Source organism: Rhinolophus sinicus, linkage group LG03, assembly GCF_036562045.2.
Source record: "Rhinolophus sinicus isolate RSC01 linkage group LG03, ASM3656204v1, whole genome shotgun sequence".
Lineage (NCBI taxonomy): Eukaryota > Metazoa > Chordata > Mammalia > Chiroptera > Rhinolophidae > Rhinolophus > Rhinolophus sinicus.
This window is the reverse complement of record NC_133753.1, coordinates 120,903,576-121,168,795: the sequence shown is the minus strand read 5'-3', so window position 1 is coordinate 121,168,795 and position 265,220 is coordinate 120,903,576. Positions and strand designations below refer to the sequence as shown.

General features: G+C 37.5%; 2 protein-coding genes, 1 long non-coding RNA gene and 1 pseudogene across 6 annotated transcripts; 2 read left to right on the top strand and 2 right to left on the bottom strand.

The window, feature by feature from the left end:
- Window positions 1-14,018: 14,018 nt before the first annotated feature.
- Window positions 14,019-21,250, top strand: ARL14EPL (ARF like GTPase 14 effector protein like). Of its 2 annotated transcripts, XM_074326721.1 has the most exons (4): window positions 15,894-15,991; window positions 16,397-16,492; window positions 17,608-17,747; window positions 20,570-21,250. In XM_074326721.1, the coding sequence occupies exons 3-4, from the start codon at window positions 17,710-17,712 to the stop codon at window positions 20,790-20,792; spliced, it is 261 nt and encodes an 86-aa protein (XP_074182822.1). In that variant the 5' UTR covers window positions 15,894-15,991; window positions 16,397-16,492; window positions 17,608-17,709; the 3' UTR covers window positions 20,793-21,250. The 2 variants fall into 2 exon arrangements, with proteins under 2 accessions (XP_019583437.2, XP_074182822.1); XM_019727878.2 differs by lacking the exon at window positions 16,397-16,492 and having other exon boundaries at window positions 14,019-15,991.
- An 18,833-nt stretch (window positions 21,251-40,083) lies between these two features.
- COMMD10 (COMM domain containing 10) lies at window positions 40,084-191,531 on the top strand. 2 transcript variants are annotated; one of them, XM_074328583.1, is made up of 7 exons: window positions 40,084-40,237; window positions 41,695-41,785; window positions 48,773-48,883; window positions 50,323-50,478; window positions 74,364-74,474; window positions 189,327-189,386; window positions 190,096-191,531. In XM_074328583.1, the coding sequence occupies exons 1-7, from the start codon at window positions 40,197-40,199 to the stop codon at window positions 190,213-190,215; spliced, it is 690 nt and encodes a 229-aa protein (XP_074184684.1). In that variant the 5' UTR covers window positions 40,084-40,196; the 3' UTR covers window positions 190,216-191,531. The 2 variants fall into 2 exon arrangements, with proteins under 2 accessions (XP_074184684.1, XP_074184685.1); XM_074328584.1 differs by having other exon boundaries at window positions 190,092-191,531.
- Window positions 191,532-203,044: 11,513 nt separating this feature from the next.
- Window positions 203,045-218,564, bottom strand: LOC141570670 (uncharacterized). Of its 2 annotated transcripts, none has more exons than XR_012494965.1 (6): window positions 218,173-218,564; window positions 216,744-216,883; window positions 215,794-215,841; window positions 210,905-211,088; window positions 208,472-209,226; window positions 203,045-205,114 (listed from the first exon to the last, which is right to left on the bottom strand). It is a non-coding gene; the product is annotated as an uncharacterized LOC141570670 (long non-coding RNA). The 2 variants fall into 2 exon arrangements; XR_012494966.1 differs by having other exon boundaries at window positions 203,055-205,114; window positions 208,472-208,588.
- Window positions 218,565-248,735: 30,171 nt separating this feature from the next.
- On the bottom strand, window positions 248,736-254,672 carry LOC109455155 (thioredoxin-related transmembrane protein 2; annotated as a pseudogene).
- Window positions 254,673-265,220: the final 10,548 nt, after the last annotated feature.

Sequence of the window (265,220 nt, the reverse complement as noted above, 5' to 3'; positions counted from 1 at the left end):
ATCACAGGTGATCACGTGATTCATCGTGGTGGCACTAAGGGTCAGCGCTGTGTTCAAGGACAGGCCAGGATCAGAATTCCACCTTGAGAGTCTATTTCCTGGGAGTTCGCTGGGATCAGTCAGGGTCCAGCCAGGAAAACAGAAACCAGATCAGCTTTTTTTGACTAAGAACTTATTATAAGGAATTGGTATATAAGGACGTGAAAAGTCAAGAGTAACATTGAGGTAACACCAAGATAGGAACTGCAAGAAATAGCCAGCACTCCTAGGGCAGGGGCAACAAAGGGAAGGGGTGGGGTCATTTAGAACCAAGAAGCTGATGTTGGTGCCTCAGGAGCCCAGAAAAAGGGTCCGGCAGAGCTGGAACCAGACCTTGAGGAGGGGATGGGCTTGGCTGGTGCGGATGCCCAGGAACTCAGATTCCGGCCCCCTTCCAGCTGGGCCCGGAGCTCTGAGGAGGTGGCTCAAGGTGCTGGTGTCCGTGAGGGAACGTCCTAAGCAACGTCTGGGAAACTGGCGGGGATGAATTCTGGGAACTGGAATCCCACAGCCACACCACAGTTAGGAGTTAGAATGATGCTGCCAGAAACCGGAAGCCAACAGGAAGGAGCGCGCCCCTGGTCGCCCCTGCAGCCTCCCGCGTCCCTCAGCGCCCCCCGTCGGCTGAGTGGGCAAAGCGGAAATGCCGTTTGCAGAGTCCCGGCCCTAGCGTCACACAGCGGAAAATAAAAAGGGATTTGGAACCCAGAGCGTGGCTTAATAACCAACCCAGGTCAGTATGATTGTCCTGATTTTTACACAAGGCGAAACAGAGGCGTAGGGCCACAGTGCTGGCCTAGGCGGAAGCTGGAATGTAAGACCCACTCTGTTTACTGCTGAACCCCATTGACTTCGGGTTTTTCTTTTACCTGTGAACTTCGGACGTGACTAAGATACCTTTATATACTGAGAAACCTCATCTGAAAGTTTTTTAATCCACACACATCTACTGTGGACCAGAAATATCCGGTGTCAAGTAGGCAGCTATTGAAAATAAGAGGCAGTGTTTCACGTATGTAGATGTGGCCATTCCAAACAAAATTTTATGAGAATAATTTTTAAAAGAGTTAAAGTTGGACTTGTGTTGAAAAGAAACTTTAGTAAATGCGTTTAAATAGATTGTTGCATCTACTTTGCAAACAGTATTTAGACCGATTTTTTACAGGATTGCAAAATTCTTAAATAGCTTCACGTTGTTCAATCACCATTTGTATGCTTTATAATTGCATTTAAAAATTATAGGCTATACAGTAAGTACAGCCTGAGGACATTTTGTTAATATCAATAAACTTTATTGATATAAATAAACCCCAAGAATATGTTTATATTACTAATGAGAGCCAGCTTTAACTAAAATGCAGAGTTCCTACAGTTTTCATAAACCCCCATTAAAAAGGATTGAGGTGAATCCAAAGTTTAAAATATAAAAATTTAATTCAATATAAATTCTAAATGCTCTATGTCAATTTTGTGAAAAATGTTAGAATCAAATATATTGATGCTTTTTTTAATGTCCTTATTGAATTGTCCTTTAAAAGCAATTAATGATTTTTGTTTTTGCTTTTTATATAGTTTTCCATTTCAAATGGGAAACTCTCCTTCTCTGAGTATCCCTTTTCTCAGTAGTAAAGTGAAAGTATTATACTGCATTAGTGGTTTTGTCTAGGGCTCCTTGGAAGTATTTTATGAATTCCATAGATGGTAAGTATAGCAAATTCTTGATTATGTCAGCCACCAAGGGACTAGGGGTGGGAGATTTGGACAAAAAGAAGGCCCTGCATGGCTCTTGACCCCAGCCTCCACTTCAATTAGAATATCTCCTGTTTTGTTGCTTTTATATATTGGGATTTATGTAGAGAAAAATCTACAAACAATATTTGAAAACTGATGGACATTATGATCTCCAAAGCCCTTTCCTGCTGCAACATCACATTGACGTCTAGTGTATCCATTCCTTCAGATTCTTCTACACAAATCACCTTGCTCTGTAGCCTCTGTAGGGCCTTCACATCCCATCTTCAGAGGCCCCTTACTTCCCTCTGAAATGACTCACCCTGGACTGCAGAAGAGGTCAAATAAATTATATTTAATAGACATGAAAATTCTGGAGCCAGTGACCATTTTGACTGATCCTTGGTCACTAAGAAACGTGCGCTCCACGTGTCATTCTTGAAGTAGTGTTAGTTTAAAATCTGTTTTAATTCTGGATTAGGGTTTTTGCACCATCTGCTGGACATATTTATTTTGTACATACTATGAGAGAACTAGACTTTTATTCTCAAGTATCTTTTAAATTCTATACTAATAAAATATTTACTAATACTCTTTAAAAAATTGTACAGTAGATGTTTACTATAGGAAATGTGTAAATGTAGGAAATAATAAAGGATAAGACAATAATCCAGAGATACCTACCATTAAGATCTAATGTTATCGCTTTCCATGTACAGAAGAATATATTATCTTTCGGTTTTGGTTTGTACTTTTTTTTTTAAACACAGATTTGAGATCAGTGCTATGGAGATTTAGGTTGTCGCAGTAGCAAAAGGAGAGGAAACATTGTATACTCTTAGATCTGAGATTCATGTGAGGACCTGCTCTTAGTCCTTATTGTGTGTGTGAATCTTAAGCTTTGCTTTGCCTATTATGCCCTAAATTAACAGGGCAGGGTGGGAGTAGAGGTAGGGTTGAGAGAATGGGTTAGACCCTGGAAAAAGTGCCTTATATTGCTCAGATTCACGGAAATAGATCCCCAAGTTACTGTTTCCAGTGAAACGTGGCATCATTCCTTTTTGTGAGTGGATATGTATTCAGCACCAATGTGCTACTTTCTGCAACATGTACTACAGAATGAAGAAGTCTTATAGATGCTGTGTTGAAGTGAGAGATGTCCAGGGCGGGAGACAAGTGTATAAATATCTGCAGTACAAGCTTGGAAACATAGAAACGGGGGTGCTTATCCTGACTGGGCAACAGGGAGGGTTTCACAGTGGCAATTTTTGAAGCACACTGTGAGGAAAGCATAAGTGGGTCCTGGAGTTGGGAACATTCCTGGCATTTAGTTTCAGATTAATGGAGGGGATTCAATGACAACAAGGCTGGGAAGACAGACTTAGGTCATGTCATGGAAGGCCTGGATATCATCCTAAGGTTCACAAAGCACCAGAAAGGTTTTGGAGGAGGAAAGTGACGCAACGCAACAGGATTTTAGGAGGATATAACTGTGGTAGTGGTGTGTGAAGATGTGGACTGAAGGCAGAGAAACCAGGTTAGGGGCCATAGCTGACCTGGAAAATACGGGGCGGGGGGGTGGGTGAAACAGATGAAAATTCATTATTCAGTGCACCTAGGAAACAGCACAATTGGAAACCACAGTCCATGAATAATTACTGCTAACTAAAGTAAAATTTGGACCCAATTGTGAAAGAAATCTGAGAGCAAACATATGGTCCTGTGGATCTTTAACAATATGCAGAGCCTTCCAAAATTAAGTTGCATACCCTGAGCGGTGAAACCGGAAATGCTTTCCTTGGAACTGCACACCCCAGACAGGCTAACAGCGCATCCTTGGGGCCTGAGAGACATCTTGGAGTGTTAGAGAAAATGGAGCAGAATGGGGAAATGTACAGACAAGTCACTCATGCTGTTGGAGGGGTGGGGTAGCCCTGCAGGTCATGAAGACAATGACCTGCAGGGCTGAGTGCCAACTACCATCAAGAGGGTAGTTGGCACTCAGCCCTGCAGGTCATCGTCTTCATCAGTTAACTGACCAGGGACATTCCAGGCTTAATGGTAAGTCAGGGGCACATGTGAGCCTGGGCTAGAGGCTTATGCCCAGAGCAGGGGATTGGTGGGAAAATTTCCAAGTGAACATACCTCTACTTGCTCTCCCAGGTCACCCCACCCCCCCCAGTCCCTCTTCCCACTATCATTCCACAAATAGCTGTCCCAGAAACAATGGCTTCCATGTAAAGATCACAGATAATCAGAAAGGATCAGAAAAGGACCTCTGCAAAGGCACTAGGAAAAACAACAACAAATAACTGTTAAAGAATACATAGCAGAACAAATACACTATAAAGCAGAAGAAAATATGAACACACTTCTCCATGAAATAAAAAAATTTTGAAAATATTTATTCTTTGAAATGAGATCACATCAGAAATAGGACTTAAAAGAGATACGAGTTGAAAAAGAGAGAAGATGAAAAGTAAAGTGGCCTGGCAGAGACAGACAAAATGAGGTTTATATCCACAAATCCTTATATTGGGGGGGCGGGGAAGGACTGAAAACTAATGTTAATAACATTAACATATACCTAAATAGAAGGGCATGAAATAGAAAACAAAAATTCAAGAAGGAAGGAGGATGGAAGAAGGAAGGAAGAGAGGAAGGGAGGAGGGGAGGAGAGAAAAAAAAAGGAGGGAGGAAAGCTAGTTTTTCTTTGATAAGATGAGAAATCTGAGAGAGAAAACACAAATAATATTAGGAATAAAAAGGGAGACATAACTCTGGGTGCTGCAGCCATAGAAGGAAACATGATGATATTATGAACAAATTTATGTCATTAAGTTTGAAAACTTGGAAGAAATGGTTAAGGTCCTAGCAAGATGTAATTTATCAAAACTGTCTCAAGAGGAAAAAAATTCCTCTAGATTCTCATTTGGAATCTGCTTTCTTAAGAATTAAATGTGTGTATCTTTCTTCCTATCAACAAAGACATTTTCACAATATCATTTTAATGGCTCCATTGTATTCTATAATTTTGTTTGATAATTAAGTTGTTAAATTTTACTCTCTTAACCTAGCAACTCTATAATCTAGCAATTAATACAAGATGCTAAATTTTTGCAAAGAGCTTTCTCTTTTCTTAGAAATTCCCCAAAGAGGAATTGCAGGGGCAAAGATGCCTACTTTAAAGCTTTTGTTACACAATGGCTATCATTTTATTTTTAAGGCACGGTGGGAAGGCATTCCTGGAAGAGAGACTAACAGGAACAAAATTAGGTACAGCAAATACAAAATGTGGCCTGAGAATGGGAAGTAGTCCATGAAGTAGTAAGCGTACTATGACATTAGTAAATCAAATTAGTAGAGCAATATTAACATAATAATTATGCTAATAGTAATGTCAAATATTAGTAAATATATAGCAATTATAGTAAATAGTAAGTATAACAGTACTAATAGTAAAACAATTTAATCCTTTTAAAAACTGTTCACCTACACATCATATATACATATACTGATCTCTGCTCAGGTTCGAAATGGTATAAAACCATCTTAATGGTTTTTCAAAATGGAGTTGCTAGAAGTCCTGAAATTGCATAACTCTGCTTACTGTCTTCTGTCTTGCCATATTTTATCTGCCTGCCAGCCTCTCCATTTTTGTCATTGGGAATGACATTTATTAGAGTTTCTTTTTTTCTTTTTTTTTTTAAATTTATTGGGATGACAATTGTTAGTAAAACTACATAGATTTCAGGTGTATAATTCTGTATTACATCATCTGTAAATCCCTTTGTGTGTTCACCACCCGGAGTCAGTTGTCCTTCCATCACCATATATTTGATCCCTGTTACCCTCATCTCCCACTCCCCACCCCCCTTACCCTAGAGTTTCCATAAACACACAGATGCTATTGCAGTACACTTGGGGTTCAGCTTTATTGTAGCCTGAACAACCCCTCCCCTACACCCTTAGAAGGTAGACTTCTAAATATGTAGACTTCCCCTATGCAAAGCTCTTGCTCAGAGCAGCTCCATCCACCTAGAATGCCCTTCGCATTTCCTATCTCCCTGTATTTGTTTATTTTTCAAGATTAACTCAATCGGCAGCTCTTCTTGGGGGCCTTTCCTCCTCAGGGAAAGCCACCAGTTCCTCCACTCTCACTACGGGCCCTGGCAGTGTCCTGAGCACTTGTGCTGCACATCTTGTGTTTGTTTGATTACACATCTCCTACTAGATTTGCGAGCTCTTTAAAGAACTCCTATTTGCCTTTTAATCTTTCACACAGTGCCTGACTGATAAGAGGCGTTTAGTCAGTGCTTGCTGAGTGAGTGATTCAGAGTCCTGATGATAGACACACTTGAGTGCCTGCAATGATGGGACCACCGATCCTGGCTCAGGGTCCCAGTTCATTCATATCTGGACCTCCATGGTGTTTCCCACTAGGAAGTCTGCCTTGTCCAAAGTACAGCTCTTACAGTTTCACAGTGTAACCGTACCTGCTATTTTCATGTAATAATATATTTAGAAATAATATATTCAGAAATAATATTTATCACTTCATAGAGAGCTTCCTTATTCTATTTCCATAGCTGCATAGTACTCCATGTTTATGGCACATGTGAATGTACTATAGTTTATTCAACTACTTCCCTATGTATGGGCATTCCAATATTTTGCAATTATAAACAACACTACAACAAATAAGTTTATGAGTTGTGCTACCTTTAAGTATAGTGCATATTACAAATTAATGTATAGATAACTATAAACTGATAAGTTAATGCAACTCATAAAAGTAAAGATTTTTTTACTCTCCAGGAATTAATAGGTAAACTGAGGAGTGTTTTAGTATGTGAATCATTCATTTGAAAAAGAAACCAACTTTACATTCAACTTGTTCTCTAGAAAACCTGAGACTATCTGAAGAGAAAGAAACATATTTTCTTTGTAAAAGTCATGTCAAAAGTGCAATAAATTCTGGAGTAGTAAATTTAACGAGTTATTATTAACTTTGAACAATACTCTTTCATCTTTTAAGATTAAATTGTTCTTTTTTAAAAACATGATGTAAAGTTCTGAATATTTTCCAGTTAAACACCATTAGTTTGAAAAGCTATTAGGTTTTGCTTGAGAAACTTGGAAATAATACAGGATAATTATTTTATATGATTTATTTTCTTTTTTAAATTGAAGGAATAAGAAAACGGAACTTTCAGTTCTGTGGTGCCCTATTATTTCTCAGCACTTTAATTTTTTTAAAGTTTTCATTTGGGACTTTTTTTGGTTTGTCAGACCTTATCCTTTAGACGATTTTCCTCCATCAAATTTTTAGAGGATTACCACCCTTGCCTTTGGCCCTTCATATGTTTGTTCTTTCTGTAGCATCTTGTGTGATTAGATCAGTGAAGAATGCTTTCTCCTGTTGATTGTATAAGAACAAAGCTAGAAGTTGGCCAAAGGATGTCTTTTTGTAAGGTGTAATTGTGGAAAATCTGGTAGGATTTTTACCTGCTTTGAGTTTATCAGTCCTTAATTGGCAAGATGGAATGACAATCCTTAAATGGCAAGTTGGCAAATTTTTGGTAGACAAAATGTACTGTGTAATGTCAAACATATAGCAGTTGCTTAATGGATATAAAGTTCAGGTCAAATATACTTAATTCTGGTACCACCTTAAGGTTTCTCATCATTGCCAGATGGATTGCAAGCTCTTTGTTGTTGCTTTTTCCTCTCCTTGTTTTTTGCAGCAAAAGTAGTTAGGAATGAAATGGCAGTTTTTATTCTATAATTCACAGCTAAATAGGGTGGGTATTAACTTGTAGTAGAATGGTTTTAATGACTCACAGCACAATATCTGAGTCCTCGTGGCACAGGACAATGGTTAGAGGGTTGTAATTTAGAGATGAATATGTCTTAGATACAGCTTATGAACATGGTTTAGGTTTGTCTTGGGTCAACACAGTTTTTCCTTAAATGGGTTTTAGCTTAAGTGTGTGTGTGTGTGTACCTTGTGCTATTTACACTGAAGTATAAAAATAGCCAGTGGGCAATTTGGTGTTAATATTAGTTGAACATTTTAAGTCAAGATACGAGACTGAGCAGTAGAGTCAAAATTTACACTCGAATTTCCTTGCTTATTGCAGATGGAAGATGAGTGAGCAGATGAGTTATCATTTCTTGATTTCATATGACTTTAGAATGGACTTGTGGTGGAAGAGAGAGTTAATGATGATTAATTACCTCAATACCCCACCCCCAAACCCTTGTTTTTCCACCTCTCCTCCTCTCGGCCAATATTATTAAAGTGCTAAATTATAGGAGCACCTTAGAGGCCTATGACTTTTTCCCTAGAGGGTTCTATGGTTTCTCAGCAAAACAAAGGAAACAAGGCAGTACAGTTTCTCTTTTTTCCCCAGTATTTTGTCCTTCTTTTTCAACCAACTTAAAGGTATGTGTACTTTCTCTTTCCTACCTATGGCTTCAGCTCAACAAGGCAACTCGTGTGAAGAAAGAGGGAGAAATAGAACTGTGAAGGTCATAGTTAGAAAAGCACTCCTTTTTCAGTGATGCATTTAAACTTGACTCCCTCTGAGGCGGGTAGAGAGAGAAGAGGCAAATGCAAACCACCAGATATTGACTCAGAAATTATATTGCTGTATTAATCTGTTGTAGCTAAGAGTGGAAGAAAAATGGTTTTCTTTTGCTGCAATGAAAATGAAAGCTAAGAGATGAGCATAAAAGAACCTTAGGATCTGAAAAACTAACCTCCACCCTTGAAATTTGGGATGAGTGGTTTTGAAGTGTATTTATCAGGATAATTCTGAATGTATTTATCAAGATAACGTGGAAAATGGCCCAGGCTCCTGGTCTCATAAAAGAGTTTTCTTCCTTCTCTGTGTTCCATTGATGAGGCAGAGTAAACAGACAGCTTTCTGGTGTTTATAATCCTTAAAATTGCATGGAAGAATTTAAATGTGTGATTCAGGAGGTCCAGATTATAAACAAGGTGTGAAGAGAGAGGCCCTTGTGGATGCTGATCTGTAACTGACTCAGACGAGCCCTTCAGGGCGTTGGGTGTCAGAGCAAAACCAGATTGTAGAATTCCCAACGTTAGCAAAAACAACTATGCCATTTGTCAGATTCTCTGCTGGCTGCACTTTCAAGTTATTTTAAAAATGTGATATTGTTTTTACATTGTTTTATATTAAGCCACAGAAGGGGGTGTGTGTGCGCGTCTGTGTGTGTGTGTGTGTGTGTGTGTGTGTGTGTTGGAAAGTACAGCAGTAAACATGCCAGTAGGAAAATTTATATATTGTAAATCAAGTTGCTTATAAAACATTAACACTGTTTATCTAAAGACACTCTCAAAGGTTTAGATCAAAATTACTTTTAATTCTTATGGACAAATGGCAATCAAGATTTTGTTAGAGGTTGTTGAGCAGCTTTTGTAGCTTTGAAAACAGCTGAATCAGCTTGAATGGAGCAGCAAGGGAATGACACAGCAGTTGTTTCTCTTTGCCAATTGTGTTCCTGGTGGAATTTGACTCACCTATTGATGACCTCAGTGACCTGTCATTTTTAGCAAGTATAAAGAAGTGGGGCCACAGACAGAATGAGATTAAAATAGCTTGACTCTCTATTGCGATTGCTTTTGATGAAAACCCATCGAGTCAATGCGGTGTCTCCGATTTGAATGTTCTCTGGATGTCTACGTGTGTGTCTTTTACTTCTGCAGGTTTTCTGAAGGGTGTCTTACAGACAGTGTCTCTGAATAAACCTCTTTATCTGCTACTGAATAAAAGTAGAGACCAACTTTTGAGCTCGACTTTACACTGAACACTTTTCTTGCTTTGATAATTTGCTGGTGCCCTTGGGGATAAAAGTAGGGGAAAAAAATACTTATTCTACGTTATGCAAGACACAATCAGCTCACATACATTCAACTGTATGGAGCTGGGGGCATCTTAAAGATAAGTGTAAGTAACTGAAGTGTGAGTCTTTTGCCTGCATTTCCCTTGATGAGCTGTGCCTCAGCGTGTGCGGGCAGAGTGACCTACTTCCTGAGGCCTCCATAGCGTGAGCAGCTTGCGAGGGTGTGTGATTAAGGCAACCTTCATTTAACTGTGGTGGTTCCTATGTATAAGCCAACTGCTTCGTCTGATGCTCAACCTAAGAAACAGTCACTGATTTCGATGCTGGAGAAATACTTGGCTGGATCGGGCTATTCCCATGTAGCATTTTCAAGGATAATTTTGTCTATCTGTGACTTTCTTCTGTTATGCTGACTTCTGATTGCAGTCCTGAGGTCAGATGTGGCTCATGTGCCCGAATGGCAGCCTTTTCCCAGCACAGCCTGTGACGTGTGCTATGACAGAAGAGCTGGAGGAAGCAAACACGAGATTATGTAAAGTGCGTCCTCACCTACTCCTCCACGTTTGCTTTCGAAACGGCTCTGTGTGGCTGGCATTGAGTACGTCCCATCCCTCGGCAGTAGCCCGTGTAGAGATGGTGATCATCATTAAAACAAATCTTGAAGCAGTGTAACATCCTGAAAAGAGCTTAGTTTGTGTGTCGGGGGGGTGGGGGGCACACAAATCGGGGTTTCAAACCCATGTAGCCTACTAGTAACTATGAAGCCTAAATGCTCTTTGTGGGCCTCAGTTTTCTCATCTGTAAAATAGAGATAACAATATCTAGTTCAGAGTGTTGTTTTGGAACTAAATGAAGTAATATATGTAAGAATGCTTAGTGAAGTGCTTGGCACATAGTGGGTGCCTAATAATTGGCACTATTGGCATAATATTCATGAGATCTTTATCGAGCACTGACTATATACTAGTTTTAGGCTTGCTGAGGGGTAGAGAAAGGTGTAAGACTGGTTCCAGAGGTATAGACCTAATAGAAATAGGAACTTGAGTGTGAGAATTGAACTAACTAGAGAAGGAAGATGAGTGTTCCAGCCCACGTGTGCTCCAGCGCTACTCAAGATTCCTGTTCCTCGGTGGATCAAGGAGCCGGTGCCAGAATGTGCATCAGTGAACTGCCTCCTCCAGGAAGACAGTCTTCCTTTGAAGAAAAGTGTCAGCTAAACTACCCAATGTACTTAGCGAAGCAGTTGATTTCCATTCCGGCCCAAGCCTGGTACTAAACAGTTGCCCCCATTCTTGGGCCACACTTTGCGGACCCCTGCTCTTAGAGTCTGTTATGTCTGCCACTTGGGGGACCCTCTTCTCTTTGTGTTCAACCATATTTTAGATCTTTCATAGGCAATCTGACATAATGTTAGGATAGAATACAGAGTTTGTTAAATCCATGCCATACACTTTTTGTTCCATTAAATGCAATAACAACCCAGGATGTCCCACATTGCTTCCAGCTCTGTGCTTGAAGATAAGCATCTATGGCCAGAAGCTATTGTTTCTCATCACCATGATCAATGGAATTGATGGTAGTGGGTTCTTTCTGACTCTTTGCAAGGGTTCTTCATCTTATTTTTTGTGTCATGGACCCCTTTGGCCAACTGTTATAGCTATGGACCATTTCTTAGAGTGATGATTTTAATGGTATAAAATAAAATCTGTAAGGTTACAAAGGAAACCAATTATGTCTAAATACATTTATCAAAATGGTAGAAACAATTTGTGATAGTAATATATGGGTTTCATTATAAACATATAACAAAATCAAGCATCAAGTCTAAGAACTACCATCATTTTGAAGAAGTGATGAGTACAAATAAGATTTTGACATATCTGCAGCTCTTCTGGGCTATGAAAACATCATAGGCAACGAAATCACGAGACCTGCTAACACTATTGTCATTTGTTGGTTGCGTTATAATTGAAGGAAATGCCAGAATTTCAGTTAGAGGTTGGTGAAAATAAATATGTATTCTTTACCCGTCGAAGTTCAAGGCCCCCTGCATTCATTCTCTGGTTTAGAACCCCTGCCTTGGGAATACCAAGCAGGGGAATAGGGGAGTCCTGAACCTTTTTATGACTTTCCTGGGACAGATATTTTGGGCTTGTAATAAAATCCAATTATAATTTTAGTCCCTGGTGAGAGTCTATTGTAATTTCCTTTTGCTTTATTTGGAATACAAAGGAGAAAGTTTTTCCTCTAATCTATTCACGGAGACCTGCGTTTCACAAAGGACTTAAAAAGGCATCTTAGGCAGAGGAATTGCATGAAATATTAATTTCTCTGTAATGCAGTTAAATGGACGCCTTTTCAGGAAAAGTTATTGCTTGCAAAGTTGATCGTAAGGTCATATATATTCCCAAGAGGAAGAAAATTTGTTACACAGGGAAGCAAGAGGGTTTAGGGCTCCTTTTGGGGGAATATCCTTGAGGAAGCTCCAAGAGAGAAAGGGATCTTAGAGGACTAGAATGACCAGGGAGGCTTCTTGGAACAGAGAAATAGACCCGAGATCAAAGGCGAAAGCGTGGGTTAGGTAAGAGATGAGAGTGGTGTTAATGGGAGCAGGGAGGTGAGGTAGCTTTGGCTCAAATGAAGGTATGCAGGGACGTGAGCCGAGACAGGTAGGTTAGAGGCAGTTGTGATGGATCTTCACTGCTATGCCTGGCACGTGGGACGTAATTGGCAGAGGGAGTCAGTGAAGTCTTTTCATAGGAATGAGATAAAGAAATTTCTGATATAGGAATGTCAACATGACCATGTTTTGGTTGAACTGGGTGTGGGAAGAAAATATGGACAATAGCTTTAGGATCAAATGGCAAGACTGGATAGAGAGAATTATACCTGCTTTCCCTATCCTAACATCTCCCGTAATTGTCTAAGGATAGGATTCACCTGGAGAACTTATTAATTGTACAGATTACCAAGATTCTTCTCTGCAAATTATAACCCCAATAGGTCTGAGATTCAATAGAGAATTTACCATTTTATTTTATTTTTCAATTACACTTGATGTTCAATATTATTTTATATTCGTTTCAGGTATACAGCATAATGGTTAGACATTTATATAGCTTAAGAAGTGATTCCTCCCGAAAGTCCAGTACCCACATGGCATCATACACAGTCACTACAATATCATAGACTATATTCCCTATGCTGTACTTTACATCCCCGTGACTATTTTGTAACTAACAATTGTACTTCCCCCTTCACTTTTCACTTAGCCCTCCCACCCCCTTTCCCATCTGGAAACCTTCATTTTGTTCCATGCATCTGTGAGTCTGTTTCTGTTTTGTTTGTTTGTATTGTTCTTTAGATTCCACATATAAGTGAAATCATATGGTATTTGTCTTTCTCTGTTTGACTTATTTCATTTAGCATAATACCTTCTAGGTCCATCCATGTTGTCACAAATGGTAAGATTTCATTTTTTTATGGTCAAGTAATATTCCATAGTATATATAATATAGTCTACCTCTTCTTTATTCAGTTATCTATTGATGGGCACTTAGGTTGCTTCCATATTTTGGCTATTGTAAATAGTGCTGCAATGAACATAGAGGTGCATATATCTTTTCAAATTAGTGTTTTGGATTTCTTCAGATAAAAACTCAGAAGAGGAATTGTTTAGTCATAACGTAGCTCTATTTTTAATTTTCTGAGGAACCTCTATGCTGTTTCATATAGTGGCTGCACGAATTTGCAATTCCACCATCAGTACAGACAGTTCTCTTTTCTCCATATCCTCCCCAACACTTGTTGTTTGTTGATTTCTTGATGATAGCTATTCTGACGGGTGTGAGGTGACTTCTCATGGTGGTTTTAATTTGCATTTCTCTGATGATTAGTGATTTGAGTATCTTTTCATATGTCTATTGGCCATCGGTATGTCCTCTTTGGAGAAATGTCTGTTCAGGTCCTCTGCCCATTTTTTAACTGGATTTTTTGTTTTTTTGTTATTAAGTTGTATGAGTTCTTTAAAATTTTGGGTGTTAATCTCCTATCACATGTATCATTGGTGAATATCTTCTCCCAATTGATAGGTTGTCTTTTAATTTTTTGATGGTTTCCTTTACTGTGCAAAAAGTTTTTGGTTTGATGTAGTCCCATTTGTTTGTTTTTTCTTTTGTTTCCTTTGCCCAAGGAGATGGGTCAACAAAAATATCACTAAGAGCAATGTAAGCTTACTGCCTATGTTTTCTTCTAGGAATTTTATGGTTTCAGGTCTTACATTTAAGTTTTTAATCTACTTTGAGTTTATTCTTGTATATGGTATAAGAAAGTGGTCTAGTTTCTTTTCTTTTTCTCTTTCTCTCTCTTTCTCCTTCCTTCCTTCCTTCCTTCCTTCCTTCCTTCCTTCCTTCCTTCCTTCCTTCCTTCCTTCCTTTTGCATGTATCTGTCCGGTTGCCCAACACCATTTATTAACAGGAAATTTATCATTTTAAAAACAGCTCCATGTGAGTTTTATCTTCATACAAGTTGGAAAATACTCCACAGGAATGTTGGTCTGATCAGATGAGAAATTGTATTTAAGGGTGTCAAAGCAGAAATTGCACTGGACAATGTTAAATAGGCAGTGGAGAGTTTATTCAAGGCTATTGTAATAGGAGAGAGAAACCAGAACTACGTGTAAACTCAGCCTGCTTAAACAAAATGCAGGAGGAAAATACTGGAGTTCTTTAAGAAAGAGGATAGATCGCTGGGATGTGTTGAGCACATTGAATTATTCCCGAGTTTGCAAATGTTTTTCTCTTGATTTGGCCACCTGTGCTTGCTAATTGGCACCCACCAATTAGCAAGTTAGGCTTCTACCTTCCCATAGAGACTGGCAAGTGGCATTATCTTTCCGGCTGATTACATTTCAAAGGGATAGCTCCTAATCTTTCAGGAAGACCCTCCTGGGTGGCAAAACTGGGAGAGGCTGGAAGATTCACATCTCAGTGGGGCAGAGAAAGAATTTCCAAGTTTTTTGAAGTAAAACCTCTAAGAAAAGGGAGGTCAGAGGCATATGGTCAAGGAAAATCCTGTCTAAAGTTTAGTCAGGCTCTCTACTGCTGTCTTCAGGGTGGAGTCTACCTGATAGAGCATGGAAAAGGAGAATCAATATTAGGAATATTAGGAGGGAAAAATCAACCTGACTTCCTAACCTGATGTTGGGAATTGGAGAGGGGGATACAGAAGGGTGAGCAGTCAGTGTCTAGTGACCCCGAGACTTAGGCAGAATGAAGATACATGGATAGAAATGGAATTTCCAGTTGGCAGGCAGAGTGGTGGTGCCAAATGACCCAGGCCAACTTAGTAAAGCATAACTCTTAGTTTCCTTTGGTAGATACAGCATTCTGTAGTTAGCACCGGCAATTGAGAGAGAAGGAAAGCAGGAGGGCTGTGGAAGCATATTCTGGAGCATGATCCTTGCTGCCAGAACCTGGAGGGAAGCCTGGACCGTGCATTTGTGACGCATCCTGTTGTAGCTTCACCTAAGTCACACACACACACACACACACACACACACACACGCACACACAGTGTCACCCTGTGTATATACTGAAGCATTTCAAAGTAAATTACAGGCATTTCAGCCACTGAATTTTCTGGAAAACTGATGACTTCCATTTAGTACAAGTTGTATTAAAATTTTTTCAGATAACTTGAGTGAAGAGGTTAGGGCTTTTGTAGAGAGCCTGTCATCTCTGAAGAGGTAACAACGGAGACCATGGGAGTGGATAAGATTTTCACAGAGTTACTGGGACATATGATACTGGCAGGTCTTTCCTTTCTGTGAGGGAGTAAGTGTTAAGGGGGAAACTGGAGGTCTAAGAATTCAGTGCTCTTAAGCAGGAGAGGATGGCCCCAGGGTTGCGAGCTCCAGCGAGGTCTACGATGCTAAGAACTGTAAAAGGTCCAAATGATTGGCTCATGGAACACGAGCAGAGAGAGCATCAGGAAAGTGGACTGAGGGAGTCAGATGCAGGATTTAAGAGTAAATGGTGATGTACAGATGATTTCATTTACATGTGGAATCTAAAAATAAATGAACAAACAAAACAGAAGAAAAAAAAAAAAAAAGAATGAGTGGTAAAAAAGAAACCAGGAGTGCAGATGGAAGTCTGGTTTTGAAAGAAAGTAAGATGTAGGGAGAGAGCAGGGATGTATGAAATTAATGTGTTTTACTTTTTTTCCAGTTGTTTTTTTTAGTGATCAGAAATGAACGAACAATCAGAAAAAAACAATTCCACTCAAGAGGGACACACAGGTCAAAGTTCTCCTGAAAAAAATGGTCAAATTGGACAAAAGCAACTGGTATGGTATCTGGATATTATGATTCCATGGTATTTGGGGAGTTCCTAATTTTGGCATCCCTGAGAGGCACCGGAATTGGGTGGGAAGGTGGGCTCAGTCAGGACTCCTCAGGAAGGATCTGTGTCCCCACTCCACCACCACCTCTTGCCGCCATGCTGGGGTTTGCCCTCCTCTTAGCTGCTCACTGCAAAGCTGGCCTCACCTCACACATCTCCTCTGTGCCTCTCAGTCCCCGGATTTTCAGCCCAGTGTACTGTGCAATAAAATCCTGCCCTTGGAGTAGAATATTTTACAGAATATGGTCAAGCGTTTTTATTTAACAAACCCTTGCTTTTTCCCCCTATTTTGTGTTAGTCATGGTTCTAAAACTTTGTATATATTAATTTACCTAATCCTTATCACAAGATACTGTTGTGAACCCCATTTCACAAAAGGAGAAACTGAAGCTAGAGAAATAAGAACGACACACCATGAAGTGGCAGAGCCCAGATTTGAACACAGGTTGGCTTACCCTGCTGTCGCTGTTCTTAAACTCTCGCTATGCTCCCAAGAATAGTAAGAGGTGGAACTAAGTTGTACTTGTTTCACAGCTATACCTAAAGACAGAATTGTTTCATAAGGTTAACTTTGTAAAACAAACCCAAATGGAATTTTACAGATTTGTATTATTTATATTTATAATATATATTGCTTTGTACTGACTGGACTATTATTAAACTAAATAAACTATAGAAAAGCCTGAGATTCTGTTACTAATTTGTTACATTGAAATTTACCGTTTTGTTTCCAGGTGTAGCATTTCATGTATATATTAGCCTATCTGTTTCGAGGCCATTCAGATATCTATTTTCTCCTAAAATTCTTCTAGAGAGCATTCTCTTCCCTCATGACACGTGTGCTACATGTTCAAAATAAGTTATCAGGATTGATTGAAGCATCGTTATTACTTGTCTTCCTAATTAGACCCCATTTAATTTAGAATTCAAAGATCCCTAGAGACTTTTGAAAATTTCTGCTGATACTCTGCAAAGTCATTCTAGCAAGGTATTCTTCTTCATATCTGGCTTTGACTAAGAGTGGAAACTTCAGGTGGCTGCATTCTGCACGGGATCCCGGAGGGAGCCCACCTCCCAGGGCAGCCAGTAGTTCTGAAACACCTCCCCCAGCGCTGAAGGGGAGGGCTGTGTGGGCCTGGGCTGTCACTGTGGTTTGACACAATTTACCCGGGTTTCTTCAGCTAACAACTCTGGAAGGGCCTTCTCCACCATGAAATGCTAATTCTGACTTTCATCCCTATGATGTTTGAGAAACCAACTGGTGTTTTATAGGTATAAAAAGAATTCTATTCCACTTGGTTATTTTTTGCATTTTTATTATGCAGAATATTATACAATCCATTATACAATGGATTTCTTTATTCAGAAAAAATGATCTAACTTGGGGAAATTTACAACGTCTTTTGAAACTTAATCAGATTAAACTAATTCTTTCTCTAGGTAATACATCTGTACTTTCATTCCATTACAGTAAAAGTTATAGAAAATTTGTTTTGATATAATGTAAAACAGATAAAACTATCTAATTCCCACTCCTAATACATTTTATTTCTTTTATAGCAACAGATAGAACGACAGTTAAGATGCTTGGCATTTCAAAACCCTGGACCACAGGTAGCAGACTTTAATCCCGAAACAAGGCAGCAGAAAAAGCAAGCTCGGATGTCGAAGATGAATGAATATTTTTCTGTAAAATGCAAGTAAGATCATGATTTATTATATTTGATCTGTTAGATTATAAAATGTATGAAATTCTCTTTGACAAAGCAAAGTAAATAAAGGTTGCCTCTAGTTTGTGATTTTAAAAGATATTTTCTAAAATGTAGTATCATTCCATGTGTCTGGAAGTTAGCAACTTCAAGAAATAAACTAATCCAAAACTAGGACCCAATTGGAAAAAAAAAGGCCTCAGAAGCCATTGGATTAGTGTAATAGCTTTAATAGGAGAGATGATCAAAAGTAAAAAAGATGCGTCTTTCTAAGGAGAAATAATATAACCATGGGAATGGATTCAGGTATCAAATGGGCACAGAAGTATCATAAGTACAATGATTGCTGGTGCATCAGAAGTATAAACTAAGTAAATCATAAAGGAAAAGGTTGATAAATTTGACTACCTTAAAATTAAGAATGTATGCCCATTAAAAAGACATCCTAAAAATGAGAGACAATCACAAGGTAGGAAAAGTTATTTATAATTGAAAAGATTAGTTCAAAATATAGCCAGAATTCTACAAGTCAGTAAGAAAAGATAAATCCTATGAGAAAAATGAACCAAACAATGAACAAGCATTTCATAGAAAAAAAAGGCTAATAAACACTCAGGATGCTGAAGCCCGTCAGTACAGTTTGGAGAAGTGACTCACTCCCCAGGTAGGCAGAGTTTAGTCTGAGGTATCAATGCTGATGAAGGTACCAGATATGAATTGCGTGTAAAATGGAACAACCACTATTCAATAACAGCTTGGCATTTTACCTATGTACCTTATGACCCAACATCTTCACTCCTGGGTATATATCCTAGAAAAGTTGTTACACGTGTGCAATAGGACACATGTTCAAGAAGTTTCATAGCATCACTGCAATAGCAAAGAAAATAAAATAGTAATAATCCAAATGCCCACCCGTAATGGAAAAGATAAGTAACTTGTATATTCATAAAGTGGAATACATATACAAGTAAAAATATTGGAGTATAGCTATATGCACCATCAGGGATGAATCTCAAATCATGCAGTAGAATAAAAAAGCAAATTACAGAAAGAAAAATGCGATACACACACACGTGGCATAGCTAAAAGTAAAACAAGGAGATGATTTGTATACCATGTTTCCCCAAAAATAAGACCTAACTGGAAAATAGGCCCAAGCATGATTTTTCAGGGTGCTCGTAATATAAAATAAGCCCTAATGCATCTTTTGGAGCAAAAATTAATGTAAGACTCGGTTTTATTTGGGGGGAAATATGGTAGGGCTTATTTTATATTATGAGCATCCTGAAAAATCATGCTAGGGCTTATTTTCCTGTTAGGTCTTATTTTTGGGGAAACACTGTAATATGAAGGGGTGGTTCCCCTTGGTGGGCTGGGTAGAGGGATGTGATATGTGGGACATGAAGAGAACTTTGAAGGTGCAGTACTCTTATTAAGCTGGGCAGTGGGTATATGGAAGTTTATTTTATGATCTGTGCATGTATGTTTTGTACACTTTTGTATGTATGATAATTCATAATTTTGCAAAAGATAGTATCGATGGACAGGAAACTATAAAATCTGTGTCTTGATGTCTGAGTTAAGAAGGGAGTATTTGGGTTAAGGCCAAGGTAGAAGGATGGAATCTGATGGCCACCCACTCCCATCATTCTCATAATATTAATAGATTTTAAATTCAGCTGACACCTGAATTTGCTGGTGGGCTTGGGAGGGGGTGGGGAAGTTTTCATTGCACAGATGAAATGCTTCAAATGTAAATCCTCCTTGGAAGCATTCCCACTAAAGTGTGATAATTGGGCAGCAAGTACACATAATGATCTTCAACCTTCACTGCTTTATTAGGAGAGGGAAGAGGATTGGAACAGCATTACTTAACTGAGCAGGAAGAGAAGAGGTGTTACGCCTGCTTGGGGACAAAGGGTGGAAGTTCATAACTTCATCACACTAGCTTATGGATGGCCTTTTTTGACTTCAACTGGTAATAATGGATAGAAGTACTTCTGTCATTCTAAGGCTTTCCAGAAGCTTAATTTTGAAGGATTTATTTTAAAATGATTTGGTTTTAAGATGGTGGTCAATTCTTGTGAAAGCCTTTGCCTTCTGGACATGTTGTAGAGGCTGACAAAGTGTAGGACGCGAAACACGGTATAGTCTCCAGTGCTCTCCTCTAGTACAGGACTTCTTGCCTCCCCTCAGAGCTTATGGTGAGCTTATCCTACCATCTTGCTACCTGTTTCCTCCCTCCACCCTGGGTGAAAAACAGAATCAGAAAAGAACAGAAGCAATGGCACTGGAGACTGTTAGCAAAGGAGTTGTTTTATTTATTTACTTTTTTAATGATGACAGTAGTAACTAAGTTTTAATGCTTGACTCATTAAAAATAGTGAATGCCATTGTATTCACTGTAGTGCCTTTTCCTTAAGAAAGAAAAAAGAGGGTAATTTACTAGGGAAAATTCCATCAAGGATAGTTATATTTTAAAGGGAAAATTGGGGCATTTGTAGGAAGAAGCTTTAATCAGCTATTACTCATAATTTGCTTAGGTGGAATATTACATTCCCCAGATGCTGAAAAAATGAAGTGTTTACTCTTGATGACAATCTTGGCTGCATTGGAAATTGGTCGCATAGTGGCTGAATTTCCCAGGACGTCACTGCCATACAATATTCTGAAGAGCTGCTGGGTAATCTTTAGGGTGCTGTTTTCTCCAAGCAAAAGAATCATATTTATGAAGTTTGCTGCATAATAATTTATTTTCAACATTAAGGAAAATTATACTGTTGTGTTAGTGGCATTCTTTTTCTTCTCAGAGTTGTGAAGAAGTATGATAAAAGTGGCAGGCTCATCTGTAATGATGCTGATCTGTGCGATTGCCTGGAGAAGAACTGCCTGGGCTGCTTCTACCCCTGCCCCAAGTGTAACTCCAACAAGTGTGGGCCTGAGTGCCGCTGCAACCGAAGGTGGGTTTATGATGCCATTGTCACCGAATCTGGAGAGGTCATCAGCAGGCTGCCGTTTAACATTCCTGACTAGGAGCTGTTATACATAAATGATTTGTTTCTTCTTCACATTTACGTCAATCTCTTTCTCTGGGTGATTTCTATGGCTTGGGGGAAAATGTGGGAAAAATATACTTGAGTCATGTTATCCAAAGCTGCAGAACAATGTAGAATGGGCAGTCATTCTAGAACCTTCTTACTGTGTCTTCTCAAATTCCTTCACTTGTAACTGAAGAATGTGATAGTGGATGGCTCTCAGTCTCTCTCATCAGTACTCCCATCTCCACCCTCAAATGTAAAATCTCTTCCTTCTTTGCTGGTATCTCAGAAAACATAATTTTAAGATTTTCAAAATTCTGTTGCTGAGAGCTTTTTACAAGAACATATTATCATAAATGTTTAATATCTAGTTACCCTTAGAATCTTACACATCACTAGTCCGAAATCAAAATTGCTGTTTGGATTTAAAAAAAAAGACCCAAACCTTGTGACTTTGCATTGTATATTCATAGTCGCATTATTTTTATTGTTAATGTATTAATACTGTTAAAATTAAATTTGGTAATATGTGGTGATATTTTTAATAAAATTTTTTATTTTACTTGTAAAATTGAGAAATTAGGACTTGACTATTCTAAAAGCCAGTGGTTTATACTTTTTCATTTCAGGCTCAATATTTTGGAATTTTTTTTTAAAAGGAAGAAACATAAGTTATTATACAAAAGTGTTTTTGTTGTATGTTTTCTAATTGAGCATATTGCTATACAGTTGGATACATATATGATGTGTGTTTTTTTCAAATCTGATACATTGTGGGAGGTTTATAGAAAGGTGAACTCACTCTTTGTCGTGCGGGGTGGCCTGCGGGGCCTCTAGTCCCACTCCCCACATAAGAATGCAGGATATGGCGAGGCCAAAAAGGAACACTCACAGAGCCATAGGTAGGGGAGTCATACCACTATAGTCTCACTGGAGGCTGGATCCACATGACCTGCAACCTGCCGTCCGCTTCTCTGCCTGCCAACCAACCGACTGACCAACCAGTGCAGCCGCGGCAGTTGTATCAGTGGCTAATTGGCTAACTAGCCACAGCTGACGGCCATCTACTACCCGAGCCAGCACCTTTCCACGTGAGGCTGAGAGCCTGGAAACTGCTCTCTGGGACTCTGTCCCCACACTCTTCTTTGAATTTGGTTTTATAATAGAGTCACGTTTACGTGGCTCTCATACTTCAGTGCATCAGAATCACCTGGAAGACTTGAATCATAGGTGTTATCATCCAGCACCCAGAGTTTCTGATTCACTTGCCCAGGCAGGGCTCAGGAATTTGCATTTCCCAGGTGATGCCGAGCTACTGGTGTGGGGACCACCCTTTGAGAACCATTTCTTCAAGTTATATTAGAAACATAATATATAGACGGGTTTAAATAGATAATTTGGTAAATCTTTAAAACAATAACAGCATTTAATTTTAAAGTAAACTTGAAATGTTAGAAATAGAATATTCATGGCTTGTTTTTCCTCCATAATCGTTTCCAAAGCACTGACTTCTGCACAATCCACATGTGCCAGGGACGGCGCCTGATAATTCTGGACTTGTTAGTTGACAGTACATTTTGAGACGAAAGTAACAAAAATCTTAGAAGTCATGCTGTGACTACAGTACTCCTGCATGTGTAGCCGGAGAACTGAACTTGGTTTTCCACAGAATTTACTGAGTTTTCCAGAGTCAGCTCACTTTTACTGAACCAAACATTGTGCTGAGTGCTTCCAATTCATGACCTTTAAGCATCACTGCCAATGGGAGGAAGATCTGAGATCAGAGCCCCCAAATCAGATCCTTAGAAAAGCTCACCAGAAGTGTGCAGCCCTGACAGCAATCGAAAGGAGCGAGGCCTCTCTTGGTTTATACTTTGTTTTGAGAAAAATTGTTTGTAAATGGCTGATGAAATAAATTGTTTTATTATTTATTGTAGACTCATATAATTTTTGAAGTTGAAAATAATCTGACAGGTTATCAAAATAGTGAATTAGTCAACAAATATGAATTAAGAGGCAGCTCTGTGCCAGGCACCAGGTGAGGCCTTGGGGATGGGCAGTGAGCAGCTGGTTCCTCTCTTCACGTGGTTTATAGAGTAAAACCAGTCTTTAGGTTTTGGTTTTGGTTTGGAGTTGTTTCTACAGCTGAACAAATTTAGACCCAGTGAGAAAATGCCTCAGTTAATGACACACAGAAAAGCTGGCCAACCTGATGTTTTGAACTCTAAGACTGGGTCAGTGTTCTTTCCAAATTTTCCTGATTGTAAAACTTCTCCAGGTGCTTTTAATAATACACATTCCTGAGCCCCATCCCAAACTTCAGGAATCAGCACCTCCAGGGATGAGACCTGGGAACCCACACTTTTAAGCAAAAACACCCCAGGTAAGTCTCATGAGCAGGTACATTTGAGAAACACTGCCTTGACACTAGTTGTCCTATTTTCATGCTAAAAAATAATCTTAGACAAATGAACATTAAAGTACCTTTTTATCTCCTTTTGTTAGTCCGTCTTATACATTAGATGAGATACTCTGGTTTAAAATGATCTGGTTGAAAATGTGTGTTGGCAAATTATGTTGGTAAGTTTTCCAGGTAAGGCAATAAATAAAATAAAGTAAAACAAACTGCATAATTACTAAGCAGACACCTCATACTGCTTTTATGCAAATCTAGTAAGACGTTTGATGAAGTGATTTTTTTAGAAATCAGGTTATTTCACCTTGGCCTAATGCCAATTCTATGCGTTTTTAAAAAGATTCCTGCACTAAATGATTATTGCAAAAATAAATGTATGTGAATTGTCAGTAACTTATTTTTGCAAATGTCTAATTTTATCACTAAGTGAACAAAGTTCTTTAATTATTTGAACTGAATTCAGATTAACAGCTATACTATCTGATTATATTAACTAAGGAAATTGTCAGTGTATTAGGATTTTTCTCTTTCTGCTTGGATATCTTTCAAAGCTGATGGTGTGTCTCCATGAATGTGTATAGAAATTTCTATGAAAGCTATTTCATAGAAGGTCATTTGAATATGAACTGTTACATACTGAAGGATTTAGACAAGTCACTCTGTACTGATTTACATAAGGATTTACAACTGGAATGCCATATCCCATCAATTTGCAGAATAACTTTATCTGATCTAATTTATAAGAGTGAAAGAATGTCCATACAGTATCTGAGACCATCCTTTGCTCCTCCCCTTCCCCCCACAGTATCCTGGATCCATTGCAGGTATAAAACTTAGGATGCTAACTCACAGAAAAATCATTAAACTTCTCCTTTATATAGTTGCTTTTTTGGAATGTAAACCATGCCAACTTGGACGTTTTGTGGTTATGAAGGTTGTGGTTCTGTGGTGCCTTGGAGACTCAAACATTTACACGAGCAGGGCTGCAGTATTTGGCCATGCGGGCTATTTGCCATTCACGTGGGAGGGGGAGGCGAGGGAGGGTGCCTTTCATGTAGATGACCCTGCCGACCATGCCCTGTAGGGCTGTACAGCAAGGTGGCCCTGCAAGCAGGTGCCATTTGATGTGTGGATTTCTTGATATTTTTTTATAAAATAATGAAAAGAAAATCTTTACGTCTGTTTCTCTCCCTTCTCCTTTTTTTCTTTTTCCTTCATTCTCCATGGAGTTTATAATCACAGAAGACAGTTTTCGGGTTATTTAGGAAAGTGATCCATATAGCTGATCTAGCCTAAGCAGTTTTCATACTTTGTTCCTTTTTCAGAAACTGTATTTTAATTTAGATTGAATATTCTTTTTCATATTCACAGATTTCCTAAAATTCTGCTATTTCCATATGTTTTTCTTTACGCTGTGGAAGGGAAATGACTCTCTTATCGTCACTATGTTAACAAGAAATTTATTTTGTGTTTACAGTTTGTAGTTTTAGCAGATTCTCTCTATCCCCCTCACCTCCCCGCCACCTGCTTTTGTATGGTTATCAGTTTGTACTTTTTAAATTGGCTAATGCTTACATCAGATATAATAAATTCAAAGAGATCTGGTACTGACTTTGTTTTTCCTTTACTAGTGCATTCAGTAGCCCTGCATGCTTAATAGATACACCACTTGTGACCATTCATTCATTCATTCATTCATTCATCAAGCACCTCCTGTTTACCAGATACTTTTTGAGGTGCTAAGAATATAATGGATAAGGGAAAACACACACACACACACACACACACACACACACACACACACACACACCTGAGATATATCAAGATATATATATCAAGTAAAAAGATAACTCTTATTTTCTCATTCCTTGTGTCAAGTCCCTATCCAGTCGGTCTTCCTCTCTCCACCTTTCAGAATTGTTTTATTGACAAGCTTTTAGCTCTACTTACTGAGAGAAATAGAAGAAAGTATGTCTACCCCATCTTTCTGTAAGTGGAAGTCCCTTGCTGGGCTTTGGTATCCAGGTGACATGAGCCTCACAAAGGAGTTGGGGACTGCTTTGTCTTTTTCTTCTCTGTCATCTTTGTTTCAGATGACATTCTTTCTTAAATATTTGTTGGGACTTGTCAGTGAAGCCATTTGGCCCTGGCAGTTTTTTTTATTTGTTGGTTTGTTTGTTTATAGGGAAGTTTTTAATTATGCATTCATTTGTAAAAATAGTTATATTCTGTTTTCTTCTATTAGATCAATTTTGGAGTGATGTTTTTCTATAAATTATCCATTAATCTAAATTTTCAAATTTGTGAAATAAAATATAAAATACACTCTAATTATCGTTCTTAATTATAAAGTATTTCCCCCAATTTTAGTTATAAACTATTGAAAGGATAGTACAAACCAGTATCCTTTTAATAAATTCCTCTGCCTCCTTAAGGTAGTTGAAGTTGGATTCTCTTGCTTATAAACAAAACACCCTAACTAATATAGGTATCATCCAGAAAATGAAGAGACACTTAAGTGTAGTTGCAACCAATTCTCTTTCAACAAACTTCCACAAGAAATGTGTTCCTTCTCTTTCCTAAGGTATACATACCTACGATCTGATTAAAGAGGTCTGAGCTAAAGCCCTCTTGCTGCTTTTATATAAAACTGGGACCAGTATGAACCAATATGCTCCGGGCAACAGAAACTGAAAAAGTGTTGATACAACTTGCAGAATGTTTCAACTGAAACAGAATACAAATTACCTAGCTTTGGCTGAGTTACTGCAGACAAGTCCCAGAGATGAGAGAGAAAAAGAGAGAAAGCAGGAAAGGAGGAATGCTTTGAACTAGTTGGGATTCAGAATCTCATTCTAGTTTTGAGATTTTTCTGTGCAGTGATTGACAGCAGAGTAGCATTAAATTATGCGATTTCTGTGATTTTAGCATATGTTCTTGAAAGATGAGATTCATTTGCATTTTGCAGTTTTTAATAATTCACTTTCCAAAAAGCTGTGTAGAAAAAAGTTCCATGCATGGTTTTGGCTCCCTCTGCTGGCCATTCTTATGTACTTCAAGTTTTACCCAGAGAACAAAATGAAGACACCACTATTGAAATAGATTTGATTTCCCCCCCCAAAAGTTTACTTCATTTTTTAAAGTTTCTGTTTAAAATTTAAAATTTATGTCAGACTTTAAAATTTGGTAAATATATTTTTATTTTGGTACCTTTTTCTCTTCAAAATTATAACTGAAAATAAATGATACATTTAGCAAAATAAAGTTTAGAAAATACTTCAGATAAAATGCATGACTCCCACTCTCTCTTTCTCAAGTTGTCTGTGGTGAAGGTACCCAGTTATGCAGACTGATGTTTTACCAATTCCATGGCTGTGACTCCCTTGGTCCAATCAGCTTCTCAGACATTCTTAAAACTTTAGTTTTCCTTCTTAAAAATGTGAGAGGTCACCCAACATAGATAACTTTGACATCCTTATTATCTCCCCTGCCCCAAGTCCTGATACAAACATCTATCCATGCCTCTTCTCACCTCCATTCCTCTGGGTTCAGAGAAACACAATTTTTCTCTTGTCAAAGTCCTGTCAGTTGGAATGACCTCTGGATCCCTTTTCCTCTGATTGATTCTTCAGGAGCCTCACTGTTATTAATCATTGTTATTCTCCTCTTCCTTTTCCATAGCTTTGCACTATTACTCTTTGTTGGCTTTTCATGATCAACATATAGACATGCTTATGGCAGGTAGGGTTTTTCGTCTCCAAACAGCTCTGGCTAATTTAAGCCCAAAAAAGGGTCTGCCCCATGTAAGGAAAGGTAGAAGAATCTGCCCGGAAAAGAACAGCTACCCGGGGCAGCTCTGTGGAGCTGCGTAGCAACACGTTGTAATCAGCGTTCTCCAGGACCAATTGTCAGGAGTTCAGCTGAGCTGGAACAGTTTGAGGGCTGAGCTGTCAGGTGTCAGAGTAGCCCATTAAAGCAGAACCAAAAGGAAAGAGTTAAGCCTTTAATCAGTTACCGCAATGGTATAAGTAAGAGGCTAAAACCAGATAAAGAGCCAGCTCACTGTCATCCATTTTCCCCTCTGGCACTGGCATCGGTGGAGGGTCAGGTGCACAAACATGGGGGCATCTCCTTGTGTAGGGAGCCCTGAACAACAGGCTCCTGTAGTTTTATGGACCATGGGAAGGGGGAGGCGGGGCAGCTAAGGGCTAGGAGTGGGAAAGCACTGGGTACTGAGTCTGCGTGGGGGAAAGGTCTTCAAGATTTCTTCCTCTTCCCAATAAGGAGACCTCAGCAGAGGTGCCTGAAGGAGACCTCTCCTTAAAGCCCCAGTTAAGAGGCCAAGGAATGAAGCCACTGGGGCTAGGAATGCAAATATGCTCAGAGCAGGAGCCCAGGGGCCTGAATCGTTGACTGTACTGCCCCCAGACAGCAAGACACTAGCTGTGCACCAAGCAGGTATGGGGAGGGCAGCTCCCCCCCACACACACACCGTGAGGCCCGCCATGGAAGGCTTTTGTGACTGCCCATGGTCAGGCCTGAACAGTCACAAATAGGTTTTACAACCTGAGCCAGACTCATCATTATTGTTGGAGTAAATCAACTCTCACCATTTTTTTGTCCTGGTGTCAAGCCCTCGAGTTTTAAAGTCTCTAGGGAGAGTGTCAGAATGTGCTAGGGTGGGTCAGGGAACAGCCCCCCCCCCCATTAGCAGTCCTGCCAAAACAGCATAGAGGGGGAGAAGAGGGGCTGTGGCAAAACAAGGCGGAAGAGAAGCTAGGCAGGTCAACTCAACACCCATGTACGACCCATGCTCAACTCTCTCCCTTCTTAGAAAAACCAAAGCAAAACTAATTATAGAAAAGGTCTCTCTTTGACCCGGTGTCTATTGCTGACCCCTTATCTGAACAGCCAGGCTTCCAGAAGTGATCTTCACTGTGCTCATTTCTGTCACTTATTTATTCATTTCTCAATTCACTGTGATCTGGTATCACCTCCGTCCAATCCCGCCCCCTCCTCCCAGCCCCCCTCCCTCCCGACACACACACACACACACACACACACACACACACACACACAAACCAAGATTTCCCCAAGGACCTGACTGTGATGAAAACTCAAGGACCTTCATCTCTCTATTTTGGTGACCTCCTCTCGAATTTGACTCTGCTGGTAACACTCTGCGTTTTGAAACTGTCTCAACCTGTGATTCCCCTCCTTCTTCTCTGACTATTTTTCCTAGCCTCTTTTGTTGTCTTTTTGTTATTTATTCATCACGAAGTTTCTATTTTCAGCCCACTGGCACACTCCCGTCATTCACACACTCCCGTCAGCAGGACAGTGGTTAAGAGAGCTAGGTCTTGAGTTAGCACATGGGTGGGGTTCAAATCCTGGCTCTACCCACCACTCACTGAGTGACCGTGGGAAAGCTGCTCAAGTTCCCATGTGAGTTTCCTTATCTATTAAAGTGGACCTGCCCACAGGATTGTTGAGAGATTTAATGAAATAATGTTTGTACAGCATTTAAAACAATGCTGGGCACACATTAAGCATAACCTGATAAATGGTGGCTATCATTGTGTGTTCACAGCAGCCACCTTTCTCTGTGCTCACATCAATCATGGCACTATTTTACTTTTGACTTTGTGTTGTCTTTTTTTTTTCCCTGCCTCACATTCTTTTGTAAGATCCTTAGAGGGTAGCACCGTGTTGTTAAAATACCAGATCCCTAGCACAGAGCTTGGCACAGAGTGGATGCTCGATACATGTTGGGTGAAGGTGAGAGACATCATGGATTACTTGTTGAGGGGAATACGAAAGTAAAGGAGGCATGGTTATGAAAGGTCTTCTGGGTTTCCTAGAGAATAACATACATTCTTTTCATTAAGATGTTTGGTTATCATTTTTTCTTTTTTTTGGAGGGGGTGGTGAAGGGGAACAGGACTTTATTGGGGAACAGTGTGTACTTCCAGGACTTTTTTCCAAGTCAAGTTGTTGTCCTTTCAGTCTTAGTTGTGGAGGGCGCAGCTCTGCTCCAGGTCCATTTGCCATTTTCTAGTTTCAGGGGGCACAGCCCACCATCCCTTGCGAGAGTCGAACCAGCAACCTTGTGGTTGAGAGGATGCGCTCCAACCAACTGAGCCATCCTGGAGGCAGCTCAGCTCAAGGTGCCGTGTTCAATCTTAGTTGCAGGGGGCAGAACCCACCATCCCTTGCGGGACTCCAGGAATTGAACTGACAACCTTGTGGTTTAGAGCCCACTGGCCCATGTGGGAATTGAACCGGCAGCCTTAGGAGTTAGGAGCATGGAGCTCTAACCGCCTGAGCCACCGGGCCGGCCCTGGTTATCATTTGTATTTCTTCATTCCCACTTGACAAATATCCCGAACGCTTGTTCAAATACAATTCAAGATACTGTCAGACAAAAAGTTTTCCTTTCCTTTGTCTTCCCATCACCACCAGCACTACCATGATCATCACCATTATAATTGTCTTCAAGTACCTTATACAATCACTGAATAAAAATGTTCTTGAGCAGTTTGGCCAACAAGAAATCCCCGTTGTTAGGTTGGGTGCCCCAGGAAGCAGAATCAGAGCTGACATTAGCATGCAGGAAGTTAGTTAAGGAGTGCTCTTGAGTTGAACACCTTGGAAAGGGTGGAAAGGAAGCAGGATTAGGTAGAGGGAGAGGGTGGGATCTGATGCAGTCTTACCACGCACTCAGTGGATCCCACAGGAAGCTCTGAAGTTAAAATGGTTCTTCGAAGTTGTTTCAAGTTGACTTCAGGATGACCCAGTGGTGTGTTGGCCCTGGCTCCTACCAGCTGGGGAGAGGCCATTGTAGGCATCTCTTCCTTGACGAAACGTTAGTAGCTTGAAGTGGGCCATATAGGAACATTTATACTATAGACATTGGCAAGTGCTACAAATTAGAGCTTTTTAAAATTTATTTATTTATATATTTACTTAGTCAGAGCTACTTGTTAAACACAAGCAATCGTTGGAGGAGACAGGCTGCCCTGAGAGGTGGATGTGACCTGACCTTGGGCTAGGTGGTGCTCTTCAGTTGAGGCAGTTCCTGAAGAAGACTGAGTTTCGAGCTGTTAGCCAGCAACCTTCCCCACAGCTGGGGGAACATATCCCTCTTCCCTGAAGGCAGGAGATGGATGGCACAGCACTGCATCCACACCGTCCCCGTGACCCACTTGTGCTGCTCAGAGGAAGCACGGAGATGATGATATCTCTGAGTCTTGTGTGTGTCATTTTGACAGCACGACTTCCTTTCTATTTCAAAAAGTTGCAAATAGTGAACAGATTCTTTAAAAAAAACAAACAAACAAAAAAACTTTTATCTTTTTTTGAAGTTTTAGAAAACAGAAAAATTGCAAAGATGGTACAAAGAGATATACCCCAAACCCAGTGTCCCCTGTTAACACTTCAGGTTAATATGGCGTATTTTTATTACAATTGAACCAATATGGATCCATGAGTATTAGCTAAAATCCATACATTATTCAGATTTATTAATTGTTACCTAATGTCCTTATTCTGTTTGAGAGTATGGGTCACAAAGGAGAAACTACTTGACTCCAGACACGGAACTGAGAATGGACTGGCACGTTGTTGGAACATGGGGAAATGGGGTGAAGAGTCAACAAGTTCTCCACAGTTACCTGCGGCTCTAAGGAGGCAGGTTAAGATCCCTCTGTCTGACTTGTTAGAAACAGCACTTTGTCTTTAGGAATGCTATGCTGACTGATGCTGAAGGGAAGCAACTGCATATCTTGTCAATTTACAAATCTAAGCAAACACTAAAGAGCTAACCTTTTAAAACTCTGAGTCAATAAAAGATAGTCAGTTATTTTGAAGAGCTAAATAAGTGCATTCTTGTCAAATGCAGTGGTATTAAGAATTTACTTTAGAGGCGGCCCGGCGGCCCGGTGGCTCAGGCGGTTGGAGCTCCATGCTCCTAACTCCGAAGGCTGCCAGTTTGATTCCCACATGGGCCAGTGGGCTCTCAACCACAAGGTTGCTGGTTCAACTCCTTGAGTCCCGCAAGGGATGGTGGGTTCTGCAAGGGATGGTGGGTTCTGCCCCCTGCAACTAAGATTGAACACGGCACCTTGAGCTGAGCTGCCTCCCAGATGGCTCAGTTGGTTGGAGCACGGGCTCCCAACCACAAGGTTGCCTGTTTGACTCCCACAAGGGATCGTGGGCAGCGCCCCCTGCAACCAGCAACGGCAACTGTACCTGGAGCTGAGCTGCGCCCTCCACAACTAAGATTGAAAGGACAACAACTTTACTTGGAAAAAAGGCCTGGAAGTACACACTGTTCCCCAAAAAAAGTCCTGTTCCCCTTCCCCAATAAAATCTTTTAAAAAATTTTTTTCTTTAAACCTCTGTTCCTTTAACATAAAAAAACTTAAGTAAATTTTGATAATGATTAATGAATTACTATTATTTACAAATTACCATGACACTGATATAAATATTTGGGTCTCCCAAAGTATTTTTATTGACACATAATCTCTTTTACTATCTAATATAAAAAAGCCTGAACATATAACTAATTCGCTTTGTTTTCATTATATTTTGAATAGTGACTTTACTGTTTTATACAAATAATACATTCTCATTATTGGAAATTCAAGCAATACAGAGAAATATGAAGTAGATGGTAAAAAAATACAGAAAATCTTACGAACCAGAAAAAAAATTGTGAACATTAGCCAAACCAAATTCCAGTAATCTCTATATGAATATTTATGTCTAGATCTCAATCTTAACGTGATATATACAACCTATACCTAGACATATAGAAATGATTTTATTAAGACAAGGAAAAGAAATTGCTTTGTTTTAGATAGTTATTTCTTTAACAAAATATAATGTGTGCTCCTAAACTATTCCTTTTAAGTAGGGGTCACAAACCCAGGTGCCTTCAGGAGCAGCGACAATATAGTCCACGAAGCAAGCTATAGATATTAAGTTGCTAGTATTGTTTTCAAAATAAAGATCTCTCTGATTACATTGTTTATATCATCACTGAGTAGGTCAAACAAATTGGGCAAAATATTTCCACAGTCCATGAGCCGTATTCAGACTACAGTTCTCTAGATTGTTACCCTGGCAAAAATTAAAGAGTAAGGAGTTAAAGTCTATTTTTAAGTGATGTGTTTAAGATAGCATGAAAGATGAAGAAATTAGTAGTTTTAAAACTTTCTTTCACCTATTTTGTCCATTTTTTAATTAGTTTTCTTAAAACATATTAATTTTACTTTATCAAACATTAAAATGTATTTAATTTCATAAACATAATTTCCATTTTAACTTAGTTCTATATGGACTTAATGTTCACCACATGCCATAGCACTTCCAGTCCTGAGTTCTTTTTTTTTCATTTATCTCTTGGTTGGCTTGTTTTCAACAATCAGTTTTCCCAATAAAGAACTCATAAAAACTATGAATACAATCATGTTCGAGGACATCTGACTTTTGCTTAATAATTGAATCATCATTCTGTATCAGGTTCTTCCAGAAAAAACTAGGCTTTTTCATCAAACTACAGATTTAGTTTTTCCAACATTATAGAGAAATTGCCTTCTAGTAGGTATTTGTCGTGATCTTCCTTTAGAGCTGAGATGGACTCCCCACCCCAAATTTGCTGTCGTGTTAAGACTGATGATGATGAGAGAGAGAGAGGGAAGGAGGGAGGGAGGGAGGGAGGGAGGGAGGGAGGGAGGGAGGGAGGGAGGAGATATGAAAAGGTTTACTAATCACATAATCAGGCTTCCAAGCAGGTTCAAAAATGGCCTGAGAGAGCGGGGAAGGGCAACTGGCTTGAGGTTTCACTGTGGTTAGGGGAGGGGTTGGAGGAGGGTTGTCCCATGCAGTCAGGGGCTTGTGTGGTTTGAACTCTTTTGCCCCCTGCAAACGGAGGGAGCTCCTGGGCTTCCTTATCTGTTTGCACCCATGTGGGGCAGGAGGGAAGAGGGAGAGATGGGTCTTCAACGCTCTTGGGAGTCAAACATCAAAAATGGAGTCAGACTCCTTTTTACAATATTTGAATATATTTTTGTGTTGGGTTCTTTGCCTTGGGGACAGAGCTATCCTTAGGTTGGCTTTTCTTTGTTCTCAGTATATACTTTGTGTCTGTCCTTTCCTTTGCTTGTGCTATTAATAGCCCTTTCTTTCTGCCAATAATTCAATTTGCAATTGTGTCATCTGTTCTTTCAGTTCCTAATTTATGCATTAGTTAGGAAATGGTATGCTTTTAGTCCTCAGTTTCTTTTGTTTTGCAATGCCTTTTACAGCTAATTTTGTTATTTTATCAAGTTGTCTTTGAGCTCTTGTTCCACGGAATTTATTTTCTTATTAAGTTCTATCTTAAGGAGCATTCACATGGGATTTTCTTCTGCCTTTAGGTTATATTTCATTCCATATTGAATTTTTCATCTGTTTTGTTGTGTTTTGCATGCTGTATACCTCTCTTTCATTTTCTTTTGTAGGATGATTGCATAGTTGTCATGCCCTTTCTTCTCATCCTGCTGTGTTTAGCAGGGACAGCTCTGCCCAGATCTCTGTTTTCTCTGATGTAGTGCCAAAGTCTCCTGAGTTCCTTTGCCTTTTAATGTGAGATCTGTTTGTTTTTCCATCCCAGATGCCAGCTTGATAGCGCAATACTGCAGTCTATCTACTTTTAACAAAAGTTTCAGGGGAAGCTGGGGCTGAGGGTAGTATTTGTTGGTGGATTTAATTTTCACTTTCTCAACTCTGAGATTTAGTTAACGATCTCATATCAGGATTCACTCCACTGGGTGGGGGGCAGGTGCAGTCCCTGATGGGGGACAGAGACCCCAGGCTTCAGCTGAGCGCTTTTGCGTGGTGCCCAGTGCCCCTTCCCCCCATTCCTCCTGAGTCAGCCCAGGTCGTTTACTTACCTATTTCATTCTTTCATTTCCACTTAGTGTGGGGAAGGATTAGGGGGCCTGTGGGTTTCAGCCATTGTTAATTAACCAGGAGGTGAGGCAGTTGAGGGAAGGCTTATTTCACTGAGGCTTCAACGTGACTTCTTCCAGTGGCTCTTTGCCTCAGGGTGTATTTTCTTCTTATGTTCTCTTTTCAAATGTTTTGGCTCCTTATTCATCATTTGGGATATTAGATATAGTTTTGTTTTTTCTGCCTTATTGCTCAAGTTTCTCTCTCACCCAGAGACACCAAAAGAGTGACTGCTGGAGGTTTCCCCTAGTCCCGCGTCTACCCTCACAAGCTTATATTCTCTAGGGTTTTCCAAGACTTCCCCTCAGCTGACTACCTCCCTTTCTGCTCCTCTCCAAACTGGGAGATAGATAGAGAATCCTCATGGCTTGTGGACCCCTTCTCTCCCTTCTGTTGGAAAGGAAAAGCAGATGTCCTGTTCCAGCACGTTGGGGAATCACCTGTGGACTCCAGGGTACAGGTGCTAATGCAGATACCAGTTTCTTTTCCAGGCAGACTTTTCCAAATGTGTTATTAAGTTGTGCGTCTTTCCTTGTCTGCTTGTTGTTGATGGATTTTTATTTTTCTGTTGTCTATTAGTGGTGTTTACTATTTTTACTTTCTTCACTAGTCATTGGGTAAAAGGGAATCTGTAACCGTGCCTCATTCAACATGTCTATATGGGAAGCACCATCTAATTCTTTTCAAACTGTGTTCACTGGTGAAAATTACTGAAGAAACCATTCAATCTTTCACACATCCTATGTGCAAACATCAGTCCTGTTAATGGCATAGACCTCTGGGAGGTAGACTGGAGGGACCTAGGTGCAAATTAAAATGGAGGGGTGATAATTTGAGATGGCCTTCAGCGTTCAGTTTGAGAATAGATTAGAAAGGGATCTGTTCATATATCACAAAGTATATTTTTTGCTACATTTCAATAAAAGTTTACCTCTCATACCCTTCCATACCCTCCATTTGGTTAAGGGTGGCTGAACATAAATAATTTTTTTTTATGGACAAAAGTGATCTGTAACCTTAATACTATTTTTTCTTTTCTTCCTCCCCACCTCCCAAGCTTCTTGCTTCCTTTCCACATCATAACCTGGTATGCAAACATTCAGAGAATAGATAATAGTCATGCATTCTTTATTCCCCATATAGCTCACATTAAACAGGAGCATCTACATAATCAACTCATCAATTAAAAAATATGTAATTTTCAAACCTCATTCCCCCCGAGAATCTGGGGGAAAATGTGGAATGAAATGACATGTTTACCACTTAGAAGGGCGTTCTTTAGTTATAGCCCAGTTGATTCTCACACCTCTGAGGTAAGTGCTGACGACAGAGCTAAAATGGGCTAAAAACTGAGGGATGGTGTGGAGAGGGGGAGGTGTGTGTCAGCGTGGTGGTGGGAAGGGGGAAAACGGGACCAATGGCTTTTGCAAGTGAATGTGACAATGCAGCTGAATGTAGATTTTGTATTTGATGGTCGTCTGGGGATGAGGCATGGGTAGCAGGTAGTTGTAGTCCTCTGCCCGTATGTGACTCTAAACTACTGCTGATAGACGCACCTGAGAATCTCAAGGTGAGACTCGAGGACTACAAACTTTTACAATGTTAAGTACCTGGGCCAGATACATAGCTAACCCATTGCCAGAACAGTCTGGGGTACATAATAAAATGCCTGTGACCCCTCCCCCAATTTGGCAATATATATCAAGAGTTTATTAAAAAGGTCATTTCAGCTGGACCTGGTTCCTGGGGCTCAGATACTGTTCTGGTGGGTAAGTAGGTGTTACTCTTCCTCCAAAGATAAGCATTTGCATTTGTGGCTGAAATGTTGAAGGATGCATTTGGGTGGGGCTCCTTGGTGTACACAGGGTTTACTCAAGGGTTGGAAGAGACTTCTGGGAAAACTAAGGCTCAGATTTTGGTCTAGTTCATTGAGGTTGAAGATATAAATCATGCCTCATGAGGAGACTGCCTTGACACCCTTGAGAAGGAACTCAGTAAAAGGGAGGGGCTCCAAATAGGACAAAGAAGAAAGTGTTATCTCCCAGGACGCAGTGGAGGGCTGTCACCAACCTCACTCCAACCTGTGCTGTGACAGACTTTGGAAAAACCACTCGGCATATGTGAATTGAAAACCTGCATCATTAAAGAGCGGAAGCACTCAGGACCCAAGCAACTCTTGTGCTGAAATTCCACTCAAGGAATAAAACTGTCTCCAAGTTACGTACCTCCTCAGATATGCTCAGCCTCACTGCATCCCAGGCTTCAGCATGTCGCTCCACTTTCCCACTAAAGTGGCCCCTGGGAACTCTGAGCTTTTCCTATGGTCTTAAAGCCCCTGCCGCTTGCTGCCACCCTTGGCGGGGTTGGGGAGGGCAGGGAAAGGAGACATCTGGAGGTGGCTATGGGCAGGGACTAAGCCATAGACTCCTACACCTCCAGGACTCATTTCCTACTCTACCAGACTTGACTCGTGGACGCTCTGGATTCCCCAGTGGCTGCCTAAAGGCAGCAGGTAACATACCCCAGAAGTACAGGGGAGGTATAAGCCATAGGACAAATTCTGACCAACAAGAGAGAGGAGATTGGAAAGAGTCTGCAAACAAATTTCTTTCCTTCCTATCTCCTGGCCGTTCCAAGACAAACTGACTCAAACTAGCCTCGCTGGAAATAACCCACATTATTGAGAAATGAGCTAGGTTTTGAAGCTGTAACCGGTGGATAACATATGACTTTATGTTTGCTTCCCTTCTTTCCTTCCTTCTATTCCTCCTGCTTCCCTACAATTACAGCCCCCAGTGAAGCACTAGTATGTAATCAGGTTGTTTTCTAGGGAACTCAGGCTAGCAGAGAATGTAAAACAGCGTAGATTTGGTGGACATTTGCAATGAAGGCAAGGGTATGAAAGAACCTTTGGGTCATTCAGCATGTTTACGAGCCATAATAGATCAGGGGCAGCAGATCTGGGCTCTGGATCCATCAAAAAGATGGGTTGACAAGTTTGGGAATTAGGGGTACAGTGTGCTTATGGAATTATGCCTCTAGGAAGTAGATTTCCTGTTCTCTAGCAGGTGGCAACAGGAAGACAATTGCAAGGACTTTTTCATGGACCTATAGGCCTACATTCCAGAGATCACAGAACTATTTTGGGTGAGGGTCTCATTTAAGGGGTGAAATTATTTACAGCATCAAGCCTTTATAGCAACAAGTGGTTATAAGAAATGATCACCCCATCAGTGAAAATGAAAAGAATTGGAGAGGTCTCTGTGTCCACTGGAGACTCTCTTTTGCTAAAATCTTGGAAGCCTATGCTTTGTTTTATCAGGGAGGCTAGAGTGTTCCGTATATATATATATATATATATATATATATATATATATATATATATATATATATATATATATATAATGCGATATATGTGACATATATGATATCACATAATTCAATTCTCACCACAATGCAGGGGAGCAGATATTGTTCTCACCCCCATTTTGCAGATCAGGAATGGGAAACAGTGAGATTAAGTACTGTGTTCCAGGTTACATAGATTCAGGACTCAAACCAACTCGTTGCTCTTTTGCTCAAAATCCCAGCTATGGTTTTGAAGGCAACTGAGGAGGAGGTAAACTTCACTAGAGATTCAAAATGTTTTTCACTGGTTTGTGGTTCTACTTCAGGCAATGAATCAAGACAAAGGGGAATGATTCAAAAGGTGATTGAACTGGGACCCTTTTAAAGTTGTGCCAAGTAAGGTAATTTGTATCAGAACCTATAATTTATGTAGTCACATTTTTTTTTAACATATTGCATAAATTGGGGAGTACGTGAAGTGTTGTGGAACTAAACATATTTGTATGTGTTCAGCACGCTGTATAATTGACTCAATTATCCATGGGGGGATTATTCACTTTTAATTTGCAATCTGGCTTCTCCTTTTAGTTAGGATGTTTTTGGGCTGTGTTAGGAATGCCAACTAATTTAAATAATTAAGTAAAACATAATTAGGTAGGAAAATTAAATTCAACCTTTTGCCAGCTCCTGAAGATTCTACAGCTGAAATGCAACTCTAATCCATCTACTAGCTTTTCATTCGGCATTGCTATTTTACTAACACAGGATTTTATTGCTTTCCACAGTGATAGGTTGGCTGGTAAAAGACCATGCATGGTCAGGCAAATTAAGAAAGTTTTTATTGTAAGAGACAAAAGTTTATCCGGTTGAGCAAAAGATGGATACGGTCCGGGCTGCAGGTCTACAGGAGACTTGTGGCCCCAAGGGGGGATGAGAAGGGTTTTATAAGGGCTGTGCTGGCAGGGTAGCCTTGTTTGCACAGAAAATGTTGACTGCCTGCAAGCCAATGGCTGTTTTGTGGTGTTTTCTGTGATTGCACGTTTGGCTCTGTCTGCAGGTGCAGGCCCACAGACATCTTGTTGTTTTCTTGCAGACATGGCTCTGTCTGTAAGTCAAGGTCTCTGAGACCTAACATTCAGAGACCTAACATGAAGACAAAGTCTCTAACATTCAGAGACCCAACACACAGATTATTGGAACAGTTTCCTATCTGGCTTCTCTGCTTACCTCTTTCCAATCCAATTATCATTCTTAATCTTAAAACAAACAAACAAACAAACAAAACCAAAAAACACTCAGCTCTCATCCCTAACATTTCTTTGCTTGAAAACATTTAATGACTCCCCATTTTTCACCAGATTAAGTGCACATGCGGCAACCCATCATTCAAGGGTTTTCATGTGACCTGCCCTAGGGAGCTTTCCTGATCTTCCTTCCTTCCGACGACTTACAGTTCCCACCTCTGAGGCCCCTTAATGCACTACAAGTTTCTCTCTGAGGTAGACCAAGGTATTAGTGACCCCGGGTTGTCTCTTGTGAGATCCTTAGTGGCAGTCTCTGCCTGGTTCATCTCTTCCACTATATAGTACCTAGCTCAGGGCAGGTCCCCGAGAGGGTACAACACGTACTTGTCTGTCTGCACTGCTGACAAACCCCAAGGGCAGAAATTTTGGTCTTTTGTATCCCAAGTTCCTTGCACAGAGCCTGGCACATAGTAGGCGCTCAAGAATACTGATGAATACATGCGGGTACATACTGCAAGCTCCATGTGGCACCTTCCAGAGCTCCAAGGAGGCAGATACAGGAAGAGCTGATCTTACTGTGCCCAGGCTGGAGCTGCCAGCACTACCTCTCCAGCGGGGTGATGCATGGAGCCCTGGGCTCACTCTGGGGAGCGTGTTCCACTGCCCGTCCCTCTGCAATATATGTATGTATTATATATATATATATGTATAGATAGAGCCAGGAGAGCAGTTTCCAGGCTCTCGGCCTCACGTGGAAAGGTGCTGGCTCGGCTATTAGATGGCCATCAGCTGTAATTAGATGGCCATCTGCTGGGGCTGCTTAGCCATCAGCTGTTACTGGTTAGACATTAGCCACTAATATAACTGGCAAGGGAGATGGTTGGCTGGCAGAGAAGCCCAGGGCGGGTTGCGGATTGTGTGGCTCCTGCTTCCTGTGTCTCCAACCCAGCCGCCAGCGAGACTATAGTGGTATGACTGCCCTATCTATGGCTCCGTGGGTGTTCCTTTTTGGCCTCACCATATCCTGCGTTCTTGTGCGGGGAGCGGGACCAGAGACCCTGCATGACAATGTATATTTTTGTGCACACTACATACATAATACATAAAAATATACACATCCATATCCGGGTAGGTATAAGTAAATATATAATTATAAATGAATTAATATGCATACAGCCTTAACTCCGAACGGGTGAGAGAGGCAGTGCCGACCACGGTGACGCCCCCTCGCCCCTGCAGGACCCGAGGGACAGGACTGCGATATCAGGCGGGTGGGAGCCGGGAGACGCGGGAGGCGGCGGAGCGGCGTGGCCCTTCCGGCTTTCCGTCCGCGGGGCCCCATTGGCTGGGTTTGGAGCAGCTGACGGGCCGGCCGGGAGGGGGAGCTTCAAGGATGGCGGCGTCCGCAGCACTGATCCTGCGGGAGAGCCCCAGGTACCCGCCCGCTTGGGCACTTGCAGGGTGTCACTCGCGGGGTGTCGCAGAGAGGGCCGGCGCAAGGATGCCCCTGCTGTCTGTCGCGGGCCGGGTCGGGAGCGGTGGGCGCCGGGCTGCGGAAGTCGCCCTGCGGGCGCCGCAGGTGCGCACGGGACTGGGCGCCTCCACCTTCACGGTGGTTCACCTACGTGGGGTCACAGTGCGCCCGGCCGCTGAGGTCAGGACACGGTGTGTGGTCCCTGTCACTGTTCCCAGAGCGCAGTGGCACAAGTGCTCAGGCCTCCCTGGAGTAATGCTGACATCAAGTGGAGAGAGACTCCATTTCCGTTTCCCGTTCTATGTCAGACCTGGTCATATGAGCAAGGCGCTCATTGGTGCTGGAATGTCTTTAATATCTAGCACGTGTCAATATCCCTTTTCAATCAAGATAGAATAGACCTCCGGCCAGGAGTTTGGGGGCGGTAACATCACATAGAATTTGGTGACATTGCTTTTGTTTTCATTTTGTTTATTTCTCGTTAATTTCTATTTATGGCAGGGAAGGTCCGCTGTCCATGGTGGTGATTTAAAGTTCTCTTTAAAATAAACTTGTTTAAGTAAAAGTAACTCCATTTAATGAAAAATAAAAATAATTTAATGAAAAAAATAATAATAAAAATAACTCCATTTAATGAAAAAAAAATAGTGAAAAAAATAACTCCATTTAGTGAAAAATAAAAATGGTGTGTTGATGCTGGAAAAGTGCTAAAGTGCGTAGGCAAATAATTGAAGTTAGGAAATAACTCATTTGTGCCTGGATTGGGCAGGAATCGTAAAGAAGACAGTTGTCATTTTACAGTTTTTCCTTCCTGGATTCCTTGAGTTCTGACAGCCAGTTCTTTTCCTCCCACCAGTGTTCTGGGTAACATACCCATCAGTAAAACATAATGTGGTACAGTAGAATTCCTCTTATCACATAATTTAAAGTTAGTTATCACAATTGAAGCAGGATTTTAACAACTGTGTACTTAGTGACCCTAAATGGTTTTTGTATGTAATGTTTTGTTTTTAAATTCCATTATCTGCCATGAATCATTCTTTTCTTTGTATTTTTGGTGAAAAATCATTTCCCTCCTTCCACTCTTGGGTTCCATTTTGGGTTAAGTGGATACTTTCAATACCCGACTGCTAAATGAATGCCATTCCCCATAGAGTGCAAGCTTCCCCTAGTAGTTTGCCTTGACCAAAAGGAAGAGAAAATTTGCTAAATGAACCTTTTCAACAGAAATTGAAATGCCTTGCCTCTTTTGCTGGCCATCACGTTTTCTTTATTTCACTCAGCCTTCCCTTATAGTAATCAGAGTTCTTGAAATGAAAAGTTATAGACAACTGCAATTATAGGCAACTGAACTTACAGCAAGTACAGTTCTCCTTGGAAAACTCACTTAAAAACTTTGTTTTATTAATTTATTTAGCATGAAAAAAGCAGTGTCGCTGATAAATGCAATAGATATAGGAAGATTTCCACGATTGCTCACCCGAATTCTTCAAAAACTTCACCTGAAGGTTTGTACTTTTGCATTTCTATAGCTTATACTTTCTGTGATTCCCCTAAAACTCTGTGTTTTTACCTAAAATAACTTTTGGCGAAGCATAGTGTTCCCCAGTGCATCTTTGAGAACACCGGGTCTCTAGAAAATTTGATAATGTCCCATGGTCCAAAGTTTGGGAAACTGTCTTCATTAAAGTCATTTTTGGAAAATTATGAAACTGTTCAGAGTATATTAGATGGTATTGTTTAAGTAAATATTTAAGGGCGAACGTGGTGTGCAAAATTTTCCAAATGTGTTTGACCATGGAACAGTTTTTATCATGGTATATATTTTGGGACTGAGATTCTGTGGAACATGCTTTGGGAAAATTCTGATTTGATGACTTCATTCTTCCTCTTAAAAATAATTCTGTGGTATTGCTATCAACCAGCATTTAATCTTTTATTTAATCTTTCACTTCTATTTCAAGGGTGTGATTATTTTGAACATACTGATATTTAGTCATTCCCTGCTTGGTCACCAATCTAAGTTAACTTTTTTATCAGGTTATAAAAATTTAATTCCATCCAATACATGTTTACGAAGCACTGACTAACTGCCCTGCCTGGTGCCAGGCATCACAATTAAACAAGATCCTGAACTCTTTCCTCTTTTTTTCCCTCTTGACAGGAGCCAGCCCCAAAGCTCTTTCTCTCTCTGAAGTGTCTCTGAAATCCAAGTTCTCCTTACAGTCCTAGTTCATATCCTTATTCTCTCCTTTGGACAATAATTACCTTCAACCTGATATTTCAAAGCTCTATAGTCTTCTCCCTTCCTATTGCTTCTTCGTAATGCTATTGCATTTATGTTTCCAAATATTTTTTTTCCTAAAGAAAAAAATTGACAAGAATTGATCATATCAAAGTGACTTTCCATTGTCCCATGGGCAAAAAATTCAAAATCCTTAACATTATGTTATAATAACATTATAATATGGCCACAATCTATATTCTCCCCACTTTGCAAGTGCTCCGGTTTCATTGGACTGTGCTTTTTTACTAGAACATGCCATGAACTTTTTCCACTCTGTGTGTGTGTATACTTATCCTTTCCTGTACCTGCAGTGTCCTTCTTCCCTTCTTCAGTGAATAAACTAGTATTTATCTTTCAAGGACTTTATAGTCTCATTCTTAGCAGTTTGTTGTTCTCACGTCTGTGCTTCTAAAACTTGGTTTATTCTCGCCTCACTTTAGTATTGCTCATAAGTATTTGTTTCAGGATTACGAGGTCTTTCTGTGACCTTGAATACCTTGGAGTATCATGTCTTACTTCATCTTTATACTTCCCTTACCTAATACATTGATATGTATACAGTTGGCACTCAATAACTATTCTTGGAGTTAATTCTTTTCCTTGCCATAGGAAACAAAAAAATATAGGTCCTCTAAATTCCTGTCTGTATGGAATTTGTAGTGTAGATGGAAAGACCGGAGGAACAATAATAACAGCAGCTACATTCTGTGGTGTTTGCTATTTGCAGTTACAGCGCTTTCTCTCTGACTGCTGCTGTTCTAATGCCTTTATATTATTAACTCATCTAATCCTTACAGCAACTTTAGGAAGGAGGTACTACTGTCATCCTTATTTTATCCATGAAGATACTGAGATAGAGACCAGTTAAGTAATTTGCCCAAGGTTACACAGCTAGCTAGTAAGGCACTCTGGTTCCAGATTCCATCCCTTTAATCCATTACAGTAAACTTTAGAAAAAGAGTACAAAATAGTATATAAATCAGTCTAAAAATAAATGATGCAGGCAGTTTATACAGATGTTCTGCTTTGATTCCCTGAGCTGGTTGGTGGCTGCTTCCTGAATCATATAAAACAGTATGGGACAAAAAACGCTCATATACAACTTTTGTTCTTCATACTGAGGAAGGATGGAACATTTTCAGGGAAAATTTTGCTGTGTATTTTGTCTTTGAAACTCTCGGTGATCTCTGGAGTTGGAAATAAGTTAATATCTATGTTAGAGTAACTGAGTGGCTGAAGCATTCCACAGAGATGCTTGAATGCTGTGCTCTCAGAGGGAGGGCAGTGGAGATGAGAAGTTGTGGTATTTGAGAGCTGAAGGAACTGAAGACGGAAACATATATATATGTGAATATTTGCCTGCTATGAAAGAAAGTCTGGAAAGGTACAGATTTTTTTTTCCTGGACAATTTCAGCGAATATTCTTCCAGAGGGGCTCCTATTGTGATTAAAGCTTTTATCAAATAAAGTTTGCAGTGACATTTACGATCTGCTGGCTTTCTTTTATGTACTCATGGTCTGTCAAATTGGCCTGTGCCTTGATACAAGCAGAGCTGTTGCAACAGTGAAACCTGATGCAGGTAGATGGGTGAAGAGGCTTAGGGATTTGGTTGCTATTCGGAATGTTATCAGCCTGGCACTTTGATTTTACTAAGTTTAACCTGCTATGGGCAGAGGATATCTGTTTTTGTCCAGACTGTTCCTTGGCATCCCGAGTAGGGGTGAACATGGGGCAACTAAAACAGCTTAGGTATAGAATATAGGTGTGCCCAAGCATGGGTCTGCCAGTCCTTTGAATTGGCCGTCTTCCGGGCTATGCTAGCATATAGAAATACATGGCATTTTGGGGTTGCTACAATGTGTGGAGGCTGCTGCTGACCTTTAATGCCCAGGAACTTTAAAAATACCTTGCACCGTGCAGGACAGTCTTGTGCAAATAATTGTCCCATCCAGCATGCCCGTAGAGTCTGCATTGGGAAATACTGAAGCAAGTCAGATTGACTACCATAGCTGGGGACTTAGAAACAAACGCTTATGGCTTCTGAGTTTCAAAACTCATGCAATTAAAAAACATCATATACTTTGCCACGTAGGAGAGACTTTTGGGCCCTCACACTGAACCTTTTGGTGTAGCCACGCTGTATGTCTAGTTCTGAGAGATCAGTTGTCTGGGCTCTTGGCCATGACAGACTAGGAACAGTGAACTCGGGGAGGAAGGCGCCACTATAAGGAGGTGTGTAGACAGTTTCAGGATTGGCTACTGATCATGGAGTGAAATTGAAGAATTATGAGACTCAGACAGAAGAAATATTAAAGCACAGAAACCTGAGATTTTTTTTTATTTTGTTCTGTTTTTTTAACTAAAGTGAAAAATCATCAGTGTATTTTAGGAGTTCTTTAGGATACTTCCGCACAGAACTTTGATGTTTGTAATTAGGACGTGAGTCATCACAAGAAATTAGTTGAATCCAATATGATTTGTTTACAGAATTCTAGAATGGATCCCATACATTTTAGAAATATTTATTTCAAAAGCTTAAAAGTTCATTTATTTGGTATAAAGTACCACTGTATTTTCCCATTATGAAGAGAAGTTTCATTATGTTAACAGTAACATAAAGGATAATCACAGATGTAAACCCCAGCATACAGAAATACCTAAGGACTTTGTTGCTTGTTACGATGTGTGGAGGGTACTGCTGGCATGTAATGCCCTAGGACTTGTAAATGTCTTACAATGTGCATGGCAGGCCTGCACAAAGAACTGGCCCCACATACGGACAAAAAAGAAAGAGTAGCTTATCTCTGAAAATGCATTTATTTTGTATTTAATATAAGGTGGAAGGCTTCTTATAAATGGATGTAGACATACACGTTAAGTTATAATGTGTGCACAGTACTAGTACCATGTGTTCTTCCATTTGTGGTGTTTGTGTATGTGTATGACTGTATGTGAGTCAGGCTTGGACTCTGGACCACAGTCCTCTCCATCTCTAAATCCATGCTCTGAGTTTTTAAAACCTAATTGCTTTCATAATTATTTAGGCAATGTACTATTTTCTTAGAATAGAAGGCCTTTATAATTTTCTGAGGAATATGACCTGAATTCAACTACATGTGGACTTGAGATTAGTTCTCTCATCATTCATGTTAAGAAAATGATGTCTTTGAAAAACAACAACAAAAAACAGAAAGAAAAATAAAAGTTGGAAGAATTAATTTTTTAATTTGCTTTTTTGTGCCCTTAAGTTTCAAAATATTTACTGTGCTTAAATTATTTTAATAACATTTTAAATTTCACAAATAATTTATGAATAAGTTTTTGTTTTAAAAAATTTGAACTGTATGGACAGACTGAAATGCCCCCTTGGTTAACTCTTGCCCCTCCTTCCATCTTAATTCTCTCCTGTGTTAGTTTACTATTGCTGAATTACAAATTACCCAAAATTTAGCACTTTAAAACGACAGTAAACATCTCTCACAGTTTCTGTAGGTCAAGAATTTAGGAGTTGCTTGGCTGGGTGGTTCCGGCTTGGGGTTTTTCATGAAGTTGCTGTCAGCTGTTGGTTGGGGCTGCTGTTATCTGATGGTTTGACTGGGACTGAAGGATTTCCTCCCAATATGGTGAGCTGGTGGCAGCAGTTGGTTGGAGGCATCAGTTTCTTGCCACACAAATCTTTCCTCCGGACATGGACGTTGGCATCTTCTGGAAAGAGTGATCCTGGAGAGGCAGGTGCTGTCCTTCTTAAGACCTAGCGTTGGATATTGCACAGCTTCATTTTCATTATATTCTACTTGTTAGAAGTAAGTTACCAGGTTTGGCTCACATTCAAGGGAAAAGAAATTAGGCTCCATCTTTTGAAGGGAGGAGTGTTAAAGAATTTACAGAATAATCAAACCACTACATCGCCCAGAAGTAGACTTCATTATCAATTTGGTTTTTATCTTTCCACATCTTTTTCTATGGATTAGTAAATACAGATGTGCACACACGTATGCATGCACATCCATGTAGAAATGTGTTTGTCTGTTTTTATATGTGGTATCACAGTGTATATTTGCCCTGCTACTTACCTTTTCACTCACTTTTATCAGAGATCTTTCCATTGCAAATCCACGTTATTAATAGTACTACCTTATTCTTTTTAAGTGTTGTTTTTCCTTTCTGCCTATTTATATGTGTTTATGGCATATTCTCTTTTAATATAGAAAAAATTAACATCTCACTGTCCATTTTAAAATTTACGTTTCTTGGATACTCTCTAATTTTATAAACCTGGGCCTTAATTTTCTCCTATTGAGAGGATTTCTAAGAAATAATATATCTCCTTTACCTTCTTTTTAACTCCCAAATATGTGTGGGTTGCTGTTGGTAGAAAGAAGTTAAACTGCTGCTGTTTCAAAGCAAATAGAGGAAATTACATTTAATATTTATCTACCCAGGGTCATTTTTGTAGCAAGATGTGGAATATGTGTTTGAAACTCTGTTTTATAGCTATATTCTCCAAATGCTGTTCTGCTCACTCATTTTAAGCTCCTCTTTATTTTAAGGGTTCATACCTGATGTACCAGGGACTGGGGGGATATAAATATTCCCTTATTTCCCTTCACTCGAAACCACTTTATTAATATAATGCCATTGAAGAGCTTGAGAATGTCTCTTTTGTTGTTCTCTCTCTCTCTCTTAAAAATCTTACTTCCTTCCACACATTGGGGACACTGAAGTTTATTTTTCTACATGCTCAGTCTCTATTTTTATTTTGTCAAAACAGCTTATTTTGGTTTATATGAAAAGGATTCAGACTGACCAACTTGGAAATTAAATTGTACAGAACTACTGTGTTTCCCTGAAAATAAGACCTAGCTGGACAATCAGCTCTAATGTGTCTTTTGAAGCAAAAAATTAAAATAATTTCCAAGTTGGTCTTATATAGGACTGGGTCTTATATTATAGTACAATAAGACCAGGTCTTACATTAATTTTTGCTCCAAAAGATGCATTAGAGCTGATTGTCCAGTTAGATCTTATTTTTGGGGAAGCATGGTATTGAATTTAATGCAACATGTAGTTCAGTAGTTATACATAAGTCATACTGTTACATTTTTCATATTATAAAATCTGGTAGCTCATTATATAAAAAAGATGTATGATAGTCACAGAAATTCTGGGACTTTCAAATCAAAACATTGCTGTTAAGGTAAGTACTTGGCATTTTGGCCAAATTGGATTCATTCTTTTCTCAGTCAAAAAACAGATAGTAGAGACTGGGAGTTCTCGTGACTAGCCTCCAAAAAACCAAAAATATGCCAGTTTGAGTTCTAAAGCAGCTTCAATTGAACAGCTTTGTAGTTGTACATAATCCTAAGCTGTCAAGGCAGGGACTTATGGAACTTCTGAAACTTCCCCATACTGGGGAACGGCAACAGTAGAGAATGTTGTTTTTAGTATGTGTGCAAAATATATTTTTATTGAAGAACTGTTTTAGTAGTGTACATTTTTCATATTTGATAAACCAGTATCTTTAGATCGAGGAGATTATTTTAGAAATGAAAGAAAGGAGACTAGTCAGAGGTTATACTCAAATGGCTATTTTCTTTCTATTGTCATATATTGCTTATAAAAGTAATTGTGTAATGTTTAAATTTTGGAAAATATTGAAATTACAAAAAGGACAATTTCCTGCTTTACATACTTGTACACTCTTACAATCACCTATACTTTTGCAGAATTCATCAAATGTAAATGGAAATTATTTGAATAATTATTTGTTTTTATGTGTCTTTTTAACTAGAGTATAGTATACCTGAGTACACGAACTGTCTAGTAACACATAATGGACGCTCAGTAAATATTTTTGAATGAGTGAGGATGGAAGTTACTGTTAATTATTATTAACATTTTGAGGTTTAACCTTCTTTTTTTTTCCTAAATGGCCATTTGTTACAGTATTTTCTGTTATTTTTCCACCTCCTATAAATCATAGAACTTAAAATACTGTCTTTTAAAAATGAACTCTATTTGGCCAGATCCCGATACCGACCTGTACTATGATTTTGAGATACTGAAATTTATAAACAGATCAGTTTCACCATGGAATCACTTTTTCTTTCAAATTCTCATTCCATATGTGAATAAGTGGACGTTCTGTCGAGTATCTGAGTTTTGATTACCTGAATGTGCACTAATAGATTGCTTTTTGTGTTGTAGGCTGAGAACAGTTTCAGTGAAGAAGAGGAAGAAAAACTTCAAGCTGCATTTTCTCTAGAGAAACAAGATCTTCACCTAGTTCTTGAAACAATATCATTCATTTTAGAACAGGTATTTTTATTGCCCCAAACTTCCTAACCATGGTTTGTTTACAACATGTCTGTATTGCTATGATATCTATAGCATTTTATTTTTTTTAAAGTATGCCCATAGAAGCTATGAATATATTTTAATAAAAAATTTTAATGCAGTAAAAAAATATTTGACTGTATCATTTTTTCCGCCATGGCATTGCATTCTATGAAATAATCTTAATGTTGAATAGCGTGAGTAAAGTATTTAGCAATATGAATCAAGACTTTATTGACTTGAGACAGTTACGAAGTATTTTAATTCATTGTTACATGGTATAATAATTTGGAAAAATGAACACACTTTATTTAAAAATTTTAATAAATGATTTTGGGGGATTTATTTGACCAAAATGATAAATAAAACATTTAGAAAAGAAATAGTTGTCAAGGGACCTTTTGTCATATTGTTTCTTCCTACTGAGCTGCCTTCTGCATCTTTTCATCGCAATTCAGTTTATTGTAGAAGGTCCCATCTTACGTCACATCTTCTCCCACTGCAGCCTTGACCCCTTACTTGCAGTCTTCCTCTTATTTGGATTCGTTTTATCCTTGGCTCATCACAGTAGACCACATTGTTAGTCTTTATTTATTTCACAGGTGTCAGTTATGTCTTCTTCACCAGAGGCCAGGGACTTTTTGTGTGTGTGCATCTTACGTAAACGTAACATACTGCTGGGTTTAAAATAGATGCTCAATAAATTTCTGTTGGTTAATAGAATACTTGTGCAATACAATTTTAAATAGTGCTGTGTAACTTCATGATCATTCTAGTGAACAGATACTGTTAAAATGATAAGCTGCCAGGCATCTAGTACATACGGCCTCATACAGATTATAGATCATAAAGGTGACTATCCTCAGCGGGCCTTCAATAGAAGAAAAGGATAATCGAATAGGACAGAACAGCATGGAGTGTATGAGAATATTGTTCCAGAATAAGGTAAAAAATAGAACAAATATCACTGTTAAAAAATTTTATAGATTTTTGTTATATATTACCTCAGAAGTTGGTAGATGGTAGAGAGTTTGGAGAAAGTGCTTCTTGGAAAAATTTTGTTAGTCGAGAAAAGTGTTGTGCACTTCTTTGAGATAATTAAGTGATATGAGGAAATGAAATTTTAATTAGGGTACCATTTATTTGGCTAAAGCAAAGACATTTTTCTGTTAGGTGGATTTAAGATGACTTAAACTACAGGCAAAACAAACAATTTAGCCCAAATAATGTAGGCCATTTAATGCTAAATCTTTCAGCCCTTGGAATGGTATATTATTTGTAAAATAAAAAATTTCTGCTGCAATAGAAATATAAAATATTCTTTTGATTTAAATAATTTAAAAATAATTTTGTGTTTGATTATAGATCAAGCTCTCTATGAGTATTAGAGAGATATGTAATGTTTTTTTTCTCTTTACTAGGCAGTATATCACAACGTGAAGCCAGCAGCTTTGCAGCAGCAGTTAGAGAACATTCATCTCGGACAAGACAAAGCAGAAGCGTTTGTCAGTGCATGGTCTTCTATGGGCCAAGAAACGGTCGAAAAATTCAGGCAGAGGAGTCTCGCTCCCCACAAGGTACAGGATATGTTATACCAAAGTGATTTTTCAGTAACGTATGGCATAGATTATTATACCTGCAGAGTTTTTAAGTTGATAATGTTCTCTAAAGAGATAGAATCAAGGAAAACAAAGTATATATACAGTATTCCTATAAAATTATTTCCATACATATTTGCTACCACAGTGCAATTTCATATTAATTTACAGTTTAAAATATGCCTCTGTAATACTTGTGAAATAAAATTTTAAGGATAGGAATGAGACCATCTTTCCCTTCCCCCTAGGTCTTGAACAGAGTTGGTTATTTTTTTAAACTGTGTACCTATGTATAAGACTTACTGTAATTTTACTGAATCACATAATTATTTGTTTCTGTATGATTGTATTAGTGCCTAGCAGGATGCCTTGCGTGCAATAGGTAGTCAATATCTGTTGGATAACCAATAGTGACCAAAATGGACTCTTTGGGAAAAATATAAAGTAACAACAATGTCGCAAAGCTCTTTCATTGCCTATAGTCACTCTTAATGGAGGTTAATATAACCATATGGATTTTGCTCCTTTTTCTATTAATATGTTGTGTTGCATAATTGATTTTCATGTTTTCCACCAACGTTGTATTCTTGGGTTAAATCTAAGTTGGTCATGGTATATAATCCTTTTTATGTGTTGCTGGATTTGATTTGCTAATAATTTGGTAAACATTTTTCCATCTATGTTCATGAGGAATATTGCTCTGTAGTTTTCTTGTAATGCCTTTGGTGGTATCAAGGTAATACTGGCTTTGTAAAATGAGTTGGAAAGTATTTCCCGCTCCTATTCTATTGCTGGAAGAATTTGTGAAGGATGGGTATTATTTTGCATGTCACCAGCATTATATGTGAGTTCCGGTAGATCCAAATCCTTGTTTGAACTTGGTATTGTCAGTTGTTTTCATTAAAGCCATTCTATTAGGTTTGTACTGATATCTTGTGTTTTGATTTGCATTTCCCTAATATCAAATTAGGTTGATGATCTTTTCATGTGCTTATTTGCCATTCATATATCTCCTTTGGTGAAGTGTCTGTTCAAATCTTTTGCCTAACAATATTTGCACATTATGACAGATAAAAGTCCCATTATAGTAATATAAGGGACAATTACAGGTATAATTACCAGCATATATAAATGCATGTTGTTGTTGTTTTCGTTTTTGGTTGTTAATAGTGTGTGGAGGGTGTTTTCTATCTGAGTTTTGTAAATTCTTTATATAATCTAGGTATAAGTCCTTTGTCAGATATGTGATTGGCATATGTTTTCATCTAATCCACAGCTTTTCTTTTCATTTTCTTAACAGTGTCTTGTTGAGCAAAAGCATTTAATTTTGATGAAGTTTGATTTATAAGTTTTTTTGTCTTTTATCGATCCTGCTTTGGTTTTGTATCTAAGAATTTATAGCCTAATATTATGTCACAAAGATTTTCTCTTTTGTTTCTTTCTAAGTGTTTTATAGGTTTATCACTTACATTTAGGTCTAAGATCCATTTTGAGGTAATTTTGTATAAGGCATACTGTGCAGGTCAAAATTCTTTTACTCTGTATATGGATGTTCATTTGTCCCAGCATAATTTGTTGTTAACATCATTTTGTCACTGAACTGTCTTTGTCCTTTTGTCAAAATCATTTGATATACTTGTGTTGGTCTTTTTCTGGACTCTCTATTTGGTTCCATTGATCTATTTGTCTGTCTTTATGTCAGTATCACACTGCCTTAATTACCGTAGCTGTATAAGCTTTGTAGCAAGTCTTAAAATCAGGTAGTATGAGTCTGCTTTGTTCTTTCTCATCATTGTTTTTGTTATCCTGGGGGTTTTTGTTTTGCCTTTCATGTAAGTTTGAAAACCAGCTTTGCTATATCTGTAAAAAATCCTGCTGGGATTTTGATTGAGATCATGTTTAATTTATAGATCACTTTGTAGAGAAATGACTTTTTAACAGTATTGAGTATATCTTTCCATTTATTTATACTGTCTTTGATTTAAGTCAGAATTTTTCATTCTTACTGGTCTTGTGCATATTTTGTTAGATTTATACGTAAGTATTTAGTTTGTTTTGGAGTTGCTGTAAATGGTACTATTTTTAAAATGTTGGTTTCTAATTGTTTATTGCTAGTATATAAAAACACAATTGATTTTAGTATATTGATCTTGTATTCTATGACTTTGGTAAACTCATTAATTAGTTATAGCATTTTTTTGTGTGGATTTCTTGTTATTTTGTTTTTTTGTAGACAGTCATTGTCCATGAGTAGAGACAGTTTTATTTCTTCCTTTCCAGTCTTTTAATCTTTTATTTGTTTTTCTTGCTTTATTGCACAAACTAGGACTTATTATGTTGAATAGGAGTGGTAAATTCAAAGCATCCTGCCTTGTTCCTGGTTTTAGAGAGAAAGCAGTCTGTCATTAAATAGGATGTTAGCTGTAGATTTTTAGAAAATGCCCACTTATTATTTTCATCACTGTCCTCTTCTGTCTTTCTTTCTTTCTTTCTTTGTAAGTTTGCATTCTGAAAGCTCTCAAGAGTCCTTTACATCACTGCCTCATTTTTCATTTCAATTTCTTTTTCCTACATCCTGTACAGATTGTAAGTTTTCCGTTTTGTGTCCATGAAATTCTTCTTTCAACCATCTCCATTAAAAAAAAGGACAAAAGCAAAAAACAAAACAACTCCACTTGCCTTTTAATATTTGCCTGTTCTCAATTTAAAATTGTCTTCTATTTTATAGAGTCCATTTTTCTTGCATTTATACAAGTACAGTATACTTGTACAATTAAAAGTACTTCTTTTTCTTCTCCCAATAGTATGTCATTTTTCAATCATCTTCTGGATGATCGTTTCTTTCTTTAAAGTAATATTTCTCCATACTATGTTGCATTACATTAACTTTTGTTTAAAAAGTGGTTTAATCATATGTCATATAAAAATATGCAAAAAAGAAGTTAGAAGAACATGATTAATTGCACAATGGTCCCATGAGAATGCTGGAAATTATTTTTTGCCAATTCAGAGTATATGAGAGGATACCTAACACATTATTTTAATGCTATTAATGCTTAATTAAGATAATATAATAATAGCAAACATTTCATGCGTTTATTGTTGACCAACTACTCTACTAAGTGCTTTATATCTCATAAAAATCAGTAATAGTTCTGGTTTATTTTTAAAATAAAATTGAGGCTTAGAGAGATTAAATGGTTGGTCCAGGGTCATGCAGTTAAGTTAGTGGCAGAGTTGGGATTTGACAGAAGTAGTCACACTTTTAAGCCATTTTATTATACTACCACCTAGCTGTTACCTGCAAAATCTTTTGTCAAGCATTATGAAGGGTAATTTAAATAGTTGTGTGTATGTATGTTTTATATCTTTGAAAAGGAAGGAAATAAAATTTTAGAACGTATAACTTTACCTTGTTAAGCCAAGTTGTCATGGTGAAGCTGAGATGGGAATCAAATCTATCTCTTAAGCCTTGTTTTTATATCATGCTACCTCTGTTAGCTCTCATGTTATCTTCCTCTTTTACCCTGATTAACTATTTAGGATATATATGGTGACTCAAATAGGCATGTGTGAACATAGATCATGTCATTTAAATTGTAACAAAATATATGGCAGTGACTTTTTATATAATGAAGGAAAGGTATATTTGCAATGACTGACTATTGTTTTATGGAAATTAGGGGCTCACTCATGTGAACTGTCTGGGTGGTGCTTGCAGTGGAACATCTGTGGGTAATAATTCTAAATTCAGAGTCAGATTCAATTAAAATTAAATTAAAAATCAAAAGGTACTTACTTTTAATTCTATTTTTAAAAACACCTCTTTTCATCTTCTGTTATTTAGATCTAAGAAGTAAAAGGTAGATTGAAAAATTAATCTTAGTGATAGCTTATTGCAGGATACGATTAAAGGGCTTTTTACATTTTATCCCATCTCGCTTTTTAAAATACACTTTATCTTAACCTCTTAAGAGACTTGAGACTGAAATGTCACTACCACTTATTAGAATTTGTATTCATCTCTCTTTTATCAATGTTGACTATGTCAGCAGTGTCCTTCTAAAAGGGTTTTCTGTTTGATTTTTGTTATAATACTTGTGTGGTTATGACATTTATTAAATTATTAATCCCCTTTCAGACAGAACTTGAATACTATGTTAAATTTTACTCATGAAATTCTGTTTAGAGAGTTTCTTTACATATATTTCTACTAAATTAATTGTGCATACTTACATATCAAATATTATTGACATATATATTTTTTCTCTGAGAGCTTAGGAAGAGAATTTTACACTTTTTATGTAATATTTTTAAAAATAATTTTATATTTCCAAGCTAACTCTATTTCTCAGTATCAGAAATGATTATGAGAAATATAACATATATGTTATGTAAGGCAGATTTTAAGCATTCTGAGTGGGCTACTCTTTAAAGACTGCATGCACTGACTTGTTATCTTTAAATGCATTTGTATGTTAGGGAGTTTTTAAATATAAATTTGACAGTTATATCTGTTTTGAATGTTTAAAATGTGTTTAATGTGAATTTCTCCTGTTAAGAGTGTTCTTAGCTTTACTAATTACATGGCAAATATTTAAATAATATCTACTTATTTCATTATATAGTGAAATTTCATATCTTCTCATACATTCTTGAGAAACCTACATTTAAAAATGGATGGCCAATGTTACTATTATAATAATGTTCCTATAACATTCTTTAAAAAGTATCCCCTTAGATTTCTGGTCAAGATGGCAGAGTAGGTAGACACTGTGCTTGCCTCCTCTCACAACCGCATCAAAATTATAACTAAACTATAGAACAACCATCATTGAGAATTGCCTGAAGTCTAGCTGAACAGAAATCCTACAACTAAGGATATACAGAAGAAGACACCTTGAGACTGGCAGGAAGGGAGGAAACAAGGAATGAGCTGGAACCACACCCGCGTGTGGCAGATAAAAATCGGGAGGGATATCTTGGCTGTGGAGGTCCCCTCTGATGAGCTAGGGGTCCCAGTCCCACACCAAGCTCCCCAAACCAGGATTCCAGTGTCAGGAAGAGAAGTCTCCACAGCTTTTGGCTGTGAAAACCAGGGTAGATTGTGGCTGAGTGAGATGAAGGGCTGCAGGAATCCCAGATGTTCCTCTTAAAGCGCCTGCACAGACTTACTCGCTGATGGACTCACTTGCTCTGAGCTCCAGCACGGGGGCAGCAGCTCAAAATGTGCCAGAGACATACAGGGAGGAACTGAATTGTCTGGCTACAGGATGAGAACTGGAGGGGCAACTTTCTTCCAGACAGAAGTGCTGGCAGAAGGCATTATTCCTTTGTTGAGCCATCCTTCCTCTAAGCATGCAGACATAGGTGGGCACCATATCTAAGTGTCCATCAACCTGGCTGACACCATTTGTTTGTCCTGCACTGGTGATTCCCTGAGACCCTGCCCCACCAAACTTGCAGTCCCACCCAATCTACTTCCAGTGGATTTTCCATGTACATGGCCTGTCTTGACTAATGCTTCAGACCTTCCTAAAATCTCTCAAAGGTTCACAAACCCCTAAGCAGCATCTGGCCTCAATGTGCCCTGTACTTCTTGCTAAGCAGCCCCAAGCCTAGCACTAGTGACAACCAACCTCGGTTTGCAGTCCCAACATGGGTGGCGGCCGCCTGCGGATTGCTTTGTAGCTTATTCCATGTAGCCCTAGGCAGGGCACAGGCTGCAGCTGAACTTGGCCTTCAGTGGGGTCCCTTCCAGGAAGCCCCAGGGCCAGCACACCTAGTGGCCAGCTTAACACCACACCAGAGCACCACTTGGCTGCCTCTGAGGATGACACCTCCAAAGGCCAGACTCTGCAGGCCCCAGAGCCCTGGTAAAGTTAATCCTGCTCCATAGTGTCAGTCCCTGTCCAACTGTTCCTCCACCACAGTAATGGCCGGTCCTTACAACCGATCAGCCTTAGGGCCAATCCCTCCTATTGATGTGCAAACAACAACTAACACTGAACCACAACACATAACCAACACAAGGGACATACCTGGAGCACCTGACTCAGGTGACCAGGGAGACTGTACCACTGAGACCCACAGGACACCCACTACATAAGTCCAGGAGACATAACAACTCTACCTAATACACAGAAACAAATACAGGGAGGTAGCCAAAAATGGGGAGACAAACATGTCCTGAGTGAAAGGACAGAGCAAAGCTCTAGAAAAAGAACTAAACAAAATGGAGACAAGCAATCTACTAGATGCGGAGTTCGAAATACTCGTTATAAAGGTGCTCAGTGATCTCAGTGAGAACTTCAACAAAGAGATAGGAACCATAAAAATGGAGATAGAAAACATAAAAATGAGCCAGTCAGAAATGAAGGATGCAGTAACCGAAGTAAAGAATACATTAGAGGGAATCAATAGTATCTTAGATGAAGCAGAGGATTGAATGAGCGATTTAGAAGATAAAGTAGCAGAAAACACCCAATCAGAAAAACAAAAAGAAAGAATCCAAAATAATGAGGATAACTTAAGGGGCCTCTGGGACATCAAATATACCAACATTTGCATTATAAGGGTACCAGAATAAAAGAGAGAGAGAACAAGAAATTGAAAACCAATTTGAAGAAATAATGACAGAAAACTTCCCTAACCTGGTGAAGGAAATAGACATACAGGCCAGGAAGGGCAGGGAGTCCCAAACAAGATGAACCCAAAGAGGCCCACACCAAGAAACATAATTCAAATGTCAAAGGTTAAGGACAAAGAGAATCTTAAAAGCAGCAAAAAAAAAGCAGTTACCCATAAGGGAGCTCCCATAAGATTGTCAACTGATTTCTCAACAGAAACTTTACAGACCAGAATGGACTGGCAGGAAATATTCAAAATAATGAAAATCTAATACAACCAAGATTACTCTACCCAGCAAAGCTACCATTTAGAATTGAAGGGCAGATAAAGAGCTTCTCAGACAAGAAAAAGCTAGAGTTAATCACCACCAAACCAGTATTTCCAGAAATTGTAAGAAGAAGAAGAAAAAAAGATACAAATATGAATAAAAAAATGGCAATAACTCCATATCTATATGAACAATTACTTTAAATGTAAATAGATTAAATGATCCAATCAAATGACATAGGGTGGCTGAACGGATAAGAAAATAAGACTCTGACATATGCTGCCTATAAGAGACTCACTTCAGATCGAAAGACACACACACTAAAAGTAAAGGAATGGAAAAAGTTAGTTCATGAAAATGGAAACAAAACGAAAAGCTAGGGCAGCAATACTTATCCCAGACAAAGTAGACTTTAAAACAAAGGCTATAACAGGAGACAAAGAAGGACCTAGTAATCCTACTTCTGTGTATGTAGCGGAAGAAACCCAAAATTAGTACTTCAAATTGATATGTACATCCGTATGTTCATTGCAGTATTATTTACAATAGCCAAGATGTGGAGGCAACCAGGATGTCCATCAGTGGAACAGATAAAGAAGAGGTAGTACGTATATACAATGGAATACTACTCAGCCATAAAAAGAATGAAATTTTGCCATCTGTAACTATAGGGATGGACTTAGAGGGTATTATGCTAAGTGGAGTAAGTCAGACAGAGAAAGACAAATGCCATATAATTTTACTTATGTGTGAAATCTGAAGAACAAGATTAACAAAACAGAAACACATTCATAAATACAGTGAACATTTTGAAGGTTGCCAGATGGGAGGTGGTTTGGGGGGATGGGTGAAAAGGGGGAAGGGATTAAGAAGTACAAATTAGTAGTTACAAAATAGTCATAGGTATGTAAAGTATTGCATAAGGAATATAGTGAATAACATTGTAATAACTGGATGGTGTCTGATGGGTACTAGATTTATTGGGGTGATCACATTGTAAGTTATATGTCTAATCACTGTGTTGTACACCTAAAAGTAATATAACATTGTACGTCAACTGTAATTGAAAAATAAAAAAATATTATTAAACCAAACATCCCTTTTAAGTCATTGTAATAAGATATATGTGATAAGTGTAACAACTAATTGTTTGCCTCATTAATTGTTATATATCTGTATTATATAGAGTATAAGAAATTAGAAATTTGGATTTGCTATTTTAAAAACTTATGGTGTTCTTTTGCTTTATTTTTTTCTTTGATCTCCTTGTGTTTTTTTTTGGAATTGTAAGGATCGATGAATGATTTATTATAAAGAGGACAGAAAAAGTATACTTCTTGCAGTTAAATCTTGAAACACAGTATATAACTATGAATACTTGTTTGAGTGCCACTTCAAGATTTAAATGTTTCTTAATATTCTGCATCTATAGGAAAGGCATTTTATTGTAATTATTTCCATATACACTCAGATTTCTGCCTCTTTTTTTACTCCAGGAACAGGATTGCTGACTCTAGTCAAATCTGAGGCTTTCTATTTGAGTTATTAGCATATTATGAGTTATTAGCATATTATGAATTAAGTAAAAGACAGTTTTTCCATGTGCTAGAATTAACTGAATATAAATGCTTTTGAGGTTTAAACACTGCTATATTTATTTATTACTTTTTATTGAACTATAGTTTACTTGCAGTAAATGCAAAAGTTTTAAGCGTTCAGTTTGAAGAGTTTCAGAATACACACCCATTTAATTATTATCCATTACAAAACAGAAAATTTTCGTGACCTGGAAAGTGCTCAGTTTCAATTTCCTCCACCTTCATCCTCACTTTCCATCACCATAGATTGGTTTTGTCTGTTCTCGGTCTTAATATAAATGGACTCAAGTAAATGTATCTGGCTAGTACCATGTTTCACCGAAAATAAGACCTATCTGGAAAATAAGCCCAAGCATGATTTTTCAGGATGACATCCCCTGAGCATAAGCCCTAATGCGTCTTTTGGAGCAAAAATTGATATAAGACCCGGTCTTATTTTTTGGGGAAACATGTTAACTCTTAGCATGTTTTTTTGGATTCATTTATGTTGTTCCTTGTATCAGTAATTCTTTTATTGCTGAGTAGTATTCCATTGTGTGAAAATATCACAATTTACTTATCCATACTCTTGCTGATGGATATTTGGGTTGTTTCCAGTTTCTGGCTATTATAAGACTGCTATGAACATTGTGTACAAGTCTTTTTGTGGACATATGTTTTTATTTCCCTTGGGCAAATATCCAGGAACAGGATTGCTGACTCCTTAAGTCAAATCTGAGGCTTTCTATTTGAGTTTTAGCCATCCCATACTTCGTGGATTGGGAAAAGTCATGTAAATGTGAATCTCTCACCTTGCGTGGGGTCCCTTCTTTTAAGAGTCGAATTCCCTGTCTGGAGAATGTAGTCATTCTCCAGTGCCCTCAAATGACTATTTTTAAAATATTTGCCTAGAAGTTATAATTTTTATTGGCAAGGAGGATAATGTAATTAAACTACTTCCTACTATTATCAGATTAGGAACGCTGAAAGTGATTCTTTTAAATTGTTAAATCTTATTGTATTCCTCCTCTGCTTCAAATCCACCAGAGGCTTTCCATGTTGCTTACAATAGAAGTCAAAGTTCTTACAATTGCCTTTAAGGCCCTACATAATTTATAATCCCTCCGTCCACTGCCTATCTTCTTGAGCTTCACCTCTTAACATCCTCTTTGTAGCTCAGTTTGGATGCCTCTAATCTCTTTACCTCAAAAGGTCTTCTCCTGGATCTTCATATGGCTGGCTTCCTTCTCCTCTTCCACTGTTTGTCCTAATGTCACATTGATCAGTGAGTTTTGCCCTGAGTATCATGATGAAAAGTGACATCACCTCTATGGTACTTTCTTTGTTTTTCTCCATAACATTTATTATCTGGCCCACTATGTATTTATTTTTGTATTGTATATCTCTATTACTAAACTACAAGCTCCACAAGGGCAGGATTTTTTATGTGTTTTGTTCACTACTTTAAATGGCCCTTGGGTAATAGTGGGTTACTGTGTTTCCCAAAAAATAAGACCTAGCCAGACAATCAGCTCTAATGCGTCTTTTGGAGCAAAAATTAATATAAGACTGGGTATAATATGATATGATATGATATGATATGATATGATATGATATGATATGATATGATATGATAATACCAGGTCTTATGTTAATTTTTTCTCCACAAGACGCATTAGAGCTGATTGTCTTATTTTCGGGGAAACACGGTAGTTGTTGAATGAATAAATGCACAATAACCATGCTTTACAAATTGTGCTATTTGAAGTTCAGTCTGTTAGGTATTCTTGTAAAGAGAGATATTTGTATTTATTAGAGAAAAGAACAATAAAGAAAGGAGGGTATGAATTATATTTTGTATCTCCTAGTTTTTTTGTGTGTTTTCATTTTGGTTGTACTTTAAGCCTTTTGTGGTTCATCTATTTCAAGACTCTTGAGTTTGTGTGGAATACTAGATTCAATCATTTACGGTTTTCCTCTTTAAAAGTAGGAATATAGAGATAATTGCTTTAGCTTGAAACAGAAATTCTCCAGGAAAAATAGGTGACATCATTAGCTATTGATGCAGCAATCAGTTTAAAGAGCTTCAGATCTAAGAGACCCTTAATCAATCTTATTTGAAACAGAAATGTATTCTCTACTTCATAAATAATTGGCAAAAACCAGAGCCATTAACAAATTAAATAAACATTTTACTAATGCCAAAGAACTGTGCTGTTAGCAAAATTACTCTTATTATGTCATAGTATTCAAAGATGTGCACTTGCTAAATAACATTGATGTACTTTTTCAGAATGTTGCCAATTGTGAGAACATTAGTTGAATTACATTTCAGTGTCCTCAAACTTGTCCTGTACTCTTCATGTATTCTTGGTATGCAGAGGTGGCAAATAAATTGAAGGATGTTCATTGATGTTTTCCCTCAACACCTTACAACTTGGTTATGGAGACCACGATGAGGTATTTTGGCCAAGATTGTGGGTCAAGGAGTATAATTAAGTTCCATGCCACCCTAATAGTGAGACTAGATGGACTTTTGTGGCATCTAAACTTAAGGGTATAAGTTAGGAAGTATCCAAATTGTGATATTTATAATAAAGCTTTTGTACCTCTTATGATTTGTATAGTAGCAACATTAAAGAAGGGCATTGGTTCAGTCACTTTGGGATTTTTGGTGTCCTCTGGAGAATGACTAATGTGTAGCCCTGTGCAGTGTGATTTGTACAGCATGCTTTGTGGAGGGAGGCAGTTTCCTGGGTGCAGGATAACTCCAATATTGCTTCAAGAAGTTTACCTAATTGCATCTGTGTGCTATATGTAATACGTATTATGTGATACATATTACATCTATGTCATACAGACGCCATAATGTGTAATGGTCATTTCTGAGATCTTGACATTGTCATTGTGTACTTACATATGTCACAGTGTAGAGGATTCTTTCTCTACGAGGCAAGTAGTAGTGGGCTTGGTCTGTGGAGGCTTATTGCCTTCTGTTCTTGCCAATGACTATGGCAAAGCAGGTGTTCAGTAACAGGCAGCTGAAGACATTCTCCCTTTGCATCTATGCTTGCATTCTTTTGTTACAGGCTTTAGTGTACTATATCTTTTTAAAAAATAATTTTATCAAATTATAATTTACATAATCTGTATCCTTTAAAATTGTACAGTTTGATGAATTTTTATAGTTGTGTACCCATGAGATCATTACCGTAATCAAGATACAGAGTATTTTCACTACCCTGAAAAGTTTACTCCTGCCCCTTGGCAATCCCTTCCTCCCCAAACCCTGGCCCAGGCAACCACTGATGTGCTGTCTGTCAGGATAGACTGTATTTTCTCGGGTTTTGTAGAAATGGAATGATTTTTCCATCAGGCTACTTCCACTGAGCAGGATTTTGAGGTTCATCTGTTGTTGCTGCATGTTATTCTTTTTTGTTGCGGGTTAGTGTTCTGTCATATGGCTATGCCATGATTTGTTCATCCACTCACAAAATGTCGGTGAATATTTGGGCTACTTCTAGTTTTGGGCTGTTTTGAATAAATTTGTTAACATTAATTTACACATCTTTGTATGGATATGTATTTTAATTTCTCTTGGATAATAAAATACCTAGGGATGTATTGACAGGGTCATAGAGTAGGTGTATTTTTGACTTTACAAAAAACTGCCAAATGATTTTCCGTTTACCAGCAATTTCTTTGCACCCTGTCCTGCATTTGGTATTTGCCAGTCTTTTAAATTTTGGCTATTCTAATAGGTGTAAGGATATTGAACATAAGGATGGTCAACATCATTTTATGTGTTTATTGGCCATTTGTATGTATTTTTGTGAGTTATCTGTTCAAATCTGTATACAGATTTGCCCATTTCTGTATACATTTCTTTGTCTTGTTATTATTGAGTGGTAGGAACTCTATATAGTTTGGATACAAGTCTTTTATCAGGTATATATGTATTGTGAATATTTTATCAGCCTGTGACTTTTCTTTTTATTAATGGTGACTTTTGAAGAACAGAATTTTTAATTTTGATCAAGTCCAATTTATAATTTTTTAAATGGTTCATGATTTTAATGTTCTATGTAAAATCTTTACCTATCCAGTTTGTCTAGAAGGTTGATGGTTTTAGCACTTACATGTAGGTCTGTGATGCCTTTGGGGTTTTGTGTTAGGTAGGGGTTGTTGTTCATTTTGTTCATGTATAGGTATCTAGTAGTTCCAGCATCATTTACCCGGCAGGAGCCAACTGATGGGCCTTTATTTCTGTCCTTTTGCCAGTGCCACATTTTTTTTATTGCTGTACCTTTACGATAAATCTTGAAGTTAGGTACTGTAGCTTCTCCAACTTTTTTAAAAAAATTGCTTGCACTTTTTTAGGTCATTTGCATTTCCATTTGAATTTTAGAATCAACTTGTCAGTTTCTATAAAAATGTCTGGAGGGAATTTCATTAGATTGCTCTAAATCTGTAAATCACTTTTGGAAGAACTGACATCTTAACAATATTATGCCTTTAAATTAATTATTGATTTCTTCTTTATTTCATTCCAGTACAGATTGTAATTTTTCAATGACCAGGATTTGCACACATTTTGTTACAGTTATCGCTAGGTCAGACTGAATGTTTGTGTCTCTCCAGAATTCACATGTTGAAATCTAACCTCCAAGGTGATGGTAATAGGAGGTGGGGCCTTTGGGAGGTGTCTGGGTCATGAGGGCAGAGCCCTCATGCATGGGATTAGTGCCCTTCTAAAAGAGGCCCACAGAGCTCCCTCGCCCTCCCTCTTCTGCCATGTGAGGACACAAGGAGAAGTCTGCAACCTGGAAGAGTGCCCTTGCCTGGCCATGCTGGCTCCCTGATCTCGGACTTCCAGCCTCCAGGTCTGTGAGAAATAAACGTTTGTTATTATTAAGCCATGCAGTCTATGGTGTTTTGTTATAGCATCCTGAACAGACTAAGACATCTGTATTTGCATGATTTTGGTTGCTACTATAAATGGAAGTGCATTTTTGATATTTTCCAGTTGTTTGTTTCTAGTATATTGAAATGCTATTGATTTTTCATACTGATCTTGTGCACCATAACTTTCCTAAAATCATCCATTAATTTTAGTAGTTATTTTGCAGATTACTTAGGATTTTCTACATATATGATGGTACATTATATCACAATTGGTTTTATACGTTGGTCTTTGTTACTAGACTTGGATCTTTTAGGGCAGAGATTATAAGTTTATTCATTTTTATGTCCCCAGCATCTAAGATGGTATAAAAGTTAGGTCCATACTCGTCTGGTTTTTCTCCGTTCTGGCTGCTTCGTTTAGTCACATTTGCTACTTTATCCTCATTTTCACATCCTCTAAATTTTGCATTGTGCCAGAACTCAGTCCCTGGTCCTTTTCTCTTTTGTTTTGTACTTCCCTGGCAATCTCATCTGGAATTCATGGTTTCAGTACTATTTTGAATAAAAATTTTTTTCTCTAACCTAGGTCTGCCTACTTGATAATTTCACTGGATGTATAATAGGCATCTCAAAATATAACATTAAAAATAAAGTGATCTTTGGATCATTCTTCTTGAAACTGTTCTTATAGTTTTTCCATCTCAATTGTAGCTCTTTTTATTTTTCCATTTGCACAGGCCAGTCTTTATAGTATTTTGCCATTGTTATTTAAAATGAATAGAAAACTAGGATGAAAGTCTGTACTGATAAGTGTAGGTTTCATAAACTTAATGGAATTTGCATAAAGACAGGAATTATTGGTATCTTGAAAGCACCAGGCTTTTTCTCTAACTGGATGTTTGTTGCATTAAGGCTGATATCTATGTACAGTAAGTCCTTACTTAAAATCATTGATAGGTTCTTGGAAACTTACTGTAAGCAAAAAGACATATAATGAAACCAATTGTATTACAGGCTACTTGATATAAACAAGAGTTTAGTTCCTGTGGCATATTTCTGGTCACAAAAATATCACCAAACTTCTAAATAAAGACTCACAACACTTCTAATATTAAACATTGAAATAAATGTGAGCTATACATAGCATTTAAGAAAGCTTAATAAAAACAGTCAGATAATTATTTTCCAACATGCTTATTCCAGATCAGAGTCACAGGACGCCAGCGCCTATCCCAGCAGCTCAGGGCACAAAGTGGGAACCAACCCTGGAGAGAGCACCCTTCTGTCCTAGGGCACACTCACTCACTCACTCACACTCACACAGTTGTTCGTGCTGGGACAATTTAGTCACGCCAGTTAACCTAATGAGCACATCTTTGGGATGTGGGAGGAAGCTGGAGCTCTTAGAGAAAACTCATGCAGACGTGGGAAGAATGTGCAAATTCTGCACAGAGAGTGGCCCTGGTGAGAAATTGATTTTTCTTCTTCTTATCAACCTTATAATGAAATGACATTGAATGAAACAAAAGTATTTAAGGACTTGCTGTATATAATATTTAAGAAAACCACATATATGAAATGCTGGAAATTGAAGATAATGCCAAGATATTATTTGTTGTTATCCATTGTATGGTGGAACTTTATTATGTTTTGAGTTTTAGATAATCCCTTGGTTAGGACAAAAGTAGGGAACCACTTGCATCTTTTCTATTAAATTAATTGGTAATTTAATCGCCATTTATAATGTTATTCTATTTGCAAATTTGTCCTGGGTTCCAAACAACTACATTTTTTAGAATGCAACTTTGTAAAGTTGTGTATTGCCAGCTTAAAAATGAGAAATGAAATTTAGGATCTCCTGGAGGGCCTCCAAATAACAAACTGTTTAAAATTTTGCTGATTTGATTAATGAACCTGTTTGAGCTGATTATAAGTACCTTCTTCACATTCTACAGCATTTTCCAAAGGAATAAAGGTAAAAAAACTGAGGTATCATTTGTGCTCTTGTAGTTGACTGGTATATAGAATGTTTCCAATGACATGTACTCCTAAGTTGGTGGTGTTGTCCTATGGCCTTTGGCAAACTCTGTACAAAGATTGTCTGAGGAAATTAATCTCTGTACATTATAATGGAAATAATGGAAACTTCTGTATTTTAGACAAATGTAAAATTACTCTGAATCTATTATTTTAAACAAAGATTTAATTACATACACACACATATATAGATACACATGCCATTATTAAGGTATCATAGTATGATCTCAAACATTAATAAATTGATTTTCCCAGCAGGTATTGCTTTCTCAGTGATACAAGTTTATAATGAGAAATGCTTAAGAAAGCTAATCTTATTAAGCAGATTACATCAAATTGAAAAATGCCCTTTTCCCTTGTGTGAGAGATTTAGAGAAAGTTCTTATCTCATGTTTCATTTTAAATGTGTAATTTTAGGAAACAAAGAATAGAGAAAAGCGAACTAAAATTATAGGGACCTTTTAGAGGAGTAGGTTTGCTTTAAATGCCACAACCAGTTATCTAAGAATGAATTTAGCCAATTTTCCATAATTATTTTCATGTATTAGTCTGTCTCCTCTTCTTCATGCCCCTTCCCTTTTAAATGAATGAGCCTTTGGAGATGATTATAGATTTCCATGCAATTGTAGGAAATACTACAGGAAGACCCCAGGGATCCTTGTCCAGTTTCCCCCAATGGTAACATCGCACATGACTGTAGTGCAGTGTCACACCCGGGACACTGACGTTGATACAGTCAGGATACAAGGGTCACATGTTACCCTTTTATAGCTACACTCAGTGCTCTTTTATGGCCACTTCATGCGCCTCAGACAATCACTAATCTGTTCTCCATTTATAATTTTCTGGAATTTCTATGATTTCAAGAAATGTAAGTAAATGGAATCATACAGTATGTAATGTTCTGGGATTGATATTTTTTCACTCATCATAATTCTCTAAAGATTCACTCTAGTTGTTACATGTATTAGCAGTTATTAATTCCTTCTGTTGCTCAATTGTATTCCATGATATGTATATAAAAGAGATTGCTTAAACAGTCAACCTTTGACAGACATCTGAGTTGTTTCCAGTGTTTGACTAATACAAGTAAAGTTGTTATAGACATTTGTGTAGAGTTTTTTGCATGAGCATAGGATTTTACTTCTCTAGAATAAATGCTAAGGAGTGTAATTACAGGGATATGTGGTAGCTGAATGTTTAGTTTTATAAGAAACTACCAAACTGTTTTCCAGAGTGATCGGATTATTTTGCATTCCTATTAACAATGCATAAGGGATCCACTTCCTCCAAATCCTTGCCAGCCTTTGGAGTTGTCATTATTTTTTATTTTAACTGTTCTGATAGGTTAGTAGTGAGCTCTCATTATAGTTTTAATTTGCATTTCCCAGGTAACTAATGATGTTGAATTTTTTTCTTGTGCGTATTTGACATCTCTATATCCTCTTCAGTGGCATGTCTCTTCATGTCTTCTGCACATTTTCTAATTGTATTATTTGTTATTTTATGCTGAGTTTTAAGAATTCTTTGTATGTTTTAGATACTGGTCCTTTCAGATATATGGTTTGCAAATATTTCTCCCTAATCTGTAGCTTGATAGCGGATTTTGGAAAGCAAAAATTTTTTCATTTTGCTGGAAACGAATTTATCAATTTTTCTTATGGATTTTGCTTTTGGTGTCAAGCCTAAGAACTCTTTCCCTTGCCCTAAATCATTTAAGAACTCCTTGCTTAGTTGTTGTTTTTTTAAATAAAAATTTTATTCATGTCCAGGATCTCTGTTAACTTTTGTGTAAGGTTTGTCAGTTGGTTGAGGTTAAGTTTTTTGCCTGTGGTTCTTGAGGTTCTTGGATTACTGATTTGATATTTTTTTCTTTTCAAATTTAAGCATTTGGTGCTTTAAATTTTTCTCTCAACATTGATTTAGCTGTATCCCACAAATTTTAATATACTGTGTTTTCATTTTCAATTAGTTCAATGTATTTTTTTTATTTTCCTTGAGACTTCCTTTTTGACTCATGGATTATTTGAAAGTATGTTGTTTAGTTTCCAAGTGTTTGGAGAGTTCCCTGTTATCTCTTTCTTATTGATTTTTAGTTTGATACCATTATGGTCAGAGAACATACTCTGTATGATTTCAATATTTTTATTTGTTAAGGTGTGTTTTATGGCCCAGAATATGATCTGTTTGGTATTTGTTCTGTGGGTGCTTGAAAAGAATGTGTATTCTGTTGTTGAGTGAAGTGTTCTGTAAATATCAATTAGATTCTTTTGGTAACGATGATATGATATTGAATTCTTCTATATCTTTGCTGATTTTCTGTCTAGTTATTTTATCAGTTGTTGAGAAGCAGGTGTTGAAGTCTCTAACTATAGTTGTGGGTTTGTCTACTTTTTTCAGTTCCATCAGTTTTTGCTTTACATATTTTGCAGCTTTGTTGTTTGGTCATATACATTAGGACACTTAGCCCTGCTTTGTCTTATTAATCGATTGATCTTTTTATTGTTATTTAATATCCTTTATCTTTGATAATTTTGTAGCCCTCCCTGCTTTGTTTTGATTAACATTTACGATATATCTTTCTCTGTTATGTTACTTCCAAACAATCTCATTATATTCGAAGTTTTTCTTTCTGTATAGCATGTAGTTGTGTCATTTTTAAACATTCATATATAATTGACATATAATGTTATATTAATTTCAGATGTACAACATAATGATTTAATATTTGCGTATACTGCAAAATGGTCACCAAAATAAGTCTAGTTAACATCTGTCATCACACATGGTTACAAGTTTTTTTTCATATGATGAGAGCTTTTAAGATTTATTCTCTTAGGAACTTTCAAATATACAATACACTATTATTAATTAAGTCACCATGCTGTCCATTGTATCTCTAGGACTTATTTATTTTATAACTGGAAGTTTGTACGTTTGACCAACTTACTCCCGCCTCCCCCCTTGCCCCCCCCCCGCCCCGCTACTGGCAACCACCGATGTATCTAAGGTCTCTTTCTTTCTTCCTTCTTTCCTTCATTCCTTCTTTCCTTCCTTTCTTCTTTCCTTCCTTCCTTCCTTTCAAGATTCCACATGTAAGTGAGATCATGTTGAATTTGTCTTTCTCTGTCTGACTTATTTCACTTAGCATAATGCCCTCAATCCATGATGTTGCAAATGGCAAGATTTCCTTCTTTTTTTGTGTGGCTGAATAATATTCCATTATATATATCACATTTTCTTTATTCACTTATTCATTGATAGATGCTTAGTTTGCTTCCATGTCTTGGCTATTGTAAATAATGTTGCAATGAGCATGGGGTACAGATATCTTTTTAAGTTAGTGTTTTCATTTATCCTTTGTATAAATACCCAGAAATGGAATTGCTGGATCATATTGTAGTCCTATTTTTACATTTTTGAGGAACTTCCATGCTGTTCTCCACAGTGACTGCACCAATTTACATTCCCACCAACAGCACATAAGGGTTCCCTTTTCTCCACATCTGTGCCAATACTTGTTATTCTTGTCATTTTGATAATAGCCATTCTAACAGGAGGTGATATCTTAATGTGGTTTTGATTTACATTTCCCTGACGATTAGTGATATTGAACACCTTTTCATGTACTGTATTTCCCTGAAAATAAGACCTAGCCGGACAATCAGCTCTAATGCGTCTTTTGGAGCAAAAATTAATATAAGACCCGGTCTTATTTTACTTTAATATACTATAATATAATATAATGCCGGGTCTTATATTAATATAATATAGTGTAGTATAAAGTATAATATAATAATATAATATAATACCAGGTCTTATATTAATTTTTGCTCCAAAAGACACATTAGAGCTGATTGTCCGGCTAGGTCTTATTTTCTGGGAAACATGGTACTTAGTAGCCATCTGTATGTCTTCTTTGGAAAAATGTCTGTTAGATCTTTTGCCCATTTTCAAATCATATTATTTTTGTGCTATTGAGTTATATGAGTTCTTTATGTACTTTGGATATTAACCCCTTATCAGATATATGATAAACACATATATTCTCCCATTAGGTATGTTGTCTTTTTGTTTTGTTGATAGTTTCCTTTGCTGTGCAGAACCTTTTTAATTTGACGTAATCCAAGTTTTTGATTTTCAGTTTTGTTGCCTTTGCTTTTGGTGTCAAATACAAAAATTTATTGAAGAGACTGTTCTTTCTCCATCTATATTCTTGGCTCCTCTGTCATAAATTAATTGACCATATATGCATGAGTTTATTTCTGGACTCTATTTTGTTCAGTTGATCTTGGTGTATATTTTTATTCCAATACCATACTGATTTGGTACTATAGCTTTGTAGTATAGTTTGAAATTAGGAAGTATGATGCTTCCAGATTTGTTCTTCTTTCTTGAGATTGCTTTGGCTTTTTGGGATCTTTTGTGGTTCCATACAAATTTTAGGATTATTCTGTTTCTGTGAAAAATACCATTAGAATTTTGATAGGGATTGCATTGAATTTGTAGATTGCTTTGGGTAATATGGACATTTTAACGATGTTACGTCTTCTTATCTATAAGCATAGTATATCTTGCCACTTATTTGTGTCTTCTTCAATTTCTTCCATCGGTGTCTTATAGTTTTCGGTGTACAGGTTTTTTACTTTGTTGGCTAAATTTATTTCTAGGTGTTTTATTCTTTTTTGGTGTACTTGTAAATGGGATTGTTCTTATTTTCTATTTCTGGTAGTTATTAGTTTATAGAAACACAGATTTCTGTTTATGGATTTTTGTAGCTTACTACTTTACTGAATGTGTTTATTAGGTCCATGAGTTTTTTTGGTGGAGTCTCTAGGGTTTTCTGTATATAATATCATGCCACCTGCAGATAGTGACAGTTTTACTTCCTTTCTGATTTGGATGCCTTTTATTTCTCTTTCTTGCTTACTTGCTCTAGCTAGGACCTCCAATACTGTGTTGAATACAAGTGGTGAGAGTGGGCATCCTTGCGTTATTCTTGATCTTAGAGGAAAAGCTTTCAGTTTGACCCTCAGATTTAAATTTTAATACGAAATAAAACAAATTATGTTAAAATGGTTCCTAATATTTTAATGTGCAAATCTCTGATCTACACAGGACAGAATTTTATTTTAAATAGTAGCAAATATAGTTTAGCTAAGTAAAAATTCTCCATTAGACATTGTTGTTTCATATGTAATTAAAATATCGATGTCTGTCATATCTGTTTCTCAGTTATGAGTCTCAGGAGAATAATTAAATAGTATACTGTGACATTTTCACCTTGGCAATGGGACTTTGCCTTATTCATATTTATATTGTCAATGCCTGTTATAGACATGGCAATTCACGTTTTAAGCAACGTTATGAATTATAGCTGACCCTTGAACAACATGGATTTGAGCTGCATGGGTCCACTTATACTTAGATTTTTTTTCAATAAATACTGTAAATATATTTTCTCTTTCTTATACTCTTAATAACTTTTTCTTTTCTCTAGCTTACTTTACTGTAAAAATATGGTATATAATAGTATACACATAGCATACAAAATATGTGTTATTTGACTGTTCATGTTATTGGTAAAGCTTTCGGTCAACAGTAGGCTATTAAGTTTTTGGGGAGTCAAAAGTTACATGTGCGTTTTTCAACTGAACAGGGCTTGGTGCCCTCACCCTCTCAGCATTGTTCAAGGTTCAGCTGTACTTCTTTCCTCAGCTTTTCTTTGTCTTTTAGGACATTGATGTTTTTGATGTGTATATGCCACTTATTTTATATGATATTTCTCAATTTCTGTTTTTCTGTTGTTTCTTTATGATCAAATTTAGGTTATGACATTTTGGCTAGAAAGCTGTATAAGGGATGTTGTGGTCTTCACAGGATATCACACCTAGAGACACGTGATGTCCATTTGCCCCTTTTTGGTGATGTTAATTTTGATACATTGGTTAAGATGCTGTTTGTTTTCTCCACTGCATAATTATACTTTTGTAACTAAAAAGCAATTGTGGGTAGACACTTTATGACTATGTGTTCCAAATCAAACTTTCACCACTTAGATTTAATATCCATTGATGATTCTTACTTGAATCAATTTCTTGTGACTTTTGATTTTGATATAATTTCAAACTTAGAGAAAAGTTGCAATAATAACATAAGGAACCTCCACATACTCTTTACTCTGATTCACCAATTGTTTACTTTTTATATTTTTAATCTGTAAAATGGGGATAATAAGAATAGTTATCCAAGTAGTGTTGGTTTCGTCTCCCAGTTTTACTGAAAAGAATTTGTTTTTCTTATTGTTTTATGTAACTGTAAAGTATCCTCTTATAATTCTAGTTACCCTTTCTATGTTTCCTCATCATTTAAGGTTTCTGAGTACTGATCATTTCCTATGAAATTTTATGTGTGGATGTGTATATGTGCATATACCTACATATGAGCTTAACAATGTGACTTACTTTTTAAATTAACTCTTTCACGTGGTCTTGGGACAAATATTTTTTAAATCACAAAATTCAATAGAAAAGGCTCTGGAATTTAAGAAAGCCAACCCTCAAACTTTTTTTCAGTCATGACTCGTTTCAAAATTACCTTCCCTTGTGAGTGTTCTTGATTCATTTCAATTTAATTCAATAGATATAGAGTGCCTAATATACTCAAAAGACAGAAAAAATTAGATAATCCAAATGCCTTATATTTATAATGCTTTGTGGTTTCCAAAACACTTTAAATATGCATTTTCTTATTTGATATTACCAATAATTCAGAAAAGTAGATGGTTCAGATAGATTTATTTCTCTTTAATGTGAGGAAATTGAGAGCTTAAAAGATTGTGACTTAACCAGGGTCATATAGCTAGTGAATGACAGCCTCAGCATGGAACCAGAGCATAAGCTTTATGTTTAGGTCTCTTTTTAATTCTCCCATGCCACCTCTATGCAGTGAGTAAGCATGCATTAATTTATGCAAGGGCCTGACCACAATGGGGTATGCTTAATTTATTCACTTAATATTTATCTTCCTCATTTATCTTAAGTGCTTAAAGGACAGGGATAAGATCAGTTAAATGAGATCAAAACAGTTATAGGTCCACACGAATGCCTAGAAGTTGCTTTTCAATTAAGATAGTTATGTGTATCAAATTGGTTGTAATATGTTTTTTCTTGTTTCATTGGAGGATCTATTGAATGTGACTATTGAAAATATTAGAGACTGCTTACTGTAATCAGTATTAAAGATCAGCACTATTACATTGATTTTTTTTTCCTTGTGGCATTATGGATTATGTCTCTGCAACATTTTCCCCCTTCTTACCCATAACTTGTAAAAGGTTCAGTGCCAGAGAGAACGGAACTGTATCTTTATTTTCTCATCACATCCTCTCTCAAATAGATAATACTTCCATTGCTCTCTTTCCAATTTGGCTTTGAGTCACTGCTGTGATTCTAGCTGTTGAACAGGCTTTCAAGTTAGCAATTAGTATTCTGGTTAAGTAAAAATTGTTGTGAGGCTGCCATTCTTGCCATTGCAGCTTAGGTAGTTTTACTAAATCACTTATTAGGGTCATGTTGTCAGAGGCGTATGACAATTGCATTTCACAAAACTTCCCTAAATATTGATACTTGAGATTTACTGGAAATATCTAAAATTTTATACTCTTAGTTCTGAGATTGAAGAAACCAATAATCTGCCAGGTTCAATAAAACCACATTTAGGCTATGTTAGTCTGTCTTTACTATTTTTGCCTTACCTGATTAAATTTTGCTGTTGTGTTAATTAATAAATTCAAAGGAAATGTTCTAATTAGTTCCTGTCACAGCTGGGCACCATAGTAAGTTAGAGTACTTTGGAAAACATGACAATCTATTGGGTAACACCTGCTCACTAGTAGGTATCAATTCTTTGCCTGGCTCTATTCCAGTCTCACTAACTGTGTCTAAATGTGTGAACCTCTTACCACCTGGGCACTTCAATATCCCTCTAAATTTTTTTAAAAAAAAGGTCTTACCTGTGTTCTACCTATGCAAAGAGTTTGGAAAGATAATGGAAGGTCATTAAAGTGATTATCATCAACATATGCTATTTACTGGTTAAAATTTATAACTATTTAAAAATCATTGGCTTTAAAATATACATTTTTAAAATAGTAATGTACTATTTAAAAACCATTGAGTCTCTTAATGTACTTTATTGCTTAGTCTTAGAACTTTTATTTTTAGAACAGAGTAAATTTAAAGACCAGTTTTACTGTTGAATTTGACAGACACCTAATGAGCCTAAAAGAAGAATTTGCAGAGTGTGTCAGATAAAGGAACTCCGGAATCGAATTTCCACAAAGTCCAGGCTCTCCATGTTCATTCCAGCTGAGTGGAGATTTGTTTGAAGTTGACTATTTTCTTCCTTCCGATCATCTGATTCTAATTTGTACTTGTCTTTTATAGCTAGAGACGGTAGGATGGCAACTTAACCTTCAGATGGCTCACTCTGCTCAAGCAAAATTAAAATCTCCCCAGGCCGTGTTACAGCTAGGAGTGAGCAATGAAGATGCAAAGGTAAGAAATGGTAGCTCATCGAAATGATGTATTTTTTTTTACTACCTCTTGTACTTTATTCTTAGACGGGTCTTTGCTCTCAGGATTGAAAATTTAAACACAATTCAATTAAAATTAAACAATGATTAACAAGTTGACAGGTCTTTATTTTTGACAGGTTTTGAGTAGGAAGTTACGTATCACTTTGCTATTTATTTGAAGAAATAGCTTGTCTTGCAATGTGCCTTTCTTTCAAGAACATAATGTCTTCTTTTAAATTCTGCAATGGAAAAAAATGATAGTAGCCATATAAAATTATGGTTTTAATGCTTTAGATATTTGTGGGTATTCCTGAGTGTTTTGTGTTTTAAGCTGAATACGTATGGTAGAGGGAATATTGTTGTTGTCCAGCCAGTGCCTGGAATATGAAGATGACATGATTTGTGTTTGTGTGTTTGTATTATGTGCATGCATGTGTTTAAATCCCAGCTCTTGTAAAATAGAATTTTGGATTAGTTTTATACTGTGTGGTGATTTTTCCTTCAGTATTAGTTTCAGAAAACTTGAACGTATTATCAAAAGTTAAAGTATTTTATGGAATAGTTTTTCTTACTGTAGCATATAGAGAAATGCATATTTCAGAAATCAATGAGAGCTGTTTTTTATATTTTAAGGTTGTAATTGATTATCTTTTTAAGATAGAGAAGGGGGAGTAACCTTATTTCCTCTAAACAAATGAGACTTTGTCTCACTTTAAGACAAATAAAATAGAGGTGAGAATGAGGTAGGAAGATCTGAAGAAGGAGAGATGACTATGGATGGATGTGATCAGAGAATAATGGAAGAAATACTATTATTTGTAATGGACATTGAAGGATGGGAATATTGTGACTTTTCATTAGCATTCTCACTATTCATTATATCAGGCACATTTCTGCCTTCTTTATCTGGGACCAGTGCCTAGCCCAGGTTACACGTCTACAAAATTTTAGGCAATTGAGTTGGGTCTTATTATGTATAATTTGTTAATTTATTTCAGTATTTCAAAAATATTTCATTTCATACATTTTCACCAGAAAGTGTAATAATATAAACTTGGTGGTTAAGAGTCAAACTGACTGATATACATGCTCTGCAATTTAATAGAAGTGTAACCTCGAGTGAGTTACTTAATTTTTATCAGTGTCAGTTTTTTCATCTGTAAAATGGGCATACTATTATCTGTCTCACAGGGTTGTTATGAAGATTAAATATCCAGTGTATGTAAAGTGCTTAGCCTAATGCCTAGATCATGGTAAATGCTCAATAAAGGCTGGCTGCTGCCATCTCTGTCATCATCAATAAAACTTGCTTGGCCAGTGAATAAATATCTCTTTGTTTTAAACCAAAGCTGTCATTCCTGATGAAATTAACCTTTGTTTTTCCTTTCCCTTGCATTCTTCCTTCCTTTTATTTCTTGATCATATTTTTCATATTTATTCTTACTGGGAATTGGAGAGGCAAAGGACAGCCTGAAAACACCTTTTATTCTCCCATGAACTAGGGAAGGCATTCCTTTAGGTTTCAGATAACAAACTGGAACTCACTGGTACAGAATGGGACTCTGCCATGAGTGAAAGAAACCACACACGGGTCTGCATCCATACATGCATTCATTCTCTAGGTAGCTAGATACTTTCACTGCTGTATTTCTCTTGACTACCATACGTTAAGGAGCTAAGTGCAATTGATAGGTTGGAAGGCTGCTATTTTGACCATGTATTGGGTATGCTTTCAGCACCACGACTTTGGCCATGCTTGTCTTTGTCCTCCCAGCAACTTGATTATGTCTTCAAAATATGTCTATGTCTCTTATATTTTTAGGCAGTAGGAATGAATGAATACTAAAAGAGTCATGTTTTTAATTCATATTATCCAGGAAGTCTATACAGATGTGAAATCCAACTCATTTGAAATAATGATATGTGCACATTTGTATTTTTCTGTTTATTGCTGTTCTGAAATTTTGGATGAACATTGGTTACCCTTACAACTTGCAGAGCTAGAGAACCGTTTTTATTAATAAACAGATACATGGGGGAAAGAGCAGCAGCACACAAATGTAAAGGATATTTTCATTTTTATGTAGATTTAAGTGAACCTCTTTCTCTGTATTGTGTATCTCCCCTATAGCATTATGTAGATTTGGTCCGTTTCTTATATCTCCTAAGCAATAGATACCTAATGGAGTGTACAACCATTGTCAACCTGGACAGAAACACGCCATCTGCAAGTGATGTGACAAGTCCTAGCTGTAAAGGAACAGTTAACTACTACACCTTTGTTCCTCTCAGTGACACGTTGCCTGGAAATTTTGCTTTTCTTTTGTGTACGTTGTCTCTGTTTTTATGATCTAGTATTCTATTCTTTGTACTCTTATTATCTGGTTTCTTGATGTTAGTTGTTAAGTAACTCCTGTCATTAAGGACAACCCTCTACCTTCCCCCAAACATTTACTCTTTTCTGAAATGAGAAATCAGGAATTCTTGACAGGTTGGAATATTAGATGAAAAGAATTGGAGTGTGGAGGATGTTTTAAAAACCAGCTTTGTTAAAGGAAGGGAAAGTGATTATTAAAAGGAAGATGAAAAGTTAATCACTGATTAGTTTATGATGCAAAATACCACAAAGTACCAAGTTGTCATACTTACGAAATTGGTGTTTGTTTAAAACACGAAGCATTTAGGTAAATTTAGGTAAAATTATTTTAAATAGACATTTTGCAGGGCAGCTATCCTGAAAACATACATATATTGAAATAATTCTGAGATGATTAGAGGCAGTGCAAATTGTTAGAGAATATTTTGATGGTATTTACTTTTGAGTTGCTGAACTTAACTGTAATTTACTGAAGAGTATGGTTTCTAAGAATGTCTTTCTTCTCGTTCACTTCCAACATACACATGAAAAGTGTAGCCTGCAGTGAAGTTTTAATTGCTATCACGTTTGATAACATTGTTGTACTGGTCTCCGTTCTCTTAGAACATTTCTGTCTCAAGGCTTTCCTGTTTTGCTACTAATTTTATCATGAAAACTGGGTGATTGTAGTTTTTCCTACAGTATTTTGATATCCATTCTAGTTGTTTTCAGTTAATTGTCTTAGTGTTTGTCTATTGCATTTAGCAAAGTGAGATTATTTCCTGTTTCACAGATACCTTAAAAAAGGAGTTTGGTTTTTTTCAATGTGTGGGGTTTTTTTTTTTTTGGTTTATTTCATTAGGGGGCAGTAGAGCTCTTTGCTTACCTAACCTCTGGCATTCACAATGTTATTTGAAATAACATTCAAAATAATTTGTGAAAGTCAGTAGTTGTGGGAAATGCTAAGTGTTTACACTTCTAATCTGTATATAACAATAGACTTCTCTTGTTTCCATCAACAAAATTAATGCCTATTAATCAGATATGTATAGAACAAATCAATGAAATCATCATGATTTCAGTTTGTTAATTTGTATGTGATCATTTGCCAAAATGATATTTGTTAAAAGCCTTCTACACTATTGACTTTTTGGTTACATTCTGTCTCTTATATTAACTTCTTTATAAGAAAAGAGAACAAAATAATCCCTAAGATAGTTGAATGGCTTTATTCGGTTATAGTCAAACTAATTCCAGGCTAATCATAGACAGTTGACATTTATTTATTTATAGAGAATAGCAGTTTTATATGTAAAAAATGTTGGTAATTTTGAATGACATTAAGACATTAACTGACTATTTTAAAAACACTAAAATATTTAAAACTTGCCATTAATCTTGCATTGTTGCATTTTCCACAGTAAAATAATTGTTGTTCAGGACAATTATGTTTTGTTAATGAGTGATTCTCAATTTTTTTTGTATGTCTTTTAAGAAAGAATCCTGTGTTTCATTTTTTTCTTCTTTTGAAACAATTAGGATGAAATCACCTTGATAAGAGAACTTTCATTTATGTTAATGTTAAATTGGATTATACTCAGGTTGCAGAAGGTACTTTAAAGATGGGGAATTATGATTTCGAATAAAGTTAGGACTTTCAATACCAATTTTTTGAGTTAGAGATCTTTATTTTTATTTTCAAAATTTATAACAAATTCTATCCAGAGTGAGAAGAAGCAGGGGAAGCCCTTTTTTTAGTGCTTACTTTGTGCTAGATATGGTATTACTTCCGTTAAAACTCTCTTCAAGGTATAAATTATTCTTATTATCCTTATTGTATATTAGGTTGGTGCAAAAGTAATTGAGGTTTCTGCAATTATTTTTAGCTTTTTAAAACCGCAATTAGTTTTGCACCAACCTAATAGATAGATTGAGAAATGGAAACATGTGGAAGTTCAATTATTTTCCTACATTTACAACTAATAAACAGCAGTATTAGGATTGAAATCAGACAGTTTTATTTCAGAGTCCTATGCTATATTCATCGCTAGGATACTCTGTAATTGTGCTTATTTAATAATTTTGCACTTGACCCTGTAATGTTTCTATGTTTCAAAATCTTAAAAGCTCTTCTAAGATGCAATGATTGTTTTATTGTTGTTTTTCATAAAATTATAGTTATATGTATTCTAAACTTTATTTTCCTTTTTATTTGATTAAATTGAAACAATCTGAGACTTTAAATCAATGAGAGACACTAATATACACTTTTATATATAATAGTAAGTAAAGTTGTATGTTTTCAAGTTGTTATCTCAGTTCAATAGAAGCTGCATTAAAAGACAACAATACAAAAACGGGGTGAGGAAGAAAAAAAGCTGCATTTATTAACACACCTTATTGTGTGGGCTGCATGACATTGACGGTGATGTCTTACGAACAAAAAATAGGGTATATCATTAAAAAGAAAACACATTCTTAAATCTAGTTATGGCAGATTTCTCAGTGAGAGAAAAATACATATGCTGTTCAAATCATGAATTGTTGAATTAAAAATTTAAAGTCTTTTGATCTCATTAAGGGTGATGTTGTGCTGCCTGATTTTGAAGGACCTTCATATCTTTCTGAGCTACTCTCATGAGCAGGTCTGAATTTTACAAATGTTGTATTTTTATTAACCTAATCTATATAGGGAATATATTATCATATTCACATGATAATTTTAATTTATTTTCCTCTATTATAATAGTTGCACATATTTATAATTGACATTTTAGAAAATATAGGAAAAAAGTCAATTAAAAACAAATATAATTCCAGTACCCACAACAATTATATTTTGCTACATGACCTTCCAGTTTTTTCCTATGCATCTATTAACTTATAAGTGATTAAAAAAAAATAGTGATGCTCTTTTTTGACCTAGGAAAAAGAATTGAAGTTTTATTAGTAGTGTTCAATATTAGATATGGTTATGAGAAGATAATTTCATTCATGGATCAGATTTTTTTTTCCTTTTTGCAAAAATAGCATTTATTTCTTTTTCTACAAAGTACTATCTTGTGATCTGAAGAGACATTCTATAAAGCCTTGGGCTTTTTACTCACTGATTTTGATCAGAAATTTTATAAACTGAGTTTTGTCTCCAGCGCTTTTGTGTCAAGATACTTTTATTTGTATCATTTGGGATGGTTATTCAGGGTTCAGAAAATAATTAAGACAGGTTAGTGATTTTTGTTCTTGAAATGATTGATGAATATTGACTGTTTTTTTAAAAAAAAAGTGGATTTTTTTATTACCTAAGTTGTATATGTTTATTTTGGATAACTTGAAAATTGTAGCGATGTGGAAAGAAAAACTTACAGATTTATCATCAAGATGCAGCCAAGCTATTGGCTCTCTCGTTTTTAGTGTTTATTCTATGCATACTTCCCTTTAGAGTCTGATCATATGACTTCTTTGATTTTACATTCTGTATTTTTCACTTAACTCTATAACAAACCTTTTTTATAGTACTTCAAACTCATCACTAATATATTTTAAATAATTGCATCATATTTTTGGCTATGACATAATACAGTTTTTTGCCAATTCCTCTATTATCACATAGTGAGTTTGTTTCTAGTGTTTTTCTACTGTATTGTGATAAACATCTTTGTGTATACATACATAGTAGGTGCTTAATAAACATTTATTGAATGATGAATGAGTGAATGGAGCCTCCTTGGTATTTAGGGTCATTCCCCAGGAGTATCCTTACTTGGTAAAAGGGCGTAAACAAAAATAGGTCTTGCTGTAGTTTGATAAATGGCTTTCCATAGTCATTTTGGGAACATACACACAAACCCAAAGGTTACACTGAAGGATTTAAGAGCTTCTGGAGAAAGGTGTAACCCTACTACCTCAAAAATAAGTTCGTAGATAACTAGTTAAGTGGATAATTTTAGGAGACCAGAGGAAAGCCCAGGTATTTTTGTAATATAGAGCCCTCTTTTTTATAATTCCTTTATTCCATTAGTGTATATAAATTAAACACGCTTTTGTTATATGTGTTTACTTTGTTGTAGAACATGTAGAAGCAATCTGATCAAATAGTTTAGCAGTTAGAAAAAATAGAAACAGCCCTATTTGTTAGATAATTGCCAGATACTTTGAAAACAAAAGAGTGGTTCTTCAGAACCAAATTTGTTTAAATATTCCTAAGGCTTCGTGGCTCTACTTTTCTGATTTTTAATTTGTTTCATATTCTTTTTCGTCGTGATCAATTTTTCAATGATAGTATCTTTCAAGGTGTCATTTTCTAAATAAGAGTAATACAAAAAAGTCTTTTTTCAAATTAGTGATTTTTTAGTTTTGTGATGAATATGACTTTCTAAAAGATCATATGTATATTCAAATATATTGAAGTGTTCAAATCCTATGTGTATAGCTTCTTGATGTCGCAGTGAACCTCTTGAACGTGTGTGAGAGTGTGTCTGTGTATGTGTGTGTGTAAGCTCTTTTCCATATTTCAGGCTACCTAATGGAAAGTCTGCATTTATCCACGATAAGACTTCATAAGCTAACAAAAATATTGCTTTTAGACACTATTTAACTTCGATGAGTAAAAACAGACAAAATATTAGTACACAATTAGAGTGTGATAGAATTTAATATTGTGAAGAAAGTGATACAAGAGTCTTTTTCAAAATTTTATTGGGGAATATTGGGAAACAGTGTGCTTCTCCAGGGCCCATCAGCTCCAAGTCTTGTCCTTCAATCTAGTCGTGGAGGGCGCAGCTCACAAACCCATGTGGGAATCCTACCGGCAACCCTGTTGTTAAGAGCTAGCACTCTAACCAACTGAGCCATCCGACCACCACCGATACAAGAGTCTTTGAGGAGAAAATCCTCTTTAAAAGTACTCCAGAAAGTTTATGCATTTCAGAATTTACAAATCATCTTTTTGCTAAAATTCTTTTAAATTTTTTTGTGAAATTCCAAAGTAGGGAAACAATATCATCCTCTCTTATCTTTCCTAGCTTCTGAACTTTAAAACATTTTTGAAATCCAAAGGCAATTGATAATTGTAGAATTCCTCAAACATAATAGAATATGTTTAGAAGGACCTTTAAGTTTTATTTGATGTATCTTTGTGGATTAGAAATGACAATAATATAAATGAGTGGTTTAAGAATTTTGAAATAAAGGGGCTAACAATGAATTAGGCATCTGAACAAATAAAATGCTAATAAGTTCAATAATATAACTAAGCAATAGCTTTAAATAGCTCAAATGCAATTCAAGACATATTTATTAAGCATTTACTATTCATGAGGTATTAGACAAGGTATTAGTGATATATTAACAGATTTTATTTTATATCATAGAGCTTATGTTCTAGCAGGTAACACATATTAAGCTGGTAAATATAAGTTTAATGACTGTTACAAAAGAGGAAATATGCAGTATTATGGAAACTGATAGCAAGGAGTGAAGAGACTGTGAAAGACGGGAGTTTCAAGTTGAGGAAAAAACACATGAAAAAGGATAGAGACTTACTTTTTTAGTATGTCGAGTATGAGGTAGTTGAGATATCCAGGTGGAGATTGCAGTCTGGGGCTTGGGGAAAAACTATAGATTAGAAATTGAGATTTGGATATCACTGAAGTTGAGATTATAATGTTAGTCATAAAAATGGAAGAGATCAGTCACGGGGGGAGAGAGTAAGAATATTAATGAATTCCTAAATTTAAAAGGAAAGTAGAGTTGGAGGAGCTTATGACAGTGATGGGAAGGGATGAGAAGGTTCAGCCGGAGACCAAAGGAGAAGAGCATTTCCTAGAGGACGAATTATATCACATGCTGCTAAGAGGTAATAGAGAGGGGGAAATAAGATGCTAAGTTAACCCTCATAGCTATGAATTAGGTACTAATATTTCCCCTAGTTTGTAGATCAAGATGCAGAGGCTCAGTGGTTAAATATCTTTCCCTAAATTGGATTCTAGAAGGTGGTGGAGCCAAGATTTGAACCCAGGTGTATTTGAGTCAATAGCCTGAATTTATAAGTATGGACACTACATAGTGGTTAAAATATTTAATGACATCAAGGTCATCAGTGATCACTATTTAGGGCAGGAGAAGATGTTCTAAAGTGGAGACCAGTATTGAATGCTGTTGAGAGGTTAGGAAAGTGAACAGACATGTCGCTGTTGGACTTGGTAGGTGGACTTCTCTGATGACTTTGACAATTGTAATCTCAATTACAATTGAATAGAAGAAGAAACCTAACTGGAGGAAACTGAGTAAAGAATATGAGGATATGAGGAGAGAAAGTAAAAGCAACCATATAGATAACTCTTTCAAGAAGAAAAGAAATAGGATGGTGAATGTAGCGGAAATATGGGTTTAATGACTGGAGATATATTAGAGGAGGTTTGTATGCTGGCGCCACAGATCCACTGGGGGAGAAATTGGTGATGCAAGACAGAGAGGGATGGATATAAGTTATTTGAGAAAGTGAGAAATTTGAGGTCCAGAGCACCAATGGAAGGACTGGACTTTGATGGAAGTGGGAACATACTATTTGTTGTGCTACAAACGAAGGAGGACAGGGAGTTTTGATGGTGGGAAGAGAAAGTTGTGCCTGATTGCTTTTATTTTGTCAATGCAGTCATTAGAGGACTGGGTAGGTCTAGGAGGTTTGAGAATAGAGGAAATAGTATGACATAGTTATGTTGGATATTGAGAAAATGAATAAACTTAGTATTTTAGGATATTTCACTGTTACCAGTATTGATTGCCCCTTTGAGATTTATCAACGGAGAACCAGGATTGAGCCTCACATAGACACTAAGGATCACTCAGGGGTTTTTGTTTGAGTCATCGACCTCTGTGGCTTGGTCAGGTGTATAACATATCCTTTCAGATGGAGAAGTGGATGCAAGTAAAACCTGGTGTCTGGTATTTCCTGAACTTTTACCTTAAGTTGGAGACGGATGTGGTTGGTCTAAGTATATGAAGATTTGCTCCATATCCCAGGAGTTCTCAGTGTTGGCCAGTGGCTGCTTCTTGATCTGTTCCTTCCTTGGTTGATAATATACCCAGCATCTGCTAGAAAATACCCATGATACTACAGCCAGAAATCAGTTAAAATGTAAACGTTTTATACCTTATTTGAATTCATTAGCTTTGAACATCATCGATGATTTTCTGAACTGTTTTCCTGAGTCTGGTATTCTGATTTTGGGATGGTATTATAAATTTTAGATTCAGGACAAGTAAAGATGGCTAGATTAAATTTTCTCATTAGATGAGTAAATTGCATTGTTGAATATTGAATTCAGTCCTAATAATCTTGTTCAAAAGAGAGTTAACAATCACTTTTCTTTCCTGGCCTACTTTAAATGAGATTGTAAGCATGTTTGGTGTTAGGTGCCATATGAGTGCTTAAGTATATCTTTAATGGATTCTGCAAATTATGTTTCTTTCAGATTTTTTTCTTTCTTTGATATGAGAATTATTTAGAGGAAATTAAACTTATATGAAGAGGAGAAATCACTTTTACTGTATATTTTTCTTCTCAGGACAAAATATTTGTTTTTATGGTAAAGTGAATATTTTTCTAGTAAGTTTACATAAAAATCTTTATTTTGTGTGGTTTTGGATATTTTGAGCTTTTCAACTGTCTTTAATATTTATGATTCAAAATTGTGTAAGTTTTAAAAAAAATCTCATGTCCCTATATGAAGTGCTTTAAGGGTTTAATCAAATCCTCAAATTTTGTATCACCTGACTTCTTATTTGGAAACGTGGCCATCCTAGATGCCTAATGATTGTAAGTTTAGTTTGGTTATTTTCTTGTTAGTGTTTAGCATCAGATCAACATCATTAGTTCTGTGCTTTCAGTCTGTATCTGGATATATGTTTGAGGGTCTGAAGGCAGCTGTTCAGCTAGTACACAGAAAATAGTCAATTTCAGTTGCCTTATCATATGATGGAGAATGGTACCCATAGGCAGTGGGAACATACGATAACTGTGGCCATAGATGAATACAGGGGTAGAAATAGGATTGGTGAAGCAGTGTTATTCTTATCTTACCACTTATCCCACCCCTTGTCACTAGCAAAAACAAGAGACAAAAATTAATATATTCTAAGTTTTACAAACCCTGTTAGCTTCTTGTTTCAATAATGTTTTGATCCCTAAGTCTAATTAATGAAGTAACAACTTTTTAAATCTCATATTTTAAGTTTGTTTTTGTTTTTTTAAAAAAAAAGAGACCAGTTTTTCGTTTTTTAAAATTTTATTGGTGAGTATTGGGGAACAGTGTGTTTCTCCAGGGCCCATCAACTCTAAGTCATTGTCCTTAAATCTAGTTTTGGAGGGCGCAGCTCAGCTCCAAGTCCAGTTGCCTTTTTCAATATTTAGTTGCAGGCGGCGCAGCAGGAATTGAACCTAGCAACCTTGTTGTTGAGAGCTCGCACTCTAACTGAGCCATCTGGCCACCCCTCCGATTTTAAGTTTTTAAAAATTGTTTTGTTGGTATTATCTGGAGTTTATGTGAAATTTGCTCTATTCAGTAATTGCGCTATTATAACAGTGAAACACTCTATGTATTTGTTGTTATTGTTGTGGTTAACTAAAACATATAGCTGACAAATTACATATACTGGGTGAAGATGAAATGTAATAGTAAGGAATGTATACAAGGAAATTCTTGTTTATGAATTTCATTTTTAGGAATTTGGTTTTATTTGTTTTGATTATGTCTCTTTTACAAAGTTAACTTTCATACTTTCCTAGATTTATACAAATAATTTACATTGTAGAAAAATCAGAAAATGTAAGAAAATAAAATTCATCTACTGTAATCCTACCTAAAGATAACTTTATGACATATTTACTCAGTATGTAGCTTTTCAACTCTATCCATTATAAACTAGTTTTTTCCCCCCATAGAGCATTACATTGTAAAACATCTGTCATTATCAGTAAATTAACTTCTGTTCAGCAACATCATTTTAAATGGCTGCAGAGTATTCTGGTGTTTGTATGTTCCATCTTGTGTCTTTTTTTTTTTTTGGTAAGTATGGCTTATTTTTCTAGTAATCCTTTCATAATACATTTGCTTTTACAGCCATATTTAAACCATTTGGCAGATACTAACATATTGCCTAGTTAAAGTGAGGGACGTAGATCTTAGAAATGCTATCCATGTGTTAGAGAGAAGTAACTGCTAAAGTATTGAATTTTTATTGCCAGGTAAACTGTCTTTTCCAGGAATTAACATGTTTGGACATATAGTTTGGAATGTCTTTTAAAATTGTGCGTGTGTGTGTGTGTGTGTGTGTGTTTATTGTTTATTGATTTATGAGGTTCTCAGAAAGAATTTGCTCCCTCCCTTCCTCTCATCTTCCTTCTTTTTGCCTTCTTCCTTTTTTATAATGGAACAGATATTTAAGAGATGCCCCATTTTATCTCAAGGAGTTCCAACCCATCCATTTTCAAAGGGTAATTTTATCTAAACTTAAAATGCTGCCACTTCCTTGATAAGGGCAATATAATAAATGCTCTGAAGTAACCCTTTTGTAATTCTAAGCAGTAAAACAAGTAGAATTATCCAGATACAATTTTATTTATGGAATGGATAAAGGCTTATGGAATTTTCCATCAAGAAGAGATCTTAGATGGATTTGGAAATGGATTCTTAGATAGGACACCAAAAACACAAATAAGAAAAGAAAATAGGTGAATTGGACTGCATCAAAATTAATAATTTTTGTGCATCAAAGGACATTATGAAGAAAATGAAAAGATAACTTAAAGAATGGGAAAAATACTTGCAAATCATATATCTGATACAGGATTTGTATCTAGAATATGTAAAGAACTCCTACAACTCAACAGCAAAGAGACAACTCAAATAAAAATTGGGCAAAGGATTTAGATAGACGTTTCTCTAAAGAATATATACAAATGTCCAAGAAGCACATGAAAAGACACAAGGAAATGCAAATCAAAACCACATGAGATGCCACTTCATACTTATTAGGATCACTATAATTTAAAAGAAAGGAAAATAAGTGTTGATGAGGAAATGGAGAAATTAGAACCCTCATACAGTTCTAGTGGGAATGTAAAATGGTTCAGCCACTTCTGTGGGAAATAGTTTGGCAGTTCCTCAGAATTTTCAAATGCATAATTATCATCTGATTCCACAGTTCTGCTCCTGGATATACACACAGCATAGCTGAAAACAAGGACTCAATCAAGTACATGTGCATGCATGTTTATAGCAGCACTAGTCACAATAGCCAAAAGGTGAAACAACTCAAGTGTCCATCAGTCAATGAATGGATAAACAAATTGTGGCATATACCTATAACAGAATATTTTTGAGCCATGAAAAGGAATGTATATTTTTGAGCCGAAAAGGAATCCACATGGTGCAATGTGGATGAATCTCAAAAGTATTTGCTTAATAAAAGAAGCCAGGCACAGTAGGTCACATATTACGTGATTCCATTTATATGAAATGTCCAGGGTAGGCAAATCCATAGAAACAGCAAGCATAGTAGCAGTTGCTAGGGCCTGGGAATAGGAAGAATGGGAAGTGACAGCTTAAAGGTTATGAGTTTCTTTTTGGGGTGATGAAAATGTTCTGGAATTAGATAATGGCAATAGTTGTACAGCATGGTAAATGTATTGGAAGCCCCTGAATTATACACTTTAAAATGATTAAAATAGTAAATTTTAGAGATTGAGAGAGAGAATGGAGAAGACCGATCTTAGGAGTATTTCAACTCCTAAGAAAAAATTCAGGTCCCGTGAGGTTAGATGATTTGTCAGTTGACAAATCACAGCCAGAGAAACCCTAATTTAACACAATGGAGGGAACATTCGATTTAAAGTGAGAAGACTGATTTTAAATTCTCAGACTGTGGTCAAGAATCTGAATCTTGTGTGGAAAATTTCCCAATTTGAAAATGTGGCTTGTGATACCTGCCTCCTAGGATTATTGATTAGAATTACATGAGATAATGTATGTGGAATGCTTACTATAATGACTCTCACATAGTAGGCATTTAATGTTAATTGAATTTGAATTTGCAGTGCTGTAATTTAACATTGTGTCAGGAACACAAATTGCTCAGAAAGATATTTTTAGGAATATATATATTATCTTAGAAGATAGTTGAAATACTGACTTGGTGGGTTATACAATATTTTGCTCTTTAAGAAAAAAAATTGTTCTGTGTTACAATATTCTACTTTGTAAGCAAGCTATTAGAATTGAGATTGAATTGTCTTAGCCATCATTTTTAACAAATCATTGTTCCTTTTTTCTTAATTAGTAGAAATGATTCCCGGTTGAATATAGAGGCAGAATACTGCATCCTTAATTACTAGTATTGTATTGTAGGCTACTTGAAATCCCTCTGGGATTTTTTTTTTTTTTCATCTACAGTGACCTTTCATAGGGTATGTGCTCTGAAAGAACAAATCCACAGGGGCAGTGTGGCAATGTGCCAATTATAAATGTAATTTTCTATTATATTAAACCGTCTTTCCTCTCATATCACCGTTCTCAATGATAATACTTTGTATTTATATAGTAGCTTGCAGCTACAGGGCTTAACACCCTTTACAAATATTGAACCTCAAACTCCTTTGAGGCAGGCATACTATAATCATCCTTTTTTGTTAAGAGAGGAGGGGGATGGTATTATTTAATTGTTCACGCTATAATAAGAAAAGAAATAGTCTAATGAAAATATGTTGCTAGTTATAAGATGGTCTTATTCTAAAATGAGAAACCAAAAATTCTTCTGCTTCATGTAAATGATGCTCAGATTTTCATTCCCATTTTAATTTGGATATTTTTCTCTTCAACTGATTGTAATGTATATTGACTTTTGATTTTACATTACAAGAAAATATGAAAATCGTAAGCATGTGCCTATAGTAGCTTGCTTTAAATTTATCAAGCCTTTTTGCTGTAGACAGGTGAGTAGGATAATTTATAGATTACTTAGCTTTGAGAATAGATATTGTGTATTCAGGTATGCATGTTACCTAATAGCCACCTCCTCTAATAGTTTAAGTTGGCATGGTAATGACTAATAATTAGATTGCTGTCACATAATAGTGTGTTTATGCCTCTCTTTGATGATACATATGCCCTTAATGAATAAAGTACTACTTAATCCTAGATATTTTGGCTATCTGTTTCATAAGAGTAGTGATTTTTGGAGATGAGGAGATATTATATAGGTTAAGATACAGAACAAATTTAAAAATATAGTTTAAAATGGGGTGTAATTAATAGTAATCCCTAAAATAGATACACATTTCTCTTAAGGAAATTTTGTTTATGTTAAGAAGTAAACCTATAAAATGCATTGGGTCAGTTAATATGGGTCAGGGCCCATTTGGAGGCTGAGGGGACATCTAATTTCTTCGTAATATTATATAAAATTTGCAGGTGGCTGAGATCCTTCATTGTCTCTTCTGTAAGTGCTGCCACCTTCTTTATGAATTCTACTCCTCCTGGTTGGGTGGAGCTCATCAAAGCTGAGTGTTTCAATAGCTGCAGTGTACAAACAGACCACTATACCCGATTATACCACTTTCAAACCATCAAGAAGATAATGACGATAGAAGATAACATTTATTGACCACTTAATATATGCCAGGTATTACTTTATGTGCTTTTATGCTTTGTCTCATTGGACCCTTGAAATTAATAAACAATGAGTCATTTTTGTTACTGTCCCAGACAGTCTGAAAATTAGGTACAATCTAATAAAGAACCACCATGCTTTTTCCATAGTGATTACTTTGCCATCTGTCTTTAGTCAGGTCCATGGCTAGTCCAGTAAACCCTGTTCTCACGATCTTTATGGTTTTATCTTGCTCTTAAACATTTTGTTTTGATGGCTATGAAACTCTCCTGAAAGTAATTGATTTATTTCCATTTCTCAAGTGTGAGGAGTGAGAAAATGACCTTGATAGAGGATTGGACTGAGAATTGTTCCAGTTGTTTTCAGTGGGGCTAAGTGTTGAAGTACTTACAGACCTAGAGAATCAGAAAATTTCTGGCAGTCAAAATGAGTCTGGACTGGATTTTCCTGGAACCTAGTTACTCAACTGAAGTGAAAGCAGGTAGCAGGTCAGCTGAGAAACACCATCCACACACGATTGACTTCTTAAGCCCAGGAAATGTCTGGGGGAACTGGAGTCCCTAAGCTAGTCACCTCACCTCAAGCTGCTTTGTTGAATAACCACAGAGCAGGGTACAAACATGTCAGTGCCAGGTTGTGAGTTAGACTTAGGAAACAATTTCCTCAAAAATGGAAAGAAGTAGAAATTGTGAAATATTTTACCTTTTTTAAAAACCTAATTCTGTCTCCTAAGGTTTAATTGCTGGTGTGATACTGACTTTGGAGCTTGAAATTTTTATTTGGCAACATCTTGTGATCTCAAAAGTTAATAGTAGAGACTTGCGTAAAACTGTAAATATTTCATGACCAGTATGTGTCTACCAGTTGATTATAGGGTTTGACAGAGGGCATACTTGAGCTGTTTTTTGAGAGTGCTTTTTACTTTGACTGTTCTTTGTGGGGAAGTTTGGTTTACTAGTAGTTTCTGGCAATTTTTGAAATTCTGATATAAAAGTCCTTTCAAATAGTTAAGTCTTAGTTTATAATTGATTAACATCTGTCAATCGAAGGTCACCCTCACCAATTCAATGCCAATAGGAGTCCCCAATTTGGTGTGTGTAAAAGGGAAGACTTTATTCAGTGCAGACATGTCAACTGTGATACAGCTCAGCTGTAGAACAGCTTGGCTGTGAAACAGCTCAATAGTGATACAGGTCAATTATGATACAGCACGACTGTGAAACCCCTCAGGCATGTTGACCCCGGTGAGGTGACCTAGGTGAGGTTGCCTGGGGGAGGCAGCCCCACTGTTACATCTCCCATCTGGCAAGACAGCTCTGCTCTGCTCTTGTGTTATAGCTCCGATGTTACAGATCCTGCTGGAGAAACAGAGTCTTCAATGGAAACTGAAAGTAAACAGTCCAGAGACAGAAGGGAGGCTGGTTGACTTTTATAGAGAGAAGTTCCCATCCTGGTCCCTGATTGATCTCTTTCTATGCAATTGAGGACTCCAAAAGCTCACAGTTTCATTGGTCCAAATGGCACCATCCTGATTGGTTGGAATGGAGCCACTCTGATTGGTTGGTGAAGATGCAAATGAGGATATAGCTGTGTAGCTCCGATTGGATAGGGAAAGTGTCAGTCCTATTGGTTGAATTTCAATCCTAGAAGCTCGCTTATGAGGATTCACTCAAACAGCAGAAGCACAGTGGAGGAAGCCTGGCAATCCAGTCTGTGGCTTTTCAGTCATGTATGAGAAGCCTCTGCAAGTAATGGCTGCTAAACTCTGGTAATGAATTTTTAAAAATATATTTATGTATTTATTTATTTTGATTTATGTAATTTATGCAGTGATTCCCCCAATTAGTCTAGTACCCACCTGACACTACATAGTTGTTGCAATATTATTGACTATATTCTCTATGCTGTACTTTCTCTGGTTATGAATTTGAGAGCAGTTAACCATGAAGGGTCCTTTTTGGCAGGTATATTCTTCTCAGTCAATATATTCATATAGCAAGTTGACCCAAATCTATATTCAAAGGCTGACTTTACTAGTCCCACATAGTTTTCCCTATGTGGGAAAATCCTCATTTCTGCCTACCTGTCTCACTTCTTATTTATTTATTTTTGCACATTAATGTTAAAAAGAGTAATGGCCTTTTCTTTGTTTTCAGTGGAATCTCATCTTACGGAGAAATGGTTTTAAGATCTAACAGTGTAGAAGGTGATAATCTCATGTAGACAAGACTGTGCTTGAGAGGGAGAGGGAATCCCTTTGGAAGGTATCACATCATATCCCAGCTTACCATTTCTAAATAAGGCCCTTTCAGCCATATTATTTTTCTTTAGCAGTTTATTGGAACAGTTTGCTGTTTCTTTATTCAAACATTTAGAGTACAGGTATGTCTTTTCACACTAGAAACACCATCCACGCACGAGACCTCAGCACGCATTGACTGAGGAAACAGCTGATTCACATTTTCCATTTCACACTCACCTTAGAACTTCCATTCATTCAGGGAACTGGTAGACCTAATTGCCTGCATTATTTAATTATTCTATGTCAGTTTGCGAAGTGTATAGTTGAATTTGTATAAGTGATTCATAGTTAAATTCACATAAATTAAATGTCACTCCACTGTATTAACTAATTACTTATATTGTTTGTGCTTTGTTCCTCTTGTTTTATTTATTTGTGCCTTCAGAATCTTCAGATTCTCATTTTTTAGAATTTAAAAGTACTACTTAAAACAAATGTGTTCATTAAGAAAGTCTCCTGCTTATTACCAATCTCCTACTAATTTATAGGATTAGAGCCTGTTAGGAGAGAGAAAAGGTTCTTAAATATAAACTCACTGGTGTTCTGTATTCTTTAGATAAATATATTCTTTAAAAAATCTTGCAGATAAGCAAACATTTTGTGTTTCCTAGTGAAAAACAGAGAGGATAAGAGAATATAAAGGTAGGTGCTAACTTTTTTTTTAATTTACAGGGAGGAATGTGAGTACATTCACCTACTTAGTGCCAATTTAAAGCATTCTAATTCTAGTATGATTCTGTTTTCCTTCAGATATCTTGAGCCAAGTTCTGTTGCTATCAGCCAAGTTATTTTAATTGGATTTAGATTGAGATATGACTGTCTCCCATGGTTTCCACTCTTGTAGGCTCTACTTATACTGCTTTATACAGTAGGAGTTCACCTTTATTTATATTAGCAATGTTAATCACCTATTAATTTTTCTCCATTTTAGGTCAGTAAAACATAGCACATTTATTAGTATAAGAAGAATTATAAAAGTCAGTTATCCTAAAAAATTAAGGTCCTAAAATATTTTAGAACTAAATATAGTGACATTTAATTTACTATATTTTAAAAATTCTGGCTGGAGATTACTAGTCATGGTTTCTTGTCTTTCTTTTTTTTTAAATATTAATGTTATTGTAGAGGGCTTAGACTTTATTACTAAATAGCTCTGTGTCCTGGGACAAAGCATTTCTCTTCTCTGATCTTAGTACTTTCATGTACAAAATAAAAGGATTAAATTAAGTAATTTCTACCATCCAGTTAAAAAAAAATAACTCTGTATTACATTTTGACAGATAATAGAGAATAAGGGGAAGGGCTTTGAGTGTGGCATTGCTATGTAGTAAAAACAGAGGCCTTAGAATCACACTGTCGCTTAGGAAGTAGTTGAAGAATCTCAAGCAGGTTACTTATCTGACTGAGGCTCAAATTCTGATCTGGAAATTTTGACAATAATAGCTACCTCAGAAGGTTTTCCTGAGAATTAAATATGATAGGAAATGTAAAAGTGTCTATTACAGTACAGTTTTGGTTCATTGATATCTTTATTCCTTAAAAAGGTCTTCAACGGTTCGGGCAGGAGACTTGAAATGCCCAGTTCTTTATAAGGCCATCATTGAGTTTTGCTAAAAATGGAGCTAGCTGTGAGAGTAGAAGGCATAAAGAAGATCATTTCTTCTTCTTCTTTTTTTTAATAGTCTCTCTAATATCTTCATGATAAATTGGTATTTAACCGCAATTGGAATAAAATATTTAAAGCAAGTGTTATTAAAAGACCTTACTGAATTTTGTTCCTTGGTGCTAGTGACTTTCTTTCTCTTAAGCATTTGAACTTAAATCAGATGGGAATACTAAGAAAACATTCTGGCAAAAAGTTGGATCCAGTTCTGTTACTTTTTGAATGACTTTGAGCTAGTCACTCAACAACTATGAACATCTTCAGAGATCATGTCAATTTTCAGGGTACTAAAATATATGTAATATTTAGAACGTTTAATGAAAATTTGTTATGTTTATAAATATGAAATCAAAGAAGAGGGACTGTCATAACATTTTGGAGGAAATGGCTCACCTAAGCGCAAATACTAAAAGCCTATGGATTTGTCAACATTTTCTGTTTTTAGTACCTTAATGGTAGGACATCTTAATGCACTGGACTTTATTTTGAATTTGTGTCTATTCTCTTGTTTTTACAGTTGTTATCTTTTTAAATTACTGGATATTTAATTATAATTTGTTTTGCATGTAGCCTTGAACTGCGTATACTAATTATATAGTACTTTATATATCCTGATTTAAGTACATTGGTGAATTAAGCATAGTAGTGGTATTTGAACTTAGATTTCATTTTATTTTCTGTTATGATTGCAAATTTTTAACTTTTGTCGCTGGGATTGGAGTAATAATTTTGGGCTTATCATGGTGGCTGTTTGAACCAAGTAGAAAAGTTAAACTTCTATGAAATTAAAAAAAAAAATCACTATATATAAGGCTTTTACTTAGTAGCAAGCCTGTCCCTTTGCTTATAACAAATGGGAGAAACTTTGAATGCTTGATGAATGTCAAACTTTAGCAAGAGTTATGAATATACCTCCTCAATTTTAAAGTAAAAAAGAAAAGAAATTAGAACTGGACAAATCACCAGATAAGAGTTTTGATTATTATGGGAAAAGTATACAGAAAATAGAAATTAGGAAGATTATAGGCATCCTAATTTGACATTTGTAATAAAGATATGAAAAATTAAATGAAGTTTCTTCAGATTTTGAATTTTTAACCAGAAAAAAGGTATTTTTTATAAATATATCTATTTATATAAAACAGACACTGACCTAGTTCTTAAATATTTAAATTATTTCAGGCTTACTGTAGAAATTTCATCTGTAATAGTTTTAGCAGTATGAAGTATCAATAATTGTAATATAAAATCAGCATGATGTTTGGACCTTCTAAAACTGGTTCATTAAATTTGCTTAGTGCAATTTTATCCAAATGTGTAAGTGACCTTGAGAATTTTTAAAAAAATAATACCAGTCTGTTGTGTCCTGTGAAAGAAGTTTCAGTAAACTGATGCTAATTTAAAATTACTTACAATCATTACTTGGTCAAGAGAAATTGTTTAACATTATATTTCCCTCAATTGAAAATAACATAAGCAAAGAACTAGATTTTAAAAATATCATCGATGAGTTTGCTTCCATTAAAGCCAGGAAAATAAAATTTAAAAAAATTCTGTTGTTGATATAAATAAATATTTAAGCTTAAAATGTTTCAAATTTTCAATTTATGTTCTGGAAAATGTTACTCATTAAAATATACATTAAACCATGTGAATAGGGGCACACATTTTTCCTTTTGCCTCAGGTTCCTGGTACTGACAAGAAATTGACAATAGTATATACTTCCATTTTTCCCCTCCTGGCCATTTGCTATTGTTGTCATACATTTTTTCTCACATATTTTATATACTTCACACTATATTATTATTATTTTTGTTTAAACAAATAATCTTTTAAAGAGACTTAATTGAAGTTCCAAGTCAGTTGGCTGAAACTATGGCGATTATTCTGGGTGGGCCTGACCCAATCAGGTGTACTCTTTAAAAGTGAAAAGTTTTCTCTGGCTGGTAGCAGAAGAAAAAGTCAGAAAGAGTCAAAGTGTATGTACAAGGACTCCATGTAATAATGCTGTCTTGAAGATGCAGAAATTGGTGAGAAAGAATGAGGGCAATGCCTAAGAGTGAGAGTGGCCCATGGTTGACAGCAAGGAAGCAGACCATCAGCAGCGAGAACTAGAATCTGCTAACAAATGAACGGGCTTGGAAGCAAACTCTTCCCCACAGCCCCCAGAGAAGGGCCTAGCCTGATTGACACCTGATAATACCCTTGTGAGACCCAGAGCAGGAGGCCAGCCAAGCCTGTCTGAACTTCTGACCTACAGAAATATGAACTAATCATTGGATATTGTTTTAAGCCACTACATTTGTGGTAATTGCTTATGCAGCAGTTCAAAACTAATATACTTTATAAGACCTTTGGTCATTCTGAACATTTCTGTGAGGCTCTGTGTTAGATCGTTCTGAAGTCTTAACATATGTTCTTATAGCCCCTCTCTGGATTTGCTCTTTACTTGGAAGTCATTTTATGATTTGAGAATCATTTTATCATCTGGAGGTGCTTGTTACTTCACATTGTTTTATTGTTTCACCCAGCAGGACCTTGCTCCTTTAGATTTAACAATTCATTCTTAGCTCATCTCTTTCCTCTCATGTTATCTTATGCAGCGAGGAGAAGCTCAGTCGCACTTTTAGTCAATGATTTCATTAGGAACATTTTCTATTTTCAATTTTTTCTGCCAACAACAGTGTTTCCATACTTCCCTCCAAAGGAAAATAAGGCTACCCTTTCCTTCAGCTTCCAGTCACATTTCCGTATTTTCTTTTAAACCCTCACCAACCCCTTCTGGGCCTTGTAGGCTTCCACTAACATCATCCTCAATGCTCTTTAGGCTTTAACAGTCTCCACCTAGTTGCAGTGCCAATGGCAGCTAAATTCTAAGAACAGGCATCCTAAAGCAGTGGTGCAAGAGTTTATGCCCTAACTTCAGAAGTCACACAGCATAATTTCTGCTGTCCTCTATTGGGTGAAGCAATCACAAAGGCCTGCCAGGTTCAAGGGGGAGGGATAATGACCCCCACCTCTCTATGGGAGAAGTGCTAAATTCATATTGTAAGAGGGGCATGTGGGATAAAAGATACTGTGTCCATATTTGGAGAATTAAATATGCCACAAACCTCAACATGTTAGCTTCTGTTTTAAAATTGCATTTTGTCTGGTTTGTAATGCTCTTTCAAAATATAGTGCTACTAACCTGTAGCCCATTTCACAATTATAGAATCATAGGAAAATTCAAAGTTTTATTTATAATAGCCTTATAGTATATTCAGCACTAACATCAGCCAACTGGTACATTCTAAATTTAAAGTTATTAGGTGCTAAATCAAGCAGAATTTTCTTTTTTCTTGCTTAATGAGTTTACATTTTAAAATAAAAGTATTCCTTTAACTGAATCAGTCTGTAGCCCTCTTTTATGCTTTATTTTACAGATTTCAAAAACTGTAGCAGTAGAATATAAAGTGGACAAATATGAGTTATGATGTATGATTTTTTCAGTATTTGTTTTATGGCGGTGCCTTTTTTGTTTTTAAAGAGCACGTTCTAATGGAGGCTAGGTAGTATGGCATATTATTATCTTGTGCTATACATGTCTCGTATCACATACAGCAAGTTGATAGTCTGCTGGGGTTCAGTACCGGAGCCCTGGGAGGGGTCAGATGTAAGCTCTCAGCTCTGATGTTCCCTGGCAGAAAGATCAGCGATTGTGCTTTCAGCTATAGTGGGTCTTGGAGGGAATTAAATGTTTCTCATCACAGTAAAATTTCAGGCAGGACTTCTGAAGAGCAGCTAGATAAATGATGGAGGAATAATGTTTTATCAGGACGTTTTGAGTTGCTATTGAGCACACATCTTAATAAACTATTATAGAAAGTGACTGGTGCCTCTGATAAGAGACAGTGACGTTTGTCTCATAATTTCATACCCGCTAGATTTTATTACATGATTAAGCAGACACAGGGAATCCTTCTTTCCCCTTTTAGTCTTCAACGGACTGACAGACTAAATCAGTGTTGCTTTGATTACATGAAATGAACAAAATCTCAGTAGAGCACATCATTTAAAAAAAAAAAAATGGTTCTGTTCCAAAGCACTTACGAACCTGGCCATGTTCTTAGTTCTTTGGCTAACACAGTCCGACCTGTGGCCTCACTTATTCACATCTCTTCACATGCTCAATTATGTACATACAGAAAAGTCCATAAAACACAGATGTACAGTTAATCACAAGGCTGCTATCTGTGTAACTACCACCCAGATCAAGATATAAAATATTACCAGAATGCCAGAAATCTCCTTGGCCTCTTCTAAATAACGTCCCCTTGTCTCCCCTCTCATGTAATCTACTTTCTGTGACAATATTTTCTTGTTTCGGCTTACATTTTTACCCCTAATCATATATTTCTAAACACCATTTAGTTTTGACTTTTATTTTTAACCTTATTTGAAAGGAATCATATTGATTATTTCACTGTATTTCTGGCTTCCTTAAAATTCTGTTTGTGATGTTCATCCTCGTTATGTATAGCTGTAGTTTGTTCCTTTTCATCGCTATACAGCATTTGATCATATAAATAGACCACATTTTATTCATTCATTATAATATTGATAGGCACCGGGGTTGTTTCCAGTGTTTGCCAATAAGAATACATTCTTGTACATGCCTCTTGTTACACGTGGTGACCCGTTCCTGTTGGGTATCTGCCTGAAAGTGGAATTTCTGGGTGTTACAATATGTTAACAGCCACACTTAGGAGATGTGCCGGACTTACTTTGGGTGTATCAGACTGCTGTGAGACAATTCCTTTAAGACTGTAGAAGGCCTTTCATTTAACTGAGAAGGTCCAGCAGACCCCTCCATAATTCTTTTAGAGGGATTAGCAAAGAATTTTACATTTACTCCCTTGATTTGGTTTACAGTCTCAGATTACATTATTTTTGGAGAATATTTTGCCAGCCAGCAGACTGGAGATGAGAGCAGTTGTGTTTTCCACCCCAACAAGTCCTGGCCTCTCTTAATTCCTTCTAAACTTTGCCTGTAAACTGATAAATTTTTTTGTTTGCTCATCTCTTTTTGCCATATTATCTTTTTATAGACAGATAGGAACAACCAGTTGATTTTGAGCATTTGCCTGGAGATCTCGGGCAAATCCAAATGTTTATTAAGTAACTGTTTCATCTTCCAAGTTACCATAGACAACATAATTTTGCCAATTGTTGTGTTACTACATAACACAGGTTCCTATTATTTCAACTCCAGTGAACATTTTCTTACCCTTTTTCCAGCTTTTGCTACCAGTTTGTTCATCATTTTTCAAGTCTTAGGCCACTATTTGGTTCCAAAGCCAATACCACATATTTTATATTTTTAGATGATGGCAGTACCTCACTTCTGGTACCATCAGTTAGCTATTGCTCTATAACAAACCACTCCAAAACTCGGTGGTTTATTATGTGAGTGGGCGAGGTAGTTTGCATGCTGGGCTTGGCTCATCTCAGCTGGGCTTGCTCACGTGTCGGTAGTTTTCTGGGGGCAGGCAGGTTAGGATGGTTTTATTTGCTGTGATGGCTGGAATGACTGGGCTTCACATCGCTCATCATTCAGCAGGTTAGCCCAGGCTCGTTCACTTGGTTCAGAGGGAGCGGGAAACAACACAAGGCTTCTTGAGACCTCGGTACAGAACTGGCATACTATTGTTTTCATCACATTCTGTTAGCCAAAGTAAATCAAAAGGTCACGCCAGATTCAAGGAGTAAAGAAATAGATTCTAATTATTGATGGAAGATGCTGCTGAGTCACATTTCAGAAGTAATGTTCTTTAGTGAAGTCTGAAGAATTGGGGTCATTTTTACAATCTGCTAAATATACATATATATGTTTAATTTTAAAGTAGTTGTACAGTTTACACACCAACAGTGTATGAAAGTTGTGATTGTTCCACATCGTTACCAGAATTTAGTAATAAGTGTTTTTAATTTTAGCCATTTTGGTGAGTGTCCCGTGGTATTTTATTGTGGTTTTAATATTTATTTTCTTAATTGCCAATAAGATGGATTGCCTCTACCTTTTTTTTCAATTGGCCATTTGAATATCTGCTTTTTTTTTTATTAGTTTCACGTGTACAAAACACTGTAATAGTTAGTCATTTATCATTTATACTCTGCTTTTGTTAAGCAGGAGTGCAGGAGTGCCTCCAAAGACCATTGACTTCCCTGGGCTGCGCCTGGATCCTGAACTGTAAATTATTACTTTGTTGTTAGCTCTCCAATGCCTTCAAAAAATATTTTTTTAATTTTTGTTTTTGATGATTTTTTTGGTCAAGTTTTCCTAGTTTATCCTTACTGGGAGAGTTGGCATTAGTCTGCCATTTCTGGAAGTGGAATAATTCCTATTTTTGTAGTTTTGGCTTTTATGAATCTGACCTATTTGGGGGTATGGCTCTAAAGCTTTAAGGACTAATGTACATTGTGGAAAGACTTTTGTAAATGAAGTGTCATTTACGTGCAAGCAATTATTTTTTTCCAGAGGTCTGACTAATTTGTTGGCAAACACTTTTGTTGTATTTGACATGTAACAGGTGCTAGCATCTTTTGCAATCATGTCACGCAGGGAGTAGAGGGTCGAGGTCACCATGTTCATTAATTAAGTCCAGGAAATTTTATTTCTCCTGTGGCTGATCATTTACATCTGACATGAATCTGTTATCTGTGCCTTTAGTCTCTCTCCTTCTACCTTTGTTCTCTGTAGCTATTTTTCACACGATGGTCATCATTTTTAACCATAATTCAGATTATGTTATTTCTCTGTGCAGTGTACCCTTATAACTCAAAGACCTTAACACAGCCTGTAAGATCCTATGTGATACCATCCCATGCTGTCTATTTAATTTCATCTGTTACCTTTTCGCTCCACTCTCTCTTCTCTAGCCATGGAAGTCACCATGTTTTTTCCTGGAGTACTTCAAACATGGTCCTACTTCATTGCCTTTGCACTTTCTGTTTCTTCTTCTAGAATGCTTCTTCCCTCACATCCACATGGATTGCTATTTCCCCTCCATTGGGACTCTGCTTAAATACCTTATCAGAGAGAAGCCTTCCCTGACACATTGCAAATAATTGTAGCATCCCTCCTGTCTTTTTTTTTTTTTTTAAACAGGACTTTATTGGGGAACAGTGTGTACTTCCAGGACTTTTTTCCAAGTCAAGTTGTCCTTTCAATCTTAGTTGTGGAGGGTGCCGTTCAGCTTCAAGTTGTTGTCCTTTCAGTCTTAGTTGTGGAGGACGCAGCTCAGCTCCAGGTCCAGTTGCCATTTCTAGTTGCAGGGGGCACAGCCCACAATCCCTTGTGGGAGTCGAACTGGCAACCTTGTGGTTGAGAGGACCATGCTCCAACCAACTTGAGCCATCTAGGAGCTCAGCGGCAGCTCAGCTCAAGGTGCCGTGTTCAATCTTAGTTGCAGGGGGCGGAGCCCACCATCCCTTGCGGGACTCGAGGAATTGAACTGGCAACCTTATGGTTGAGAGCCCACTGGCCCATGTGGGAATCGAACCGGCAGCCTTCGGAGTTAGGAGCATGGAGCTCCAACCGCCTGAGCCACCAGGCCGGCCCCTCCTGTCATTTTTTAATTCTCCTTAACTTACCTGTTTTTCTTCATAGAAGAATCACCTTCTAACGTATTATATATTAGTATGCTTATTTGTTTAATTTTCTCCTCTTCTAGGAAGTAAACTCCACAAAAGTAGGTTTATGCCTAAAACAGTGCCTGGCACATGGTACACCTTCAGTTATTATTATATTTTTAATGAATTAATCAGTGGCTACACTAATGTTTTTATTTTACACTTACAGACTATTCTAAAATGCTGAGCTAAATAGCTAAGTTGATGAATGGTAAAACATAGAAACTTTACCAGCAGACAGTACCGAGACCTTTCTGACATAGGAGAAAAGCAGCTTTGAGTCCTGAGCACATCTGTCCATGGTGATAATGTAGATTCTCTTCATGGAGTGATTATGATGATAGGGTATTGTCTTTTTTATTTTAAAAACTAATAGACCCCAAATTAGGAATAGATTATGGAGGGAAATTTTTTCCTACATCTTAATTTTTTAAGGAATTAAATACAATACATTACTTTTAATTAAGCATTTATTGATAAGAGAACTGGCTATATAAACAAATATTTGTTGAGTAAAATATGTCTATTGTAATGGGAAATAGAAAATTTAAATTGGGCATTTTGACACATCCAACATTTTGACTGTTAATACATGGATTTGAGAATGGACACAAGTTTAATAATGTTAATATTTAAAATAGTGACTTTAAAGTTATTAGAGGATATTTTTCTAATTCTGTGTGCCTTTACCTTCCTTCCCTTATCATTCCACCAATTAAAAAAAAAAATCTCAGAATGAGGTGTGGGATATGAATTGTATTTTTATGAGTATTTATTTTTTAATCTTTGAGCAACATAGATAGGTAAGTATTTTTTGTGTTCTTTGTTAGACACATCTGTTTGAGTACCAGTTATCTAAAGGAGACCATAATCATTGCTGGATTAGGGCTAACTATGCGGCAAAGACAACAGCTGCCTGTTTACTGGATGTTTAGTGTGTGCCAATGCTTAAAATATATTGCCTAATTTACTCTTCACAATAGCTGTATGAAATAATACTTAATTTTTCCATTCTATAAATGAAGAAACTGAGCAAGATCATATAGCTAGTAAGTAACTGAGCGGAGATTTGAACACAGATCTGTTTGGCTCCAATGTAATAAAGCCTTCAGTGAATACTTCTCCTGATTTAGAGATAGAATTATTTCATCAATTGATTTTCTATGTAAAATAGAACAAAAAAGTGAAGAATGAAGATATGACATGTGGAAAACATATTGATGCTAAACAATTATTTATATCAATTTCAACTGTAGACGGTCAAGAATCAGATTTTGCATTAGGATAATAAAGTTTGAAGATGCTGATGAAATTATAGTCCTTATATTTTAGGCAAATACAATTGTATATTTCTGTTAATAACTTTGTTCTTTTATTAAAGTATGAACATTTGTTCAAAACCTATTACCTGCCAACCTCTGTGATAGGTGCTGAGTGGATAAAAGTGAGTAGTAGGTTCCTCTTCTGGAGAGACTCACGGTAGTGTGAGAGAAAAAGTCTTGGGAACAATGTAGTTAATTGGGAACTGGTACCTGACAGACTAGATACTTATAATGATACTGAGATACGGAGGCTTATTCAAAGTGCAGTGTAAGCACATGGATGTGTGGGAGCCATCTTATCTAGATCCATAGGGAAGGTTTACAAAGGAGGACACATTCGAATTAGGCCTTAAAAAGTAAGTGAAACAAAGGAATCGAGAGTCTGAGTACAGGGAAGCGTTTACACAATGACTCAATTCAGTAAGATTGAAACCTAACTAGATTGCCCAGAAAAAAGCTTAATTCACCTCCCTTGTAGGTTTTTTTTTTTTAACAGTTAGAAAGCATTTCATTTACAATATAAGTAGATTGTTCCAATAACATTGTATTATGACCTTAAAGGGAGTCAGTAACAAAATCAAGAGTATTTATTTTTTTTATCGATGAGCACTATAGATACATAACCTAAATGTACCATGTAAAGTGTAGTAGATCAATCAGGAGACTAATACTTAAAGAATTTGCCAACTATTTTGGCCTAAAAGAGTTATTTCATGAAACTTGAACTCGGAAATGAACTTGATTTCTGAGTGATCACTTAAGAGCTTTAAGTGTCCAGCGAGTATGCTCTCCATTCTTAAGACTTTTAAGGACAATTCAGGATGGAATAGTGATGGATCAGGGATTGGAGACTAAAGTACCCATTGTGGTGCCTGACATGCTATATGCTCATAAATGGTAATGAATTATAGAGGTCAGTTCAAAGTGCAATTGGACAACAAACAGCAGGTTTTTTATTTGCTTCTCTCCCTAGATCTTTGATCCCGTCTTCTGCCGAGTAAGTTAATGAAATTAGAAATACTCACTGTGAGTACTTAGATACATTTAGATATCTATGTCTCAGAATGGTTATGACTTTTGATGCTGGTCACTATTCTGAGGATGAGCTTTGAGTTTTTTTAAAAATGTAAATTTATTCTGAAAAGTTAGCTCAAATTTATTAATATTTTATACTTTTTCTGGCATTGGCAATGAGCTAATAAATTCACTATATATTGACCCTCAAATAGTAATTTAGCATCTTCATATTAGATGCTGCATCGAAACATGAGGAAGAGAAGATTCTTGCTCTTTTTAATTAAATGTGATTGATAAAGATGGAAAGACAGAAAAGCAACTGAAGATGGAAAGACAGAAAAGCAACTGAATGTGGATGAGTCTCTTTAGGTACGAGACTCTTGATTTCATCAGATATAAAGATTTTATTTGAAAAAAAAGGCCTAAAGAAGCACTGTGAAAATGCATAGTAATACTGAAAATGTTGATCTGTTGATACCGGAAGTGTCTTTAACTTATTTTTAGGCCTCTATAATTTTCTTTGTCCTCAGAATCTTGGCATGTAAAACTTTGAGAAAAGCCCCGGCTTTAGTCCAGGCGATATGCATTCTTGTCACCTTTGTAATGAGAAGGAAGAGTATGTAGGACAATGTTTTAGGTTCTGTGTTCTACTTCTCTCTTAGGGGAATCACTGTGCTTCCATCTGTAGTACTGGAGGACCTGTGCTATTATGCGGTGAAAGTATCAGTGTGGTGTTGTCAACCGTTCTTTCTTCAGAAGGCTTGTTTCTTACTGGCATGTTACTATCCTTTTGTTTTATAAAATAATGCTGATGGTAGATAGTAGGGTTTTGAAAAATATATTATTTCTCAGAAAAATAAAATGTTGCCATCTTCATGAGGTCCACCAATTTGTGTGTGTGTGTGTGTGTGTGTGTGTGTGTGTGTTTATGTGTGTTGTGTTGGTCTATGAAATCTAAAAATCTGGAAACTACTGACTTGAGTGGAAAGATCATGGGCTGTGGATTCGGCAAACCTGGTTTAAATTCTTTGTCTGCTATGGTTCTTATCTTTCTCATGTCTGAAAGGGGATGTGAATAGCTATCTCCAAGGGTTGTTGTGACTGAGATAATGTATATATAATTGTATGGTGCCAAGTGCATAATAAGAGCTGAATAAATTTAATTTCTTCTTTCTTATTACACGTGGTTGGGGGTCGAGGGAATCTCCAGTCAAGTTACCGTTTAAGTTGAATGTAAACCCAAGAGAGAAAAATTAAGAAAAGAAGGGGCTTTGGCAATCGATAGTTTGATAAACGGACATGACATAGTGCCTTGTATATATTTGGAATCATAATAAATAAGAATGTATTGATTTTAAATTACTTGAAATGTTGGGTAAGGGAGTTAATCTAATATTTGAATCATAAAACAAAGAAAAATAAGTCAAATTTAGGGAAAAATGGAAAGATTTAAAATTCTATTGTTGTAAAGTGAATCAGGTAATGAACAAAATGCTGTAGTGAGGAACCCACTGGTTATACACTAAGTCATTTTAGTAAAATATTAAAAGTATCTTTTCCCAATCTCATTATTTAAACTTATAATTTATAATCAAATATGTGTTCTTTATTCTTTTAAAGTGTTTTCACACATTATGCCATTTATGCTTCCATATATGTACTATGCATATTAATATGTTATTAATATTAATAGGTGAGAGAAAATTGAAGGCAAGATGGTTAAGTGACTAGCATTGTTAGTCATGGTTAGAAAGTGATAATCAGAAACAGATCTTAAGATAACTAGTATAGTTTTTTGTCTTTGTGCTGCTATTTATGACAGAGACGACTTTATTAGGATCCAGTGTATTTTAAGCATTTTACTGTTCTCTCTGCCGCCTATGAAACATTTTAATTTTTATCCTTATAAATTGGAAGTTTTATAAAAAGAGAGAATGATTTCCCCAAAATCACATTAATGACCTTAATAATTCTGAAGCAGAATATATCTAATCACTAAACTCCATTGTGCTAATATACAATGACAACAATTGTTGCCATGACTGTTGGGTAAAATCAGCCAAAGGAAATCTTTCTTGGTGTAGACAGTGGGGATAGATGACCCAGATACTTTTTTTCTAGGTTCATGAGTAACTAAGTTTTTAAAATTTAATGTTAGAAAAACTTCTTCAAATTGCTTTAGACACCTGGAGATTTTTATGTAAAGTAATTGAACTGGAGCAAACATGTTAATCAACTCTCATTTAGTGACACACACACACACACACACTCACGAAACACAGTGGAAAGTTTGTGAACTTAATTGTCCAACCTTTTCTATATCATATATATGATGTATTTGTACACTATCTTGTCAATTTTGTGAGATTGTTGAGAAACATAAGTCTTTTAGAAGAGCTGTGGCACATGTGGCTATCAATGTTCGATTATCACATAGAGGACACTTACAGGATCTACTTGGGAGCAGTAATTTTGGAACTATTTTAGATGCAGTACTTTTTCTTCAAAAAGATCAAATATTCAGAGTGTCTCTCTCTATAAATACCTATATATATTTTTTTCCTCCAAATATGTGTGTATATGAGTGTGTATGTGTGTGTGTGTGTGTGTGTGTGACACAAATGGAGCAACTCATGTTGGATAAACGGGTGAGGGAGCCAGGCATTGTTGGTAATTTGACCTGCTCATACTACCCGCTTAATTCCTAGAAACCTCTCTACCACCTTTGCTCCTTACCACTTCTTTAGAAGTTCAAATAAGAAGAGTCTTTTGACTTACAGGATCAACTAAAGGGAAATAATTATTTACCTTAGTGAGAAATTTGAAAAATAATATAGCAATTAATGAGACATATACAAATACTTTTAATATCAAAAGAATAAACATTTTTAGTGCCTTTTATCTAGATCTTTTAAAAGCATCTTTCTAAAATTTATTTTTAAAAAGTTGGCTTTTTTCTATTGAAAAGATCTTACAATTTAAAAAAAAAACCTCAAAAACCAACATGAGGAAAGTATCTTGCTTATTTTGTGAATAGCTTCTGGTTGGATTTATTTTTCGGCAATACATTTTCGAATTAGCAAGAGATTCCTCTTTTGTTATTGTAATATAAATCACCAAATAGTGATACTCATATGTATTATATACACAGTATATTAGTCTGCTAAGGCTGCCATAACAAACAACACAGACTAGGTAGCTTAAACAATACACATTTACTTCTCACAGTTCGGGAGGCTGGGAAATTCAAGATCAAGGTGCCTGCAAGTTCAGTTTCTGATGAGGGCTGTCTTCCCGGCTTGCCGACGACTACTTTCTCACTATGTCCTCACGTGGCCTTTCCTCAGTGCGTATGCTGAGATAAGTGAGCTCTCTGGTGTCTCTTCCTATGAGGATCCTAATTCTATCAGATCAGGGCTCCACCCTTACCTGTTTCCTCAGAGGCCCCACCCAAACACAAGTCACACTGGGCGTAGGGCCTCAACATGTGAATTTTAGGGGCACAAACATTCCGTCCATAACACTTGGCTACTGGGTATCTGTCCCTGAGAGACAGCCCGCTCTTACACTTTTTTGGTTAATTTAGGTTTGGGGGACTTGCATTGCTGTGAGTGTGCTAACTCACGAAGCACGTTATTCTTTGCTCTTTGGGAGCGACTCTGCATCCCTTGTAGAATGCTTGAACGTTGCATGGCTGAAAAGCCAGCATATTAAAATAGTTTCAGTCCTTGACTCTGGCGCATTTAGCTCTGTGGACTTGAGTCTATTTCTGTGTAAAATGGCAGTAAGAATTACTCCAGAAAGTTGTTATTGGTCTGATTCTTTAAGGAAAACTATGATGTAAGATGCAAATATTAGTTATTTTTATAAAGATGTACAGTGTTATCTTGTTATTTGCAAAACTTAACGACTTGAACCCAGATCTTCAAGGTTAGGACTCTGTTAGTGGCCAACATGCTGATTTTCCCAGAATAATTGTAACTAATATAGGCAAGTACTTTGAGGAAAGTGCCAGCAAGTTTTATTTGTACCATCTCGTGCAAATAAAGAAAAATGCTGTGCTTTGTTTTGTGAATGATATCTAAACTTAGCTGCTGGTAGTTGGTACTCAAAATAAAAGATTTTGCTTAGTGCTATGTCTAGAACTTTCAGAAGAATAACCCAAAACTGAAAAACTATTTCTCTTAGCCCAGCCACTTTATATATTACATATTGTGAAGTATGTAAAATGTTAAGGAAACATCCTATAGTGGCTTACCAGCTGGTATTTTTTATAGAAAGAAAACCTGATTTAAGTTAATATCTAAGGCTGGATGGAGGTGGGGAGGGAAGGGATAGAAAAGCTTTGGATTATTACAGGAGTGGGAGGATATTATTTACACTACCTCCCGGAAAATAAGGGGGTAGAGAGGAAGGGAGAGAGAGTGTAAGAGAGATTTTATAAAGAAATATTCTATGCTGATGCTAATTGTATTTTGTAGGAATCATGATGCTGCCTCTTTTTCCTCTAAATTTGCTACCCCGAAATATCAGACCCCTTTAGCTTTTTGGTTCTGCAGAAGCATATGAGTTCCCTCAGACTTGGAGCATTTGCTCACACTGGCTATGGTTTTATGGTATTTGTCCTGGGTAGGAAATATTGAAGTGCTTTTTCTTCAATCCTACAGAATTATAGGCTGATACATTAGAAAACAGAACTGAGTTCCCATATGAAGAAAATATTTATTTATAGTGTTCTGTGTTGTAAAGCCATGGCTCAAGGGTGTCTTCTCCTGTAGCCACAGCCTTGGCCAGGCCATGACACAGAGGTGAGGGGAACAGGGACCTGTGCCCCTGAGTCATGACTGTGCACGTGTGGAGGTTAAAATGAAAAGTACTGGTTTAACTCGCTCATTTGAAATAGTGAGGCTCTGGATCTTCAGCTCCCCATGCTTTTTAACCTTTTGAAAAATTGTTTAATGATATTTCAATGTTATTCTGTAAAAATTTGAATAATGCATTGATTGCATTAGTATGAGAGGACATCTTTAATTTATGTAATATAATAAAATCTTTGTCTTTTGCTCTTGTAAAGTTTGTAAAATTTAAACTATGTAAAATTATGGCAGTATTGTAGCCTTCATCGAGGTTTATAATAATGTGAATTAGGTATGTAACCGTCTGTTTTGTATTTATATTTTCTTTTAATATATAAGGAAAATATTTAGGTAATAAATGAGTTAAGATCAAGACAAAATCATATACTCTTAATTCATCTAACAGCTGCCTCTTGTTCCCCATTTATTTCATTTTTAAAGTAATTTACAAATGAAAAGAGCCTTGGCATTAAACTTCGGTTCTTAGAAATCAGGAAATTCTTAAGTTATACTTCCTCTAGCAGCCATATTTCAACTTTATTTCTATGAATGTAGTAATTTCAATTTTCCTGTTACATATACCTTTCAAATGCTGTAAAAGCCAAGGTAAGCAAGTTAATATTAAAGTAGGAGTTTGGAATTTCCTGACTCTTAACATTTTAACTTTTTACTTTGCTTTGTTGCACTGGATCATGCAATTTAATTTATAGAGTTAATATAGATATATTATATTCAAAGAGATGGTAGTTATTTTCAGCCATCACACTATGAATAGCTTTAAAAAAAAAAAAGACCAATTTACGTTCTAGATAATGAACTACAACTTGGTGTTTGCCTTTCACTTTTCTTTTGGTAGCTTTTAATTTCCACCTCTCTAGCTGTGATCAGAAATCATTCCAAAGGTTCTGGTTGGTTCTTTGTTTTCAGTAGAGGAGCTATAGTTTTATAGATACATTTGTACAGATACAAATAGAATTGCATGGGCTAACTAAAGAAGCCAAAGCATTGAGTGTTAATATCCTTGTTGATGCATTTTTTTATCTGTTTTCACCCCACTGGAATGAGAACAATCAGATGCTAGTAATCAGGTTTCTTCATTCATCCTTTCATTCAACAAGCATCTATTGAAAGCACACCGTGGGCCAGGTACTTCTAGGTATTGGGAATATGGTAGTAATCAAAGCAAAGTCCTGTCTTTGATATTTTATTCTAATAGGTGGAGAAAGAACATGAACAGACCAAATAAGTGTATACTCTTTCAGGTAGCGATAAATGCTTAAAGAAAAACTAAGTGGAGTATGGAGACAGAGAGTAATAATGGGGTACCATGTATGTGCTCAGAAGAAGTGAAAACAAGGAGTCTGATATCTGTACACCCATATTCATAGCAGCATTATTCACAATGGCCGAAAGGTGGAGGCAACCCAAATGTCTATTGACAGATTAATGGATAAAAATATAGTGTATACACACAATTGGATATTATTCAACCTTAAAAAGGAATGAATACTCTGGCATATTCTACAACATGGATGAACCTTGAAGACATTATGCTAAGTAAAATAAGTCAGTCACAAAAGGATAAATATTGTATGATTCCACTTATAGGAGGTACTGAGAGTAGGCAAATTCACAGAGACTGAAAGTAGAAATGGTGGTTGCCAGGGGCTGGGGGAAAAGGGGTAATTGTTTATTGGGCACAGAATTTCAGTTGGGCAGATGTAAAAGTTTTGGAAATGGATGTAGTGATGGTTGCCCAATAACTTCAATGTACTTAATGCCACAGGATTGTACACTTGAAAGTGGTTAAAATAGTGAATTTTTTGTTATGTATATTTTACAATAATAATAACACTGAAAGCAGGCTGTTCTGAGTTTGAATCTTACCTTGACCTTTAGCTTTCTAGGCTTTTTCACAGTTCTATTTTAGCTTTAACAAATAGAACCTGAAGCTTTTAACTTAACATTCACTGAGTTGGGAGCTTGCCAGTATTATTCTGAGGCCTTTAATTTCATATTTCCTCATTTCTGTGTTCTTATAAAGCTCAATTTTATTTATGGTTATTTTCCAGTAATTTTTTTTTTTTTTTTACTTTATTATGTATCTCAAATTTTTCCTCTAAAGCCTTAAATTATGTTTTCTAATTTTTAGGATCCTATCAGGTTGTACTCTTAGTAGATGATTTATTTTCATTTCCTCATTTTATTATTTGTAAAAAAAAAAAAAAAAAAAAAACTTAGTTATTACTTCTCATGTTATTCATTCTCAAGTAATAAGCTACTTATTTTTTACTACTGTTGTCACTACTTCTCTGGGTCCAATCAGGAGACACAAAACACAATGTAATTTAAACAGGGAAAGTTTAACATAAAGAATTATTAAGCTGTGATGGATAAGTAACTACAGAAGTGTACAGAATACTGTAATAGATAATCTCTGGCTGAAAGAGAGTATTCAAGGAAACAACAACTTAGAAGAGGGCCCCCTCCCCACAGGGGAGGTTCAGACCTTTTTAGAGAGGATGTGACTGCAGTCTATTGGATGGTGGAGAAGGTTGCTTGGTTGCTGGGGCCCGAATTGGTCCAGTCACTGGGCCAGCAGGAAATAACTTCTTGGGGCGTAGTCAGGCTGAGAATGGTGGACAGGCATGCGAAAGCAGTCAGAGTGCCAGTGACTGGCAGCATGCGGCCTACAGTGTAGTGTCTGTGTTGGGAGGGCCATGGCAAGGTGGTCCGGGATCCTGAATAAGAATCCTAACGGAGATGGAGCACCTGGGAGGGGTTGATGCTATCGGGTGGAGCGGAAAGAAGCTGGGACGTTTGGGATGGGATATGAGAAAGGAAAGACCTCTAGAGACGTAAGAGAGAGCTTTATTTTTCTTTCTCCTCAAATTCTCATATATTGAAAATATATACCAAGTACTGTAAATGTTATTTACATTAATATCTTCTTCCCATCCTCAATGCTTTGGCTTCAGCTTTCCTCACCTCCAGCCCATGGGACTGCATGATTCTCCTAATTTATCATCCAGCCTTCAGAATCTCCCTCCTCCAATCTAGTGTCATTTTTCTAAAATAAAGATCCAACGTGGCATTTTGCTGTTTACAATTTCTTTAGTGACCTCCCACTGCTGGTACCTCCAGACTCCTATGCCGACATACAAGGCCCGTAGGCTGGACCTCTCCCCTCCGCCAGCCACCCTAGGCACCTTCTATGTGAATTTCTCAAAGATCTTCAAACATCATTTTATTCTCCTTTGTATATTTTGTCCCCTCTACTGTCTCTTACTCACCTTGCCATTTGGAAAATATCTATTCATCCTTTAAAACTTAAATGCCATAATCTTTCCCTCTTTGCCCAAGGCTTCCTTGGTGCTGGGTAACCATTTGACTTTTGTTGTTGTTATTAACCTTCTGTTTTAGTTCGTTCTGACTGCTACAATGACATACTACAGACTGATGGCTTCTAAACAACAGAATTTTATTGCTCGCAGTTCGGGAGGGTGGACTTCTGAGATCAGAGTGCCAACGTGGTTGGGTGAGGGCCCTCTTCTGAGTCTCAGACTTCTCACTGTATCTTCACATGGCTAAAGCAGCTGGGGAGCTCCATGGAGCCTCTTTTATAGGCACTAATCCCGTTCACGAGGGTTCCATCCTCGCGACTTAGGTACCTCCAAAAGGCCCCATCTACTAATGCTATCAAATTTGAGCGTTAGGATTTCAGCATATTAATTTGGGGGTGGGGGCCCCAACATTCAGGCCATAGTACCCTTTCCATCTTTTACCCTTGATGTTTAATGTACTATACAGCACCTAGTGAGTGTTAGATGTTTGTTAGATGAATGAGTAAACTGTATCCATCTATAGTGTCTTTAATAGTTTTTTACTCAACATGATCACCTGCCATAACTTCAAAAAAAAAAGTAGAGTTCAGAAGGATACACACTGTAATTGAGAATTATTGGGGTTCTGTGAGCTTTATACTTGCAAAAGAAATGAAACCTTAATTTCTATAATTCTTTCCTTGTCCTAATGCTTAATGTATGTTGCTATGTGATCAGTAGAGCAAGTTAGAGATAAGGAAAGTGAGGTGAAAATGAGCCAACTGCTTGCATGATGGAGTTGAAATTAGAACCCCCTTCTTTTTGGATTATCTTCTTTTAATCCTTCTAGTATTAAAAATCAAGTACACAAATATTTATTTATTGAGCCCCTGCTATGTACATTGTATTAGAACTGTGATTCTAGGTTCTCTTCTACATCTAAGATTCTGTGATTACTACATAAGATTTAAGCCTTAAACAAAATTTATTTAAATATTTTTCTGAAGTAGATGGTTATGTTAAATATTTCTATTCTAAAGTTATTGTAAAATTATCATATTAAATAAAATACAATACAGCTATATAATATTACAGTGAACACTGTGCTATACTCCCTGATATAAAAAAATATCTTTTTGTAAGTCTGCATATGCTTACGTTCACTCACATGTTTGTGCGTGTTTATGGTTGCTTAAATTAGCACATAAATTTATAATTTTAAAAATTGGCATGTAAATATAATATGGGTGATTATGCCCCTTTTTGAGTTTCTGACTTTGAAAAAATCATACCATTCCAATTCCTGAGAAGCACTTAAAATTATAATGCCAGGAGATAAAGCCTGTTTGGCAAATTTTATTTTCTAGCCTAGATAATGTCTTTTGCTGTTGGTTCTGCTTTTCCTACTAGCTTTAAGGGAAATTGATTTGATAATAAGATTTTAATACAAAGTTTGATGCTATGATACATTCTCAAGAGTGGTTGATGCAAACAGCCAGTAGAAAGTATTCATAGAAACAAACATTTTCTATTCCATAGAATCAGAAAACATAATATTGTATGCTGTAATCACTCAGTTACGTTACATATATGCTATTTTATAATGCGCCTGGACCAGGACGTATGGATTTCAGATACTCTATGTTAAAGGGATACAAAGTAAGCATGTATTAAATGTAATTCATCATGCTTCTGGCCCCATGTTTTCCATGTAATTTTATGATCCCATAACCAAAATAAAATAGCTGAGGCAGAACTGATATAAAATGAATGGTATTTTCTATAGAAGTTCTATAAGAGCTGAGCTAGAGATTGCTATTCTTTCCACAGAATAATTTTCTGAAATACTGATTATAACTGAGCATTAGCAAATATATTCCTTTGGACTTCCTAAAAAGAAATTCTCAGATACAGCTTTATCTTTTGCTACTTAAATTAATTGAAGAAAACAAAAGAAAAGAAAAGGGAAATTTTAAAAAAAAACTGCTCCCATACCCCAATTTCATGATTTTGAATGTTATGAGATTATTTTAAAGTTTTATTACTTAAAAGCATATTGCTTTATTTATCTTGCTTCATATAAACAGAGGAGTTATCAGAGTTGATCAAGGCAAGTATTTATTAAGGATCTACTTATATAATATCTTGTTGAGTTTGCAAAAATGTATACTACAAATCTTTTATCCCCAGGAAGTTTATAACTTAGAAAATTAAATAAAGATAAAACCTTTAATGTATGATTAACTGGTAAAGTATTAAGGCAATAAATATTGTAGGAGTTAATGTTTTAATTTTGAAACCAAAAGAGATTTTTAGAGATAATTCAACTCAGTATCTTATTGTACAGATGAGGAATCAGAAGTCTGTTACCTCAAAAATCTGCCTGGAATCGCATTGCTAGATAATTTCAGAATCAGAGGTAGAACGCGGGTTTCTGACTTTAGCTTAGATTTTTCTGTTTGTAAGCACCTATGAGTCTGTATTGAGTGAGCTTAACTTAAGACATATGGAAGAAGTGAGATGTTGAAGAGTATGGATAGCTGGTGAGAAAAGAACTGGTATTCCATGATGGAGAGAGCTTAGAAGACCTGGGGAGAACAAAGGGAGGACCTAATGATAGCAGAAGGCACACAGTAGGAATTGTTTGTAACCTGAGGTTGGATTAAGGAGATCCTTGCAAAGCAGATAGATTTTATGTTGTAGGCACCAGAGTGCTTTTATAGATTTCTCAAACTGAGTGAGTTGATAAAAATTGTATTTTGGGAAGATGAGTCCGTGGTGGTGAGCATGAAGGATTGAAGTACGTAACACTGGGGGCAGAAAGACAGGGTAGGTTGGGTTGTCAGGTTATAGTAGGAGGAATGAAGTGGAAAATTCAAACCCACAAGACATTTCAGGGGCGGGGGGTGGGGCAGCATGAAACATTACATTATAGAATTACATTACAGTTTTATATGGAAAATGAAGGAAACAAGCATGTAGAAGAATGATATTTCCATGAGTAGAAGTAAGTAACTGGGATGAAAACTAAGATGAATTGAGTTTTTCGTGTGTGTGAAATTAAGATTGTTTGAATTGTAAAGGATTTTGGAAGTCATCTGTGCTGAATTTGGGGATAATATTCGGTCATTCAACTGAATATATCCCTTGAGGATTAGGCAATATAGCATTGGAGTGAAAGAACCAAAATATAGACTTTAGAATCTTGTTTATATGATCAGATTGAAATTGTCAGGATATACGAGCTTACTAAAGAAATAGGGGTAGGAAGAGAATAGAAGAGACAGTCTTGGATGTTACCTACAGTTGAAGGGGAGAGGAGAAGTGGAGGAACTAAAGAGACAGAAAAGAATGAATTAGAAATATAAGTGTGGCCAGAGAATAGTTAAGAGCACCATGGTCTTTGGTCCCACACAAACCTAGGTTGAAGTCCATCCTCTACCTCCAGTTGGGTTTGTTATATTGGATAAGTCATCTCATTTATTTAGTTATTTTTTTGGCTCAACTTTTTTTAATTAAAATTTTTTTTTCAGTTACAATTGACATTCAGTATTATATTAGTTTCAGGTGTATAACAGCACAGTGGTTAGACATTTATATAAATTACGAAGTGATCCCCCTGACTAGTCTAGTACTCACCTGACACCATATGTAGTTATTACAATATTATTGACTATATTCCCTAAGCTATACTTTACATCCCTGTGACTATTTTGTAACAGCCAATTTGTACTTCGTAATCTCTTCCCAGACCTTCAACTCCTGTCCTATCTGATAGCGATCAGTTTGTTCTCTATATCTATGAGTTTATGTTTTGCTAGTTCATTTATTTTGTTTTTTAGATTTCACATATAAGTTATAGAGGTTAAAAGACAAAAGTAGGAAGATCATGTATAATTACAACAGTAAATTAAGGGATGTATACAAACACACAAAAGAAATAAAAAATAATGACAAAAACATAAATGTGGAGGAGATAAGTAAAAATGGTAATGATTTTAGAATGTATTTTAACTTAAGTGACCATCAACTTAAAATAGACTTATATAAACATAGTTTGGCATATGTAAAGCACATGGTAACCACACACAAAAAAATATACAGGAAATATACAAGAAATAAAGAGAAAGGAATCCAAACACAACACTACAGAAAGTCATCAATGTACAAGAGAACAGAGCAAGAGAATAAGAAAGGAACAGAAAAGAATTACAAAAACAATCAGAAAACAATAAAATGGCAATAACTGCATACCTATCAATAATTACTTTAAATGTAAATGGATTAAATTCTCCAAACAACAGACGAGTGGATAAAGAAAAAGTGGTACATATATACAATAAAAAATATTGCTCGACCATAAAAAAGAATGAAATTTTATCATTTGCGACAACATGGATGGACCTAGAGGGTATTAGTTAAGTGAAATGTCAGACAGAGAAAGTGATCTATTTTAAACACTTGATTTTTTCATATGTAAAATAGAATATTAATAGTACCTACATTTTAGATAAGGGTTACTGAGAACATTAAATAAATCTCAGTGCTTGACACACAGGTACATTCAATAAATTTCATAAGATAAATAGGATATAGACTCTTATACAATAAAGAAATGATACTGGCTTTGAAAAAAACTAAAAAAACTAATGGGTAACATCTGAAAGATGGGTTTTGGGTAAAGCAGTGTAGAGTCATAATGTAGTTGAATTTGATGCATATTTATATGCAGGTTGTACAGTGGTGACTCAACTTTGAAGTAGAATTAAATAGATTCCAATTTAAAGAATAAGAAGGAACCTTTTTCTGTTGTTGATATTGAAAGGATTACTACTGAGTACTAATGAAGGCTTACTGTAAAAGTATTAACATTTAACTTAAAATAGGATTTTAGGTTTTCATTTGAGAGTTTTCCATATCTTTAGACAGTCAATACTGAGGTTTTTGGATTTTAATTTAAGATTAACAATCAGTTGTATCTATTGGGTACACTTAGAATGTTAGGTTATCTCTGTACATTTTTCAGTTCTATGCATCGTCAGTTTTGAGTAGAAGTCTACGTGTATTCAGGTTTATAAAAACCACTGTAGATACTGTTAAATTTAATAGCAATAATATACCAGAATTTATAATTGTCACTGTTCCATTGCTTAGAATGCATTTTTTAAAATGTTCACCAGATTCCTTCTCAAATTAGTTATTCGTTTGTTTTTTGTTTAGGCCCTAGGCCACTGAAATACGGTAGAGTAAAGAAACAGGCTTTTTTTTTTTTCAGTTCCATTTTTTTCTGTATTATTGGAATAATGGATTTACTTTTTCATACAAGATTCTGGTGGTACTCACATTTTAAATAATACTTGCCTAAATGAGAGTATAACTTATTGTGACATTTTCTATTAGCAATTCATAAATGTTTTAGAAATCATTAACTTTTATATTTTTGTGGCTTCTAATTTTAAAGTTTGTTTGGAAAATAAATGCAGGAAAGCTAAAATAAAAAGAGACTTTTTTTCATGACTAAAAAATGAATTTTTTAAAACTGTTTTCATAGCATCAATTCTATTGACTTGGGGCCGTTTAGGGAAATTATATATATTATAGTATCCCATCAGCTATTGACTATATTTTATCCTGTCACATTAAATAAAAATTTTTTGTTGCCATTTTGAAGAGAAAATGAACAAGTGTTTGTTAAGAACTCTTTCTTATTTTTGCCATACATCCATTTTAATCATAAGTTAATTTTATTTCTCATGTGTAATTTTGGATAAATGAGGAGTTTTGGAAACATATTAACTAGTATGTGGGTATATGTGGATATTCAATATGTGACTTATAAAAACTGATTTATGCCTAGGGATGTTTATCAATGTCCTCATTATAAACCAAGATTATGCTTTGTATCTCTCATCTTCTGAAATTGTATGAAATAGCAATACAAAGTAAATTAAAACTGAGCTAGTGATTTGTAACTAACGTGAAGGAAATGAGGAGAACTCAGAGTAATTTAAACCTTTGTACAATATGTATTACTTCCGAGTTACATATTTTAAAAAGCATAAAGCGTAGTTAATAGTGAAAATCCACATAAAGAAAGAAGGAAATAAAACGAAGTTTGTTCGGTTGAATTCAACAAACATTTTTAGAGAACCATCATTTTGAAAAAGCACTGTGATCCTGATGGCGCAGGTCCACGCGCCGGACTTTGAGAACCACTGTTACGGATCTTGGTAGACCTATTTGAAGTCATCAAGATGAGAATGAGAAGGAAGATGTTTTAATTTAAGAAAGTGGTCTTTAAGTTCTAGCATCCATGCTCTTGTTTACCGTAGTGGTAGTATGTTAAAAAAAACAAAACTGGCCATCTCAACGTTTCTTCATCTAAACTTTTCAGAGTATTTATTCAATAAATATGTACTCCACATCTAATATGTGCCTGGCATATTTAGAGCTGGAGGCAAAGAGTAAGACAGACATAGCTCCTGCCCTCATGGAGCTTACATTCCCCTGGGGGCCATATATAGAAAAAAACAGGTAAACAGACAAATTAATATAGTTGCAAGTTGAAGTATGTCATTTGAAGAGCACAGACAACAGACACGAGTGAGAAGATCAGAGATCTGTGTTAAATATAGTGGTTTCTGAAGAGATGACATTGTAGTTGAAACCCCCAAAAAAGAAAGAACTAGGTCTGTTAAGAGGAGGATGGACTAGCATTATTTTGGTAGAGACAATTAAATATACATAGGCCCTGAAGCAAGATAGAAAATATTTATTCTAGGAACTAAAAGTAGACTAGCCTACTTATAAATTTGGGGATGTGATGGGGAGAGAAGTGTGGGAGAAATGGGAAAATTTAGGTTTTTGGTTTATTAGTATTGTTGTGTGAGTATGTTGTGTGAGTATTCAGAGGGAGCTCAGCTGTGTTTTGAAAGAGTTTGGTCAAAGAAGCAGCCAGTTGAGGTGATTAAAATTGTTACTACATTAAAGTAAGACTACACAGAGCAGAAACTTTAATTATTGCTATAAAAAAAATTTAGAGCCCTCAGAAGTTAATAAAATTTAGGGAAATAAAACATTATTTTAGGGAAAATACCAAGGCTATCAAGGATTAAGAGAAAAGCAATCTGTTTTGGTGTATTTAAAGTAATATTGACACCCTCAAAGATTAAAAGTTCAGAAGCCAAGTAAAAAGGGATTAAAATTCTGGACAGTGGAAAAAGGCAGATTGTCCAGAAGGTAAGTGAAAATAATAAATTAATACATGATCATGAAGACATCGTTGGTGAGAGAGGCCGTTGGCTCATCAGAGAATATAGAAAATTATTACCATGGATACAGAATATTTAACAGTATAGTTGAAATATGAAATGTTAGTGTTCACAGGGGATACTAAAGGGACAGTGCCAGAATTGAAAGGAAAAAATAGTCTCTAGAGGATCTAAAACCTAAGGATCTTAACCAACTCCTTGAAAATAAAATTTAAATGCCTGAAGCAGTTTTAAAAATCTGGGTCTAGCTAGCTCATGCCCTATAATTTCAATGACGCCATAGAATGTGAACTCATTAAAATGAAAGTCAGTCTTGTTTTTATTTTTAATGTGGTATTTCCCAGTTCTCCAAGGGACTATAGCAAAGACTTAAATAATCCATATCCATATGAAAGTGAATTATAGGCCTCCTTGAAATTAATAAGGGTAAAGACTTTCCGAGTAGTATTCAACTTAAACTTGTGACTTGCTTTCAAAAGACAGCTCTGTTCTGAGAGAACAGTGTTTCTTTACATTTGAAAGAAATGGACCATTTCTGTTTTGTTCACCAGTATATTGACCATACTTACTAGCACAGTGCCAGACACATAGTAAGCATTGTTGAATAAGTAAATATGAATTTTACATTCAGCTTTGGGTTTTCTGGAAAGCTGGTAATCTTACAAAGCAGTTCATTTTGTGGTGCTTGTGGAGGAGATTTCTCTACCATCCTTGCACTCTAGTATTATCCAGAAGCAGAGCTATACCTAAAGAATGTTAGTGCTGATCAGAAATGGGGTTGAACGTTTTTGAGATTATGTTTCCATGCATTACAAAGGATGCTGGTGTTATGTTAAACCAATTGTAAATTCCTTTTAGAGTTTGTGTGGATTTTAATTATTTTGATCAGTCTCCTGTGTTCCTAAATTCCAAATACTAAATGATTGAGTTCATGAGGCTTTTGAGACAAATTCTATCACTGACTATTGAAAGAGGTTTTAGGGATAACCGATGAGATATCCCAAGACTTCATTTTGCTTGGTTTTATTTCCAGAAGTGTAGTAGATATACTTATTACTGTAGTCAGGTATAGAAAAATGACAGACATTTGTCTCTGGCCCATAGTTCTCTTTTTTAATATCTAGCATGTTGCCTCTTTTGTATTATTCACTCCCTAATTATGTACCCATATTTTCTTTATTTTTCTTAATTATGTATCTGAGCTTTTTTTTTTTCCTGAAGCTCTCGATTAAAATAAACTTTTCTCTAGAATAATTTGAATTGACTTGGGTTCCTTTTTCTCATGATCCTTATTCAGTGATTATTTTCTCAAATATTTGTTTCCGTTACCTTTGTTACTTTTATATAGATATAGATGCATGTTAGTGGTTGCAGTTTCATCTCCAGCCAACCTTTCTGGGTTAATAATGCTGGTTTACACTAACTTCTAGGATAGAACCTTATCAGTTGTGTAGTTGTAGAATTAGGACACAATGAACAGAAACAACATCAGCCTCTGCTCTAGCAGCAGTGGAGAGAACCATTTACCAAAATAAAACAGATTGAGTAAAGATCTGTTAGAGTGACTTATGTACTATTACTATAAAACAGTTACAATTCTCAAGGGTTCAGCTGTTTTTAATGTTATGTATGAGAAAACATTTTATGGGAATTTTATATGTAAATGCTACTAGAGGAACGGCGTAACATTTATGAAGTTGGGGGCAGTGTGATGTAATGGACTTTGGGGCTTTGGGATAAGATGCTTTGAACCTGACCCTTTCACTTACTAGTTTTGTAAATGTGGGCAAGTGACTTGACCTCTCTGGGCTTCACAGTCTAGGTTTGCAAAATGGAAAGAATGTGACTTCTTGACAAGAGTTTTGAGAGAACTGAATGTAATTACATACACAAAATGTCTAATGAAACTTTTGGCCCATGTACATTTTTCTCCCAAGACAAGTAAATCCTACCGCTAAGTCTAGAAAGGAGATGTGAAAAGTTTCTTCCTAATTTGCTAGAGCTTTGTGTCCATGGAGCTGTGTATTGTCTCCATCTAAGTGATCCACAATGATCCCAACACAGATGTGTGCTTTAAAAAGGTGTGGAATTTTGACTTTTTTATTTGCCTTGAACAAAAGGTCAATTTGGGCTCTGAGGTCTTCGGTGGCTGCCAAATATAAGGATAGGGGAAGGAGGAGGAGGGTGAGCAAAGGGATTTTAACAGGCCCCTGGTCCTACTTCTAGGAGAACAATTACACTTCTCTCTTTTGCCTTTTGTATTTCCATGGAAGAGATTGATTGAACAAAAGAGCCTGTGTCTTTAAAAAGTTTGAAAAACCAAAAGCAGGCTCTAACACTCTATTCCTTGCCTTCCTTTTCTCTCTTTTTTTCAAATTGAATTTATCCGGGTAACATTGATTAAGAACATTATATAAAGTTCAGGTATGCTATTCTATAATATATCTTGTGTATATTGCATTGTGTGCTCACCGCACAAAGTCTAGTCTCCTTCTGTCACCACGTACTTGATCCCCTTTACCCTCTTCATCCTGCCCCCACTCCCCTTCCCCTCTGGTAACCACCATTCTGTTGTCTGTGAGTTTGTTTGTTTGTTTGGCTTGATTTGTTTGCTCTCTGGTTCCACTCTGCTTTCTTCTTGGCCTTTTCCAAGTCTGTGGGAATAGGTGGGAATGGGGAAGGAAGGATTTCCAGGCCCTCTTGTTGACGGAGTTCTCAGCCAATACGCATCATAAAAGAACGAGGGTCCTATACAAAAAGTGCACTCAAGGTGGAAAAGTTCCTTGATCTCCTTAGCTCTAGCATTGATCTCCAACCACGCAAAGCCACATTTGGAGCCATTATTAGTAATTTCCCAACTTTGAAATAACACATACAGACTTCTTGCCTCTGATTACTTCCTTCTATTTGCTTTTACTGAGATCTCTTTAATTGACCCTTCCTATTTTCATTTTCTTCTTTATCCATCATGGACTCAGATACATCACTTGATGGATCTTTTCAGTGTCCTAAAGTTCTTTCCCCATTATCCTGCCCTGCACCCACCAGCAAGAACTCTGACTCTGGACGAATCTATCTGACTTCACTCTGCCTTTAATCATTACTGGAGAAAATAACACACTGGGTTGATTAGTTACCTGTAATTTGCTGAGCTGTGGGTTCCATTTCTAACAGTTTACCTGAGTAACTTCTTTCTCTTCCATCTTCATTATCATTCTCTCTCTGGGCCTCTTAACATCATGCTCAAAAAATTCAAGCATCAAATGAAAGTAACAAATGAATCCATCTGCAATTTGAGGTACAACACTCTCTCTCATCTTCTCACAAACTTTTTAAAGTTGGTGTCATGGTCTTTAGCCCACTCTAACTCAGTTTCTGCTCCTATATTAAAAACTGCTTTTGTAGATTTGTTTCACTTCCCTGCTCAATAATGTTTAACAGCTTTCTCATTACCTTGTGAGAGAGCCCCAGATCCCCAGCCTTACATTCATACCATTCTACTCCTCCTTTATATTCATACACACTTCCGTAATTTCATCAAATATACTTCTTTTTTTTTTTTTGCCTCCTTTTGTTTTTACATATTCTGTTGCTCCTATTTGGAAAACACACCCCTCGACTTCCTCAACTCCTCAAACTTACTGTTCGGTTATCAGCGTCATCTTTTCAGAGAGGTTATCCCTCACCTGACCTGACCTGGCTTAGTCTTCCTGCTTTATCGTATACTTCCTCTTCATAGCACTTAACACATTTGTAATAGTTTATTTAATGTCTTTATTCCCATGTCTGTTAATATTACTTTCTAGAGAGTAGGGCCTGATACTTTTCAGGAGCTCAGGGAAATATTTGTTGAAGAAATGACTGAATAAATGAACAGCTTTAGCTCTCCCAGCTCAGTCGGCCAGGTTTGTCACTGACCTTATGAGAACTTCTTTTCCTTGGTTGGCAATGTAATAAGTTTTAAGTGGAGGTGAAACTAAAGTAGCATATAGTTAATACTGCATAATAGCTACATAGCATATATATATATATATATATATATATATATATATATATATATATATATATTTCTTATTATCCTCTGCTTTTTGTTTTTTAAAAAAGCTAGAAATATGTAGTAATTTCAAACTTTTTTATTAGGAAGTTGAGTATTTTGTTTCTTGTGACATTTTCAATTAATTCACACATTTCTTGAGCACTATTCAGTGTATTCTCCTAAATGAAAAATTTAAATGTAGATGAATGACTCAAGTTTCTTAAAAAAAACAAAACAAAACAGAACCATTGAACAACAGTTTAGGAATATATATATTCAAAAGAGAACCCAGAAATTCTTTTTTCTCTTTTCTATTGAAATGTATTAGATATCAATTCCTAATGCTCTAGTAAATGAAATGTTACTAAACCTTTATAATTAAGAATTAGTTGATAGCTAAAAGTACAGTTAAAATATAAGATAAATTAATGAATAAAAGAGCAGATAGCAGACAGTACATTTGTTTTGTAGAATTCGCATTTATGTGTAGAATAATGTCTAAATTTAAATACAACCTACTGTGAGAGGCCTGCACAATGTATTGACTCCTGGGCCAGGAGTCAGGGGACCTGGGTCCACATAAATACAGTTGAATGTTGCATGTATGGACAGGAATTGTTACCACATTTTGTGGATTGGTAAATAGTGTGATAGTGGAATTCTGAAGCTATTTTAGTGTTTAAAAGTAACCTTACATTATTTGCAAAGCTACTTTGTTGATGTGAAAAAAATCCCCATCAATCTATCTACATATGGGTATGACAAAGGAGTGACAGAATATGGGCCACCACTACAAAGTAGATTAAATGATCTCTTAATTACTTCATGAATTAACATTCACTGGTAAATATATTCTTAGCATGTTCTAAATCAAACTCACAGCAGAAATGTAGAAATGAATGTAGTTTGCATTTAACTCAGTTGAGAAAACATATTGTAGTAATTAAGTTGTCTTTAAAAAAAAAAAGCAAGGTTTTTTTTTAATAAATAAAATTGCTGGCCTCCCAAGTATTTGTACTTTAATTAAAACAATAACTGTATGTTGTAAGCCAAAATTTCCTCTTAAATACTTCCTTTATTGTACTTTATTTTCTTTAAATTATAGTTCTATGTCTTGGGTAGAATTCCAAGAAAATAATAATGGACTTTACCCTGCAATCACAGACACAGTTTGGTAATATAGGAGCCAAATGACCACGTTTTCCCTCCAGGTATACAGATCCGTAGTCTGGACAGGAATCTTTAGGAGTGAGCTAATATATTATTCTGCAATTTTACAACAGAAAGTTGACTCTGTTAGTTTCCAATAGCTATAATGGAAACTAACCTAGATGAATGTTGATACCTACTTTGCAGTAAGTGAGTTACTTGACCAGTTACCATTCATGGTGAAAGAAGTAACTTGTCCATGACGTGCCATAATCTGCCCCAGAATGTCAGACTTCGATTGCCTCCCAGCTTTAGTTACTGTCTTATTAAGCCCACTTGACTTAAAGTATGTTGTACAAGCAGGGTCCTTTTGGGGGAAGAAGGAAGGGAGTTTATTTTTAAGGAATTTTGTCTGCTGTAATTAGAGCCAAAAGAGTGGATTCAGAGTAATCACTTGTGGCGTATTTTCTACCAACAGTTGTGTGATTTTGGAAATATCTTTGTTGTGTTTCTTTTTAATGAAGATGAGCTATCATTACATAGTATCATGGTAAAAACAATATTTACTACATAATTACATAAATCATGCTTTTATGAGAGTAATAAATTATATTTATTAAGGGCCCATGATATGTTAGGGTTTATTCTAAGTACCTGAGGTCCCACCTCTCACTGTGGAAGCCAAAATGGGGCAGATAGTCCCTCTAATGGCTCTTGATATAGAATTTTGGGCACATGACTCAACTGGTTAGCAGTCTCTTCATGAAGCTTCACATCTGAAAAATGATGCGAGGAAATAGGGGACAGTTAAGAATCCATTCGTCTAGTTGCTGCAGCAGCATAGAGTGGAGGCACTGGTACCAGCAGTGGTGCCCGGGGGTGCGGGGGGCAGCATTCTCAGCAAGGGCTTCCTAAGCCGACTTTTTCTTCAGCATGATTTTGATTGCAATTCTAGCTTCATAGTCTTTTTTAGTTCTAGTTTGTTTCCCTAGTCTTTGTCTTCGCTTCATCATTTTTGTGTGTTATCCGAATTCTTTTCTGCTTAACAGAGATTGCTTCTATTCTTTGCAACCGAGAACTCTGATTAGTACAATTATTCTTGGCAAAAATTGATATTCATCTCCAGCTATTTGGAAATATATTCTATTTCTTTTGGGTAGCCACAGCTATCAAAACCCTGAATTTCAGTTAATGTTATAAATGGAATTTGAAAGGGGGACATACAGGTTTTAATTATTTAAGTAGTGGTATCAGAAAGAAACAACAGTACAAATCTAATGAAGAATGCTGTTTTCAAGAAACTATTTATATTTTTCAGCAAACTAAAAAACTTAAAGCGTTTTTTTGTAGATGTTATTGTTTGTTCACATAATCTTTATTATGAAAGGATGCTACTTGTATTGGGCGTGTAGTACTGAGATTCTGAAAATCAATCCCTTGACTTTCCTTTGAAGAATCCAGTCCGTCCTTGCTCCTGGGGTAAGTGCACACCCACCAACTCAGATGGTTTATGGGACCTACACCTGAGCAGTCTGCACATTGTGTGTTCAGATTGGACAAATATGTATTAGTACACTTTGAAAGATGGCTGTAGCAGCTTCAGATACCACAGCCTCACGTAGCACATGAAGCCTGAGGAGGAGGCCAACATAATCAGAAAGTAGAACTGAGAGCGTGGGAGAGAGAAACTGAGTCCCAATGATATATTTTGAGGCCAAAATCCTGCTATGTCAGAGCTATCCCTACTTACACTTTTAGTCTAATGAGCTGATGCAATAACTTTTTGCTTATGTCAGTTTGGGTTTTCTGTCGTTGACAACCAAGAGTCCTACTTTCTTTGGGATGTAAAAGCTAAATCCTCTTGAATTGGCATCATGATATAGTGCCACCACATTTTTAGGATTAGCTTTTTATTTATATTGTAGTCATATATACACACACACACGTATATATATGTGTGTGTATATATGTATGTATATATATACACATATATATATATATATATCTTTTGTGCCTGAAATATTAACAGGAAAAGCAACTAATACTTGACGGTGAAGTAAATCCAAAAAGAGAAGAGCATGAAAATTCAAACCTCAAATCTATAAAACTTTCAGATAGCTGCATTTTATTTCTACATGATTTAAATCTATAAGATACAAGTTGGGAAACAAAAACTTCAAAAGCATATTTAAGTCGTAAAATGTATATTTTAAAAAGTCAACTTAAACATATTATAAATATTTGCTGGATATGTTTGATTTGTAACAAGTACTTTTGTATATTTTATACTCTATTGTTACCTTATTCTATAACTTTCTACAATTTTGACATAGTAACTTTTTTTTTTACAAACATCATGACTGCAAATATGAGTTTATGGATGAGAATCATGCTATTTCCAGATTTTTTTATATAGATATTTTAAGCAGGAAAATATATTTATTAACACTGCATTTAACTGCCCCAGCCTTATTCTGTATCCCTGTATTTACCCTTTACTAATCATCCATGACTTTAAATTGAATTTGATTTTTTTCATTTTCCTTCTTTCTTACCATACATATCCTTGGGTATTGAAATGGATGAAGAAAAGAACTAATGAAAGCCCTCCCGAGGGAAGATGAGCTCAAGAGCAAACTCTCTGAAACCTGTGTTAGTCAGGATTCTTTTGGTTGCTAGTGTCAGGGACCCAACACAAATTAACTTAGTGGCAACTTACTGATCAAATAGCTACTGTGAAACAAGAGATGAATCTCTAGCTTCAGTCATGAAAGGATCCAAGGGTTCAAACAGTATCACTGCAGCTTTGTCTCTGCAACCGTCAGTTTTGTTTTCTTCTGTGTTGGGTTGATTCTCCGACAGGTACGCTCCATGGGCTGCATGTGTCCAGATGGATTTCATGCTTATAATACCAGAGTCCAGAGACGTGTGAATGACTGTTGTTTTCCCCAGAGAATTAAACATCTCCCAGGGATGGGGTGGGAGGTGGGGGGAGGGCTATTGGTCCTACTTGTATCTCATAGCCACCAGGTGTTGGGGAAGGAAGACCACATGATTGATAGCTCTATCAGGACCACACTGAAAGGAGTAGAGGTATTTCCAAAAAAGAAAAGATGCCAGTTAGACAAGTATAGATGTCCTCTTTGGTAGGGGCAATGTACTACTTCCCATTACAGGCTGTTCTGTTTACTTGTTTCACTACCTGATATACTGTTCTTGAATTCAGTTAAGTTGCCTCCTTTTTAAAAGTAGTAACCCTACTACCGTTGGTAGGATTTAGTTATTTATATCCAGTGTAAATTAGATCAGAATGGTTTCTCCTAATGTGTAGCTGGGATCACCTATACTGAAGGATTGGGGATTACGCTGTGGAAAGGAAAGGAGATATTTTGAAGGTTGGCAGACAATATGGACTTTGGAAAGCATATGGACTTGGATATGATTTTACCACTTCCCAGCTGTATGACCTTCGGCAAGTCAATTAATTTTTCAAAGCCTGTTTTTTTAACCTGTAAGATGAAAATAATACCTATCTCATTGAGTGGTTATGAAAATTAAATGAGATAAAATATGTAAAGCATTTATCACAATTCCAAGCACATAGTGGGTACTCAGTAAGCGATAGTTGATATTATTATTCCCACCACTAATAACAGTAATAATTAACACTACTCCTTGCCACCTCTGTTCCCAAATGGTTCCCAACTACCTAGGATTAAGAGTTTAAAATGGTTCTGTAGTTCAGCTAAATTAGGCTCATATCTTATTTTATAAATGAGTCTGGAAGTCTAACTGTTGTTTATAATGTTGGTTCTATGGGGGAATTTTCTTCAACTTGAAGAAAATATATTTTTGTAACATAACTCATTCTTCAGTGGAATTTGCCTCTATTTGCTTTGTTTTTTTATTATATCTAGTTCCTTCTACGAGGCCCATGCAATCAAGTAAGTAAGGGTCAGAATCCATTTAATAAAATGCTAGAATTAAAGTATATTCTAGAAGAATAAAATGTATCCTCAGAGCTGCTAACTGCTATAAGAAGTTGAATCATGATCGTGTAGCTTGCTTTGGGAGCTATTTAACTTGAAGCCTAATTAAGCTACAAATGAAATTTCAAGCTTTTTCATTTTGTTTTTCTATTTAGTTGTTTAACATTTCACTTTAAAAGTCCTGTCATAACTTGTGGCCCTTTACAGTATTGGGCTGATTGACTCAATATGTGGTTATGGTAAGCAGGCAAAGAATTGTACTCAGCTTGAGACTATCCTGAAACTGATCTCAACAAGAAGTTACACAGATACGCCAGGATAAATGTACACAGCACATAGTGGGTGGTCAAATGAGTCTGTTGTTATTGTTTTATCAATAATACATAGTACAGATGAATATTTTAAAAGCTATTCATATTCAGAGGATTTAGAGTAATTGTGCTTATACGTATTTGCAAAAGTTATTTACCACTCTCAACCATTTTGTTACCATTGAGAATAAATTCATGGATGAACAATGTCAGACACACAGACATATTGATGCCTTTCTAGGATAAAAACATAATAATAGCCAAATCTGTTAACACTCTCACTCCTGCTTTGGTTAATGTAGGTAATTATTGCATGATATAAGGAGTCAGAGTAAGAAAGTTGACTTCTTATGGCCATAGTACATAGCATACTTATATTCAAACATTCCTTATGCTATTATTAGTCACAGAAATACTAAACGTGTGTACAGGTGGCTTGGCACAATCTAACATAATGATTAGAAAAAGAGCTAATATAGAATATTCTAAATGATGGCTTTTATCTTCATACATAAAGGATAGCATATTACTAATTTTCACATCTCTCAAGAAAAGATAACACTAAACAAAACCTAAAAAAATGATGGATATTATTTTAGTGTGACAGATGATTTTCTAAATAAAGCTTAGGAGCACTGCTATACCTGTATTCCTGGCTTTCAGTGTGTTTCCTTAAAAATAACATCTTAATGATAAATGTTTTCCCTTTATAGACTGTCAGTAATTTATATAAGAAGTATATAAATCAAGAAAGGATAATTGTTTCTTCCAAACAAATATGTATGCTTTTTAAAATATTTTCTGCAATAAACACTTTTGGCATTTTTTAATGTGGGGTTGTCTTTCACATTTCTTAGAGTCCAGTTCACAATCAGAGTCTTCAGTTTTTGAAGAAATTGTAAAGGTTGTTTCATTCATTCCCTCATCCATTTAATGGTAATGTGCTTTGCAGTTTTAATATGACGTTAACACCCTGGCAACATTTTCTTACTTGCTAAAATGTCATTGTATTTCATATAAACAGTTTTTTTTTCCCCAATCTTTCTGGCCGATAAGAATTATAAGGAGAGTTTTATAGAAACAGAAAATCTGTGGAAGGCCTCTGCTACTTTTTCTACCCTTCTGAAAGGACAATAAATTATAAATTACTCTACAATCCCTCATGGAAATAGCCAGTTACCCTTTCGGTAGAATTCAGTTCAGATACAGAAGCACCGGCAGATTACGTGACTTGCCTGGGTTACATACTGGGTTAGTTGTAGAGGCAGAATTGAAATACAAGGCCCTGATTCTCCCGTCAGCTCAGCACAGAGCCATGGATTCTTTCCTTGTGGTTATTACACAGTAGACTTGACAACCAAAGATATACAGAGTTGCCTCATGTCACATCTCTGTCTTCTCTTATCTCACACACATAGTCTTGGTTATTTTGCTCATTCTTATACCGCATGTAAATACACCCCCCACCCCCCCACAGTTTTGATTAGTTTTCTTTAAAACTTCATTTTATAGCCTTGATTGAAGTTATCCTCAGAAATGTCCTTTGTTACCCTTAAAGAGAAAGATTTCATATTAGTCACAGCTGGGGACAAAAAAGGCACCCTGGAAGAGCAGTTTAATTTTCAAGTACACTTTGCTTTCTCCTTGATGTGTATCAGAGATGGATGCTTTTAGTAGATATTCACCTTTAGAAGCGAGTCTCTTGCCTTTGACTGATACTATAAAGAATTCCCAATACTGCATTGATATCAGTTGGTTGCAGTAGAAATCATTTTAATTTCATAAACTGATACCCTGACTACACTGCAGCATTTAATGAAGATAAGAAGTTATTTGGTTTTTAAGTCTGTAAAGCAAATGCCAGGGAGATTTTTGATTTGCCCAAAGTTACACAGTTGTAAATGTGTAACACAGGGCGGGGGACTAGCTGCTAAATATTGGCACCCTCAAATTTTCTTTCTACTGCACTAAATTCCACGTTTCTGAAAAGCAATATGAATGGTTCCTATAGGGACACTTCCCTATACGGTGAGGCTTAAGTTATAACTTCTGATATTCATGTCGGTGTTTGCTCTTCCCCCCTTTGCTGTACCTTCTTTATTAATTTCCCTTTTGGATCTGGCTCCTGATTGTGCTGAATATTTAGAGGAACCCTTACCGTTTTTGAGGAGAAAATATCTAATAATGTAACCCTCTTTCTCTATACTACAGGCAGAAAGAAGACTGGAATACAAATCTGTCTTCCCTTTTATTCATTTGAATTTACAGAATATGTTAAAGTCAATTGTAATATGCAAACAAACACATCATGCAGAGAATCTACATACATGCTTAATAAGAATTCAGCCCCATAATTAAATTGCGAAGTTTAACATCATTGTACTCCATTTTAATGTTAATATTTGATCTTGCTAATGATGGATGTCTGCATGTAAACTTTTTATTTACTATGGAGATTGTAGTGTAGGATATTAAAGAAGATGTTCAACTAGAACTTGATTTTCCTTATGAGCTCCCAGGTTCCCGTAGCAATTTTCGGCAACACATGCTGTTTTACTGGAAGAGTAACTAGAGGATATAGTCTGATCAGTCTGTACCTCCCATGGTAAACCTTCTGTTTGTTTTGTGAATTTAGTAGTTAAAAAATGCATGATAAGACTTGCCATCTCTGTTAGATGCTGCTAAATCACACAGTTGTAAAATGGTTGCCAAGCTCTAGCAGCTCTTCTTTTTATTACAAATTAAACATTGATTTCCTAGATGGACATACATTCACTGTGTCCAAAACCGTCTTATTCTGAAAGCACTAAAATCTACAACATAAAATTTAAATTTCAAATGAAAGGGAGGAGGGGCTTCCTTATAAGTGAAAACATTCCTCAAACAAATGAAAGAAAACATAAATGTTCACAGAAATTTATTTTTCACTTTTCGGACCATTATATGATTTTCCTAGCAATGTAAAACAATTCCCTGCAGTCCCTCCCATTTAATTGTTGGAGCAGAAAAGTACATTAAATCTTAATTACCCCTACTACCTATAGCAGCATCTGGTGTTACTGAGTTTCTGCTGGCATCTCAAAGCAGTGCAGTAATCATTCTTTACCTGGGGGGAAAGATTCCAGCATTCTGTTTCATTAGATAATTTTTCTAGTCTTTCAGTGACATGATTTGTTGGGGGGAAAACAGTATAAATATTCAGTTAAATGATTTGTTAAAAAAAATATACACACGTTTTATGCATACACTGCATATACATGCATTCGTATATGCATATAGATGTGTATATGTATGTATACATACATCATATATGTGTGTGTTTGTATGTATATATTGTGTGTTCCTTTCTATTTCATACCTTGAAAAAATTTGAAATAACGAAAATTAAGGTCAAGATGGTTTCTTTTGAGAAACTAAGTTGCTAAACCACTTTCTTTCACCCTCACATCACAGATATTAAGAAAATTTGAGGACTTTTAATTTGGTTTAGACTTTTTAAAGAATCTGTTCAGTTTTACTTTGTTTTCTTGATATTCTCAGTTATGTATTTGCTTCTTGTTATTTTCAATGTTTTATTATTTCTCCAAAACACTGTGAGTTCCATCTCCACTAGAATATAAGTATCACAAGGGTGAGGATTTTGTGTTTCTTATTAACCTGATGGGCTCCAACTGTAGAACAGTGCCTGGCATACCTTTGGCATTCAGGAAAAGGAGTGTAGGATGCGTGAGTGCTGTGGAGATACAGGAACTTGTGGCCGGCCATTCTCACTAGTGGCAACCAGAGCACCTTAACACATGTTTTAAAATTAGGGAATGAATGAATGCAAAAATTCGGCTTTGGTAATCTCCTTTGGAAACTATTTGTCAGTATCTACTATAATGGAAGATACAGATACTATACAACCCAGAAATTCTACTTCTAGGTATATACCTAACTGAAGTGCCGATATCTGTGTTCACCAAAAGACATGGGCAGTAATGTTCATTACAGTACTACTCATCATGGCCCCAATAGAGAAACCACCCTCGTGCCCATGAACAACAGAATGGATAAATAAACTGTAGTATGCTCATAAAATGAAATACTGTACATCATTGAGAGTATAAGAACTACAGCTATGCTTAACACCATGGATGGATCACATAAATGTGATGTGGAGTGAAAGAAGCCAGAGGCAAAAGAGCACATGTTGTATAATCTTACTGACATAAAGTTCAAATCTATGTTGTTAGATGTCAGGATAGTATTTGCCCTTGAAGGGTAACACTAGAAGGGTACATGAGGAGGGACTCGTAGGGTGGTCTAATGTTTCGTACTTAAAGATATTACAACATGACAATCCCTGCCTTAAAAGAACTAACTTAATGAAGGAACAACAACCTAATATTAGGCTGAGCGAGCCTAATGTTAACTTTATTAAGGTATGTGTGGCACCCTTCTATCTTTTGAGGAGTGAGAGTAAATGTACCCATATATCTAAGCCAGCGATGGTGGCTCTGATTGCTTGGGGTTGGGGCTTTTTACAGGGTGGGGCTTGAAAATTAGAAATGAGGTTCCAGTGGCAGGCGGTGCTGAAGCTCCATCTGTGTGCTGGGGGAAGGGGTGTTGGGGTGGCAGCCAATGAATAAAGGAGGGTGTAAAGTGGTAGGCCAGGGTGATTGGTCTAATAGAACTTCTGATTTAAAAAAAAAACATATCAACTGTACACTATTTCAAGAAATTGCTCTTGGCATTTTGATGAAATTAGATCATGAATTCATCCCATTTTATGACCCCAACTAGCTTTATTTTAAGAAAACTAACTAGATTTCTAATGGTTTGTTTTAGTGTGATAGTGCTGTGTAAGTTAGTACAGAGACTGACGTCTATCAGCAAACCCAGATTAGAACTTTAATGATTATAGGAATTGAAGAATATTATAAATATATCTGATACATAACTACTTATTTTAGGGTATCCATAATAAAACTTCGATTATGTGGTTTTTGGTGTCACTATTTAAATAAATAAACTTGGTACATAATATTGGATGCTCTTAGAAGACTGGGTCTTAGAAGACTCTTATCTGTAAGCTACACAATGACTAAAACATGTCTTCTGTAAAAATAGGGATTTAATAAATATGTTAATGAATATCTATGGAGATAATATACTTCATTTCTTTTATTGGTTTGTTAGTTTTATAAGCCTGCTTTCTTTTAGAGAAACATCATGATATAACTTGCCAGGGGGAGCTTTAGTCTATGAAAAGAGTGTACCCTTTTTATTATGCGAAGTTCAAAGACCTTCTGAATATATTAATGATTACCACTAAAAGCACTTCTTGATAATTATTCTCTTAATGATGAGTTGTAACGATGCCGAAGTCAAACTAAGATGCGAATGCCAGCCTCCCTCACTAGCTGGGTGACCGGCTACTCCATGTCGGTCTTTCAGCTTTATTTTAGTGTGATTCAAATATGTGCCTCAGTGAAATGACAAATTATTACAGGCCCTGAACCTCTGGGTCACGGTGAAAACAGTCACTGAGTATCAAGGATCTATGTAAGGATTCTTAACCTGTATGGCTTCTGTCTTCAGAAGGCCTATGCGGCTCCTGAAATTGTCTGCTACGTTTTGTATATACATGCATACTTATTTTTCTTATTTTTTTATGTCTGTCTGAAGCATTTATGAGTGCTATCAAGTCTGTAACCTAAGAAAGGTTAAGGACCAATATATTTGTAACTTCTTTTACATTGAGTAAACATTTGCCATCTCATTTCCTTGATATACAGAATACACCTCTGGAGGAATAAAGATACTTGTGTGTTAATCAGTTTTATTTTAATTTTACAGTCTAGAAATTTGTGGCCTTTTCATAATACAATGGTATTTCTTTTGTATGTAAATTAATATTTTAATGCAAATGCAGTATCACTGAATGAAAATGATTGCTAAAACATGAATGATGTTTTACGTAGTTTTATTATTTATATACCTGAATTCATTATTAAAGGGGGAGAGAAGGAATTTTTTATTTTTTTTACATTCAGCTCTTTTCATGAAGTAGAATATTTTTAAACAAATTTGGGATTGAATTTAACATTTTCATGTTCAGAAAATACCTGCTTTTATGGAAGTACATAACCCTAATTCATTCTGTGGAAATAGAATCCTATTATACAGAAAATAGTAATACAGTGTATAGAGTAGACTAAACTATGATTATTATAAGTGTATGTGAATACTTTTTTCTGTTTGAACTGGACTTTATGATAGAGTCAGACATTGCTTTAAAAGCTTTAGGTATTATTGCTTCCTGGACCTTGTGTTGCCTAAGGGAAGCAAACTTAGAAAGTGGAACGACAGAGACCTCATATATAATAGTGGTCTCATGAGATTACAATGGAGCTGAAAAATTCTTATTACCTAGTGACATTTGTAGCCATCGTAATATTGTAGTTCAGTGTATTACATTTGCTTATAGTCTTTAATACAGTGACAGGCTGTCCAGGTTTGTAGCAGGGAGCAATGGGCTGTATCCTGTAGCCTAGGTGTGTGGTAGGTTATACTACTAATTACTGGTGTTTAACTCTGACAGAGTATAGATACCTGCATCTCTTGATCTGGGCTATGCATAGATTAAAAGTCATATTGTTGCTTTTTGAAAGTTACAGGAAAGCTCCTGTTTTTATAAAATTATTCTCAAATTAATGCTTTTTGTACTTTCAATTGAGTAAACTATTTTTGAGGTGGCAGATTGTTGTAGATGTTATGTTTTAGTTCTAGTCAGTTTTCTTAGTTTAAATCGGTAGTAAGTCAAGAAGAAAATAAGGGTGTTTTGGAGTCCTTTGTTTATTTTCCCATGTTTTTTTCTTACCAGAGAACAATTACTAGATAAATGTGAGGACAGATAGTTCAACCAGATAAATGGAATGGAATGGAATGGAATGCAATGGGAGTAGAATAAAATAAAATAAAACCTGTTTAGTAGGTTTATAAGAAGATGTACTGAGTCTATTGATCTGTATACATCGTTTAGTGAGCAAGTGGATATGGGTAAGCCTCAATGCATCAGCCAGCATTGATAAGAGCATGATACAGTCCACATAGAGATGTGATGAAAGGAGGAAAATATTCCCTGGAGTGTTAAAGAGTTGGGGGGGGAACAGAGCACAATTAAGAAAAAATTATAATGTCTTACTCTGTAGTGATAGTTAAGCCCAATTTTAGCTTACTACGTTATTCTCATGAAAATATTACCAAAGGAAAAGGATAAATAGTAAGACAGTTTATGTGGATTTTAAGAAAAGTTAATTTTGATTGTTGGAATTAAATTTTAAGAGTTTATTTTGGTAATCTACTCATCCTAAAATCTCTCTTGGTAAAAAAACATGGAAACTTGTAATATGGGTTAGAATTATTTGGGTTAACAATTATAGTTTCTGTACCCATGAGGCTATCAAATTCTTACATTCCAAATAATATTAACTCATTAACTCATCTAGTTAAATGGAAATGTGCTTTTAGAAGTAGAATAGAGTCTCCTTGTCATAAAGTTGACACAGTGTTTTATGAGTGAATTTAATGTTTTATTCAGGAACATAAGGCTGGTCAGAAAGATAGTCTTACAAGAACTCTTATTAATTCTGACCTTTTGTTCACAAAAGAAACTAGAATTTAAAAGAAAACATTTAGACTTTTTTTTTACATTATGGTAATTTTAGTAGATTGATACCTGCAAATCACTCTTTATTAGATTATATAAAATATTTACTAGTATTCCATTATTTCAGTTTTGTCTATGTTTTTTCTTTCTTTCAAGGTGACATCTTTCACTGTGTTTTGGCTGTCCATCTATAAATTATACATTGCAAGTCTTTATAAGAATCAGATATATTCTGTATTACATGACATTTTAAAAAAAGATAAAAGCAGGATAAAATATGAGGAAATGAAATGTAGGAACAACTTCAGAAACACCAGTGGATTTTTACTTATTCAGTGATGAGCAGTGTAAAATCAGTTAACTATATATACCAGAGAAAAGAGTTTTTACTACATTGTAATACTGTGAGGCAAAAAATGAGTCTGCTTATCCATATTTTACCTGAACGTCATTTATTCAACAAATATTTATTGAGTTCCAAAATAGGTACTAGAGATTTTCCTAGGCTCTGGCAGTATATTTGCAAACATACTGGTGAAACAGACATTACATTTATAATTAGAAATTTTAGGAGTGGAGGCTTCTGGCGTGGTGCATTCAGAGAGGCGTGCATTCAATCCCAGGAGCCTAACTACTACAGGGAACCCAGGAAAGATCTCAGCTGAGGCATGAGCTGAAACTGTAAGATTGAGTCAGAGCCAGAGAGAGAGAAGGGGTTGGGGGAGCATGTTTTATAGGCAGTGGGAATAGCATGTTCAAAAACCCTGAAGAGACTCTAATGTATTGTAGGGATCTCTGAAAGATGTTCACGGTCACTGGAATGGAAGCAGTGAGATGGGGCGAAGGCAGACGGGAATGATTCAAAAGGCAACACTTGAAATCATCTGATTAAAATAAAGTATTCACCATAGCCTTAAGAACAAAGGTCTTCTAATTGGTGCTCCTTGACTAATTGCTTAAAAGCATTTTTATGTTCCTAGATGCTGAGTTATTTTACATACTTTTTAAAGGAAAACATGTGTTAGAAGCACCATTTTAAGTCCATGGAAATGGTTTTCCTATTAATCGCTTCTTTGTTGTACATTTTTTAAGAACTAAGCATTTAAAATTTCCATCTCCAGGTCGGTTCACTTAATTATGATCTTTTCCGTCCTTCTATCCAAGTCCTCTAAGGAAATTTAATTTGGAAGTTTAACTCAACTCTTTTTTCACAAATTGAACCAATACGTTTTCATTGAGAAATAGTCCATAAATATGGATGCTCTAATAAGTCATAAATCTATATGAGGACTTTGGTGTGGAAATTACTTTATGTCTGTTCACTAGAATTAGAAAAGTACGTGTAGGTAGGAACCATCTCTGTTTTTCCTCGTCATTGTATCTTCAGTCTGCAGCCATTGACTGGTATATCATTGATGCTCTATAGGTATTTGCTGATTGAATTAGTACTAGATTCATTTTTGTTTTAAGTCCAACTGAGTATTTGATAGTTCCATGGTTCTGTGATAAAATCTAGGCCTAAGGTGAATGAAATATTACAGTATGATTTGAGTAGTCTTTTCAATTTAAATATAAGATTGGTGAGAATATTATTTTAACGTTTTATGTATCACTTAAGAATCTATATGCGAATCTTCAGTTTGTGAGGCTCCTTTAGAAATCAGTGTGAGTTTGATATTAAGACGACATGTGTTTATATTGGTTCATTAAACCATGATCTAAATGGAAAAAAAAAAAAAGACATGTGTTGTAGAGTAAAAGGAATAAGAATTGGATTGTTCATGGAGTTTTATACATAAATTGTATTGGAAATCAGATAAAGCAGTTGCAGGGAGACTGTAAATTCTACTAGTCTTATATCAAACTCCTTTTTAAAATAAATACTTTATGTGCCGTAAAATTTACCCATTGTAAGTATAAAATGATTTTATGATTTTTACACAAAGTTGTGTAACTATCACCACAGTTTAGTTTTAAAATGGTTGCATCCCCTAAAAAGTTTCCTTAGGAGCATTTACAACCAGTCCTTCCACCCAGCCCTAGGCAACTATTGACCTGCTTTCTGTATATATAGATTTGTCTTTTCTGAAAATTTCATATAATGGAATCATATTATATGGTCTTTTGTATTTGAACTCTTTCACTAAGTATAATATTTTTGAGATTCTTTGATATTGTAGACTATATCAGTGGTTGGTTACTTTTTATTGTTTAATAGTATGCCATTCATTGTATAAGTATATCCTATTTTGTTTGTCCATTCAACAGTGGAGGGGCATATTTAGATTGTTTCCAGCCTAGGACCATTATGAATAATGCTTCTGTGACATTCATGTGCAAGGCCTTTTGTGGACACGTTTTCATTTCTCTCATGGTAATACCTAGGAGTAGAACTGGTGGGTCATATGGTAAATTTATGTTTAACTTTTTAAGAAATTGCTGTACCATTTTACATCCCCACCAGCAAAGTAGGAAACTTGAAGTTTTTCTTCCTCAGTAACACATGACATTGTCAGTTTTTATGATTAAAGCCATCTACACAGTAGATGTGTAGTAGTATCTGATTATGGTTCTAAATTTGCATTTCCTTAAAGACTAATATGTTGGATGTAGTTTCATGTGATTCGTTAATCTTCTTATATCTTCTGTAATGGAATTAGATTTGCAAATGGTTTCTCCTAGGTGGTGGCATATCTTTTTCATTTGCTTATGATGTCTTTTTAAGAGGAGAAGTTTTTAATTTTTATGGTCCAATTTATCAATATTTTCTTTTATAGATTATGCTTTTGGTATCGTATCTACAAAATCTTTGCCTAGCTCAAGTTCAAAAAGATTTTCTTCTTTATTTCACCCAGAAATTTTATGGTTTTGTAGAGGAAAGGCTAGTCTTTCAACAAGGGGCGATGGACAGTTGGATAGCCTTGTGGGCTGTCCTTTCCTCCATATAATTCCCTGGTGAAGTTTCCTCCCTCCCTCTCTCCCTTCCCTTTCTTCCTTCCTTCGTCCTCCCTTCCTTCTCTCTTTAACTAGTGGGATATTTTAAATACTTGTTCTAAATCATAGCTCTTTCTCTAAATGGCCCTGTGAGTGCACTAGGCCTCAAATATTTGTTTTGAAGAACTTCTGGTGTAATGCTGCCTTAAAGTTACTCACGGTAGAAACTTCAGATTCATTCCTTCCTTTTTCCTGCTTCCCATTTATTTCTTAGCTTTCTTGCTTCTTTCTTGAAATTCCATCTTTCATCTACTGTCACTCTTTATAGTTACTGCCACCGATAATTCCAAAGTGTCACCATCCTCTCACTTTCCTGACTCCCACTGGAGCCCCTCTCATCCACTTTCCCACAGTTTAAAGTTGACCTTCTCAAAATGTTACTTGGATCACATCACTCCCTGCTTAAGACACTTTTCAATGAGTCTCCATTGTACTTACTGTGTTTCCCCCAAAATAAGACTGGGTGTTAGATTAATTTTTGCTCCAAAAGACGTATTAGGGCTTATGTTCAGGGGATGTCAAACTGAAAAATCATGCTAGGGTTTATTTTCTGGTTAGGTCTTATTTTGGGGGAAACGCGGTAGTATAATATCCAGTTGGGCCCAGCTGTAGCTCTCCAGCCTGATCTTGTTCGTTGGCTACAATCACACTGATGTCCTTGTAACTCCTCATATGCTAGTGTTTTTCTGCTGCAGTTTATTTCACATGTTTATCAGCTGCCTAGAACTCTTTCTCCAGCTTTGCACACAGCTCTCTCCTCTCACTTTCTCAATTCACGGACATGTTATGGACTTGTTATTTCTACCCTTTCTTACAGCTTGCCTTTATTTTGCCTGTTTTCTTGTGTTTTTATCTGTCTTTCTAAAAATGTAAGTTTCATGAGGGTAAAAGACGCCAAACACACTGGTCCATAATAAGTGTGCAGTTTTACCAAGTGCTTGAATGAAAGTTACAGTTTTTATGGACCAGTACTTCAGTTTAAGCTAGAGAGTCTTGGGGGGGAAAAAGAACCTGTGAAATGCATTTGATTTTCTCTAGTCTTGCATTTTCAATGTGGCCATAAATTTATTTTGCCACTATTAAATATGGCATTTAGTATGTAACATTAGACTGTAAATGTGTCTTAAAAATTTAAGTGCTAGTGTTCCAGACTACTTATCAACTGAAATTTTATCTTGCTTTAAGGTGGAAGAGTTATCATTTTTAAATGATTATACATAAACTCGCTTGACCATTTTGTATTTGGTCTTCTTATTAGTGACATGTTGCATCATGGATGCTTATCATTTGTTACATATTTTGAGGAATTCACGTAGGCTGTTTCCTGTGGAGTGCATACAGACAGTTTTTATAACTCAAGTGCTAAACAGTTTTCTAACTGGCTTTTTAGAAGCTGAGTGCTGGTTGGGTCTGGTGTGGACTGCAAACCATTGGGCACATTCACTGTTGGATTATGGTATGATCTTGACATTGTGGAATCCACACTCTCACTCATGAGCAGTGGGAGGCTGACTTTCCATGGTTTAATGGGAAGCGAGAGGTTAGCCTGATATGACTTAAGCAATCTTCATTTCTTACCTGCACTTCATGCCACTTGAATTTGAGGAAATCCGTCTTTTGCCCTTATTCTGAAGAGCAGTGACTTTCATAGTATGGGTGGAAATAATTGGAGATTCCAGCATATTGCAGAAACACTTTAAGTACTACACAGCCTTACTCAGAAGACTTGAATTCTCCTCTTTTCCTGGTTGGCTTCACGATGGAGACTGAGGGCCTGGTTCACTGCCATGGCTCCGTCTCTTCTTCTGGCCTTGTCTGATGATACCCTCCCATGTCCATTCTGTGTGCTCTCAGAGCAGCTGCCAGATAGAATGCCTCTGCAGCAGAGCTCTTGCCCAAATGTTCCTAAGCTGCTGCCACCACTTACCTTCCACCATAAACCTTGGGTACATTCTAAGCTCAGTTCCCATTTTAATCAAGTGAGGTTAATAATAACAGCACCTACCTCCTAACATAGCGAGAATTCAGTGAGTTAATGAATAATACAGTGTTTTTCACAGTAGCTGGAACTAGGCAAATATCATTTGTTGTGGTTCTCATCATCATTGTTAAGGAAGCCTCCACCGCCAACCACCCCCCACAGCACCTTTAAGGGTGTTATAAAGTGGGTCATAGGGGAGAAGACTGATTTTCTAAGCATTCTGGATGGTAAGTCTATTCTAGGATATGTACTCTTCCCCTACATCCACTCTTCCCTAAATCATTCTTTCCCTCATCGTGTCTGTCAGAATAAACATTCTCAGAGGCTCAAGACACAAATTGCGCCTGATCTGAGCTTCTCCATACCTCACCATTCTGGGGGTTCACATGCAGTCATCTTAATGGTAATAACTCATTTATATTGGTTTATGTCCACCTGTATAGTGCAGGCCTTCCACCTCACTGTAAACTATTTGCATTCTGATAGTCCCTGGTGCTGTTTCACTAGTGCATACGGGCTCTCGTGGGCTCCTGTAGGCAGCTGGCAGGAGGGCCGGCCTCACCACCACCTCTGTGCTGCATTCCCTGTGCGGCTCCTTCTGTATTAGAGATGCTGTCTCTCGATGCTCTCACATGCAAATCGGGACCTTTTAAAATGGCATTGCATTCACTTTAATCATCACCGCTGTGCTTGGACTTCAAATCTCAGAGAGTCCTTGCAGAGAACAGCGTTTGTCTATAGTTTAGGGATAGGGTTCCCCTTCCTGCAGGTCTAGTCTTAGTGTATTCTCTTCCCTATCCCCAGCCCCACCTCAAGTCAGCTGCTCTTAGGTTTCCACTCCCTGGGAAGTCATGTCCTAAACACAGCTGGTGTGTTGCCAATGCTACCAAACCCTCCTACTATAGGCATCCAGCTACTCTGAATTTCAGGGTAACTTCAGCAGCACTTAAATTCCATCTGTATTCATAACAATAGGAGTTATGATTTATTATAACCCCTGATACGCTATGAGGGGTTTTACTCATAAGCAAATCCTGTCATTGATAGTTTAAAACATGAAACAGTCTTTTTCAGACTTTCTCTAACTTCACTTTCATTTCATACAAATTGACATTATTTCTGTGCCCCAGGTGTAGGTAAGTTTACTGCTTTAATGTACACTCTACATGAGTCTCTCTCACTCTTCTTTTGCCTTCCTGGTTCACAAGGGTGGTAAACAGGATCCGTTTCCATCTGTACTACAGGCTTGCTATCCTTGGCATAAGATAGAGCTGGTCTCTTAAAAATATCACTACTTTCAGTACTGAATTCAGAACTGAGACAGAAATTCTTTATATTTATTTCTCTTTATTGCAGGGTCCTGAGCCTCTTATCTAGTATTTTCCTTAATGGAGCTTCTCATTTTCAATCAACATAGCTTAGATTCATTTAAGCAGATATCATTATTCCTACCAATAATTTTAATAACTTCTGGTATATTGGTTATGATTACCCATTTTCTTTATTTTCCGTCAGTTCATTTTAGGTGCTCTTCTATTTTCCTTTTTCTATCTTTCACCGTACCTTTGAAAGACACATCTTTGAAAGACACATCTTTTTTTACATCTTTAACCTGGTAACTACCTGCAAAGAATTTTTATTCAATTCACACTTCCTGGTAAGTTAACACAGAATAGTACTATCCTTGAAATTCCACTTTTATGTGCTGTCGCACATGCCTCCCAGCTGCCAATCCACTGTTACCTGTGGGGAGTAGGGAACATAACCAGAAATACTTAGACTACCAACTTAGGCCAGTTCATTCCAGTTATCATTTCCCAAGGTATTGGCTTCAGGATATATATATATATACACACATATATATATATGCGCGCGCGCACACACACACACACACACACACACACACACACACACACTAGCTTGTGATACTACACGGCTTAATTGTCTGACCTGATCGGTGATGCTGCACATTCACAGCTTTTCAGTTTCTCATTTTAGAGGCAAGGAATTTTTAAAAGTCACTGTTAATGCTTTTTATCCTGAAAAAGACAAGTGGGAGGAATTAGTCTCTCTCACCCAGGGATGTCAGTGTGTGTATACCAGTTGGAACCAGACAGCATGTCTAGGTAAAATCACTTATCACAATGCAGCTACTTTTTCACTATGGTAATTTTAGCTGAACTGGGTCATGTTATAAATGTCAACAAAGCAAGAGAGGGAATAAAATTTAATCAGAATAATGCACATATGCTTATATTTCAATGGCGCTTCCAATCTTTATAGGAATCAGGATTAGAAGGGTTTGTTGTTTTTTTTACATTGTAGCGATAAATGTGAATACAGTTTACTGTCACTGTGACTCTTAGGTGTTCATTTTGGCTTTATCCCTGCTTTCCTTATTAGAAGGAAAGTCTCAATTTTGCCATTGGGTGTTGATACAGATAAGGCTTTTTCGGTCAAATAGTTAATAGTCATTGTTTGATTTTAAATTACATTTTCAATTCACCTTTGAAAACTGGGTTATGAGAAATGAAATGTAGTGTCGCGTGAGCCACAAAACAACCATTTTGATACTAACAATCATTCATGTTCTATGCTAGAGTTTTAAAATAAATAAAATTTTATTCCTTGTTGATTTTGCACAGCATAAATGAGCTGTTAATCTTTATGTAAATTCATTTAGGCAGAGTAATTAAAGTAAGGAAAATCACATTTATCATGTTCATGTATGGTAATTTTTTTATTTCAAGAAAAAGAAATATAGATATAAAAGGTATAATAAAATAGGTTTGTCAATGAACCTTTAATAGGCCACTGCTTTTTTTTCTTCAGTTTCAATTAAACCTGAAGAGAGTCCTGCTATGATTTTATATAAATTTTTTCATGGTTGCATAAATTGTGATTTGTCACGAATTGTAGGATTATAAATGACAAGTAAGTCTGGCTTCTGATCCTTTTCCTCTCAAGCTTATTAAAAGTAGGACCTTTTAGGATCACTGTGACTATCTCCTTGTTAGTTACATGTTATAATTTAGCCCTGATTATAAACGAGTTTAAATTCTATCTTAATTCAGTTTAATTTTTCCACATTGGCAAAGAAAAATTTCTTCACTGTGTTAAAGAAGCATTGAGACATAGTCTTATATTTGGAAGATTAACTTACTATGTGAATCATATTTTTGACTTTGACTTCCAGCTTCTGATAGGATTAAGGTAGATTATCTTTTTGTAAAATAAGTATCTGACTATAGACATTAAAATTGAAAATAGAGGAATTTCACTTTAGAAGAAACTAATTTGCCTTCACATTTGGGCATAAAAGTGCCAGTATATAGAGAACATTTATTACTTACCGACTTTAAAAATAATTCTTTTTATTATTTCCCTTTTTGCTGTTTTTTTTTAAATTGTATTTCCACTTATAGAATGAAAGATACAGGCAATGAACTTATATTTATGATTGATCATTTGTTTTGAGTCAGGTGCATACAAAAATGATTCAGTCCGATATAAGAGTTCTGGGTTCAATCTCTAGGTGACAGGTGTTTATTTGTGTGTAATAAAACTCACCACGTGAACTGGCATTGATTGTCATTGTTGCTGATAATCCTGGAAGCAGCAGCACTGACTAAATAAATGTAAAGATTGAATTTGCCTTCTTCTGGCAAGGTGGTCACAGAAGCAGGATGAAGTATAAAAGCTGACAGTGCCACAGCATTAAATCTATTCAACTGTACTTCAAAGAAAAGAAATAGCAATGATTAAGGGTACTATTCAATTCAATAAGCATTTATTGAGCAGTTCTATAACCTAACACTGTGTTAGTTGCTAACAGATACAAAAGGAGAAGACAATATGATTTGCCTTAGAGAGGTTTATTATCTAATTTGGGAGACAAATGATTCATTCAAGAAAGAGCTGGAGAGCAAAATATGACAGTATATAATCAACTCTGAGTATGTTTGTGCAACAAAATACAAGCACAGTTATTTGTCCAGCAAGTGAAGAGGCTGGATTTTACTATATGATATAAAATTCTGTGTAGTGACATAAACTAACATTACCTGGGTTATTTGAGTATTTTTGTTATTCAAAATGAAAAAAACAAAGTAATTTAGAAGATGTTTATTTAAAATATACTTACCCAACCTACGCACCAATTAGATACATGATCACTTGATACGTGAGACGCTAAATAAATTCAACAGCACTTTGTTCCCTTTTAGTGGCTCAATCCATTCCGTATAAACTTTATTGGGTTTTATCCAATATTCTTTCTTTGCCTCTAATATCCTCAAGATTCATTCGCTCTACTTTGCAAGTCTTCTGTGTATTCTAAATAGTTTGTTTTTCCAATGTCCAGGTATTCTGAATTGTTTATTAGAAAGTAGGCTTCAAAGAGCATAGTTACCTGCTTAACTTTGCAGAAGGAGGAAATGTGGCAAAGCAGCCAGTCTCACTCCTTCTGTGTTTTGTTTTGTTTTTATCTCCATTGCTTGCTAAGTGGTAACAGCCTAAGAGATTCTTTTTTATTTAATAATGTTTTTATTGTGGTAAGAACAATGAGCATGAGATCTACTGTCGTAACAAAATTTAAGTGTACAATACAGTATTGTTAACTATAAGCACAGTGCTGTACAGCAGATCTCTAGAAATAAATCTTGCATAACTAAAACTTTATGCTTATTATATAGTGACTCCCCATCGCCCCTCCTCCTGACCCCTGGTAACCCCTTACTCTCTGCTTCTATGTCCTGACTATTTTAGAGACCTCATCTGAGTGGAATCATGCAGTATCGGTCCTTCTGTGACTGGCTTATTTCACTTAGCATAATGTCCTCAGAGTTCATCCATGTTGTCGCATATGGCAGGATTTCCTTCTCTTTTTTAAAGGCTGAATTATATTCCATTGTATGTGTACACTACATTGTCTTTATCCATTTATCTGTTGATGGGCATTTTCGGTTGTTTCTACATCTTGGCTATTGTGAATAATGCTGCAATGAACACTAATGCAAATATGGCTTCAATATCCCGATTTCAAATCTTTTGGACAAATACCCAGAAATGTGATTGTTCAATCATATGGTATTCCTATTTTTAATGTTTTGAGGTTATTTTTAATGGTTTTTATAGCAGTTACACCATTTTACATTCCCAACCAACAGTGTACAAGAATTCAGCAACACTTGTTATCTTTGTTTTTTGGATGACAAAATAATAGCCACATTGACAGGTGTGAGGTAATTTCTCACTGTGGTTTTGATTTGCATTTCCCGGATGAGTAGTGATGTTGAACATCTTTTCATACACTAGTCTCCCATTATCCATGGGGTATACATTAGTCCAAGACCCCCAGCAGACGCCTGAAACCACAGATAGTACTGAACCCTTTATATACTGTTTTTCCCCTCTACATGCATACCTTTAATAAAGTTTTATTTATAAATTAGGCACACTAAAAGATTAACAGCAATAACTAATAATAAAAGTCATTGATAATAGAACAACTATGAAAATATTTCTATATTTTTTCTTTCAAACTTATATTTCTCATAAGTTTGTAGCCATCCCTTGCTTGCAATAAATGCAAGTCTTAGGGAATCCCTTGCTGCTGTCTTTGTTTATGCTCAGTGCTTTCTGATGCAACACATTGCCATCAGTCAGAACTCATTTTCTGTTCATGTCTTCTGTCCACAAGTTTAATGACTTTACCATCTTACGTACTTATCATGCACCGTGGCCATAACTTTCGCAGTTTGAGGTGTGACAACAAAATTAGCACTAATTTCTTTTTCTTTCTTCACAATTTGAAGGGTAGAAGATTTTTTCTTACTGTAGATCTTAGCAACCTCAGTCTATGATTTCTTTTCTTTCCTTATTAAATCGAGAACTTTCAACTTTTCAACTTCAAGGAAGCACTTTACATCACTTCTTCAGCATGTCTGAGTTGCCAGTATCATTACTCTTGTGCTGTGGGGCCAGTTTTAAGTAAAATAAGGGTGACTTGAACACAAGCACTGTAATACTGCAACAGTTGATCTGATAACCAAATGGCTACTGAGCAACTAACCCGCGGGAGCATATACAGCGCGGATATGCTGAACAAAGGGATGATTTATAGCCTGGGCAGGACAGAGCGGAATAGCACGAGATTTCATCACACTACTCAGATGGTGCATAATTTAAAACTTGTGAAATTTTTATTTATGGAATTTTCCATTTAATATTTTTAGACAGTGGGTAATTGAAACCATGGAAAGTGAAACTGCGGGTAAGGGGGAATTACAATTCCTGTTGGCCATTTGTATGTCTTCTTTGGAAAATTATCTATTCAGTTCCTTTACCTATTTTTAATCTAGTTATTTGGTTTTTGCTATTGAGTTGGAATAGTTCTTTTACATTTTGGATATCATCTCCTTGTCAGATATGTGGTTTGCAAATATTTTCTTCCATTTTATAAATTGCTTTTTTTACTCTTTTAATTCTTTACTGTGCAGAAACTTTTTAATTTGATGTAGCCCCACTTGTCTATTTTTTATTTTGTTGCCTGTGTTTTTGGTGTCCTATCCACGAAATTATTGCCAAGACCAATGTCATGAAGTTTTTCTTCTGTTTTCTTTTAGAAGGTTTACATTTCCAGGTCTAAGTCATTAATCGATTTTGGATTGATTTTTGTGTATGATGTAAGATAACTTCATTCTTTTACACATGGATATCCAGTTTTCTTAATGACATTTACTGAAGAGACTATCCTTTCCCCATTGTATATTCTTCTCACGCTTGTTGAAGTTATCCACATGGATTTGTTTCTAGGCTCTCTATTCTGTTCCATTGGTCTATATATCTGTCTTTGTGTCAGTACCATACAGTTTTAATTTCTGTATTTTTGTTATGTACTTTCTGAAAATCAGGAAGTATGACGCCTTCAGCCATGTTTTTTTTCTCAAGATTGTTTAGGATATTCAGGGTTCTTTGTGGTTCCATACGGATTTTAGGATTATTTGTTCTATTTCTGTAAAAAATGCCACTGGGATTTTGAAATACCATTGAATCTGTAGATCACTTTGTGTAGTATTGACGTGTTAAAAATAGTAAGTTTTCCAATCCATAAACATGGGATGTCTTTCCATTTATATGGCTCTTCTTGAATTTCTTTCATCATGTTTTGTAGTTTTCAATGTGCAAGTTTTCACCTCCTCAGTTGAATTTATTCCTAAGTATTGTTTTCTCTTTGATGTTATAATAAATGGTTTTTTTTTTCTTTTTTGGGTAGTTCATTTTTAGTGTATTGAAATGCAACTGATTTTTGTATGCTGATTTCTTTATCCTGCAACTTTACTGTATTTATTTATTAGTTCTCTCCAATTTTTTGTAGAATCTTCAGGGTTTTCTGCATGTAAAATCATGTCATCTGCGCACAGAAATAATTTTACTTCTTCCTTAGTAGACTCTTAAAATGCACTACTTTCAGGATTCAGCTTTGGCCAGGAAGTTTTCCCTCTTCTTTGCCTCTCCTTAGGTGTTTCTCCACTCTACCTCCAGACCTCTTGTACATCTCTGTCATGACATATACTATTGTATTTTAATTTATTTAATAAAGTCATTTGTCTGATTCACTAGATTGACTTTTTTTTTACCATATCACCAGGACTTCACATAGTTCTTGGTGCATCAAAGATATTTAATAAACATTTATTGAATGAATAAAACATGAAGTTGTTATATATCACATTGCTAGTAAGAATTTGTAATTGCATTTAGTTCTCACAACATGGGGTACATCTTATAGTTAAGTGTCAAGTGGGTATGGATCTGTAAGATCCAATGATGTGATATAAGTTGTTAAAAAAAAAGTTCATCTCTTTTATCAGTCCCTGCCTCTACCATGTCATTTTCTCCAAGAAAACTGATATGAAAAGCTGTAATGTTCATTTCCCTACACCATCAATAGCTCTTGAAGTTGCCTTGACAAGCACATTGGACTCCTTGAATCAATCCAAGTATAGATAGGATATATAGATATAATATGTATGAGTACACACACACACACACACACACACACACACACACACACACGAGCTCATGCATGAACATCCATATTAGAAACAGCTTTTGAAATGTGGATTGGCATTGCCTTCCACCCAGTTTTCCACGGACTTAATGATTCCAGATAGTTTTAAATTGCATTTTAAAAGGGTTTTTCAGTACTGAGTCTCTGGCTCCTCTTTTTCAAGGTCATTTTTAAAGCTGGCTCGGAGTAGTTCAAGTCCAGAATAAATGCAGTTAACTCCTTATCATTTCATACTCTTAAAATGGTTTTGCCAGCCCTTAGAGCCTCTAAGGTATGCTAAAATAAGGTCAAAATGCTTCCACAGCCTGTTGGTGGTAGTTATTAGTGCTATCATTTTGGCTAAATGTTATTGATATGAAATACAATCATTAATCCAATTAATAAATTGATTATTCACCTGAAATTTTTGGTGTTTTAGTTTTTCATAGTAATGCTTTCTATTGTCAACTAGTTTATTTTTGGCAAAACTGTATTTTATTACCTAAGTGCTTAAATACCAGGATATTTGGAGACTTATACACTGTCTGCAAATAGGAATTCTTAACAGTTTTATCATTTTGAACTATTTTCTTCAGAGTCGTCATTTCAGTAATCGAAGGTATTGAAGTTTTCGTTTCTGTAGGCGATATTTCCTGTGAACTCAAAAAATTCTCCAGTTCAGTTGAAAAGAGTGAAATTTGAAGTTTTTGTTTTTTTAACTAGACTTTTCCTGAACACCTGTTTCGATTGCAAATTGAGACATTCTGGTTTGGGCTTTGTTCTAACTGTAGTCTGATAGTCTACAGTGCTTCTAAGCTCTGAAATCATATCTAGGATGTTTTATGTTGCAGAATGTAGTAGCTCCAACTGCATTTTCCTGTAGTCATGATGTGATTAGTATTTGCCATAATTTAAAAATATGGTAAGTGTTGGTTTTTTTTCCTATGTTCCCATTAGGAATACTTTTTGGGCATCACAATCACTTCAGGCTGTGCCTTTAATTTCTGTTCAGAACGTTATTTATTTATTTCTTTTTAAAAGATTTTATTGGGGAAGGGGAACAGGATTTTATTGGGGAACAGTGTGTACTTCCAGGCCTTTTTTCCAAGTCAAGTTGTTGTCCTTTCAATCTTAGTTGTGGAGGGCACAGCTCAGCTCCAGGTCCAGTTGCTGTTGCTAGCTGCAGGGGGCGCAGCCCACCATCCCTTGCGGGAGTCAAACCGGCAACCTTGTGGTTGAGAGGACGCGCTCCAACTAACTGAGCCATCCGGGAGCTCAGCAGCAGCTCAGCTCAAGGTGCCATGTTCAATCTTAGTTGCAGGGGGCGGGAGTTGAACCGGCAACCTTGTAGTTGAGAGCCCACTGGCCCATGCGGGAATCGAAGTTAGGAGCGTGGAGCTCTAACTGCCTGAGCCACCAGGCCAGCCCAGAGCATTATGTTATAAACATAAATGAAAGGTTTAAAGGGAACATTTTTAAAACAAACATTTTAGTTAGCATTTGAAAATTCAAGGTGTTTTATTAATGTGGTTCCAGATAACTTCCTTCAATTTAATCAGAACTTTATCTGCTTGTCAAGCTCTACCTCAAATGTACTTATTTTCTGAAGACTTTCCATTCTTTTGTCTCTTCTCCGTTCTGTTTTCTTTTTGCCCTTCTAACCTCTGCTTTTCCCATTTTTCTTTCTCCTTTTACCTATCTTCCTTTTCCCATGTTACCTCGTCCATTTCCTTTCCTATTTTCTGCATTTGCCTGCATTTACTTCCTTTCTCATATTTGTGTACTTTAGTCACTTACCATCCTGTCTTCCTTTTATTGAATCTACAAAAAGGACACACTATCGCCTCATGACAGTGATCTACTGTTACCTTCCTGTTCTTCCTTGTACTCATTTTTATGAAACCAAGTAAAAGGAAAATAAAAGTTTGGACGGGAGAAATAGAAGTTCATTAAAAAAATTGTTACTAAATCTTATGAGGGTTGTTGGTTAACGAAGAGTGTGTAAAGTCCACTACAATCCTTTTGTGAAAAGAGTTACATTAGTATAGCATTCTTGGTTGAAATCTATGACTTAAGTATAAATTTGTGATTGACACTTAAGTTCTTTTGCTCCCTTTAATTAAACAGACAACAGTTAAGGACAATCTTTTCCTCAATAGAAGACATATTTGTAAATTTAAAAAAAAAGACAAACTTGTTGATGTGCTATGTTGCTATAGGATGCCAGAATTACTTTAAGTTTGACGCAAAAACAAAAAATTTAGAAACCTAAATCCAAAGGCTTCAAAGCATTAAGGATCATTCACTTGGTTAGTCTAAAGAATTGAAGACATTAAACAGATCCAGAGTGATAAATGACAGACATGATGTGTGGTTTAAGTATTATCCAGTGGTACTTTATCAAAGCCAAGTCTCCCTAACTGTTCACTACTTTGTTGAGCTCATTACCTGGGAGTTTGTCCCATATAAGATATATGGGCTTGAGTTTTTACTCGTATATTATTGCCAGTCGAAATAGGGTTTTATGGCTCAAGTAGAATTGGTATTGTTCAGTTAAATGTAAACTCCTGGGGAACCTACACATTAAAAAGTTTTTCAAAACCAAGTGTTAGATTAATGTTGAAATACACTCCTAATCCTGTTATAACATAGCTGGTACTTGGTTATGAGGTTCTCAGAGCAGAACCTTGAGGTTTTTTGAAGAAAACTTAATGGGAATGTAAGCTGGCTTATAACTATGAACAGATGTATCATTTAGGGAAACATTTTAAAATTACATTACGCCAGTTAAAAGTGGTCAGAACAATCATCAAAGATTTTTAAGTTGCCCAATCTAGGTTCATTGAAAAAATCCTACCTATTAATCATGGAAATGTTCTTTCCTTAATTGTCATGTGGTCCAGTAAATATGAGCAGTTTTTTCTATGTCACCAATGCTGTGAACAATGAGGCTGATGATTTCCTGATAATGTTTTATTATGGTGGTTACAAGTAATTCTGGAAATAGTATTTTAAGAAATGTCTTGCTCAGAAGCGTCATTTCTTCCAGGAAATAGCCTTTCAAATTGGTCTAAAAAATTCAAGGATATGGCATCCTATTGAAGCTCTGAGGCGCTACTATTTTCAGACCTTGTTTGTGTGTAACATAAGCCAGATTGATTTCCAGATCATATGAATTTATTTGAAACAGGAGATTGTAACATTTTAGGAGCAGATTGTTTTTAGTTTTATTAAATATACTTTGATTATAACTAAGAAAATTGTTTTGAAACAATGATGACATTATATTCTTACTAGCTTCAATGTCATTTATTTAATCTTTTCCAAGGTGTCTATTGTTATCCTAACTCTGCTCAGTTATTGATGGTATTAGTACAAATCAGGACATATAAGACTTAATACTGTTGATTTCAAGAAATGCAAAATGTATTAATTGCATTTTTTTATTTTATTTATTTATTGGGGTGACAATGGTTAGTACAGTTACATAGGTTTCAAGTGTACAATTCTGTAATACATCATCTATGTATCACATTGTGTGTTCACCACCCAGAGTCAGTTCTCCTTCCATCCCCATGTATTTGATCCCATTTGCCCTCATCTACCATCCCCCTCTTCCCTTACCTTCTGGTAACCACCAAACTATTGTCTGTGTCTATGAGGTTTTGTTTCTTTATTTGTTTATCTTGTTCCTTTGTTGCTTTCAGTTTTATAGCCCACTTATCAGTGAAATCATATGGTTCTTTTTCTGTTGACTTATTTCACTTAGTATAATAATCTCAAGATCCATCCATTTTGTCGCAAATGGCACTAGTTCATCTTTCCTTATGGCAGAATAGTATTCCATTGTGTGTGTGTGTATATGTATGTATGTACATATATATATATATATATATATATATATATATCACATCTTCTTTATCCTATCATCTTTCGAAAGACACTTTGTTTCCATGTCTTGGCCACCGTAAATAAAGCTACAGTGAACATCGGAGCACATATATCTTTACAGATAAATGAGGCAACCAATCGAATGGGAGAAGATTTTTGCAAACAGTGCATCTGATAAGAGGCTAATATCCAAAATATATAAGGAACTCATACAATTCAACAACAACAAAAAAACAAACAATCCAATTAAAAAATGGGCAGAGGACCTGAATAGACATTTCTCCAAAGAGGACATACAGATGGCCATTAGACAAATGAAAAGATGCTCAACATCACTAATCATCAGAAAAATGCAAATAAAAACCACAATTATATATCACCTCACGTTGGTTAGAACACAACAAATAATAACAAGTGTTGGAGAGGCTGTGGAGAAAAAGGAACCCTCATACACTGTTGGTGGGAACGCAGACTCATGCAGCCATTATGGAAGGCAGTGTGGAGGTTCCTCAAAAAATTAAGAATACAATTACCATATGAGCCTTGGCAGTGAACTACACAGCAATCCCTCTCCTGGGTATATACCCAAAAGTCTGAAAACATCCGTAAAGTTATATGTTTTCTGATGTTCATTTTTTCTTTAATAAATATAACCAAATGAGCTTTGCTAAGTAATAATTTGACTATATAATAAAAAGCAGATTAGAGTTTTTATCCAGGCAAGATGATGGAGAAGGTGCTTATATCCTCTCTCGACTACATCAAAATTACAACTAAACTATAGAACAACCGTCATTGAGAACTGCCAGAAGTCTAGCTGAACTGAAGCCCTACAACTTAGGACGTATAGAAGAAGCCACCTCAAGACTGGTAGGAGGGATAGAGACATGGAACTGGCTGGTCCCACATCCGCGTGTTTCCATTAAAAATCCGGAGGAATATCTCAGTTGCGGAGACCCTCCCCTTGGAGGAGCAAAGGGTTCTAGCCTCACACTGGGTTCCCCAGCCCAGGGTTCTCTAGTGCCAGGGAGAGAAGTCCCTGCAACTTCTGGCTGTGAAAACCAGCAGAGATTGCTGCTGAGTGAGACAGAGGGCAGCTGCAGTCCCAGGCACTCCTCTTAAAAGGCCCTTGCATGGACTTACTTACTTGCAGACGAACTCACATGCTCTGAGCTTCAGCACTGGGACAGCAACTTGAAACGTGCCAGGGACATACAGGGCGGAACTGAATTGTCTGCCTACAGGGTGAGGGCTGGAGGGGCAGCTTTCTCCCAGACGGAGGACCTGGCAGAAGCCATTGTTCCTTTGTTGAGCCCTCCCCACTCCTGGCATGCAGATGCAGGCAGCCACCATGTCTGAGTCTCCATTAACCTGGCTAACACCATTGGTTGGCCCCGCCCACCCAACATTAGGGCCCATCGAAGCCCCTTCCAGTGGTTTTTCCATATAAACGGCCTGTCTTGGCTCATGCTACAGATGTTCCTAAATTCTTCCAAGGTTCACAAAACCCAAACAAGAAGCATCTGGCTTCAGCATGTCCCATACCTCTTGTTGAGCAGCCCCAAGCCTAGTACTAGTGGCAGCCAGCCTCAGTTTGTGACATGCCTCTTCATTCACTTCCAAGCCCAGTGTGGGTCGCAGCCATCTGTAGATTGCTTTGTGGATCTTTCCAGGTGGCCCCAGGCAGGGCAGAGGCTGCAATTGAACTTGGCCTGCAGCAGAACCCCTTCCAGGAGGCCCCTGGGCTGGCATGCCTGGTGGCTGGCTTTGGACTGTGTTAAAGCATCACTGGCCACCTCCAAGGATGACATACCCAAAGGGTAGACTGGGCAGACACCAGAGCTCTGCTAAAGTGAATCCTACTCTGTAGGGTCAGCCCCTGCACAACAGCCACTGTAGTCACGGTCAGTTCTCACAACTAATCATCCTGAGGGTCAGTTCCTCCCATTGACATGCCAACAGCACCCAAGGCTCAACTACACAGGAGGGCACACATAGTCTACACAAGGGACACACCTGGAACACCCGGCTCTGGTGACCAGAGAGACTGTGCCACTAGGCCCCACAGGCCCACTACATAAGGTCACTCTGCTGAGACCGGAAGACATAGTATCCCTAGCTAATACATAGAAATAAACACAGGGAGGAAGCCAAAATGGGAAGAAAAAGAAGCATGTCCAAAATAAAAGAACAGAACAAAGCTCCAGAAAAGAAACTAAAAAAAAATGGACACAACCAGTCTACTACTGTTGGAGCAAAAATTAATATAAGACCCGGGTCTTATATTATAGTAAAATAAGACTGGGTCTTATATTAATTATTGTTCCAAAAGATGCATTAGAGCTGATTGTACAGCTAGGTCTTATTTTCAGGGAAACACGGTAGATGCAGAGTTCAAAACACTGGTTAGAAGAATGCTCAATGATCTCAGTGAGAACTGCAACAAAGAGATAGAAGACATAAAAAAGAACCAGCCAGAAAGAATATAATAACTGAAGTGAAGAATATGTTATAGGGAATCAACAGTAGATTGGATGAAGCAGAGAATCAAATCAGTGATTTAGAAGATGAGGTAGCAGAAAACACCCAAACAGAACAGCAAAAAGAAGAAAAGAATGAAAAAAAAAAAATGAGGATCGTTTAAGATACCTCTGGAACAACACCAAGCATACCAACATTCACAGCATAGAGATACCAGAAGGACAAGACAGAGCAAGCAATTGAAAAAACATTTGAAGAAATAATGGCAGAAATCTTCTCTGGTGAAGGAAATAGACATACAAGCCCAGGAAGCACAGAGAGTCCCATACAAGAGGAAGCCAAAGAGGCCCACACCAAGACACATAATTGATATGCCAAAGGTTAAAGACAGAGAATTTTAAAAGCCACAAGAGAAAAGTAGTTAGTTACATGCAGGGGAGCTCCCATAAGACTGTCAGCTGATTTCTTAACAGAAACTTTGCAGACCAGAAGGGATTGGCAGGAAACAGTCAAAGTGATGAAAAACAAGGACCTACAACCAAGATTACTCTACCCAGCAAAGCTATCATGGTTGAAGGACAGATAAAGAGCTTCCCAGATAAGAAAAAGCTAAAGGAGTTTATCAACACCAAACTAGTATTACAGGAAATGTTAAAGGGACTTCTTTAAGAAGAAGAGAAAAAAAAAAGATAAAAATATGAATAACAAAATGGGAATAATTACACATCTGTCAACAATTATTTTCAATGTAAATAGATTAAATGCTCCAATCAAAAGGTAGGGTGGCTGAATGGATAAGAAAACATGACCTTTGAGTATGCTGCCTACAAGAGACTCACTTCAGATCAAAAGACACACACAGACTGAAAGTAAAGGATGGAAAAAGTTGTTTCATGAAAATGTAAACAACAAAAAGCTGGGGAGGCAATATTTACATCAGACAAAATAGACTTTAAAACAAAGGCTATATAACAAGAGACAAAGAAGGACCCAGTAATCCCACTTCTGGGTATTTATCCGAAGAAACCCAATACACTACTTCAAGGGGACGTGTGCAATCATGTTTGTTGCAGCATTGTTTACAATGGCCAAGATGTGGAGGCAGCCTGGCTGTTCATCGATTGATAAATGGATAGAGAAGAGGTGGTGCATATATACAATGAAGTGTTGCTTGGCCATGGAAGGGAATGGGATCTTGCCATCTGCAGTTGCATGGATGGACCTGGAGAATATTGTGCTGAGTGGAGTATGTCAGACAGAGAAAGACAGATGCAATGTGATTTCGCTTATATGTGGAATCTAAAGAACAAAATAAATAAAACAGAAACAAAATCATGGATACAGAAATCATTTTGATGGTTGCCAGATGGAACGCAGTTTGGGAGTAGGTAGAAAAGGGGAAGGGATTAAAAAGTACAAATTGGTAGTTACAAAATAGTCATGTGGGATGTAATGTAAAGCATAGGGAATATAGTCAATAATATGGTAATAACTATGTATAGTGCCAGGTGGGTACTAGACTCTTCAGAGGGATCACTTCCTAAATTATGTAAATGTCTGTCCACTATGCTGTATACCAGAAATTAATGTAAAATATATTGACTGTCAACTGTAATTGCAAATTTAAAAAAGGGGGGGGAGTGAATGGGAATAAGTGGTTCAAATTTCCTGGTATATAACAAATAAGTCATGGGGAGGTAATGAACAGTGCAGGGAATATAGTCAATAGTATTTTAATAGTATAGTACGGTGCCAAGTGGTTGTTGGACTTGTCATAGTCATCACTTCTTTAGGTATATAAATGTTGAATAACTATGGTATAGCCCGAAACTAATATAATATTTTATGTTAGCTGTAGTTTAATAAAAGTCTTTTTTAAAAAGCAGATAGAGATGATAACTACTTATGTGACTGAAATACTTTCTAAGAGTAGTTCAACGTACAAATCTTGTGTAATTTCTTTTCTCTAACACTTATCTACATTTTACCTGCATGTCATAGTATTGTTTTTTTCTCAAAATTTCTGAGCTTATGCTAGAAATAAAATTAAAATAAATCATGTAATTTTAATAACTAGAACATTCAATCTATTTAAATAATACTATCAATCAAAGAGGAAATGCTCAAATTTAACCATTACAGTTCTACTTTGCAAAGACTTCCCATTCACTCAGACTGAGAAGTCTCTACATTAGCCTACAAAATCCTAAATGACATGGCCCCCGGGAGGTCTGCTCTCTGATCTTATTTTAAAGTACTCTCTCTCCCTCACTCCGTTCACTTCAGCCACTCTAATTTTACTGTTCCTCATACTTGGCAAGGACTTTCTGTTTTAGCGTCTTGTGCTATTGTCTCTACCTTGAGTGTTCTTCCCTCATAGTCCCATAGGCTTTTCTCAGTGCTCACATGTCAGCTTCTCAATGAGGCCTACCTTGATTGTCCTGTTCAAAATCCCACTCCACCCCCTAGCATCTGAACTTCCTTACACTGCTCTAGTTTTACATTCTCAATAGCATCTATCCCTTTCTAACAAACTATATAATGTTCTTGTTTTTTAGAAACATAATATGTGAAATAAAACATAGAAGGGTGTTCAAAGATAACGGATGGGCACAAATAATGTATGTGTACTCTAGAGGGGAACTTAAGGAAATAGTTAAAAAAAAAAAAAAAATCACAAGACCTGAAAAATGCTATTCATCTTCAGATGGAGAATAAATGAAAGGATGAGAAAGAGAGAGAGACAGAGAGAGAGAAAGAGAGAAAGAAAGACTCCCGTGTAAATTACACACTCTTGGAGTTTCAGTCGACCAAAGATAAAGAAAACCCTAAGAGATACCAAAGAAGGGAGAAAAATGGTCACCAACAGAAGAACATGAATCAAACTGGTATTATACTCCTCATCAGCAACCCTAAATTCTGAGGCATAAAGGAGAAAAAATGTCGTTTGGGTTCTGTAAAAGAATGCTTTTGAAATCAGAAGTCTATATACCCAGCCAAACTCTCCATGAAATGTGAGAGCAAACAAAGATAATTCAGACAAGAACTCTGAAAGTGCATCTCCAATAAAATCACAATAGATGAAGAGGTGAGAGCCAAGAAACAGTTAATCTAACAGTGTAATGAGAAAGTGAATTACCTGAAATCCTTAAGTGGCAGCTTTGCAGCTATCCAAGAAGCCAAATGATTCAAATTGGAACTCCAAATCTAACAAACAAGCAGCAATCCTACAATTAGCAGCCAAAGGGAATTACAGCTTTTATAATTCTGAATCCTGAAGGACCAAAAAGAGTCCTCAAAGGAATCAGCAAATATTTATTATCAATCTGTTCTCCATATAATCTGTTTTTGACTGATGAGCTCCCTATTATTAACCCACACTCTCCTTTCTTAATTATGTCATTGTTCTTTGTTTTGTTTTGTTTTTATATACATATATATATATATAAAGTAGATTCTGGCACATTTCACAAATGGAAAAAATAAACAGCAAAATGTATAAAAAGCACAGATCTGAAATTATAGCATACAAGTCATTGATTTCTGTGTCTTCTTACAAATAACACTTTCAAGGTTGAAGTTCATTGGTAGGATGTAGACCAGGGGTGTCCAAACTTGTTTCAACGTTTTTCACCAAGGGCCATATGCGGTAAAATACACAAACAGCCGGGCTACTCACTCGAGGTGAAGTACGTATTGCCTCACCTGGTTTATTTAAGTAAACTAAATATATTTTTGGAATTTGCTGCGGACCAATTAAAAATGGATTGTGGGCCGCAGTTGGCCCACGGGCTGCAGTTTGGACACCCCTGATGTAGACAGTTGGATAGACTAGGTGAGTGTTTTCTAGCAAAATAAAGAGTCTCAGACCCTGCACGGACTGCTCTGACCCCAACTTTTTTCTGAGTGACTGGTTAGTATAGCTGTTGCCTTTTCCCTCAGCACACTTCTGAGGCCCCAGTCAGCTGCTTTCTGTGCTCTGCCAACCATTTATACTTTAAGGGGTCGCTTCACAAAAGGAACTCTGATATGTTTGCTCATTTGTTTTATTCTTTAGATTCCACATATAAGTGAGATCATATGGTATTTGTTTTTCTCCGTCTGGCTTATTTCACTTAGCATAATATTCTCTAGGTTCATCCATGTTGTTGCAAATGGTAAAATTCATCCTTTTTTACGACTGAGGAATACTCCATTGTATAAATGTACCACAGTTTCTTTATCCAATCGTCTATTGATGGGCATTTCGGTTGTTTCCATATCTTGGCTATTATGTCTATTACGTAGCTTTGCACATTTCAAACTAATAAAAACATTAAAAATTAAAAAATTAAAAACAAAAAATGTTTTAAAGAAGGTACTGTGAGACCCTTTTAAAATCAGCCCTCTTTAACCTTAGAGATGAAATTATTCTGTTGGGTATGTTTTTAGAACTCATACAGTGTTTTTTTTTAGCTTTATCTGTGTGTAAATTATTTACATTATTAAATTACTTACATGCAGTTACAGCCACACTGCCTTATTTAAATACATCATTACTGGACACTTCAGTAGCTTCTCCATTTGAACACTGAATTTTACTTCATTTGAAATATATTTGTGGAAGCAGTCTATATCATTCCTTATTCATCTGTTTTGCTGTATTAAGGTAATAATTTTACTCCTCTTCAAAGCCATATGCATTAGATTATTACTACCATGAGGATTTATATGTGAACTATGGGTATTTTTCTTGTTTATGTGACCCTGTTTTAATGGTTATTACAAAGTTGAAATTGTTTTCCTTTCAGTGATATCCAGTACTTTTTTGTTTGTTTTTAAAACAGGCAGTCTGTCTTTGAAACGCCTGTTGAAAGTATTTTTTCCCACTCTGTGGCTTGCTTTTCTACTGTCTTAAGGTATCTTTTGAGGAAAAGAAATTTTTAATTTTAATGTGATCTAATTTATCAGACTTATATCTCAATATTTTCCTTCATGGATCCTATTTTACATGCCTTATTTAAGAAATAATTCCATCCTAATGTCACAAGATATTCTCCAGTGTTATTGTCAGAAATTTTTATTGTTTTACTCCGACCTTCCTTGATTGTATACCCTATCAATGGAAATTTAGGAGTACACATCCTCTGTATGGGTGTAATGTATAGAGCACACTGTATCATGTATACAGCACACTCATTTTACATGACAAAACAAAAAATAATTAGATAAATACATACATGTCCTTTTTTCACACCTCAATATTATATTTATGTATTTCCTGATTTATACATACCACCCTTTATGTCTGCCTTTTTTAGAATCAAATAATATTCTCAAGTAAGTTATTTAAGCTGTCAAGTTGGAAACATAACTCACTGATAGTTTAGCCAGAAATCTTTTATTTGGAACTTTTCATTTGATATTAATTTGAAAACACATTCTATAATGCAAAACTTAGTCCCCAAATTATCACATATTGTAATTTAGGAACTACAATACTCTCAAATTAGGCATACGACAGACACTCAACAAATTCTTGATTTTTTTTTAAAAAATGAAGATTTAATTATTTTGTTGTCCTACTTTAAAGCCTGGAAAGATTTACCAAACAGCTCCTTACATTATGTAGTTGTCTAAAAATTTTCTTATTTTTATAAGATTTGCTTAGATCCTCAAAAGATTTGAACTAACCATGAAAAATTAATTTTTCATTTTTTTATAGCTGAACAAATACTTTTGTTTTCTTAAAGAATTATTCTATTTTCCAATACATAAGTTTGTGGTTTATGAAGACTTTAGTTACTAAGCCCAATACATGTCCTCCAACTCTTTTTCTCCTTCTCACAAAGTTCCTTATATGACCATTTACAAATGGTGTTTTGGAATAAAAGCATATTTATATTACTTATTTTCTGTAGGAATTGCCATATTGTAAAAGAAATCTTCTCTCAGCTCTAAACAAACTCAGATTTGTCTGTTTATTTGACCTTCTAATCTACTCATATCTTGGACAACTTAATTTGGGACGTTTACAAAACAAAATGTTTTTTAAAGGGTTATTTCTGGCTCCTAAGTTATTATTTTTTTAATGTTATAGTATTCCGCTGCATCAAAAATAAAATGCAGTAAACTTTAAAAAAAACTGTATGTGGGGTAAAGTCAAAAGAAAAACAATTTAAAGACTATCTTAGTATTAATTAGGTTTTGAAACAATCAAGAGGAGATAGGTTTCCTGGAATTATTTACGCATCTGGTTTTCCAGTAACCTCCCCTGTGTAGCCATTAGTTTTTAAAGGTGATTACGTAGTTATCAGAAGAACTGAATTTTGATGAGATGCAATTTTAATGCATTTGAGCTAGAATAAAAAGTTTTAGGTTTGTATGTAAAGAATGAAAAACAAAGGTAAAAGTCTGATGTAGTTAAAATTTATTGTACGGGCAATTTCTATAGTATAATGAATTTTATTAACATGTATAGGTAGTCTGAGGTTGGTAAATTATATATGTTAGCATCATAAGACCAGTAGTTATTATTATGATATTCATATGAGCATAGTAATTGCAGAATAAATAAGAAATTAGAAATTTTGAAGGTAAATAAATGTTGGAAAAGCATTATGAGCATTTTCAAAAATGTTCAAAAATGCAAGAGAATGGAGACAAATTTCAAACTGAACCACAATATATCTAACCATTTCTAGGCCACGTAATCTTACACACTATCAAGACCACTACAATAGGTCCCCTGGAATAACTGATAAAGACTTACTCATCATGGAGAGATGGCTTTTGACTAAAAGATTATCAAAGTTTTTTTCCTCAGATTGCTGAGTTACAAATCAACATATCTTGGGGTATTGAAATCTGCCAGATATAAACTGACATACCTGAATCATCTGCACTGCTTTTTACCTGAAACGTACGCTCTTTGCCATGTATTGCTTTTCTTAAATGCATAAAGGATCAAGACCTCAGTATATTTTTCTTATGCTTTGTACTACTACCATGTGCTCACATTAGAATATTCATTAAACAGTCATCCGCCTGTGACCTTGAATTCCCCTTAAATAAAATTTAGGAGTGCATAAATTGACTTTAGTGTAGCTTTTGGGCAACATTGGAAGTTCAGTTCTGATACAGATGAACTGTGAGTCAACCCTGTGACCAACAATTAGATAAAGTACTACATGAAAGTTAGGCAGATAAACTGGATGACAGAGAAAGAATGAAGATTTTTACAACAAAGACTTGGGAAAGGTAAAGGAAGACATGAGAAAGTCAAGCTGGCCTGTGCCAGGTGTGCCAGACACTCGGTAGGCATCACCGCAGCCTAGGCAGTTTTGGGGGTTTTTTTGGTTGATGTAATGTTGTTTTGTTTGTTTTAATACATCTGCCCCGGCCTAAAGATTTACAGAATCTTTGGGAGTGGCCCTCATGATAGAAACATTGTAATAGAAATTCCTGTTGGTTCTGTTGGAGCCAAAGTTGGTGACCAGCCTGGCAGTGCAGATAATCTTATTTTTCTTTGCTTTCCCACCGATCTTTAAAAAGAACACTAAAACAAAAACCAAAAATAATGCAGTATCCATTATTAAAATTTATGCTGTGTTTAATGTCAATAATATTGCCGTTAGCAATTTTTATTGTTTTAGTGAAAGAAAAATTATTTTTTATACTATTTTATTTGTTTGCTTCAAAGCATGGTTATCAGCTATATTTTTCCTTTAAAGTCAAAACTTTTACCACATCGTCTGTTTAACTTGGTATATTTAGGACTCCTGTGGTTAGGGCTATTTCAAATATATAAATGATTGCAAGTACATATTTACTTTTTATTGAAAAATTCTTTACTTTTATGACAATAATTAGGGAGGTTCCCAAACATTATTCCAGTGATTATTGGATTAGCATTTGGATTTTTCATCTGTCAGACATCTGAATAAATCAAATGACCTAGCCATGGGAAACCACAAATTGACTTTCCAGTGCTCACTTGTCCTAATGTAGGATTTTAATTCTAAACACATTTGTCTAATGTAGGATTTTGAAGTTACTGTGATATTAAATTGAAAGTAACTTATTTGTAATGGTAATAAAATATTAATAAATAAAGAATTGAAAATGTGAAATTGAGAATGTAGAAATGAGCTAGTTGAGGTCAGTTTATCCCCTCACCCGCCCCCACCGCAGCTCTCCTCCACTACATAAAATTTGAATTCAAAAAGATTAAAAAATAATGCCAGGATGGCTGAGATGTCTTATAAGTTTATGTCTAATAAACTATATTATTTTGTAAGTTTTAAAAATGTTTTTCTGTTTCTATAGCTAATTAAAATCTTAAAAATAGTGTTTAATCCAATGCAGATTTTAAGCTCTCTTTATGACTTGTGTTTCTTGTTATATTTCTGTTTCTTTGGGAATTCTCGGCTAGAGATCTGTTCCACATCTCATTTTATGAACCAACAATGAGACAATGGCAGTAAACTAATAAATCAACATAATGATTGAATTAATTGTGATTCACATAAATAACCTAAAAATCATTTGTTTTTCAGTGGTATGTTTGTCATGAAACTAATGTTTCCAGAAGTTTTAAGGATTATACTGTTTTCTCAAATTTGATTTTATGAATAATGATAACTTATAGTCCTCAAACTTCCATATACTACTGTAGTTGATCCCTTTCACTCATTATCTTCTTTGGGGGAAAAAACAAAACAAAATTTTAACTCAAACATCTAGTTTTCACTATCTTGCAACCAATTGATAATTATTCAATTGCTGAGAAGTGGAAAAAAATACATTTTATCTTTTAGTTTGTAGGGAAACCTTTGAAGTTGAAACAGAAACAAACTTTTTGAGTTTTGCTAAATGGATTAGGGTTTCTTAATGAAGCATTGTGTGTAGTAATACCATGTTTCTCCGAAAATAAGACCTAGCTGGGCAGTCAGCTCTAATGCGTCTTTTGAAACAAAAATTAGTGTAAGACCCGGTCTTATTTTACTATAATATAAGACTGGGTCTTATAATATAACATAATATAATATATAATATAATAAATATAATACCGAGTCTTATATTAATTTTTGCTCCAAAAGACACATTAGAGCTGGTTGTCTGGCTAGGTCTTATTTTCGGGGAAACAAGGTAATAATTTGCTATCCTTCAGGTATGAAAATAACTGATTTCCCATCTAGAGACAATTTATATTGAATTGAAATGCTGTGGAGTTATTATATTTGTTTAGATCTTAGAAAGGTTACCTGTTCTACAAGTTAGCAGTTAAGATTTTTTTATATACACAGTTATAGGCACTGGATGAAGTAGTCTGGTTATAAATTTTAAAAAGTAGTCCCACTTAGTATAAGATGGAGGCGTGAGCATACATGTTGACTCTTGTCCCTCCTGAGACCTCACCGAAATAGAAGCATAGAAGCACATAAATAAATGGATCCATGCAAGCAAAGAAAATCAGACAGACTCATTAGTACTTGTAAGTCTTCGAAAAATTACTAGGAGAAGAAAAGATGGGAGTGAGTGGACTGATGAAACAAGCCATGAGGAGGCTGCAGAGAAGAGAAGGTGGGAGGAAACCGATCAGCCTTCCCGAACCCAAAAGAGCCCCTGGACTGAGACTCTGCAAGCATTGAAAAAGGGCAGTTAAAAGATGTAAAGCTGAAAGCAGGAGGATTAATCAAATGTCTGTACGAAAAACTAGAGCAGTTGGCTCCCTATCCCACTTCTACATCCTCAGGCTAGAAACCAGAGCCTCACCTCAGAAAAAGGGAATGCACCATATGCGAAAGGGTAAGGTTTCTCTTGTGCATCTTGGCACAAATAAGCCTACATTATTCTGGCCTTTGAAGGCTTGCAGCCTGACGTCTGGCTTCCTCCCTCATCACTGCAGCTTCTTCCTGAATTGAAGCTTGCCTATGACAAGCCCACCTGTGTGCACAGAGCTCCTAGGTAATGCCCTCAAGTAGGCACGAAGACAGATGAAACCTGTTTTCAATCTTATGCTTCTGCATTACTTCTGAAGATCTCACATTATTACAAATGCTTGATTTTCTGTTAGGTTCTTATCTTTGTTTTTATTGTTCATTAGATATTTGTTCCCCATTGTACAGATTTTTCACCAATTGAAGCTGACTCTATTTTCAAGAGTAATTCACTTTTGGTAGCCCAATCTTAGGAATCTACCAGAAACTACTTTTTCCTTTGAAGACATTTATTTTTATTTGTTAATGTGTTGGTGGAATATGATTTAGGAACAATTAGACAGTATTTACATTTTATAATCTTAGTTTGAATTTAATGATAGCATCAGCTTAATACCGATATTTAATAGTGTACACATATATTAACTGCACATTCAGATGTATTTAGTCTCTTGTGTTGTCTTTTTTTGCCTATGAGAAACATAGAATGCTTTATTAAAACATTGAGAAGGGTTGATCTCATTAAGCGGAACAGAAGAACATATTTTTTTGTTTTTAAAACAGTTAGTAATGTGAATTCAGGGTTGTAGTGTTCAGAAACATTGCAGTTAGCCCAATCTTAATTTTTTCATTTCCTCAAATTATCATAGATATGCACATGGAGCTATTTTTGTATTCATTCTCAGCTGAATAAATTGGCTCAAATATTCATGACTGAAATTACCTTCTATAAAAATTTCCAAAAGCATTTGAAAAATATCCCAAGGGTGGCAAGTCCATAATATTTTACTTTATTCAAATGCTGTTCCTAGCTTCTAGATGGATATATGATCAGAAGAAAATCTAAATGTAATGAAAGTTAACCATACTGCTGTAAAGTCCAAAATGATCTTGTATCACTGAATGAGACTGACCTTGGAGACCAGTGGAAACTTCCAGTGGTAGAGTTTCCATCTTCTTTTCATTCTGGAGTAATTGAGTATATGAAGAATACCATACCTGTTCCTGAAGGTCAGTAAGCGTGGGCATGATTATGCTAAAGTATAATTTGGATATTGATTTTAATCTGTAATAGACTTTAATGTTTTGTACTTTTGGTGCTATAGACATTCCCATTCCCATGCATGTATGAAAGGTGAGATCTGAAGAGTTTTGATGAATAGTCCTTGGATTTATGTCTTAAGAAAAGACATAAATTGTTTTTCCCCCTCTCACTTTGACATTTGAAACAAGATACAAACAAATCTTCTAGCTCTTGAAAGATCTTTTATAGACCTTTTAAATAATATAGCCTATTGTTGTCTACTGAGTAGAAAGATAGACTTCATTTGGTTTTTGTCTACTTAATATTTTAAAAGTATTACCCATTTTCAGATGCTTTGTGCTGTAGAAACATCTATTCATTTGTAATTTATTAAAAGAAAATGCACAGGAAGGCATTTTAGCAAAACAATGAAGGCAAAACAGCTTTGACCCTTGGTTTGCTCTTAATGAGTACATTATAAATTGAAGGCTCATTTAGACCCTCAAAATTAATTTCCATGAGCATTCTCAGCAGTGGGCCCTCTACCTGAAATCATGGTGCTAGTTTAGAATTTCGTGTTCCTTTTTGTAAATACCAGTTCTTTTCAAAATTAGGTAAATTTCTCAGAAAGAAAAATAAGGTAATGAACTTATTTACTGAAAAAAAAAAAAATCTATTGTGGTGGGTTCAGTTCAGTTTTAATTAGAACATTAACAATAGATAATTTGAAGATTCTCAAATGTGGACTGCTCTTATATAACTCCAAGGTAAAGTTTTCCAAGAATTATTACTGAAGCTTTCTGAGTCACAATTTCATATACCTAATTTCATTTTTTGGTTCCATTCTATATGGAACTTAAAAGGCCATATGTACTCATTTTTGTCTAATTAGTTTTAAAGAGGGTTCAGCAGCTCCAGGAACAGTATAATGCTGATGTTTACACACCAGTAAGGATTAATTGATATACAATTGTGGGTGTATCTAGAGAAAAACAAACTTATATTAAATCTAAAGGCACAGAAGTTGGATCTTTTTCCCATCATCAGGCATCTCTTTGTGTAACTGAATAAAAGGAATATTTTGAGGATGTCTGAAAGCTTTCTCTTACTTAACAGTTGGTATTCTTTTGTAACCGTGTCTAGAGTTTTTAATATATATGCATTTCTTCCTCCCTGATAGTCATTCTAAAATACTTTTGTGCATTAATTTAGGTTGTTATTTTTTTTAACATTATATATCAATAATTATTTAAATTTAGTTTTACTAAATTTAATTTAGTAAATTTAGTTTTACTGGTTTCGGACATCACAATTTCTTTTATTTCATACATCTTCGTCATTGATTTTCTTGTTTGTTTGTTTTACTGGAATTAATCATTTAGTAATTCTTTTAGATTGTATCTGAAGGTGTTAAGCTAGTCTGAGTTTATGCATGACTGGAAATGTATATTTAATTCACTTGGTTGCTAATTAGGCTTGACAGAATTTTACGTTTAAATAACTTTACCTCTGAAGACACTGTTCTATTGACTTCTGTTGCTATTTGCAAAAAAGAATTCAGATAGCAATACGATTTTCATACCTTTGTAGATAACCTGTTTCCTTCCCTCCTCCATCTGTCCCCCCACAACTCTCCCCTGGAAGATTTTGAAATTTATACCCATGGAGTTCTGATATTACTCTAGGATGTGATTTAGTGTCTTTTTTAAAAAAAATATTATTCATGCTTTATTGATTGATTTTAAAGAATGGCAGTAGAAACCTTGAAAAGTTTATTTAAATGTCTGAAATTGACACCTTTTGCCCAATAATGTATTCTATCTCTGATATATTTTTTCCTCTTTAGATTTTTCTGTTTTTACTAGTGTTCTTCTTCAGGTGCCTCTGCCGTTTTTCATCTGAAAGCTTGAATCTGTCTTTAACTAAGGGAAATTTTTTTCTTTTATCTCTGTGATTACTTTTTCACCCAGTTCTTTCAGATCCTTCTATTGGGTAGCTGCTGGAGCTTCTAAGTGTCTTCCATTTCGCTTTATGTTTTTCTCATTTTGCAGTGGATCCTTCTTATCCTTCTTATCTAGCTCAATAATTTGATCTTTAGCTGGGTCCTTTAAATTTTCAGTCCATTTTTTTAAGCTTTCTTTTGTCATTTTATCAGGCATGTTTTTAATTTTATAGAATTCTTTTTCAGAATAGTTTGTTCTTTTTTTGTTGTTGATGTACTATCTCACTAAGAATGTCAATTGTATTTAAAGCATTCTACTGTTTCTTTTACTCTGCCTAAATATTATTTATTTAAATTTAGTGACTTTCTTGCTAATTTTTCTTCAAATAATTGGTGATTCTTGTTTGTTAGTATATATTTAGGTAAAACCCTAAAACCCTAAACTGAGTAGTTTTGGTGGCTGAAGCGTATTTACTCCTCAGCCCAGATGAATCCATCCTCTTTATTTCTTGGAGTAATAAGATTCTTAGTATTACAAAAGCCTTCATCCAATGACTTACAGGGCAAAAGGCGAAAGTATGGCCGGGCAGCATGTTCCTTTTGAAGGAGTTTATCATCTGGGTTAGAGACTCCCTTCTCATAAATGACCTGCCACCTGGTTCTATTCCTCTAATCCCACTGTCTACTCGGGGACTCTCCAGAGTCAGAAATCACATTTGAGAAAATATATTCCTACCTTTGTTATTTATTGGCCATGAACTTTGTTTTCTCTGGGCCTCTACAGTCACTTCTGCCTTGCTTGTTGTTAGCGTCAGTTTTCTCTGATTTGACTTTTTCCCTTTAATCAAATCGCCTCTGATTTTTAGTTTATAGAACTTTCTCATATTTTCTGTTATGCAGTAGTATTCTTTCTTATTTACCTGAACTATTAATATTTCTTCTTGTAAAAAATATATTCTATGTGGAATTTGAGGGAAAAGGGAAGAGGTAAATGTGTCCTTATTTGCCATCATAATCCATTTTTTTCCAAGTAAAATGTAGAAGTACAGACTTTGAAAGTAAGAGAAATAAAAAGATTATGAAACCACTTAATGGAGGTTTATCAACAATTTTAAAAGGAAAAAATATGCTCAATATTTATAGTGCTTAATACATGTATAAAAGCCAATTTATTTATCATTAACCTTCTTCATGAGTTCATATTTTTCCCACAAGAAAACAAATTTAAACTACTGATTTAGGAGAAATTTCTTAGGTAATGTTTACTCTTAGTCAGCCTATTTGAGAATATAGTGCTACTTGCTTGAATGATATTTTTATTTCACAGTAACAAGTAGATTATTTTGATATAGTCAATGCTCAGTATTGACCTATTTTATTAAGTAGGCATTTATTTTCAAAAGTAGCATGTCAGCATTTTGATTGGTAAATTTTAACTTACCAATATTAAAAGAAGTAAAGCCCTTAGGTACTTTAACAGATTATAAAAGAACTTCACTGTCTCGTTCTAGGCAAGATTGAAAGAGAAAAGCGGGTATCATATTAATAGTCACACAAAACAATAGCCAATCTGTCCAAGTAAGTTAAATAGTATCTACTAAAGTGGGCAGATTGATTTGTTTATAACCTCATTTTCATTAATTCCATTTTTGGAAATGAATGTAATTTAAAATTAGATCTCTGTCATATTTTTCACAATAGTATTTTTTGAAACAAAGTTTGCTAATAGGTGTTTAGAAGAGAATAAGGAAAGTTCTTAGTTTAGGTAATTCTAGTTTATATGGTTTTTTAGTTTTTATGTGGTTTATCTTATTTTCATTAAACTATTCAAAAATAGGAAGACCCAAAACATGTTCTCTTTGTAAAAGTTAGAAATTATTAATAAATCAGTAAGATTCCTTTTATACGTGAACTGCCTCATGGAGGCTTACAAAACTTTTTCTAGCAAAACCAGTTCCTACTTTAGAGACATCAGTATCCCATGGAAATTTGTTGCTTTTTTAAAAAAGTGCACCTGCATTCAAAACTGATTAAAAACATACTTAAAAAGAAAACTACCGTAATGAATTACATTTCTCAGTACTACCTAATTTGCCAGTATGACTAGTTTTGATTAAAAAGAAGTTGATTATAATGTTCAAAACTATTTATTGAACAGAAAAGTTGAATGCAATCAGAAATCAGAGGTGTACCCGTGGAGATACTGAATTTGAAAATCTTGATGTGACAATTGCCATTTCCTTTTCAGGTTTTACTAATCTCGCCAGAGTAATACTAAGTAGTTCTTCTGCAAGTGTTTAAAGGACTTTCTTGTTATTTATTGAGAGTGAATGGTGATGCTCCTTATTGTATTTTAATTTTTTTAAGTTAGAATGACGTTGATGTGTATCTTTTCATATCTTAGTCAAGTTCTTTTATCAAATTGATCAGCACAGCCTGCAGCTGGGTACTTAAGAATTGTATTACCATGATTAGAAGTTTTCATTTCAGTACATTTATTCGACATCTTTCTGGTTATTACCACCAAAACCCCCGACTCCTGCTTCTTTTTTCTTTTTATCCATTTTTTCAGTTTTATTTTGCTTTCTTTTGTGTGGATCTCTGGCTTTTTTATTCCTAACAGCCAATACTAATTTTTATTTTATTTTACTTTTTAAATAATTTTTTATTTTTCAATTATAGTTGACATACAATATTGTATTAGTTTCAGGTGTACAACATAGTGATACGACATTTATATAACTTACAAAGTGATCACCCCGATAAATCTCGTACCCATCTAACACCATGCATACTTATTACAATATTATTGACTCTGTTCTTTATGCTATACCCTACATCCCCATGACTATTTTGGAACTACCAATCTGTACTTCTTAACTTCTTAATCCCACCATCCTTTTCACCCACATCCTTAGACCCCCTCCGATCTGGCAACTATCAAAATGTTCCCTGTGTCTATGATTTTGTTTCTGTTTCGTTTCTTTGTTTATTTTGTTCTTTAGCTTCACATATAACTAAAGTCATATGGCATTTGTCTTTGTCTCACTTACTCCACTCAGCACAATACCCTCTAGGTCCATCCATGTTGTTGCAGATGGCAAGATTTCATTCTTTTTTATAGCTGAGTAATATTCCATTGTAAATATGTACCATCTCTTCTTTATATTCATCCATTGATGGACACCCAGGCTGCCTCCATATCTCGGCTATTGTAAATAATGCTGCAATGAACGTATGGATGCACACTTCCCTTTGAAGTAGTGTTTTGGGTTTTTTCCGATAAATACCCAGAAGTGGAATTACCGGGTACTTCTTTGTCCTTGTTATAGCCTTTGTTTTAAAGTCTATTTCGTCTGGTATAAGTATTGCTACCCCAGTATTTTTTAATTTTTTTCATTTTCATTATCATGAATTATCTTTTTCCATCACTTTACTTTCAGTTGCTGTATGTGTGTCAATCTGAAGTAAGTCTCTTGTAGGTAGCATATGTAAAGGTCTTGTTTTCTTATCTATTCATCAGCCACCCAAATAGATTTTGATTGTAGTATTTAATCATTTGCATTGAACATTATTGTTGATAGATATGTAGTTATTAACATTTTATTATTCATAGCTTTGACTTTTTTTTCTTTCTTAAAAAAGTCCTTTTAACATTTCTTGTAATACTGCTTTGGTGTTGATAAACTTCTTTAGCTTTTTCTTGTCTGGGAAGCTCTTTATCTGTCCTTCATTTCTAAATTATAACTTTTCTGGGTAGAGTAATCTTGGTTGTAGGTCCTTTCTTTTCATCACTTTGAATATTTCCTGCCAATCCCTCTGGTCTGTAAAGTTTCTGTTGAAAAATCAGATTGTATGTAGTCTTATGGGAGCTCCCCTGTAGGTAACTAACAGCTTTTTCCTTGTTGCTTTTAAGATTCTGTCTTTGTCTTTAACCTCTGGTATTTTGATTATGATGTGTCCTGGTGTGGGCCTCTTATGTGGGACTGTCTGCACTTCCTGGATTTGTATGCCTATTTCCTTCACCAGGTTAAGGAAATTTTCTGTCATTATTTCTTCAAATAGGTTTTCAATTTCTTGCTCTGTCTTCTCTTTCGGGTATCCTTGTGATATGGATGTTGGTGTCCCAGAGGTCCTTAAACTATCCTCATTATATTTGGATTTCTTTTTTTTTTTTTTTTTTCTGTTCTGAATGGGTGTTTTCTGCTACTTTATCTTCTAAATCGCCGATTCAATCTTCTACTTCATCTAATCTAGTACTGATTCCCTCTAATGTATTTTTTCATTTCAATTATTGTATCCTTTATTTCTGACTGGGTTTTTAAAATGTTTTCTATCTCCATTTTAATGTTTTCTCTTTGTTGAAGTTCTCCCTGAGATCACTGAGCATCCCTATAACCAGTTTTTTGAACTCTGCATCTAATAGGTTGCTGTCTCCATTTTGTTTAGTTCTTTTTCTGGAGCTTTGTTCTGTTCTTTCATTTGGGACATGTTTCTTTGTCTCCCCATTCTGGCAGCCTCCCTGTGTTTGTTTCTATGTATTAGGTAGTTGCTATGTCTCCTGGTTTCAGTAGAGTGGCCTTATGTATTAGGTGTGCTGTGGAGCCTAGTGACACAGTCTCCCTGGTCACCAGAGCCAGGTGTGTCTCTTGTGTGGGTTGTGTGTGCCCTTCTGTTGTAGTTGAACCTTAGTTGCTGTTTGCACATCAATGGGAGGGATTGACCCTCAGGCTGATTGGTTGTGAGGATTGGCCATAAATACAGTGGAGGAGCTGTTGTGCAGGGGCTGACCCAATGGAGTAGGATTCATTTTAGCAGGCTCTGGTGCCTGCCCAGTCTGCCCTTTGGGTATATTGTCCTCAGAGGCAGCCAGGTGGTGCTCCTGCTCGGTCCAAACCTGGCCACCAGGTGTACTGGCTCTGGGGCCTCCTGGGAGGGGCCTCGCCTCAGGCCAAGTTTGGCCACTGCCTGTTGTTCTTTACAGTTTGCACCAACAAAATGAAATTTTGTTTATAACTTTGATACTCATTTCCAAAATAATCTGAGGTAAAGTCAGGCCTATTTGTACAATATTTGGCAATATTTCTATGTCAGTAAAATCTTGCACTTAAAATGGCCAGTGTATGATCAGATACCATTGTTTCCTTTATAAACATGAGTATAAAATTTGAAAACAGTGCTTTGGAAATTGTGTCTTTAGTCTCTGTAATAGAAATAGTTAATCTAGCAAAGAAAAAAAAAAAACTTCAAATGAAGTTGTTATAACTAAAAATTTGGTTGTTATAACTAAAAATTTCAATGGGTTTATAGAAGTTCTTCACTAATATATAAGCCAGTTTTTATTTATACATACACATATATTTTAGAAAATAATTCGTTTATATTTTGTTCTTTGAAGACTTTTTTTAAAAAAACATGTGTTGAACACTAAGACGTATTTAAATTGCAGTAGACCATACTTCCTGGGAACGTTAAGAGTTAGAGAAAGTGAAAATGAGTTGCGTAGACTCATTCTATTAAATACATTTCATCTACTTCACAGTAACAGTTTTGTATTATTTGGTGATCTAGGTTCACAAGACATTATAGCTAAAAATAGTTGGAAGTTGCTATTTTAGTAAGCAGCAGCTCATGTGGGGAAGGAACCCAACCCTCTGCAAGCTGTCTGCCTAGAACATAATATTCTACATACTAGATATTTTCACTCTCCCTGAAGTTAGGATTTTTCACGCAGTTCTGATGCTACTATTGATATCGACCTTCATTATATGTAAAGGGCCTCTCAGACAATCTGTAGGTATGAAAATAGCTTTCAGAATTGTAGCCTTATTTAGGTTCTATCCAAGCAGTGATGATATACACTTTCTAAAAAGTAATTTATTTGACAACATTTACATGACTCTATACCTACATGTACTTATTTATCTACTTATTGCATATTTAAAAAATAACATTTGAGAGAGTTGTTGTTTTTCCTCTCAGCATTTTACCTGTGGCTTTATTTTCCATTTAATTTAAAAAGTCAAAAAAATTATATTTGACTTCACAAGCATTTATTAAACATTTGTTCTATTCAAAGCCCTAGGCTAGGTACACGTGGAGCATTAAAAATGATGATTATGACAATGACAGTGGTTGCTAACACTAGGCCACCAGCCTAAGTGCTTCTACACGTGATACTTATTCCTCATACTCCTGTCTGGTAGGTGCTATAATTATCCTCATGTTACCAGTGAAACTGAGGCACAGCAAATTTCAGTTTGTTCAAGACAGTGACTTGCGAAGACTGGTTTAAAACACAAGCTGTTTGACACCAGAAGTCTGACTCTTATAACCATAGAGCTCCAGTAAAATGAAGACAAAAATTTACCCTAAAGAAGCTTTCATCCTACTAGGAAAGCGATAGTATAGGTATTGAGGTCATTCTGTAGACTGATTTCTCCTTCTGACTTTCACATTTTACTTCATAGGTTATGTTGACCTTTGGATTTCAGACAATAAATAAAATAAAAAGTCTTACTCGGTTTAAGTTAGAAAAAATTACATGAGTCTGAGCCATGTTTTTGCCTGATATCTTCTTTCAGGCATTTTCATGTTACTTTTTATGTTTTTTATATACTAAAAACCATTTTTAATTTTTAATTTTAGGGTTATCCTTTATCTTTTTGTAAAAACACTATTTAAGAACCATACTGATTCCTTAGATTGTAAGACATCTCAGTTTACATACATATAGGTTATTAAAGAAGATAATTGACTTCTATCCCTTCTCATCTGTGCCTTGCCAGTGTTAACTTCTCTACCTTTTGTTAAGAAAAAGGGATGGAGGTGGGAAAATTAGTAAACACTCCTTAACCCATTTCTGCATATTCAAATCCCATCTCAAAAGACTCTGTCTAATTTCACCTCTAGTACAAATCTGAAGTGAAGGTAAAGAGGTGTTAATTGTCATTTTATTGTTATTTTCTTATTTTCAACTTTCCAGTCTAATGTTAATAAATGGGTGGCAACTTAACAAAATTCTTCTAATCTTGGCATAGTTAAGAATGATATTTTTACATTTTTAAGTCTTTTGTTCCTTGTCTCTGATTTCCTACTTCATATTTTTATTTTCAGCAAGTCTATCCTCCTACCAAAGGGAAGGAGATGGGATGAGTGATGGCAGATTGTTTTGTTTATTTACCCTTTTAAAGGCTAAATGTTAATATGAATTATATCTGGGTGTTGGGTTACATGAATATCTGTTATATTAGTCCTCGTAATTTTAATAGTTTAAATATTTCATAATTAAAAAGTGAAAGACTGGGACCGGTTTTGGAAAGCTTTGACTTCCAGGCAAAAGAGATAGAACTTTAACTGTTGGTAAAGGGGGAGAAGGTATTGACTATTTCTAATAGAAGGGCAACCTAATGAAAGTGGCACTTTAAAAACTGAATTGGGCATCTGTATTTAGAATGGCCTAGAGAAGGATGAGACTGAAGAAAAGAAATCAAATCAAATTAGCATTCTGATTTTTGAGAAGTAAATCCTAGACCAGGTGGTGACATGGAGAATAGGAAGGAAAGGGGAAGGATGCTGCTTCTTTATATGACCATTTTGGTAAGCATTCCCAAATGAATGTTAGGGCATGTTGCCAATCTTGCTTCATGCATTTTGTATACTTGACGACCTATCTCAGATGTAGTTCTTACCGTATAAATATAAGCACTCTCCCTGAACTGGGTTAACATTCCAAACCAAGACAAACTGAGATCATGACCAGTAATAAGGTCATTACGCCTAAGCCACCATGTGGAAGCTCATCTGCTAAGAAGGGCATCAGTTTGCTCTGTTACCAATAGTTCTGGTTTCCAAGTAGTCTGGCGCATCTACAAGGAGCCTGTGTCTATCTGGAACAGTTCTTATTTGCAGCATGGTCCTTGGCTGTCTGCAAGTTTCTGCAAACTTTTATTTAAGCCAGTCTCTTTATACGCGTCTAAAAGAGAAACTCTTCAGCCATTATGTAACCCACCTTAAATAACATTGCTCCACACAAACATTACCTATTTTTAAAATATCATTGACTTTTTCCAACTTCGTGATACAAATGAGTAATTTTTTCACAACAATGTGGGTAAATTGCACCAACCATATCAATTTTATATTTGTTAACTCAGATTTGACTTAAAAGTAAAAATGACTTGTACTCACCTTGGGGTTAAAAAGATTTAACCTATTCTCATATATATTCCATTCATCTATGGAGTAAACTGTGTCTTAATTCCCTAATCTATGAATCTGTGATTTTGAAGCCCTATGTGATCTGTAATCAAAAAGTGATATTTGATAGCTGCTCTCACCATTCTGTAATTTTTTTTTTCTTATCCAGAATAGGAAATGCTTTTGAAACCCTTATTTTTCAACACTATAAAAGAATTTTATAAAGTAATTTCAAGTTCAAAATTATTATTGAGAACTTCTTAATAGGATATTTAAAGGTTTGTTTTATTAACTTGGCCTAGGTCACAAAACTCATTAATATTAATGACTAGACTTTGAGAGGCATTTGGCCTCTCTAATCATCAACAGATACAAAATGTTAAACCAAATTGTGTAGCTTTATTATGTTATGAGTCATTCCAGGCAAAGACCACATATAATAAGCAAAAGCTGAACAGTCCAATTTTAATGTTTCTGATTCAAACCTTTGGCTTCTAACTTCTTAAGTAGATAAATTGGAGTTTTAAAACTGACAGTGACACAACATTTTTATGGACTTTAGATGAATATATGGCTAATTAAAATACTTGGAACTAATCATTCCAAAAAGCATTTATTATTAATAAATTTTTTAAAAGAGATAAACCTTGAGGCAAACTTTATTTTTTAATTATTGACTTTTAAATCACATTTGTGTTCACTTAAAGAAGCTTGCATGATGTAAGGCTTACTGTTTGAAAATTTATATAAATATGAGCTACTAAGTGATGTATTGTTTTTATTCCAACGATATGATCTAACAGCCTCTGCAGCTGTCAACCAGCCTTTCCTATAAAATAACAGTTCATCAGATGGTAGTGAAAGAGGGCCTGAAATTTCAACCTGGAGATGAGTGATTACACTGTATTCAATACAGCTGATTTTACTCATTTTCACTTACATGTAAACAAGAGGTCCATTTTAGCTGTCAGTAGTGAACAGAATGTGGAATATTGATGTTTATTAGGTCACTTTTGGTAAATAGAACTAATAATTTGAGACATTTGTCTACAATAGGGGCTGGCAAACTTTTTTCTGCAAAGGGCCAAATAGTAAATATTTTAAGCTTGCAGGCTACACAACGCTGCTGCCGTAACGTAAAAGCAGCCATAGACAGTACATAAACAAATGAGTGTGGCTATGTTCCAATAAACCTTTATTTACAAAAACTGACAGTAAGCCTATGGACTAGAGTAGTTTACCAACCCCTGGTCTACATTCATTTGACTTCCCCACTTCATTCACCCCTCTAATCAACTGGGGTTGACGTCTCCCCACCAATCCGTCAAAAATACTTCTGCCAATGTCAGTAACATTCTCCTTCTCATTGACGCTAAAACTAAAATGTATTAGTCCTTGATCACTTGGTTCTTGGGAGCCTTTGACACTTGAATCATTCTTTCCTATTTAAAACTCTGCCTTTCCTTAGGGTCCATAATAGCACTTTTCTAGTTTTTAATCCTATGCTTCAAGGCATTCTTCAGCTTTTCTTCAGCAAGGCTTTTTTTATAGCTCATTCCTTAAATATGGGTGTACACTTGGGATCTGTTTAAAGTTTATATTGTTTCCAGAATAGGCAAATTTATAGGCACAGAAAGTATATTGCTGGTTGCCTAGGATGACTGGGGGTCAGGAGCAGAGGAGGTTAGGATGGTTGGTGGATGATAGCTAAAAGGTATGGGGTTTCTTTTTGGGGGTGATGAAAATGCTGTAAAATTAATTGTAGTGGTAGTTACACAACTCTGAATACACTAAAAACTATTGAATTATACACTAAATCGGTGAGTTGTGTGGTGTACTAGTATTTCCATAAAGCTGTTAAAACATTATAAGTTAAATTCTCCAATGCTATTATTTGCTTAAATTAAAAATAAAACCCATGCTCCACCCTTTATTCAAGTACCATAGCCCAGGCTAAACTATCTGCCAATGCTATCTGTGTTGAATTCATAGTAGCATACCCCAGACACTATATTTTAAGTGTAAAATGAAAACCTTATTTATGAGCTCCTGATATATTCAAGATTAGAGAAAAATATCAACTCATTAGAACCGTTTCATTTTTAGAATACGCATTATTAGTTCATTTGATGATTCCAAGAGGATTTTGCAAATCGTAATCTGGTAATTAGGTTAGCAGGAAACTAATATGGATGGAAAAATGGGCTCAGTCTTCATCTGTCACAATTACAAGTTAAAAATTTGTAATGGAACAGCGTGATTACAAATTAACAATTTCTTCTGGATAGTCACTGCCTTCAATTAACCCCATAGTCAAATTAGTTATTGTACCTGCCTGTCTTTAGGACTTTGGGTCCACATGTGTTGAGGGTAATATAAGGGGGGTGCCCTGTTATGCTGCAGGTCAACAATGGATTTTCAGGTGCCCCTTCCTTATATGATAAATTCAGTTCCCTTCCTAACGTGAAGCAAATGCTAAACTTACCCTTTTTATTCTGCAGAGACAGAGCTTCTAATGAGCTGATAAGAAATGTAAATTGTAACTAAATTGAGAAATTAATACTCATTTAAATTAAACCAACATATGCTTTTAAATTACCTTTTTCTTAACACTGTGAATTATATTAGGTTATTTAATTTAGGATGCAAAATACATAGTAGCTCTTGAAGGTACACACACATTATCCAGGTTTCCATGTATGAATATAATGAAGTAACTTTATGAACAAAGGAGAAACCAAAATTTGGGCATTGAGATCAGAGCCTTTAAAAATATATACTGGAAACATAATATGATTTCAATTTGGTATCTGTAGTTCCTTGGCTAGGAACTAACACATGTTTTGAAAAGTTACATAATGTAGTTATTCTAAATCTGTAATGATAATGCTTCAGTAATCAAATAAGTACTTATAATTAGAATAAAGTATCATTTCCAGAAAAAGATAACATCACCTATAATATTTATTACAGAAAAAAGCTCAAATTTTTACCTGTCAGTGCTCTGCTTAACATAATTTCTCACTATATTTAGGGAGCTTCATGTAATCATGTTCAAAACCTCTTATCTTGCTGATTATATTCAGCAACCATAGCTAAATATTTCAATACCAAAGCTGAAAATCATAATGACATACCAGCCTACACATAATAAATTACAGTTAATGAATACTAGAGGAGGTGCATTTCGATTGGCTCCAAGTTTGCGATCTGCTCATGCATAGCACATTGTAAGTTTTAAGAGGACAGAAAATATGGTGATGACATGACTGCCAAACATATTGTATTATCTACATAAGAACAAAGTAATATTTTAGCCAGAATGAAAAGGGTATATACAGATACTGGGTGAAATGTCCTAACAGCTGAAGTAGATACTTTTGATAACACATTTAGTGACAATACTTCATGTATCCTTCTACACAGTTTTTATATTGAATAAAGGTTTCTGGTCAAAAATAGTTTGTTGTTATGTTGACAGCGAAAATTATTGTCATTTTAGCTAAATATGTTCAAAACCTCAAATCTGCTTTTGCCAGCTTGAGGCAGGGACCATCAGGTGTGAGAAGCCTTTTTATTCAAGCTAACTAGGGAATCAGTACTTCGAGTTTAATTACTGTGATATTTAGGCCACATACTTACTGAGTAAACAAGAGTTATAAGACCTACAAGACTGCTGTCATCATTGGGGCAAATACTAAAGTATAGTTGGAAAATATTGTCATCATTTAGACAAAATCCCTTTATTCTGATACTCTCTGTATATAGTCCTTTTCCCCTATAGTGGGAAAGGCATGTTTAAATTTAGCAACCTCCTTTTCTTAAAATTAAGCTCAATGAACATACAAGTTATTAAGAACTATGATTAGGTACCATGCTAGGTTGTTGGACTGCGTACGATAAGGAAAACAACGCATACCCCTGCCCTTGTAGAGCCTACCACCTGTGGTGCAACGGTAGGTAATTCCGTACAGTGTAGTGGGGAAAGCAAGGGTAGAGACATGCATCAGGTGCGATGATGTCAGTTAAAGTGAGTACATATTAGGATCTGGCCAAAGGAAGTAGCTGGTACAGGCACGCGAGTGTGTGCGCATGTGCTCTAAGAGCAGTTGGAGGCACTATGGGAGAACACAGGACAGTGTGACCGAGGACCAGAGGGCAGTAGGCAGCGCATACTGGTTACTCTAGTGCATACAGCGCATTAAGAGGATGCTGGAAGACGAGGCTGTTGAAAGGGTCACCGGCCGGGTTCTGGAAGTCTTGAATGCCATGCTAATAAGTTTGCAGTTTGCTTTTGCTACTTACATACTGACTGTATTCTTAAATAGATAAGCATTTTGTCAAACTGCTTATCAAAGATTGAGAAAAGAAAAGTTATCACTTGGTTGGTTTAACCCTGGGCAAATGCCTTTTGTGGCTTGTATTTCGTTTATTGGTGTCAGTTGTCCTTTTGTAACTTTTATCACACCTTGATGTAAGCTGTGGGTTTTCAGTTTGCCCACTGCTTTCCTCATACAGCAGGGCGGAGCATGCCTGTGAGGTTTTAGAGCCTGCTGGAATCACAGAGCTTGAGGGAGAAAGATAAATCAGCTCCATATTGGACAGTCTCTGTATGTAGTGTATTCATTGGGCTAACATATTTTTCTTTGTAATTAGCATTTTAAACATGGCGGTGCTATTATGTTAACTTCTGTGAAATTTTCACAGTGGCTTTTTTTTTTAAGTTAATGTAACCAAGACCAAGAGATTTGCTTATATTTTTTTCTGAAAATTTTTGAGAAGTTGAAGACTTTAACCTCACATTATAGCTCTTCTACTTAAGACAGCGTGGCACCTTATCAGCCGTATTTATCAAAATATTTACCTTCAGCATAGCTTTTATGTATTTCTGTGTAGAATGAGTTAGAAAAGGGAAGTAATTGTGCAAATTCATCAGGAGAAGTTTTTTCTCTAAATTAGCTGATATCCAGTTGAAAGTGCTGTTTTGTCTTGGGTGACTATAATAATGAAGTGGAAAGAACAATGACTAGTCCCACTGCTCTATACTTTATGTAAGTTGGTTCATCTTTGTAGGACAGTTTCCTCATCTGTTAAATAAGAGGGTTGAACTACGTTACTGCCGAAGCTCTTTCTTACTGACATGGGGTTCTCTAACCACTTCAGTTCACCAGTTACATTTGCTCGTGTGGGTGTTTCAACATCCTCAAGTCCTAGAATTGAGAAGAACCTTGGGAAATCCTGTAGTCAGGCTGCCTCACAGAAAAGTGGAAATTTGTTCTTTCCCTCTACCCAGAAGGCTTTTGCTTGCGCCTCTCAACCTGGCACCTTCTAAATCAGAGCTGACAGTGACGTCTGTTACCGCGTTGGCTGCCAGGATTGATTCTGTTGATCTGGGAGATGAGCAGAGGATCCCTTCCTCCCTGTTGTCCCAAGTACATCCTTCCTGTAGTTGGGGGCTTAGCCATGAAGGGCAATCTGCCTGCCTAGAGAAAGACCTTTCTTTGGTCAAGAGTATATTCCTTCCCATGGTGTATTCATGTAATCGGTATTCTTTAAATATTTATGAATGACTGAATATTATGGGTGATAGAAATGGCTAATGCTTATATGTATGAATAGAGTTTCATGATTTTTTCAGTCTATGAACTTTAATTAGATACCTAGTTTTTAAAACACTAATAGTAAAGATGGTCAACAAAAAATAAAAGAGATACTGGGATATATTTACAATGATCTATAACTGTCTATAGTTATAGTTACGGAGACTATAATCTATAGATGTATTTATTTCATAAATGGTACCTAATGATTTTTGTTTTATAAATCTATTCAGTAGAACGTGAAATATTACTTAAATTTTACCTCTGCCCTTCATTTCTCTAACTTAAAAGGAGAAAACTTCCTTTCTAAGTACCTAGTAAAGTATTTTTAGGTTCACTTAGGGCAAGAGATTAGTGGTTTTTCTTTTGCTAGAATCCTCTACTCTGATTTCCTAGGTGAAAAGATAATTGTATCATTTCTAATTCTGATATCCAGCTTAAGTTTAAAAGCTAAGCAATATAAATTTGGTTTAATTCTTATCTGGTTTATATCTTTATTATTTAGAGGCTATTTCTGCTTGGATAATTTGCGAAGAGGCTAATGCATGTCTCTCTTGGGCAATGTATATATTTCCTAATTCCTAACTAATGGGCAAGCAAAGAATATTTTTACTGTCAGCTTTCACCAAGTTAGACCTCTCTGAAGACCTTACTAAATTCTGTTTCCATGGGAATTTTCTAATGGGTATGTGAACATTATCCAGGTACTCGCAGACAGGATTACACATTAAAAATAAAATACATCTTCTCTTTTAAGAAATTGGCAGAATGTTCATCTTTGCACTTTCATTTTCATTTTGCAGTGTTTTCAGAGAGGGTGCAGAAAGTTTAATTTTGGTATTAATGCATGAGACCCGCTTAGACAATATAAGTAATTAATTTCCTAGATGGGTTCAGGGTTGTAATTTTATATGTATAAGGCAGAAGAAAGAGAGTAAATCTTCTAGTGTGTGTATGTTTAGTTGACAGTATTAGTGACTTTAATGGGTTTTTACTGGAAAATAGAAGATTGAAGGCGTATTTGAAAATAAGCCACCCAGTTTTATTGCCTGTGTACTAACTTACTAAATTATTTTGATTCATATAATAAATGCCTACCATACATTCCCACACAGAAAATATGTGTGAATCTAGTGCTACTCATCATTTATGGAACACCTACCTGCCCTAAATATTGGCACTCCGTAGAGTTCAGCCCCAGGCGACCCTCTTTTCTTTCTCATACTGCATTCTTTTCCTGGGTAATTTCATCCACTCCTACAGTTTTAAATATCAATCTATCAGTAATTCCAAAATGTATATCTCTTACCTAAATCTCTTTCCTAGCTTTCCAGACTCATTTCATATATTTTCAGAGAAATCTCACAGATATATCAAGCTAATTGTGTCTGAAACTGCACTTTGTTTCTCCCCTTCTTTAAATCTTCTCTTCTAGAGTGTCCTAGCTCAGTTACATCCATCCGGTTTCTCTTGCCAGATACCTGAGTCATTCTTGACTCCTTCTATTCCTTCTATTTCTTCACTCCCCATCCCTCCCCAACTCAAATCTGTCACTAAGTGCTGGCTCTTCTACCTCTAATAAAAGTTTTTCACTTTTCTCTCTCACTGTAGCCGTCACATTAGACCTTTTGCCTGGTCTAATACGGCAGCCTGCTAACTGGTTTCTTCATCTCCAGTTCAACCAACTCTGATCCATTTACAAATAAAAGCCAAAGTGAGTTGTTAATATATAAATATATTTATATCATTTTTACACTTAAAACTCTCCCATGGCTTTCTACTGCTCTTAATGATCCTGTCTTCTATCTGTCCCAGAAGAGGTAATGGGGTCCATGTTAGTTTGCTAGGTCTGCCCAGGCTGGATTGCTTAAATAACAGAAATTTATTTCCTTGTGGCTCTGGAGGCTAGAAGTTTGAGATCAAGATATTGACTGGATTGATTTCTTCTAAGATCTATCGTCTTGGCTTGTAGATAGCTATCTTCCTCCAGTGTCTTCATAGGATCTTTGCTCTGCTTATGTCTGTATCCTAATCTCTTCTTATAAGGACACCAGTCAGATTGGATCAGGGCCCTCCCTCATGATCTCATTTTACCTTAATTACCTCTTTAAAGACCCTGTCTCCAAATACAGTTATATTCTGAGATTTGACGGTTAGGGTTTCAATGTATGAATTTTGGGGATATGCAATTCATTGTATAACAGAGCCTAAAGTGGTGGCTGATGGAAGAATAAGCATATACAAAATGCACTACCCTGAGTGTTGTCTTTATATTCCTATGGTCTTGCTTCCTCTGCCATCTTTTCATCAAATTTTTTTTCATCACAATGTCAACATATTGCTTTAAATAGACGTTGCAAAGGTGCTCTAAACATTGGTGTACCAAGTACCTGTTTGAGTCCATGTTTTCACTTTTTTGGGGTATACTCGGGTGGAATTACTGGGTCTTATGGTAATTCTATGTTTAACTTTTTTAGAAACTGCAATGCTTTCCACAGCTGCTGAACCATTTTACATCCCCACTAGTGTGTATTCAGGATTCCAATGTCTCCACATCCTCACCAACACTTGTTTTTCCCCATTTAAAAAATTATACCCTTCTTGTTAGGCATGAAGTGGTATTGAGTATCTTTTCATGTGCTTACTTGCCATTTGTGTATCTTCTCCAGTCCTTTGCCTATTTTTTAATTGGTTTAATTGGGTTTTTAATTGGGTTTGTCCTTTTGTTGCTGAATTATAGGAGTTCTGTATATATTCTGGGTATTTACTCTTATTAGTTAATGATTTGCAAATATTTTCTCCCATTCTGTAGGTTATCTTTTTACTCCCTCACTTCTTTTAAATTTTTTTTTTTTAGTTCTTTTAAATTTTAACTCAAATGTCACCATCTCAGTAAGACCTGTCCTGACCACCACCCCCTAACACAAATGCTCTATCCCTGCTTTATTGTTCTTGCTAGTACTTATCACTAACAAACATTTCTACATGCATGTATGTGATTTACTGTTACTCTTATTGTTATTGTTACATCTTGTTTATTGTCTGTCTTCACCAACTAGAATGTGGGGGATTTCTGTCTCTGTTGCCCATTGCTCTATAGGTAGCACCTAGAACAGGCCTTGTAGGCACTTAGTAAATATTCATTGAATAAAAATGACGGACTGAATTTAACATATAACTATGCCATCCTTTTTTCTTCTTCTTCTTTATTGGGGAAATAGAACACACATACAGAAAAGGAGCACAGTGATTTGTCATAAAAAGTACCCTTTACCCACCACCAAGATCAAGAAATAAATGACTGCCATTACCTCAGGAGCCCCTCTTATGCCTCCTCCCAAGTCCTCTCTCCAGTCGCTATGCTAATACTTCTGGTAATATCTTTGTTGCTTAGTTTATACTTTTACCACCTAACTATTTGTCTCTAAAACCTTTTTGTGGCTGTTATTTTTAAAACTTCATATAAATTAAATCAATCAGTATGTGTTCCTCTGTGCCTGTCTGACATTCAACATTATGTTTGTGAGAGTCATGCGTGATGTTGTATATAGCTATAGTTTATTTTCATGTCTGTGTAGAATTTCATTGTGTTACTATTATACTACAATTTATTTACATAGTCTTCTGCTAAAAGAAATATTAGTTCCTTCGTTTTTTTGGTTCTTTTGAATAATGGTACTGTCGATATATAATACCTGCACCGATCTCAAAGTGTCCAAATGTATACATTTCTTATGTGCAAGGGTATGTATAACAATTACTTCTTTTTGTACTAAACCAAGTAAATGTTTCCCATGAGTTGTCCTAGATAGTTGCAGTATCCACTGGTACTCCTGTTAAACAAACAAGCAACAAAACGCCCTCCCAGAAATAATTTGTATTAATTATCTAGTCATTATGTTCCTTTGAAATACAATATAAACTCTGTTAGAATGATCAATTTCTTTAAAATGTGTTAGCTTAAAATACAGTTTTCCTTTTATGAAAATATCCTTTGTACCTGATTACTGAAAGAATGTAGATATAATGTTCTTGTAAACTTTTTTTCCTAAACACTTGACTATATAAAAAGTGAAGTACCATACTATCTAAAGATGTGTGTGTGTGTGTGTGTGTGTGTGTGTACACATATATATTAGAAATATGTACTTACTTGGTTTCACCAAGTGATTAGTTATGTAGTTCAAGTTTAAAATAGTTTTGGGATATGACTGACAAAATAACAATATATTTGATAACTTGTTGTTATACATTTGATAACTACAGTTGTAGTTTTATGACACTAAGATATTTCTCTTCTTATTTAGTATGATATAATAGGCTACATTTTATTATCCAGACTATCTTTCTGACTCTTTTGGGGGGGAAAAAATAGGACCAAATAGTCAAGTCTTATTATCTATTGACAGTGACAGACAGGGAACACATGAATAATTAAATCCATTGTCAAATCCAGCCTATAATACTACTTTAGTCAGGATTTTCTACCTCGTCCTCCAGAAAGCCTGTTGTTAGAGTTGCTGTTGGGAGCTGAGATACAGAGGGTTTGGGTTTCAATTTATTCCCTCCTCCTCTTCCCTTAACAAAGATGCTAGTGAATCATGAGTTGGGTCAAAGGCCAGGAGTATACAAATTACAGGAAGATGTATGTAGCGCTAGACAATCCATAGAGAAGCACACCTGAAATACTAGTAATGGAATTCGCATTAAACATAAATGCTTTTCTTGCATCCTTGTTGGGTCTGAACTGCCACTGATTTGTGTCCAGGCATTAAACTGAATAGAAGGTGTTTGAAAACATGCTTCCTTAATGGACAGACCCTTCCATACATTTTCAGAAGAGCAAACAATCAAGTTATGGAGTTGATTCTGGTTTGATAAGCAAATTTGTGACTTTTTAGTGATATTCTCAAGGAAAACTAAGAGTGTGTTTTCCTCCTAAAAAATACCATGGCCCCAGGAAAGATTTTGATCAGGTTTATTCCTCATACTTGCAGGCCTGAAACAAGAGTGAAAATAGAGGCCAGAGACTGTATGTCTAAATTTAAAGTCATAATTAAAGCCAACAAACTGTTAAGTAAATGTGATCTATACTCCTTTCTGGATAAAGTAGCTTCATAATGTCCTAGAAGGCCATATTTGAATTAAAAATCCTTGGACTCTGTGGGGTTCCGTGTCAGAACGTGACATGTGGGAGTTGGTCCCTGGCCAGCTCTGCTGCCCTTTTTATCCTACACATCTGAGCTCCATTCTTACTTTCCTAAAAAGCAAATGCCCTTAGCTACTGCGTGGATCAACATAGATTCTCAAATTCTAGTCTCTTTCCACATAGACATGAAACACTTAAAATCACTTCTATATTCTCCCTTATTCTCATTGTCTTTTCTAAGTCATTTTGGGTTGAATGGGAAATAACAATGATAACTAGCTCTCAGTGATTATGCCGGATACAGGTATAAATTCTTTGCATTTTTTCTTCTTAATGCTAAGTGTTTCAGTAAAACAAGGCACTGAATTTATACATACACGCTCATGTACACATACACACACGCGCACACACACACACAAATTGAGCTATTGTTATTTTAAGTAGTAAATTTTCAAAGTTACCTTTCTTCCTTTTCCTCATTATAACACTATAGGAAACACTACCTTGAAACAAAGCAAAGTGAAATTCAGGAAACAAGAACCTAGCTTGGCTGTTAACCTCCAGGGGTGCAGCAAGTCAGTTGTTTACATACCTATTCAGTCTTCAGTCCCTCCTAAATTTTGACTTTGAATGGGATGGGGGCCATGGGGGTGGGGTAGTGATGAACTAGTCCTGCTTTTCCCTGGGGTAAACCTAGGCCTGTTGTCTCCCTTTAACTTCTGGGAGGAAATAGAGCACTGCTAGATAATGCTGATTCAACGTTTGGAGCTTTAATGATACGTGCCAACTAGCCAACTAATTTTTCTAATACGATTAGAAAATTTCATAGTATTAAATCATTCCTAAAGACAGGCTTCTTCATTCATTTTAAAACTTAAATACTTAGATGGGTGTTTAAGAGAAAATCAAGTGTAGAATTTGATCCTATGTGCTTAGGCTTCGTGAAAAGGAAGGTGCCATAGCTCTATTGAGTCTCCTGAAGTTAGCTGGAGATAACTTGTGTTGAAAATGTTGGCTTTGTAAATAGAAATGGAAATCATTAAAACAGATAAACCAAAGAAAGAAAGTCAACATAGAAAAAGAACTAGAATTAATAGATGTTGGAAATGACCACAAGCAATGAAGTACATGAACCAAGGTCTGCTTGCAACCATTTTCCACGTCTTTAGTTCATGGTGCTAATTTTATGTTATGTGAATGTGACAGTGCGGTCAGAACAGGTAGCAAGCACATTCTTGGCATTCGCTCATTAACTTTTAATTCCCACGTAAAATGGACACGTTAGAACAAACCCAGAAACTAGTTGCATTGTTTCCTCAGTTTACAAAATCAACCCAAAGCAGGTTGGAGTGGAGTGGGTTAATGTTTCACTTTCCTACACCATCATACACAATATTACTTAGCATCTGTAATATCTGTAAAGGTTTCCCTATCACATGAGGTAAAAGGAAGGAGCGTGTTTAAGTCCCAGCTTTGAAGCTGTTGTGTTAATTGTTAACTTTTGCTGAGTCTGTACATTAAAAAAGGTAGCAATCTCAGCATGTTAAGATCATAACTGTTAGATGCTTGGAGGCAGCAGCTGTGCTGATGTGAGCCGTTAATGGCTGGATAGATTCAACCAGATATGCCGCCTCCAGTGTCTTTATGTAATGGTATTTACTAGATTTCACATGGACTGCTGAGAAAGATGAAATATAATCTCATGGATTATCTCTGTCTTGAAAAATAGGTAATGAGATTGTTCTCTTGCTGGCATATATTTTATTAACCTCTTTGGAGTCAACTTAAAGAGCAGATGTCCCCATAGAGTTGAAATCTTTTGCTCAAGTGGAATGCTAATAAGTGCATTTGTGAGTTCTAGAAACAAAGGGGTTGAGTAAAGTAGGTAAGTATTTTTTTTACAGCCACTCAGAGAATAATATGGCATATTTTGGGGCTAGCTGGAGAGAAAAAAATGCAATGTAAATTGTATACAAATAAATTCTTTTTTCTTTCTTTTTTCTTACAGAGTCTGGAGAAAGTTCTTGTGGAATTCAGTCACAAGGAGTTGTTTGATTTCTATAACAAGGTCTATATTTTTTAAATAATTTCTGATAAGTGGTTTTTTTTCCATAATGTTTCCTTCACTTTATGTTGTTGTTTTTTTTTAATGCCCTATTTTGAAGCTAAGTTCTTTAAACTTCACTTGTAAACACCTTATGTTTCACAGTAGGAAGCATTGCCGAGATGAAGAGAATCTGACAAACTAAATCAGGAAGAAAATGGAAATGGTTTTAATTAAAGCAATAGGATTGTAATGACCTATGTGGTACCCAACCACATTGGCATTTTAGATATAAGGAATGTGAAATATTTTAATTTCTGGGCACAAGGGCAAAAGAATATGCCAGTCTTTTAAAGATTTATCTTTGAGCATATTTCATGATGCTTTCCAAATACTGATTTTGTAATTCACGAAACCACCATCCCCCTTTAAAAATCTTATATAGTGATCATTTAAAATGAAACAACTTGGTGTATTTAAAACAGTAGTATTTAGAAATCCTCTTTTACAAATTTGGAAAACTTAGCAAACATGAATTCTAATATTGTTACATAAAAAGAAAAACAGTTTAAGTTGTATTGTATATTTATTGCTATGTGAATGGATTCAGTATACATAATTGCCATTGACAGTCTTTCCCTTCTATTTGTATCTTTCTAAACACTTCATATGAATTTCTCTCCCCTCACCAGCTTTCTCTCTCTCTTTTTTTTTTGTCTTTGTAAATAGCTAGAGACCATACAAGCACAGCTGGATTCCCTTACATGATGTTCTTGAAGACTGGTTTCTCCATCACATTCCTGCCACCTCATTATTTTGCTTTGAAGATAGACTGCCACGTTGTGTTTTCTGAAGGATTCAGTAGTTTTCTTCTTGTAAATTATATGGTTTATCACTTCTTAGACAAATAACAGCCAAGGGAGATCATTGTTCTGAGGACTGAGGTTCTAATGTACATTCTCTCATTCTGTGAGCCAACAGCAAGCAATTGCTAAAAACACTTTTGCTTTAAAGGAAACAAAAGTGAATACCATATTGTTTTTACTGTCCTATTTTTGTTTTATTGCCTAACCAGTTTATTTTTTTACATATTTGATGATTCCCGTATGTATCAAGGAGGGTCCATAGATATAGGGTATAATGTGTACCTTAGCATACAGAAGAACTTCAGTAATTATATTAATAACAGTAAGAAAGCAGCCACATGCAATAAAATAAATGTATTACAGTAGTTTTCCTTGAACATAATGAGTATATTTTGCTTTGGAAATAATATACGAAAGAAATTTAAAATAGAGCTAGTAGTAGTAGCATATCAGGTAATTCCAGTGTGAGCTTCTCTGTGCACTTTTATTTTTTCTCTGTGTTTAATGATTTAATAACAGTCCAGGTTTTGTATGCTTTTCTTTGTACTGCAAATTAATAATGATTCACTTCATAGTGTGGGATACAGATTCAGATCATGAATAAAAGAAATTGTAATGAGTGCTAAATGGGTCCTCATAAAATTTCAAAAACACATACCTTTTACATTCTCTTTCTGTAACTATGTTAATTAATTTCAGTCAATAAAATTTTTGTCTTAGAATTAGTTGAACTGAAGTGCACAGCATTTCATGCTATGAATATATATATGTGTATGTATATATACATATATATCATTATGAATATATGTGTATATATGTATATATACATATATATATCATTGCCTATAATTGAATTTTTTTATAAATGAAGTATCTGTCCTATATTGTTTCCAGAAAGACAGAGAGGAAGAGAAGGAGAAAGGAGAGAAGGGGGAGGGGAGGGGGAAAAAAGAGACAGAAAGAGATTCAAACATGACTTTCTTCACATGAAGGAATTTGATTTCAGAAATGCCACATAGTTAAACAAACAGAGCCATTGATATTAAATCACATTCTTTATATGAGTTATCCAAGTGTTAGATGTCTCCCACATAAATGTTCAATATATATAGAATTTATGCCTTTATTTATATGTGTACTGCCATGTTGTTGCTTAGAAGGATTGGGAGTTTGGATTATTTCAGAAAGTAAATGTTATAGTTGCTGTCCATAGTTGATCAATTTAAAAATTTTTTAAACTCAAACTTTCATTGGTAGGATATCTGGGAGACATGTTTATAATATAATGGGATTTGTTTCCATATGTCTTGTGGAATAGGTCTTTTTTTGTGTGTGTGTGCTTTGTTCTGCCAGTCCCCAGAGGGAAGTACCTGATTACTATAAACATTTTGGTAAATATTCTTTCAGATTTCTTATGTAAAAATAAATAGTATATATCATCCCAAGTTGCATTTGTTAAGCCTTCCTGATAATGACCATATAGATAGGAGTTTTCTTTGACTCAATAGTCAGCATAACTCCCAACGTAGGTAGCTAAATTAAATGTGACAATTCAAAATGAAATTTTCTATTAGTATCTCATTTTATGCCCCCTAAAAGAGCTGGTTTTATATTCTTTAAGAGTGTATCTAAACTTATACAAAAATATGGTCAATAATTTTCTCTCCATTAGTCTAGTTCAAAGAAATCTGACCGAAGGCATTGGACAAAGGACAAATGGAAGGTCTAATCCAACTAAGAACATAATTATTCCTGAAATATATTTAATGGCAGGTGATTTTATACCTTAAGGCACCACTGTTGTTATAATACACAAGTCAAAGAAATTATCATTCCCCAAAAGTATTAAATGCATGTTACTTTTTTATAGACATAAAATGGGTGGATGGGTAAGTGGGGACTGGCGCCTACTATCTTAGCAAATAAATATGTCTTGTATGAGTGCTTGACATGAGGATTGAATAAAACTAGAATTACTTGTTAGGAAGGAACCAATGTACTCTTTTTATGTCTACTACAAATAATACCTGTAATTCTTCAGTTACAAAAATATCATTTTTAATTAGGAAATACCAAAATTCATAAGTAACCTAAAATTACAGAATCTCATCACCCAGAAATGGCCATTAATGACTTCTTGGTATGTTATATTGAATTTTTTTTTCTATCCATATATCTTTCTCTTTTTTCTTCCTTTCCCAACAAATTGAAATCATGCCATAAATACAGTTTCATACTTTGCTTTGCTTATATAGCATTATAACAAGCATTTTTCATGTCCTCATTGTCTAAAACATAATTTTAATGTGTATTAAATAGTCCATCATTTGAATGAGCTACACTTTATTTAGTTATCCAAACTATTGTTGGACATTTAGGTTATTTTCAATTTTTTAACTTACTAGAGAACTCACTGGTGAATATCATTATATAATAAACTCTAAACCACTTCTCTTGTTGTTTTATTAGTATAGATTCCAAGAGGTGGGATTATTATGTCAAAAGTGTGAAGATTTATTTTCTATTTTTATCTTTAATGGGATTTGATTATACAATAATAATTGGCACATTGTAAAAAAAAGTTCCTCCGTTTTGTCATCTCCCCAGAAATACATACCAACTACTTAGAAACATTTGGTTTACATAGTTTTAGACATCTTATGCAAATGAGAAAAAAACACACACCCCTCTTTGTGTATGTTTATATTTATATTTCTTTTAAGACATGTTTTCATATTGATAAATTGTTTCCCCAAAGGTTCATATCACTTTATACTCTTACCAATAATAAGTGAACGTTCATCTGCCTCAAACTAACTTCATCAGTCCCTTCCTCCTGTGCATTTCATTGTTAATGTTCTTTATAATTTGGAATTGGGTTTTGGGAAGAGTGTGGGGTGAGAGTGGGTTGAAGACAAGAATATTACTAATTACTTTGGATACGTCATGTTAATAACTCCAGAGGATTTAAGAGGAAACCGTTTCTAAAATCAGCAACTGTGAGAGGCAGTAGCACAGTATTTAATTAAGGATAAGAGCATTGAAGTTAAACACTTATTTCCTTAACAAATATTCAGTGTCTGTAGTGCCAGGAACTGTGTACTCTAAGCACCATGTTAAAAGTGGTGAGCAAAATAAATATAGTTCCTGGCTTCTCGAAGTGTAATGTGTTAGTCATTTTTTAAAAAAAGCAAAATGTAATAAATTGTGTCCAAGAATGGGATGAAAAATAATTGGATTCTATTAAGAAATTAAAAGATGGGACCTGGGGACATCAAGGAAAGATTCTCTGAGGATATGAGATTTGAACTAAGTCTTGTAGAATGAGTTAGAATGCAGCAATAGAAGACTGGAGCAAAAAGCATCCTAGATGGAGAGAATGGCCCAGGCAATGTCCCAGAGGTCAAAAAAGGTTTAGCTCATTTTGGGAACCAAAGAAAATCAGTGTGGCTAGAATGTAGTGAACAAGGAGATTAGCAGAGAGCAATGCAGTGACAGAAGTAGGCCTGTCACTTTTACCACCAAAATATTTGACAAATATATCTCCAGGACACTGCCTTTTCCATGCTACCATCATCTTCGTCCTGGACGACCCTGCTTCCACTCCAGCCCGCCTCCAGTCCAGTCATCACACAGATCTAGTTTTAAAATATTAATTCTATTCATTATAATGTCTCCCTACTTAAAACTCTTCAAAGGCTTCCCATTACACTTCAAATAACATTTAAGAGTCTGGACCCTTAGGACAGACTAAGAGTCATATCCTAGTTCTATTTGTGTTATTTAATTTATTAAAGCTCAGTTTCCTCATCTTTATGATGGAAATAATAATAATCTAAATAACATGAGTGTTATGAAGATTCAATGAGATAATTCATGTTAAACATTTAGCATAATTCCTGATTTGCAATAATCGCATATTAAGTGCTAGCTGTCATTTTCATAATCATACACACACACACAAAAAAGACCAGACTTTCTGTTGAAATTGTTCCAGATAAGGTTTGAATTAAAGTCAAAATTGCAGAAAGCTTAGAATGAAGCCCTCTTCACTTTGAATTCAATAACAACTCTAATGATCACTGGATTCAAACATAATGCCAGTCTATCCCACTCTTAATTTTTTGTTAACAAAATAAGGTAATGGGTGTATTATGGGATGGGACCAGATTCAGAAATTATTTTTTTTTCTGTGACTAACTTTGTACATAGCTCTTCTGGCTCTGAGAAATCTAACTTTTCCGCTAACTCTATTCCATGAATTTCTATGTCTTCTTACCTTAAACAATATCTTATTACCCTTATTCATTATACCCGGGGTCAGCACGCTATGGCCTGTGGTCCTAATCATATAAAGTTTTATTTGAACACAGCTATGGTGAACAGACTCCCAAATCATTCCTGCCTTTTAGTATTCACACCTAGGTATATCCATCCCTAGGTGTAAAGTAACACCTGTTACTTCCTTCTAACCAACTAATTATGGCAGAGGCAATAGGATGTCATTCCCATGATTGTTACCTTATGTAAAATTCTTTTGTGCTCCCAAATTCGCTGTAGAGACTTTCTCCCTTTTTGGCTTTGAAGAAGCAAGCTCCTGTGTTGTGAGAAGGCCGGCGGACAGAACCACAAAGCAAGGAACTGAGTGACCTCTAGGAGCTGAGAGCGAGCAATAGCCAGCAAGAAGCTGAGTCCCTGGGCCCTCACTCAGCACTATAGCCGCAGGGAAATAAATCTGCAAACAACCTGAGTGAGTCTGAAGGTAGATTCTTTCCCAGTTAAGCCTCCAGATGAGAACACAGTCCAATTGACTGTGATTGCAGCCTTGTGAGATCCTGCATGAAGGACCCAGACTCCTGACTGACGGTAATTGTGAGATAGTAAATGAGTGTTAATTTAAAGTTCTAAATGTGTAGTAATTTCTTATGCTGTAATAGACAACTAAAACAACAGCCATGCTCTTTCTTTTACATATAGTCGTGTAGTCTACGGTTCCTTTGGCATGACCACAGAATTGAGTAGTTGCAATGGAGAAAGCCTGAAATATTTCCTACCTGACTCTTTAGAGGAAAAGTGTGCAGACCCACGCCTTCTTACCATGCTTCCCTGGGCATCCCTAGAGGAACATAGTTGATAGGGGATACAAAAATCTATAAAATGGATGTGGTATTTATTTCTGTAACATCACTTTTACTTTCATTTTTGCCAGCCACATGGAAACTGGAAATTATATTTTGTCCTCCCCAGCTAGTGCAGCCATGTGACTAGGTCTCACCCATGACATGTAAGTGCAAATGATACTTATCTCCACTTTTCCTTCCCTTTTCTGTGACTGATTTGGAGCTGAGTGAGCTTTGAGCCGACAGGGATGATGCCTTCACAGGTAGGAAGCAAGCACATGGAAGGGAGCTGGGTCCCTGTGGGTCCTCCTGGAGCAGTACTGCCTGGGTGCCCTCGACAAGCTGCTGCCTCCAGACCATTACATGAGAAATAAAGCATCTTGCTTAAGCAACGATATTAGGGATCTCATTAATACAGCCACTTAGCCCTCAGCCTAACTAATATGGGGATAGCATGGTTTTAATTACCCAGTAATTTAGAGCATTTATATTTTTACTGAGAGATGAATATTTTATGTCATATAGTCCAAATCCATATACTATATTTTGCCATGTGTAATGCATACTTTTTTGCCCAAATTTGTGAGAGAAAAATAAGGATGCTCATTATACATGGGTAGTACTAATTCCGTAGCTATATAAGTGTTTTTGTTCTTTTATTTATGCTTATGAATTAAAAGTATAACTCTAGAAATCCGTTACGGAAAACGATAACCGTATGCAGAATAATACCCTGGAATACAATAGTCAGGTTTGTTGAACTTAGGACGAACTTGCAACGATGAAGAGTTCTTGGCCTTCTATGGTGCATACATATCATAAATTTGTTACCAGTACATAAAATTTCTTGTACCTTGTATCTATTCTTGTGTTTTGTAATTATTTGTTACAAAAAATTTCTTATACCATAATATGTTTAAAAATAAATGCTAAAATTCCTTTATAATACAAAAAAAGAAAAAACCAAATACCTAAATGTAATCAAATAAAAATTTGAATTAAAATGAAATTTTTTTTCCCTGAAAGTTTGGGCCAAAAACATAGGTGCACATTATACTCGGGAGCACATCATACACGGCAAAATATGGTAAATGTTAAAGAGAAAATGAGAAATTAACTAAAAAAAAACCCCAAAAACAAAAACGAAAAAACAACAACCTTGTGCTAGCAACCTACAACTTCAGGCTAAATTCTCAAAGCTATTAGGCAGATATATTCACCATACTCCCCCAATGGGGCTACTTGGAAGGAAAAGTTTGAGAAACCATAGATATGTATTGTAAGTTTCCCCCAAAGTCTTTAACATAATCCCTTTTCCACTGTTGAAGAAAAGGGCCAGGATGACTCTGACTTGTTCAGGCTCATTACTCAGAACCTGCTCAGGAATTAGAATTTCAGTTTCAGGTGAGTCCATTTTGCTTCCATAAAACTTTGATTTTTGTCATTATTATGCAAATAGTTCTCAATACACCAGCCTCATTTAATGCTATAATTAGGTGCACATTAATTTGAGGGATTTTATAGTAAAGTTTGATGGCATTTATAAATTTGGAGAATTTCAATGGTTTTATCATTGCTTCCTTCCCCCCCCCACCCCCGCCTTGAATTCTTTTTAAATATTTCTTGCTTTTCTCTGAATTGTAAGGTTGTACTAGCTGACTGGAGGCCTATGATGCAAATTTAAGTGATGGCAGTTTTCATAGTCTGCTTTATTTGAAATGGAAAGTTGTAGATTTTTGTTCCAAAAGAAATAGACTGCAAAGGCAAGAAAGTTGAAGTAGGTCCAGTCTATAAATCTGTAAGGAAGAGGATGCTACAGGATTACAGAAAATGTTTTAATCTCCAAGGCAGGAAAAATTATGAATTTATAATATCATTCCCTTTGTAAAGCCAGAGTTCAGTCATTTTTAGCATTTTTTAATGAGAATTTGAGAATCTCATTTTATAAATGACTTGGTTTTTGAAAATTTTTTCTTCAAAGAAATCTAACTAAAGGAAAGAAAGGGAAAGCAGTCAGTAGTAAATTTAATAGTTGCCTTGATTTCTGAAACTGAGTTTTAAAGAATATAGTACACCCTGCCTGAATTGTTTGAGGAAAAGCCAATAGTAAGGTTTTTCTCATCTCCAATAAATGTCGATTTGTTATGAGGCACAGAGCTCTGATTTCTCAAGCTCTTGCCCCACGTCTCCTTGCCGCTGAGAGAGCCATGTTTCTTTGGTGCTGTTTCTAATTCCCATTTCAGATTCTTCCTACAGATTCAACCAGGCTACGTGTTAACAAAGCAAGAAGCTGTCCCCAGAAACAGGCTTCTCTGACACTTCAACACTGGAAGCGTCAGCATCCCTCCCTGTCCAGGAACGAGGTTCTGCTTTGGCAGCCAAGCACAGTAATTTTCCAAATGAGCGGAGCAAGCAGTGCCTCCTGCCTCCCAGACCATGTGCTCCACTATGTAACCCAGCCTCTCACTCCATTACATGCTGGTGTAAGTAGTCCTGTGAACTTCAGGGTACTTAGAAATATTGGCTGAATGAGTTAATGGAGTATATAAATAGTTTCTCTCCCTCTGCCTCTTTTATTTGCACAGTACCATCTGAATTCTTAAAAACAAACAAAACCATCATAAACCTCAGATTTACAAGAGTAGTTTTCAAACTCCTTTAGCTAAATACTTTGGTATCTAAATACTTCGGAACAGCCACATGTCTTCCGGGGAGGAGCTCCTGCAGTAAATGATCCTTTCCTTCATGGAGCAGCAGATACGCATGAGGAGAATAAAAGCCTGATAGCCGGCTAGATTTCTCCCATCCCGAACGCTGGAGCAGGTTCTCCCACTGCTGTGAGGAGATTGTTAGTCATGACGTTGACCTAGAAATGCTTCTAATACTAATGCTGCAAAGACTGGTAAACAGTTGCATTCCTACCAAATTCAGAGGTGATTTACGTGACAGGGTCCAGTGAAGTGCGCCAGAAAGACGTCTCAACATATATTGAGATGTCTATTAAGTATGTATAGATTTTGAGAGCTCGTTCCCCAGATTGTAATTTCCCATTGAAAAGAGTGTGTCTTGGTTAAAGTCACACACGTATACACTGCCTACAAAGAAGCTCTCCTCGCTGATGGGGGGGGGGGCATTCAATGACACCATTTTAGAAAGAGGTCTCCCTTTTCAAGGCACAGATTGTTGCAAGTTATCACAATTACAGAGGGTGGACAAAAATCTGAAAAAAACTCAGATGGACACTGCAGAACGCAAGCACGGTGCAGAGAGCCATGCAGGGAGCTGTTCAGTGTCATTTTAGTTAAAATTTCCTAAATGTAACCAAGACTGTGCCTTTAAGTGTATAGTCCAATGTGAGGAATCATTCTTCTGGACAGAATGACGATTTATAATATCTTTCTACCTCATGTCAGAAAAGGCCCTCTTTGTCAGAGTTTTGGTGTTTCTTACTACAAAGTATGTTCTGTACTTGTATGATCTAAATTGCCTAAAGTAGTAATGAAAAGTCAGCACGTTGGAGTGCATGAGCTTTCTGGACTTGCAAATTACCCAGAGCAGGCTTGGAGGACTCTGGGAGTAGCCACCTTTGCTATTAACCTCCCTTGCATGTTGGGGTCAGTGGTCTTATAAAGTTCTGCTGGGCAGGCTCAGACGTGTTGATAGGTTTCTTGAGCTGATGGAGCAGTAGACTATGACCACCATCTGCAGGGTTATTCCTTCAGGCACTCAGTGAGAATTTGCCCAAATGGGCTGATTTTACAGCACTATGGTTCTTCTCCGCTGGCTTCCGGGAACCACTACTCCCATCTCTGATTTTGCTAGATAATTTTCCTTGGGTAATGCCATTCCCATAAATGCACTTATACTTTTGGACCCCTTTTCTTTAGATTATACTTTCCGTTAAATTTGGAATCAGGATAATCTCAAAAACATTCACATTTTTACATTTAGCTCTGTAGTCTATGTTGGGGGGATCCAGGATTACAAAAGCATCTGCCTGAAAAGGTAGGACCTCACAAAGTCCAATTTTCTTTCTATAAAATCCTATTTTTTTTGAGAAGTAAAAAATTCTCCTATCTTTAAATAATTATTCCATATTTCTTCAGCTTCCTAAGACTAATTATGTATTTTATATTTTACTAAAGAAGCCACCTCTATTTCATAAGCTTCTCTGTACAGAGTTTCAAATAGAACATTTTTGTGAGGAGAAGGTGAATGTTTTATAGTGAAAGAGATGCTTCTATTTTTCTACCTGCGTTCTATTTCTCTTTCTAGCTTCCCCATGTCTCTTAAGAGAGAATGATGTGCCATTCTGTTTTGTCAATGATAAAATATTGGTTGGCTGTGTTTACTGATGGACAGTACTATAAAAAGACAATTTCTCTTCTTGGTGGTCCTCTATTACACTTCCTGCTTTCATTCCATGGGTTAGAATTGTTGGTGGAAGCAGGGATCCCTCAGGGCCTAGCCATCTTTCTCTGCCTCAGCAAAGCACCATTGCTTTAGTTTCGCGCCATGTGGCAGTGACTAGTTATAGTCCAGAATTTGAGGTGAAGCTGAGGTATGTGGAGGCAGAGGGCAGGAGGACCCTTCTTATGCCTTAAGAGTGAAATATGTGCTCTTAAGTTAGCCTTAAGGTAAAGATTCAAGCTCTGAAAGATAATAATAAAGTGTCACTTTGCTTACCTTTTGCTGTTAGTCTTTCTGTATGCACCTCCCTTAGGAATGTCAAGGGTTCAGGAGTGATTGGCAAGACAGGATTGGCCGTTTGGAGGTTGTCTAATCAAGTGCCATTAAATGCAATCACAATTTCTGTCTGTCCCTTGTAGCTCTTCATAGCAAATCTGTCTTATTTTTCAGTAGTAAACGTGTGTAGAGAGAGCGATGGACAAAGACATCAAAGGCATCATTCAGACCTTTCAACTCTCAAGTGGGCGTTGAGTAAGAGAAGAAGGCTTTAAATCAAGGAGTCCCACTCCCTCCGAAGATCAGTTTGACACTTCTAACCATCCATTCTAAAAAAGCAAAATACGCACTTTTCTGAAAACGGGGGAGACATTGCTGCGTCAATTTCAAAGGCTCATTGGTTACCCACCTGCTACAATAGACCAGTGAGACAAGGTCCTAGCAGGATGGAAAATGACTTCATATATTTCAGAGTGAGAATTTGAACTTTAACCTCGCCCTTCAACTCCTTAGGAAGCTAAGGTGGTATGAGCAGACGTTTGGTAGCTTGATGTGGTTCTGTCTTTGACCATTTGCTGAATTTGTGGAAGGTAAAGAACAATAAAAACAGTGCGCCTCTCTTTCCAGGCTAAGGGTTTACAATGCAACATGGCTAAGTAGGAAACCAAGAAAAAGGGGGCTGAGATATTAACTGACTGATCAAGTTACCCTTCTTTTCTCCAGTAACAGACAGACAAGCTACTTCAGGGATACTTTTGTGCCTCCTTTTCTAAATATGTCTAGTTATCTGCAAGTGGAGCTGCTTCACATCACGTGAAACCCACAGGATTTGCTTCAGACAGGGGACTAAATGAGTAAAAGGCTTTTTCCATGTGTTAGTAGTTTTACCCTGAAGTATTTAACCCATCTTAGTGTGTAAAAGCAGAGCAAACGGATTCTGCAACGCCAAGTTGTTTTTGCCTCAAACAATTAACCACTGCCATGCCCACATCTATGTAAATGTTTATTGGCTGAACTTCATCCACAAAATGTGTTATAGGCAGGACAAAAAAAAAATTCTAATTATATTAGTGATGCTTAGCTTTAAAGAGCATGCAACATTTCAGTCTCCTGCCGGGAGCTCCGAAATGTCCCAGGATGTGTTTCAGAGTAATTAAACTCGCTTGCCTTTTCCTGCTTCTCCTTCAGGACTGACATTGTGGGAGAGAAGAGCCAGATGGCAGAGGTTCCTCTCCCAGACCAATCAGCATGTCCGTAGTTTTTACCCCCTCCAGCTATAGCTCGTTCCTAGTTCCCTCCCTCCATAAATCAGCAGCAGTCTCAGGACAGGTAGAACGGGAGCCTAGACCACTATGAACTTGCCCTTCATGCAGAGAGATACTCTTCAGACCTCAGACAGCTTCAGACCTTAGACAGAAGTGCCCAAGATGCCCAGACAGAGCCCTGGTATATTGCACTATAAGGTTTCTGCGCAAAAATACAATAAATAAATGAATAAGTCAGCCATTGCTTTGCACATATACCCACATTTCTTCATGTATTAAAAAAAAAAAGGAAGGAAGGGAATATGGAGAAAGGAATGGGCAAAGAATTGTGTGTGTGTGTTTTTAAAGGCGTTGTATTTAAGGGAAAGTGGATTTTGGTAGCCTTATAATTATATACAAGTAAGATCCAGGCAAGACCTTAGCTGGACAGCTCTGTTTGCTTATTCATTCATCCTTTATGCACGTATTTAATCTCCAGCTATCTACTGGGCCCACAAGTGAGGTCCTGCTGCGACTCTGGTTCTGCTTGAGTATCAGATCTACAATAAGAGCACCGCCCCAGGTCCTAAGGAAGAGGCTGGTCAGGGGCAAAGAGGCTCTTCCTGCAGACTCCTCCAGCAGCTTTCTGGGGTAGGAAGAAGGGTGGGGAACTGTGAGTGTGGGCTACTACTGAAGCGCTATGGCTGGTGCTTCACTGGCCAGGCCTTGTATCACCTTCAGCTTCAGCTGCTCCGTTAATGAGATTGTCAGTCAGTCAGTAAGGAAGTAAAACAGTCTCTGTTAGTTCTGGTAACAAAGACTAATGAACTGCCTGCTTTGTGCCAGTGAGTGTGTTAGGTGCCAGGAATTCAAAAATAAGACAGGGTCGCCTCTCTGTGGCCTTAACGCCAGGTGGACCATCAACTAATGTGATACAGAATACCAGGAAAACAGCAGTGACCCATTGGAAAAGTGTAGCACTTTACAGTTTCAGTGCCCTTTCATACTCCTAATCGTATTTGACCCTCACAGTATTCCTGTTTAGTAAGTTGGACATGTATTGTTTCCATTTTATAAATGAATAAACTGAAACTTGACACCCAGTCTCTTGCCCAAGATCACACAGGTGCACTCAGAATTTCTGAGCCCCAGTTTAGGACTCTTAATATCAGTTTTTGCCTCTGCTCTCAATGTCCCCTTCAATACCTGCTCTGCAGTAATGGTTGGAATCTGTAAGCTCTTTCCTTTAGAGTGAGGACCAGGTTAAGCTGTCCCAGTGGAGGGTGCTGCAGGGACAATGCAGGAGGAAGGGGCTTCTGCAGCTTCCCCCAGCTGCTCTGTTTGGCACCGGTGTGATGTCAGGGCGCTTGGTGGCGCTCTGCCGCAGCCACGGGTCCAGAGCACACAGTCTTTGACCCCCTGGCAGCCCTGGCCTGGCTTGGGAAACACCTACCCCCGTGGTCCTCCTAGGACAGACACTGTAGATTCTAGTCTCCTGTCCAGGGCAGTCGTTCCAGCCCCTCTGCATGCCCACCCCACTGCCTACCGACTGTGCCTCACCTGTGCCCTGATTTCTCTGCCCACGTGCAATCCTGACATGGATTTTGCAATCCTGACATGGGCACTGGGTGTACCAAGCCTCCTCCAAACAGTGGCATTCTCTGCACCTGTGCACATCTGGTCACTTGGCTTCCCTGTTTCCCAAAAGGCTGTTTCCTGCTCTCCCAGTGACGGTGGACCAGTTCTGACCTGGGCCAACCAACCAACTTCTCTTTTATCCAATGTACTCCAGCTACACTTTCTCCAACCAGGTGTGAACCCCAGCCTTGAGGAGGGGGAATCCTCTTCTGCGTTCGTTCTTCCTTGGATACTTGCCCTCATCCTTATGGTAAAGTTCTCTTATGTCATACAGTTACTGTTTTATCATAATTTAATTCTATATGTTGAACTTCCTTTATTTGAATCTCTGTGTGGTCACAGACTAGATTAAGGAAACAGATAAAGTTTCTTATGGCAGGAATCTTATCCAGATGTCTGATAACTGCACGGACCTGCCTTCTTCGCTGCCTGATACAGAAGCTTCTGAATAAGGACTGGTTAACTGAGCACAGTTTAAGTTACTTTTAACATCCCTGTTTGATAGGAAGAAATAGCAGCCCACAGAGAGAGCCAACATGCAGGGAGGAGTCGGATTTGTTTATGCATGTGGCAATCTGTTCATTTGTTCATTAAAATTGATCAAATGCCAATTGGGAGCAGCAGCATTTGACCCAACAGCAGGTCAAACAGCATCATTGGCCCTCAACTGGGGGCCAGGTAAATGGTTACTTCTGGAGGACAAGTTAAAGGAACATTCTGGAAGACAGAATAGAAACAACCTTCTTCCCTAGTTTCTTCTGGGGAAAGACCCAGAAGAAACTAGGGAAATACCAAGTGGTCTACTTGTCCTGCTCAGAAAAGATAAGTACCAGTAGCCCCAAAGGTCCTGTAGCCCCTCCTTGGTGAAGCCAGAAGTAGAAAGCAGGTCTCATGGTCCTCAGGCCAACACTTAAAATTACACTGCAGTGATTCTTCAGGTGGGTTGGGAAGGGGTGGTGATACAAACTGCCATCTAAGGAAGTGGGGGAAATACCCGAAAACATGGTTATCCCTTACCTAGTAGTTCAAAAGTGTCTTTTCGGGGGATCCAAGAAATTCCACTGCCAATGCTGTTACCTTTGGGAAAGCAACAAGCAGTCAGTCAAATACGTTGAATTTGAGTTTGATTCCCCTCAAGGTAATTGGCCACCTGTTAACCCACAGCATCACAAGCATTTGGAGCAAAGCAATATGTCACCTGTCCTACCCTCCATAAAGCCTCACTGGTTTCTCTGAGGTTGTCTTAACACCCCCCACATAAAGCCTCTCCATCATCCTTTCCAACATCTGCAGCTTAATTGTGCTAGTAATTTTCCTTTATCATGTTGGTTTACTTAGCAGGACATTTTGCTATTTCTGATCAGATGTTGTTCCAAGAAGCCAAGGCATGGAATCTCACTAAGTGGGGAGAGCCAATAGAGCCTGTTCCACATGCTCTTCTGAAGCTTCCCCAAAAGCATGACTTCTAGCTTGAATCCCACCATAAATGTATGGGCATATGTGACACACTGTGTGTCATTAATTCTTCATCAACAGATGGGTTACATATGAGCCAAAGAGGACTGTGGATAAAGCAAGAGCTGTGCAAGCTAAGTCAAGCCATGTTTAGAATGTCTTTGTTGGCTGTCATTGAGAAGGAACTCATGCTGATTAATTGATTTGGGATGTGCATACACCTCTGTGGAAGCAAGAGACACATGGGCCCAGAGAAAATAGGCCTGCCTGTGAGCATAGTGGGAGAGGCCAGATGCTCTGCAAGGAGTTTTGGTCAAATGAGAGTTGCACTTTGCAGGCTGGCCCTGGCTGAAGATGCGTCTTGTTGGAAGTTGCAGGTACACGGGAAGTCAAATTTCCCTCCCTGGGAAATCTGCTACAGTGGAGATTGCTCTGTTCACCTGGCCCAGTGGAATCAGTGAGGAAGGACGCAGCCAGGATTTGCAAATGCTTCATTTGTGCACGTCATAGGCTGGGCTTGCTCTAAGAACCAGTACTGAGGCACTTCCTGGCCTGATGGTTTTCTTCAAAGCCACTGTTTCTCTCCTCCCTCCTTGCATATGTACTGTTTTAGAGATCTGTTTCCTCTAGGAATACTCTTCTTTTACTTTTGTCTTGTTCATTCATTCAAAGGGCACCGTGCCAAGCTCTGGGAATTCAACAGCTCTTCATGGGGCTTCTTTGTTAAGCAATCCCTCATCATCCTGTAAACAGAAACATTCAGAATAGTGGGCTTTTAGACCTGGGATGTCATTGAGTTTGAGAGGAAGGCAGTTCCAGGGCTGTGATCCAGCAGCTGGCTAGAGCTCAGGCCTTGGAATGTCACAGCTTGCTCCGTTACAATGCCTGTAATGGAGCAGGCATTGGAGGTTGGGGTCCAACTGACTGTCTGAAAACTAAATATTAAAAAAACTAGGATTTATTATTTTTATTTTTGGTCAATGTTGTTGAGATTCAATTTGCATATAATAAAATACACTCATTTTAATTGTACAGTTTGGTAAGTTTTGACAAATGTATACACAGATCCATGACACTTTCACCAGCCCCAAAGCTTCCATGTGCTCCTTTGCCGCCAGTGTCCTCCACCCTGGCCCAGGCAACCACTGATTTGTTTTCTGCCACTCTAGATTAGTTTTGCCTATCCTAGAATTTCATGTAAATGGAATGCATACAGTATGTACTCTTTTGTGTCTGGCTTCTTTTTGTTCAGCTTATTTTTTGTATTTATCCATGTTGTATCTATCAAAGATTGCTCTTTTTTTATTGCTGAAGAGTATTCCACTCTATGGGTATGCCACAAAATATTTATCTGTTTATCTGTTGGTGTGATTTTGGATTATTTTTAGTTTGCGGCTATTATGAGTAAAGCTGCTGTAAGCAATTGTGTCTGTCTTTGGGAGGACGCATGTTTTTATTTCTCTGGTGGAAATGCCTAGGACTTAGTGTATGGAAAGTGTTTGTTCATAGCAGTGGATGTGGCATGAGCCCAGGAACACAATCTATGTGATTGCAGCAGGAATTGGAATCTTGCACAAGAATTGAAAACAATTAGAGCTCCTACTTTATATGTGTAAAGTATATGCAGGCCCTGGTAGCCATATAACCTCTGTCCACCTAGATACATAAGCCTGAGGGACTCCTAGCCAGGAGTTACAGGTCTTAGCCATTACAGGTGATAGGTAGCAAGAAAAATATATCCTCGCAGAATTAGGGTGAAGTCACAATTTTTCTCCAAAGTCCTCAAATAAGTTCAACTTAGTTCAGCAAATATTTACTAAGCTAGCCCTAGGCCAGGCGCTGTGCTAGCAACTGAGGATGTGGCAGCTCACAAAGCACAGTCCCTCCCACAGACCAGGAGCTGAAATTGAAATCATTTTCTCTAGGAGCCCAGGCAGGCCAGTTTTTCATTGCACATGTATATACTGCTCAAGTAAGAGACGGACATGTTGGTGAGTACAGAGCCAGATTGTTGTGAAACACAATGGGGGTTTGGGAAATGATAGATGACTAAACTATATCTTGAACCCTCTTTCCACAACTGGTGGCAGCTAAGGCCATAAGAGCGTCATAACACCCTCCTGCTAATGATCAGATCCTGTGATAATCCTGTCATCCCACTTGAGGCATGATTTTGAGCCCATTCTGACTTCAAAACCTGCAACATGGAGAATGATACTCATTAATAATTAGACTCAGATTGCATAATGTCGTGCCTATGGTGGGCGATGTCTTGGTTCTCAGTTTTAGTTCTCTACATTTTAGCTACAAGCGCCTTCCAGTTCTCCCCAGGATGCACGATGCATTAATCAGTCATAGACTTGGGCTAAATTTATATACAGAATTAGGGTGTAATTCTCTGGCTCTCTCCTTCCCAAGGTTCCCTCTTCATTCTTCAGTGGCTGTGGTTGTCCCTACTCATTTCCATGCTCCCTCTGGACAATAAGTTCATGAGTTTTCTTATTGGAGTTTTAGGGACCTGGTACTGTTGCCACCACATCTGTTTACCTCAGGGTAAAGTGATAAAAACGGGGAATTCATTCTATGCTAATCACTTTTCTGAGTTTCAGAGCCCATAATTGGCCTGTGTTTTTCAATCTCCAGCGTCTTCAGATAGTTTTTTCCCTTTTTTTGTTTTTGTTTTCAGGGTTCATAGTTGAAGGACGATAGGTTTATTAGTAGTTCGCTCCTTGTAAACTAAAAGCAGAGCCGCTGCAATACTTATTTTGCAGTTCTAGAAAGTCAATTTGACTCTTTTAAAATATGGATTCAAATTATTTGTTATAGTCTTCATTTTTTTCCATTCGGTAGTTCCATTCTTTTTTTCCCATTTTATTTTTATATTTATCTTAATTTATTTTGAAATCCTAAGTCTGCTTCTATTGTTTTACCTCTTGATTATCAGTCACTTTTCTTCTTCTTAACTCTAGTTTTATTTTATTACATGGTGAACATTATGGATTTGAAAATTTTAGTGATTTCAAATGATGTTATCTTTCACCAGAGTTGATTCAGCCTTTTATTTCTACGGCTTACAGAGTGGGGACTGATTACTTAATTTAATCAGGGACTGAGCTAAGGAAGTGTTCATATGCCATTTTTATAAGTCCAATCTACCGCTGGGTCATCCCTGCTCCTGGGGGACATAGTCTTCCAAATCTTTCTGGTATGGTCATTGGGTCCTCCATCTTGGTAAGCCCTGAACTCTATTCTTTGTTTCATCTTCAGTATAAGAGCAGCCCAAAGTCCTTTCTGCTTTTCAAAGGCTGTCTGCTTAGTTTTGTAAGCTCGCAATCAGTGTAGCTCAAGAATTTGGCAAATATCTTTAGGGAAAAACTGAAGGAGTGTTGAGGCCACTCACATTTCCAGCCCTGTGAGACTGCCAAAAATTTCTCTGGTTACTCTTTCTGTGCTCAGGTAGAGCCTGATTCTCAGGTTCTTGCAAATGCGTTCAGGAAGAAGCAGCTACAGAGAGAGTCAGTTTACTTCTTTCTCTCCAGAATCTTGACCAGTGTAATCCCCCTCAGATGTCTTTATACAAAGCCTAAGTATGCATATACGATGCATACATAGATGAATACAAGTCACATTTGACTTCTGCAATTACAAGAGGTGCTCAAAGTGGTTACCATAAGCATCCAGACACTTCTGATTACAGTGAATTACTGCTTGAGCAACATTCACCCAAGTGTCCACTTGTATACATTTTTTTGGCACCCCTGGTATATATAGATACACACACACACACACACACACACACACACACACACACAGGGTCTGACCATTAAGTTTGCGAACTTGTTGTAATGATGTTGCTAACCTTTTGTGATATCAGAGGGATTGTTCATTATGAATTTGCACCAACTGGACAGTTAATCAAGTTTACTATTTGGAAGTGCTGAAGTGGCCACGTGAAAAAGTTAGATAAAAATGACCTGAACTTTTCACCAACAATTTGTGGCTCTTGCATCACGACAATGCACCAGCTCACACGGCACTGTTTGTGAGGGAGTTTTTAGCCAGTAAACAAATAACTGTATTGTAACACCCTCCTTACTCACCTAATCTGGCCCCCAGTGACTTCTTTCTTTACCCGAAGATAAAGGAAATATTGAAAGGACATTTTGATGACATTCAGGACATCAAGGGTAATACGACAACAGCTCTGATGGCCATTCCTGAAAAAGAGTTCCAAAATTGCTTTGAAGGGTGGGCTAGGCATTGACATTGGTGCATAGCTTCCCAAGGGGAGTACTTCGCAGGTGACCATAGTGATATTCAGCAATGAGGTATGTGGCACTTTTTCTAGGATAAGTTAGCGAACTTAAGTGTCCAACCTCGTGTGTGTGTGTGTGTGTGTGTGTGTGTGTGTGTGTGTGTGTGTGGCTTTCTGTGGGGAGAAGTATTAGATATATAAATAAAACAAGAGAAACCTGAACAGACCAATTATGATAATATTGCCATGAACAAAGGAATCTGATTCACTCTACCTTCTGAATTCACTCTGGACAGCCAAACCAGGAAAGAAAAAAACAGAGAGAACAGTGTCATAAGCATACTATACAGTCTCATGCCTCCCTGCTTTATCACATGTTGTGCCCTCTGCTGGAAATACCCTAATTCTCAAACAAGACATGAGCACAGGTAAAAACAATTCGATCTCATATTTTGGTGATAAAAGTAAAGGATGAGTCCATCTGGGAAGACATGTCTTTGAGAAGAAGAGAAGCAAGCTCCATCTGGGTCCATTTCCCTCACTTGACCACCACTTCAGCAAGGAAAGGCGGAGAGGTCCGTACCAGCAGTTCTCTAGACACTGAGGACATAGGAGGAAAGTGAAACACACATCGCTGCCCCAAAGGAGCTCCCCAAATCATCACAGCTTTTTCTGCATTTCTGAGGGCCTAGCTAGCGGTTCCTAAGGGAAGAGTTAGTAATGTGCTCAGTGAGATGTCCTTTATTTCTCCTTCCTGTCTGTACCTTCTGCCAGCTTTAAATCTCTCCATACCAGCCAGACAGAAACTTGTAAGCAAGAGAAACGAGAAAGTTTTGTGCTTCTCATAGTTGAAAATGACCCCAGAGGCAACTGTCCTCTGCTAAATACATTAATGTCATTCTCAGAGATTTGCTACTGTGTTGAAAATGGGAAAGGAAATCTTTTATGGGGATTATTATTATTTTAAATAGGGATTACTGTGTTTCCCCAAAAATAAGACCTAGGTGTACAATCAGCTCTAATGTATCTTTTGGAGCAAAAATTAATATAAGACCCTGTCTTATTTTTCTGTAATATAAGACTGGGTATAATATAATATATAATATAAAACCGGATTTTATATTAATTTTTGCTCCACCAGACGCATTAGAACTAATTGTCTGGCTAGGTCTTATTTTCGGGGAAACACGGTATTATATAATACCAACCATATCCAATCATGCTTGGGTCCTTTTTTGATAAAGTAAATAGGGAGATTACTATCTAATGGCTTTTTGACAGTAATAGTTGAACTGTGAATTTGTATCTGAATAAAATGTTAACATTACTGGCATGCAGAGATGATAGAAATGTAAATTGTATCATAAGAAACAGTCCCAATTGTGTAGCTTAAAAATCTACCAAGTTCTATTTGCAATTATTGCCAGAGACTTAAAAATTAAGTTTCCTTCCCTGGAGTAGTTTAATTGTCAGAATGGTTACTTCTATTATATGCCCATCCAAAATTATTCATTTAATTTAATTCCCTCAAAATTAGTGGATTTTCACCATAGTCTTTAGCCAGGGGATTTTTCCAGCTCCGCTGACACCAACGTTTAAAGTGATTATGTATGATCTATTTGCTTTTCACTATTTCATCTCAGAAAACACTGTTTTCCCAGTTTCTCTGTCTTCAGCAGAAAGGAGTCAGGACTAGGTATGCTGTCAGGATTCGGCTCAGTGCCATTTTGGAGAAAATAGCTGTAAAAATTGCTGCAGTCTCTGTGGCAGTGGATTCTCTCTATATGCACCAGCCAGGGCTGTTCACAGGTTGTAGAAGAGTAGGGTGTTGCACTGTTGATGTAAAAAGGGTTGGATAACCCAGGCGACATTGGGACATGTGGTCAGAGGTCTTTGTAATAATATATACCTTGTGACCATTGTCTGTTCAGAGTGATAGGACACAGGAGGAAGGGATGGGAAGTGTTGTTTTGTTGTCCCTAATTTTTTTTAATGTCATCGGGTGGTGGGAATTGACCCAACTGCATTATAGATAGAGGTTTAAGTCTAAGATAAAGAGTGCACAAAGATTTTACGTAACTTTAAGAAGCTGGGCTATTTGTTGTGCTCAAGTACTAAGCCTCTTCACCATGTGTCCTTTGCTTTACATAGAGCAAGGTCCTGAAAGCTAATGTTGGATATAAAGTGATTTAGATATTGTCCCAAATGGCTTATTTTTAGGAATAAGGTCTAAATCTTTCAGACATAAATATTTTAAAGAACATTTATCAAAAATAACCTTGGGTCCCTTGAGTCTTTGGGAAATGTGAAGTTGAGGGCAAGAACACGGTACAACATTTCTGCATCTCCTTCCATCTCCATTAAACATAGACAGAGCTTCTTCTTCTGTCCATGAGGGATTAACTGCCATAGAAGTGGGTATGGGGGTCCCTTGAATCTTCGGTTGATTATGACTCTATGCTCTGTTCAAGGAATAAAAGAGAAACATGAATATGATGAGGAGAGAAATAGATAATATCTCACGAAGTTGGGCAAAAACAACTTCCGAAGTAAAATCATCTCAGGGAAACTGTCAAATAAATAATTCTCAGAGCTCACACCAGACTGGAAATTGTTTGACTGACGTCCAGCCAGAATGAAGAGACATTGTTAAATCAAAAGACATTCACTAGAGACCTCAAAAGGGCTACGTCTTAGAAGTGGGGCAAGATAGCTCTAAACAGGACTCCTCTAGGCCCTCTTAAAAAGAGCTTTTGAAAAATACTTCAGAAGGGTCAAATTAATGTTGACAGGAACATAAGTACCTGCCAGAAAATGGTTAACACTATTTTAAGGACAACAAAATCGAACACTCAGCACTCAGTTAAATTCACAATGTCTGGGCAACCAATAAAAAATTACTATACATACAAAGAATCAAAACAATGAAATCCATAACTGGGAGAAAAAGCATCAATAAAAATATACCTGGAAATGATAGAGATGATAAAATTGACAGAATGTTAAAACAGGTATGATAAGTATGTTCTGTTCAAGTAATTAAAGAAAAACTTGGACACAATGAGAAGGAAAATGGAATAAATGAGAATTAAATAGAACTTCAGGCAATGAAAAATACAATATCTGAAATGAAAATACAGTGAGTAGATTTAAGAGCAGATTAGACACTGCAAAAGGAAAAATCACTAACTTGAAGTTGCTGAAATATAAATCTAAATATATAAAAATTTATCCAAAATGGAAGAAGGAAAACAGACTTGAAAATAATGTACAGAACATCCATGAGCTGTGAGGCAATATTAAGCGGTCAAACTATGTGTAATTGGAATCCCAGAAGGAAAGGAGTGGGGGGAAGTGGACAAAAATGTTTGAAGAAATGGCCAAAATTTTTTCAAATTTGACAAAAATGTTAAACCTGGAAATACCTGGAAATGATAGAGATAAAGAGTGCACAAAGATTTTACATAACTTTAAGAAGCTGGGCTATTTATGTATAAAGATTTTACATAACCATTCAAGAAGCTCAGTAAACTTCAAGCAGAATAAACATAACGAAAAAGAAACGAAAGCACATCATAATCAAATTGCTGAAAATGAATGATAAAGCAAAAGTCTCAAAAAGTGTCCAGGCTCCTGGTTTGGTATGTAAGAAGTTTGGAACTCATCACTCAATCCTAGCAATAAGTAAAAAGCTAAACAAACTGAAAAAGTCAACATCTCTTCTTAGATCTGTCAGAGAAGTGAGGTCACCGGGCAAACCACAATCCCCAACTTGGAGAGACACCCGGGTACAGAGAAGCACAACTTACTGGAGCAGAAACCTCTGTGGGAACCAGTACCAGGTAGAAAACCTAAACTGTAATTGACAAATTGCTGGAGGCTCAGTGTGGACAAGTCTGAGAATTGAAAACTTCAGAAGAGACTTGTCACAGAGGAGCCTCCACACTTTGGTTGAGTTTTACTTCTAGGGCCCTACCAAGTTCTCATGCTGAATATGGAAGAAAATACTTGTGCTTCTGGTAGGGAAAGGGGAAAAGAACCATTTTGAAATATGCCAGGGCATTCTGTTCTTAACAAGATAAGATAAACTATTTTACCAGAAACTAACCTATTCAGGTTTTATTAGAACCTAGCCAACTGGGGGAAGGGAAATACCCAACTCCAGCTCTCTCTAGCCATCCTATCCCACTTACGCTCTTGTGAAGCTCACAGCCCAGAGGCATAGGCTCACTAAAAGACTGAGACTGACCATAGAATTACAGAATGCTTCCCGTTTCCTCATGTGTTACCACCACGTAATTAATGACCTATTTACTAAAGTTTCATTTTACCCAGTACAGCATGTCTGGCTTTCAACTGAAAATTACAAGGCACATAAAAGGCAAAAACCCCCACAGTTTAAAGAGACAAAGCAAGCATTAGGATTAGACTCAGATATGGCAGGAATGTTAGAATTATCAGAGTGGAAAATTAAAACAACTATGATTAATACGCTAGGGGATCTATTAGAAAAAGACAGCATGCAAGAACATATGGGAAATATAAGCAGAGAGATAAAAATCCTAAGAAAGAATTAAAAAGAAATTCTAGAATTCAAAAACACTAACAGAAATGAAGAATGCCTTTTGTGATCTCCTTAGACTGGACATAGCTGAAGAAAGAATCTCTGAGCTTCAGGATGTGTGAAAAAAAACTTTTGAAACTGAAAAGCAAAGATTTAAAAAAAAAAAAAAGTGAAAAATAGAACAGACTATCCAAGAACTGCAGGACAACTACAAAAGGACAAGATAGAAAGGAGCAGAAGCAACATTTGAATCTATAATGAATGATAGATTTTCCCCAAATTAATGCCAGACACCAAGCCACAGATCCAAAGCTCAGAAAACACCAAACAGGATAAGTTAATAAATAAATAAATAAATAACAAAAACACAGAAAACTACACCTAAGCATGTTCAAACTGCAGAATTTAAAAGGAAAAGAAAAAAATATGGAAAGCAGAGGAGGAAAAAAGAAAAACCTTACCTATAGAGGAGCAAAGATAAGAATTATATCCAACATTTTCTTAGAAACAATGCAAGCAAGAAGAGAGTGGAGGGAAATATTCAAAGTGTTGAGAGGGGAAAAAAGCAAAAAACTACAATTCTGTGTCTTGTGATATCTTCAAAAGATAAAAATACAAACTTTCTCAGCTGAAAATTGAGGTATTTGTTGCCAGTGGACCTGCCTTGCAAGAAATGTTAAAATAAGTTATTCAACGAGAAGGAAAATGGTATAGATCAGAAACTTGTATTTGCATTAAAAAAAAAAAAAAAAAAAAAAAAGGAAGACCATTAGAGAAGGTAAAAAAATATCCACAGTAAAAATACACATTACATATAGAAAAATAAAGATAAATATGATAGCCAACTTCTCAGGAATACATTCAAATGGCATCTTTAAAGTGCTGGGGAAGGAGAGAGCTATCAACCTAGAATTTTAAACCTAATGAAAACACCATTAAAACATGAAGGTAAAATAAAGACTTTCAGACAAATGAAAGCTAAGAATATTCAGTGCTACTAGATCTGCTCTAGAAAGCATTGTTAAAGGAAGCTTTTCAGACTGAAGTGAAATGGTGTCTGATGGAAGTTTGAAAACACACATACACAGATGAAGAGCACTGGAAATGATAAATATAAAAGAAATACTTTTTCCAGTTATTACTGTCTTATAAATATTTCTGTTTAGAACAAAAATATTAACGGGTCTGGGGGCTTATAATATATGTAGATATACGTAGTAATAAAATACATGGGAACAGAATGGGAAGAGGGAAGTGGAAGCATACTTTGTAAGATTCTTTAGCCATATGCAAATTTGTACAATATTATGTGAAGGTAGACTGTGATAAAGAAGGCTACTACATTATAATAAAGAGGTCAAAATATCAACAAGAAATGTGTTATATGTGTATGCACTTAATTCTAGACCTTCGAAGACCATAAAGTAAAAACTGATAGAACCAAAAAGAGAAAAAGACAAATCTACAGATATCATTGAAAACTTAGTACCAGCAGACAAAAAAAAGTATGAGACTTGAGCAGCACTGTCAACAGACTTGACACTTAAAGAATGTGCCACCCAAAATGAAACAGAAAGAAACAAAATGAATCAACAATTTTATGTATAAAAAAATAAGTGTGAGAAGACATCATATGAAAATTATTGTTTTTAGTATTCGAAAAGAGAAGACCTAACTATAGCTTGCAACTCAAGTAGCTTTAAGATAAGAATAATAAATATATGAAAGTAAATATTTCTTCATGGCAGAAACTTCATGGTAAACTCAAAATATAAATAAACCGAGGAAAATATTTGCTATTCCCATCATATAGAAACTGAGCACCATTACATCAAGTGCTTCCACAAATAAGAAAAGGACCTCTAATGCAGTAGAAAAATGAACAAAGGACATAAACAGCTCCTAGAAAAAGAAATGTTCTTAAGTATCTGAAAGTCCACTCAATCTCATGCACACTATTTTTCAGTCAGGTGAGGAAGATAAAAATATTTGCTAACACACTGTGTGGGTGACAGCGTAAGAGCTAATTATGCCCCTCTCTTCCCAACTTCATATACAATGATTTCATGTTGATAGCTTACAGTCAGACATGATAAAAGTATTTACATCATGGAAATTGGCTGATAATACAAATCAAGTTTTTCTCTCCTCCTCTGAAAGCCGGTTAATCATTTACCAGCACACCACCAGAAGAGTGTGGAGAAACAGGCGTCTCATACTATTGTTTTGAGTACAAAGCAGCACAATCTCCACATGGCATTTGAATATCTAGCAAAGTCATTGATTGCACACACTTTTTAAAGCAACAATTCTACTTCTAGGAACATGACCTAGGTATTTTTGCACACGTGAAATGGTATGCGTTTTTTGGTTTTTTTCCTGGTAATATTACAAATGTCTGTTAACAGAGGATTGGTTTTAAAAATTGTACATTTTATACAGTGGAATGCCAAGCAGCTGTTAAAATAGATGAGAACTTCCTTTATGTTCCGACATGGAATGAAATCCATGCAATATTTTTAACTGAAATAAGCAAGATTTTGAAGAAGAGAAATCATATTTACACATATTTACATATATTTGCTACCATATGCACAAAATACCTTTGAAAGTATTCAGAAGTTATCAGTTGCCTTTGGGGAGGGAAATGCCTGGAAGAGAGCCGTAGGAGGGAAATTTCACTGCATTAAAAATTGTTTTTTTGAATTTTGCATTATGCACAGCATTGCTTAATAAATAAGTAAAATTTAAATATCATAAATACTTACCAATGTGTTGTGAGATAGCCTGTTTTATATAATGCTGATAATACAGTTAGAATAATCTTTCTCGAAAGCAATTTGGTAATATGTAATGAGAATCTTTAAGTAGTTCTTACTCTTTAATGTAGCAATTAAACTTTTTGGTATCTATCCCAAGAAAATAAGCAGAGATGAAAACAAAGATTTACATACAAGATGTTCCTCGTGGTGTTATTTATAACAGTCAAAAATTAGAAATAATGTGGATGTTCAGTGAAGTGGAAATAGTTAAGTAAATTTGTTTCAGTGATACATCTAAAGAAATAGCCATTAAAAACTAAGTTTTGAAAAATTTTAATAACATGCTGAAAATATTATAAATAGAAAAGTAAGATGCAAAGTTTCACACATGGAATGACCCTTATTTTGCTGAAAAGTTATTTGTACACATTAATATGCTTATACACACACAAATACAAGAAAAATATACAACATAGTAAGAGCATTGTCTCTGGTTGGTAACTTAGTATCACAGAATTTCAATTTCTTGATAGGATTTTCAGTATCATTTTGATAATTACCTATGTTTTTCAAATTTTCTATAGTAAGCATGTATTGTTTTTAAATCATTTTAAAAGACATTTAGAAAAATCGAACTCTTTTGCTTTACAACATCTTAAACATAAAGAATACCTTGCAGCCTATTGTATAGCCTCCTCCCAATCTCTTGTGCGTTGTTACCAAATAAAACATCTGGAGCTACAAAACATCTATAAAAGTAAAGACAAAAATACAAATATATGCACTCTTACCAAATCATGTGGTAAAAAGTAGGGTCCCAGAAAGAGACGATTTCTGGGGTCACATAAATTAAAGAAACATTAAGCTACATGTTATGGTCTCCTCCTCTTAGGGATATGTAATTAATACCATTTAAAGTTTCTGAGTGATCCTGTAGTAAAAAAAAAATAAAATGTTTAACTCTTTCATTTATAGTTTCTTACTCTTCCTCCCTCCCTCTCTAAATATCTAAATATGGCTTAGTGTTCCAAAGAACATAGTTTAAAATATGATGAGCTCAGGAACTTTTGAGACCCCTTTCACTAATCTCTTAATATGTTTGGTTCTCTGGCATTGGCTCCCTGTAACATCAGTGACAACTAGTGTGAGGGCTGTCCTAACTGTCCTCTCTCCCCTAAGGCAACACATTACACCGATCAGCTCATTGTCCTGACACCCCAGCCCCAGCAGCGGGGGTTACCGGTACAGTATCACTCCTGCCCATCAGCATATCAGAAGGCATGGGACTAGGAAGTTCTCCGATGCTTATTCAGGCACTGTGCACTTGTGTTTCTGCTAGGACAACAATTGCTTGCATAAATCTTTCTGTTTCCCAGTATTTCCATTTCCTTTAAAAGAGGGATCTGGTTTTGCAGTTTGCTCAGTTTTTCTTCTCCCTTGCCCTCTTAGGAAGTCTCTGCCATTTTTTAGAGGTATGCTTTGAGCTTTAGAAATGCAGATTTGGGAGAAGAGGGGAAAGAAGTGACCAGCAATTTGTAGGGAGGAATTTGGGAAGAGAAATACATGGAGGGGGGATATGAAATAGAGAAGTAGGATTTTAGAAATTGTTCCTGTGGACTGTGCATTATCTTCGTGGTATTCAAAAGATGACCAAAACAGAAATGTGTGTGGAAGGAAGGAAGGCATGAGTTATTTTGAAAATTCTGTTTGGGTTGCTAGACTGAAGTCTTTTGACCATAACAGCTTTTAGATGGACCATGCGAGTCACCTTCAATAGTGTAACAGGTTTAAAAGCCCACACATTATAAGCAGGAAATTGTATGAGCTTGGAAAAAAACTGCTGGGATATTTCCAGTCAGTCAACTTCTTTGATTAGAAAAGAGAGAGGAAGTTGAACAGATTCTGGAGCACACAGAGGGAAAAGAATCACAGCTCTGAAATTAGTATCTTAGTCACTCAGGTAACTGCATCCTAATTAGAAAACATGGACTAGGAGAGACTCTGACTGATCCTGCATCCAGGAGACTGCTTTCTGTTCTGAAAAGAAACATAACCAAAAAGCTGAACTTTCCACGGGACACACTGATGAAGAGAAAAAAGCAGAATCAAAGCCAAGGCTGAACAGAGGCACTGCAGCAAATACGTAGGAATCCAGATAGCTCATTAGACAGTAACAGTTCACTAAGCACAGTTGGAAAAGAAATACTAATAATGACATACCTGTTTTTCAATGCTCAGAGCATCGAAGAAGGAAAATATTGACAAAACTCTTTGCTAACAAGGATGCCAATGGATGAGCGCTTTTATAAACTGAAATGCAAGCAAGAGGACGTATTGAAGGGTAAGGTTAGGCTATTAAAATGAAGCTGCATAAACAGATCAGAAGCCAGGGAGTGGAGGCACGTGACACTTACCCAAGAGGGGATCAAAGCGATTGAATAACAACTGATTGGAGTTGGTTAGTGGCCCATTTCTGGATTGGTTTTGTTTTGCTTTTGTTTTTGCCACATACATTTCATGAGGGTAGAAAAAAGAAAACAGGCTAAAGGATTCTTTGGATGTTACACAGAACTCTCTATACTGAAGCCACAGTTATCTGTGGATAATTATGGAAAAACAAGACATCTAGATTTTCAAATATAAGGTTTTCTGAGCTGAAACATGGAAGATCGATCATAAGAACAGTCTGAAAGCACTTATTTGTAGCATGAATTATTGTTACTAAAATCTTGCTAGATAACCATGTTTACTCATTTCTTAGAGATTAAAATTAGCACTAATTTATGCTATGTTGTTAGAAAGAGGTATGTGTAGAAAATGTTGCAAAGTTGGGAGTAAGGGTGGGATAAATCTCATTTCAGCCCCTCCTTCCCTTGGTGGCAGCTACTTCCGCTGCAGACCTTTTGCCCCTTTTGGGGATCTGATCGGGACTTCTCTTGTAGAGTTTATTGCTGAAACATGGTATTCATACCTTGGCTTTGTAACTTAAGTGTTTCTTCCCTAATCACCTGCCCTCTGCCTCCCCTGCCAAGTCAGGGTGGTATTATTTTGTAGCTCTCAATAACACAGAATTCTACCTTCAAACTGTTTTAGTTGGGGAGACTTTCCTTGAAACACATGTCCTAGTGCAGGTAATTCTTAGTAAGAGGTAGGTAATCCAGCTAACGGGCATTCAGCAGAGAATAAAAGTCCAGATGAGAAACCAAAGTAGAGGGCCAGCTGGGACACTGGCTGTGTGCCTGGCGCTGGGAAAGGAGACTTGCCTTCAGGCCCTGGGACTCCATTTTTCCTTCTGGCCCTGGAGCAGAGACCAGAGCAGGCTCCACTCACCCGTAGGGTGGGAGGCCCCGGATCCTGCCGTGCCGTGTGCCCCGTGGGTAGCATGGATCGTGCGCAGCACTGACGTGGAAGGCTGCTGTCCTGTGTGGGCACTGGGCTTGGAAGGGCTGGGCTGATAAGTAATTCTACAGGAAATTCCAAAATTTAAGGTCACCCCTTCCATGTTTTTCATGCCTGGGAAGAATCTAACGTCCATTGTCTGAAGTATGACTGTTTTTGTTTTTATAAAGCTTCCAGGTGTTTCTCCTTTCACGTAGGGCCCTCAAGTATTTCTCCTTGTCTAAACAAGTAGTGAACGCTCCAGTAGTGGAGGTCTCCTCTCCTCTGCTTGCATTTTATCAATTCCCTGCCTCTACCGACCTTCCTGTGCACAGCTCTGTTACCCTTGGAAGCCCCGTGGAACAGCTGAAAATGTCTACCTGTGATACCTCTTTTCTCGGAACTGCCTGACTCCAACTTGGATCTATAGCAGCCCAAAGGAGTTCAGTCTCACAAACATTTGCTAAGCACCTACTAGGTGCCAGGCATTTGGGGCAGATTCTGGAGACATAATCCTGGATGAGACAGGATCGCTCCCTACCTGCTGCGGTGGAGTTCGTCGTCGGCAGCTGTTGTTCTGAAACAGGTGGCAGGCGCTACAGGAGGCTTGGGGAAAACTCTGTTTTGGACACTGGAGTAACTTAAAGCTTTGGAAGGATGTGCTGTGGCCCCACATACAAATGCGGCAGTGCTTTTTATTCAGTCAGTTTAAGATGAGTGACATGGGTGTTAGGGGCCAAAGAGGTTTAGGAGCTGAGAACCCTTCTGGCTCAGGGTCTGCCCAATGCAGGGCTCCTCTGCATGGTAGGATGTGACCTCCCCTTTGGCATCAGGGATGGACATGCAAACAGAGAAAACCAGTAAGGCAGAGGCTCAGGGTTATTCATCAGAAAAGTCAATTTGCATTTCCTTGCAGATTTATCCAGTCGGTTTTTCTTTCCCATTGAACCCAAGTCACCATCTAGTAATCCGAAGTCCATATTGGGTCTCAGAGTAATTTGATGCTCTAGGCTTCTTGAAAAGTAGACGTGCTCTTCCTTCATGCTGTCCTGTCCAGTTTCTCACAGAAAAACATGACGCTCTGACCTTTTTGCTGCTGCCCAGAAGATGTTATTTTGTTCCTAATTCCTGAGTAGCTGCTTTTGGGTGATTCAGGACGGGATGAAGAAGAGAAACACTGTCAGGCTGTCCGCTGGATGCTGGTTTGGGCAACCCATTGCCGTGGGTACTGAGGAGCCAGAGAGAGTCAACTGTGGGCAGAAGCAGGCACTGCATGTGGGTGGAGGGCAAAGGGGCACAGGGTTGGGGGTGAGGGAGCAGTCAGGGACTGTGTTTGTGCATGGGGGTGTGGGCAATGAACAAACTGCCCAGTAAGTCTGCTCAGATCCTGCAAGCTTGGTCTGTGAACCCAAACAAAAGGGAAAGGGAATTTGTTAGCCACATCCTGTGCAACTTTATGTTACTTAATGTTCACAGAAACCCTCGTAGTTGAGCATTATCAGGAGGCCAAAGATGACGTCCCGTTGCCGAGACAACACAGAAGATCCTAGCCTGGCATTCAAACTAGAACATGCTGATTGTTTTGCTTGTGCCCTCTTCACCACACTCGCCCTCGGTAGAGATGGCCCCGCTCGTGGCCATTTGAAGCAAACAGGTGATGTTCTCCTGGGAGAAAGGACAAAGGCTGGACTCCCTACTGCCTTTCTGTCATTCAGGGGCTGGAGTTGGGCTCCAGTTTGTATTGACTCATCTCGTGACCTTTCGGGGAACTCACTTAGCTGGCCCATTCAGTCCCTTGCTCGGGGGATCACCTCAGGACTCTGGGCATGCTTAGGAGACTGGTGAAAAGCTGCATTTTCCAGATCCAGGTTCATTGTTACACTGTTAAATTAAATCTCAGAGCCTGGCTTCGTCAGCTATTGTTCCAAAACAGGTGGCAGGCTTTATAAGAGGTTTGGCAAAATTCTGCCTTGAGCACTAGAGTAACTTAAGGATTTAAAAGGATGTGCCAGCCCAAAATGCAATGTGACTGTGCTTTGTTCAGTCACTTAGGGTGAGTGATACAGAATACGAGCTCAGTGGAGTGACAGCACTTGGCCTGGTTTACTCAGGTTTCAGCGTGCTCAAGATCCACAGCTCTGGTTAGCTCTGAGGAAGGGTTCACAGCAGACGCTGGCCACACTCGAGGGGTGGGGGTTGGGAGTATCAGACCAATGGGCAGAGATTGTGACCTTGGAGGTCAGCTAGACCTCTGGGCTGTCAAGACCACTCCTGGCACAGAGCTATAAAACTGAGCCTCCTGCAGAAGCCTGGGACACCTTCCTTTCCAGGTGGAATCCCCCACTTTCATCTGACATCATTTCTGTAACAAAGGGAGGATGGATAAGAAAGAGGAAAGGCAGCCCTTGTGGGTGAAAAGCTTGGGGCAGGGGTGGGGAGCCAGCTCAGGCATCATGCAAGGCTTTGGATGATTTCCCCCGTGTTTGATGCAGTACAGTTGATGTCTGCTTCGGGCTGGTTTGGTTTTTAAAATAGAACACTTCCCCTGCTAATAAGCTGGCAGAGTTCTGTTCTTTTTATAAGAGGGTGTGGATGATGTAGTTCTATCAACACTTCCTTGTGTTTTTTCAACTGTTGTTCTTTCATCTTCTCACACCTCTCAGCTACAGATTGATTCTTCATATTTACCCCTCTCTCTCCCACCTCCTTATTTCCATAGGTTTTGGGTCCTTTTAATAAGCTCAGTGCAAAGCTGCTGCCATTAACTGAGTTCCGACTAGTGCCAGGTATGTGTTCAGCACCATCTATGCACACATCTCACTTAATATCCCTAGTAACCACGTGTACATCTCCAATTCTAAAGGAGCAAACAAGCCCAGAGAGGTGCAGTAACTTGCTCAGGGTTATGTAGTTTCTGGTAAGTGGTGGAACTTAAGTGTGAGGTTATGTCTGTCTGGTCCCAAAGGTTGTGCTCCTTGTACTGCCTCAGGGCTTTGTGCTATTCGCTCGGTGAGGTAAGAGGCAGCTCTTCACATCTCCCTTTAACATCTGTGATGTTGGCGGGGGCGGGGGGGGGGGTGTGAATGAACACTGCATTCAGCTGTTGCCCCCACGGAGGGGCAGGACCATACTACTAGGGCTCTGGGTATTTGCTGTTGGCAGAAGCCCCTCCAGGCCTGCCTGATGCTCCAAGCAGGCCCCTCATGGAGCCCGTCACACCCCCAGGGAGGCAGCCGCTATTTCCAGCTCAGTGATTTGAGCAGGCGTCCCAGAGAAAGAGCTATTCGAACCTGGCCTTTACTCCTCCTTCTTCCAGTGATTGCAGCTCCTGGCTCTGGCAGGAGGTCTAGATTGCAAGATAAGGAAGGAGCTGAGCCAATTTTCTGGTCACTTCTTGGCACTGAGCTCTTATGTTTTTACAGTAGCTGCAGGCCCTACATCCTTCCTGGAGACTGAAGGGTGGAACACAAGCAAACTCACCTCTTCCCACTTCCCCAGCCCCTGGCGTCGCGGCTATCTTCATTTTCTATGCTCAGATTTTCCCATTTCTGGGCGGGGGCTTCCATATGGCCCCCATTAGAAGACGATGGTTTTTGAGGGGCTCCTGGAAATGTGTTGCAGGTGGGCTCCTGGACGCTTAGCTTGCCTACTGCCTCTTCAGCTCTGTTTGTTTTGCCTAATTGTGTTTTCTCTGCTGATTTGTCTGAGTATTTTCTTCCCCACTTTGTCCAAGGTCTACACAGTGCATCTGGTACCCATTTGGCTGGGGAGGAGGCAGAAGCAAGGTGGTTAATTGAATGCTTGGCAAAGGGCTGCAAGAAGTAAACTGAGGAGAGAGGCAAGAACTAGGAGAGCTTGGAGAAGTGGTTGGTTAGAGCCTTTGCACAGGGCAGAAACTCCACAACCTCCATCTTTTCACTTGGTTTCTGTCCAGAAGCAGAGCCTCAAGAAAGCCGAAGGAAGGACTTTGATATGATTCTGAAACTAGATTGCATCCTGCTTCAGTGCAAGCTCCATTGTGGCCTGTCTGTCTTTCCCGGGGCCCACGGCCTCTCGGCAGGTGGCCAGGATACCCTGTGGCCCTACCTACAGGGAGGGGAGAATGAAAGGTGGAAAATATCCCCTGTGTCTCTAGTCTTGCATTCATCTAGTTTGGAGTCGAGCCTCTCGTTCAGCAGCAGAGAGTTTGGCTCTGCACCCTGGTCTGGTTCCAGAAGCCTGAGGAGAAGTAAAAGTGAAGCAGCACCTCTGGGAATCCCCACTTCTGGCAGGGGCGAGGGGCTGGTCCAGCCACGCCAGAGGTGCCCTTTTCCTGTTTACCTGCCTGTCTGTCTGTGCCTCTGAGAGACCAAAAAGAGCATGGCCTTAGAGTCACAGAATCTGGTTTTTAAATTTCAGCTCCTGTCAATGTATGAGGTGTGATCAAAAGATATGGTGAGTGTTTAAATTAAAAAATAATTATTACAGTAAAAGACACATTGCAATTAATCCCCCTCGAAATAGTCCCCCTCACTTCAAACACACTTATTCCATCGTTCTTGCCACTTTCTGAAGCAGTTCTGGAAGTCCTCTTTCATGAGTGTCTTTACTTCATCCTCTACCATGACAACACTCCGTGTCACTCATCACTTCTGATATATGGCAATTTCTGTCAAATAAAAACATTGCGGTGTGCCCTCATCCATCTCATTCACTGGATCTGCTACCATGCGACTTCTGGCTCTTCCCTAAAGTCAAAATGACCATGAAATGTAAACGTTTTGAATCGATTCAGGACAGCAAGGCAGCCACGACAGCGCAACTAAAGACACTCATGAAAGAGGACTTCCAGAACTGCTTCAGAAAGTGGCAAGAACGATGGGAAAAGTGTGTTTGAAGTGAGGGGGAGTATTTTGAGGGGGATTAATGGAAATGTGTCTTTTACTGTAATAGATTTTTTTGTTGTTTACACATTCACCGTATTTGTTGATTGCACCTCGTATGTCATCCAGTAGGTGCCCATTCATTTTGGAGCCCCCATTTCCCCACTTATAAATGTGACAAATTGCATTGTTCGGGAGAGCAATTTAAATGATGCAAAACACACACCAATTCTGTGCCTCTCTACGTACTCCAGACATATTCCTTCCTTCAGTCCACACATCCCTAGGAAGAAGGTCGAATGATCATTACCATCACATCACTGCTTTATGGAGGGAACTGAGGCAGAGAGACGCTAAGTGACTTGTCCCTGATCTCACAGCCAGGAAGTGGCCCAAGAGGCAGTGCTGGGCTCCAGGCAGGGAGTCTTCCCAGCACCTGCACACCTAGGCTGTGCTTTCCAGCCGGTTGTAAAGCAGAGAGGGTCCTCGCACCCACCTGGCTGGAGAAAGTACACACTGAGCATTAGCCTTTTCTCCTGCTGTCTCTGGGCTGCCATCTGGAAGAACAATGACATGGGGACCTGCAAACAGAGGACGCGAATGAGGGGTGAGGAGAGACGGCTGGGGAGGCACTCGCACAAGCAAGGTCACAGGGGCCTCCGAGGGTCAGAGGAGGGTCCCTGGCAGCTGGCTTCAGCCCCCTATTCCAGGCCACCCCCCACCCCCCCCAGGCCGCAGCTTCTCCCTGCCAGGCGCTGGCGCCCCACGCAGTCTCTTCTGACCAGCTCTGAGGAGTTGGCGGCGGTCAGACCTGACAGCTTTCCCTGCAGTGTGCTGCTGCCTTCTCTAAACATCTCCAGATTTAGGGCTCCTTCATCAGATTGCTCTTCCCCCAGCTGCCCCGGCACTTTGAAGTGGGAGTGGCATGCTCCGGGATTTGGCTGCTGTCCCTGCCTCTCCTTGATGAGACAGTCTCTAATTTGGGTCCTGCCTGCACTCTCCCCACTGCTAGCCGCATGCTGTCAGCTGTCATTACTGAGGTGTTGCTGCTCCCAGCACAGACCCACGTTTCCTCACAGAAGGAGGCAACCACAGCACTCACTGCCCACCCCGCTGACTTCATCCAACCCCCAGAAGGGTGACCTACTTGGCTTGTGGGAAGAGAGGGACTTGAAGAAAGGTGCATTCATTGGATGGATTTGAAGGAATCATACTATTGGTCTGCCCAACCCCTCCCTCCACCCCCCCACCCCCCACACACACACACTCCCAAAAGAACAGTGAGAACAGAAGCAAAGAGCTACAGTGGAGAAAGGGTGGAGGGAGTGTGCCATGTAGCTGGCCATGTCTCAGTACACGATTCTGTATGGATTTTATATATGTTTCTATAATTAGGTTGAGCTATCCGGCCTTGGAAGGAATGTTGTTACATGTCACCTCATAGACCTCACCTCCCCAAAGCAAAGGGGCTTCCGAGTCAGTCCTGGGGGTGAGCCCGGCCTCAGCATTTAGTTCCTTGCTCTGAGCTTCAGTTTCCCCTATGAAAACAGAGGAAATGTTTTTGTAACAATGCCACTCTTACATGAAAACAAGTCACCTTAAACTACCTGCACATAGTCGGTACGCAGGATACACCTAAAACTAACATGAAATAATATTGAATGTCAACTGTAATTGAAAAATTAAAAAGAAAGAAAACAATAAAAGATAGATCCTTCATGTGAAATTAGTGAAGAATGTCTGTGGCATCCTCTCTCACTTCTATTAAAACTTTTGAAGCTTCACCTTCTAACCTCTGTCCTTTTTAGCTCTCACCTTCTCTCCAGGCCCCTGCCCAGTGCCCCATGTGCACTGGGCCCCCACTGCTGGCAGGGCTGCATTGTTGCTCGACAGCCAACGAGGGCAGGGGGGTCTACGTCTGGACTCGGGATCTGCACGCGTGACTTTCAGTGCTTTATTTCCCAAAAACTGTATAAAGTTTAAGGAGGGAGGGGAAGGTGTGAAACAATCTTTACCCAGGGTGGGGAAGTGGACACATTAGACAAGTATAAAACTGCTAAGCACGCTGGGTTCCTGTTTGGGGTATGCAGTAATGTGTTTAAGATGACCTCCCCACATCTTTGCGTTTTCTACCACAACTTTGACCATGTCAGGTATAGTCACAACATCTGTGCACATAGGGTTAATCTTGAATGCACTTTTGCCAGATGAATTTGATGGAAAGAGAAAGGCAAGGAAAATAAGAGAACTCACAAAACAGTAATTATAATGTTAAAGCATGGAATTAAACAGAACAACAAGGCAAGTAAGGATCTAAGGGGAAATACACACATATATACATATATACATATATAAACACACATATATATAATCATCTGTAGATGTATTTTGTATCTTTATAAAGGTGATAGGGTCAATGGATTGACATCAGAGAAGGGTATGACAGGGTTAAGAACACAAACATGCAAGTGTAGCTAAGGTGGAGTGGAGATTAAAGATTGTTGGAGGTGAGGAGGCCACAGAGTTCAGAGGGCAAGGTATTGAATGAGTCACTCTTCTACAAGGTTGATTAATCACCAAGCATGGTGACAGGAATAGGGGTGGATAGCCAGGTGCTAAAGTCATTAATGAATGAAAGAAAGGTTGCTAGATATAAGTAGCAAGTATGGGTGGCAAGTAATAAAATGTGGCTTGAATTTCCAAGGATCTGGGCATTTTGAAGGAGAAGGAAGAGAATTGAATTGCAAGTACAATGGGACATGTACCCCACCCTACAGCCCTCTGATATCAGGAGAATGGAGGTGGGACCAGACTGGCCTCCACTGAGAGGCTGCCTAGGAGGTGGCATTTGTGGAGGACAGCCGGATTTCCATCAGGGCAAGACATGAAGGTATAGGGGCTTGCTGATGAGCGGTCCCCAATGTCAGGGTATACAGTATGTAAAGGTTAGGAACGTGGACAGGGAGTGAGAAATGGAGATAATATTTGCCTTGTCGGATTACTGCAAATTGGAGAGAGCATTTTATGTAAAGTGGCCAGTGGAGTATCTGGTGAATAGGTGATGGTGCTGATGGTGCTTGCAGAACAGCAAGGATTAAAGGAGAATTATAGGTAATGTCAGAAGCAGCAGTGGTCTAGGAATCAAGTGCTCCTGAGTCTCATCCTGGCCCCACTATTAACTAGCTGTGTGGCCTTAGATGAATCAATCACCTTTCCTTTCTGGGCCATGGTTTCTCCATCTATAAAACGGCAGGTTAGGTAATATCAGCGGCTGTCAACTCCGAGATGGGAGAGTGGTCATACGTGTACATAAAATACAGATGATAATTTCTGGAAACGCCTTTTCAAAACATGAGTATTTGCTCCCCCATTTCCACCCTTTCCCCCCCGCCCCCAGAAATCAGATCTCGTGCTCTGGGGGTAAGGACCCAGAAGTGCATTTTGAAAAAGGCCCCCAGCTGGTTTAATAAATGCTTCCCCACCCCCAGCCCAATTTTCTTTCTTCAGGGAATTGTTTTACCAAGAAGCTAGTTTTTCCTCTCCTAAATGTCATCGCTTGGAAAGTGATAGTGAGAAACATGTGGCGTGTCAGTTAGAGCTGGGTAAGAGCATTTATCAGAGAGACCAGATGCCCAAAGCTCTGCCCTCGGTGGGCAGATGGCCAAAGAGCAGGCGGCATTATTTTTACAGCTTCTTTCTCTGGACTTTTCCCCATTCAAATGCCTAAGAATAGGAACTGAATCAGCATAGCGCAGTTTTGTTGCTGTTGTTTATTTTTATTTTTTGTTTAATATCAGACCACACCATGCTATTGAGCAGCCTAGACACTGGCTCCCCTGGGGGAGGGGAGCCCCTCGCTCAGTCACTGAGGGGATGTGAAGGAAGCACAGGTGTGGTGGGGAGTGAACCAGGAACACTGAGCCTGTGTCTTAGTCACCCACATATCTGCAGCACCCAGAAATATACTCGGCACATAGTAGGGACTCAAGGAATACTTGTTAAACTGAAATCTAAGGAAAAGTAGCAGTAGACCAAAAAGACAGCAGTTTAGGGAAATTGATTGGTTTTCAATTGCAGGAAAAAGAATAGAATGGCTGCAGAAAACTACAATTTCATGCTGAGCCTAACTAGCATTAGAGTTGAAGGACAAAATAAAATAAATGACATGCAAGGAATCAAAACGTTACCACCCACAGACTCTATCTGAGCAGATATACTCAATTGTTTCTAACAAGAAGAAAAATGAACGTAAGAAACTGGTCAACAACTAACAAGAAAGTGGTAAACGAATAAACCCATAAAGTTAATAATTAAATCTGAAAAGCTTTTGATAGCATAATGTAAAAAATAATTGGTAGAACTAAACTAGTACTAAAACCCCAAATGATTTGGGATGGAGAAGAAAGTGAAAGCACACTAATATTGGAATTGTATCAAATCAATGGATCACTTTTCAGGGAAAATATGGAGATATTGACAAGTACAAGAGATTCATAGAAAGATATATGCTTAAATGTGTGTTAAAATGTAAGAAAAATCACCAGAAAAAAAAATAGAAATAGATGTCTAATGTCTAAACTACTGGAGGAAAAATATTCAAGGAATTCAAAATCAATTGTAAAAGATGCCAAGAAAGGGAAAACTAACGAGATTTTTTTTCCCCAAAAGTAGGATACTTGAAAAACATGACTGTAGAAGTACATTGAGTCATATTAGTAATTGTAATATTTATAAATGGGTTAAATTTTCCCTACTGAATGAGAGAGATTCACATATTAGGTAAGTCCAGTTTGGACCATAATGTGGAAAAGGTTGGAAAGCATTAGTTCTAGAGTATACACCCAAGAGTAAAATTTCTGAGTCAAAAGATTATGTGCTTATTTCATTTTACTAAATACAGTACTGCCTCATTGCTCTTCAAATTAAATTACCTTTAGTGTTAGAGTTCCCATTGCCAAATTGTGATGCTGTTAGACTTAAAAATTTTTGCCAATATATCAGGTATAAAATTTTATCTCATTGTTATTGTACATTGTGTTACCTTGCTTACTAATGAGGTTGAGCATCTTTATGTGTTTTTGTTTTTTGTTTTTTGGGTTTTTTTTTGCTATTCCAGTTTATTATGTGATGGCCTATTCCTGTCATCTGTCCACAGATTTATACATTTTGGCTTCTTCTTACTGATTTGTAGAATTTCTTTATAAATTTAGATAGTAACCTTTTGTCAGCCATATGCATTACAACATATTCTCCTGGTCTTTGATTTGTCTTTACATTTTGTTTATGGTATTTCTGAGCTAAACAAGTCATAAATTTTAATGCAATCAAATTTTATGAATTATACTCATTTTTACTTGTTTAAGAAATTATTTTGAATTCTAAAGTTATAACCAGATTCATCTCAGCCCAAATATTACTACCTTATGAAAATCTTCTCTAATCCCTCAAAATAGATTATGTCCCATTGTTCTATGCTCTTTTATTACAGTATCCCAGCTGTAATTATACATTTATTTGTGTGGTTGACAAAAATGTCTGACTCCTCCACTAAGCTCCATGAAGTCTCAGATCATATTTTCTTTCATCATTATAGCTCCTGTCACACAGTAGCTAACATTTATTAAGTTCTTACTATATGTAAGCAATTATTCTAGGGCTTCACATTTAATACTCATGACAAACACACGAGGCAGGTACTATATTACCCACATTTTAATGGCATGGAAACTGGGATACAGAGAGGCTAAGTAGCATATTCAGTGTCACACAGCTAGTAGATAGCAGAGCCAGGATTCAAACCCAAATGGTTTGGCTGTATACCGTCTGTTCTCAGCCTTTAATGTATACTTGCTCAAAGGCTAGGAGCTCAACAAATGTTTTCTGGATGAAATGAGTGACAAATCCACAATTGTAGCATTGTTCTCTCAGAAATAGAAATATTTTGAAAAAAGAAAATTAGTATATTTGAACAACAAACTACAAGCTGTATGTAAAAAAAGTTATTTCTAATGGAATAACTTATTCTTTCAAATAGTCATGGAGGAGTAATAAAAAATATATGATTTTCAAAGAAAATATCAATAAATGGTAAGAAGCTGCATTTATTTAATAATTTACTGGCCAAATGCAATAATAGTATAAATTAACAACAGAAGGATGGGGAAAAACACATTTTTGTTGTTGTTCTTCTTCTTCTTTTAAGGATAATTTATGTAGTTAAATACACAAGTATTCAGTGTACAGCTCAAAGAATTTTGATGTCTGTACCTAATTACCCATCAGTCAGATCAAGATCTAGAACATTTTCCAATCATTCTCCCACCCAGAGATGATCATTGGCTGTACTTGAACTTTATGTAAATGGCATCATGCAGCACATACTCTCTTACATCTGGCTTCTTTCGCTCAGCACATAATGTTTTTGCGATCCATCCGTGTTGTTTGTTGTGTGTAGAAGCAGGTATTTATCTATTTATCTATTTATTTATTTCCTAAGTAGTATGTCTTTGTATGGATGTATTATTGTCTGGTAACCCAGTTTTCAGTTTTGGGTTATTGTAAATAAAGCTAATATAACATTCTTGTACAAAGGTTTTTCTGAACACATGCCTTCATTTCCCTTAGGTATATAAGGTTGGTGCAAAAGTAATTGCAGTTTTTTGCAATTATTTTTAACCTTTAAACTGTAATTACTTCTGCACTAACCTAATATATGTAGTAATAGAATCTGTGGTTTGCAGAGTAGAAGTATGTTTAATTTTACTAGTAACTGCCAAAAACTACCACTTTTTTCCAAAGTGGTTGTGCCGTTTTGTACTTTCACTGGCAACGTACGAGAGTTTCTGCTATACTTTCCCACCAACATTGGATATTTCACATCTTTTAAATTGCAGCTGTCTGGTGGATGTCAAGTGGATTCTAACTGTAGTTTTAATTTGCATTTCTCCAACAACTACTAATGATGAATAGCTTTTCACATGTTTATTGGACATTCAAATATCTTCTTTTGTGAGTTGCCTGTTCAACTTTTTGCCCATTTTACAATGGGTTATCTTTTCATTATTGATTGATAGGAGTTTTTTATATAGTCTAGATACATCTACCAGGAAATGTTAACATATTTTTACATAACTCCTGGGTTAAAGAGAAAAATCATAATCAAATTACAAACAACTTGGAAATAAATGCAAATGTGAACAGAGTATTAAAACAGCTTGTGTGATGCGTACACAATGATACTCAGAGGACATTTTATAACTTTAAATGTCCAAATTAGATAATGAGAAAGATTTTTAAAAATGAACTAAAATTATTATTAATCAAGAAGCTAAATAACAAATTTTAAGGTAACCCCCCCACACACACACTAAAGGTATAAGGAAAGAATTAATAAACATGTGAAAACGCAGGTGTTAATGGAATAAAAGGAAAAAGTAATAATTGATCAAGCTTTGCAACTCCAGTTATACAAGGAGGAAACTAATGAAACATTAGAAATAAGAAACGATGTAGGATACTTAAAACATAAAAACATACCTTGCTGAACTTCATTAAATAAATTTGAAAATCTAGATTTAAAAATGGATGATGTCCTCGTAAATATAGTTTCTAAAATTGACTAAAGAGAGATAGATAATTATAAACATATTTAAAAATTAGTCAGAGTTAGTCATAAAGCTCAGATCACCAAGGAGCAGATAATTTGGGGATTATGTCACTTCTTTGAGAATATAGAATAAACTTGGAAGCTTCTCAACTCATGAGGTTTTCCTATAACCCATATACCAAGACTAAGCAAAGATATCATGGGAAAAGAAAAACTATAGATCAATCACATTTATGAACAAAGGTACAAAAACCCTCAATAAAACATTAGCAAATTAAATCCATTTGTATACAAAAGGAATAATACAACTTAACTAAGTAGGGTTTATCCTTGGAATGCTAGGATATTTCAACATTAGGAAATCTATTAACGTAATTCATTTGATCTAAAAATTAGGATGGAAAAATTATAACATTATCTTGATAGATTTAGAGAAAACATTAATGAATTCAAAAACCCATTTATAATTTGAAAAAAAAATTAACAAAATATAAATTAAAATGAAAACAGCCTCATTTTAATAAAGGAAAGAAACCCTAGAAAACATCATATTCAATGGTGAATCGCTAGTTTGAAATCACAAAGACAAGACACTAACACTGTTATTCAGCTTCCTAGCTAATGGAATAAAACAGCAAAAAGAAATAAAACTTGTAAATATTGAAAAGGAAAAGACAAAACTTTTTACTTGCTGAAAATGTGTCTTTTTAGAAAATCCATGCAAATCAACTAAAAAATGATGTGAACTAATAAGAGAATTCAGCCCAATGCTATACCCCATTAATAAGCAATTGCAAAAATGTCATGAGAAAAGGTGACATTTATAAAACTCTAAGCTACCCAGGAATAAACTAAATGAAAAATGTGTAAGACCTACATGGGGAAAAAAAAATCTGAAACGATTTCCGAAAGATTTAAAGAAACCCCATGAAAAATTGCTTAGTTATTAGCATAGAGGGAGTTATGATGGGACCTGTCTAGGTGAGATGGGCCCTCATTATAATATTTGAACAATGACCTCTCACCTGACTTCCCAATGACTTGCTTTTTCTCATATAGGTTTTCCAAAATTTAAAGTAATGATTTCACCCACCTGTCAAAAGTAATTATTATTTTAGCCCCTTACCTGAGTGACTCCAAGCAGTTGTATGGTGTTGTGTGTTTTTTTGTGTGTTTTTTTCCAATTTGATTTATAGGTTTTGCAGAACTAAAAGCTAACCCCAAAAAGTGACCTCTGACCGTTTATTCACTGGTAGGTTCAAGTTGTCACACTGCTGTAGTTTCTAGAAAGAAAGTGGGTTGGCGGGCTGAAGACAGCTCTTAGCTGATTTCAGACAGCAGCAAGAGACTGGGATTGGCTGCAACAGGATTTGGTGGTACCAGTAATCAGAGGCAGGGAGTTGATACTATCAAAGATCACAGGATGTTCGGAGGAATATCTATTCTCTTATTATGCTGAGATATTTTCTCAACACCTGTTGAGGACTGAGTTTACGTGCCATTTTCCTCATGACAGATGCAAGCTGGTATACAGAACGGCAGCTGTGAAGCTCCCACAGGTTTCTGTGTGTGTCACCCATTTGAAACTGGCCTTGCAGACTAACCACGGCCTATTTATCATGTCCGAACTGGGAACTCCGAGACATCAGGATAAACTTGGGGGTCAGTGTTCACAAGGGCTTTGAAGTTTGGGGTTCGAAACAGTGAAGCCTTATATTTAAGTTTCTTGGAGCACTAAGAGCTGAGCAGCCTGAGTAAAGAGAGATGAATGCCACCCCCAAACTTTGGAGGTGTCAGTGTCAGGACAGAGAAGTTTCCCACGAAGTTGGTAGCTGGTCATTAGGGGGAGCCACAGACATGCTTTCCTAGCAGTGGGATAACCTGAAAAAATTAGGGTAAGAGTAAACATTCTGACAACTTCCCTTCTGATGCCTGGGAGAATTTACTAGAGGTGTGGTCCCAGGATCACTCTTTCATGCTTCTGTCTTCATTTGTGGGTTTGTCCAGTGAATGTTGATGGTATACCTACCAGGTTCCAGTCCTGGGAACACAGTCCAGGCTGATGAGTCGAGAAGTAAGAGCCCATCAAGGCAACAGTTACAGCTGCGGGGTGGATTTGCCCCTCTGTGCTACCCATGTTTCTCTACATGGATATTGGAGACTGCAGCTAATGTGATTTGCAGCTGGGGACAAGAGTTCAGGGGAACATTGCTGACCTTGCCCTTCTCTCACCTCGCCTTCCAACCAAGAGCCAAGCAGGAAATCACCTGCTTACTGCCGTCTGGCTCGTTTTCACGCCCAGCAGATGAAGGTGGCAGCAGCAGCAGAGCAACAGTCAGTGTAGGTAGATTTCTGGTATTAGAAGTAAGAGCGACAGAAGCTCTTGGGGGGAGCTGGCCAGCTCTGGAGCAGGTGGGCTGTTCATTTTTCTCCTTCACAACAATGAACCGAGTTTTTGTGTTCTGTTCTGCAAATGCCCCATCTCCTGCCGGGTCAGGTAGAGTCAACAGCTCTGTCTGACACCCAGGCAAAGTTCTCCTGGGACACCAGCAAGCCAGGCACGATTTCTGCTCCTCGTCAGGTTTTGTGTCTGATTTTCACTTCATTCTTTAGCTCTCCTTCAATCAAGTAAGGATAATGACATGCATTGTCTCTGCTTAAAAGCACCTTGCATCCTGTGGGGAAGGAGCTGAATAAGTAAGTTTCGAAATCTGACTACCAGGTCCACACAACAAAAGGACGCACCCATTATTCAGCTGTCCAGATTCCTTTTAGGTAAAAGGGAACACACAGCCACCAGCTCTCAGGTGGAGACTTGAAAGCAGTAACATTCAAGCACTCAGATATTTTAACGTCACAGTTTAAAATTCTAATCATATTAAAAAACCAACAGCTTTGGCAGTAATGAGATTTTTTGTTGTTTTTTATTTTTCAGAATTCTTATTTTGCATATGACCCTTCAGGTACCTGCTTCACCTGCTCCTTGGAATATAAATTGTCAGACTGTTCTTGGGGTTTGATATAAAGTTCACTTGGCACCAGCCCCCCTGGAAAAGGGAGAGATTTTTTTTTGGTTTGTTTCGTTGGTTGGTTGTTTTGTTGTTGTTGTTTTTAATTCTACATTCTTTCTGGGGCATTTGGAAAGGGTACTTGAGTGGAATTCATTATATTGATAAGACTTTTAAAAATCAAGTACCATAGTATGAAAGGGAAGGCCACAAAAGGGAAATATTGTTTGCATTAAACTGATGTTCCTTGACTCTGCCAAATTTTGTTCCAGAGGTTAGTAACCTTCTGTTTCAAAACAGGAAAGAAGCTGAATCACAGGGAGTCACCTAGACACAGGCTTTGCTAGATAATGATTCAGCTGACAGTTCAGAGAGCTTAACAAACCCTGCTCCCTGGTCTCTGAAGACTGAATTCATTATGTCTTAAACAACAACAAAAAAACCATTGGAATTTTCAGATCTTAGTACTTTCTTTAAATATGTGGTTTACCTGTTTAAGGACTTGGCAAAGAGGATAAAAATGCCTTTCTTAACAGTTGCATCTCAGGCTTTAATTATTCCTAGTTTTGATCTTCTTGCAGTAGGTTGAGAATTACAGTCTTCTTTTAATGTGGGTAGCTGCTTTTTTAATAGCCTTTTTCAACTTGTAGACTTTAAATCCTTTTTGTCTGCATGAACAGCCTAGATAGAGAGAGAAAAAGAAGTGCCAACCATGGACTTTCGGTTTTACCGGTAAGCGGATGGGCCATTATTTGGGCCTGTCTGAAGTCTCTTGTGCCACACAGATTGGGAAAAGTCACGAGGAATGCTCCAAGTGACCACGGGAGACAGACATATGGGCACAGGAAAGGTAGCTTTCTCCACCACGTCTTTCCCCAGCACTCTCCATGAAGATGGTCTTTGTTTTCAAAGACCTTTGTGGACTATGAGGATTGGGGGTCTGGGTAGAGAGAGGTTGTTGTACGAAGCATGGGAACGTGATTGCCGTAACTTTTACCCAAGTGGCCAAAAAAGCCAGGTTTACCTCAGAGAATTCTCTTTTAATTCTACTCCTCTGTTGTAGCTTTTAAAAAGATAGCTATGGAGGGGAAATATTAAGAAAAACCAAAGCAGTCTCTTGTTTGCCTCGCACATGTAGGGAGAGTTAGGGAACATAGCGTAGCTGCCTTTTACTCCCATCTTGGGCCATGGTGAGGGGTTGAGCCTAGTGGTGGTGGTGGTACTGTGGTTGACATATTTGGGTATTTTGAGTTTTTTTACATCTGTTTGTAAAATAGAGCTATGTATTTCTCTCTGTGTAACTGGGGAAGGGTGGATATACAGAAATGTGAGTAAACAGATAATTCCGGAAAAAGAGGAACTGTTCCAGGAACAGGAAGGACCAAGTCATTCTGGGATCACAATAAACAAGCAGAGAGAGAGTTCAACTGGGTGTTGCAATATGATGGATTAACTCAACGTCCTGAATGGAAAGCTGACTGGGCAGTCTCTATTGTCTCTGTCCTGGGAGGCAGGACCTCTGAAGAACCCTGCTAATTATAAGTTATTACTGAGCTGTATTATGGAAGCAATCATAAAGCAGTCAACAGCAAACACAGAGTTAACTATGTTCCTGGTACTATTCTGAGTGCTTTACCTGCATAAACTCATTTAATCCTCACAACCACCCTCCAAACGAGGAGCTATTATTATCCCCATTTTACAGTCACAGAAACTGAGACACAGAGAGTTGAAGTCACTTGGCTAAAGTCACATCAGTAGTAAGTGGTAGAGCATCATTTAAACTCAGGTCGCCTGAGACCAGAGTCCATGCCATTAATTACTAAATGTTTAATAGTGAGAAAAAAATAAACAATAAGTCAAGGTGGGAAATGCTGTGACCAAGACTTGAGGGACATCAGAGGGACGATCAGAAGTTCCACTGGAGAAACTGGAGGCAGTCGGGGAAGGAGAGAAGGAGGAGGCTTTTCTGTGTATCCTGTCAAAGCTGCCAGGCCCCTGATTCATCAAGTCCCCACCACATTCCAGCAGGACGTGGACTCTCTTGAGGGGCCAGAGAGCTCTAATGGGAATCAAGTGAAAGTGGTCCCAGCTCTACTGCTCTGGCTTGTTCCCAGGCTGACACATGTGGACGACAGGGAAACACGCTCTCTTCTCGTGTTGGACTTGAAGTCTCTCACGGCCATACTGCCCTTAGAGCAAGTTGGAGATGGGTCCAGAGGGAGGCTGAGCTGCCTGCTTGGTGGGGAGAAACCAAATGGTTCCCAGAATTGTTCACAGAGAAGCCCAGTGGACTCAGCAGTAACATAATGCTTAGCTACCCACTGTCTGCGACGTGACCCTAGGAAGTGGGGATTACGAGGCTTGTACCTACTCCTCTTTATAAAGGAGGAAGTATGGGCTTGGAGAGGTTCGGCCACTTGCCCTGGGCATGCAATTGGTGAGTAGCAAAGCCAGAATGAGAGAACCAAGGCTGTGCCCTTGATCCCACTAGTTCAGCGACAGGTACCACACTAAGACCTGGCTATTCCTTTTTGTGTGAGAATTACATAATCTTTTCTAATTAAGCTTGGGTGCATTTGAGTGCCCAAACCTCAACTAAAAGTTATTTTATGTTTCTCATGGAACACTAATGAACATAGGTGTGATTGAAATGATCAGGGCTTTGAGCAGGTGGCAAAAATGACTCATTTCTCACCTCTCTCGACAAATGGCAGAGGTGGTGCTTTGGGACTGGGTGCAGCGACATCACAGGTGCCAAACCAGAGCTGTCGGCTCACAGTCAATGAACTGCTTCATGCCCACCCCAAACCCCACCCCTTCTCCCAGATGAGGCATGGAGGTCGCATCGAATTTAACTTCTGTCATACCCTGTCCTCAGGGGAGATTTTGGGGGACAAACAAAGGAGTGTTTGGATCCTTGAGACACAACGAAAACAAGAGCTCCGTATTACTAAACACTTTCTACATGCCAGAATTTGGTGTGAGTTCTCTCATTGAATTAGTACACCAACCTTATAAAGTGGGAACTGTTTCTAACCCCATTTTACAGATGAGGAGACCAAAGCTCAAGCAGATGAAGTCAATTGTCCAAGTTATATGACCGCAGAGCCTCAGAGGGTAACCATTAGTAGTCCTGTCTCTCCCACTTTGATGACATGAGATTACACACTTCTCTCGCAATGGATCGAGTCGGGAATGGTCTAAAGGGAAACCTGATTCTGCCTATTTCTCAGGTCCCTGATCCTTGGCCTCTGAGGGCATGGGAGTCCTGAACAGGGAACTTACTCAGCTCCAAGAGGAAGGAAGCACCTCATCATTTCCCCAAATGAAGCCTCCCGCTTCCTCACCTCCAAATGGATTTGGAAGAACTCCTGAGTTTGGTCTGGGATTAGGGTCTGAGGGATATAAGAGAGTCCTCAGAGCTACATAATTTTAGGTGTGGTCAGAGGGTCCCCGCTATGGGAGGAATATATCTTTAAATGCCAAATCTGAGTGACAGGCTGGAACCTTCAAGATCTTTCTGTATCAAGAAAAGGAGTTTTTGAACTAGAATTAGCACTAATATGCAGGATTATCATCCCACGTGGAGTTTCCCTCAAAGGGCAACATTATAATGCAAAGCATGAGATTTAAGTCAAAGGTATCTCCCCCTAGAACTTGCCTCAAGTTTAGGTCTAAAATTAAGACAAGCATCCTCTAAGTTTTCTCTCCAAATGGTAATATAGAACTTGGATGTGAGATCATCTTTGGAGATAGATAATTTTATACATAATGCATCGCTTCATTTCACAGCTGAGGAAAATGAGCTCCAGGCTTTCCCAGGGTCATTTCTTAATTGACAAGGCTGAGACTTGAACTCATGTCTCTTGACCCCTTGTCCAAATCCCAATTTTGATTATGTCCAATGGCTCACTAATGCCTTAGAGTGTGTGAGGGCCTGGTCTCACTCAGGGGCGTTTGGACAAATCCTTTGTCAGGATTCCTCTTCTCAGAAGAGAATGTGATGTTTAGATTGTTATAATATAGTCTTAAAGAATGATGCTAAGGATCTTGTGTGTGGGCATTTCCCTGCTTCTATGTGAATAAAATATTACAGAAACTTCTCTGGTTGCAAATCTTTGCAAAATATTTGCAGCCATATTCATGTCTTAGTACTGTGTTTCCCCCAAAATAAGACCTAGCCGGACTATCAGCTCTAATGCGTCTTTTGGAGCAAAAATTAATGTAAGACCCGGTCTTACAGTATGTTAGGTAAGACCCAATGTTATATTATAGTAAAATAAGACTGGGTCTTATATTAATTTTTGCTCCAAAAGACGCAGTAGAGCTGATGGTCTGGCTAGGTCTTATTTTCGGGGAAACATGGTAAGTAGAGTTTAATGAGCATAATAAACATTTCACATGATTCAAGATGCCACAGTATCTCAAGGTTATCGTGCTAGAAATCTCTATGTGTAGCTTCTAAGACATAACCCAGTTTGACAGTTTGAAATTGATTGTTTTTGGTCCTTTGACCTTTTATGTTTATAAAAGTAGAAAGTAAAGTAGCTGATTAATCAAGAAGTTTGGGTTAGTTGAGGTCGTTTTATATTATATGGCCTGCTCTACTTTGTCCTTCCAGCCACCTCAAACAAGTTGTGAAGAATATTTAATGGCATAGACACTGCTTGATATTTATGAAAACACTGGGCATTCTCCCTAGCCTAAAGCATGTTTATTGTAAATCAAACAGAAAAAAATGTAGAACACCTAAGTGATTGACACCCAGACTAGAATATGCATCTAGCTGTCCTGTAGTTCTCCTCTTTTCTTGGGTTGTAAAGGGATAAAGGAATTAGGCAAACTGGGTTTTGACCTTTTCTCAGGCCGTGTCTGCTGTAGTGCCGGTGTTGCTGGCTCTGCCCAGAGAGAGACCTGAGCACTGCCTGGCATGACATCAGTTTCTCAAGTCTCCAAATGCACAGCTGTTCTAGTGGGAGAGATCAGACACCCGTCTTTCTCCCTCTGAGGCAATCAGGTTACTCAATCTGTATAAATGGCACTGCCATTGGCTGCCGGGATCGTCCTCTCTGGGTCTGGTGATTGCCTCATAAATCAGGGCTTTTGTCCTCCTTCCTTTAATCAAATAGAATAGCAACAATTAAATGTGTTCTTAATATAATTACTCTTTTTTTATTGGGCCCTGGGAAACAAGTCTCCCTAAGATGTCTGGGGTTTTTTGTTTTTTTTGTTTTTTGCTTGTTTTTAAGGAGGAATAGAGACTACTTGAAGCTAGCCTAAGTAAAGCAGAATTAATGTTAAGGTACCTGTGGACCATTGAATAAAAGCCAGAAATCTGGGACCGAAACAAGGTACAGCTGGGCTATCTGGAAAGGGAACAGAAGGATTCAAGGGGGCTCTAGCAGGGTCCTCACTCACATGTGCCATCATTACGACCAAGTACCTATATTCTGTGTGTCAGCCTCAATCATCAGAGGCTCCCTGTGCTTGCCCATAGCCCCAGCTAGCCCTTAATTTGGGCTTTTTTAGTTCTAAGTTTACTTAATGATTCTTCAGAAGTAATTTCTCCTGCCAGTAAGAAATTCTTTTTTGATTCACGGTTCACACAAGAGAATTCAATTGGTTAAGTTCTTTCTCCTCTTCCCCCCCAGCCCCCTCTCCCACTCCCAGAAAACATATGGGTCATAGGTCATTGGTAAGGTATCAGTTGCTTCTTTTTATGGGTTAGGTCTCCACTCTCTGGTCCAATGAGCAGTGTGGGAGACATGCGGGTGGAGAGAAATGGTTCAAAAGTAGACCACATAACCAGCAAGGGCTTTACATGGCTCAGTTTCCCTTTGAGTAGAGTATTATCCAAGCATCAAATACCTGCCAATATAGCCAGCATACATAGGCATTTGAGAGTCTTTTGAGAGGAGTTATAAGCTGTCTATAAACTATCACTTCCATGGAAGACCTGGTTCCCTAGGAGACTGGAAAAAGCTGGGAGAAGGTGAGGAACGTGTCTTTGGCTCTAACAGTCCAACATACATTTTTCAATTCAAAGACAGAGCCAGGGTCCATCTGGCTACTTCAGACTGGAATGAAAGAGACGCACCACACCCTCTAGGCCTACCCTGTGCTCCAAGCTCCAAGCTCTGCTCTGAAATCAAAACAATGTGTATCACTAGCGCGCCTGCGTGTGTGCGAGCGTGGCGTGTGCTGTGCGAATCCGGAGGCAGGTGCAAGCGGTGTTGGGGAAGATGTGGAACTGCCCTGCCACGTTGATGGGGAGTCTCCTGATGGCCCTGTCTTGTTGGCCTGAACTGGGAAGCCAGCTACAGCTCCTGCCCTTTCGACAGACATGCCTACAGAGCTGCTATTGTTTTCCTCAGGTAACAAATGCCACAGGCTGGGGCCAGCTAAGCCATCCTGGAGCCCAGCTGCTTCCGTGCCATCAAGTGAGAGGGGTGCTTTGTTTTAATTGTCACATTTGTTGTTTGGAAAGATGCTCTTTGTCTGTGGCGTTCTCAGGGTGACCTTTCCATAAGAATTGCATGCAAATGTCCCAGCAAAAGGTTGTGATTGGTCTGGAAAGGTTATCTCCATCCGTCTAGACTTCTGTCTTCACAAAAGAAGAAAGTTCAGGCAAGGGGCCCAGGGCTGGGGTGCAGTAGAGAAGAAAGGTCATCTTGTTTACACCCCTGGTGCACCGGACCCCACCTGCAGGTGGCTGCTTCCATTGCTTCTAGCCTCCCACATTTAACCTCGGCCCAAAATAACCCTGCTGGCTGAGGCGCCATTCTGGAGCTTCCCCAAATCACCTGTTTCCTCAGAACAGGCTCTCTTTGAGCAGATGGAATACATCCTCCAATTGCCCTGAGATAAGGCGTGCAGAGGAATCACCCCTCTGAACAACTGAGGCTCTGTTCATAGGTTCTTAAAGGGTTTGTTGAGGGGACACCGTGTTAATGGTTCACCCTCCAAACAACTCTATTTAAATAACTGCCCTTTATGAAAAAAAAAAAAATCTCTTTGGAAACTCGGATGATATTAATGTATTCCTTATTACCGCAGAGCGGTCTGACAAATCCTCATTCCCAATCTCAGGCTGGCAATGGAAGAGAGATGGATTTTAAATGAGACATAGTCAGATTAAAAGTGCTGAAGAAAAAGGCTTATGCTGTGACTTGTGGGGAGGGACCTAGATTTCTTGCTCCTCTGCCCACTCACTCCTAGTGAAACCAGACTGTTTGTTTTCCTTCTGGGTGGAAGCCTTGAGGCAGCATAATTAACCTTAGAGGTTTGTGGGACCCCGGTGGGAGACAAGGAAGGCAGGGAGCATGGCCCTGGTGGGCTGGGGTGTGCATGAGGGATAGCAGAGAAGGCACGAGAGGCGTGAGGGGATTGCAGTGGAGTGTGAACTTCTAATGAGTCATGTCAGCTGTTGACTTGGGATTCACAACAAACAGCTGCATGTGCAAACCTTGGCCCCGGCCTTGGGGAAGCAGGTGCTGGTGATGTGGCGAGCCTGCCCCAACCTGCCTCCATTAGCTGTAATTATGCTTATGACTTCTGCTCTGGGGCAGCAAGGAGCCATCACGGCCTTCTGAGGCTACCAGAGACCCACATTTTTAGCCAGTGGTCAGTCAGCTGTAGACATGGGCCACAGTTGGCAACAACAGCAGTCTGAGGCCTGAAGCAGTTTTTCTTTAAAATCAGCTTCTAAATTGCAGGGAGTCCAAATACATTGACACATTTACTAGCTTGAGCTCCTTTCTGTTCCTGCTTCGTTGCCTTGCGGCGTCTCCTTGCTGGAGCAGTTCTGGGTATGGGGATTGAAAGGTGGGCTGCCCCGCAGCACAGGGAGGACAGGGCTCAGACTGGTTTGGAGGCGGGCACAGGTTGGCCACTTAGCGAATCATTTCTCTGGGCGCACGTATTAATGAATGCATTTCAACTTATACACTGAAAACATGTTTCACAAAAGAAACCTGTAATCCACAGGGGAAAACCCCCATGAAACAAAAAGCAAAGAAGTACCAAGTGCTCGTTCTAAGATACAAACGTGTTGTACCACATGTCGGCTCTGTCCCCAATCTACCCTTCTGGTTAGAGAAAGCCACCTTTTAGGCAGCAGAATTGTCTTATAATTTAGCTGGTTTAGATTCTGGGGTATTTCCTTCCCTAATCAAAATGGAAATTAAATGACAGAAGAAAGGCCGCATTTGGCAGTCTCTTAGCATTTATAGCAACAGCTTCAGCTCTAGGATTCTGAACTGCAGGCCTGACCAGGCTGTCCTGAAGCGGCTAGAGAGGAATTGTCCATTGACAGGAGACGTGTCTGTGCAGGTGGATTGCTTAGGGATCGAGGTGCAGGCACAGGCAGGAGTTCAGACCCCAGTTTGGCCACTTACTTGCTGGGTGACCTTGGGCAAGGCACGTCATCTTTCTAAGCCTCAGTTTCCTCATTCATCGATAGGAATAATAATAACTACCTAGTGGTTGCTTTGGGGTTAAGTGATGGGTAAAGCAGCTCTGCTTATTATAAATGCTCAGTGAGTGTCATCATTTTAAATTTTGAATCATCACTGAAGATCAACACGATCTCATTTTCCATTCTCAGTGCTGGGAAAGCTTGGGCAGTGGGGCGCGGGGATCATCCTGGATCACCTCCCAACATGCTACACACAGCCAGAAAGCCATCCAGGTGGGGCCTACCAGCTGCCCCAAATGGGCCGTTTGAACTTGGACTTCTTCTCCTTTGCTGTTGTCTTCCTCCGTCTCCCTCTCCATCTATCTTCACACACTGGCTGAAGTCTCACCGTTTTGGGGAAGCCTTCCCTGAAGTATGACCCATAAGGATTGCTAGAGTATTCATTGGCGCTCCCTGCCACTTACCAAATGTAACACCGATATTAATTAGCTTCAGATGAATCCGTGTCACCTCGTAAGCCAGATGACTACAATTTGAGGGCATGAGTACTTTTATTCTATTTCTTTGCATTTTCCTCAGTACCAGCCCAGCATCTGGTTCAAAATAGATACTCAGTAAATGCTTGTTCATTCACAGACTGGTGTAAAAATACAAAGTGTGCTGAAGACTTGCGCAAAGAACAGCGTTTGTTCTGATTGTCTCTGGCAGTGAGTCATTCAACCAAAATCGACCACCTATTGGCACAGGACTAGGGCCGTGAACAAAACACACACTGTCCCTATTTCCATGGGCCTTACAGTCTCACGATGGGTGTTTATGTGTATGAATGCATTGCACTGGGATTAGCGTTTCTTCCGCAGGTGGGGGTGAGGGATGCAGAGGTGGAAGGTCACAGAGTACATACTATGGTAGTTTATCGTGGAGCAACTTAGCTAACCTGGAGCTACTGTCCCGAGCTCATGTCCTGTATGGTTCTGGGTGAGCATGGGCCACATGACATAATTTGGATAAAATTTGGAAAGCGGAGGTAAAGCAGGAGCAATTAAGCTCTGAATGTGGGTGCAGGGTGTCATGCACTGTAGCAGCTGGCACGCATCGATGCTGGTGCGCTGCCTCACCCAAGTGGCCAGGGCAGCACCTGGTTCTGCCAGTCTCCTAACTCCCACCAGATCTGCTGCTGCTCTGCGTCCTGCACCAGATGCGTGTGTATCTCTGGGGCGCAGGGCACCAGCCTCTCCTGCAGGTGACGCTTGGCACTGAGGCGGCGAGAGACAGAAGCAACTTCCAGTTTTCTCCCCATGTTGCGTGGAAGTCTCGGTTCATCCTTGCAGGTTCCAGGTCGTCATTTCTTTAACCCACACCCTGCTTCCTTCTCAACTGATAGTCGGACTGGCCTGTGGTAACTATAGGCTCAACCCGTGACACAGGAGCAGCAGCCTGCAGAGGCTGCATCACTAGGTGGTCTGCAGCCTCCGTTGCAGAAGGGCTAACTCCTTCAAACTCGAACAAATCCTATCGTATCTATTTAAGATTTTTATTAAAACATAGCTATCATACAATAGTATGTTAGTTTCAGGGGTACACCATAGTTATTCAACATTTATACACCTAAGGAAGGGATCACCATGATAAGTCCTTTAACCATCAGACAAAGTACGTTCCACATTATCATAATATTATTGACTACGTTCCCCAAGCTGTTCATTACACCCCCATGACTTACTTGTTTTATACCTGGAAATTTGGAGCTCTTATTCCCCTTCATCTTTTTCTTCCCCCTTTTTAATTTTGCAGTTACTGTTGACATTCAATATTATTTTATGTTGATTTCAGGTGTACAGCATAGTGGTTAGACATTTATATAATTTAAGACGTGATCCCCCTGACTAGTCTAGTACCCACCTGACTCTATACATAGTTATTACCATATCATTGACTAAGTTTCCTACCCTTTCCTTTATATCCCCATGACTATTTTTCAAATATCAATTTGTACTTCACCTTTTTCACCCTGCCCCACAGTCCCCCCATCTATCACCCTGATAAATCTAGAACCGATCTGACACCATACATAGTTAGTATAATATTATTGACTATATTCTTTATGCTGTACCCTACATCCCCATGACTACTTTGTAACAACCAATTTGTACTTCTTAATTCTTTCCCCCTTTTTACCCACACACCTAACATCCCTCCTATCTGGCAACCATCAAAATGTAATCTATGGGTTTGTTTCTGTTTTTTTTTCTATATATATATTTTTTTTTTAATTTATTGGGGTGACAGTTCTTAGTAAAATTACATAGATTTCAGGTGTACAATTCTGTATTACATCATCTATAAATCCCATTGTGTGTTCACCACCCAGAGTCAGTTCTCTTTCCATCACCATATATTTGATCCCCCTTACCCTCATCTCCCACCCCACCCCCCCTTATCCTCTGGTAACCACTAAACTATTGTTTGTGTCTATGAGTTTCTGTTTTGTTTATTTATTTTGTTCTTTAGATTCCACTTATCAGCAAAACCACATTGCATCTGTCTTTCTCTGTCTGACATACTCCACTCAGCACAGTACCCTCCAGGTCTATCCATGCCACCACAGATGGCAAGAACCCATTCCCTTCTACGGCTGGGCAATATTCCATTGTATCTATGTACCACCTCTTTATCACTCATTCATTGACAGACATCCAGGCTGCATCCACATTGTAAACAATGCTGCAATGAACATATGGATGCACATATACTCTTGATATAGTGTTTTGGGTTTCTTTGGATAATTACCCAGAAGTGGGATTACTGGGTCCTTCTTTATCACTTGCTATAGCCTTTGTTTCAAAGTCTATTTTGTCTAGTGTAAGTATTGCTACCACAGCTTTTTTTTTCCATTTCCATTTTCATGAAATAACTTTTTCCTATCCCTTTGCTTTCATTCTGTGTGTATCTTTCAATCTGAAGTAAGTCTCTTGTAGGCAGCATAGGGAAGGGTTTTGTTTTCTTCTCCATTCAGCCACCCTATCTTTTGATTGGAGCATTTAATCCATTTACATTAAAAATAGTTGTTGATATTGTAACAGCTATATACAATGTCAGAGGGGTAGTAGACTTGGGGGGGCTATCACTTTGTGAAGGGTGTAAATGTTTAATCATTATGTTATTTTGTACACCTTAAACTAACATAAAAATATAAAAATAAAAAGTAAAGAAAAAAATTAAGGCATAATTTACAAACAGTAAAATGCAGACTTTTGGGTGTACAGTTTTTGTCAAATGCATAGTCATATAACCAGCACCACAATCAAGATATGAAACAGTTCTTCATCCTCCAGAATTCCCTTCCCCGACCCCCAGCCTTGAAATTCTGCCTTTTCTAATATATCCTGTAGATGAAATTATACTATATATACTCTTTTGAGTCTGGCTTCTTTTACTTAGCCTAATACATTTGAGATTCATTCATGTTGATGTGAATATTGGTAGTTCATTCCTTTTTGTTGCTGGGTGGTATCCATTGTGTGAATGTACCACAATTTGTTTATTCATTCATGAATTAAGGGACATTTATGCTGGTTCCCATTTTTGACAATTGTGAAAAAAGCCAATATAAACACTCACAGACACACAAATAAGTAGTCATTTTTTAAAAGTAATTGTTGATAGATATGCAATTATTGCCATTTTGTTATTAATATTTAAAATTTTTTTTAATCTTAAAGTATATCTAATATTCCTTATAATATTGGTTGGGTGGTGATAAACTCCTTTAGTTTTTTCTTGTCTGAGAAGCTATTTTGCTGTCTTTTGATTATAAGTGATAGCTTTGCTGGGTAGAGTAATTTTGATTGTAGGTCCATGCTTTTCATCACTTTGAATATTTCCTGCCAATCCCTTCTGTCCTGCAAAGTTTCTGTAGGGAAATCAGCTGACAATCTTACGGGAGCTCCCTTTTAAGTTACTAGTTTCTTTTCTCTTCCTGCTTTTAGTATTCTCTTTGGCTTTATCCTTTGCCATTTTAATTATAATGTGTCTTGGTGTGGGCCTTTGGTTTCGTCTTGTTTGGGACTCTCTGCACTTCCTGGACTTGTATCTCTTTTCCTCACTAGGGAAGTTTTCAGTCATTGTTTCATCAAATAGGTTCTCAATCCCTTGTTTTCTCTCTTCTCCTTTAGTATACCTGTGATATGAATGTTGGTATGCTTGTGTTGTCCCAGAGGTCTCTTAAACTATCCTCATTTGTTTTATTCTTTTTCATTTTTGCTGGTCTAACTGGGTGTTTTCTACTACCTTGTCTTCCAAATCGCTGATTTGATGCTTTGCTTCATTTAGTCTGCTGGTGATTTCTTCTAGTGTATTCTTTATTTTAGTTATTATATTCTTTACTTCTGACTGGTTCTTTTTTATGGTTTCTATGCCTTTTTTGTTTTTTTTTCAAAATGATATCCCACTCTCTTTATTATGGAAAATGATAACTAACTAGGTGTGGGAGAATAGATAGGAGGGTAAGTGAAACCCCAATCCTGCCCAGGGGCTTTCTTTTCCAGGCCCCCTAAACCAAACGGAGGTCTCAAACCTCTATTCCCCTTCTTTCCAACCTCCATAAAATAGATTATTCAATACTATCTTCATGAGAAAACTGTGGTTAAAGGTTTCTCCTTGGGACCAGTGACAAGATTAGTTTTATATTTTCTAATGAAGGCCATAGACCAAGCCAGAAGGGCCTAAAGAAGTAAGGGTCCTTGGGAAAATCTTAGTGTTGACTCTGTACCCTGACATCTTATATTAGAGTTTAAGTAGTCTGTGTGTGTCCACTAAGGAATAGTAAAAGCACAGTAGTAGAGATGTGTGGTGGGCAGCACTTGACATACTGACCCAAACTTGGAGGGAAAGCATTTCCTCCTCCATCACATGAGCTATCTCCCTCCAGTGAAATAGTTGGCTACTGCGGTGGAGGCCTTCCTGGAGGGTGCCTGTCAATTCCCTGGATGCTTCTTTAAAATCAGAAACAGTACCCTTCCCCACCCAGGCACAGTCAAACAGGGAAAACATAAATAAAAGGCAGAGGCCTCGAGCAAGGCTTGTGGTTACAGAAGGGGCAGGGCCTCGGTGGTGCCTGGGATTGACCAGAGTCACTGACAAGGCTGGGAACCTATTTATCCTTCTTGGTTTCCCCGTCTGGCACTGCTGTGTGAGTTGGGTCCACAGGCTGCTGCTCCTCAGGAATATTACCGTGTTTCCCCGAAAATAAGACCTAGCTGGACCATCAGCTCTGATGCGTCTTTTGGAGCAAAAATTAATATAAGACCCGGTCTTATATCGTATAAGACCGGGTCTTATATTAAAATAAGACTGGGTATTATATTTATTGTATTATATTATATTATATTATATTATATTATATTATATTATATTATATTATATTATATTATACCTGGTCTTATATTAAAATAAGACCAGGTCTTATATTAATTTTTGCTCCAAAAGATGCATTAGAGCTGATGGTCTGGCTAGGTCTTATTTGCGGGGAAACACGGTATCTCGGCCCATTGATTCAGTTCATTCAAGCTGAATTCTTGGATCACGTTCTCCTCAGAGAAAGTCCAAGAGATAGCTCATCCTTTTTTGTCAATCTGTGGCCACTGCATGACCTCCTTGCCACTTTGGAATAAGATCAGGGTAGGAAACTGCTTGGTGAGGGGTGATGTGCTCACTTTGTACCATGTACTAACAGTGTAGCATCCAACGTCCGCCTTCCCAAAATTTAGCTCTGTACTGTTGTACTGAGGGAGAGGTCCACATAGATTGGAGCAAATGATTGACAGTCGTTAGACCAATTGGCAAAGAACTCCACAATCCTACTGACCCTCTTGTCCTGCTCCAGCTCTTCGTCAATGGTTTTATCATTGAAGTACTTGATGTACTCAGGGCCTATGTACAGGGGAGGTTTGCACATCATTAGGAACATTATGCAGAGTATGAGGTAAAGCAGGCCCATGCAAATATCCAGGCGGAAGAAAAGAATTGCATTGCCCACCTTACTAAACATGAAGACGTTGCCTGTATGCTGCTCCATGGTGATAGATCTGCAGTTCTTCATCATCATAATGGCACTGTGAAATAGCAGGATTTCTACTTCTTTCCAGTCAAAATCACACAGGTTGTCATCTTTGCGTTGTGTGGAGAGAGTATGGTGGTGGTGGGGGGCAGCTTCCTCATAAGTAGAAGGCAGCAGAGAGCAGAGCAGACAGAAGGTAGTAAGGTCAGGCCAGCCATTGTGAAAGGTGTGGCACCAAATACACCAGAGCAATTAAAGGTTCAGGACCACCATCTTCTCTATGTCCTTTTTTATGCTTGGTATCTCCTTGTTGAAGTTCTCACTAAGTTCCTTGAGCATCCTTATAACTAGTGTTTTGAACTCTGTATCTGGTAGGTTGCTTGTCTCCATTTCATTTAGTTCTTTCTCTGGCATTTTCTCCTGTTCTTTCATTGGGGATGTGTTTCTTTGTTTCCTCATTTTGACTGCCTCTCTGTGTTTGTTTCTATGTATAAAGGAGATATGCTATGTCTCCCAGTCTTGGCTGGGTAGCTTTATGTAGAGGTGCCCTTGGGGCCCAGTGGCACAGTCTCTCTGGACACCTGTGCTGGGTGCTCTAGAAGTGTCCCTTGTGTGGGTTGTGTATGCCCTACTGTTATTGTTGAGTTTTGATTGCTATTGGCATGTCAGTGGGAGGGACTGACCTCAGGCAGACTGGCTGTGGGGTTTGGTCATGTCCACAGCTTAAAGGCTGCCATGTGGGGGTCTTACCCCACTGATTGGGATTCACCCCAGTGGGCTTTGGTGCCTGTTGAGACTGCCCTTTGGGTGTGTTGCTTGTGGGTCTAATTGGGTGGTGCTCTGCTGTGTCGGTCTGAAGCCGACCTCCAAGTATGTTAGTTCTGGGGCCTCTTGGAAGGGGCTCTGGTTCAGGCCCAGGTCATCCATTGCTTGTGACTGGCCAGTGACTACCTGGTAGGAGCTATAAAGTGATCTGTGGTTGGTCGCTGGCTGTACTAAACCTGGAGGTGTGTCAGAGAGGCCACACTGTGAACCTCGGAATGGCTGCCACCAGTATCAGGCCTGGGGTAGCTCTGCAAAAAGCCATAACATTCCAAGGCCTGCTGCCACCTGCCCACTCCTGTAAGAGTCAGCCACTGTTAAACCCTCATATGGTACATGAGTTGGGTGATGTGGGGTCTCAGAGTCACTAAAATGGGAAGAGTTATGGTCACCAGGGTGCTGTAGACTCTGGTTTGGTGCCAGTGCTGAGCCTGGAGCTACTCAGCAAAAGTCTCAGAGCACACTGAGGCCAGCTGCTGCTGCTCCCCATCTGGGGCCCACAGACCCCTGATAGTTGTCCAAGAAGGAGTGCAATGCAGGCAGGGCTGGCTGCAAGTGAGAAAGTGCCTCTGGCTTTGGGCATGAGTTGGGTGGGGTCTCAGGGAGTCACCAGAGTGGAGTGAAGAGAGCTCAACAGAACAATTCAGATTCAGATTTGGTCATTGGCATGGGGGAGGGCTCCACACAGGAAGGATGGCACCCACCTGCTGGCTGCATGGGCAAAGGACCCCATACAGGGAAAGTGGCAGCTGTTTCTCCAGTCCTCAACCTGAAGCCACACAACTCTATCTCTCCTCGTATTTCTCTGATACCCCCCAAGTCATTGTCCTTCCACCGTAGCCCAGGGTGAGTGCCTGTGAGTGAGTGCTCACAGGCCCTTTAAGAGGACGTCTGGGTTTCCCACAGCCTTCCGTCCCACCCAAATGGTCAGAATCCCAGCTGTTTTTCACAGCTAGATGTTGTGGGGGCTCCTCTTCCCGACACCAGTACTCTGGGCTGGGGAGCCTGGTGGGAGGTCTGGGGTCCCTCATTCCTCCTGGGGGAACCTCCATGGCCGAGATGTCCCTCCTGATTCTCTACTGCCACACACAGGTGTGGGGCCAGCCTGTGTCGCGTCTCTGCCCCTCTTACTAGTCTTGATGTGGCTTCTTAAAAACATCGTTAGTTATAGGATTTCTGTTCAGCTAAATGTCAGATGGTTCTCCAGGTTGATTGTTCTATAATTTAGTTGTAATTTTAATGTGTTCATGGGAGAAGGTGGGCCCAGTGTTTGTCTACTATCTCATCTTGGATCTCTGTAACAAATCCTATTTTAAATTATCCACAGCAATTTTGCTTCTCTGATCAAACCCTACCTGATCCAGTGAGTATAAGAGATTATATTTGTGGAGCCTCATTATGTGCAGGTACAGACGGTGGTCCCACCTTGTCTAACAGAGTTCACATGCAAATGGTGTGGTGGGGACCCTTAAAATCCCCATTTCAGAGTGGAGGGATTGAGGCCGCCACCAGTCCCTTTCTCTCCTAGGCTTTTCAGGTTGGGTTTGGGGTTAATGTATAGGAGGTAGGATTTGTGCACCTGACCACAGCTGGAGGAACAGCCTGTTGATCACAAAATTGGCATGATGCAGATTCAAAAGCTGCTTCCGGTTGCCATGGCCAGAAGTGAGAGATGCAGCAGTGTCCTTTCAATCCAGCAGATACTTATAGCCTGGCTTCTGTGAACTGATGGTGGGAAGAGATGCCAGGGAATCCCATTTCCCAGATTTGGGGGATACATTTGCCTTCAAAGGGGCATCAGCCGCACCTGGTCTTTAAATGATGTGGCCCCAGGGCCAGCCGGAGCTGCAGACATCTCCTGAGGAGTGGCGCCTTGAGGTGCAGCACTGGAAAGCCATTCCTGCCCTGCACAGGGGCAGACGCACAGCAGTCACTGAGCAGCCAGGCTGCGTGGATCTGAAGTGGGACGAGATGAGGAAAAACATCCAAAATTGAAGTAAAATATGCAACAATGTACATACTCATGTGAGGAAAACATGGGGACCAGGAGAAAGAACAGTAATGGAAACAGCAAATCTCCCAAGGCGTTCTCTTATAGAGTGATAAAATGAAACCTCCATGTCTGTCACCATTCAGAGTGCCATAATTTTATCATCCTTCCCACGCAAGGCTGTGCTATTTTGGGTTCTGTTATTTTTTGCCCCTCTCACCTCAGTATGCCCAAGATGTCTGACAAACGAACGAGTAAGAAAATGCTGTGTTTTCACCAGCATGGACGGGGAATTGATTACGGGAGAATGCTGCCTCCTCTGTGTCATCACGCTCTGCCCTGCAAAAAACTGTGGTTGAGGCAGAAGCCCAATGAGTTTGCCTGATATGGTCTTGTGCCAGGACCTGAAACCCTGTTGCTCTTCACTGGTATGATTTCTTCCCTTAGCCACAGATCCAAACAGAACAGAAAAGAATGCCAGCCACCCTTTTACAAAGACAGCATACCTCCCCTCTCCCTCACACAGTGTGCCAGAGATTCCTTATGTTCTGCTTTGTCAAATTTTCTTTGTTCAAAAAAACAACACAAGAAAAACACCCAAAAAACTTGGAACTCTTGAAGCCACGGAAGGAGAAGCCAGAGGAAATGGAAGCATGTGATATTATCTTAATACTATCTGTTCACCTAAGTTAGATATTTAATGAAATGAACAATTGAGAGCCTATCTAAACCAGGAGATGAGTGATCACTCGCCTGTATTTCCCTCCTTCCCTAACTGCCCTTTCGGCCAGGCCTCCCCCATTTCAGGATGACTGGTACCTTCATCACTGCATATGGGGAGACCAGAGCTGCAGGCTGGGCCCAGACAGGCCCTGGTATTGCATCGCTTCTCAACCTGTGTTGTCCAAGCTAGTGAGGTGCCAACTCTGTTTGGTGTAAGTCGCTCTTCCTATAACCCTGAACAGAGCACGAGAGGGCACACTGTTTTGAGAATGATATTTTCAGCAATGGGAGAAGCCATTACACTTAAGGAAAGAAGATGCCAGCTGTCTCCAGCAGCTGTGACTGAGACTCAGGGCACAGGACATGGTTGCAGACTGGGCACCCGTCCACCTGAGCAGCCATCTGCTGATATCAAGTCATTTCTCTTTGGAACTTGATGACACTTCACCTTAAAGAGGGAACTGAGCCAATTTGGGACAGCAGTGTAGGCCTATTCTAACTATGTTATGCTAACAAAATGTTGTGTTGCCCTAGGGAGTGTTGCAGCAACAGCAAAAGGGTGACTGTCTGGTTTTAATACTCCACCGCCAGGTGCCTCCAGCCCCTCTTATTTTTCCTAGCACCCCCCTTTGCCCCCCCCCACCCCCACCCCCACCCCGGGCAGATGGCTCTACATCCTGCCATTTATACGCTTCTCTGTGAGGGAATCAGACCTAAATGAGCCTTGTAATGCTTGTAAGATTTCTTTTACAGTATAAAAGGCATGAGTTCCTCTTTCCAAACCATTTTTAATCCTATCTCACCTGATTCTCCTCTAATTCTTTACTATTTTACTGTTCCTGTGCAAGCCATGTGCTCTCGGTTGCGTCTAAGCCCAATCATTTCTACCTGAAAAGCTCCTCCGATAGTTCCAGTTTTCCAAATTCATCCATTCTCGGGTGATGGAAGTGTCATGGCAGCTGAGTTATACTGAAGCGCTCATAGTTCTTCTCTTTCTTGATGAGAAATTTGCAATTTTCACACTGTGGCAGAGCAAATGGAACTGTGACTTATGATTCACAATTTATGTAGTTTGACACTTCTATCATGCTTCTCGCCAGCACAAAGCTTTCTTGCACTCAGCTTCATGGAGGGACGCCCGCAGAGGTGAGGGGAGCCACTGTGTGCCCACTTCATTCTTGAAGTTACGGTTATGGCAGATGTTTGTTTATTTAAATTTATTCACTCAACCAAAAGGCATTGTCTGAGCGGGGTGGGAGTCCCAGGGCTTGCAGAACTTTGCAGGAAAGACCGGGTAGATTCAGGGATTTGACTATGAAATGAGGAAGTCTTGAATACATTAGAGGACTCAAAATCCTGCCCAGCAAGAGCTTAGTTGTGATTGTCATGCAGCATAAAATTGCTGTATTTTGTGATATATTCAACCTCAGTTAACAAGCACCAGGAAATAGAATGTGTGTCCCTGCTGAGGTGACAATCTCTAGAAGGGGATCTAAATAGATCCCAAAGCAACAGCCAGCCACCCCAGGGGCTTCATTTGGTCTGCTTTCAAACCCGTCAATATAGGAGGTTTGTGTTGAAAGCAAATATGATTATACTGGTTTAAATCATTTAAAGACCAAATGAAATTTCACAGAGTTGGTTGAGGTGTTAAGCACAAATGTCTTGCAAGCTGACAATTAATTGCGACCCAGATTAAAGTGGGAGTGGGGCTGTTCGGAAGGTGCCGTACCTGTCGCATCCTGCTGGTGTGTGCAGTGGAGGAAGCACATCCCCGGGCTTTCTAGAGAAGATGAGGCCGCTATGACTTAAGTTCCCTGACTGCACAGGACAATGGGAAGGGAATTGTGTCAGCCTGAATACTGCATGCAGAAATAACTTCCCTGGCCAGGCCCTTTGATCCCAGGCTAGAAAGTCAAGGTTGGGTTATGTTCAGCGTGTATTGGGAGCTGCGCTCTCAAAACTGGAGGGTCAAGGTTATGGGGGAGGGATGCCAAGTCCCATGTCATGGCTGAGGTCATCCCAGGTACTATTCCCTCTGATGACCTGAAAGCTCCTCATCCAAGACGCTGGGTCCCCTTCCTTGCCTGAAATACTGTCACAAAGGGCCATCTCTCTGCTTAACCAGGGGCACACTGGCCCTCTTCAGAGCTGTGAACACCCTGCCAAGAGAAGACCCTAGACCTCAATGACCACTTGCCCCTGGCCTAGCGACTGCTTACGTGACCCTCAGGAGGTCAGACTAAGCCATTAAAAGAATAGCTAACCTGTTTCTTACTGATTGGATGACAGACTTGGTCGGGAATGCAAAACGGAGGGGCAGCTGGCAATGTTTGTCTGCATTGTAAAGAAATCCACCCTTGGACCTAGCAAGCCCACTTCCGGTCATCTCCATCCAGATATACCTGTGCAGGTATTCAATGTGTGCAGAAGGCTATTCACTGTGCTATTACAATAACCAAAGATTAGAAGCAACCCAAGTGTTGACTAATAGGAAACTGGGTAAACAAATAAGGGTACCTCTACACAATGGAATACTACGCCCCAGTAAAAAAATAATGAAGTAAATCCGTATGAATTTATGTGGAAGATCTCCAGGATATATTGTAAAGTGAGAAAAGCAGGGTGCAGGGCAGTGTATCTTGTATAATACTTTCTCTAACTGTTTCTCAACCTTTTCTAAACTATCACTCCCCCCCAAGAAGCTTTTTTAAGACATTTTCCCCCTAATTGCCATTCCCCGTGAAATTTCAATACCATGTTTTTCTGTTTATGTGCTGTATGTATAATGTAAATCTGTGATTTATACATAAAAAGAGGAAGAATTTTTTATTTCCAAAACCCAATTTTCACCCCCTTGGGGGGGCGATATCACCTCTGTTGAGAATGCCTGTTCAATAAGAAAGGGAAAGACTAAGTATATTATATAACAAACTCGAAGGAAACCTAAAAATCTAATAAAAATGGTTCCCTCTGAGGGAGGGAGAGAATTGGGAAACAAGGGCAAAGGTGTGAGCTAGATTTCTCATGAATTCATTTTTATGTTATTTTATTTTTGAACTATGCAAATGTGTTGCCTGTTCAAAAAATTAAATCGAAAGACATATAGATTCGTTGTTGCTACAGTCAGACAAATAAAGGATATCAGAGGCACTGCCGAACAAGCAAGCAAAACCTGCAGCTCTGTTAACACTGTTCCCTAAGCCAAGCAGAGCCCTGCCTAGGCTGGAGCCACCCCCCTGGCAGAGTGCCACATCCCGCCATACGACCCTGGGGACCTCCACACTCAACAAGAGTCTTTTGTCCCTTCAGGTTTATTTTTCAGCACAAGAGGAAACCGAGAGTATATTCTGCACCCTTATAAGGGCAGTTTGGACCTGGGTTAGCTTTGAAGGTTGTGGCTGCTACTTTAAAAGCACCAGGGTGTTTCAAAGCTGGGGCTGCACAGGAGCTGTGAGGAAGCACGAGCCAGACTTTCCCAGAGAATGTGAAATGAAGGAGGAAATAAGTCCTGCCCTCTCTTCCTCCCATGACAGACACACACACACTCTCGCCAGGAAGGGACCGGGATGGGGCAACACAAGCTTGGGTAGTGAGAGGTGCAGGGCAGAGATCCTGGGCACACTCAGGTTACCAGTCAGGCAGAGCCGGTGAGGTCGCTTCCTCCAACAGAGTGTGTTTCCTCCTTCCAGGGAGATTGCTCTGGAGGAGGAAAGGCCATGCTTAAGGTTGATTAATAGACCAGAAATCCCAGTGTGGGATTAACAAAACAAAACAAAATATTGGGTTCACACTTCAATGTATCAGCAACTTTAATTTGACTGTGTAATGAGGCAAGATGATAAATAAGATTTGCATGATTGTGTCCTTTCCTTGGCTTAAATATCAAGCATTGCAATGCGTATTTGGAATAAATGGCTGCCTTTGAATGAGCTTTGTTTTTAAAGTGCTCTAATAAATTACCTAGGGAGAAGAGTCAGTACATTTAGGTCAAGTCCTGGTTATTCCCCCTAAGTCTCAGTTTCCTCATCTATAGAATGGGTATAATAATACCAACCATATCTACATAATAACACTGTTGTAAAGAGTGAATGATTGGTTGTAAGAAATGTTTCCTAAGAGTAAGATACTGTCATTGTTGACATTGTTCCTAGAAGAAGGAGGGAGTCTTGCTTTTTTAGAACACAGCAGAGGACGCAATGAACTTCCTGAGCTAAATTGAAATGTTTCTGTTCCATTGAAGGAGATTCTAGAACATACCTCTCCCTTCGGTAACGTGGATTCATTTCTCAACTTTTTCAGAAACATGGAAGCCAGTTATAAGTAGATGGTTTAGATAGCCACGGTGTTGTCTGCAAAATGGCAGTTTTTGATGCTGGATTTTATGCCCTTTTGCCACTATCTCCCTGTTGGGCCTCAGGTTTAACTTTCCTGTTTTCTCTCCTCTTTCTATCTCTACCTGTTGCTCTTTGAAATACGCACTGGGAAGTCCAACGTCTCAGGAAGCAGAGCAACATGTCTTCCTGTGAGGCCACACCAATGCGGAGTTCTAGACCGGAAACATAGGGTGCTCCTTTCAGAACTGCCTTGCCCCTCAGCATCACTTTATATCGTAGTGAACCACCCTCTCACCTCTGCACCCTCCTACCATGAGTTCCTGGCAGAAGACGCTGAGCTGTTTTGTTTTAAATTAAAGAAATTATGCTTATTGTAAAAAAGTTATAAACATAAAAAGTATGGAGAAGGAAATAGACATCACTCATAATCCTACTACTTAGAGATATGGAATGTTAAGGTGCCTAGACATCTAAGTATTTATTTGTATATATGCATGTGTGTGCGTGCACACACACGTATGCATCATGTGTGTCTGTGTGTCTACCCATCTATCCAGGTAGATGGATCAATGGATATAAAGAGAAATAAATATAGATGTATGCATATGCGTGTGTATATATATATATATATATTTTTTGTTTGTTTGTTTGTTTGTTTGTTTGTTTTTTTTTTTCGTGTTTGTGTCTGTTTAGGTTGTTATAGTTTTGTTCATTTTACTTTTATACACAAATGGGATCACAATGCAGTTCTGTCATGTGATCTGCTCTATGCCTTTTTAAACATTTGATAATATATTGCAAACAACCTTCCATATTAACAAACATTTCTAATGCATTATTCTTGAGTCTCAGATTTTAAAAGTTATTTTAATTTTTGACCATAATACATGTGTTGTAGTGAAAATCATTACACAAACTCTTTTTTTCAAACTCTTAGCTCTTTCCTTAGGATAAATTTTAGAAGGTAGACTTGCTTGCTAAGTTATAAGTCTGCGCACCAAACATAAGAGGCTGTACCAGTCTGCACTCTTAGCAGCAAGAGAGTGCCCCTTTGTCAATTACACTGACCTTTTATCTTCTTATTTAATCTTGCCAAATTGTATTTTTTAACTTTATTTTTTTTTTTAATAACACTTTTTTTTTTCAAGTGTTTTTCCAGGACCCATCAGCTCCAAGTCAAGTAGTTGTTTCAAACTAGTTGTGGAGGGCACAGCTCACAGTGGCCCATGTGGGGATCAAACCAGCCACCTTGTTGTTAAGAGCACTGCGCTCTAACCTGCTGAGCTAACCGGCCGCCCCAACTTTATACTTTCCTTATGAAGTTTTACATTTTCTTATGTTTTTCTTCTTTTGCAACATACATAATATTGTCCTTTGCCCATTTTTTCCAAAGGTCTTTGTTATTTTCCTATTGATTTATAAGATCTCTTTATTCTTAACAGATATTAGTTGCCCAATCCAGGACTTAGATTGGCCACCCTTTCTGGTATCCGTGTGTTCTGTGTTTAGTCTGAGTACCACTACCAAACTGATTTTCCTAAACTCCATGCAGAAAGATCCCAAACTAAAAAGACAGTTATTTCCCCATTTTATTGTCCAAAGTTTTCTCTGGGTTGTTTATAAGATTCTGCATCCCCACTGCAACTCAATCAGAACTTTTATTTCTCCCAGCCAACTAAAACAAGGTCATTCCTCCTCCTGAGGCTCTAATTAAGTTGTTCCCATTTCTCAAGTTCAGCTCAAATATCACCTCTTCCAGGAAGTTTCCCTGATTTCTCCAGCTCTCACTGCTCTCCTTGTGTCTTTGAACTCGTGGAGAACTTGCTGTCACACATTTTAGCAGTTTATATATTCTTCTATATTATTAGTGTACATATAGATGTGTATATACACATACACATACATATACATATACACACACACTATATATATTTCATTGATTGATAAAGGACCCAGTATTTTTATAAATTTATGTTTAGTTATAGTTGACATACAATATTATATGTATTAGTTTCAGGTGTACAATGTAGTGATTAGACATTTTTATACCCTACTTAGTGATCATGATGATAAGTCTAATACCCTTCTGACACCATACAATTATTACAATATTATTGACTATATTCCCTATGCTGTACTTTACGTCCCTGTGACTAATTTTATAATGGGCAGTTTGTACTCCTTAATCCCTTCACCCTTTTTTGCCCCTCCCTCTCCCATCTGGCAACCACCAGTTTGTTCTCTGTATTACGAGTTTGTTTCTGTTTTCTTTGTTCATTTATTTTGTTTTTCAGATTCTACATATAAGTCAAATCATACAGTATTTGTCTTTCTCTGTCTGACTTATTTCACCTAACATAATAGCCTATAGGTCCATCTACGGTGTCACAAATGGCAAGATTTCATTATTTTTTATTCTGAGTAATATTCTGAGTATATATGTACCACATCTTTATTTATGTGTCTATTGATAGATGCCTAGGTTGCTTCTGTATCTTGGCTATTGTAAATAATACTGCAATAAGCATTGGAGTGCATGTATCTTTTTGAATTTGTGTTTTTGTTTTCTTCAGATAAATGCCCAGAAGTGATATTCCTGGGAACCTCCATACTGTTTTCCATAGTGGCTGCACCAGTTTACAATCCCACGGACAATCCTTTTCTCCACCTCCTCGCCAATACTTGTTGTTTGTTGATCTGTTGGCGATAGCCATCCTGACAGTGTGAGGTGATAATCTCATTGTGGTTTGATTTGCATTTCCCTGATGATTAGTAGCATGGAGCATCTTTTCATGTGTCTGTTGGCCATCTGTGTGTCCTCTTTGGAAAAGCTGTCTATTCAGGAAGGACCCAGTATTTCTAATACTCCTTCTGAATGTCCTTTAGAGACTGGAGCAGAGATGATCAGTTGTTAATGATTGGTTAATTGACTGACTGAGAATGAAAGGCCCTGAGCAATATTTATGTGCTCAAAAGCAAAGCTGGAATACATAAGAATATAGACGGTAACTATCAATGACGGATTTTTTCCCTCTTATGTTTTCTTGTGAATCGTATGTAACATCCTAGCAAACCACAGAGCAATATAGGTACTTAAAGCAGAGGTTGAATGAGCTCTCCTAATTGCTGTCTGGTTTAGCTCCATATTGTTGATGCTTCTCAGGGAACCATATAAAAGTGGGTAACACTTTGATTTTGTCTGTAGTACTTGGGAGGAGATGTAGGTACAGTCCATTGCTAGAAGTTTGTCTCTTCATCCATTACTAGTACTCTTGGGGCTCAAAGAGTTGTGGAGGGGGGCTGAGGGGTGAGTATCCAAGTATCCAATTGGCGAGGTCCTCAGTGTGTTGGAGGAAGATTTGGGTTCAGTTTATTTAGAGTAAAATAATCTAGCAAAACAGCCCTTTCTCTCGCTTGTGACCCCCTCTTGGGGGTAAAACTTCAATGGCTTATTATGATAATGAAGCCTTTGAATATTTGCTCTAACTTCCTGAGAAGGGGTGCGTGGAGGAAAGGAAGATGAGGAAGAGGGGGGAAGAAAGTCCCATCCTGCCATGGGATAAAAAAGAAATATCTGCAGAATTTGGGGGATTTGAGGAGGCCTCATGTAGCAATATTAGGAGGAGACCCCCCAAGATCCAAATCCTAAACCTGACCCTGCAATGGGGGCTCCAAGCAGCCCTAACCTTTTCATTCCTCAGCTTCAGTCCATACAATGGGGAAAATAGTGGACATCTCTGGTACTTCACAGAGACATGGCAAGAGTAGCATGTTGTAAGAGGACTGAAATTTCATAATTATGTCCGTAATTATTATTTCAGTATAGTAATGCTATGGTGAAACTTGTGATTATTTGTTTTTAAAGAAGCTCCAAATGCATAAAGGCTTTTATTCTTTTAGTGTGGCCACATGAGGCAAAAGTGGGTGCTATCTCACCGTCTCTTGTCTCAGATTCTACAGCTGACAAGGATGGATAACTTGCTCCAGACTAGAAGCGGTGCTCACGGAGGGTGGGGAATCGTTGCTCAGATCGGTAGATTCTACATTACAGAGCAGAGCCAGCTCCTGGCTGAGTTTGTCCTACAAAGCTCCTCTCTAAACATTTGAAACAACAATTACAAACGGAGCATTTCATATACCAATGCAGATTTCCTGCTTCTCTTGGAAAATCAGCCTGTCGGATGACGCTGGACTCACATTCTCTCATGGCAACAAGCTACTGGGATAGTTTGCTCTCTCTTTTCCTCAGTCCCCGCTTAGCCCGCTCCCGTCCCTTCCTGTCGCCTGTCAGAGCCTGAAGATCGAAGGGATGATAACAGTGCACCCCCAAAGTCAGAAGTGCCCGCTGCTGTCCCACTTCCCACAGCCCCCTTAAGAACCAGAGCTGGGAGCAGAGGGCACTATTAAAAAGACTTGTTTTGCAAGTCTTCCTCCTAAAAAGATGACCACTGTGGTAAGGATGCACTGAGCTGCTAAGAAGACAGGATCTGGGAGCCCCAGACACAGACCTGAAGCTTTCCTTCCTGGCCAAGCTTTCAATCAGGACATCACTTCTGTAAAAGGAGGTGTCTCAGGGCTCCCAGGCTCGTTGGTGCTTCTTTGCCTGAATCCACCTGGCTTCTGAAATTGTTTTTTTTTTCCTTGCACTGGAAATATTTTGCGTCTAGATACACCCTTGTGCTGTCCTCAGCCAGCAATTCAGGATTCTGCTGTTGTCATGTCTCTCCTGGCCAGGCCATTACGGCTGCAGCCTTCCGATAGTTCTTGTTTACCTCCAGGGGGGATGCTTTCTTTCAAGACAAATTATGTAACATACTCAGTTCACTGGAAACTCGTAACATTCTTTACCTGGGGCAAGTCAGCAGCCAAATGCAAAGAGGCTCTGGAGGCCCTTTGCAGATTGCACTCTGTCCTGAGAAGGCCCCTGCCGCTGTCTAGTTGGTACCTACTCCCAGAGGTAACTGAGTATCTGTTTCTACTCTTTTAGAAACCTAGTTATGAGGGTGAAGGGCCAGCAAGCATGAGGCTGAGGGAGCAATGACATCCCCTGTAAGAGGCAAGGAGAAAGTGCTGCCAGTTTCTGAAAAGCTAAATAGCAATTCCAGAGCCATGCTGTGGCCGCTGCCGGCAGCTACTGCTCCAGGCAGGAGAAAACAGCTCACAGAAGTGTGGGAGCAAAGGGACAGTTTCTCAGAGAGGAAGAACAGAGGAGCTTTATCTTCCTGGAGCAACCATTCTTACCTATTTTTGGATCATGGCTCTCTCAAGAAATAAAGCTACAGAGCCTGTAGGACACCAATGGGGACCAATAGGGACCCATGTTGCCACGTACACATATGATGCAGACGTGTCACAGACAATGTAAGGAAGTCCATGGACCTGCTGACACCCAGCCAAAGACCCGTTGGGAGTCTGGAGCCCAGGAAACATTTCTGGTTAGAGCAGCCCAAAACCCTGGACAGCAACTCTCCACCTCTAAGCTAAGCAGTAGGCAGGGTCCATTGTCTGGATAATTTAGGCAGAACTCTTTCCTCCCTTCCCCCAATATTCTTTACGCTCAAAATTCAACCCAGAAGTTTGTGGTTTGCTAGGTAAGAGGCTCCTTCTCTGCGGGCCCGCGCCTTGGCCTGGAGACAGGAGCAAAGACTCCGAACCACGGCAGTGGCTTCGTGCACAGCTCCTGCTGGAGAGGCTTTAGCAAAGGACATGCTCCGATCAACCAGAATTTATGAACTAGAACATAAATCCTGCAGCACTGACTCCGAGTTTGGCCTGTGATAACAGGGCCCCCTTATAGCCTCGAAGCTGGTGTCTTCGAACTGATTTATCGGGCAGACTGTGGGGAGACACAGAACCCCTCTGCTAGCAGAGAAAGGACGGCTCCCTGGCATTAGTTTGGATGTATTTCTCTCTCAGTGGCAGGACAACTTCATGGACCCAGACCCAATCCCTCAGCAGTGTTCCCGGGGCTGGCCTTGGCTCTGAGCTGTGTATCAGCCCTAGCGCCTGGCCAGAGGCCTGGGGCCAGGCCGGGGAGGACAGACTGTGTGTGGGCAGCCTGAGGAAGCCGTAATCAGGGAAGGAAGGGCCTCCAAAGGCAGGCCTCACCCTCACCTTTGGAGTTACACTCAAAGCTTGAGGGCCAGCTGGACAGACAGCTGTGGAGGGGGCTCCAGTCCCACATGGTCAGGGCCTGGAGATGACCTAAGGCAAAACTGCAGCGCCTGAGGACTTGATTCTTAGCGCCTCCAGCTTCTTTCAGGGCCACCTCCTGTATCCCTCCCATTATGGCCTGGCTGTCCCAATTCTGCTGTTTTTTTGTTTTGTTTTCTAAGGAACCATCTTTTGCACAGGTCCTGCAACACTTTCATCCGTTAATCAAAATGCGCCTATTCATAAAGTCCGTACTTGAGATTTGAAAATGTACTTTCACATTTGAGCTTCACAGTGGCCCTGTGAGTACAGATTTAGTACTGGGAGGTGCCCACCTCTCCTATCCCCGCTCTCTGATCTCCACATGGCACCCAAGTGTCTGAGAAGGTGGAGAATTGATGTTTATTGGGCAAAAGTGTGATTCCTGTGGAGCCTTGGCTTGGAGTTAAAAGGACCTGGGTTCTAATTGAGGTCCTATCTTTGGCTTGCAAGGTTGCCTTTTGTAGTTTTTTGGACCATTCTGAGCCTAGGTTTCCTTATACAAGGTATAAAATGGAGCTAATATAATGCACGGGGCTGATATGAACATTACAACACATGGTAGGTGTTTAGTCACGGTGGAAATACTGGCTATAGTCTATGGAAAACCCATGCACCGTGTTTTGTTTTTCACTCGCTTATATACCACTCACGTGGTGGCCCCTCTTCAGAGCCATTTTCCACTAGTAATGACCCAATGTGAGGTTGACATGCTATTGCCAGGACGTTTCCCAATGTCCCCACACTGAAATGACCTGGCCTCATTTATTTTGTTCCTGCCCTGTTTGAAGTAGCATGAACCCAAAGGGCACTTTCCATCTCGTTCACTTGGCAAATCACTTGGTGCCTATTGCCAGGACCTCCTTGGTTACTCGTAGGTCTGGGTTGGTGGAACATGTTAACAGCAGGGCAGACAGAGCCAAGCTGAGGATTTCCCATTTCCAAAACATTTTAAGTCTCCATTAAAGCCTCTTACAGCCCGTTCTCTGGGTGTGGGGATGTCAGTTCTACCTCTCACACACTCACCGTCCCGCGCTGCTCCCCGGTCACTCCTCTGAGCGCACACTTGCTGGCTCCTTCTCACTTACGGACTCAAGCCTCAGATCTGGGCTACGTGACTGCACAAACGTGACGCCGGAGTGTCCTAACGTGATCCGTGGTGCCCACTAGAGGACGCTCTTTCCTCCTGTCATTCGTCGCCTTCTTACCAACAGCCTGCCTTCCCAGGTAGAGTTCCCTGCACAAAGTCGTCTCATCCCACCGCTGGACGCAGCCTCCCCCTTACAGAAGCTCTGAGCACTTGGTCTGTGTCTTTTATACACCACTTACCACGTTCCACTTTGAAGAATATTCATTGAATCCAGTCTACCTGGCTTAGCACCTCTTCTCATAGACATTTCCATGAAGGTAAATTCCCTTCCGGATTCATCTTTACAGATACCGAGAACAGTACCTTTCACGTATTTTCAAATGAATTAGTGAATGAAATCGATAGATTAAAATCTTTACAGAATAAAATGGTGGAACTAGTTTGAATTATTGAAAAGTTAGAATGTATTTGAACTAATGTAGTCCTATTACTTTCAAGTATATATCTCCAACGAGGCTGATCGCCTCCTGCTTCATCCATATCTTTAGGGAACCTATTTTAATTAATAATTAAATTATTATTAATATTATATCAATTATTTATATGTACTTGGTGCTTCTCAAATAGTTCTCAGGTCTTTGGAAACAGTTTCTTTCCTTCTAAGTATTATTTCTATCTTGTAATCTAGTTTACACTATTAATTTCTTGTTCATAGATGATGCATCAATATAGTTCAGCTCAACCCTTGTCTGAATGACCAAAATACATTCTGGGAAACACAAG

Bases quoted from the DNA above. Each gene is read 5' to 3' on its own strand.
- COMMD10 (XM_074328583.1), top strand. From the start codon at position 40,197: ATGGCGGCGTCCGCAGCACTGATCCTGCGGGAGAGCCCCAG. The intron at 41,786-48,772 runs GTTTGTACTTTT...TTTGTGTTGTAG, and splicing joins TTCAAAAACTTCACCTGAAG to GCTGAGAACAGTTTCAGTGA. The intron at 189,387-190,095 runs GTCTATATTTTT...GTAAATAGCTAG, and splicing joins TGTTTGATTTCTATAACAAG to AGACCATACAAGCACAGCTG.
- ARL14EPL (XM_019727878.2), top strand. From the start codon at position 15,896: ATGAACGAACAATCAGAAAAAAACAATTCCACTCAAGAGGGACACACA. The intron at 15,992-17,607 runs GTATGGTATCTG...TTTCTTTTATAG, and splicing joins AAATTGGACAAAAGCAACTG to CAACAGATAGAACGACAGTT. The intron at 17,748-20,569 runs GTAAGATCATGA...TTTTCTTCTCAG, and splicing joins TATTTTTCTGTAAAATGCAA to AGTTGTGAAGAAGTATGATA.